Source organism: Choloepus didactylus, chromosome 5, assembly GCF_015220235.1.
Source record: "Choloepus didactylus isolate mChoDid1 chromosome 5, mChoDid1.pri, whole genome shotgun sequence".
Lineage (NCBI taxonomy): Eukaryota > Metazoa > Chordata > Mammalia > Pilosa > Megalonychidae > Choloepus > Choloepus didactylus.
The window spans coordinates 100,919,947-101,208,304 of record NC_051311.1 but is presented as its reverse complement, the minus strand read 5'-3'; the positions used below and the strand labels follow the sequence as shown (position 1 = coordinate 101,208,304).

The following is a 288,358-nucleotide window of genomic DNA, read 5'->3' as shown; positions in this document are numbered from 1 at the left end:
TGGTATTTTATTATTAATGATCTTGTTTGATGTTAACTACTGTTATTTAAATAGATCAACATTTTTATGAATTTCTTGCTCATAATAGTTTCTTGAAATTAGAAAGTTTCTTTCTTCTGGGATAATTTTTTTAGCAATTTTTTAGTGAGAAATTGTTAGTAGTACAATCAATATTTTTATCTGAAAATTTATTTCACCCTTATTTTCTAATGCAGTCTTAGGTGGAATATTCTTCTACTCTGTCATTGATATTCATTCAACATTGTAAAGTTTTTTCTAGATTTCAGCTCTATTTTTGCTTTTAAAAAGTCTAATTCCAAACAAATTCTTGTTTCCTTTCAGATAACCCTTTTACTTTGGTTATTCTTAATTAATATCTTTCTTCTGTCTTTATCTTCAGCTCTTCACTATGATGTGTCAACATATAAATGTTTTTTACTTACTATTTTCAGTATTCTGTTTGCTTTTCAAAACTTGGCAATACACGTCTTTCATCAGTTTTGGAATATTCTCAGCAGTTATCACCTTGAATATTTCCTCTGGTCCAGTCTCCCTAATTTCTCCATCTGAAACTCCTATTATTAAATGAATATTGGGACTTTTTCTTCTCTCTTTCAATCTTTTCATTCTCTCATATTTTCTATCTTTTAGCTTTTTGTACCTATCCTTGGAAATTTCTTCAAATCAGTCTTACAGTTCATTTAATTGCCTCTTCAATTTTATTTAATCTGCTTTTTCAAATATATTTTGAATTTTAAATTCCAATTAATTTACATATCTAGAAGTTCTACCTGGTCCTTTTACATTTTACTTTTGCCTTTTTAATATGTAAAATATGTCATGCATACAAAACAGAATATAGACTATTTGTTTCAGTTTAAAGACTAATCAATGTACCCAGGATATAGCTTAAGAAATAGATAATTTTCAATACATCTGAAATTGTGTATTATCCCCTTCTTGAGCTCATTCTCTCTACCCATAGAGGCAATTACTATCTTGATTAATGTTTTTGACTTTTAAATTAATGTTTTAACTGTATTCTTCAATGATTTCCCTTTACGTGTCAGTACTTTGTATTTTAGATTCATTTTGTTGTGGGTAGCATCAGTTCTTTTATTTTCTCTATTACACTGTATTACATTTCATTTACACGTTTTAATCACAGAGTGGGTATATTTCCATACTGAGTTTCATATGAATAATGCTAATGAACATTGTTATACATGTCTCCTAGTTCCTAGGTACAACAGTTTCTCTAGAAGTGGAATTCCAGGTTATAGGGAACCTGAAATTAAAGCATTGTTTTCTGTAGTTCTCACAACAATATACACTGAATTTTATGAGTGTTTCCATTATTATACCTCAGCTTCATTTGGAATTTTCAGACTTTTTAATGTCAATTGGTAGATATAAATTTAATTTCCTTGTATATTCCCTTCATTGCTAATGAGGTTGAATATCTTTTCATGTATTTGTATGTCATTCATTTTTTATCATTGGGGAGCTCATCACACATTGCAATGGTGTGTTTACATTATCAGGCAAATAAAATTGTTCATTTCTTCCAATGAGAAAGTCTGAATGAAGGTGAAGTTCCTGGAGACCTCTCTAAACCTTCTGAAAGTTATAAGGGAAATTTCTGCAAATTTGTTGTGTAAGATACTTTCAAACATATGCCCAATCTCCTTTGTTGAGTATGGCAAATCATCCAAATAATATGTAACTCAATCTGTTTTGAATAGTCTTATCTCAGATGATTTTTAAACTTTAAAAATTGATAGAATATTGGAGAAGCTTTCCCCTGAGCTGATATTACAAATTTTAAATGTTCAGAAAGTGCCTACATTAAGTTTTGATGACCAAAACCAAAGTAGAGTAGCACAAATTAACATTTATAAAAAGAATAAATACAAATTGATACTGAATTTTGCATATTACTATGGAGCAAAGAATAAATGTGTTTATTAACATCTCCAATTTTACTGTTTTTCCATGTATTCTACATCCTGGATTTTTATTTCAATTTTCATATATTACCAAACCATAGTTGCCAGCAGATTTATTGGTTCATTTTTTATTCTTCCAATCTCACCTAGTTGCTTCAAACTATGATACAACCAAAAGCAAGATAACAAGTCTAGACAGTGTCTACATGTTTCATTACTCTGTGAAAACACTTTAATTAAACTTTAATAAAGATTTCTTTCTAAGAGACAACATAATGCAAAATAATCTATAGCTTTTAAAATGTTTGTGGGTTACTCATTTATCTCTTATAAAAGAAAAACATGTTATGTAAAAAATAATTACTCACATATTTAATCAGCTCACTCTTTTAAATTCACATAAAGCTTAACTACATCCTAAGTAAGACAAATATTTAAGGTTCACGTGTGCACTGAAGATTGGAAACCAACCGTTACAACAATTTCAATTGGATTTAATATGAAGTAAACACAAAGTGTGAAGAAACTCTAGTATTGGGAAAAGTTTATTTGAGAAAACCTTCCTTATAGCTGAAGTAAAGATTTTAGGATACTTTTTATTAATGCTTTTTAAAAATAATTATTTTATTTATAAATTTTTATTTTGAAATAATTTCAAACCTACAGGAAAGTTGCAAACATAATACAAGAATAATACAAAGAACTTCCAATTCCTCCTACACAGATACCCAGATTTATCAAATTTTAGTATTTTGCCATATCTATTATATCATTCTATCTGCCATCTATCTATCCAACTAACCACTCCTGAACATAAAATTCAGTGGCATTAATCACATTCACAATGTTGTACTACCATCACCACACTCCATTACCAAAACTTTTTCACCAAACTAGAGACCTTGCACCCATTATGTATATATATCCTTCCTGCCCCCTGCTACTGGTAAACTGTACTCTAATTCCTGTCTCTATGAATTTGCATATTCTAGTTTATTCTTATAATAGGAATCATAAAATATCTGCCTTTTATGCCTAGCTTATTTCACTCAACATGGTGTCTTCAAGGTTCAGAACTCATTCCTTTTCATGGCTAATATTCCGTTGTATGTATATACCAAATTTTTTTTTCCATTCATATATATTGAGGAAAACTTGGATTACTTCCACCTTTTGGCTGTTTTTGGTTTAGAAATACCTGTTCAAGTCCCTGCTTTCAATTATTTGGGGTACATACCTAGCAGTGGATTTACTGGGTTGTCGGGTAATTCTATGTTTTAACTTTTTGAAGAAATGCCATATTGCTTTCCACTGCACCGTTTTATATCCCTACCAATAATGTAAAGGATTCTTATTTCTCCACATTCTCACCAGTACTTATTTTCCTTTTATTTTTAATAGCTATTATACCGGATATGAGGTGGTATCACATGGTTTTGATTTGATTTGCCATTCTCTAATGGCTAATGATGTGGAACATTTTTTCATCTGATTTTTGACCATTTGTATATCTCCTTTGGAGAAATGGCTATTGAAGTCCTTTTTAAATCAGGTTGTTTACCTTTTTGTTGTTGAATTGTAGGATATATATATATATATATATTCTAGTTAGTAAACCCATATATATATATATATATATATATATATATATATGTATAAATATATTCTAGATAGTAAACCCTTATCAGATATATAGTTTTCAAATATCTTCTACCATTTTGTAGGTTGCCTTTTTACTTTCTTGGTAATGTCCTTTCAAGCACAAAAGTTTTTAATTTTGGTGAAGTCAAATTTAGCTACTCTTTCTTTTGTTGTTTGTATTTTTTGGTATAAAGTCTAAGAATCCATTGCCTAATATAAGTGCCTAAAGATATTTCCCTATGTCTTCTTCTAAAAGTTTTATAGGTTTGTCTCTTAATATTTAGGTTGTTGGTCCATTTTGACTAAATTTTTGTATATGGCATGAGGTAGGGATCCACTTTCATTCTTTTGTAGGTGGATATCCAGTTTTCTCAGCTCCATTTGTTGAAGAGACTATTCATTCCCCATTGAATGGACTTGGGACTCTTGTCAAAAATCAAACGCCTTACTTCTGAACTCTCATTTCTAATCCATTGGTCTATAGGTTTGTCCATGTGTCATTTCCACACTGTTTTGATTACTGTAGCTTTATAATAAAGTTTGAAATCAGTAAGTGTTAGTCCTCCAACTTTGTTCTCTCTTTCAAGATGATTTTGGCTATTCAGGACCTCTTGCCCTTCCTTAAGAATATGATGATTACCTTTTCCATTTCTGCAAAGAAGCTTGTTGGAATTTTAATTGGGATTACATTAAATCTGTTAATTACTTTGGGCAATATTGACTTTTTAATGCTATTAAGTCTTCTAATTCATGAGAATGGATACCTTTCCATTTATCCAGGTCTTCTTTAATTTCTTTCAGCAATTATTTGTGGTTTTCTATGTGGATGTCCTTTACATCCTTGGTTAATTTTATTTTTAGGTATTTTATTCTTTTAGTTGCTATTATAAACGGAATTACTTTCTTTTCTTTTGCATTTTTAATTGCTGGTGTATAGAAACAGCTGAATTTTATGTGTCAAACTTGTTCTCTGCCACTTCAATGAATTCATTTATTAGTTCTAGTAGCTTTGTTGTAGATATTTTGGGATTTTCTATTTATAAGATCATGCCATCTGTAAATATGGACTGTTTTACTCCTTCTTTTCAAATTTGGATGCCTTTATTTCTTTTTCTTGCCTAATTGCTCTAGCTAGAACTTCTGTTACAATGTTGAATAACAGTGGTGAGAGGCAGGAATCTTTTTCATGTTCCTAATCTTAGAGGGAAAGACTTCAGTCTTTCACCATTGAGTATGATATCAGCTGTGGGATTTTCATAAATGCTCTTTATTATGTTGACTAAATTCCCTTCTATTCCTAGATTTCTGAGCATTTTTACAAAGAAATGGTGCTATATTTTGTCAAATGTCTTTTGCATGTCAATTGAAACAATCTATGGGTGTTTTTTTAATCATCATTCTATTAATATAGTGTTTTATATTGATTGATTTTCTCTTGTTAAACCACCCTTCCATTCCTGGGGTAAATCTCATTTTATCATGGTACTTTTGTGCTGTTGGAATCAATTTACTCTATTTTCTTCAGGATTTTTGCATCTATGTTCATGAGTTATAATATTGGTCTGTAATTTTCTTGTGATATCTTTATATGCCTTTAGTATTAGCGTGATTCTGACCTTACAGACGAATTAGGATGTATTCCCTCCCATTCTACTTTATTGAAAGATTTTGAGAAGGATTGGCATTAATTTCTCTTGAATGTTTGTAAAATTCACCAGTGAAGACCTCTGGTTATGGAGTTTTCTTTGTTGGGAGGTTTTGATTACTGATTCAAACCCCTAACTTGTTTTTGTTCCTTTGAAATCTTCTATTTCTTCTTGAGTCAGTTTAGGTTATTTATGTATGTCAAGGAACTTCTCCATTTCTTCTAGGAAAATTTTATCTAATTTGTTGGTGTACAGTTTTTCATGCTATCCTCTGATAATCCTTTTTCTGTAAGGTCAGTAGTAATATCTCTACTTTCATTTCTGACTCTTGTAATTTGTATCCTTTCTGTTTTTCTTTGTCAGCCTAGCTAAAGGTTTGTCACTTTCATTTAACATTTCAAAACACCAACTTTTGGTATTGAGTCTCTCTGTTACTATTCTATACTCGATTTCATTTACTTCTTCTCTTAACTTTACTGTTGCCTTTCTTCTGTTTGCTTAGGGTCCCGGGGACTGCCTCTATATGCCTGGCAAGTTCTGGGCTGGCAGACCTACAAGGAGTGTCCTGGTTCAGTCCTTCAGGCAATCACCAGACAGACTGGTGCACACATACTGCACACTAGTATGTGCATGATGGTTATAGTGCTGCCCTGGAACTGGGACCGGGGACCCACACTGGGGGTGGGGACTGGCTCTGCACTGAGTCATGGAGGGAGAAGGGGAAATATTAATGTTGTCACTATTTTTTAAAAATTCTATTTTATTGAGATATATTCACATACCATACAATCATCCAAAGTGTCACTACTTTTATTGCCAATAGGAGATTAAGGTGTGATTTACAAAAGAGGAAATCCTAAGATAGCAAAGTCTTCAATGGGAAGATATTAGGATAAATTCAGGATAAAGTCACCCCTGAAAAAACTGCCAGTCAAATATGAACAACTTTTCCACAGACTTACCTTTTCTTGGGAGATTATAAATTCAGTTAATTAAAAAAAATTATAAAATTAGTGTTTGTAAAACTGGTAATATCTAAATAAATTCAGTGGATTTTACCCATGTCAATTTCCTGGTTGGATATTATAAGATAGGATTGTAAGAGGTTGCCACTGTGTACAGAGTGGAAAATACACTAGATCTTTCTGTACTAATTTTAACAGCTGCCTGTGAAGCTATAATTATCTTAAAATAAAAATTCATTAACTGTACCTCTTTCTTTAGCCATGTTTTTCAATTATATAGCACCATTATTTTGTGCCTTTTTTTTTTAAATCTTAGGCACTTTACTCAAAATTGAAGTGTGACTGGCTTAAATCAAACTAGAATGCAACTGATGGTCAAAGTTCACTATGTTTAAAATATCTAATTATTTCCACTTTATCTCATTATATTCAGGTTGTGAGACTTACTGTTTTAAACATTAGTGACACCACTTTTGTTTTTCTGTATTCCACTCATTTTATTAAAAAAAACTCAAAACAAAATATCAAAGTAATTGAAATGGTGAAATCATTTAACCAAGAAATATAAATGTTCTCACAAAGATAATGACACTGGTGAAAACAGTTCTAGGAATGAGGGCAGTGCCACCAGGATATAGCTGACGTGTTCATGAATCTGCTAATAGTGGTTTGAATCTGGTGTATGAAATACAGAGGCAACAGTGTATAAGTGCAGGAAAACAGTGTCAAGTCATGTATGAAAATTTGGGGATAAATAATGTAAAATGGCACAAAGTCTAAAGAGTGTAAGAAAAATTCTGATGTAAAAAATCTTTAATGAGAAGAAATTTTTCTTTTGAATTGTAGAGACTGAAGAAATTAAAACGACCTATAAAGAAAATGCTAGTAGTATTTATTTAACTTTAGCCAGCCACCTCTTTCATTTCTTGCAAATGCCATTTGGCACTCTCCTCAGACAGGCTTCACTTTCTGCAGTACTCACAGAGAATGCAGATCTTACATAAAATTGTATTTACATAGTTACTGTTTCCGTCTTCTGGTTAGACAATAAAAAGTGCCCTTCACTTTTCAAGGCTAATTCTTCCACTTGTGCTTCAAAAATATGAAGTCCATTACTTCTGGAAGTATTTTGATCAATATCATGTATTTTCTTTTTTCATCTGTTTCATGAATCTTCCTTTTCCAATTGCCTCCTTATCTCAGATGACAAGTCTGCTCAGATATCTCCCATCATAAAACAAACAAACAAAAAACTCAAACCTTCCTGTGAACATATATGCCCTTCTAAGCATTGCCTTCCTTCCATTTCCCTCTGAGAAATAGCCAAAATTTGTGATCCCTTAGGTATATTGTGAAACTAGCAGACTTAATTATCTGTCTGTAATGTCCACTGATCAGTTATTTAGACGTGTTTTCAGGAAAATTGGATTTTTATGTGATTAATAAGACAGGACCACCCAATCTTTATATATCTCTCATTTTGACATATTTTATAAGACACTCACATTCTGTTAGTCAACAAAAATCTTAATATATCTGGAAGGACTCATGACAATAAGTAAATTTGGAAGAGAAATAATCTGTTTTTTGTTTTTTTTTTTTTCCCAATAGTGGCCGACTTGCAATAAACCCAGACACAGAATTTTTACAGAGAATGGAAAATAACACCATCCACCACCACTATTATTTTCTACTTCCCTAGTATACCCAAAGGTGTTACCCAAAGCACTGGGGGCACCTAAGGCCTGTCTGTCTGAGACCTTGGTGGGATTAATGACATACACACGTGTCAGCTCCTGTGCAAGCTCAGCTCACTCCCTAAACAGCTGAGAAATTCTTTAGGAATCGGTGTTTATCTGAAACCCTGAGGGCTGTTAGCCAGCACTGGGTGAGGGAGCCTCTGCTCAAAAGATCTAAAAGAACTGGGCAGTGGTGCAAAGGCACTTTTTCTCCCTTATTTTTCAGGGCTTGTTTTGCCAAGTTATAAACTCTAAAAGGAAGAATTAAAGTGAATGACACTATTTACCTCATTTTTTCTCAGAACTATAAAATCATTAGTTCTTTTAAAAGCAACTGATTTATTTCCTTTTACCATGATTTCTCTGAAAATGAATTAAACACTGCATATCTATTTCTCTATATGTAAAAAGAGTGAAAGATTTAAACTTTATAAGCCTTTCATGAGATATTCTGAGCTTTTCTTTTAACTTTTCTAAGCTTAAGCTACATACGTGCAGCCCTCAAGCAACTCCAGTTAAAGATGGATCAGATGTTTGCCACTGAGAGATTCTAATGCAATGGTCATTTGCAGCAGCACCACTGATCCCTCAACAACCTCTCATTTATCCCCCAATTACTTCTGCTTCAAAACTGCCTTCTTTTGGGTCCAAGCATCCCTAAGGGAAAATATTTTGGTGGACGGAATGATATGAACCTACTCTGGTTCTACTTAGAGAAAGTGTGGGTTTTATGTCTCTTTGACCTTTCCCAACACTTCACTAAAGCTTCTGTCCTTCTCTTCTTTATCACAATCTTCAGGGTTTGCTCAGGGCCACTACAAAGTTAAGGGATAGGAATCATGTATTAAGTCTTTCATCTTGGCAGGTGGCGCTTCAGGGGTCTCTCAGGGAACATCCCCTCTGCTTCCCAAAGCCCAAAGCTATAAAAAACAAAAATAAAAGTGAAATTGCATTAAAGCCACAATTTACTTGGTTCATCATAGAATAGTACCTATTCCCTAGAGATACAGTTTGATTTTAATGAAGCTTCCAACCTTTACTCTGGATCAACAATTTCAGTTGAAGCATTTATTTTTTTTCTTTAAACATCTGAGAGGACTGTACCAGACAACATGCCCTTTTACCCTGAAATACTTAAGCTTGTAATTTCTAAGATCAAGGACATTCTTTTCCATAAACACAATATAATCATCAAATTAAGGAAATTGAACATTGGTGAAATACTATTATTTAATATACTTTCTTTGTTCGGTTTTTGACAGTGATCCCAATAACTTCATTTATGACATTTCCCCTTGATCCAGATCCAATTCATGCCCTTGCATTGCCTTTGGTTGTAATATTTTTTTCTCCTTTGATCTGGAATTGTTCTGCAAAGTTTTTTTGTCTTTCATACTCATATTTTTAAAGTTCAAAACTGCTATTCGTAGAAATAGAAGCTTTTATTTTTGTTTCTATTGTTTTTCTTGTAATTGTGGCTGCTGTTATTAATGATATCTCTTCTTCTAGACTAGCCATCAGCACTGGTAAAAGGTAAAACCAGGCTGTCCCCTTCCAACAAATATCATGTTTTTCCTCTTCCCTTTCCACACCAGTATCAATAAATGAAAAAAGTTGAGGTGGGGGTCGGGGGATGAGATCTGCCCAGGAGAACTCTCTGTCTAGGTTAACATAATGTGAAGCCTGATCTAACCTTGATTCAGATATTATCTAATAATCTTCTAGCATGTGCTTTCTCACCTGATCATCCAGCCTAATCACACATATGTTCACACTTTCTCTTTGTCTTCTGTTAAGATTTAGAGGTGAAGCTGTATTTCTCTCTGATTCCATATACCTAAAACTAATTCAGGGTGCTTAGGTGTTCTGGAATGATCTGGACACTGGTTTCATTTGGGATGCTAATAATCTCAAAGGCTGGACCATTCCACCATTCCATCAGCCTAATCTATTTTCTGAATTTGACTGCTTGCCATTGAAGCAACATCTTTTGCCTATACACTAGCTATTGTTCAATAACGTTTCACCCAGCAGCTGAATAGTTCTTTCTAAAATAACCTCATCACATGTTCTTCATTAACAGTTGCTCAAGGGAATGCTCTAGTGATGAACTCCTCTTTACAGAAGTCAGAGAAGTTTTTTTGACACTGAGCAAGGCTCTACCATTAAACTTGGTGGATTAAATATGGATTTTCCTCAAGGAATAAAAACAATTTAAAGAGGCTTGCATGATGATGGTGGTGTGATGGTGGTGGGGAAGTTTACAGATTGTTTTCTTTGTTCCCTTCTCTCCATCCAGAACTAGGGGCTCACATGGAGTTAATGACCAGATATAAAAAAACAAAAATAAACGTGAAATTGCATAAGAGCCACAATTTACTTGGTTCAGCATAGAATAACACTTATTCCCTAGAGATATAGTGTCCTTCTTGAAAATGGATTTTAAAAAAATGAAAGAAAGAGAGATGCTTATTTCTAATGTAGGGGTGCTAGTAGAGCTGCAATGAAACTTCAGTTGAACAAGATTCATAGTTAACAATATTTGTATCATGATTCATATGAAGCAGGATATTATTTCATTCTACCCAAATATAGATTCCAAAATTTTTCTTTCCACACTGCCACCAACCCTCCAGATATAAAGTATGCAATAAATAAAGAAAAGTGCAATAATAAAATCTCAACACATGATATTGCTACATAAGAAACTCCATGAAGACAGACTCCAGAGGACTTTGATGTAAGGGCTGGAAGAATTAAGTGATGATTTGAGAGTTCAACATTTAGATGTTTAAGAAACAAAACAAAAATGGAAATAATGATGAATTTGGCATTGAAGATGTTGACTCCAATGGAAATGTTTCTCAAGAGTAGGAGAGATGTTGGCCTGGAGATATATTTGGCATAAATCTATCCAGAGGTGACAGATGTAGGTAATGGAACAGATGCTATAACATAGTAAAGGGATTGGAGAGAAAAAAAGAAAAAGCCAAGGATAGAATGCTGCGTGTCTACATTTAGGGCAGAGAAAGGAAAGAAAGCTATGAAGACATACACACAGAAAAGGCACAGTGGAAGACACGGGAAAAGATTTTAGAACAAAAATCAAATACCAAGAAAGTAACCTCCTCAAAGAGGAGAAGGTGGAAAATAGTGCAGGCACCGAACTCAACAACTTCAAGTTGGGACCAAAGCTCGTTATTAGGGGGAAACTGTCATCTTATTGAGTTTGTTACAGTGGGTAACTGGGGATGGAGAAAAGGCTGAGTAGGAATAGAGTCATACAGGCAGCAAGTAGAGATTACTCCTTTGTGCACTTTAACATTGAGGGAAAAGAGAGTGGTTTAATGACTACATTATCTACTTGATGAAGTAGCAGTTTGAAGGAAGGCATTTTGATGCAAAGGAGAACTAAACATGCATGAAAGTTGCAATGAAGTAGATGAAGAGAGGCTATCAGAGGACCATGAAATAGGAGTGATCACTAATGAATAAAATATTCTAATTAAATGAGCGAGGAGGGGATACATCACATTAATAGAGGATTTAATCTTAAGGAAAACCAGAGGATGGATATTGAGAAGAGTAGAGATATTGAAACAGCTCACATTGGATAACCCTAATCTCTGCATTGAACGAAACGAGATAATTTAGTTACTTCAGCAGGGTAGGGTATACTTAAGGAATATAAAAATGATCTGAAACATTGTTGGTAATTCAATAGGTTGTCAAAATTGAGGACACTTGGAGGACTGATTGCATGTATATGCATTGAAACCAAAGAACAGCCCAAAATGAGCAACACAGAAAATGTAGGGTAACGATGCCATGGTTTGAGATTTGGCAAAATAGGTGAATGAAATGAGTCTTAGGTTCAAACAAAGGAATTGTTGAAATGGTTGGCCACAAATAGAGATACCTGTGTTTCTAGAAAGACACTAAAAAACTTAGCAAAGAGGAGCTAGATGAGACACATAGGAGCCTCAGGGTGGCACAAATAAAAGTCAATAGAAGGGAACAACTGATGAATGTGAAAAGGAGGGTATTAAGACACAGAAGTATAGATGGATAGTCAACATTGTTTTGTTTCTGCAGTGGTCTGGAAGTGGTAGGAGAGCAAAGTATACTGATTGGATATTAATAAACAAACTAAAGAAGCAGAAGGTGTGTGAGGGAAGATTCCCATTCAAAGAAACTGAAATTTATTTAAAGCCTTTAAGAAGGGATTTTTTTTTTTTTTTTAAGCAGATGTTGACATTTAAACATAGTTTCAAAAAGATGGGGTAGAAGTAGCAAACTGGCCTGCTAGGAGTTGGGAAAGATTGGAGATTGGGGATAAAGGGAGAAAATAATTCAGAAATATCTCGATCAGATATGTATTAATAAAGTGAAGGGTAAATGTTAAATATACTAAATGTGCAAAATTCTGTTATTGGAAGCTTTTTGTATTTAAACATCTCCAGTATTCCATTTGGAAAGTTACTAGGATGAAGTAGGACTATAAAATTGATTTACTTTATTTTGATTTTTTTATCATAAACACTAAAGACATATTCATATTAAAGTCATACACATGATATCAAATAGTATGTATGACATTTGGAGTGTAGCAATAATGCCTTTATTAAAAGTAATTATTAGTACATTGGTCATTTTTTGTTGGTAAGATTCACTGGGGAGAAATTCTACTCCCACTGAATGTGGGAAAGATTTTTACATGATTTTACTGAACCAAAATATTCAGCTATTGGAGCACATTTTAAAAATTAGCAATGGCTCAAAACATTAATATTGCAGCATTTCAAGTATATTTTGAAAAATATTTCAAGTTCTCTGAGAGTAAAATGATTTTTGCCAAAACCTTCATAACACAAAAAGATTGTTCCATAAATTCATGTTATGGTTTAATGTTTATCTTCTGAAAGTTTAAGATTACATTTGATTTCACGATTTCTAAAGCAGAATTACAGACATTTTCTTTTATTAAACATGGAGAGGCTTTATTCTACAAGAAATCTCTCCTGTTACTTTTGGTAAATAACTATTTGGTGAAAAAGGAGAAGAATGTGTGGAAACAAAAAGGTAGTTTTCAAAGAAAAGTTGATAAATTGAGTTTATTTTACTTAAAAAGCAACTGGATGCATGAAAAACACTGAAGCAATATTCAGCAATTTATCTTTTACTTTATGGAAACGTTGTGAAGCACATCATAGCCAATATTCTATGCTTAGAATAAGGCTTTGTATAAACTATACAACTAATTATCCTCTGGGATTACAAGCAGTCACAAGACACTATATAGGTTTTACTGGTGGTGGTTGTTTGCCTCTTGCCATAGCACAATTGATTGCAAAGTGGATCATGACTTCTCTTTTTACCCTTCCAAAATTTTCCCATCCGCATTTATGAACAAGTGATTCACAAAAATGGGAGCTTTAAAGATAGAAAAAAAGGGAGGAAGGAGGAGGAGAAGGAGGAGAAAGAGAAGAGGAAGGAGGAAGAGCAGAAGAAAATAGAAAGCATGAGATAAAAGATCAGAAGAATGAAGGATCACTAGGCCTTTTTCCAAAAAACAAAGCAAAACATTTTCCAAAACATGTGGGTAGTTAAAGAAAGAACTGAATCAAGAGAGGATCTGAAAAAAGAACAGAATTTCTACTCTACAGTCTGGAAGGCATCAGCAGAGGTTATCTGATGAGATTTCCAGAACTTATACTATATGTAAATGTTAGTTCGTTTGTGTACCAGTACATTTTGGGAAAGTCTTATATGTCTCTCTCTATATGTTCCTGGTTTGTTCCATTTTGAATAAACATACTGCTTAGTTGATGACAAACATCTGATCAAAAAAATGAAAAGGAAAGTTATCATTCAGAAAATTTACATTTAATGTAGAAAAAAATATCTGGATGATTATGTTTTTTTCTACTTTTTTTCTGGATGTTTTGAAATTATTTAGCCACAAATTTATTGTGTACAGAATACTCATTTTTTCGTCAGCATATATTGGACAAGAAAACCAAAAATAGAAAATAGAAAAAAAAAAACTATCAGTATGATAAACATATCAAAACTTAAAGTACTCAAGTCACAGCTTTAAGTGAAAATGTGTCCTTTCCTTTATAAAACTTACATAAAAAGAACAGTACACCATTGTGCATATGAACAATATCATACATTAAAATAAAATACTAGAAACTAAGTTATTCCTATGTATCTATACCAAGTGGATTATGTGAAAATCAGCAGAGGAAACAGGAATGATTTCTAAACTTATAAATCATTTAATTTTCAAAATTATTTCCAATGATAATTTTTGGTTTTGATGTGTTTTGCTTTGAAAATATATTATTGATCACAAGCAAATTAAAGAGTCTTTATGTTATTTTAGAAAAAAATGAGATTGTACTTATGATTTTTTAGGTATTAGAAAAATTTTCACAATGAAAGAGAAAAACTCTAATTTATGAAATTCATCATATGTTTGTTTTCTACTAAAGGAAAATGTATTTACCTTCACACTGTATATTCATACACATATTATATATGCTTTTTACATTTCTTTTCAAATTAAATGTTATATAAATTGACATTGCTTCAAAGAATAGTGATGTGGATATTTTTATATGTCTTTAAAACTAATCCTTATACTTCATAGAAAGAATGTTTTTAACTTTTAGAGAGATACTTTACAGTGGAAGATAAAAATGCAAAGAATAAAAAGAGACTAGTTTAATATCATTTAAAAAAAAATAAACCCTTGAAAAGGAACTCAATTTTATTGTTTTACAATTTTATTTTATTTTATTTTAAACTGCACAAAGGTCATTGTGCTTAATGCACACACCTTTTAGCTTTTTCATTTGCCATCAGTTATTCACTGATGTCTAGATAAATCTTTACAGTACCATAAATTTCCACAATGTAAATTCAGTAAAGACCTACATGGCATATACTTTAGAAACATATGCTCTTGCTGTTTATAATGAATCTATGACCAAAAAGGAGAACATTTTGAACCTTAACTTTAAACAATACTAATTAATTTGATGCAAATCTTTGGCTTGTGATGCAGAGACTTTTTCTTTGGAAAGAAAAAAGGAATCAATATCTTGGATTTTTTGTGTTGAAACTGGAAAACTGCCGTTCTCTTCATGTAACCATTTCATCAAAGTGAGCTATGAGTTCAAAATCCTTTTTTGCTGCCACAACTACCACAAAACCTGCAAATATGCTATCTGGGATCTTTCCACAACCACAGAAATAGAAGGCAAATCTGCTATCATTTATAGTTTAATTCTATATTGGAGTAAAGAAAGAAGAGTCACTAAGTTTACAATAAGTATATCATTTAATAAAATGTAAACTAGTTTTATAAAAATATGGATACTGCATGGTTTCTGGGTTGAAGCTGATAAGATGGCAGAGTATTACAATCTACACCTGCAACAATGAAGTTGCCATTTTATTTTTTCAAATCTAAAAAGGGATGGGAGGGGTATATCTTAGGTTCTTTTGAGATTTAATTCTTGAGCTCATTTGCAAAAAAACCCCACAGCCTTATGTTTAATAGACTGTCATATAAATTCAAGGTGATAAAGAATAATTACAGCAGAAAAAATGAATATGACACAAGAAAGCTCTGAAATTCTAAACAGACATTAAATCATAGAGAAAGGTATTAATAATGCATGTGTAGAAAAATATGGGAATTATATAAGGAGTGTCCAAACAAGGATTTTGACAGTTTAATGATGAAAGGACAAGAGATAAACCATAAATGTAATTTTAGGAAAAATGCTTCTAATCTTAAATCAAAAGTAGTAGCATGTAGAATGTTTATAATATAAAAAGAGCTGGGTAGCATTGTAGCTAAAACTTTCAAGGTGATATAGTTAATATCTTTCTTGAGAAATGATGTTTGCAGCATGAAACCATAAAATCCATTTTTGCTTCTTTAAAACATGCTAAATATCAAAGGCTTAAAGGATACCAACGCAACATGCTCTAGTATAGTTTAAGGCACACCCTTCATTGAGAAATATATTTTGATGTTGCACAAGTGTATTGATTACTGATGTTTCTCTGTGCCTTTAGTATCACTTTTGTTTTTTGGTTGTTTTTTTTTTTTATAATTTTTCATTTCAGTATGCTTGTGATAACTTCTCAAATATATCTTTCAGAAAAAGTGTAGGTAAAATCGAAGAAAAAATCCATATATGAATTGTGCATTTAATAATAGAAATGTGTGCTGGATCCAAATAAACTATTGAATTGAGTTGACTTGGTGGAGTTCGTGGATTCCACCCCTTCCTACTCCATGATTCTGGTCAGTTATAAAAACTTTAAAAAATTATATTTAAAGTATTCATTATTATGATGATAAACATAATTTAAAAATCAGAGAAAGGAATTAGCTAAAAAGCAAAAATCTCCCACTTTTCTTCCTACTTTCATTCTAGAGTTCTCTTCTAAGATACATGTTATTACATATTATATATTCATACATTTCCTTCAGAGCTTTAGAAAAGTGACTGTATGTATATATACAAGTCCTATGCTTCACACAAATAACTCTCCTGGAATATGTAGTTTGCAAGAAAAATATAAATTATTCATATTTCCATGTCAGTACATATAGCTCACTTAAAAATAGACCTTTAATTTGCTTCCATTATTTTTCTTATTACTTATAATGCTTCAGTGAAAATCCTTGTATGTTTATCACTATAACTTATTAGAGTATATCAGTAGGATTAAATTCAACTAGTAGAATTGTGGGCCAATATATTGTAGGTCAATACATTAATGATGTATGAAAATCAGGTGTGAAATATGAAAATATATTCAGTTGATATATTTATTTTATAAACAAGACTAAAAATGAAATTGGGTTCTTATTGATATTGATCCAGTTGTCACAATTTTTCTGTCAATTTAGATGGAATAATTACCTAAATCAAAATCACTTATAGCTATCTGGGAAAATTTTTTAATTTTTAACCTGACTAGATATGACTTGTTAATCGCCAAGTCAAAGGATTTTTAAGTAAAACATATATATGTACACACACGTATATGTATATGTATTTATATGTATACATGTGTGTATGTGTGTGCATACATACACATATGTGTGTGTGTGTGTGTGCATGTAAACAAAGGTGACACAAAGGGTGGAAAACAGATTTGTGTTTCAGGCATGCATTTAATCCACAATGTGTGTCTCATTTTTTTGAAAAACATTTGATATTTTAGAAAAATCCTCTACTAAGATGAAAACAGTGTTTATAAAACTAAGAAAATGAAGTGAGGAGGGAATTTTAAAATGTGAAAAAATAAATAAAACGAAAGCCATAGTATAAAGGAAGAACTATTGAATGTATATGTGTCTATATTCAAAGAATCATTGAATATGTGTGTGTCTGTATTCAACCAAACACCACATTCATCAACTGTCTATTTATAAGCAAGTTGGTATGCCAGCATCTCTGTGGGATAGGAGTCACTACTAACCTATCTATGTGACTTTTAACAAATAAATTCCATATGCATATTTAATATATGCTCATTCCCCTCACCAAACAAGAAAAATCACCTATTGTGATAGAACAAGTATTACTATTGACACTTTACAGAGGAGGAAATTCAGGCTCAGGGAAATTAGGAAATGCAACCAAGATCTCACAGCCAGTAGATTATGGTGTAAGGGGTATCCAAGCTTGTGTTCTTTTACCTGAAATGTGCTCTATTCGTTCTTTCATGCACATTCAAATATGTATTGAACAAACTTCAATGTGTGTCCATTGTGTGAAAAAGATACAGTCATTGCCACTAGAAAAACACACCAGCGTGGAGTCAGAGAAGCGAATGGATGATATCAGCAGGGTAGTAAACGGTAGGATAGAAGTAGACCCAGGGAATACAGAAAGAGGCAGCTGACTCAGTCTGGAGAATGTCAGAGAAGGCTCCCAAAAGGCTTGAGCTTGGACTACTATTAAAGGAACTACAAGAATTCCCCAGGTCCACAAGGAATGGAAGACTAAAACAATCCCTGTCAGACTTTGATTTCCAGCCATAAGGAAGACAAGGTCAAAGTGACAGCTCCAAGGCTCTCTCTTTAGGAATTTATGTATATAGATAAATATACATGCACACATATTACATTTATATTTATATCTATAGTTATCGAAATCCATGTGTTTCCACTCTACTTACAATCATACTACAGGGTTCACTCTAGTTTTCTCTCTTCCCATATTTGTGACTTCCTTCTCCACCAGTGAGAAACCTGGGTCTCGTTGTTAATTTATTTCCTTCTTTGATTCATTCTCCCTTTACATAACCAATCTCCCATTACCACCACTGCTCCTCCCCTGCGTGGACCTTGTTCACCCAGCACTTGCTCCAGAACATCCTACGTGTGAACACCCTCTTTGCCCCATCCAGGATTTTATATCTGACACTCATTCACCCACACATGTTGACTTCCTTCTACCTTGCTAGGAGTCTGAAACCCAAGCAGTCCCTTCACAGGGACACTCTCCCCTTCTACTTGAGCTCTGATGTCCCACCCCAGACTGCCCCAACACCTCCACCTGGATGACATCCTCATGCTGCTTGGACTCTTAACACCCCTCACCAAGTCATATGTCTAGCTGAGCGCAAACCTTGCTCTGTCTTCCTAAGTGCTGTACAGGAAGAGAAAGGGGGTGGGGGAGGGGAAAGGGGAAAAGGGAAGAGGACAGGTCAAAAATCCTGTGAATACAACTTGCCCTGTTTTCCACTAGAAAAATCAAGAGCAGTGATTCTCAAAAAGGGAACTCAGTGAATCTGTGGTTTGAGAAGCATAGCCAATATATAATTTTGTATTTGGAAAAGGAAACAAATATATGGTTTTCATGGTAGGAACTACTCAGAATGAAGCCTGACAAAATCTTCTTGACTAAGGACATGGATCTTGTGGCAAAGAGGAAAGGAAATGAAATTGTGTTTATAAAAAATGGAGCATGGGTTAAAAAATACTGCCATAGGGGATAGGCATCTCTGCTTTGAGGAGCTACTTGTTTTGGTGGCTCTACTTAACGCATATTTATCAGTTTAGTAGGATGAAAGATATGGCTCCATATGACAGTTAAATAACTCAGCACCAGGAATGCCTCAATTTTCTTAAATTATACCTCTTGTACATAATAATATCATAAAACTCTTTTACAATGAAAGTATTATGACACATACTTGAAAATGTGTCACTGGCTAATTAGAAAATCAATTTCTTGTTACAGTTTTCTTATTTTTAAGAGGTACATTTAATACATTCAAACAAATTAGAACTGAAGAGATTGGAAAGCTATAGTGACTACATTATTAAAGTAGGAATTATGGATTGAGTAACCAAATGAGTGGTTACTCCTCATATTAATTGGTGACCCTGCTCCTCTTTTGGGTCACGTGGACAGAGCTATTTCCACATGGAAAAAACTATGCCATAAAGTCCCCATCATAATATTCTGCTTCAATTTCAAATAGTTACCAAAAGCCTTTAAAAGCTGTAATATGTCCTTTAAACTATCAATATCAAGAATATACCCTAATGAAATCAGAGCATACACAAATTTTTAACTTTAGTAATAAAGATAACTATGCTATTCATTATAAAAAATTGGAAACCACCTAATAATGTACAACACTAAGGGTTTGGATGAGTAATTATTTTATATCCACAAAGGGAATATCATGTGGTTTTTAAAACATCTGAAGTTGATTTATTGATTAAGAAATAATTTTTTATATATTTTCAGTGAATAAACTACTGTATCCTAGTATATATGGATATAGTTTATAGTAAAAACAAAATTAATATGTATATACATTTCTTTGCATGCATACATTAACAAAGGTGTGTGTGGGTATAAATTAAAATACTATTTTGTAGTGGTAATTGGTTTATCATTTGTTTTATTTTCATTTTTTAGTTTGTTTTGTCAAATCCATTATTTGGTTCATTTTTTGACATTCCTATCAACAAACAATCTTTTATGAGGCTCAAAGAGCAACGTTCATTTGTTTTATTTAAAGAAAAACATCAACATCTTAATATCCTGTCTAGCTGAGTACACTTGTCACATCTCCTCCTTATCAATATCCAAAAAGGCACCTGAAAAAACATCTTGGAACATCCCAAATTATATCTTGAGTGCTCAAAGCCTTGTAAACATGAAATTTACACTAGCCACAAAGCAAATCTTTTGTATTTTACCCTTTAAAATAAATAAGTGTTCTCTTTCCAAAAAATTGTGACGTGTATTAGATTGAGATGTAGGTACACAGTGGATGATTTAGAAAATCAATATGGCCCTTTAACCATTGTATTCAAACCAAATAAATGAAAATGTATTCTGATTTCAAGTATGAAAAATTCTGGTTACTATAAAAGTATTACTCATTACAATGGATTAAACTGAGTGCATTTATTTATAATTTTTCTTTGTATGTTCAAGTTGATTAATTTGAAATATGCATTGATTACTGAGAAGAAGGGTGACTATAAACTATAGGCTAATAGTCTTTTAATATTTCTTGTAAACACAGAGAAAGTTCAAGACCAGTAGCTATATTCTGAAATACTTAATTCCTATAAATTGCTTTAGGTGTTTGTCTGTTACAAACCATAACACTTAACCCGGAGGAGATAGGGATGCTGCAGCAACTTTCAAACCAGCTGAGTTTGACTTTGTGAAAAGCAGCCATATCTCCCTTCAGTTAGATCAAGAATACTAAACCACCTTACAACAATATTGCTATTGTTTACATTCTTATTTTGTTCTAAATTTGGAAATCAACCCATAAACATTGACTGCATTTAAAGATTTTCTCCAGTGTAAATAATATAGTTCTTTGAACTTTTATTAAAATAAACATTGTCCCTATAGTACTACTTTTGGATTATGGTAAACTCAGTTTGCAAACAATTCTCTGTTTCATGAACCCTGTTAGAGATGGAATGATGTACCTCACAAAAGACACAGTCAAGTCTTAACCAGGGTTCCTGTGGGTGTGAACCCATTTATAAATAGGACCTTTTGAAGATGTTATTATTAGTTCGGGTGTGGCCAAAATGAATCACAGTGGGTCTTAATTGGCATGAGTAGACTCCTTACAGAAAGAGGACATTCAGATGCAGTCAGAGAAAGACAGAAAGAAGCCAGAAGCAGTGGAAACCAGAAGAGCAGACACAAGGATAGAAAGATTGCCAAGTGACAGCTGGCAGAGATACACGCCAAGGAACTTCAAGGATTGCAACAAGCCAGCCCCAGAACACTATTGACTTTATGGGGAAAGCATGGCCTTGCTAACACCTTGATTTTGCACTACTAGACTCCCATACTGTGAGCCAATAAATTCCAGTTATTAAGCCAGCCAGTGCATGGTATTTATCATAGTAGCTCTGGCAAACTAAGACAAATCCTAAACATTTTCCCTGGTAGGATCTTGTGCATGTCTCTGACACAAAACTGTGAGGTTTGTTTGCAAAGTGTTATCCTCACCCCAACAGTAATCTTAAAACCCAGTCCTTTTGTACTACTCTTTAAAAAAGAGTAATCAAATCCATGCCACAGTTAAGCACAGCAAGCTTGCACAACTCACCCTCCTATCAGCAGAGGATCCAAGAGCATTTTCTGCTTACCTTCTCTATCACCGATGGCTATTTGGCTTATGGAGATTCAGATACAGATACAGGTATTACCCATGCTGCTATTGACAATGAAAGCCTCACCCTGTAGCCTATTATAGTTCTGTCAATTTTATAATGTTAAAAAAGAGGCAGGTGTTTTACAGAAAGACTATTTGCCCTTCAGGTTGGGGAAACATAGAAAATGATGTTCTACATTTATTATTTGCAGGGGTCATTTTTTTTATTAAACCATAGCTGAAAATGTGGCTATGTGTATTTAATACTTTAGAAACTTGTTACAATGCTCAAACAGACCTTGTTAAACTTCTCTTGTAGACAAAGAACTGACAATATCTTGGCACTTAATAAAATCAATCATGTTTTATAAAAACAGGTAACATTAAATCAGCACCCACATTATATAGACCCCATTCTAAGGGTTCTATGTACATTATCTCCTGTAATTTTGACAATAGCCCTAAGAGGCCATTTCACAGATGAGGAAACTAAAGCACAGAATATTTATGCTACTTGCTCAAGGTCATGTAATTAACAGAGCCTGAATTTGAATCTAAGGTCTGCTGCATGTCCATTAGGAAGCAATTTTAGGAATGACTCATTAGTAGGAAAAGTTAAAACTCAAAAACACTGAAGCACTTTTCCTATACAGTTTTACTGTAGCAATGGCTAGCTGTTTACCAAAATCCATCCTCCCCCTTCTACCATGAAGAGTAAACACTGGTAGTACTTTCAAGCTCTCCTTGCACCTAGAAGGAGCCATATGACTAGTTTTACTTAAGGAAACACAAGTGGAAGTAGTATGTACTATTTAAGGACCAACACCATCTCCATCCTCCCTTTTTCCACCTACCAGCTCCATGCACAGGACTCCAAAATGTAGTAGAAGACATAGCTACAAGACAGAGGAAGACTGATTCCTTGGATATCCATGTACAAGAAAGCTGCCCACAGACAGCAGTATCAGGCTCACAGATGAGCAACGTTGATTGTATTAAACCACAGAAATTTGGATGTTATTTGTTAAGAAATTATAATTACTCTAATATAGTTCTCTGTATTACTCAATATAATGATTCTAGGCAGGGGAAAAGGTAGAGTATAAGAAAAAAGAGGGGGAAGAGAAGAGTATAGGAATGATGGAGTTTTTTGAAAGAGTGAACAAAATGATTCACTAAACAGTGACAGAGCTAATACTGACTGGTAGTTAAGATATGCCCATTCTAGTTCCACATCTATCTCTATCACTTTAGGCAATTTCACTATTATTTGGGCAACAATTCTGAGCCTTAGTTTTCTAATCTACTACATAAGAAATTCTGTAAGATTAGCTCTATAAATACTTTCAGTTATGAGATTCCATATTCCCAGTAACACATAAAGTGATGATGTACTCTAGGTTACCAGATGAGCTAGCCTTCATGGAGAAGAAATGAAATGTGTAACGGCATAAAGGACTCAGCACTATAACAGACCAGTTTGCATATTTGTTTTATGGAAATGAAAAGCAGTATCGCCCGTGTGGCACTCCCTAAATAAAGCTTTCTTTATAAAGTGCTATCAAACAAAAAGTTAAGCAGAAATCTGTTGACCTAGAAATAATTTTTAAAAGACTGCGGAGGAGAGGCTAGGCCTCCCTGTGGTTGTGCCTGGGAGCCTCCTCCCGGATGCCTCTTTGTTGCTCGGGTGTGGCCCTGTCTCTCTAGCTAGGCCAACTTGAAAGGTGGGATCGCTGCCCTCCCCGCTGTGTGGGATCGGACACCCAGGGGAGTGAATCTCCCTGGCAGCGTGGAGTGTGACTCCCGGGGAGGAGTGTAGACCTGGCATCGTGGGACGGAGAACATCTTCTTGACCGGAAGGGGGATGTGAAAGGAAATGAAGTGAGCTTCGGTGGCAGAGAGAGTCCAAGAGGGGCCGAGGGGTCACTCTGGTGGGCACTCTTACGCACACTTTAGGCGGCCCTTTTTAGGTTCTAGGGAATTGGGGTAGCTGGTGGTGGATACCTGAAACTATCAGACTATAGCCCAGAACCCATGAATCTCGAAGACAGTTGTATAAAAATGTGGCTTATGAGGGGTGACAGGGGGATTGGGAAAGCCATGGGGACCACACTCCACTTTGTCTAGTTTGTGGATGGATGAGTAGAAAAATAGGGGAAGGAAACAAACAGACAAAGTTACCCAGTGTTCTTTTTTACTTCAATTGCTCTTTTTCACTCTAATTATTATTCTTGTTATTCTTGTGTGTGTGCTAATGAAGGTGTCAGGGATTGATTTGGGTGATGAATGTACAACTATGTAATGGTACTGTGAACAATCGAAAGTACGATTTGTTTTGTGTGACTGCGTGGTATATGAATATATGTCAATAAAATGAAGATTAAAAAAAAAAAAAAAAAAAAGACATAATGCTGAGCAAAATAAGCCAGGCACAAAAAGAGAGATATTGCATGTTACCACTAATGTGAATTCTGTGAAAAATGTACAATGTTTTATACTGTAGAATGTAGGGGACCTAGAGATACCAATTAATGGAGGGGGAATGATAATCTAATAAGAACAGATAAACTGTGGAGGGTAATCTCAATGTTATGGGAATGCTCAGGAATGATTATGGTTTGTAAACTTTCTTGGATATAGTAAGATCATGTTGGAAGCAATAGAGTTATTTTAGGTTTTTTTTTTTTCTCTTATTCCTTTGTTTTCTTAGGGGTTGTTAATTTTCTTGGGGTATGGTAGGAACATGTTGGAAGCAATGTAGTTATTTTAGATTATTTGTTTTTCTTACTCTGTTTGGACATGGTTTATTAATTTTCTTGGGGTATGGTAGGAACATATTGGAAGCAAAGTAGTTATTTTAGGTTATTTGTTTTCCTTAATCCATTGCATTGTTTGAAATGTTGTGGGGTTTTTTTGGTTGTTGTTTGCCTGTTTGTTTTTAATTTTTTGATAAACAAAGTTAAAAAATTGAAAAAAAATCAGTAGAAAAATGGGAGTAAAAACTAAATGACAAATAGGGTGGGATGGGGGAATGGTTTGGGTATTCTCTTTTCACTTTTATTTTTTATTCTTATTCTGATTCTTTCTGATATAAGGAAAATGTTCAGAAATAGATTGTGGTGATGAACGCATAACTATATGATCATACTGTGAACAGTTGATTGTATACCATGGATGACTGTATGGTTTGTGAATATATTTCAATAAAACTGAATTAAAAAATAAATAAATAAAATAAAAAATTGTAATGCTTCTAAAAGAAAAAAAAAATGATTGAAATGATTGTATTGATTCAGATTTCATTCACCCAAAAGTGGTTAGTTTCCCTATACAACCAAAATTGGGGTGATTTTAGATTGAATTCTATCACCCACCCGTATGTTTGTTAATACATTTATTGTATTATAAGCCTTTCAGAAATGACTAGACTTAATAAAGGTATAAAATGGGCTAAAAAAAAAAAAAAAAGACTATGTCATTTAACTAGCCCTTTCCTCACTTATCATCTTAGTATAAGGAAGCTCTTCCAGAAGAGCATGGCAGGGACTGCAGAAGTGGAAATGCATATAGTTAGATCCTAGTTTGTATCCCAGTTTCACATTCCTCATTGATGTAACTCCACAGAGACTGCTGGAGACTGAATGAAGTGCTTGGCGATGCTTTCCCTTCTGTGGGGCATAGAGGGAGAGTTTCCTATGCTGTCATTAGTTAGAGACGGCAAGATGGGAATCTTCTCAAGTTAAGCTTGAAAAGCATCCAGTAATTCCGTCCATGCCAAGCTCAGGTCCTTCATACACAGAAAAGTGAATTGCCCGAATCCGTCTTTAAAATAAAGGTCATTGATGAAGACAAAAAAGGGAACTAATAGGTCCGTTTAATCTTTAGCCTTTATCATTATGTGAAATCTTTTGACTTAATATGTGCTTGAACAGTTAATTTTCAATCTATCACCAGACACCCACCTCAGGTAATTTTTTTTCCATTAAGGTAATTTGAAATTTAAATACAAAATTCCAATTTTATCTCTAGCTACTTAGAAAAGAGCTTTGTTTAAATAAAATGTCAAATCACTGTAAAAAGCATAAACACAAGGAAATGTTTAGCTTCTCAGGGGGTGAAAGTGGTAGCAAAATAAGTTTCTGAGAGATAAAGACTTTCAGATGTTTCACCAGTTTTTATGGGTGTCTATTTTATAAATGAGAATCCATATTCTGATAATTGAACTAGTAATGTATACATCTTGAAAAAAGAAAGCTAAATTTGATCGGGAATTTTTAAAACTCACTGCAACCTTTAACAATTTTATTATCTCTGATGATTATTGTATTTGCCTTTGTGCCTTGTCTTCAGAAAAAAACTTGCTTAATGACTGTTAACCTACGTGTAGATGATTGAGTGGCATAAAAAACATCTAGGTTGAAATTCTATAATTATAGACACTTTTTTTAAGAAAAGGAGTATTTGACATTTACATCAATACTATTTTTTCTTTACTTTTTATGCTATTTATAGCATCAATTGCTGTTTATTTTAATAAAGATATTTCCTCTTGCTTTATCCTGAAGATACCCATATTATTTGATTCTTTCAATTTGATACCTTATGTGTTTTTCTATGTTTGTATGTGCTTTATGTGAATGACCATAATAGTAGAATAGGCACTATCACATACTTGGATATCTGTTTTATATTTATTTATATTTTGAGAACGCTAAGTATGATAAACTCTATTGTTGGTGAAGCCCAAATGAAAACATCTTGATAACCATCTTGGATAGTATGACATAGGGTTCAGAGACATAGGGTTTCATATCAGACTAACCTGGTTTCAAATTCTGCTCAGTACATGAATGTTGGAAAATCTTCTCATGGCGTGGTTTCCTCAAATGCAAAGCAAGGGTGGATTGGATCCTTAACCTTTAAAAAGATGCATTTTTTAATTCCAACAATAGGGAATTGTCTATATTTCTATTTCCTCTCCTTTTGAATTTTAGTTTACAGTTTAATCATACTCTTTGCTGATTTTCTCTTTACTCATTTTTTTTCTCTATCCCTAACATTGGCATCCACTGTCCAAAATGAAATTGCCTGGTTGAACAGCAGAACAATGTAGAAATGGATTCATCCTTCCTTCTGTAATGGTTCAGTGGTTTTCATGCTAGTTTTGTTTGTTTTTTATGGGGTCATGACATTGCAGTGCATATCTGCTTGGAAACATCTGAAGTCAGGGTCCTCTAGACTCCCCCATCACTTCTCTACCTGACTCTGACCCATATTTTATATATATATATATCCCCCTGACCTGAACCAACTGATTTTACCATAGTTTCAGTGACGTGTGTGTGTGTGTGTGTGTGTGTATCACTTATGTGTATATATATACTTAAACACATACATATACACATATACACAGATGCAGTTTGTGACTCTTGATTACTGCTCTGCTCTGGCCCAATTTTTTTCTGATGAATTCTTTATCCTGCATTTTGTGCAACATGATTCTTTGTAGTTGAGCCCTGTCCCCCTGACCTGAACCAACTGATTGTACTGTGGTTTAAGAGATCACTCTGGTTGGATCAAAGAAGCAAAGGGCACTCCTTTTATTCCCTGTCAACTGAATCCCAACAGTTTCCCGTCAAGTAGCACTGTCTCTTTGTCAGTCAAGAGTGATACTCAAAATTATAAAATTTGTACTGTTCTTTAGAGTTTATAAAGCACATAAATAACACATTAGCTGTTTAGTGCTTTTTGCTAACATCATGATGCAAATAAGGCAGAGGTTATAATTATCCTAATTTTACACAGGAAGAAGATAAAACCCAGAGAGGTTAAATGAATTGTCCAAAGTTACAGTGTAAGCAAGGTACAGAACTGAGATATAAACCCATGATTTGGGGCAGAAACCCAATTTTTTTTCTCCCACTAATTATATGACTGAATTGAATTATTCACAAAGTGTGAATTGAAATGAGGGAAGATAGAATACCAATAAACATTTTTTTTTCCTTTGGGTGAGGTCAGAAATAACATATTGATAAATTGAGCATAAATTTATGAGTAGAACTTTGCCTGGAGAGAAAAAATATTGAACTCTGAAACGTTGTTGCCCATATGTATTTTTTTGTTGAAATGTTTCTAGGCTGATTTGTTGACATAGCTCAAGAAATCAAAGAGTCACTAAAAGAGTGAATTGTTTAGATGCATAGTCCCAACACATGATTTCTAGATCCAGTTCAGAACATTTATGATATATCAATAGTTGTTTATATAAAAGAATATAACAACTGAAAGAATAAGGTGAAATAGAGAAAAATAAAAAAGTAAAAGGCCTGATTTTTTATTATTAAGATTAGAAGCAACCAAATATATTTTGGAGGTTACAGACAATTTGCTAATGACATTTCAGCTAACATATTTAAACCTTGTTGATTTGGAATTTCCTAATCAACAAAATTGAAATAATAATGAAGAAACAAGCCTATGAATCTATTTTGGGGGGATTTTTGAGTGTGTTCTTTACTTTCATTTGACTAATTTATAATTCAAAGTACTTTACAATCATTACTACTGATTTTCCCCCTACAAATTTCCTTTGACATAGTTGTCATATTTATTGTTGGATGCATATAATATGTTATCTATGTGTAATTATAGAATTATGCATCTTCCACCAGCATTACTGTCTCTCCAATAATCATCACACATTCCTATTACTGTCTCTCCAATAATAATCACACATTCCTATCACACCCATATCATTGAAAGACTTCTGTAGAGTCTGAAATAGCTTTCTTATTTTTACATGTGTGTACTTACATGTTACACTCTATATACTTCTATCAGGATTCTTATTTTTAAATGAATCTTTTAATCTAACCATCTAACTCCTTTTACTAGATATGTTTGTTATGTATTAAACTGAAATGGCATGTAACTACTTCATGGTAGAGAGTAACTTTGGAATTGATAATGTGTTGCAGAGCAAACCAAAATGTTCTGTCCTGTCTTGATGGGCTGTTAACATGTACCCAGTACGGATAAACTACTTGAAATACAAAGATGAATAAATATGATCAGTGTTCACTCTGAGCTCTAATTCATTGGAAGCATTGTCCAGAGAAGCCAATACAACCAATTCTGCTATTAAATTGTACAACCCTTTTCATGTCCCAAAGGGGTCTTCCTGGTTTTCTTTCATTTTCTTTTCTTCTTCTTTGTGTGTGTGTGTGTGTTTTGTATTTTGATCTCTTTTTTTCCTTCCAGGCTCTAGGATAGCAGCATGCTTTTTGTTTTGTTTTTTTTTTTTTCTCCTGGCAGCTGCCACCACAAATTCTTGTCCCCAGAGTTCTTTACCACAGAAGCCTGAGGTTATAGAGGATGTGGCCTTCCAAGCTACATACCCCTTGTTAGATGCTACCCAAGATGTAGAAAAGTGCCCTTTTCAATTCAAGAGTTTTACAATTAATCATTAGTGAGAAGCAGAGAGGAGATTTTCTGAAATAAGTGTAGATTATTCCAGAATCCATATCTTCTGGTTCTTAATTTTAAGTTTGCTTCAGTATCACTTGGCAATACCCTAAAAATGCATTTACCTGGAGTCTTTGTTGAACCAGAATCAATGTTAGTTGGAACTTGGGTATGCCTACATTTTAAACAAGACTTCTTGATGATAAAATGATGCTTTAAAATCTCATGATATAATTAATACGTAATCGTAGATGGTACAGATGATAAAAAAGTTTCTAAGGTCTTCAAAGTAGTTATGTATCTGTGACTTGCTCATGACAGGAATATAACACTCCAACTTTCATTTATATTACTCTTTATTTAAATAGACAATTAAATAAACATGTCCTGTTAAAGACCAGATAGATTATACTAATATAACAAACACAAATGAAATACAAAATATAATAATGATAACGGGTAGTGGACATATCTTCTCCAAGTATAAGTTCTTTCAACTGCACATCATGAAGTAAGAAAAGAATGATATTTTGAAAGAAATCATGAAAAATTATTCAAAATTTTTAAGGAGACTATTTGAAATATGGACTCATTGAATAATAGTTATATGAATAATTTTGAAAGTATATCAAAATATTTAATATTTATTTTATTTGCAATTTCTATTTAATATTTTACAGTATGACTACTTTTTTTAGTATAGTAGTCCATGTAAAAAATTTATAAATAAATAATATACATACATTGTAATGCATTAGAATTTTTTTTTTAAATCAGGAATACAGTCAGAAAAGTCTAGAGACTGTAGTGCTCATGGTTTTCTGCTCTGTTATTTTGTTTATTTAGAAGGTATATTCTTTCCCAAAGTATCTGCTTCTTATGCAGGAGAGTCAATCAAAGATGAATAATTGGATGTCCTTTTATCTAAAGTGAAAAATTTGCATTTCTTCAGAATTTCTACCTGAGTGGTGCTACTTAGATGTTCAGCTAAGCCAAGAAATGACTTCTTTTTTAGACAAATCTGTAAATGGAAAAACACTTATCTAAATAAAGGTATTACTAAAATAAAAACTGCTCTGAGTATTGTAATTTATAGCTTAAAATTGTAAGATCATAGAGTAGCAATACTAATGATAAGATTAACAACAATTTAATGAAAACTTGATGGCAGACATTGTACTAAGAGTTCACCATCAAAGGTAGTTATTATTATCTTCATGTATGAATGATGAAATACCTACATCAAGGATACTAATTGTTCAACAGACTCATAAAAGGCTTCACAACATGTGACATTTGTACTGGTCCTTGACAAATGATTGGGAGTTTGCTAGGCACCTCTTAGCCAAGGACATTCCTGAGAAGACACACCACAACAAAAGTGTCCTCACATGGTGTTTCCTAGGATTGAGAAAATTCTCCTTCTATCCTCTCTTCCAATGGTTAGGTGTTGCACTTCTTTATCATACCAATTTTTCTTCACTTAACACTCTTACTCTTCCATTAAATGAAGTGCCCCAGAGCACGAGTATCTTAATTGCTCATTTAATTATTTGTTAAAAATCTCCCAACTCTATTTGCATTAGACTATAATATATGTGATAACAAGGACCATATCTCTATCATTCATCTTTATCTTTCCAGGGCCCCAGAGTATGAAAACATATAGCAGGTGTCAAATAAGTATTTGATGAATGAATGACTAAATGTAGTTTTGTGGCTTAGTAGAAGTCATATGCAACTGTAATTTAGTGGTACTGTAGACAGAGCTCAAATGAATCCTAGTATGGTCTAAGGTTTGAAGGAATTTAAGTAGTTTGAAGTCACAGCATTATAGCTAAAGAAGGGCATCTAACTGGGGGGGAATAAAAAGGCTATGTACAGAATTGTATAATGTTTTGGAATACATCCACTTATAAATTGTATGAAATTATATAAACCCAAGATTAAATAATCATATGGCTCTATTTAGCATTAGCAATAATAAAATAGTTGATGTTTATACAAAATATTTGGTGCAAGAAAAAAAGACTAAGTTCTTTAAATAGATTAACTTATTAAATGCCCACAAGGATCCAAGAGCAGATCCAAGTTTTATGGAGCCTGAAGCTTGTTTAATTGGGGTGACGGGAGCCTTTTTAAGAAAAATAATTCAATGTTATGAATATTGAATTAGGTACAAAAGTAAATACTGATTTAGAATGAGAAAAGAAATTCCAGTAAATTACAAGTATAGAAAAATAAACAGTATTAGAGTCACGTTAACATCCAGAAAAAGAATATATTTATAATTACACTACTCTACCAATTTTTCCTACATTTTTTGCCTGAATTTCACTGTGCTGATATGGGCACTGACGCAAATACAATGGTCTACAAAACTACTCATGCCTTGGCACAAATGAAGACAGTGACACCAACTCTACTAGCAGTCTTTGTATATCCTTTACCATCATGCACGTGCCAAAAAGAAGTCAATTTAATTTAGCAATGTCCTTGGTAAAGCAGTAACTATTATTAATTTTACTAAATTTTAATCCTTGAATACATGCCTTTTAAATACTTCATGAGATAAAATGGGAAGTAGGTATAAAGCACTTCTGCTGCAACTAGTACCACCACAATACGATGGTAGTCTCAAGGAAAAATACTCATTTGAGTTACAAGCTTAACTAGCCACTTCTCCATGCACCCCCCCCACCCCCCCCCGCCATGGGAACCTAATTTTTACTTGAAAGAACACTGACAGAAAAACTATGGTTATTCAGCCTTGGTCATTTGGCTGATAATTTCTCAAAAATGCATTACATAATCCTGTCACTTCAATCCCGCCAATCACAAAATTAGAGCTTTCAAGCAAAATTAGAACTTTGGAAAACTTTTATCCACCACTGTCAGTTTGACAACATCTCAATACTTAAAGACTTTTCTAATGAGATCAATGGCGATGTTAATGAATGCAATCGTTTGCTATTATATAATGAAATGTACTAACATTTGGAAGATCCGCCTAACTCAGTGAACCGATATTTTCCAGATGAAAATGTAGTAATATCATACATTATTTTTAAAAAATCACTCCAAGTATGAAATACACCATTTATGTCAAATTTCACATTGCAACTAATATCTGTGTAATTACCATTTACCAAGTTTGGGTGTAGTCTCAAAGAATAATGTCTATAATCTGAAAATACTATTAAAGATATTTGTAAAAATGTAAAAATATCCTAGTCTTCTCACTACATTTTGGGCTTGTTTTGGAAAATATAGGGTTTTTTTGTTTGTTTGTTTTTTTCATAAAAACATGTCATTTACATCAACATGTATTGGGTTTACTGTTCTTATTTTCAAATGAATTAAATAAATATTTTTAAATAGTCTCCATTCTAATTTCTACTATGATAGGTATAACCCACAGAAACAAAACTTCTTTGGGATCCTTCATAATTTTTAAGAATGTAAAGGGGCCTTGAGACCCAAAATTTGAGAACCACTATAGAGAAGGAGGCAAGGGAGGGAAATGGTGGTAGCTCTCTCACTTTTGCTCTGATCCCACCTTTTTTGTTTACAGGAGGCAGAAGAGCTAAATGACTTGTAATCAGATTAACCAAATTGGCCCTGAATCGAAACTACTGTAGATTAGTAGCTCTGTGGTATTAGAAAACAATCTCTTGATGCTTTCAATTCTCTGTCCTCATCCCTAATTATAATAACATCTATTTCATAGAGTTCTTAGAGTGGAAGATTTAAGATGAAACTAATGAAGCATATGCTTCAAGCCCTGTGATTTGTACAGGTCCCTTTCAAGGCCTTAGTTAATGAGTGTAAGACAATTCAGAGCATTGAACATTAGTCACTGTTCAAGATACTGAAATGCTCTGAAATCTTACATCTTTGATATGAAAAAATGGTAGTTTCCTACAAATTTGACAATAACCTTAAATGTTTATTTAACATTAGCAATAATAAGTGATAAAGCAGAAAATGCCTTTCCTAAATTATCAGTGATAAAATATTTTAAATAGCCTTGAAAGAGAGAAGACTGATTTCTTTCCTATTTTTCAGTAGGAAATGATATTACAAAATTATTGTCATATGAAGAGGCCAAAAAAGAATACTGGAAGATGCATATGTATGCATAGTCTGGCCAGATCTCAGAATTCTTGATTCTGTATTTACATGTAGAAATAACCATTTACATTTTCATTATAAAAGACAGAAGCCGAATTTTAAAAATTAATAGAGAAAAGGTCATCTTGATTCCTCCAGATTAAAATTAAAGAACATCCTTTTTTATGTGTTTTTTGTTTCCTTCCTCAACAGATGATTCTAGGCATATCAAGCTAAGTACAATTAATGAGACAGTACAGACATTTTATTATAAAATGTATACAATTATAGCATAGCTTTTAATGATGACCAATGTTGGGATGTGGAAAAGGTCCTTGGTGCTATCAATCCACAACTCTAAATTAATGATTTTATTCTAAAGAGTGGATCACGTTTGTTGGAGAATGCAAGTGCTAACTAACCAAAACAATATGTGTATTGTATTACTCTTCATATTTGATGTTTGACAAAATGAAATGGTACCTACCCAAACCACAATATCAGGTTATGTATCCAAGTGGATTTTGTTTATTTGACTTGATATGAGGATTGTGCACATTTATGGGTTTAAATTACCATAGCCACAGATGGTAGCCACTGAATATAGGACGTTTTTACATAGATGCACATGTTTTCAATGATGCTAAACTTAATAATTTATGTATTTTTTTATATAGCCCATGAGACTGAAAGGCAGCCAAAGAGAGCCACATTTAGAAATGTTGCTGATGTAAACTAAACTGTTTAGTGTAATGTTGTGCAAACAAAATGAAAATTAAAAGAAAACACATGTATCAAATGTAGTTTTAGTACTAATCAATTAACTGTGGGTCACAAAGGTAAAAATCATCATGCACTTAGATTAAATGATTAAAGGAGAGCAGCTTCTGTTCAATGTCCCGGGATACTGTCCCCTTGTGTTTTCTTGAAGGATCATACAGCATCTTTTTCCACCTGTGAAGAAATACAGGTTGTGGCAGATGCAGGATAACCATCAACACACTGCGTAACTAGAAAAGAGTTCCCTGGAGATAACAGAATGTAAAGGGGCAATTGTTTGAAAGAATGCTCTATAATAATAATAACGATAACCCTTACTTGAAACTTATTGGAAAGCCGTTTTCTCTTGGAATTAATATTTAGCCCTCACCTGATAATTTATATAAACAAAAGGGAAAATGATATATTAGCTATTAGAACACTATACTTTCAAAGGAATTTCAACTGTTAAAGTTTAATTTCTCTTTGGGGGCTTTAAACATTTGTAGAAATTATTCAAAAGTCTGGTTCTGAGTCTTTTTCACATGCTACTAGAAAGGCACATTGCTAATAGAAGCAATTTTTAATTCTTTATATGTGTGTTTGTAAATTATGCACACTACCTTTTTAAATTAACTGATTACTTAGGCTACAAGAAAGCAATGACCATAACTGGTGTGACCAATATATGTCAATTTTAATTTGTGAAAATCAGTCCTGTATATTGCCTAACACTTGGGATGACTGATTTTAGAATAATTTTAGAGGTAAAATCTCTAAATACATTCTAACATATTTTGTGATCAACTGATAATTTATAATAAATCTACAAGAATAAGAAAAGGTTCACTGAATATTTGACAAAATAAGTTTTCTTACTGATGATATTTCAGCCACATCCATCACTGAATCAAATGCAATCTACAAATGATTATTACATGAGCTTTCATTTACATATATTTTGCCTTAACTGCAATTAACTTGGTATAAAATTGCTATAACTTGGGTAGAAATGAAAAATACCTTAAAAATAATAAATAGAACATGTTTTGAAAATAGCAATGTAAGTTTATAAATTGTATTTTAAAAAAACTTATCATAACTGAAATTTTAATATAAAAAGTTGTAGTGAATTACTGAACAAAGCTTAATTTATTCTAAGTGTATACAATTTTTGTATTAAAAGGAGGAATCTTTTTTCTCACGTTTACTTACACACACTCAAATGCACACACACTATTTACAAACAGACTTTTCTTTTTACCCTAAGAGCATATCAAAGCTGAAATGTGGAAAAGACCACATATTTCTTTGAAGAAGAATAAATTAGCCCTGAAGTCTTTTTTCAGGAAAAATACTAGTTTAACAGGTATGCACTGTAGTTTGGGGAATAAGGGTTTTCAAGCAAACATGTTTTTGCTCTTTTGAACTGCCTTTAGATTAAGAATCCAAGAATCATGTGAAAAGAAATTTCCAGGCTTCCTATCTTCACCTACAGGGCTGCATTAAAATTAAAATTAAAATTAAAACAACAAACAAACAAAAAAAAAAAAAAAGAAGAAGAAGAAGAAGAAGAAAACAAACATCAAAAAGGGAAAGGAAAAGAAAAGTGGAAATTCAACCTGGACAAGACCCTGATTGAAATCAATAAGCAGTAAAAGAAACTTAGAGAATAGAAGCAGAGTTAACAAATTTTTAGAATCAGGTATTATTTCTCTATATTTTCATCCAGTTTTTGGAATCCACTTTCTTTATTGGCTCATTTTTTCCCCAGAAACTCCTTAAAATTGCTTTGAAGCCTATTCATTGTGTTCAGTTAAATATTATTTACGACTTCTCTATGTGAGGCGCTGATTCGGGACTGGAAGGGATCACGGAAGGCTCTACTATAATCTCAGAGCATCATGCACCTTGCTTCCCCAACACTTACCACAATTTCAGTTTTACGTTTAGTTGGAAGTTAATGTGATAATATCTGTCTTCCCAGCTAAACCATAAGTTCCATGAGTTGAGATTGTTTTTACTTACTATTTTTTTTATCCCCAATTGCTGAGGAAGTCACAGATGCAGACAGGCTTGGTGACCATCTCCCAGCCTTTGCCTACCCCCTCCTTTTCTTGGTGCGCAGATGTTTCAGCGTGTTTCTATTTCACAACCCAGGAGAGACTCTAGGTCGAATGGAACAGCCTGACTATACCCTGCACCCCAGACCAGGAGCAAGGAGCCCTAGCTGCTTATTAGGGTGGGAACTCTGCATAAAAGTTGCTTGATGCTTGCTTTTTGCTCAGTGGCAAGGCCCCCTCCCCATGCCCCAGGCTGAACAGGCAGCCCTTGTCTCCTGTGTAAAGTGAGCATGCGGGTTGTCATCCACCATCCCTAACCTCCAAAGCTGACCTGGGCAGTTGGCCTCCCCAAGGACCAGCCATAATGGGGCCTCCTGCCCTGCTCTTTTGGATCCTTTGTATTGTGTAAATAATAAAGTGGTCATTTGCTGAGAGTCTCTGCTGGGCCTGGGCCTGTGTTCCCACAACGCACCATATGAAACTTGCTCCACACTAACATTTACAGCATGGTCTCACTCATTCACTGAGTAGGCGTTCAATGTATATTTGAAGAATGAATGAATGAATGAATGCAGAGGTGAATATAATAAAATCCTTTGGCCTAATCCCACTGGTGACCATAGCAAACATATATTGATTCATATCTTACAGTACTTGCAGACAAAATAGGTATCTTTCTAAATGATGTTTATCCTAATGAATGTAAATTTTTGTGTATGTTAAGGATGTGCTAATTAAGTCTTTTAGTTGGTTACTAATATAAAACAAAGTATGGACTATGATATAATTTTATTCATTACAGGCCTTTGTTTTGCATCTAGTTACCTAGAATCCTTGATCATTGTACCTTTCCCATGTCAAATCTCATAATGCATCCATAACACATAATGCCACAATGTACATGTGGGTGATTTCCAATTAACTTTGGAGTATCAAGTAATGGTGATTTGAGGAATTCACTAAAATCACAAACTAAATTAAAAAGGAGAAAGCATATCTTACATAGATGTTATCACATCTATTTAAAGTTAACCTTTTACTTTAAAAATCATCTGTGTTATGATTACATAAAGATTAACCAAATTTTTGAAAGGAGAAAGGCATGAATAATCTTCAATAGATTATCTTTCCAGGTGAGGAGATGTATGTTTTGTGATCATGAGAATGGTTTGTGATGATATTATTTAATTAGTAATTGTTGAGAGAGGCAGAGGTGTTTAATAGAATCAGCACAGAAACAGGTTCTAGTTCAGGATCCACAGTAGCTGGTGTAGTGATTTTGGGCAAACCATCCGACCCTCAGTTTATTCATCTGTAAATTAGGAGGTTGGATCAGTAAATTCCAAACTCAGAGTCCCTCAATTCTTTATGCTTCTCCCAGAGGTTCTCTCTCCAGTACTGGTGTCTTTTCAAAAAATTTTTATGGTGAATTATAATACATTATAAATAATTTATAAGAGTTAATAATAGCCAAAACAAAGAATTGCAGCAATGAGTAGTATTTTTTTTAAAGAAAGCATGCCTTACTTTATTTGATGAGAGAGAATTAAATGATTAAATGTGTAGGCACTGCATGTAAAATATTTAGAGCTTAAGAGCTCAAAAATGATTTCACTAGTTATTATTGAATAACTCCATATATTGAATTAAGCAGCTTGAATTTTGGAGTTGTACTGGTTGACAGTTTCATATACAAATATAATTGGGAACAAAAGAAATGAAACACTAGAAAATGTCAAAGCAAAGGTGGAGATGAGAGGGATAAGGTAAAGAGAGAGAGGGAGGTGATCAGTAAAGCATAGTAATCCTTTTTGCTCTTAAAGACTTTTAAGTAATTGGTGAGAAACAGATCATGTGATTGTCAGTGATGCACTGTGGTGCTTTAGTCTCTCCCTCTGTCCTGCTTCCTCATCCCATCCCCTCAGAGGTCTCCTCCCGATTCACACATGCCTAACTATATACAACCAGTGACCAACTTGTGTAGGTAAGTAGCCAGGATTGTAGTTTGCAAAAAGCTTTAGACTATTGCACCAGTTATACATACGTATACATATATATTCATATATATATATATATATATAAGCTGCACTTTTATGCATTATAGAAAAACAACAGGTTCTCACAGACTCAGTTTCACCATTAATCATATTAGTAGATATATTTTGAGTTTGTTCTGTTAAAGAAATTTTATCCTCAGGTTAAATTATATGCTGATTTCAAATAATATACTTTTTGGTATATAGAGAGAATTTGATCATATGCAATGTAGCAGCTTTAATCTGGGGTGAAAAACAACTGGCAGGGAGTAAAAGATTCACTTGTCCTTGGCTACACTTGACTAGGACGTTCACGTGCCTCCTACGTGTCTTTCTTCAGAAGCGCTTCTCTCTCAACATCCCCCAAAATTACCCTTTTTGAATCACTGTATCTAGATACTTTGCAATGATGTGTGGATTTTTGTTGCTATTTGGAGCTATAGATAAATAAACATAAATGTTTGGAAGAGAAGAATGTAGTTTATAAAAGCCTTGGCTTTACTTTCTTTGCCATCCTTCTTTTCTCACACTTTCCAGGTGCAGTTTGAGACCTGATGGAGTAGGTAAGTATTAGGGAAGCTTATTGTCTTCTCTGAGTTACCATGACTGCTTTTTAATGGTTGGGCTTCCAATTTGGAGGTTTTGTACAAGGGGTATACTGAATTTAAATTTTTGATGGATACCATATGAACATAAAGCAAAGTCAAAATTTGGCCTAACATGAGGCCAAATCCAAACCTCATCATCGTAGAATGAACTTTTGGAAAACAAGAGCAATTTGAAATGTTATTTAAAAATTAGTTATTTTACTAAAAATAGTTAATGGCAAAATCGTAAAAGCTTCACACTGTAATGCACTAATTTCTTAGCCCTGTCCATAGCGTCTGTGTTCCAGTTACTCTATTGTACATTTTCAATATCAAATAAGACACTCAAATATTAGACTGGTTGGCTGCTAGGACAATCTTACTCCCCCAGGAAAGTTTAAATTTTATTCATAATACAATTATTATAAAAGGTAAACAGTTTCTCAACTTGTTTGTTATATGTATATGTTAAATTTTAAAAAAATTAAGCAGTTTTACAATTAATGTAGTTACCTGGTAAATATAAATATGTAAATAAAATGTTTATGATGTATAATTAATAGTGAATTATCAAACTTTTTTTATAAATCAGTGCATGCAAGTTTGAAAATTGAATCTGAGTAAATTTGAGTAAATTAGATCCATTCAGCCAACGATTTAAACAAATTAAATTGAAATTTTGAAAGATAGATGATTACTATCTTTTGAGGTCAGTGAGAGAAACAAGGTATTTTTTTTTTCTGTCAGAGGGCACTGCAGATAGTGACACTATGTTTGATTTTTTAATTAATTTTTCTTTTGTTAATAAATGACCAAGATAAAGACATGTCAAAGTTAATTCCAGAACTTGAAGACTGGGAAAGATGCAATTTCATTAAGATAGTCCCACAAATTAAATCATTTTTAATGATTAAAGTAAATACTTACCGAATATTTTCATAAAGATTTCACATTATTGTCTGAATATATTTTTATTTATAGTTACCTATGCCTGTTACTTCACAAAAATCACTTGAGAAAAAAAAAATCCTTAATCCTTGGATGTAGATATGTGGCAACAGAGCAACATAAATGACATGCAAGAAAAAAAATAACATTTCTGAATATCTACCTTGATCTCAACTTTCTTTGACCACACACTTAGTTCAACATCTTTTCTGGAATAAAATGATTACTGGAGTCTTCACAGTAGGTATCATAAAAAATATTTATACTCTAAAGGTATATCAGTTTGATTTCTTTTAAGCAGGTTTCAGCAAACAAACTACTTTCTCTGTAAGGAACCATTGAATGCTGGTGTTTGTTATCTGAAAAGTATAGTAATAAGACTCTTTCTGAAGCAGCTGTCTAACATTTGAGTGCTGCTATTCCACCTTGTTGGAACATCTTGTATAAATAGATGCCAAGGAAGTTTTATAAAGCCTCTCTTCTTTTATAGAGTTTGGCTGAAAAATGATGAAAACACTCCACTCTCTTTCTGCTTGTGACAAAGAGTTTTGTTACATGTCACTTTAACCACTTTATAAACTTACAACTAAAGGATGTGAGTAAAACATTTTAGATTGTGGCTTTTTTTAAATCAATAATAATCTTTGCAATTTTTGTTCCATTGTCAATGATAATTGTATTATGGTGTACTTAATTTCCATTGCATAAATATTTCTTTAATTAGATTCTATGCTATTAGTTTTGTGAGACCAATAAATCTGTTTGTAAGCAAGTAAAGCAGAAGCAGAATTTATTGGATAGGATGACACCCAATTAATCATAGGCTTATTGATCATGCATAGGTTCAGATATAACAAAAATAGTATTGAAATAGGCACAAAACAGTCAAACATTGAGTCTGAAGCCAAAATTTAAAGGACCCAGTCTTTTCCTCCTCTACCTTACCTTCAGCTTGGATACCAGATCAACTTTAAGACTCACCCACATTCTGGCGAGGAAATGTCATCTAAAGAATTGACCATCTTCTGCAAAACTAGTGAATTTATTTCAGTCATTTTTGTATTCACTTTAATGTTTTGACCATAAAGACACATTAGCACCTTTATGCACATAACAAGAGTAACATATTGACTAGTCTCCATGGGCTTCTCTTTCACATTCTGGTCCCTTCATCTTCTTCAGATCTACCCTCAGTGTTAGTCTCCTGGAGCCCTGGAATTTGTTTCAGAAGTAGTGCATAGAAAAATGAACAATACTCTGCATATGATGTTCAAAAGTAAGTTTATATGGTAAGCAATTTCTTTGTGATCCAGGAATTTCCTAAAAGAGAATTGTCTATCTTCCCCCTCATCCTTCAACATGCTTTGGCTTGCTAGACCAAAGAGTTTTTACATATGGAAGGTTGTATGCTTTTGGAAATAAGAAAAGAAGAAGGAAAATACTGGTGATTTCAGCCAAAAAGGATAAGAAAGGAGAAGAGAAAAGGAAAACAGAGGCATAAAGAAGGCAAGTGTATCCCAGTTTAGGGCCGATAAGAGGAAAGTATATTAGCTATGTCACTGAAGAGGACAGCTGTGCCCCAAACCATGTACAACCTGGGCACACCCAAATCAATTTGTTCATCTATCCAAGGAAAACCTTGAGATGCCCTTTTCCTCAGAAACTCTTAGTTTTTATGGGATCCAGCTACAGAAATATAGCTAAGAGCCTGGAGAGATGGTCAGAGAGGTCAAGAAGTCACAGTAAGTCACTCTGTATTGAGCACCACCAAGGAGACCACTCCAACTGTGGCTTTATGGACACCACAGGCAGATGCCACAGTGCCTGTAGAACCAGTGAGGGCCAAAGTTAACTTGAGACACTCAAGGAATGCTACCAGGCATGATGGAATAAGAGATCACCAGTCATGGCTTCATGAAGAAGCCAGCAGGGCAAGTAGCACTCACATGAGTCAGGGCTATTTTTCTGGAGGACAAAAGAAACTATAGATACCATACTCCAGGACTTTGGAACTTCTCTGCTGCTGTGGGGCCACACCGGCTCCAGGTCTCAATTTTAGGGAACGAAGCAAAAAGGAAGGACACATTGTCTAAGAGTCTGAGCACTTATATCCAGAAGAGAATGAACAGTACTTATAGGGAAAATTGAATTATAGATTTTAACTAAAATAAGTCAAGAAAAAGAGGAAGAAGGAAAGAGGGAGGTAAAAGAGAAGGGAAAATAGCAAGTGATGGGGAAAAGAGAAAAAATAAAAGGAACTTTTTTTGTTGCTGTTTTAATTTCCCTCTGGCTACTGACTTTCTCATTTATGAGAAAATTTTGAAGGATCTGGAGAGTACCAGAGTTCCTATTGGAATTGGAAAGAATGAAACCAGTGTTGCTGATAGGAAAAAGGGATGTAAGAAGGCCAGCTCCTGAGGCTAGAAGAAAATGATGAATCAGGCTGGACATTAGCTCTGGGTCCAATAATCTTACTTCCAAATTCCTCACCCCCGTTAGCCTCAGCACTACAAGAGGCTTCTTTTCCCTGGTCATAATAGTGACAGCAATATGGAAAGGGGAAAGATACTACGCATATCACTACAAGGCGTCATTTTCTCAACACCCCAAAGTGAAAGAACATAAAAATGCCATTTCCTTAGACATGTTATTAAACATTTGTGTTTGTGTTGTGATGTGCTGGCTTAGGTCTGGGAGCTTAACCACCAGGTAAAAACTGATTCCAGGAAAAACTAACTTCGAAGTCTAACCAAATCAATAAATGACTTCATTTTCTGACGGCTATTTTAAGTGGCAGTCTGTTTTTACAATATTAGATCAATAACTACAGTTTGAAAGATCTATTCACTCATCTGTTTTGGAATAATGCTCAGTTGAATTCAAATGTCTTTAGTGAGATGGAAAAGTTACTGCCCTCAGATGACTAAAGCAGAAAAGGTTAAGTAATAGTCTAGTCTAGTGTAGCAAGAGTCTCTTCCCTGCCAATGCCAAACTAAGAATCCATTCTTTTAGTAGTCCAAAATTTTCAAAGGTGTTCTTTATTATGAATTAGTTATATAAAAAGAACTTTTTGAAAAATCACATACTGTCTCTGTTTAATATAGATTACACAGAATATGTAATTTTCAACTATTTCTCATATTTGTGCCTTCCCTTCATTCTGTGGGTCATTACTTTATTTCAGGCTCTTATAACCTTGAAATATTATAGGAAATTCTTAAAAAGATATCTTGCTTCTAATTTCTCCTATTCAAATCCATGTTATACAGTGTTGGCAGGCTGGGCTTCTTAAAGTGAGGAGGAGTGATATCACTACTCTGCTCAAATTTTTTTTTTTTCTCGGTCGAGTCTACCTTCTTAGCCTGGTATCCTTATCTTGTCCTGATGTCTTCCAATTCTATTTTTTGAGTCTCCTTTCCTAGTCTTCATTTTTATAGACCCCCACTGAAGTAAAATTGGACATTTTTTTATTACCTTTAACACACTGCCCACATTCCCCCTCAGGACTTGGTCCATCTGGTTCTCCCATGAACTATCACAACTTGCAATCTCTCACCTCCACCCCCATCCTTTCTAGGCACTTATATCTGGCTCATTTTGCAGGACCTTGTTCAAAAACTATCTTAATCATATATTCTCTATTTACTTAGCCTTATACTCTCTTTGCACAGTCTTGGGTTATCTCTTTGTCTCTGAATTCCAGTAGAACTTCATGTTTACCCTTTATGAAATATCCTTTTCTGGTTTTCAAAGCATACGGAAAAATTACAATTCTGGTTAAATCCAACAGCCCATGTTGGATTTAGGCCTGGCTAAATCCCTGAATGATCCAATATTTACATGCAGGTGAACACAGGTGGATAAAACTGTAAGTCAACCATGCTGACTTACTGACTAACACACCCCCACTCTTCTGGATATATATTTTATACTTCTGCTACCTCTTCATACATTCGTTTCACCTTCTCCAATCTTCACTTCAACTGCTGGCCTTCATTCTATGTTACTGAGTAAATAGAGGCAATAAGAAGAGAACTTCCACAAGCTCACACCACTTCTTGTACCCATTGACCTGCGTCTCAGGGCACATAACTCTTTTCTCCCTTATGCTGCAAAAGATGAACTGTCCTTGCTCCTGTCTAAGAATAGCTTTTCAACTTGGGTTCTAGACCTCATCCCCTCATGCCCATGCAAGGATAGCATTCCAAAACTACTATCCTAATTCTCCAGAATCATATATTTTTGCTTCCTCTACTATATAATTTCCATCAGTAGAAACACATACTGTAATTGCCTTCATGGGAGAAAGAAAAGCCTTCTGGGTTTCTATAGAATGGTAACCATTTAAATTGGAATCTCTCCGCAAGCCTCTAAAAACCCCTGCAGAACAAGAAGGAACACAGGTGAAACCACCCTTAACTCATGCCTAGAGAAGAACTAGAAGACAGAAAATACTACAATCTGTAATTTCCATATAAATATGGAAATAAACATCCAAAAATGAGTAGAGCTGGATCTGGAACCCATGCTGAGGAAGAGACTGCACAGAAACAAGGAGATGGCAGTGGGACTTAACAATGGTAGAAAACACAGAAAATTAACCTAAAGAAAGAGCTACACACTTAGTGGGAAGACACTGAGTAGAAGCCAGGGCACAGACTGATAAGAAATTGTAAAGAAGGGAGTTAAAACTAGTGGTTTGGGGAAGGAACCATTTATGGGGAGAGGGAGATGCCCCTTGGGGGATTGGTGCCGACAGGAAAGAATGGAACAAATGGTGGAAATTAAGTGTCCTTAATCAGGACCCACCAATCCTTCCCATCCTCCAAAATGAAAGAAACCATCTAGGAATAGAACTGCATTTTTTCTGCACCAAAAGAGAAAGGTAATCTGGAACTAAGGAATTTAAGTAGCCACACATCCAAATTCAATACCCTTGCGCTCAGAGAATTACCTGTTATTGCTAGTCTAGGAAAATATATTTCAATTGGAACAGAAATTAGCCGAAAATCCATAACTTCAGTGAAAAGAAAACAAAATGAGAATCAAAACTTTTTAGCTAGTGCAAATCACTCCATTCAAAATAAACAAATAGCAAAAAGAAAAAAGATACAGTAGATCAAAAACTCAGAACAAACTAGAGAGCATAAAGAAAAATTACAAGGAAAATAGCACAAAATAATGAATTTTGTCAAAAGAAGTCATATTAAAATGAATTGGGCTTAACTCACCTATTAAAAGATACACAATTAATAAAAAATAAATATCTTCAAACTGGCTTACAAAGTAAAATCCAATTAAATGCTGAATTCATGAGACACACCTAAAAGAATATGATTTAGAAAGGCTAAAAATAAAAGAATTTATCTGACAAATAAAAACAAAAAAAAAGCATACATTGCAATCCTGACAACAGAGAAGGTACAAAACTACAAAGCATTTAAACGGACACATTATAATACTAAAGACCATAATTCACAAGAAGATGTTATGAATATTCATCAATCACATAACAGCAACTAATTTTATAAAGTAGAAAATACAGGTGAAGAAAAGAAATAGAAAGCCATTAAAAGTAGTTTGGAACTTACCTCTCTCAGTCCAATAGGAATTGAGTGGACAAAAAAAAAATAAGTTTTAAGACTTAACACGATCTCTAGCACAGATCTTATGAAAACATATAGAATAACAGAAAAAAATGCTTTCATCTCCAGTACCCTAAATATAGTCATAAAAATTGGTCATACATTAGATTCCCCAATTCCCTCAAATTTTTATAAAGTAAAAGTATTACAAGCAATATTTTCTTATAGCAAAGCAATAGAAATACAAAGTCAGAGATTAAAACAAAGCAACAATTATAATTAAAGGACTACATATCAGACTCTATTGGCTATAATTAAAGCAGCAATTAGAAGAAAATTTGAAAGTTTATGTACTTAATAAAAATCAAAGAGTGGAAATTATTGAACTAAATTCTCAAAAGTTAGAAAGGAACAAAAATGAAACCTTTAAAAATAGCAAGAAGGAAATAATATCATTGATGTACAGGTAAAAATTAATGAAATTTAAAAGGAGGAAAATAATAGAGCCAATTAATAAATGAACAGCTGTTTTTTGAAAAATTCAATGAAGGAAAAATTACTAGTGTAGTAGATTGAATTATTACCCCTATTTAGACGTTTTTACTCTTAATCCACATACCTGTGGTTGTGAACCCATTTTAAATAGGATCTCTTGAAGATGTTATTTTTTAGTTAAGCTGTGTCTTATCTGAATGAAGTTGGATCTTAATTCTGATTACTAGAGTCCTTCATAAGCAGAAGAAATTCAAACAGACAAAACCATGGGAGCAGCCAGAAGTTGGAAGTCAACGGAACTGGAAGAGAAAGGAGAGGATGTTGCCTTGTGATGTGAAGCAGTGATACAAGCCAAGGAACACCAAGGGTTGATGTCAGCTAGTATCATAATGTTGTAGACTTTGAGAAGAAAGCATATCCTTGCTGATAACTTGATTTTGGACTTCGATTAACCTCAAAACCATGAGCCAACAAATTCCCATTGTTTAAGCCTAGCAAACTAAAGACAACTAGATTACTTAATGAAAATAGAAAAGAAAGAAAATAGAAAAGAAAGAAAACATATAAATAAACATAATAAGAGATACATAATAAATATAAAAGTAATAATTAATGAAAGCAATTAAAAATTAAGAGACTATTTGCTTGACTCTATGCAAATAAATTTGTAAATCTAATGAAATGGATAACATTCTGGGGAAACACAATTTACCAAAATGCATCCCAGTAGCCATAGGTAAATTTCTGCAGAAGAAATAGTTATTAAAGATTGCCACCAAACCTTCAAAGACCAGAAAATCAATACTATTATTTGCAGATTATATGATAATATTCTTGAATACTCCAAAATAATCCATGGTAGGAGTAAGGAAAAAAATACAGAATGCAGAAAGTCATTACATATAAAATTAGCATACAGAAAGCAATAGTTTTCACATACATAGATGATATCCAGTAAGAAAATATAATGGAAAAGAAACCTCATTTACAATATCAGCAATAAATATAAAATATTTAGGAGTAATATTATTAATAAATGTACAAAACCTATATAAGATAAGATTTAAAACATTCTTGAAAGACACAAAAGTAAACTTGAACAAATTGAACGATGTTCCTTATTATTGGTTTGGAGGAGTCAAGATCGTAAAGAGTCAATTCTTCTAATGTTAATATACAAATTTAATATGAACCTTTCTTCTTGGAACTAAACAAGTTGATTTTAAGATTCATATAAAATAAAACTCATACAAGATTATGATTATAATCATACCTAAAAATTGTACCATGTGAGACTGTCGTCTTTCCCTCACTATTGCTTTTTTGAGATTCATATACGTTGTTGATGTTGTAGATCATTTCTTTTTACTGTGGCATGGCCTTCCATTGTGAAAATTGCCTACAATTCCTTTATCTAGTCTACTGTTGATGGAGAGTTTGTATGGCTTCCAATAAGTGGCTATTTCAAATAGCGTTGCCATGAATATCACTGTACATTTCTACATCAATACATCTTTCTTGGGCTCTACCTATGAATGGAATTGCTGGGCTATAATGTATGAATATATTCAGTTTTCGGTAGATACCATGGAAGAGTGTTCCAAAGCAGTTGTACAAATTTACACTTCCACCTCTTGTGCATTAGAGTTCTAATCCTGCAACTATTGGTATTTTGCCTTTTTCATTTTAGCCACTCTGGTTGGTATGCCATGGAATCACTTTGTGGTTTTAATTTGCATTTTGTTGATGACTATCAAAGTTACTGGCCTTTTGGATATCCTCTCTCATGAAGAGCCTATTTGGGTCAGTCTTTAGACCATTTTTCTATTGGATTGTCTGTCTTTTTCTCATCCACTAGTGTAAGTACCTTACATATGCTGAATATGAGACTTGGTGAGATATATGGATTTCAAATGTCTTCTTGCATTCTGTGGTTTTACTCAATTGGGTCTTTTGATGAAGAACAGTTCAATTTATCAAGTTGTGTCTTGATGGTTAGCATTTTTGAGTATTGTTTAAACTGTCTTTGTCTACTTAAAGAAGACTTACTCCCATTTTTTCTTCCAAATGGCTTATTGTTTTAACTTTCACCTGGAATTTATTTTTTGGTATGGTGTGAAGTAGGATTCTAGAATTATGGCTCTCCAATTGTCCTAGAACTTGCTGGTTCATTTTTACACTGACAACTTTAATGAATGATTTCAATTTTAGGGAATGTTAGGGAATACAGCACGTTTAGGGAACGTGCTGTATTTTCCCACTATATAGTTAATTATTCTATTCTAATCATTATTGAACATTCATCATTGTCTTACTGATTTTAAATACCATCTTTCATTATACATGGAATGCATTTTGAAGATAACACTTTGGGGTACAAATATTTTATCTCAGCATTTGCTGGTTATTTCAAAAACCTATCATTCATTGAGTCACTAGTATTCCATGTCCCGTGGGGTCATTCATTAAAAGAAAAGCCCAAAGAAATTTAATGAAACAAAAAGATTCAACTTTGAACTTTGAGATTTCTGAATAGATTTCTTTAAACTTTTTTGCAGCATCTAAAGAGGCAACACTTTGTTTTTTATTTGCACAAACAAATCTGTTTGCCATTTCTAAATCCTGAAGGGTAAAGTATATGATGTAAACAAGACATAATAAATAGAATAGATGAAAAACAGCATTACCCCTACTTAGGGACTACTTCTAGGGAAGTAGGCACTGAGCTGAAGAAACAAAATAATTCTATGGGAACATGTGTTCTTTCCAGCTTGCCACTGTCTGGCAAAGTCTAGTAATGATAGAACATCCTATAAATTTGGTAAAATGATAGTGAAGGAGGTTAGTACTTATCTTCTGGACCTCTAGAACTAGCAGCCTCACATTTGTGCCCCATAATATGAAAGTGTAATGTCAGTAGATAAAACCGAGGGATTATCCTGTCATGCCACAAGAAGGCACAAGAAATTGTACTATGCTCTCAAACCAGTTTCTCATGGACCAAGTAGTATCACAGGAGAGTATGGAATGTAAGTATCTGAGAAAGGGCTAATGAGCCCAATGGAACCTAGTATTTCGAACAAGGAGCAATGTGAGTGGAATTTATGATTGGATACCATAACTGGATGGTGATTTTTCAACAGTCATAATGGGAAAAGAGGGTAAATTCCAGAAGAGCATTTTGCATTCATCTTTGTGGGTGTCAGTGGAAGGAAAATAATGTCTATAAGTAAGATATTCCCTCTGTGCCGGTTTGGATATATTATGTCCCCCAGAAAAAGCCACATTCTTTAATGCAATCTTGTAGGGGCAGATAGATTAATCTTTTTGATCAGGGTGTGACCTCTTGATTGAATGTTTCCATGGAGATTTGGCCCCGCCCATTCAGGGTAGGTCTTGATTGGTTTACTGGAGTCCTTAAAAAGAGAGCTAATGCAGGCCCAGATGCAGCTGATGCTTAGGGATGCTTAGAGATGCTTGGAATTGTGGACAGAAGGACATGTGGAGATGCTAAGCTAAGGATGCACGGGAGTTAAGAGTGGACAAAATGCCCCAAGAGCAGCTGAGAGAGACATTTTGGAGACAGCAGCTGAAAGCAGATGCTTGGAGACATTTGGAGATGCCAGCCCAGAGTTTGCTCCAGAGAAGCTAAGAGAGACAGAAACCCAGAGACATTTGGGAGAAAGCCATTTTGAAACACAACCCAGGAGCAAAGGACCAGCAGACGTCAGTGCACCAGTTTGAATGTATTGTGTCCCCCAAAATGCCATTATCTTTGATGCAATCTTGTGTGGGCAGACGTTACCAGTGTTGATTAGATTGCAATTCTTTGAGCATTTCCATGGAGATGCAACCCACCCAACTGTAGGTGATAACTCTGATTGGATGATTTCCATGAAGGTGCAGCCCCACTCATTCAGCATGGGCCTTGATTAGTTTACTAGAGCACTATATAAACTCAGACAGAAGGAGCAAGCTTGCTACAGCCAAGAGGGACACTTTGAAGAATGCACAGGAGATGAGAGAGAAGCTGCAGATGAGAGACAGTTTGAAGATAGCCGTTGAAAGCAGATTTTTGCTCTGGAGAAGCTAAGAGAGGAAAAATGCCCCAAGAGCAACTAAGAGTGACATTTTTGAGGAACTGCAGTCTAGAGAGGAACATCCTGGGAGAAAGCCATTTTGAAACCAGAACTCTGAAGTAGATGCCAGCCACGTGCCTTCTCAGCTAACAGATGTTTTCCAGACACCATTGCCATCTTCCAGTGAAGGTACCCAATTATTGATGACTTACCTTGGACACTTTATGGTCGTAAGACTGTAGCTTTGTAACCAAATAAGCCCCCTTTATAAAAGCCAATCCATTTCTGGTGTTTTGCACTCTGGCAGCATTAGCAAACCAGAACAGCCAGCCATGTGTCTTCCCAGCTGACGGAGGTGTTCCAGATGCCATCGGCCATTCTTCCTTGAAGGTAGCCTCTAGCTGATGCCTTAGTCTGGACACTTCTATGGCCTTAGAACTGTGACTTTGTAACCTAATAAATCTCCTTTATAAAAGCATAATGGCAGCATTAGCAAACTGGAACACCTTCCTTCCTTCAATTCTTGGACTTTGTTTGAGCCTCTTTTGAATTAAATGCTGCCATTAGGAGAAAGCAATGAATTGCAGAACCCTGAACTTAAATGTAATTACATTTTTAATTGTTTGAGAAATCACTAATTGACTGATTATACCTGAAAATGACTAAGTTAAATGTTCCACTTGTAGATAGAAATGAGAGTTTGTACTGCTTATTTTCCTATTAACTCCCAGCCACGTATCTGCCCTTCTATGCTCTATCTGGAGCTGGGATTGTGAAAAGTACAATTCATACTCCAGCCCTTAGTTGGATTTAGTTAGGAGAAGAAAGTGGCCAAACATCAGTAGGCAGGAGGAACAGAAATGCTCTATGGTTCCTGCTCCTGTGAGGCAGGTGGTAGTAGTTCCTGGTTGTTGCTGGTAAGGTGTTAGTGGGGTTGAGGGGTTTCTAATTCCAGTATCACAGAGCTAATAGCTTTTGACAGACCAGTCCTGGTCAAATCAGCACAGCTTGGCAGATCTAGTATGTACTAGAACATCATGTTCAACAGTGCCACAGCTGATGAGATTTGGAGATATGACATTAGCAGCATCTAATCCCTGGGTATCACTCTTTCTTTCTTTTCACTCTTCCAGACCTCCTTCTTCTCCCTTTTGTACCTCTTTCCAGACCTTTTATATCCAATTCCCCATATTAAATGTCTTGGATTTGAAATACTTGGAATGGTTTCTGCTTTCATAACTGGACCCTGACTGATAGAGGGTTTGAGACAAACTTCATGTTGAATAAAAGAAAAATAAGGTGACATGTACATATGTTCATGCAGCATTGTTTGTAGTAAAAATATTGGAAACAACTCAACTGGCCAGCAGCATAAGAACGAATAATCATAAATATTCACAAAGATATGCGAAAAACAATAGATACACACTGTAGGGAAGATGAATGTTAGATACATAGAATTCCGTGAAGGAAGTGTCACAGAAGTTTGCCATTTTTATGAAGCTGTTGCCATTTATGTAAATGGCAATATATCATCATGCAGTATATTGCTTAGTGTCATATGTATATGTACAGAAAAAGAAAGACAAGATAAACACTAAATTTAGGATTTAGTGCACAAGGAAAATGTCAAAGATACTAGTAATGTTCTAAATCTAAAGTTGGATTGTGAATTCTTGAGTGCAAGTTTCTAGTTTATTACATATGCATTGTGTATTTATGCATATATATTATTTTCTATATTCCAGATGAAAGAAAACAAAATTAATTTTTAGAAAAGGAGATGTTTATTGTGCATCCAAGTTTGGGGACAGAAGACATAATTCCCAATGTTTATCTGAATTATAATATAGACCTAAATCTGTCCTCTGAACTTCTAATTTGTTTTACTTGTTTGATTAACTCTCAACTAATCTGTACCCCACTGTTTTAATATCATGATTTTATAATCTTTGAATAGCAAATATTGGCAGATCCTTACCATTTTTTAACATAGATGACTGCTATTTTATTTTTAATGAAATGTTAATTTCTTAGTACTTTCATTAAATGACAATTTTTATTGTTTAAAATGGGCTCCTGTCCTTAGAATTGGAAGTTCTAAATATAGTAAAATTATATTAATTTTTAATTATAATTGCACATCTATATGGATTATCATAGGCTTCTAATGCAGAAGTACTTTTGTCCAATGTAAGAACAAAGATTTGGAAAGTATTATTTTGCTTGATGTAGGGAAAAATATTTTCACTGAAATATCAAGCAGAAAGAGACTGCAATTTTTTTTAATTTATAATGCTAATTTTACTTGAAATTAGTTTTCAGTGACATAAAGCAAGCTATATCATTACTCATAAGAAATCTTAGGAAACAATTATGAAAATAGTATGCAAAATAAGATGAGTCAGTTTACCCTACAATTTTTCTATAACAGGTATTCAATTTTGTAAAAAAAAAAAAAAAAAAAATGCAAACATCACCTTCATTGTTAATGTCTACATTTGGTTCTGTAAAAAAAGTTGGCAAAAAAAATTCTAAGAATTTTTATTCATATTTATAAAAATTTCAAGAATATGATCCTTATCATTTCTGAAAAATATAAATTGTTTAAAGATTAAGTGCCAGTAAATGTAGAACTGGAAGGGGAAGAGAAAAAATTGACAACACATCATTTGAATTTTCTTCTCCCCCAATATCTATAACATCATATGTGCCACTGTTTGCAGTATATGAAGGCCAAAAATTCCGATTTTTCTTCACTAGTCTGAAGTAAGTCCAGTAGTACTGGTGAACTACAAATTCTGTTTTCTTCTTGTGTAGTAAGAAACTCAGTTATTTTCTTATCTGATTCCACATTTGGTTCCAGATTTTCTTTTTTATTTCTTCCAAATAATATTCTCACTTTCTGATGGATTTCACCAGAAGGTAAACTATCCATATTCTTGGTGTCACAATCATTTGGTTCAATGAGAGGGTTATGGGATGGAGTGTTTGCCTGAATTGTTAGGTGCTCTTGTGAACTTTTTATTGCTAGGAGACCAGAATCATGACCAAATGTTGAATTAAGGTCCTTTTCCTTCAGATCCTTTGCTGGAAAAGGCACAGTATCTGACTTTTGTTTCAGTTGAGATGCACTATTATTCTTACTGAAATCAGAAAATTGTATAGATGCCTGTAGCCCACACGGACAGTCATCCGCCCTTAGTTCTTCTAAGTCACCTTCATTTATAATGCATTTATGTTCAGAAACATTAAGAATGCATCCTTGCTCATTTTTATGGGAAGGCAGCTGTGAAAAAATTCTGGTTTATGTCATTCTCAGCTGGATTTAACATGGAATATTTGTTAGTGTTTTTCTTCTCAAGTTTTCTCAGTTCACTTGAAGGGCAGGGTGTGGGTTCTAAAATAAACATGAATTTTTGTTCAAGTTCCGGGTTTCTTTACACAGGAATTTTGCTTGATTATCTGCACAACTTTATTTTCCCTGAAGTTGTTCTGAGAAATATATTGCAGTTCTAGGTATTCTCTTGGTTTAGTCTTCTTTGCAGTAACAGGAGAAAGGGAGCCAACACTACATTGTATTCTTTGCTTTTTAGGCGTGTCCCTTTCATATTCCACAAAATCAAAAACTAACTTAGATACAATATCATCAACAACTTGATACTGGTTACTCTGTGCAAAGTTTCTGTGTTGCTTACTTAGAAGATGAGTTTTGAGGTCTTCATATTTCTGCAAGCAACGTTCACAATATCCTTTTTATTTCTTCTCTTTCAAATGGAGTTGAGTTGGGGTTCCACCATATTTATCAACATGTTTGGATTCTTAGTTTAACCTGAGTTTGCTTTTGAATGATGGATGGTTTATCCACCTCAAATGGACTACAGGGATTCTGAATAGAATAATTTATAAAAGACACGTTGGTCAACTGAAGATAAAATGGCCTATAAAGTTGACTCGTATCTTCCACCTTTACAAAAGGCTTTTTCAGTCTACCTGTTCTTATTTTCTGTGTACCAGCTCTTTTCCCCTTGTCTCTTACATAAGTGCTTGATTTCTTGAGTAAATGCAATTTTTTTTCTTTGGTTCAATGTAGTATCTAACATCATCAATATGAAGAATTTTTACCCCCCATAAAAAGGCATTTGAAGGAATATACTACTTGAAGGAATAAAATCATGGTCCTTTGACCATGATTTGTTGACAGCTTTTTCAACAAATAATTTTCCTCTGCTGAAACACACCTAAAAAAAAAAACTGAGTCTGGAGACTTAAATGAACTTCCATCATGGCTGGGATGGAGTGAGGTGGTTTCTGCAGTATACACAGATTCTGGACTTGATGTAGGAGAAATTCTACCCAAGGATTGTGCAAATTTAGCTTCCTTTTCATTTGAAATAAGATAAATGATATTCTTGCTGAGAAATTCTTCAACACGCCCTCCAAGATCTTTAATGTCTTTTTGCAGTCTTTCAGATATTGTGACGGAAGATAAGTCCGGGTAAAATACTCTTCCCCGAAGTGGTTTACATTTGGATATTTCTGGTTTGTTGTTATTGGTTTTTAGAGATCTCAAAGATGGTCTGCTTTTTTCATTTTTGACTTGAATTTCACCCTGGAAATGTCCTTTGCTGTGAATCCTCATGGCTCCGGAGTTCATGGCAGCCGCCCGGCACCTACGTACTCTGGGTCTGGAGAGGGTGTCGCGCCCGGCGCCGCCGCGAAACCACAGCACCTCGGGGTGGTGGAACAAGCCAGCTGGCTCTCGCCTTCCGCGGTCCGCGGCCCTGACGCAGCAGAAAAGCCATGTCTGAGGCATTGCTATTTGTTAATGCTATTATAGTATAGCGATTCATTTTATTCACTAAATTAAAAGCAACTAAAGTAAAAAATCTTGAACTCTTAAATGAACGCTCTTTGAAAATGATAATTCTAATGAAAGTACATCTAGTTACCATTAGAATGTTCACAGAACTATATAGACTTACAAGAACAGAATTCCATTTTAGCTTGCAACTTTGTAAAGCAGTAGATGTATTAAATTGGGCATTTTGGGAAATTGTATTTATTCTTTCTGGCCTGTAAGATACAACTTCATATATTTCTGCAGTAACTTGCTAAGGCAAGTGTATCGATAAGGAAATAGCTCACTGGCCTACTTACGGTACAAAGTGGATCCGGTCATATGATAATGTGTGACTGTAAGTCACTTAACTTTGCTTCTTTGTCTGTAAAATGATAATACCGTTACTAATAATTGTATTATTGTATAGTTGTACTAAGGATCTAGCAACTTGCCTCTTTTAAACTTTTGACAGTCACTAATTTATTTAATAATTTAAAGCATAGCTTGCATGAGTCATTTTCCCAATCAGCAAAGTCTATTTTTCACTAGACCTTTCTCCATTCTGCTATCTTATGAAAACATAGTGAGCATTTTTTTTGTAATACCATGAAATTAAATATATCTCTGAATCATAGAATGTAATGCACTTGTTACATCCTCATTTCTGAATAAACTAGGCGGAAAGAGAGAAAAGAATATGCAGACAAGGAAATCAGTATTCTCTTAATTGCTTTATTATATAGTTTACTTCTTTAAATGGAAATTTAAGTTTACTTCTTTAAATGGAAATATAAGCATCATCCCGCAGTTGAAGAAATATTAGAGGCAAAATACAAAAGTAGGAAGGGAAATCATGAATTTTCTCCTGTTTGTGGAAACTGATGGTTTAAGTCTATCCAAGATAAACCTTACTATTAGGGAAAGAAATTCTATCTAATGAAATTATTTGGAAGACATTCTGATATCTCTCCGAATCTGTGGGTTGTTTTGGAAAATCTTCCCCTGTTTTGGGGGATACTGATTTCTTTGTGGCTAAGCAATTGCTTATGACCTTGAACAAAGCAGAAGTCTTGGAATGTCTTCCTGCTATCTGCATGGACTTGTTCTCAAGCACAAAGGAATAGTTTAATTCCACTTGGAGTACAGGTATGTTTGGGTTTCAGGAAATAATAGAATACTGTTGATTGGTTGTGAACTAGAACAAATAAGCCACAAGAGGGCATATTTTTCTTGGTTTCATCACCCTTATACAAATAAGGGATGCCTCAATAGGTATCATAGGAATTTCCCTCCCTATTTTCTTAGAAGGATATACTATGTCTAAAACATGCTTAAGGGTTTTGTAGGAGTGCTATGAAGGTAATAAGAAAAACAAGCTTAAAGAGGATTTTTTTCTTATGTGATACATAAGAAAGTTGTTTGTTTTTCCTTAAAATCCTTCCTTGGAGATTGTTTGTTGATATATGTACATTATTAAACATCAAAAACAAAGAGTCATTGATTTGACTTTAAATTCCTCCCCTTTCTGCAAAAGTTATGTGGACTCCTATATCAGGCATGGAAAACCTTTCCAACCTCTAGTGAGTGTTCATAGTCAAGGAGCTTTTTCTTTTCTGAGGTCTCAGGACTTGGGCCAAAGGGGCTGGGCTATGTTTTTATTTTTATTTTGAAGTGCATTCCTGCTGAATTTAATTATTCACCACACCCCAACCCAGCTAAGAAAATATAACCTTAAGATTCTGTGTTGGCAAGGTTTTGAAACATAGCTGATTTTTTTTTTTTCTTTTTTTTTTAAGAAAGAGCTCTATAGCAGGGTGCTATGTTGTAAAGAGGACAGCAAGGCATGTGTCAGATGGAGGTAGGTGATCACTCCCATATTCCTTGGCCCTGGATTCTTCAGGTATAAAATTAGGTCTGGAGGGTCCCCATGGTCTCTCCTAACTCTGAATGTTAATGATTATTTATGATGTTACAAGAGTTTAAAACTCTTGTTATGAAAACATAAAACAAAGTTTGTATGGTTTCACATTCTAATTAATGAACCATAAACCATCTTCCGTCTTTATCTGATGAAACATTTACTTCTGAGAGTTCTATATATGTAATTAACAGTGAAATAAAAGATAAAAGTCAGGTGTGTTCTTTCCTACAACCTAACTTATCTAATGATCTTATGATCTAAATATCTGATAACCCAGTGATGAATGGATTGCCATGATCAAATGAAAAGGATGAAAAAAATTCCAGAAGTTTATGGGGGAAAATACCTGAAAGAACATTATGAGGTGGGTGAGCTGGTTTCAACTCATGCTATCACTTGTTCTAATTAGACATAAATTAACATATGCTTTGGTTTTCTCAACTGAAGAGAACATTTCTTATCTCTCTGTACTGATATGTTAATGTATGTGAAAACATGCATGAAGTAGCATTTATTACAAGACAGAGAGGTTTTAGACCAAGGTATGACTAATTTTATAGAAGTGAGCACTAAATGTCTTGATTTTAACTCCATTTTCCTTGTTTGTCTTTGAGCATAGAATTTAGCCATCTCTTTTATCTACCTTCTTTTTCTTTTCCTCTTAGTCACCAAATGTCCATTTGTTTTGTGAATAGAAGATTGTGCAGAGAATACTGGGGCTATAGATTTTACATGAAGAGAAAGAAGGTCTGGGACCTCTACTCTGAGATCCTGCTAGACTTAATTCTGAACATGGCAGTTATTTTTCTCCTGTCTTCTGGGCAGTGGTAGCTAAATGTGGAGTTGGAAAAGCCTAGAATATGCCTATTCTACCCTTATGCATCACCACCCATAGCTCCCAATATAAATTGATGATTCTTCAAATTCTACAGTTAGAATTTTATTCTTTGGCTTCATTCAATATTAAAATGTAATCCTTTGAGAAATTCTACAAGCACCTGGAAAGTATTTTGCTTTCCATTTCTTTTTCTTTTCATCCCCTCAGACTGAATCAGGCATAGCAACAGCAATTAAGTAGTTCTAACTGATGTTCTGTACATCTTTTTCTGGGTAATTAAGGATCACTTGTTGACTCTTGGGGACTAGCTATATTGTACAATACACCTTACATTTTAGTAAAACATAATGTAAAATAGACTTTTCTTCCCATTGGGTTTTATTGCAAGGATTTAGATGGGGTGTTAACCCTGTAGGACCCATTATTCAAATTGCTTTTGTTGACAGTGAAGCTCACCCTCTTGAAATCGCTGTTAAAGACATCCTGGTGTGAAGTCTTGTACAGTTAATAGAAATTCAAAAATAAGCTCAGTGACTGATTATCATCATCATATCCACTTTTTTCGTGAACTTATTTAACCCACAAACACTTGTTAGAAACCTACTGTATGCCAAGCTCTCAGTGAAGCACCCTGATGATTACAAAGCAGTGGACACTGCTGAGGCCACTCATCACAACTTCAGGCCTTTTAGTTGATTCTGCACGCTGCGTGCTCAGAGTAATTAAAAGGAAGGAAAGCACAGAATCTAGGTTCCAGATGTCATCCTCTCATGGTACATTCAGGATACCCTAGTAAATGTGGTCTAAATTTGGATTCAGAGCACTTCAAACAAAATCAGTTCAATACAAAACCCATAAGCATTGTTTAATGGTCTGGGGAAGAAAAGAAACAAAACAGCCTACACTCTTCATTATGATATAACATAAGAAGGACTTATAATAGTAGTGAAATCAAAGTACTTTGGGAAAACAGGAGGGAGTGACAAATTCCATAGGGGCTTTGTGGAAAGGTTTGATATGATAGCAGAGGGGAGGTGTCCTTTGTTTTGAGTATAGTAAACTATGATGTAGATAGGAGGGGAAAAGGGAAAATACAGAGTTAATCACCATTCCAGTTAAACTCAATGTATCTGATCTATAAACTGACAAAATTATTAGAAAAATAATAAATAGAGCATTTTTTAAAATTCAGAAACTACTTAGTAAGAACCCACCATGCCGCAAGGCACTAAGCTATACGATAAGAGATACAAAGAGGTAATGTGATCTAACAATGAATGAGTTTGCAATTTGGCTAGAGGAACAAAGTCATAAGCAAAAACAGTATGATGAAACTTAGAAAACTGCAAAAAAAAAAAAATCAAGGATATGATTAATTACAAAAAATACATTGAGTATAAAGTATTCAGAGAAAGGTGGCTATAGGCGGGAATAATCTGTAGGGACTTAAATTTTCCTGTATCCAAATGGAAAACTAGGTGGTTGGTTGGTTGACAGTCAAAACAAAATTCCATAGAGAATTGGCCAGCAGGAGACACAGGAGAGAACCTTGGTTAGAATTAGGAAACTTGAGTCCCTCCTGAGCCATCTGTAACTTAAAGTGACTTATTTAAAGAGACCTTCAGGTCTCTGCTGCAGAGAAGAGGTTGAATAAAGATCACCCCTCCCCCAATTCTTCCATTGTTGCCATAGTCTGATCACCACCCATCCCTTTATACAGACAGCCCTTATCATTTGCAAAGAAAGCTCTGGGATCTTAAACTATTGTGCTCCCAAATCAATCAGGCAGATAGAGGACCCCTGCAGCTGTGGTTTCTTTATGGCAATACCCCAAGTCAGCTTTGTGTTTGGGACTACTAACAGCAAGGAGTGTCACCACAGGCACTGGGTTCCCATCACAGAAAGATTTACCACAGCTTAATAAGGACTAAGCTTCAGGACCCATCACTAGGACAAGCCCTTTCCATATTCCTGAGAGCGGCCCCACAAAGAATTCATGTGGCCATATGTTTTGGTAAATTTGAAAAAGTAAGATATTTCTGCATTCTTATAGAAGGCCCCATCTACAAACTGTGTTAAGTTCCAGGCTCTACAAAAGTGTATCTGTCCCTGGTCCCCGTATATGTCTGTTTCCTGTTGCTTGACTAAGGTGTGCACAAATCTACAAAAGAAACTCCTGAAGCACAAGTACAGACGCGCATCCCTATTGGCCTGGAGTGAGGGAAAGGGGGAAAGGCTTACATATTGCTTTTCTTTCTTTCTCTCTCTGCTTGGCCCTTCAGGGTGCTGACCCCTTAATGGAGGGTTGATCTCTTCTGTCCCCATCCCTGATCTTTCAAGGACACCAACTCTAGATCGGTGTTTTACACAGGTACTCTTTCTGGAGGTCAGAATTTTTAGGGTGATGCCTGTGATCAGTTAATACCCCTGTTTCTCCCGAATAAGGTCCTTAGAAGACTTCATGGTTTAGAATGAACAGGGACAGAAAACGTCCCAAAGTCACCGGGGCCCAGACGCAGACAAGACAGGGTACCATGTCCGAGGTGGGGAAAACAAACAAACAAACAAAAAGAAAACAAAAAATCCCTCAGCCTGGACCCGGCTGCCTCTAAATCACGCTGCTGACAGCCTGCGCGCGGACAGGGATGGACTTCTGCACGCTGGGGAGGACTGGCGTGCTCAGCGGGAAGGGCGGCGGGATACTGGAGGAGGAGATCGGAAGGGGAGAGGTAATCCCCGGGCGTTGTGAGCATCCCCTTTTTAGAAACTCTGAGTCTCTCCCAAGACAGCTGCTGCGGTCACACCACAAACTTAAAAGCCGTCCTCCCTCTCGGAGAGTGTCTTTCCTCGCCACCCTCGCCTCCCCAAGGCTCCAGCTGGTGCCTAACTTGCCGCCAGACCCGGCACTGCGCTCGGGGGACAGCAGCGCCCCCTGTCTCCGGGCCTGGTCTCTGCCGCCGCAGCCTCCGCGTTCCGTCAGGGCCGCCCGCGGCTCTGTGGCTCAGCCAGGGCTGCGGCTCAGAGGAGATAGCGCCAGTGCCTAGGTCGCTGCCGCACTCGCCCACCGCCTTCGTCCCCTTCTTTTCTTCCTGGAAGTGCGTCAGGAAAAGGGAGAGCGAGAGGAGTGTCCACCGCAGGTAAGGCTTGTTTCGGGTCACCTGCTACTCCAATGCGAGTGCGCGTCTGGGGATCGCGGCGCTGAGCAACTTGGGGAACCCTGGATATTAGGCAGAAATTTGGGGGTGGCTTTGAGTCTAAAAGGAAAATGCGGAGCGTCTAGGAGAAATGGAACCGTCCTGGGACGGAGAAGGCGCTCGGGAGCCTCTGCAGAGTACGCGTGCGGGGGAACGGACGGCCAGCGCGCTCGGCGCCTGAGAGCGCGGCGGCGGGGACAGCAGTCCTTCCTCGCGGCTGCCAGAGTCTTCTCATCCCGAGACCCCGCCTGCCAATACCGCGCAGTTTTCCACCCGAGACGGGCCCTAGAACTTTGTTCCCCCTCTCGCTCCCTCCCTCCCTCCCGGGCAAGACCGAGGAGAGCGCCTATGAACGTGTCCTATGGCTTCCGCAGGCTGCAGGTTCATTTGGAGACACGTTGGTGGGGACCGTCAGGGAAGGACTTGGCCAAGGCCCTCTGTGTCCTCGATCGCTGCTTTTCGTGTTGATCTGGGGGAGGGGAAGGAGTGAGAGTGGTGGTGGTTTTTGTTGTGGCGCTTTGGGGGCTGGGGGAGGATGGGCGACGCCTTTTTCCTTGCACGGGAATCGCGACGCTCTGTCTGATGGAAGTGTGCATCCTTCTAGACCCAGAGGGGAAAGTTAGTCAGACACCGGCCAGAAATCTCGTTTCCCAGGGAATGCGATTATGGTAAAACACACTCTTGCCGGAACGGGGGATCCGATGGTAGCCTTCAGCTTGACCCACTCTGGAAGAGTACGGATCAGATTCCTGCTGGGATTTTAACCCCGAGTGCCGCCCTCCGGGTAAGCCCCTCCCCGCTTCCTCCGGACGCGCCCCGAATTGACGCGTTAACGGGCTGCCCTGGCACTGCTTCGGCCCTGGCTGCTTCTCCTTCCCTGGTGACTTGGGTTCAGCCTCGTGGGTTGAGTTGGTTTACTTCTTTCCCAGCGCGCCGAGGGTTCTTGACAGTGGGAGGAGATGCCGCGATTTCTCGGGGCTGACTGGACTCGAGGGTACTGGGCCGGCCAGGCGTCCTGTAGCTGGAACCGCTGGCGCCGGGTATTCCGCGCTGTGAGGGTCGGAGTTCAATAGGCAAGCGTTTCGGCATTTATCCCTCTGTGAGGTCCCAATAAAAGGCAAATGCCCCGGTTTCGACTCATTTTTCCCCACCAAAGCCCCTCTCATGCTCTCTTAGTTTGTCCATGCTTTTTGCAAAAGGAAAAGAAAAACGGGAAGGATCTAAACTAAGTTTTGCTGGAAAAGATTTCTCCGCCTAGACGTGTGTGCGTGTGTGTCTGTGTGTGTAGGGGCGCGCGCGTGTGCATTGGGGGGATGGGGATGAGCGAGGGTGATCCACTAACGGAGAGGAAAGGGTTGCTGCTGCTGCTGTTGTGTAACCATGACTACAGCGGGGGCAAGGTCGGTCAGAGACTTCTCGGTTCCACACGTGGAAGGAAAAAATGTGAAGAGTGGGGAAGGAAGAGAGCCACTTGTCATCACTCCAGTGATGCCTTCACTTCTGCCGCTCCTTTTCCGAGGCCAGACGGCCAGGAGGATGAGCCGGAAGAGTTGACTTTGGAAGTGAGCAGCTCCAGCTCAAAGTTGCTTTAACCCTCTCCAGCCTTGGAGCCTCTTGGGCTCATCCCTCAGCTAACTCTGGCGAGGGAACCATAGCTGACAAGCTGCAAAGTGATGGCACAGGTCGGGGAGTTGGGAAAAGACCTTGGCCCTTGGAAGGGAAAGGCCAGGAAATACAGGAAGGCGATGTGGGATGAGATAAGAGTAGGGTCAAGAGGTAGCTGAAAGACAAAAGGGTACTGATTTGGACTGCCAGCATTTCAAATGGAATTTGCCAATTTTTGAAATGGAAAATTGGTGGAGAAGGGAAGGGAAATTTATTAAACATCTATTGTGTTTCAGATGCTTTGTACATTATCAAGATAAATATTCTCAACAATACTACATGAAGTATCATTTTTTTTAAAAAAAAAAGAGTCACAGAGAGTTAGAAATGGGTGGTGTCCCATTTTGACTTTTATGATTTTACCAAACAATCGTAATTTTTAAAACTCATATTGGTAGTCAGGGAAGAGGGCAAGGAAGGTATTATCCTCCTTTTAAAAATGAGACTATTGAGATTCAAAGGTGCTAATTGGTATGTCCAAATATAAGCTATTAGGGGGCAGAACTGAGTCTGGAACTGTTTTATTTGGATGTAGGTCTCCCTTCAGGGACTTCAGGCAACTTTTCTTGAAACTTTCTTTCCACTTAAAGGAAGGCCCTTTCTGAGGTCAGTTCTGATGCTCTTTCTTATCATTTATATGTGAAGAACTCCTCCACATTTAAAAGGATCCATGGTTGAGTGTGGGTATGGAGTACATTGAGTCTGTAGGCCTAGAGTCACATACACTCAATGCATATTAATAATAATTATTTATATTGGCCTTATTGTACCTTGTAGGGATTATTAGTGGCCTTAATAATAATTGTAAAGGAAAAAGAAGAAGAAAAATACTTTCTCTAATAGCAACTCTGTAGCTATGTTGAGAAAATTTCCTGAGATTAATGAATTTTTTTCAGCCTACTTACTGCCTTAAGGACCTAAACACCTAAAAACTTCATATTTCAGCACCACTGGTTCACCTTTGTATGAGTTTATTGCCCCTTCATTTAGTAGAAGTAATGATTTGACTGTTACCTTCCTGCTGACTTTCTGAAGGGGGAGGTCATGAAGAAAGTTAGAAATACAAAAGGTTTTGAATTACAAGGTAGCTGCAATCAACACAAGCAGAAATTAAGGGTAAATGTTAGAGAACCAATGCTGTGGTTTTTCTTTTTCCTTCTACCAGATTTGCCTGTATAGGTAAGTCTTAGTTAATGAATTTGCAGGGAAAAATGCACACAGAAAAACTGAATTTTTAACCTCTTTTTTTTTGGGACGGGGAAGACTGGTAAAGGTGGGACTGGGAATTATTTTTGGTGGAAAGGAGGATCAGGGATATAATATATTACAGAGGCAAAGAAAACACAGCTTCTACTATTTCCAATGACAGGCTAACACATCAGACTATAGGTTTGAATATGAGTGACTGAGCTGAATTAGTCTCACATTTTTTCTTTTCCTAAACTAGGAAGATTGTTGTTTAGGGTTGGAGTTAAATGACAGGAAGCTTCATAGTACCCAATTCTTATTCTTCATAACTGTGTTCAGGTTCTACTTCTTGGGCAGTTATTAACTATCAAAAGGTTTATCACGGGTCTGAGGGTGTCTCTGAGGATGTGTTCTGGAATTGGCAAGCATCTCTGTGGCCCAATGTTTGTTTGCTACTTGTGTTGTACTAACTGGACTAAGTTGCCCCTATCTTTATTCTCTATTTAGAGTATTATCTTCAGTTTCAAGGGGAAAACTTTCTGATACCTTACCAGTGAACAGAATTCTTTCATATTGATGTTAGTTTGGTGATTATTAGTATGCCTGCAGATTGTTTGTTATAGCTTCATTATTTTGGGAAAAACAAACATAGACTCTGAACTTTACTATCCTATCAGAGCAGTATGATGCTTTGATGACATATATTTCTTGGGAGGCATCTTTGCAAATTAATAAATGATTTCTTTCTTAAACAAAACTAACCATAGCTCTATTTTGAAAATTGCTTATTATTATTACCATAAACACCTGAGCCTATATAAAGTAATAAAGGTATAAGCATTTTTTTTTCTTTATTAGAGAGATTTTGGGTTTAGAGAACAACCATGCATAAAATACAGGATTCCTGTATACCACCCTATTATTAACACCTTGCATTGGTGTGGAACATTTGTTACAACTGATGAAAGCACATTTTTATAATTGCTCTATTAATTATAGTTCATGGTTTAACTTAGGGCTCATTGTTTGTGTAGAGTAGTTACTTGGATTTTTAAAAATGTTTATTCTGTTACCATATATGCAACCTGACATGTCCCCTTTTAATCACATTCAGATATATATTTCAGTGCTGATAATTATGTTCACAGTGTTGTGCTACCATCACTACTATCCATCACCAGAACATTTCCATCATTCCAGATAGGAACCCTGTATATTTTAATCCTTAACTTCCCATTCCCTAGCCCCATTCCATCCCCTTGTAACATATATTCTAGATTCTGACTCTATGAGTCAGCTTATTCTAATTATTTCAAATCAATGAGATAGTGATAAGCATTTTAACATTCAATAACATGGTCCTTGGAAGGAAAAAACTATATCTATTTATAGCAAATGTGTCAGGAGAATAATCAGAGCCACCTTAAATTAGATCACATTTGTGGAAAAAGTAGTTTTAGGGACACTGATAATAACACCATGGACAATACTTGTTAATCACATTCCTTCCCACCTGGTTAAAAAATTGCCCTTCCTCCAGGAAACCTTAGCCAGAGTCCCATTTCATTTTTATATCTTTGTCATGTCTTTCAAGCTAATATTCTAAATTTACAATCGTTTTGTTTTCTTCTTTGCTCTTTTCTTGTTATTCATGATCCTTAACTATATCATAAGAACTTTGAGGGAAGGAATTTGTTATCTATAACTTTTTATCCCTTCAGGTTAGTACAATGATGAACATATTCTAGATATTTAAGGCATATTGAAGTTTAGTTAATTATTTAACTAGTTAAATATACACCTGAGTTAACTCAGTTTAAACATATATATTTTTCAAAGGTGTTTCATAGCAGAAATTAGGCTGATAAAATTGCTAAGTAGAGATAATGTCTGGCCTTGCCTTAGAAAGAGACAGGAAAATAATATAGTTCACACATTTATTATTGGCATATATGAACTGCTTAGAAACTGTGTCTCCTTAAGTTTCTTAAATATTCCCATAGAAGCCTTATTTTCATATACCATATAGATAACTGGACCCATGCCTAACAATGGCATAACCTCATATTATGTCTGAAGAATCCTGTTTTCTTTGATTGATGTACACAAGCAGGGTTTTGTTTTTATTCCACTGTATTTTTGACATTTTTTATTCTTATGGTAAAGGGCATGCCATACATTTTAATTCTGGCATTCTGGGATTTTGGTATTTGTTACTGCTCTTGCTTTTCTCTTTCCAGATAAATACTGGCTCTGCATATCTGAAGTGATTGCTTTGTGGAAGAGAGAAGTGTTTTCTAAGGTGAAAAAATGATATGGAAAATTGATTCTATTCTTATATGGAGGAACACTCAATTTTTAGATATCTCATTTCAATTCAATGATAGCTATTTGGAACCCTCCAAATTCATAGTTTATTTGTGATACTAAATATTGGGTCAGTAGTAGCTGATTCTGCTTTAAGTTTTCTTGTGGAAGAAGGCTGTATAATTTTGTAGACCTTTCATTTTTATAGTAATTGATTTTCATCACAGATGTAGTAAATACTTATTGAAAAATTAGAAAATACAGATAAACATAAAGAAGAGGTGTTCGTAAAATTTTATCTATAATTCTACACACAAAAATATGTGTTTGGCTGAGACATGAAATTTATTCTAGAGATAAAATTTATACATTTATGTTTGATACTTACTGCCTTTATTTTGGATTTTAATATCATTCTACAATCCAAAGAACCAAGGATCTTTGGAGAAATTGCTGATTCTAGGACTGGGGGAGCAAATATACAAAAAAGATGAGCCTAGAGCAACTGGTAGGGCAAGAAAGTAAGGAACTGCTCAAATAAAACACACACACACACACACACACACACACATTTATGGGAGAAAATCAAAGGGCACAATAGTCAACAGAAAGAGCTCTCAGTGGCCAAATGTGGACCAGTTTGAGCAACAGAATGAAGTAGTATTGGATAATAACCCAAAGTATAAAATAAATATCCATGAGTTGATACTGATATAAATAAATAATTTACTCAATTAACAAATAGGGAAGATGAGACAAACTTCCAGTGCAGAAAAATTCCAAATAGTTTTTGTAGATGTGCCACTGTCAAGGAGAGGGAGCATAACTCCCCACTTTGTTAGTATAGGTATGTGTAGTGACTTCTAATCCAAAGACTACAGAAGGTTTAGGGGGGAAAAGAGTAACTTTCCAGTACAGGAAACTGACAAACACTACCTCAGAGAGATGATCAGTGTCAGCATCAACAGTGGTAAGTCATGTCGATAGTAGGTACCATTGAAATGATATCATGAAAATGGCACGTTACCTTTACCTTTATGATCTTCCTCTCCTAAACCTGTAAATCCAGTCTAACCATGAGAAAAAGCATTAGATGAATCCCGGGTGAGGGACATTCTCCAAAATACCTAACCAGTACTCCTCAAAATTGTCAAGATCATCCACAACAAGAAAAGTCTCAGAAACTGTCAAGGCCAAGAAGAGCCTAAGGATACATGATGACTAAATATAATGTGGTATCCCGATGGGATCCTAGAACAGAAAAAAAGACATCAGGTAAGAACTAAGGAAATCAGCCCTGCCTTGATCAAGAAGTTAGAGTAAGAAGCTTCAGGGCTCTGTCTCCTGACAGAAACTTTGAACAACCAGCAAAAACTAACAGAAACCTCTTTCTCAAAGCTCCGGAAAATAGTTAAAGGATTGCCATAAACATTTGTTTTAGTTTGCTAAAGCTGACAAAGTGCCATAGACCGGAAATGGGTTGGCTTTTACAATGGGGATTTATTAACTTACAAGCTTAGAGTTCTTGAGGCCTTGGAAATGTCGAAATCAAGGCATCCAAAAGCAATGCTTTTTTTCTAAAGGCCATCTACTGGCCATTCTCAGCTTCTCTGCCACATGGTGTCTGCTGGTCCTTCTCTCCAGGGTTTCATTGCCTTCAGCTTCTGCTTTTCTCTTTCAGCTTCTCTGGACTTTTTTTGTCCTCTCTCCATCTCTTGTCCTCTTATAAAGGACTCCAGTAATAGGCTTAAGACCCACCCTGAATGAAATGGGTCACATCTCAATTTAAGTTAAGATTCTACTCACCAAAATATCCTAATTACAATGGGTCCACACCCACGGGAATGGATTAGCTTTAAGAACATGCTTTTCTATGATACATACAGCTTCAAACCACCACCACATTTTCTTTGCTCTGTCTTTGCTATTTTGTTGATATTGACAAGATGCGTGATCAATGCCAGATGGCTTCAGTTCTAGATGATGATGATGCTTCCGAAAGTCTTGCCAAGATTACCAGATGACTGCTTATGACTTTTTCCCTCTCTTTGAATCTCAAGGACAACTATTACATTAACTACTTTAAAAATTATTTTCCATCAAACGTTACATGTGTAATATACATATCATTACTGTTTTGAAAATTGAAATTAAACCTAGGAGACCTCTGCCTCCCAAAATATCTCCTAGAAGCTAAGACTTAACATGTGTTCCAGCCAGTGTGGAGTGGGCAGGAAATGTAGGCTGTCGTTTCCCTTTCTGCCTATTCGATTATATATAAGGTGACTCTTTGTTTTAACCTCTAAAATGCCAATGCTCTGTCTCTTTGTCTCTGTCTCTCTGTTTATACTACTTCACACATTATTCTTTCTCCTCCCTATATTCAAAATGACTTTATTTAAAAAGACATGTTTACTGTGTTTCCCCTTATGAAAAGCCTGTCATATTCTTTTCTGTCTAAGCTTTTGTGCATGCCAATACCTTACTCTGTTGTTACTTCATATTTATAAATATATAATAAATACCTGGCTCTATGCTTTACAGTTAACTGGAGTTTCTGCTGAATTTGTGTTCTGCCATGGTAATTGCTACAAAGTTCCATCATGCATTTTTTTTCCTGTTTTTAGTTTATATGAGTCATAGCATAAACAACACATTTCAAAAACTTGTTCAGAAAAAATCATGGAACCTGATCCAGAATGTGTGATTAAGAGCCTTTTTTGGTGGTACTTCACTGAATTTCCTGAAACAATGAAAGTGTCTGTAAAAAGACTCAGATCAGTATGACTAATATGCTTGGGGCTCTCATTGGATCTTAGATTCAGATTTTTCTTTCCTCTTGCACCAAAGAAAATGAAGAAATGAAAGGAAAAAAAAGAGATCCTGCCTACAAAATTTAGCTCAGTCAAAAGAGGAATGAAGTGATGTATGTAATATCTAGACTAAAAACTTTAAAAATGCATACTAGTTTGCAAAATAGAGATAATGTACAATTCACATTTTTGCATAGAATATCATGCTGTTTCCTATCAATATAATTTTCCAGTAATCGATGGCTTGTGAACACTTAATTATAACTAGCGTGCTATTTTAAAAATTTATTTGTAAATGAAAATAATCATCTTAGTCCTATTTTAAGTTTTAATTTTGTGTATTAGAGAACAGATTTTTAAGTATTATTGCAATTGTTTATTAATCTTATCTTTGACATATTTTCAGATTCAGAATTCACTTATTTGGCCACACTAACTTTTTGCTATTGTTTTTATTATTGTTAGAGCAGCTGTAAGTTTCAGAAACATGCAGAAAGTATAGAGTTCCCATTACCCTTCCCCCGCACACACAGTTTTCCCTATTATTAACATTTTGCATTGACGTGGTACCTATGTTACAACTGAAAAAACATTATTATTATAGTTATACTATTAACTATAGTCCATAGTTCTTTAATTTAGGGTCCACTCTTTGTGTTGTGCAGTTCTATAGTTTTTTAAAAAAATTTTATTCTAATAACATACATATGACCTAAAATTTCCCATTTTAATAATTTTCAACTACACAATTCAGTGGAGTTAATTATATTCACAATGTTGTGCTACGATCACCACCATCCATTAACAAAAGTTTCCATGACCCCAAACAGAAACTCTTTACCAATTAAGCATTAACTCCCCATTCCCTCCCCAGCCCTGTCCCCTGGTAACCTACCTTGTCACTTCATTTATTTACATATTGTAATCCAATTAGTGTGTTATGCCATCCCCCAATCCCCCCATCAGATTGGTGGCAGATAAAGTTGCCAGACTGTTCTGTATGCAACAGTATTTGTGTGATGAAATAATATGAGTTATTTATACTATTAAAATAGAAAGTTAATACAAATCAAGCGATTGTTGCATCAACTTTTGAAGTTAAGACTTTTAGCACCTGTAGAGTAGGTGTTCAGAAGCATTTACTCTAGATATAAAGATGAGAGATTCACATTTGCAGAGCTGTGGGGATTGTTGTCTTAGACTACAGTGTGATGGGGTTTGGCAGAAAGCACTCATTGTTCAGGTTTTAAAAAGGGCAAGTTTTTGGCAGAAGTAACTTGCATAGAAAAGGAATGCTATGCTTACACACATGCACTCAATAAACCTTCAGAGAGCTTGGGGTAAGGTATTACAGGATTCCTCACCCCACACTACTCCAGCTTCTGGACTCTGTTTAGAACCCTCTTTGGTTGTGTCACTATCACATTGGTCTGTTCATGTTCCAGGAAATGATACTTTTGAGTCAGATTTCAAAATTTACTAGTGTACAGTGAAGAGTCATTTCATATCCTGTGCACTTTCACTAAGAGTTTATTAAAAATTACAGTGGTATTCAGATCTGCTCTCCCCCGAGTTTTGGTAGTTGAAAACCATTATCTCCATGACAGCCAACAATCATCCTTCTGTATATTTGTAACCCTTGGTTATTTATAATAATCAGAAATGAAGATTTTGAGTTTCCATCTTGTTTATTTATTGTGTATAAGCAGTGTTGAAAAGTTGTGTCATGTACTTACATGCCTTAGGAAGAACAAAACAAAATGTCTAGTAAATTCCCCAAATCATGGATCTATAATCACTGTGCACTTCTGTTATGAGGCTTTTGCTCTACTGATTTCTACTTTCACTTGGCATAGTTTATGTCTTCCTTTTATTGTCACTGCCCTTCTTGGCCCCTGATCTCTGCCCTTCCCCAACAATGCCGTTCCCAATGATTCCCACATTTATCCACTAAATTTTGCCTAGAGAAGGACTCTTAACTCAAATCCTGCCCAACAGTTTCTGATTACTTTCCCAGTCCCTAATCACTGTTACCTTCTCTCTTACTTCTTCCTGTACCACAAAACTAAGTTTGTCAAGGATAAGGGCCAAATCGTTATTTCTACATCTTTCTCCATATTCTCATAGTATATCACTGAATTTTTCACATGAGGTGCACAAGCTCTATTGCTTGAATTGAAATGAATTCATTCAAAATCCATCACCTCTGCTTTTACCTTTTGTGGTCTTCTTTGCATTCATAATTCCTTCACTACCAATGTTATTTCGCACATGTAGTAGCCACATATTCACGTTACTCTTGATGGCCTCCTATTGCTAATTCTCAAGCCACCTTTTCTTTAATTTGAGAAGTATTTATTGAGTGTCTGCGATTGCTGGACATTGTGAGGATCATTGGTGAAACATGAAAATCATGACTGCTGCCCTGTTTATCTAATCATCATGGGTCGACTCAAATCTCTTTATTGTACTAGAATCCAAATAAGCAAAAGGTCCTGTGTTTATGCATCGCCTTTCTCTCTACAGCCTCTTCCCTAATTTTGTCATCTTCTTCTCTAACTTCTGCTTTTATCTATGTGGAGATTTATGCCCAGACTATTACCTCCAACCTTTACTTCTCTCTCGCATCTCGGTTATCTCACCACACCACTACAGGCCCTAGCTCATATCCTGGTGATTTGTTCTGATTGCTCAATATTTTAGTTATGAAGGAGGTCGCTCACTTGGGTAGCTGAAAGTTTCAGGCCCTTTGATTAGGATGTTTTTGAACTGAGGCTTTAACCTGTGGGTGGGAATGTGGCTCCCGTGGCCTGTGAAAGGCAGGCAGGTAGCCTGGATCGGATCCTAGCTCTGTCAGCTCTTCGCTGGGTGACTCAGACAAGTTACTCAACTTTTCAACATTTCAGTCTCTCATTTGTTAATTAGGGGCTTATGAAAGTGTTAACCTGCTAGGGCTATTTTGAGGAATAAATGAGTTAATATAGGAAAAATCAAATACTGCCTGGCACATTACAAGAGCTATATGAGCGTTTTCTTTCCTTTGTTGTAACACAGACTTTGCCTGTTGCATATAGGTCAGATTCCCACCCTACCGACACACTGTTCTACTGCCTTCTTGTTCTTTATCTAGTGAGTTCTATTCATCTCATTTGAAGAAGAGTCCTTGGGTGACCTCTTTTAGGTATATTCTTCAGTGAATGATATTTTTGGATGGACCATTATCACCTCCTTCCTTTGCAGAGAAGTGTTTAAAGAGAAATAATTTTGAGGCACCTTGCAAAAAATCATGATAGAGTGATGTGAAGAAGAAGCCAGGTCAGAGGAGCCCCTCAATATGATTTGTTACAGAAGGAGCAACTAGTTATAGAAGCTAAAGAGCAAGTTATAAATTCCTAAGCTATCCCAATTTAAATTGCCAGCCATATTTCTTAGTATCGCAGAGTACTCTTTATAGCTATTTACCACTGGAGATATGTAACATTGCATAGTTCCTTGCTGCAGTGCTCCATCCCAAAATAAGTAATGCAAATATGTTAAACAGTGCCCTCCCCCCCTTTTTTTTTTACCCATTGCACAGATATTTCATTAGCCCTCCAACTTGGGCCTGCTGTCATACCAATCTCCTTGCCCATGGCTTGCTTTTCGTGTATGATCATTATCTTGTCCTTGTGCCTCTCCTAACCAAGTGTTGCTCTTTGGACCTCTCATTAAATGCTCTCATTATTTTGTAGTTTCAGAATATTCTATTTTAATCCCCTTCAAAAGGTAGTGAAAGGAAACAGGGTGTCCTAATCCACTGACAACTCACTCCAGGATATTAAAATTGGCCCAGCAACATTCTCCTTTATTATAGTCTCATGCCCAGGGACTAGATCTTTCTAGAGAGCACAGCACTGATGAATCTGCCCTCCCTGAGTTGTCTAGTCACTAGGAAAGCCATAGATTCTAACTCCCTAAACTTTTGGGCTTCAGGGAATCCCACAGGAACCTGCAATGCAGCACTTACGGAATCAAGTTTCTAACGGGAAGCTAGGAGGAAGTTTAGGAGGAGCCCAGGTATAAATTGATAACTTCTGCATCTGAGTGCAAGGAATCGAATATACAAAGAGAATCTTTGTCCCAGGCTGCCTCCTGTGCTTGACAATTCTCTGTAATGTAACTAAATAAAACCCACAAGTATGTTAATCAATGATATTTTCCAGAAATTGAACTTCAAGGTCATTTCAGCTTCTAAGCAAGTGGAAGTGAAACTGAATAATTCTCTGGTTATTTTGTGGGAAAATACTTTTCAAATGCCTTTCTCAGTATCATTTCATTTTAGTCTATTCTCATAGTTATTAGTTTTGCTTATGACTGTTCAATACATCCTGTATTTATAATAATTTTATAAAACTCTATCTCACATAAATTGAAATATTTTAGGTATGATGAATAAGCTTTACTTGAAATATTTTCTGAGTACTTTCTAAATAATCATAAAGCCTATCAATATGTTCATCCTGGGAATATTAAATATTTTCCAAAGGTTACAAATATGTTGGTGTAACGTTTGTTTTATCCTCCCATGTGCAGAAGGAAAAGAGAATTTTCTTCATATATACATGAAAATACTAGCCTCACAGGCGCGCGCGCGCGCACACACACACACACACACACACACACACACACACACACACACACACACGTGAACCTTCAGCACATGATATTTTCTATACCATTGGCTTTTATGGGTAATCTTGTTAAAGCAAATCAAGAAAAGGAAATAATTTTAAAAACTAAAACCCAAAATCAGTTCAGTTTAAGGTTCAGTGTATTTTTATTTTGTATTGTTTTGTTTTGTTTTTGTAAATTTACTCTTATGTTTTATGGGTTTTAACAGCCAGGTTAGTAGTGAGTTTTCTGGGTAGTGCCAGGGTCACTGAAAGAGGGTTATTTGGATAGAAATAACAATTCTTGTTCCAGGCTCCGTAAACTTGGAGGCAGGTAGGGAATGTGGGGCTCTCCTGGAACTATCTTGTGGGTTATTTTGGGGTCACTGTAATTCCTAGTTGTCTCTGACTGTTCCTTGTCTAGCTTCATCACTGGTTCCTCTCTTTCCTTCCTCCACTAATACATTTTGTCTACGGTTCTGTTCTTTTATCTCTACAGACTTTCCTAATTTTAGCTATTACTGAAATGAGAATTAAGCATAAATTATTAACTCTGACTTCTCTCCTGGTCTGGATCATTCTGTCACATGCTTTTTCAGGCAGGCCCTGGTCTAGGGTAATTGATCACCTCCAAATGAGCTGTGTAAATTCTATGATCTCACCATGTGCTTTCTTCTATTGTGGTTGCAATTTTGTGTATACTAGTATTTACAATATATTATAGTGGAAAGAGAGTGCACTTGGAATCATAACTACTATTCTTTTAGTTAGTATTTGGAAAAATGTGCAGTTATTTAACTCTATCAGCTTTGGTCTACTCATGTACTGAAATGGTGTTAGTGACAGTTTTTCATGCAAAACACTTGTGAGCATTAAATAAGAAAATGTAAATAATATATCCCACTACCTGATAGCATTGGTATTTAATAAATCAACACTAGAAGTTTGATTTCTCCTTACCAATATTTATTATGCATGTTCTACTGGTTGCAGAAGATTTCAAATACCAGGTTACAGAATTTAGATTTTATTTCACAGGCAATGAGAAGCCATTGAAAATTTCCAAGTCACAACAGTGTTTTAGGAAGATGAGTCTAGCAATAGTTTTCAAGAAGACCAATTAAGAGATCATTTTTATAAACATAGTATCAGTCATGTTAACACAATGGTTATTTGAGTAGACAAGAAGGGTACTAGAGAAATTATAATGACTAATTTACAAGACTATTATATCAGATTTTTACTGCCTGTTATTTGTTTGTGTCATAATTTCAAATATTAAATATTCAAAGCAGTATTATTACAATGCGAACTTTGCATTTGACTTGAACTGTTTAATATCAGGTTTGACACCTGCAGGATATAGAATACCTCATGAATTTGTTCCTGCTGAAGGAAGTTGAATATTTCAGGTTACTGAAATAATCTTTAGATACAGAGAATGGAGAATTTGTGCAGACAGCAGTTTTCAGGCAGACATCTTGGTATCACAGGAATTAGAAGTCAATCACAATTGTACTAAAGTTTGTGGAATAAAATAGTGAACCCTTATTTTGTTTAACATTTAGGGTCAAGTGTTGCTCACATTGTTCATACAGAATAGGTCTCCTTCCTTTTCTCTTCTTTTTATCTCTGGTATCCTGTCCATTTTTCAAAGGCCAATTCAAATCTTTTACCTTCTCCATCCGGAAACCAATCTACAAAGCATACATACTGAACTTATTTTTCCGGTCATACATTTTACAATAAATCATCTTAATTTAAAATTATTCTATGTAGATACATTTTATCTCCTTAACAAAACTATGAATTCCTTAGGGTAAACCTGTGTTCACATTTTGAATTCATTTTCCTTGGCCCCTTTATAGCAATCAATATTTGTTGATTGCAATTGCAAATAAAAAAAAACAAAACAAAATCAAAGTAGAGTTGTGAGAGCTGAAAATAAAATCCTGGGTCATCTATAGTATCATCAAAATATTACTTTGTTTTAATAAATAATGAAATAGTTATTTGAGCTACTCTTTTTCAGCTTTGGTTAATAAACATCAGGAAGTTTTTGAATGATTATCCTTCTCTCAGCCAGACATCTAAAATAAGACTCTTAGGTGGCACACGTTATTAATGAAAAAAACAAAAAACAAACAAACAAAAATAGCAAACATGTACTAGGTGCTAGGATGAGCTTTTATAACATTCTGTACCATTAAGCTCATAAGATATGAAAATGTTCTAAATATTCTATTTGGCTTCCTTACTATCAGTGCATTTTGGCCTTAGATTATCTGCATTCCAGAAGTGTTTAGAGCAGAATATACTATGTGAAAGTAGAAGACAACCTGTTAGTATTTAAAAAAGCAGTATTTCTGCAGTATGATTTTACATTCTAGATCATTGAATTTGTGCCGATCTAAGGCAGAATTTTGGAATTTCTTCAACCAGGTGTATTTTGTTAAAATTTGTTTAACAGAACTTGTACCTGAGGGTTTTGTTTGTTAGTTTCTTTGTTTGTTTTGCTTTCCAGCCTTGGAAATAATCAGAGTATAAGCCTAATTAATCTTCTGTCTCTGGATATATATTTGGAAATCCCCCTAATTAAGTTTTTGTCTGGTTTATTTCATGGTCTCATAGTATTTCAGAATAAAAAGCAGCCTGAGAAAATGCCTAGTCCAATTTCTTAATTTCACAGAGAATGAGCTAATGTGAATTTCCTCTCCACTTGCTCCCTCCCTCCCCTACCCTCTTTTCGTTTTCCCCTTCCTTCCTTCCTTCCTTAAACATGAGAGAACACCTTCTGTATACGGAGGTGAGTGCTTACCGGGGGATGGCCCCAGGCTTACACAATTCATGATCCATATCTAGAAGACACAAGGTGCAGCTTGCTGAGAGACACAACTGAGTTAATCACGGAGCTGAGATTAGAACTGAAGTTTCTACACTCCTAGAATGGCAAACATCCTGCATCTTATTGATGACCACAGTGACAGAAATCTCATGTGTTCTACCAGAGTCCCTGACACTTAGACCAAGGCAGGAGGATAATTACTAGTAACGAACACAGTGCTTACCATTCCCAGAAGAAAGAAATGATTTTCCTAACTGACATACCAAGGACTCCACCAAAATCCAGAGCTGCCATTGATATGGTCTCCATTTAGATACTTTTCCTTATTATAAAAGAGTACACTTGTCAGTATGTATCTTTTATTAACACTATAGGATTATATACATATATACATTCACACATATACATATATATTCATATATACATTTATGTATATATATAATGTAACATGTTAATTCTACAGTATATATATGGTTATATGTACTATATATTATATGATTATATACAATATGCTATTTATTATATATACCATTTACTCTATGCTATACATTATGTATACTATTTACATAATATGATTATATATAATATATAATATGCTATGTACATATATACACTATATAATATATACTTAATATATATGATATATTAAGATTTAAACTTAAATTGTATTATTATAGAATTAACATGTTACATGATAGACATAAGATAGTACAGTGATACCTTGGTACTTGTTGTTAATTGATTCCAGAAAGTGTGATGAGTACCAAAAATGACGAGTACCAAACAAATTTTTCCCATAAGGAATAATGTAAATAAATTCAATGCATACTGAAACCAAAGACAATGACGTTTTTAAGGCAAAATGTAAAAAGATATGGTTTTGTATTATTACTTTACATGATAAATAAACCAATAAATTAATAGATACCTAGATTAAATAAAATAAAATCTTCAGTTTACCTGTACTGAGAAGAGTCCATAGCTTAATGGGGTGGTGGGAGGAGAGTGGTGAGGAGGAGAGGGTACATGGAGTGTTGCTTGGAAGGAGAGTCCCCTTCCAGAAGAACATCGGGCACTTGTGCTTCAGGTGCTCTTTCTCTTTTCTGCCTTTTTTCAACTTACACCACAGGCTCTGACAAACTCTTTGTCGCCATCACTAAAAACTTATCCAATGAGGACTGCTTCTGTCTTCTTTTCAGAATTCCTCAAAAATGTGATTTGTTTGGTCATTCAATAAATTCACATTTCTGCTTGTCAGAGCTTTGTCCGGATGGTACTTCTCCACAGTTTTGTACTTCTGCCCATTTTGTACACATTTCTTTTATCAAGGAACTGGGGACATCCTCCCCTATCTCCTTCTCACCTGAAGAAATCTCTCCAGCTGTCTCTTGTTGCTGCTCCTTCTGCAGTTCCTGCAGCTCCTCAGTGCTGAGCTCTTTGCAGTGTTCCTCCACTAACTCCTCAACATCATCCCTTTTTATCACTTCCTTATTTTTAATGATGGTGGAGTCCATTGTTCTAGGTGTACTGTACTCCCTAGCAAGATCAGTAATGTGAATACCACTCTCAAATTTGCCTGTTGTTTCCTTATTTTGCTCAATGGTGGTGCGAAGTAATTTTTTTTCTGCTCAGCACAATCACTGCTCATTTTCTTAGGACTCATGGTGAGAAAAAAAAAGTTCAAAAATACACAAAATGACCACAGAGCTTTGAAAAGACCACAAGGGGATGTGCACAGGGAAAGAGCTACTGCATGCTTAATGCATGACCGTTTGTTTTGGCTGGAAAGGGTACTGAATCACAAGACAACCAATGCTTGAGTGTTGAGTACCAAACAAATAATGAGTACCAGGACAAAACTTTCACGTCAAAATGCGTCGAGTACCAAATTTGACGAGATTCAAAGCAATCAAATACCGAGGTACCACTGTAATTTAAAAAATTCAATAGGAAAACATTAAAGGATTGGGGTAAAGAGGAAAATCTGATTGCCTGTGTAAAGTCATTTTTATAATGATGGTAAATAACAGGAAAGCACTTGCTAACTCAAACTCTCCTCTCCCAGGTGTCACACTCAAATCCCTTAACATTGACTGTTTCTGAGTGTGTGTCCTCCATTTTCAAGACACACAAGCTTTGTCTTGATCACTACTTTGCCACTCTGGGCCAAGTACATGATAGGTGCTCAGTGAGTACATGGTAAATGAATGAAAGGTTCTGGTACAGGATGTGTCCTTTGTGCTGCTCTCACTGGCTTAAGATGTTTAGGACGATTCTTCCAGACAACCTGGAAAGTGTGAAGTCTTTGATTTGCTTTCTTTTTCTTATTTGAGTTTGCTCTCTGAACTACGTTGCGGTTACCATCAGTTTTAGGATAACTTCATTCAGAAAACCTAAGTCAGAGTTAGGTTTGCTTTGAAGGTAGCTTATACCCATGCATATTCTATAACTCACTTGTAAAGAGTTGATTTTGGTAGTTGCTCAGCTATTTTAAAATTTAAAAAAAAAATAAAAATAGATCATACTTGAGCATAGTTAAAAGTTCTTAAGCAATATTCACTGTTAATTATTCCTTGTATGACTTGTAACGAGTAACCCATAGAAAGGACGAAGTTCTTGGGACTGGGGTCTCACTGCCTTCCCCCCTCCCCAAATTGATAGATTATGTGGGCAGAGATGGGCCCACATGTTTGATTTATTTTATAAGAACCCCAAGTTGATTGATCTACTTTATCATCTTGGTGAGAAAAGAGCAAACTGCTGTCAAATCATTTAACTATGGGGCACACTTTAGTCTAAAATAAATGTCTTCACAAATATTTATGTGACCAGTATTGAATATAGCAACTGGCATCTTGTTTATAGATTTTTGTCTGTAGGAGGTATAGTCCTATCTAAAATATTGCCATTTCCCATTTATCATCTGAGTGTGAACAAAAAAAAGAAATTTTTTACACAATATCATGCTCTCTTGATGTGATCACCTTCTAATAATAGAAACTAAAAAAACATTTTCCAATGTATTCATCAGATTTCTACCAGGAAGCAGATGTGCTGTCTTATTTTTCTTTTAAACCATGTATTTATTTATTGCACTATATCTTTCAGTTGTGGATATTTTCCTGTAGAGGGAAATTCCATCCTTCCTGGAATAATGAGTCCCTAGTTTTATAGTTTTTTTTTTTTTTTTTTTTTTTTTTAATGCTGTATTGATGTGAAAATACACTCTCCCTTCTTATTTGTATTGATCTTTTAGTCTTTTTCTCTACAGGTAGAACTTGAGCGCTTATATAATTCCCAAGGATATTTTGATGATATCATAAAAATAAATCAAGGGAATTTTAGGACAATATCCACATTTCTGTTAAGATAAAAACAAATGGATCTCATAAATAGTATCAGCTTCATGGAAAATTATAACATCATCACAAGGAGAAAATGTATAATAATGTTTTAATTCTCTTACTTAACCTCCTATCATAGCTCTCATTTCTTTTCTTCATTTCTATTGACATGATTTATGTCTCCATCAGAACATTTCCACTTTTGACTTTCCCCCATATTTCCAGGGGCTGTTAGCTCCACTTGTCCCATATCTAGCCTAGATCACCAAATCAAACATTTCAAACAAAATTTTCAGCCTATTATAATATCTCGTCCACTGACCCTTTAATGAAATTGATGTATGTAGTTTCCTATATAATGATGCGTATTGTGGTTTGGATTTTATGGCTCCATGCGGGTCCTCCTTACTTGTGTCTCATGAACTACCTATTTGTTCAGCATCCACCCTGCTGATGGATATTTCTCTGGGGCCCATTCATTTGTCTTGGTTTCAGGACATTGTTTCAGCCAAATTTTGACAAATTTGGTAATTTACATTCACACTTATAATGCCTATATCATTCAGACAATGGTTTTGATCAGTTTTGTTCCATTCTTATTAGCTCTGGCCACACTTGTATATCCATCCTTAGAAAACCTCCAACTCGCTTCCTTAACCATCTTTTCACGCTTCCGGCCCCTCAAACACAAAATGTCTAAAATGAAACAGAAAAGGTGTTTTGCTTTGTTTTGTTTTGTTTATTGACATTCTCTTAACTTCTTGCCTTTATTTCTGTTATCACCATCCAACTAGTAACCTGAATTTTACACACCAGCCATCTCTGACACAGTATGGAAAATACCCTTTTTGCCTAGTCTTTCTGGCTCTGTCACTTACCCGTTTGTATCTCTGTGCCTTACTTTAAAAATCTATAAAATGGGGTAATAGGAGTATTTAACTAATAGGTTACTGAGGGAATTTGATAAGTTCATATGTGTATAGAACTTAGAATAGTGTCTGGTCTTTAGTAACCCCTGAATAAATGTTAACTATTATTATCACTTTGCTTTGCTCTTTGTTTCTAGTTAGATCAGCAAGTTTTCTTAAAATTTCCCTCCTTTCCATTCTCACTGCCAATACCATGATTCAAACCTTCATGATCTTTTGCCTGAACTATTTTAATAGCCTCCTAACTCATATTCCTGTTTTCATTTAATCATAAACCCTAACCAATTTAGGACGTTGCATTGCAGAACCTTTATCTTGGTTAGGAATACTACATTTGGCAAGACCAAGGTTTTATTAAAAAAATATAATTTGGGAAAAAATATAAAAGACCTTAAATATTATACATGTGTATAGATGTGAGAATTGTGTTTATGTGGATGTGTGCGTGTGTATGAAATCTCATAATAAATGAAAGTGAAAGCAACCCCACTGTAAGCAAATTAGAAACTTATGTGTTAAACTTGCTCAGGTTGTTATCCATCTTCTTGGCAACTTCCTCTGTTGATTAGGAAATTGCTAAAGCACAGATTTTCAGATATATATTTATATCAATTTTATGTTAAGGAGATATAACTTTTTTTTGCATTCTCCCTTGTTTTATTTTTTATCATCTTCACAAAATATTTCTGTAAGAACTTGATCTTTGCAAAAAGCTATCAGGGTGTTTAAGCTATATATAATTATATCATATAATAATATCTTATTAATATATGTCTTATAATAATATAAGATATATATATATATAATTTATTTTTATCTACCTCATCTTCTGTCCATAAATTGAGACTCTCTACACCACATACCTGCTCCTATTTTATATGAGAGGGGTCAGGAATAATTAATGACCTTTTTCTTTAAAGGAAGTGATCCAAAGGATACTTAAATAAATGAATTATGGATTTAAAAAATTTGTACGCATATGTATCTAGTTATTGAAAAATCTCAAGTGACAAAACAACCTGTAGGTAAGGCTCAGGTTTCTCCTGGTAACATCATTCCCTGATAATGTTACTGCCCTGCTCCAAGGCCACTGTTTGCCATCCACTCCCCACCTGAATTGAGGGGTGAATCTAGTCTAAACTCCTTAGCTTGGTGTGATTGGGCCATAATCCAGCTTTGAAGCTTACACCAGGCTTATCTCAGCCACATGAAACCATTACTTCACGTATTCCCATCCTATGTGTCTCTTGAAATACTATCCATTGTCAAACTCCAGCTTAAATGGCAGCTCTGTTATTATTTTTTTTTTATTTTGCTTTCTCCCCTCCTATCTTAATCAAGAAGTAATGTTTTGTTTTCACTATAGCATTCATAATTTGTATCTCTTGTATAACACTTGTATTGTGCCCAAATTATAGCTCTTTGTATACATGTTTTATTGCACCACATAGATAGTTACCTCTTTGAATAAAAGATGACATTTTATTCACCTTCTGTGAACAAAATACAATGTAGCTATGTCTTATATAGGTTCTAGGTTCTAAAGTCAATATTTTAAGTTAAAATTGCAGATGTCAAAATTATGCTGAAAAGACCCTAATGTAATCCATAAAACATATTATACAGTAATCATGTGCCACATTATGGTCTAATATGCAGTCTCTCAATAAAGTACAACACTGAAAGTTCTTCCTTCTGTGTCACATCAACTCCCTGTTTCTTCACTTCAGCACCAGATGAAGTAATTGGCTTGCACTAGAGGCCATGTTGTTTAAAAAAAAAATCCATGCATCTTGAAACACGAACATCAAAGGCAGCTTCGTGAGATGCTCAGACTAGGAACTGAGAATGACAAATGGAATTTGATTTATTTTTCTAAAAATAATTGTTGCAAAGCTAGGTGGTCCAAAAATACTATTTGCATGGATTTCATGAAATGGTTGCCTCAGATCACAAGAATTTGGATAAGTGCATATAGGTTGGATAAAAATATAGTGGTTTAAATAACTAATTTAAATCCAGGGTGGTGGGCATTATATAATGTAGTGGCTCAGTTCAACGTATTATTCAGTGATGCCTTCGACAAAACAGCATGATTAAAAGGCCAGACTTTGGCTAAAATAGACCTGCATTCAAATCCACATTCTGCGACTGACTGCCTATATGACCTGAAGCACTGGCTTAACTTCCCTGAGCATCAATTTCATCACAAACTAATTGAGATTAAAAATAATATCTACCTGCAGGAGACTGAAATGAGATGTGCAGGGTTTAGCACCTAGTAAACAAGAAAAAACGGTTGGTTATTGTTGTTGTTATTATCAATTGCTACATTTGGAAACAAATTATTTAAACTTTAGCCTTCCTTGTTAGAACCTGAGGCTGTTAATCATTTCGATTTATTTTTGGAAGATTGGCAGGGATTACTTTTTAAAAAAAAATGATTTATTTATTGTCTTGACTATTTCTCTGTATTTTTAGAGGTCACCGTAGATATCAACAATATACATACTGGACTTTTTACAGTCTTCTTAGGATTATTATTTTATTTATTCAAATAAAATGTAGAAATTTTAATTTCTGTTTTTTTTTTTTTTGGTTGTTGTTGTTGTATCTTTCTTGCCTTTATTCTCTCTATATGTTTTATATTTATGCAATCTCTTTCAAGAATTTCCCCCCTTCAGAATGTGTGTTAATATTTCAGAATACAGTGGTTTTTCCTCTCCTTTTCCTCACCTTACATGCCACATCTCTTACCTTCCATGTTATTAGCTCACTGCTTGGGTTGTCCTTGGCCTCTAAGTCTCTGCCTTGTGATATTCAAAGACTGACTCAGTTCCTTTACTTCTGTCTTCCAAGGAGTCTGAACTTTTTCAATTTATTTTCCTTTCAGTCAGTTCCAGCATGACGTTTGTCTCTGCTAAGTCTATTTCCCCTAGGCTACTGCAAAAGTCTCCCCTGCACATTGTTCCTTGGTGCATTTGGGAAGAGGTTGCCAAGTTCCTTTTTGTACAGATGCTTATTTTCACAGTTCCTGGAAATTTGATAGTGGCTTCCACTCCAGGTCTACATTCCTCTTCCTCAGGTTTCTACCCCACCCTCCCACTGCACCTCTGTCGTATTTTTTTTCTCTCCCCTTTGCTGTTCCACCCCAGTTAACCTGCAGTATATCCTCTTCTTTGAATGCTTGAATCCACCTTGACTTTCCACTACTTTTTCCATTGTGGCAAGAGTTGTATTTTAATCAACTATGATATGTCGTTCTGTGCGAACAAACAGTTATAACTTCTGGAAACTTAAGCAACTAAGCTGTGACCTTATTATTTTTTTCTTGATCAACTTCATTTGCTTCTTTTAATCTTCTTTTATAGTAATTGTGCTTTGATGTCTCCCAAGAACCTCATGATGAGGATGTGGTTTTATAAATAGTCACTGCTTTGTGAAGTATAAGTGTTTATTGGTACTATGATTGAGTACATGAATCACATACGTAATATAGCACAGTGAAAAGATTATTGAATGCAGATTTTTGCTGTTGGTGGTTCTTCTTGTCTACTTGACTTTGGCTTCTCTGTTATGCTGCTGATTTTAGCTTCTTTTTTTGTATAATGGCAGATTTATGCCAAACTCCGTAAGTGAGGTTCATATGAGATGATATGCACACTTATGTTTCACAAATTGGAAACAGCTACACAACAGGTACAGATTACTGTTACATTGACTCTCCAAGCACAGAGATAAAAGTTTGTCAAGCAAGTAAAAATGTAAAATGAAAACCAATGGAAAATCTGACAAGGGCAGTGTAAGAATTTAATTTATTCAGAGTTTGCAACTGAGCATCAGTTTTCCTAAAATATTGAAATCTGTGCCTTGGGTTATAATAAAAGAAAGAAAAATCTTGTGAGTATTTGAGAGTGTGAGAGGGATGACCCAAACTTAATCCAAAAACATTACCTGTGTGGGTAGTTCACAGTGTCTTCCAATGATGGGATGAGTATTACAGTGACTCATAGAAAAAACACAGATTGGCCCATGTGGACATGCAGCAACCTGTGTTATTATGGATGAAGTTCCACCTGGGAATCTTTATTTCCTTCTATAGAGAGTCATTACACTCCCACGGGAAAGGTGATTTCAAGGTTTTATATCTACCCACATGTCTTACCACATAGGTGGTTCATTTATGTTTTAATCTTTAAAAACACCATACTGCCAACCACCATATAGAATCACTGGAAACAATATTTAAATGATTTATTATCTCTTTTTTACCAATCATGGAAACTACGGAATTACTTCACCATTTCAGGTCATTATTTAATGAAGGCCATCTCTGTCTGAACAGAATATAGAGGATGAAGCTAAATTTTTCAGTTCCTTTGAAAACTGAGTTTGAATTGTTGACATGATTTTAATATTCCTTTATTGTGCTGTTGATTGTGTTATTTTCAAGAAGCCTGGTTATCATCCATGTGACTTGTATCTTTTATACACAGTCAGAGAGGTATCAGCTGTTTGCCAGGATAGTCCCTTCCTCCATATCAGATCAATCACTTCCCAAGTTTTTGCCTCCCATCCTGGTTTCTGGGTTGTCTTCTTTTCTGCTTTATTGCAGTTATTCTCCATAAACCTTTCCTCCTGGTACCGGATTATTATTTTTTTCTCCAGGGTGTTTATATCTTCCGCCTATTTGTAGATAGATTCTTTGCCCATCAACTTGTTGCTCAGCCAAGTTGTGTTTGTATAGTGCTTTAATCTTTCATCATAAATCATTTTTCTCTGCATGTTAATCATTCTTCCCTCATGTCTCTGAACTCCTTCCAGCTTCGCTGCCCCCTTTGGATAATGAGGTACCCAGGTTTGAACAATAGGAGCAGTCTCACCAGTCTTGTCTAGGAGGGTCCCATGACCTCCAGTGCTGTGAGGCCTTCCTGCTCCCTGAGGTTCTCATTAGAGATGCTGCCTGTCTCTACAGGCCACGAGTCAAGCATGGCTGCATCACCCCCCCTTCTCCTGCAACTCCCGAGTTCTCTTTCCAGGGTGGAATACATCTCTCTTGTTCTCTGTCTCTCTCTCCCCCTCTCCCCCCACTCTCCTCTCTCTCTCTCCTGTTTCTCTCCTCCCCTCTCCTCTCTCTCTCCCCCTCCTCTCTGTCTCCCCCCCCCCCACCTCTTTCTCTCTCTCTCCCCTTTGTTTCTCTCTTCTCTTTCCTGGCTTCCCTCCCCCACCTCTCATTTTCTTAATCTCTTCTCTCACTATGGCTTGGTCTCTCTTCTTTATTGTTTTTAATTTACTTATCCTGCCTGACACATGATCCAATTCATCTACTTATTTCTCTCTTTTACCCTTTTCCACGATCTGGCCCAATTTCTTCCTAGTCCCACAATTTCACACTGGGTGTTAATAGCAATTTTGCCACTCTTATGGCACGTTAATCCATCTCTCAACCATATCAAATGAGATATGATAATTGAGAAAAGCTCCTTAAAACCTTGCATTTGTCTGACATCTTCCCTTCATCAGATTAGTAGTTTTGCGTTATGCTGTTAGGCTTGAAAACTCAATTTTGCTCAAAGTTGTTAAAAAAAATTGAGCTGTAAATGATTGTTAATACTACTTATTGCAACTTAATAAATAATACTTAGTTTTGTTCTTTTTATTCCTTAAATTATGCAAATTTTGAAAGATGATAGCTGTAATCATTCTGAAATAGTGAGAGTGGACTGTGGCTTATATTTCTTGAACACTAGTTGGTCCTTCTTTCTTTCTTCCTTCACTCTCTTATTTCTTCCTTTCTTGCTTGCTTCCTTCCCCCAGTCACCTGACAGTTACTGATATCCTGCTGTCTTCAGGATATGTGTAAGGGACAAACACAGGGCATGTGTATATTCTAAGCCCTGCTCTCAAAGTGATTAGCTGTGCAGCTACATCTAATCACTTACATTCTGTCACTTGTCTTCTCATACATAACAAGAGGGGGCTCATCGATATAATGATTAATTTAGCATAAGGCAGCATTTTCTTCACAGATTAGAGGACTAGTGAGAGATAAATCCCAGATAAAAGTTTTGGCACAGATTTAGGAGGACCTTGAAAACTTCAAAAGTTTGTATTTCTGGTGAATGAAACAACAAATGGTTCTGCATTGCCTACCAAATTAATGTTATCAAAATGCCTTCGGAGGTATGAAAGGGGTATATGTATGAATGGAGAATTGAAGTGAGGGAGGCTGGAAAAAGATCTAAGAAAATGTTTTAATAGTCCAAGAATTAGGTAATAAAGACAGATAAGGATTGGAACTTGGAGGATCTTGTGAGTCTGGCACTGTAGATTTGGAACCAGCTTTAAAATCAGTGGTTGGTAAAAAGTATTTAGATTGAGTATTAGTCCCCAGGAATGCTTTTGTGGTTAATCCAGATTCCTGTGCATTTAATTTGCAGGAAAGAGAGTATGGAATATTTGGGGGTGAAGTCCTGGCAACTGCAATTTTAACAATCCTCTCAGTTGATTCAAATGCTTACAAGTGATTATGCAATTTTCAGATAGAAGAGCAGCCATTGTCAAAATAAGTGGATATTAAGGTCCAGACCGAGTAGGAAAAGAAGGGACTGCCATGCTGGGTCAATGGACTGAGAAAGTAGGGTGCTGCAAGGAATTCCTGGTGGCTGAGAGGAGGGTAAAGATAGTGATGTGTTTAATAAAGCAGACTCCACACAATATGCACAGTTGGTGGGAAGTGGTGAAAGAAGTTAAAGTAAGAAATTGTGAAAGAGTTTGGAATTCTGAGCTTCTGTTCTTTGTGGAATAGAAAAAATTCTGAGTGATGTTGCAAGTTGATGTGCTTTGGGTGGCTAACATGGAAAGTTGTGGACTGAATATTGTTGGGGAGAGGAGCTACATCTCTGGATAGCAGAGCCTCTGTTGGTTTATTTGTTTTGCTTTTGTTTTCAAAAAGTGGCGATGTGTTTACAACTATAAATTGATGCTTTTTTATTTGCTGATGTCTTGGAAAAGAGAAATAAAAAGATTAATGGAAGATCATCTCGGGACAAAATGCCAAAGAGTCAGACATCAGTGTATTAGTGCAATTAGACAACACATAGAGAGTGTGGGTTGGCCTCAAATTCTGGAGAGAAAGGCACACAACGTTCAGTGGGGAGCTGCTTAGAGATATCAAATTGTTAACCTATTTGTAGAAGTATCTTTCCAGGGACTTAGTTTCTTTTGGAATAATGAATTAAAAATCTCTCTATTAATATTTTGAAAATAACCAGAATTTATCATTCAGCTTATTTTCATTATATTATCCCAGCGATTAAAAATTAACAGAAAAATTGCTACCTTGTTTGATAGTAACAAAATTACATTTAGTTACTGCCACATCTTGGGATTTCCTTTATCTACCCACACAAATAAAAATGCACTTTTAACCTTATGAAATGAAGTAACCTCAAAACCCAGATCATTTTTGTTTTTAATCTGACTAAAAAGGTAGGCTTGTGTCAGGGATAGTGAGACTTTCTATATTTCAAAGTGGCATTTATTCCTGAAACATGTCAGCCTCTCTGCACAGTGACCCACTGTGTTTATCTTTGTAAAGATTAAAGTAAACCATTATGCAGGCTCACTTCCATTTGAGCACTGTTGTGCCAAGTGTTAATGGCATCATTATTACAAACAAAATGTGTTTAGAACTACAACTTTTTGGGATTTATTTCTTGTGGGAATTTCCATGTAGTGTTTGTAGACCATAAGATATTCACAGGCCAGAACTATTTTCCTCTTACTACCTGCTATGCTAATGATTTTCTTGATAGACAGGTTGGTGTTATTTATAAAGAAATGTCTATTTCTTAACCTTTGCTAGCTATCTTTATATATGTGTACTTTTTGTACTCTATATTGAATGAATATGGGTGAAAGAGGTGATGACTTTGGGAGGAAAGGTAAGCAGTATGTAAGTGGATGGAGTTTGCTCATAAATTGGTAGGCATTCTTAAAAAATTCAGTATTTATTACAATGTAATCAAGAACATAGGTCTTAAAAAGAGACTTATTTTTTCAAGAGATACATTTTGGAACTTTCAACTCCAGAAAATCAAATTGTTCCTTTAAGTTGGTAGACTATAGCTCTAGCATTCTATGAAATATATAAAAGCTGGAAATTGCTTTCTTATCTCAATAAGCACTTATTTTGTGGCCTAATGTGTTATATATATATATATATATATCAATGCTTTATTTTGTCTACATGTAATATTTCTAAGCAAATGTATAACCTGTAAGAATAGGTAATTGAAATTACTGATCCTCTTCAGAAGAAAAATCAAAATACTTCAATCAATCCAGACATATTAGGACTTCAAAGCACATCAGCTAAAATAAAAGGAACCGCATAATTATAATATGTCATACTGTTTATTCATGTTTTCAGTTGCTCAGCATTAAATTGTTGTTGATTAAAGCACCTCTGTTTTTTTGAGACGTCAAGTACAGTTTATGTTATGCTATGATGGATGCAAAGATTACCCAGGTGTTGTGGGTTGAATTGTGTCCTTCAAAAAGATACATTTAATTCCTAACCCCCAGTACTGTAAATGCGATCGTATTTGGAAATATAGGATCTTTGAAGATGTGAATGCTTAAGATGAAGCCAAACTGGATTATGTTGAGCCCTAATGTTCTGTGTCCTTATCAGAAGTGGAAATTTGGACAGACAGATAGACACTGAGGAGAGGCTCATGTGAAAATGAAGGAGACAGACATTGGAGCGATGTTTCTAAAAGCCATGGATTGCTAGTAACTGCCAGAAGCTAGAAAGAGAGAAGGTGATATTCTCCTTTTCGGGTTTCAGAGAAAGAATTGCCCTGCTGACACCTTGATTTCAGACTCCTAGCCTCCAGAACTGTGAAATAATAAATTTCTATTGTTTTAAGCCACCTACTATGTGGTACCTTGTTACAGCAGCCCCAGGAACACAAGACACGTGGTAATATTAGACTCTTCAATAATATTGTATTCTGTCGAAGAGTAACCTCCATTAGAAATAGATACCTAACATAAAATTAACATTCATAACTCTAAATATTATATCCCTAGGAGATAAATATAATTATTTTAAACTTTTTCAAATAATAAATGTTGCATAGTTTCTAAATTTATAAATGAATCATTTATAAGACACTTTTATTTAATGTCATCAATAGATCCTGCTCTCTGATTTGCCTTTCACTGAAGATTTATGTATGTGTGCATGTAATTCCCTTGTTGAAAATGCATCAGATTTCAGTGTGTCTGAGTGGTATTATGGATTTAATATGTGCCCATAGAAAAGAAAATAACTAATTGACCCATCAGGGAGATTAAAACTAAGACCATAGCCTTATAAGCACCAAGCTCTAATGTACAAGTTAAGCAGCTTCCAAGTGATTTGGTACACAGTAGGAAATATACTTTGTTAATTATTATCTCTTAGCAATATATTTTTTAAATTACAAGAGAAAACAAAAGTGTTTAGATCCTGCTGATATGTTTATAGAGTTGAAGTGTATCGATATCTGCATCTTACTTAAAAAAACACTTTTAAAAAATCAGATGGATTAGGAAATACCTGAAACTGTCAAACTGCAACCTGGTAGCCTTAATTCTTGAAGATGATTGTATAACTATATAGCTTACAGGGTGTGACTGTGTGATTGTGAAAACCTTGTGACTCACACTCCCTTTATCTGGTGTATGGACAGATGAGTAGAAAAATGGGGACAAAAATTAAATGAAAAATAAGGTTGAATGGGGGAGATGGATTGTTTTAGGTGTTTTTTTTTTTTAATTTTCATTTTTTTTGAGTAAGGAAAATGTTCAAACTTGATTGTGGTGATGAATGCACAACTATATGGTGGTACTGTGAACCACTGATTGTACACTGTGGATGATTGTTTGGTATGTCAATATATCTAAATAAAACTGTATTTTAAAAAAATCAGATGGATTGATGGATAGATACGTAATACAGCAAATACAGAAAGAGGCTAATTGTGGCATCCAGGTGTGGGTATATGGATGTTTGCTGTACAGTTCTTTCAACTTATCTATATGTTTGAACATTTTTATAACAAATGGTTGGAAAAATATTTGCAACATAAGAAAAATTATTACATCATTTTTAAAGCAGTCATCTGATAAAACGTGAATGGAGATGCTAGAAATAACATGACACAGTTCTTTATAAGTAGAAAGACAAGTTATGCTATATTTTTAAATGAGAAGTATATTTTTAAAAAGTAAATCTGAGCTTTAGCTAAATTCTGTTCAGATTTATATGTATTTTCAAAAAAAAGTTTTCACCCTTTTCTCTAGATTATGTGTTTGAACCTAATTATTTTTTATGGTTGTCTATTATTTAGGACCGACCTAGAGTTATCACCTTAGTTGTATTCTACTCAATGAACTTATTCAGCTTTATGGTTCTCTCTGGTACACTTACAAAGTGTACTTTATACCACACTTTTAGTTCCCTATAAACAGAGAAACAATCCGTACTACTGTATTTCAAATCACTGCCATTCAGACCATTACTTCATTTGCAATAAAATTCCAAATAAACTATGCAAGTGCATTTCATAGACGCTCATTTTGAAAGTGTTAGTAAGTAAATGGAGTAGAGAGAGTAGGCAGACCCCCCACAGGTGGGATTTGTGTGAGGTTTGATGCGTTTCCAAGTGTATGGCCCTGCCATTTCCCCAGTGGTTCTCTTCCATTGTAACTCTCATGTTTTGTTCCATCTTTTTAAAAAATAAAATATTTAAGCTTTCTATTAAAAGGTGAATATTATCAGCCATAAATTATTAACATCTGAGCTTTAATTAGCTTATCTCCAAGTCAGTCCTAAGAAAATGGGGCAAGAAGAGAGTTTGGAGCTTCGAAATTATTTACTGTCCCTAACACCTGGACATGTCTCAGTTCGTCAGGCACAGGGGAGAGGGCTGCTTGGAGACTAGACAGCCAAGAGCAAGCAGGCAGGCACTGAATCCTGGGAAGAGGAGTGAGATAAAGGTCTCTTAGGGCTGAGATGACAGAAGGAGAGGAGGTAATCCACATGACCGTTTGCCAGGGCTGGCACTCTGGATAAGCTATGTCCATACCACATACAATGTTCTTTCTAGATATGATCAGTCATTCCCGGAAGACTTGGAATACAAAGGATGATTTAATCTCGGCTTTACAACTACATGGAAAGCACTGTAGAACAACTGCAGAAGCTTGAGTCTCATCCTTTTACCACAGTACGTTCTATTTTTCTCAGTCCAGTTACATTAAATATTCCAGTTATATTAAATATATTAACCCACAGGACTTACAGTATGATGTTCTATGATTAGGAAACTTGATCCCAGTATACTCAGTGACCATGCATGTTGTCGTCATCATTCTTGGGACAAGTATTACTTGTGTATTTTTAGGAAAGAAGTATTATCAGTACCTATAAGGAAATTTAAAATTTTGACAGCATTTTAAGTGTTGAACTAAATGACTTTCAAAGTTTCTAGCTACAATTTTTCACTCAGAAAGACTATTTTTTTGACAGTCTGTATGAGAGGCATTGTGCTGGGAAAAGGGTTTATGTCTTCTCCTGTCTGTGTTCTAACTGCAAGTAAACCCTGAGGTGCTCCAAAGCAAGTGCTTTGAACTAGTTTCCCATTTTATTTCATTTTTGCATTTTAGAACCCTCAAAACCCAGTTAAAAATATAAACATTGCTAACTTTTAAAAACAAATATCCTATAGAAATGTATGTTTACTCTCAGCTAAGGAACTTAGTGGATCTTATCTGGATTATTAGAACTCAAATAAGAACATCTGCAGATGATGTTATCCCTTTCCTGCATGATAAACTGGCTGGGCAATCAGAGCCCCACGAAAGTTCAGAAGAAAAGATGAAAGCAAGTTTTATTGAGGTGAACAGTCAAGAATATAAATTCATTTTTAAATGAAAAGAAAAACAGAAATTAAAATAGCTGTGAGTTCTTCTTACCTACCACAGGCAGTATTAGTGTTGATCATTGAGTATTTATCAATGGTGGCACCTATTATTTGTCACTGATTTTTATGATTTTGAATTCAAATTTTGACTTTTTCATGTTTCCTACATGTTCATTTTTAACCTGAATTTTCTGCAACCTACTCTGTAGATAACATTTCAAAACCATTAAATAGATAAAGTCATTATAATCTGTGGCTGTGGTAACAAATTAGCAGGCTTTAGTAGTAGTGATAATTTTTTTTTTTAATTGACTGAAATCACTTATCATCTAAGAGATAGTAGGAATTGGAGAGAATGAAACCCAGAACAACAGGCTGGGGTTGGGGTGGGGGGTGGTATAGCTGGGACATTGTGCATTCTCTCTGCAGAAATTCTCCTATAGAGCATTGTTAATATTAATGAAGGCTGCTTAGAGGTAATGGAAAAAGCCCTTTACCTATGCTATATAGCCGGAATTGACTGATTATTTCATACCCTACTAGAAGAACAGAATTCTGATATTGTGATGTGCAGTAGCTAGGTAAGTAGGACATTAAGAGAAAGAAATAACATGTAAATAATAAGGTACTGGAAGAAGAAATAATTTTTTTTTCATTTAATGGAATTCCATTGCCTAAATGTCTGAAATATGAGTGTGTGTGCATGTATGTATAAACATACATATATGTATGTATGTGTGTATTTCCAAAGTTTGCCACTAAATTGTGGCATTATATTCCAGTATTGTTATCATATGCTTTCCAGCAAGGTAGCTAGTAGGAGATCTAAAATAAAGATATCTTTACAGATAGTTTGAACTATGGGTGACCAGATAGATAGACAGAAATTCTAGCTTAGTGACTGGGTATGTGACCCAATAATGTTAGCATTGTGGTCAGCAGCATGTTGCTGAACCCATTCCTTGGAGGAATGAACTATGTTTTCCTAGTTCATTTACTTCATTCCTGATTGCTATTCCAAAACTCTTTCCTTTGGGCTCTGTATTCCTGAGGTTTTTTCCTTGACTTGTCTATGTTAAATTTGTTACTTGTCTGAGCACCCACACTGATCTGCAACCTTCTTTTGTAGCCTGCTTCTATTCACTTGACTCTGCTGCCAGAAATCATCAAAAATTATCTGGAGATTTTACTATGCATTTTTCCACAAATATGTACTTGTAAATATATGCAAGACAGATTCTTACATCCCATTTCTCCATTTCTTTTATTTTTGATATCTGCCACTATAACATTTTTTTATTTGAAAATAGAACTGATTCCATTGCCCCCAGTAAAGTAGCATGCTGTCTTAATTGCACAATTGTTGTGTAAAGGCTTTTCTATAAAGTACTATGCAGATATAAGTAGATTGAATCAACCATACTATACCCACTGGTTTTTCTTTATCATATGTGTTCTTATCTCAAAGTTTCGCATTCAACTTCTTTTTGAAATTACCTTATAATTTCTTGTGTTTGTTGATTTTATTTCTATTTAAAATTCTCTAGCTGCTTGCTCAGTAACAAGGTGTGAGTCCTGGAAATTGCCTGTTCCTTTTATGGAGTTCTTATACATGAGTTGTATTTTCAGTACTCCAGGTCTCCAGCAAAGTAGCTCGTGAAAAGACAAGTTTTTATTTTGCCAAACAAATAAACTTGAATCCCTTTATACTAAATTAAACAATAACAATAGCATTAAAACATGTCAATTTCTTATTATATGATTGTTTGGTTTAAGGATTTTACTTCTGTTTATACTCACTGAAAGAAAAAATTAAAACATTAAAAGCAACTCTTTGATATGTTTTTCAGACTATTACATCTGTGTCAATACTCTACAGTTTGCGATTTGGCTTCATTCTTTCATTCATTCATTCATACATTGTTTCAATTTCCAAAGTAAATTGAACATATCTGAGGTACCAAACATTATGCCATTTTGGGAGGCAGAAAGTAAAATCTCTGTCCCAATAATTCATATCCTCAAATAGAACCATTCCAGGAAGAGATGAAAATTTGAAAAATAGTATTTTGTGATGCCATAATTTATATTCAAATATTTAAAGCTCTTGAAACAATCCTAATGCAGTTTCTGGGATTATATTTTTCTTCCTTACTTTATAAACAAATCAAATCAAACCAAACTAAACACTAATAAAAACCAAGCTAGAACCATGCATGTTATCTAGCTGCTCCATGATTTCTCTCCAAAACTTATACATTTTCCATATTTAAGTACAGTGACTGCCAAAGCCAGGTTGATTTGTAATGATATTTACACCCATTTTCAAAATGTTAATCAACAGATTCGTATTAATGTAGGGATTCATACTAAGTCCTAGTCAAATTCTTGGAGAAAATAGTATCTACTTTCCAATTGGAAGTTTCCAATTGGGTTGGGGGCGCAAGGCGGATAAAAACAAATGCAGCCTTGATTTTGGGGTCTAGACTGACTAAAAGTGTTGGATATTGCAGGCTAGTTCCTAATGAAAAATGTCTGCATGAAAAATGCTTGAAAACCATATTAAAGTTCTTCACAGATGTTCTGGTGATTGTACAGACGTGGTCATTTTTATATCATATGAAGTTTAAGGTAAAAAAAAATATATCTCCTTGCTGGGGAATCCCTTCCCCTCTATCTCACAGCAAAATATGGTTTCTACCTTTGAGGGCAAAGAGTAAAGAGTATGGATACAAACATTTTGCTCAAATTTCAAAGCTAGCTTCAAGTTCACCTATTTTATTTAATTTTAAAATTTTCAATATAACTTTAAAAAATAATGCTCAATTCAGTTATTGGAAACTTTAAAGTTTGGAACAATTGAGTCTATCAATCTGCTTTTTCAGTTTTAAAGTTTGTGAAATCTAAATAGAGATCAAGTATTTCCAATTAAAAGTTAGCATGCAAGTAGAGAAATGCTGTAAGTGCAAAATATGCACCTGATTTCAAAGTCTTGGTTTGAAAAAAACAATGAAATCTCTGATTGGTAATTTTTATATTGATTACATGTTAAAATGATTATACTTTTGATATATTGGGTTAAATAAAATATAGTATTAAATTAGTTTCATCTATTACTTTTTAATTTTCTTATGTGACTACAAAAAATTAAATTACTCATGTGGTTTGCATTTGATTGGACTACTGTAATATACACTTTCATGTCATTCTTATCTCTAACCACCTTTAAGTAACTGCAGTAATAATACAAAATTAAATATTTACTTTAGACCTTATATGTCAGACACTGTGCTAATAACTTTACTCATGTGATCTGATTATACATGTGTTCACCATATCATGTCATTTTTGTACCTAACTGCATGAAACATCCTGACTATTAAATGGTAGGTACTCATGATCATTTCTGTGGATGGGTAAGACAGCCTTACTGGAAACAGTTCTACCTTATGGGTAAAGGTATGAGAGAGAAGGTTATTGAAAAGAGATGAAGTTCAGCAAGTTGTCTGAGATAGACTTGCTCTTGATGATTTGGTTCCTCGTTAAGGTAACAATGTCTTAGAATTTGGCATTCCCAGAGAAAGTCTTTTGAATTCATGGTCTAGCTCAAGAGAAAAGTATTCAGGAAAAAAATGTATAAGATGTGTTATATTTATTTTGAGAAAGCATTACCAGCCAAAAAGAGAGAAGGTTATTACATTGCTTGTCTGGGAATCTTTCTAGTGAGAGAGCAAAAGAGCCATAAAATTAAAGAAAATATTGACAGGGTTTTTCAGACACTAAGTAATGCCATTCCTTTTCCTCTTATGAAGACCCCCTTTCTGGGATCTCTGAAATAAAACAAATATCAAAAGCCTTTATTCATTCTAAAACTCATCCACATTCTGCTCCCTGAGATCCATGGCAAATGCAAAGTGGGGAAAATGTCACATTTCCATAGAGAACAATTAAATAAAAATAGGACCACCATGAGATAGTTAGATTCTTTATTTCCCTTATGTAGTATATGTCTTTTATTGATAAATTATGACATCTTCAGAAAGTTTTTATTATGGAATTTTAAATAAGGTTGTAATTTCATGTCTAGAGTAATAAATTTTGACTTTTAAAATAGTAAAATTAATAAAGAATTAACTCTCTAGCTCATACTGAAGTTGGAAATGAAACTGAGCACTTTCTCTACATTTTACTAGGCATTTTTGATTTAAAAATCTATCGTATTGTTAAAGAAGTGACTTCTCAAGCTTTGATTAAATAATAATTAAATAATTTCAATATTGGAGGAGAAACATCCAGCAAATTTTCCTTTTCTTGCTGTTGATAAATTATTGGCTAGAAATGCCAATACACCAACTAAATGCACTGACAGCTTTCATATAGTTCATGGAAGCACACATTTTTGTTTTGTTGCTTTGTTTTGGTGGGTATTGAATAGAAAATTAACTTATTAAAGCAGTGTTCAAACGCATGTGTTTTTAGTCTTTTCCTATTCCTTTTCTTTGAGAGCAAAGTGCGTGGCACACATCATAAATTAATACTGAAAAATCCAAATTTACCCCAATGGGTCTCTCAGTGATGACTTTATAAACTAGGCCCTTGTTTATTCTGTGTGTGGCCACTTTGGGTCTTAGAAGGAGTAACACTGACTGCCTTTTCCCAGATTTATGGGACTTGGCAAAAACCTTGAGAAAACAGAGCCCCGCTTCTCTCAATACAAAACGTTAGTAGATACTAAATAAACATTAATTTATGTTAAATGGTACTACCCAGCCCACAGGAACACATTCATTTACATTTCACTCTGATGGGGGAAATAATATGTGGGGAAAATTTTCTTCGTATAGATCACAAAGAAGTTACATTTCAGTAGTAGATAAGACTTTGTCCTTAGAACACCTTTGTGCTCATTCATGCAGGGAAGTACATGCATCATGTCCTTCTCCCACTGGAGAAAGATCAAGAGAATGCTCAATATTTTTTAAAATTAGTGCAGAAACCCTGATAGCACAATGATTAATTTTCTCTGGATTCTAACAAAAGCTTTGAGAAGTGAACCTATTGTGCAGTTAGTTAACACATGGTTTTCAAATTTATTAACTCTGACAGCACTAAATATCCTGAAGATGTTAAAACATTTCTTTTTTTCAGGATAACTTGAACCTTGCCCTAGTCAACAAGTCAATATATGAAAAAAGTCAAGGAGGGGATGTGTTTGCTAGATTAAAAAAAGTCTTCAGGAGGTAACAACTAGATGTAGTGTGTGGTATCAAATTGATCCTATTGGGACAAACCAGCTGTAAAGAACAGTTTTGTAGCAAAGGGGGAAATTTTAATATAGACTAGGTAGTAAACACAATGAAAATTTATTAACAGGCGGAGTGAAGATAATTAACTTAAAAGTAGGCTACAAAATAGCATAGTTGATATGATACTGTGGTAAAATATATTTATATATATAGAAAAATATGGAAGAATAAACATTATTTTAACAGTGATATTCTTTGGGTGGATGGTCGTTAGGAATATGTTGTTTTTATTTTCTTCTTTCACCTATCTGTGGTTTTTAACACTGTACAGTGCACACATACTACTTTTATAATAATCAAAATGTATTTTTGGTAAAAAAATTAACCAGCAATAAAATCTAGCTTGATGTGTACATTAAGATACTGTATATTGTGAGAATACATAAAGAAACCCTAGACTTGAGTCAGAGAGATGAGTAATGTCTTTTTTTGTGTGACACAGAATTGGGTATTTTGTTCTATTGCAGTGTGGTTTTCTTGATGGTAAAGCAGTTGGTAGTATAAACAACACTCAGATTTTGATAACAACTATGGAGTCTTTTTCCCTGTAGTAGGAAACACATTAAAGCAGAATTGTTACTCTTTTGAAGATTTTATCCTTGCTTTAAATTGTGCCATTTTTAGGGTAACACAAAAAGCCATATTCTCTAAATAAAATGAGAGTTTTCCAAACTCTGTTCTCTCCCTACCCAGTCATGTTATACATTTATTCATTCAGTATTAGACAATTCCTTCAGCAAAACTAGCAGAAACTTACTAAACAGATTTGGCTCTTATTAAGGACTCCTTGGTCAGCAGAAGCAGGTAATAAAGTCTTCACATCTTGCAGATAAATAAATATAAATGGATAACTAAATATAAATATGACAAAGTCAGGGGTGCATGAGATACATATTTGAAATGAGAACTCTGTCTCTTAAGAATGCTGCTTGAAAATGCTGAGAATTGAATTCGAGAGCATAGGTTATCAGGGGATAGAATGTGGGCAGAGATTGGGCAATTAATGATACAGGAATGTTCAATAAGTCTTGCTATAAAGGTTCCTAGATTGTAAGCTCTTACAGCAGTCACATCTATTCCTGAGTTTTAACTGTTACTTAAGAGATGTTTATTTGGTACACAATTTATAGTCTCTGTACACACTATCTAATTTAACCTGCATGGACAGTTTATTTAAACAATATAATTACGTGGAACCTAGAATAAGGAATGAGATGTTGTTATTCCATAGAGGTTAATGTTAAACCCTGATACATCCCAGAGTATTTTGGACAGAAAATTTAAAAAAAGCATTGGCAAAGTCCCCTTGAGGTACTGGGGAAAAAATGTGAAAATATTAAACTTTTCCACCTGGGGAATTCCTGATATTCTCACAAGCATTAGGGCCCACAATTTAATAAGTCAAGCCCTCGATTTTGGAGCTTTTCCTTATGAAACATATCCCTGCAAAGGAGAAGCTATGTTCTACTTATAATTATGCCTAAGAGTCACCCCCAGAGAACCTCTTTTGTTGCTCAGATGTGTTCTCTCTGTCTCAGTCAACTCTGCAGATAAACTCACTACCCTCCTCCCTATGTGGGACATGACTCCCAGAGGTATAAGTCTCCCTGGGACATGACTGAGGGATGAGCCTGGCCCTAGCATCGTGGGATTGAGAATGCATTCTTGACCAAAATGGGAAAAAAATGAATATAAAGTTTCAGTGGTTGAGAGATTTCAGATAGAGTTGAGAGGTCATTCTGGAGGTTTTTCTTATGCATTAAATAGATAATTCCTTTTTAGTTTCTTGTATATTAGAAAAGCTAGAAGGTAATAACTGAATCTGTTGAGCTGCAATCCAGTAGACTTGATTCTTGATGATGATTCTATAGCTATATAGCTTTTATTGTGGGACCATGTGATTCTGAAAACACAATGACTGACACTCCCTTTATCCAGTGTATGGGCAGATGAGTAATAAAATAAAAACAAAAAATATAAAAATAATAGGGGAGGATAAGGGGTATAGGATATTTTGGGTGTTCTTTTCTATTTTTGTTTTTTTTTTTATTTATTTTGGAGTAATGAAATGCTCTGAAATTGATTGTGGCAATGAATGCACAGCTATATGATGACACTGTGAGCCATTGATTGTATACTTCAGGTGGATTATGTGGTGTGTGAATGAATCTCAATAAAATTGCATTAAAAATAAAAAATTAATAGAAAAAGGAAGAATGCTGCTTTAACATGCTGGACTTACGTGCTTTCATCAATTGTAACAGATGTACCTCACCAATGCAAAGTGTTACTAATAGGGTGGTATATGGGAATAACAGGGTGGTAAATAGGATCTCTTAAAGATGCTGTTTAAATTTAAGGTGTGGCCCAACTGAATGAGGTTGGGTGTTAATCCATATACTGGAGGCCTTATAAAGAGAAAGAAACTAGAAACCAGATTGAGAGAAAGCCACCAAGAGTTGCTGAATTCAACGGAATCCTGAAGAGAAAGGGGAGGACACGGCCATGTGACTCAAGGTAGGAATACAAGCCAAAGAGCCCCAAGAATCACCAGAGAGAGCACCAGAATGTTATAGACTTTGGGGAGAAAGCATTGATTGCCTTGCTGGAACCTCGATTTTGGACTTCTCCTAGCCTCAAAACTGTGAGCAAATACATGCTTCTGGTATTAGCCAATCCAGTTTTTGGTGTTTGTGAGAGCATCCTTGGAAAACTAAGAAGGAACACATTCAGAATCTGACCAGCAGTGTTTGCCAACTCCACTGCCATAACTGGTATTCCTACCACTGTGTATATACCTTCTTCAGATCTTTGCTCCAATTTAAATTTTTGCTGAGGTCTTCTCTAGCATCCTCTTTAAATGCCCAACCAGGAGTATTCTCTAGTCTCCTCTTTTTCGTACTTTTTCCTATAGTATTCATGACCTGTGTGATATGTTTTATTTATTTATTGTCTTCCACTCTGCCCCCATACTTGAAAGAAATAGGCTCCATTGTGGGCAGGGACTTTTTCTGTTTGTTTCTACCTTTTATCCCCAATACCTAGAAAAGTCCCTGGCACATGGTAGATGTTTAATAAATATTAGTTGAATGGATTTAAAACTGTCATAATAGAAAATATTTCCTCATTCCATCCTTCACTCCCTCTCTACCTTTTTTCTTTTTTCTTTGTCCATTCATTCTCCTTTTCAGCAAACATATTACTTGGCCTCTGTTGCAGACCTATGGCTAATGGAACATGTAGACTTTATGTAAGCTGTGCCATCAAAGCTTATGGCATCTGTTTATAAAAAACAATTCTTTAAGTTATATTTGCTCATAATAGAGTTCAACAGATTTTTCCCCAACTAGTAATTATGACATAGAAAATTATTACATATTTTGTCAACTATTTTATTAAAGAATTTACTATTCTATTTACAAAAGTACATTAAATAACAATGGCTACATAGTAATTTCTAGAATAATATAAAATATTCTTCTGAGAAAAAATACTTATAACCAAAATTTCCTTTAATTCTTAAACTTCTAAAGGTTCCAAAGAAATTGTGAATATTTTCTGTGAAAATGGAGAATATTTGCAATAAACAACTAAGTATTTTAAAAAGCCTTTAAAATAATAGTTCATGAACATAAGTGATTTAATTCCTGACATTATCTGTTTTGCATTGTCTAAGCCCTTTTATTTTCCCCTTCCTTATTGTTACCCAAATAAGCTATAATGAAAATGCTGATGTTTTCAGTGTGATCATGTTATTACTGTGTTGCTATTTATGATAAATTAGAACAATGTGCTCACTCATGACGAGAGTATAACCGATAAATCTTGCGAACAAATATAAACCATATTTTATTTAGTGTCTGTCATTTTATTAATGTTCTCTCAGATTGGCAAAATGATGAATCTATAGTTAGATATCTTGCTCAAGTTTTTAAGTAATAAAACTCCAATTTCTTAGATTAATAATATCCTCTTTGTTTTCAATTTCACAATTGCTTCATGTCCTCTAATAGAGAAACATACCATGTTGGAGCATATGATATTCTGGTATTTCTAATATCTGACACTAATGTTCATCTCACAAGTCTGTATTGAAATATTTAGCAATATCAAATAAGTAATTGTTTTTCTGGTGCCACAAATAAATATATTACAAAATCCTCTAAAATTCTTGTTTCTTTATAGTAGGTTTCTTTCAACAAAAGCCAATCTAGCTACAAAGGGATGTCCATTTGTTTTCTTTTGAACAGATATCCAGCCATTTCAAAAATGATTGGGGATTATGCTGATTACAGTAACTATAAAATAAATTACTATTTTTTAACTTTACATTCTACAATCTTTTGTAAAAAAATTAAAAATACGGTTAAAAACAGTACTAGAGATGTCTTGTTTCATTGATGTAAAATTGTTGTTGCTTTCAAGTTTAAAATATTTGTAGATGTAAGATAATGTTTTTATTGCTCAAAGCTTTAAAAATCAAATCTATTTTAAAAGCAGTTTTTCATATTTGGTCCATTCTTATTTAGAGTTATTATGGTGCTTCGCCCCTAACTCACGTGAGCTCTTGAATGATTGTGTCTGTGGTACATTTTGCTTTCCTTGATATTTTGATACAATTTTGAAACATTTTGGCAAAAATATCTTCAACACTATACCCAATATACATTGTGGATACCAGGAAGAATATAAAAATAAATATTAGCATGCTCATTGCTGATAGAGCTGTTTGTTTCAGATTCTTTGTAGGACTTTTTAATTTTGAGGAATTGAAAGCAATTCAATATGAGTAGATTTGCAATATTAAGAGTTTAGAGTTGAAAGAAAATATGGCATTCCAAAAGTTCCAACTTCCTTATTTTAAAGAAAATGGCAGTAAAACCTAGAAAGGTCACATAAATTATCTGAAGAGAAAAAGCTTGACTGGTGGTAGAACCTGACCTCAAACTCGTATCAGGAACCTGTATTGATAATGCTTTATTTTTTGTTTTACAGTGATGTTTTCTATTGAAACTATTCCATCATCACAAAAGCTGTTTGACAGTTAAGGTTACTATTAAAAAGAATGAAAAATTGTAAGAGAGTAAAAATGAAATTTCTTACTTTGCCCTCTGTGTGAAGACTCTGCTGATTGCACTGAACATGGTTTAAAGTAATAAAGTCAGTCAAAAAATACAAGCCTTACCGTCTTGTCTAATATTAGTTTCCCATATAATCCAATGCTTTTTACTTCAATTTGCATATTTATTACGTATTCCATATGTATATAACATAGGTATGCTAAGCTAGTGTCCTGTGTGTAAATAAATGAACAAGAAATGGAAGATGTTATAAATAACTATGGCGATATTAAAGTACAGGGCATGTTTGGGTGGTAATGTGTCCTATTTTTATGAACTTTAGTAGCTATCATGGGTCAACTCATAATATAATTGCATGGTATACCTTTATTTTCACTGAGTAGAGTAATACTGCAGTTATCATGCTCACAGATAAATCATGCATCTTCTGTCAGCTATGAAATGAAGTCATGTTTCTTATTCGACTGTTTCTTCTTTATTAATTTTTAATCAGTTCCATGTTGACTAACATTATCTGGGTTTTGATCCATATTTATTAGCAGCTCATTAACTAGTACATTAGCAGTATCACTATTTTTGTAGTCACCTGCTGTAGAATGTGTCTGTGAAGCTCCATGCTAAAAACCAAAAACAGAAGAAAAAAACTCAAGGTTGAAAGTCGGATAAAGACATAGAAGTCGGTTGAAAATACAGTGCTGAAATGTACTTGGCTAAGAGAGCTAGAATTTTACAAAGATTAAAGGGAATATAATCTGCTAATTCTTCTCTTTTAATCATGTGAAAAAAAGATTTTAAAATGTTTAACTTTCTAATAATTTTAGAGCAAATATTCTAATTTTTTTATTTTAAAATAATTTTTGAACTATATAAAAAGGAAATATAAAACATATACAGTTTAAAGACTATTAATAAACTAAGCAGCTATTGTTTTCTTATTACAAAAAAGACCCAAAAATACAGAGCTCAAACAAGATGAAGGGTGTTTTTATCTTGCAAAAGAACAGATGGAGGAGGTGACAGTCCGTGGGTGGTAAAGCAGCTCTGTGGTGGACTCACGTTTTTTCTGGCTTGTTGCTCTGAGTTCCTCAGAGTGTTACCCTCAGTTGCCTTGTCATAGCTGGCTCCCAAGCATCTGGTCCATGTTCCAGCTTGGAAAAGGGAGTGGAGGCAAGCGGTTTATTTTAAAGAAGTACCGAGTGCATTACACACATCATTTTGAATAGGTGAGAATTTACCTATTCTGTCTTACCAGCTGTGAGAGAAGATGGGAAATGTAGCTTCTACCATGTGTCTGGCTGGAATTCAAGGCAGGGCCATTTCTTCTTAACATGAAGTAGGGAAGTTGACACTGGAGACACACCACATGCCCATTCCCATCTTGAGATATAATTTCTTGAACACATATTCTTTTTCAAGGAAAACACTATTTATAAAGTTAAAAGCTAATTTTTATCTTTCTGTATGGATTTTCACTCAAACTTCACCTCTTAAAATTCACAGTTGTTTTGTGGATATCCAAGTAAATCATAGTCATAACTTTGTGGATACCTTGTCTTAACTATGCTTCTTTTAGGCTTGACTATAAACTTACTGGAAAATTTTTGGAAGCCGATTCACTTAAGGGTTTGTTTTAAAATAAAATCATTCTACTGTTGGCCTACCATCTTTTGGAAATTGATGCTATCAGAACTAAGGTAGAAAATCTTTCAATTGCAATCAGACATCTGAGAAACAGTGTGATATGTCTTCATACATATCTCAGCATTTTCTATTTTTCATGAAGCGTTAGCCTAACACCGAAATTCCTTATAATTATTGTAATTTCTCAGGTTTTCCATCACAAACCTACATGTGCTTTCCATATGATTAGAGAATATCATTTATTTTTCTTAGAAAAGTTACAGAAACTTGAAACCCCAAAATTCATTTAGTGTTTAATGATAGCAGATTTTAGATAATATTTTCCCTTTCTAATTGGTTGATTTACATTTTGTAAATATTTATTAGGTTTTACTTTGACGATATCCAAATATATTTGACAATAAGTTAATGTAGTACAGAAAAAAATTTCCGCAGAAATTGTGGTTAGAGATTGAATCTTTTATTCTATGATTTATCTAGGAATGCTTTGGGGATGAGATTGGATCTGGGAGGGTAGGACATCATGCACATGGAGAAGGAAATGAACTTGACTTGGATGTGGGTGGCATGTGTTAATTGACCATCTTGACTGGATCAGAGAGTCCACATTGAGGAACTGAGAGAGAAAGGAAATTGGGGAGTTAAAGAAGGAATTTAGATGCCAAACTAGAGAGATTATATTTTAAATTAGGACTAGCATTATGAAAAGACAACTTTAAAATCTGGAAGCACTGGGCATTCCCAAGATTGTGATCTGGAAGTGGAGTCCAGAATTCCACCTGTGGTAACACAGGCATTCAATGATAGCAACATGGGGTGACATTAGTGGCCTTAAAAATAGAGTAGCAAAAATTAATCCTAGAGATAAAATAACATGCTAATTACTGAAAGTCATCATTGACACTTTTGACAACTTTGTTTGGTAAAGGACAGATATTCCCTCTGCCCTTTCCTCTCTTTTTGTGTATATATAACCTCTCTGTTTGATAACAAGGATTTATGAAATGGGAAAGCATACTTCCTGATATCTGACTTCCACTAGATAATAGCCAAGATGTCCACTAAATCAGATCTGATAACAGTGATCCCTGAGAAAGTAAAACTGAATTAAGTCCAAAGAAATTAACCTCTTTCAAGAAAGTTAGATCTATGTAAGTTTTCTGTAGATCTTTTTTAAATATATTTATGTGCACCATATGTTACTGGAACTGTATAATATACCTGAAAGTTTGGTAAGTATCTGTCAACATACTGAATTTTGCATAAAAGAACCATGACATTCTGAGTGTTTTATTAAATTCCCCTAAATAATGTCTTGAAGGAGGTAAAACCAGGAATTCATTCCAGGTCTTTGGACTTTTAATGCAATGTTCTTTCCACTATGGCTTGCTGCATCCTTGCTTGAGTTCTGTTTGCATCGTGTTTTAAAGAATAACTGGAGAAACTGACTTAAACTTTGAAAGTCAGATTTTAATAACTGAAGTGCATGACAACAAAAAAATATTTACATAGCAAAAAATTATAATTTCTTTTCCCTATTAGTGCAAATTCCATTTTTAGCAGCAATAAAGCAAGTTTGCCTTCCTATGGTGGTGATTTTACATTTTTTGTAGGACTTGACATGCAAATATATTATAGACAATTGTGTAATTTAATTGTAAGCATACAATATTGAAATACCATCTGCAGATTGTACTAATTTTTCCTAAAATATGTTAATTTACAAATTGAACTACATATCTAGAGAGATGATATATAAGTAGATAGAGATAGAAATAGATTGTTTGCTTGTTTTAAAGGAATCAAATTTGAAAAGTCAAAATTGCATGACTACTTAATACTAATGCTTATCATGGTACCTGGCAATTGACTCTTTTTCATTGAGTAAGTAAAAATAGTACATAAGTTAACTATTTAAAGAACTTTTTTAATTATGAGAGTCATGAAATACAAGAGTTTTGAGAGATAAGCCTGTAAAGGTGATTTTTTTGAAGTGCCAAGCATAGGAAGATGTCTTTTTCTCATTGTTTTATAATCAAGGATTGTTTGTTCTTCTTTGACATTCCAAAAGACATATATGCAGTACTACAAGTGAACTTCACATTCTTGCTTGCCCAAAATAGCAATAATCTTTACATCTTTACTTTTTTCTCTAAGTAGCTTGAATATTTTACCATTGAGACACTGCTCTCTATTTTCCTTTTAATAGGGATATCCATTGACTTGGGAAAAGTTCTATGCTATGAATGTTCTTGGAATGTAGGACTTTAGAGACAGGATGAATGGTTAATTCTTAAACATGTGCTTAAATTATTCCGCTTATGTACAACTTTATGCTTTGTCTTCTGGCTAAAACTCAGAGAATGAGATAGGTGAAAGGGAAAGGGGACATTAAAAAAAGAATTAAATTAAAATATTGTTTTGTTATGATAACAATTTCTCCACTGAGACAATGAGAAGGGGTTAAAAACTTCAGAAAACATCCGAAATCATTAACTGAGCATTTGATCACTTTAAAATTACAAGTGCCAACAGGGTTCGTTGGTAGACCACACCCATCTGGGTGGATGGGGCTGTCTTAATCTATAATAAAGGATAATCTTCATAATGACTATTTTTTATTTTATACATACTATGTGAATATATTATTTCAAATCTAAAAACAACAAAATAGATGTTATTTCCTAAATTTTGAAGAAAATTTTATCTAGAAAATGTAAAACTGGGATTCATAGCCAACTCTACCTGACTCCAAAATCCAAACTTTTCTATTACATCATGTCCCCCTTCAGCACACAGAGGTCTTCAGTGAGGGTAGAGAAAAATGTGATTCTGAAAACTCTTGAAAAAGTTATCTAAGAATTCCCTTAGCCACTCAGACATTCCTCATATTTTCCTTTGGGTATGAACCTTTTTGTAGCAACCATGGATCACTCTAGTTTAGTCCCAAACCCCTGATATGCTTCTGGGACTCTTGAGGCTCCACAAGGTTTGGAGTTTCCATGATACCATTTACTGGGTATAACGTATAGAGATTTTAGCTGCTTTACCCCGTACATCATAGAAGTAGGCTGCTGAAAGAAAGAGGAAGGACTTGACTGCTTCTTTCATTTATTCAGCCAACACATGCTCATCTCCTACTCTCCAAGGCACTGTGGTGGTTATTGGGGATAAAGTGGTAAATACGCTAGACACTGTCTCTGCTCTCATATAACTTAAGATAAGTATTTGTCTCTATCTGTGAAGAACACTTGTTCCAGAAGACACAAATGCAAATCTTGTGAGAGGTAATAATGGTCCAAAGATCGTTTGGAAATATTTTCAAACTGTGATTTTACTGTTCTATAACTACACTATGTTTTGAAGACTAAAAAAATATAGAAGCAATAATTAAACCTCAAGTTCTTTATGTGTATAAACTCTCTGAGAATATCCAAATAAGCATTTAAAAGTAACTTTAGGTTGGCTTACTGTCAAAAACATTTCTGAATATTAATCTCAGATTCAAGGCCTCCCTGTGGACTATTTCTTCAGACATACTAAGTAATCCCAAATTGAATATCCTAAACAAAAAAACATTTCTTTTCCACTCTGCCTTTTATTTTTTCCTAACAATTTTCATATCCAATAAAGCAATTAAGTGTGTTCTTTTGGTTAGGATTTCATTTTGGCAGTGCATATGGGATCAATAAATTAGAAGTACAGAAAAAAATTATGAATTATTATTACTGTAATAGGAATCTTAACTAATTGTGCATTTAAAAAAAATTACATTATGGAATGAGGATTGAGAACTTTAATTCCAAATTACACAAGCACATGATAAGGTAACATGGAAGTTTCCAGGTTTCCTTTTAATTTTAATATTCACTTAATATCTTTGGAAAAAGAGTTGCTGTCACAGTCCAAGTGAAAATGGAAGAGCTTTAAGCTAACATTTGTCCAGAGCTAGCTATGGGCCAGGCAAGGTGCTAAGTGTTTTCCACCTCACTATCTCATTTTATTCTCACAAAAAAGTTATATTTGATAAGAATTGTTAACACTACTTTATAGGTGAGGAAACTGGACTTAGAGAAATTAAGTGAATTCTCTCAGGGCATAAAGCTAATAAGTGTCAAAATAGAGATTACAACGCAAACCTTTCTGAAGCCATGGCCTGAACTCTTAAGCTGTAGGCTGTATTTTATCTTGTATTTTTATCAAGAATTTTATCTCAGTTGCTATATAACATATGATGAAAGTGAATGCATTTAATTGTTGAGTGTTTTGAGAGAGTATCTGAGATGAATTTTTTTAAATCCAGACTACAGTGCTGTTTTACTTTTGAGTCAACTTCATAGGTCTTCAAGTAGAAGGTGGGATGTATTTGCTCTGAGAGAGATTTAAAAAAATAAAAATGGAGAAATGTCCATCTTTAGCTGTTGTTCAATTTAGGAATACCCTACTTACCCTTAAATAAGGCACTTTTTAAAAGTAGAGAATTTGGGGATGGCCATTTAAGTCCAGATGTACAGATGTAGTTAAGGATATAAGGAGGTGATTAAACACACCTCAGAAACTGATACTACTAGATGAGGACTAGATAAGGATCATAGGGAGGGTGGAAGGGGAAATTGGATAGCCCAAATATTCAGCAAATGGGTTCAATGGAGCAGTCATGCAAAAAAATAAGCAAAACATGTTTTCATTAGGAAGAACAGAAGAGTTTCTAGAAATATGGGGCTGCCTGAAAAGAAGTTGAAATTTTTCACACTATCACGAGACAACACCCAAGCCATCCTTTACACAGGCATATTGCTCATAATCTGGGTAGTTGCTAGTTGCTTTTAAAAATACAAATGTGCTAATTCTACATTTACATATGTTGAGAGAACGTAGATAAAAGGGATTAATTCACCTTTACCCTGAGCTCTTTATCAAGGTCCACACTACGCTTCCATATTGCATATCCAGTATATCTAATAGTGTTTCTGAAAGAAAGATGTTAAAGAGTTATACTTTAAAATATGAATATATAAAGGTAGTCTTAAAACTTGTATTAATAATAAAATGATATTCAATCATTTTGCAGTTAAGCTACTTGGAATTATGATGTATATTGACATATTTACATTTAGTTTTATTAGTTTCTAATTAGCATTAATTGAAATATGCATATTCAGGACCATAAAGTTCATGTTATAGAAACATTTACTTATGCAAATATGTTTTGGGTTATTAATAAATATGAAGGAATTTTTTAGTATGTGCTTTTAGTATTCCATCTTAGGGCTAGCAGATACAATAAGTTGTTGTAAGAGACTCAGTACTCTTTGAATATGTGGGAGAGACAACCTCAAATCTCTGGCATGCTATAAATACCGCAATCGTGAAAACTGTTAGAAATAATACTTGGCATGTTTACAGGTCTGGAAGGACTTAAAATGTGATTGAAAGTTATTTTTTTCCCCTTTTTAAATTATCCAAACCCAATTGAATAATAACATAGTATCTTATTTCATCATGCTTTTTTAAAATCAGGAGATATTGTTTCCCTGTTTTCTGGGTTATCACAATAAAACAAAAAATTATTTTTGAGCATCTCTTGTGTATTGAACAAAGTTTTGCTGTTTTGATATATAATTAAAGGAAGTTCTTAGGTATTGAATCATGTTCCCCCCAAAATGCAGGTTCATATCCCAACTCTTGGTACTGTGGGTGTGAACCCATTTGTAAATAGGACCTTTGAAGATGTTATTAGTTAAGATGTGCACACCCTGAATGAGGGTAGGTCTTAATGCAGTATGGCAGAGAAGAAGCAAAGGAAATTGGACACACAGAAAGAAGACATGGGGAGCAGCCAGAAGCCAGTAGTCAATGGAACCTGGAGGAGAAAGAAGAAATCATCATTGTGCATTGCCATGCTACAGAAAAAAACAGGAACCCAGAGATTACTGGCCAGCCAGAAGATAATGACCCCAGGAGGAAGCAAATCTTTTGCCTCTGAAAAGGTTAAGCTAATACATTTCTGTTATTAAGTCAATCCATTATGTGGTATTTGTTTTAGCAACTAGGAAACTAATACAGGTGTTAATAATAAAGTAGATCAACCACATTTTGCAAGTTGGTATGATTTTCAACCTATACTTTATAATAAAACAATTTTAATATAAGTAAAAATACTTTTACAGATTGAGCATGGATAAAATACAGCTTTTTAAAATGTCATTTTTTTTCATACAGGGAAATGTTTTAATAACTATTTAAAATAATCCTGGACATATGTCAAAGGGGGTCAGCAACTAATAAAATATACAGCTTTGGAAGTTGTTAAGTAGCATCATAATTAAGCAGAGGAATTTTTTAAAGAGAGCTGAAAACAAAGGACTTTAATGAGAATTAATGAAAGATATTTATCCTAGCTTTAAAAATAAAGATGAGGGGTGGGAATGGAAGATAGTACACTGAATTAAATGTGATGCTTAGAAAAAGAAAAAAATAATAACTTGAGATCCATTGCAAGCAATATGCTGAATTATAGACCTATATTATTGTTGTACTTTGAAAATCCCATTGAATATATTGTGTCTATGAAGTCCACAAAGTCTATAAGGTTATTTAATTTCCCAGTTTTCCCCTTTGAAAGCTTAGTATCCTTTCCGGAATAGATATCGAAAGCAGCCTAATCCTGTTCCCTTTTAATCTTCTTTAATGAAAGTGAAAAATTTAAGTCAAGTATTACACATATTCGCCAATGTTTATTCCATATTGATTTTAAGGTTTTATATGAAGTTCTTATTTCACTGGGTAGTTATTTTTCCCTTTCTTGATAAACTACCTTATTAAATTTAAATAAGTAGCACTGGAGACATTCCAGGTATAATTATGTCATCCTTCATAACCAAATTCAAGGCATCACTTTGACTCTCCTCTCTTAAACCAAAGAAATGGAGTTTGTTTGTTTTCTTGTTTCATTATTTCCTTGTTTTGTTGGTTGTTTCAGTGATCTGCAATTATTTTCTTCATTTGCCTTCATACTCTTGGATATTGTAAAACATCTTTTTGAGAACTCTTTATTTTACAGGCCTTATATAAACTTTAGGCACATTTTCGGTTCATAATGAAAAGTCTTTAAAGCCATTATTTACTTAAGAGAATTTTAATAGAAAATTAAGACAAATTGAATACAGTAATTTAAAAAGGGCTAACATTCACTGATCACTTGCTATGTCCTAGGCATGGTGTGATGCTTTACATCAGGGTGTTTAAATCCTAACAACAAATACGTTAAATATTTTGATTATCCACAATTTCATATGTGATGAGTCGCAGAGCATTTAGGTAACTTGTTCAATGATAAACAGCCAGTTAGCGGCAGACCTAGGTTTTGTACTTCAGAGCTTAACAGCCATGCTACTTTGTTTCTCAGATGTCCCAGAAGAGGTACGGAAGATATAATGGGGTATTTAGAAATATAGGTAAAGGAAATTTAACATTGCAGTCATATAAGAGTACAGAAGTGAAAATTATAATATGGGTTTATTTCTAAAGGTTATGGCTTTACATTTAAAAATATTTTTAGTTGTTTAATAGCAAATCTAAACCAATGTGGGAATATGATTTGGTCAGGGCCTTGGGAACTCTTGAATTTCCAGTAGTTGTTGGTAGATCATCTGTGGCAGAATACAGTAGAGTTCTATTACACGTTTCTATCTGTGCTGGTTTGGATGTATTATGTCCCCCAAAATGCCATGTTCTTTGATGCAATCTTATGGGGGTGGACATATTAGTGTTGATTAGATTGGAATCCTTCAAGTGTTTCCATGGAGATATGACTCAATCAACTGTGAATGAAACATTTGATTGGATAATTTCCATGGAGGTGTTACCCCACCCATTCAGGGTGGGTGTTAACTTGATCACTGGAGTCGTATAAAGGAGTTCACACACAGAGGGACCTCAGAGCAGCTTAAAGACACATTTTGAAGATGGCCATTGGAAGCTGATGCAGACATTTTGGAGAACACCATTTTGAAACGCAACCTAGGAGCAAGCAGACGCCAGCCACGTGCCTTCCCAGCTAACAGAGGTTTTCCGGACACCACTGGCCATCCTCCAGTGAAGGTACCCGATTGTTGAAGCCTTACCTTTGACACTTTATGGCCTTAAGATGGTTACTGTGTTACCAAATAAACCCCCTTTTATAAAAGCCAATCCGTTTCTGGTGTTTTGCATTCTGGCAGCATTAGCAAACCAGAACACTATGTGTCAGAGACCCAGCCCTTTTCTAGGCTGCAGTCCCAACAAGGAGCATGTGCTTTGAGTTCACAAACTTACTTTGTAATATTCACTTAAGAAAAACACAATTAGGAATACAAAGGGATTGAGACAATTGCAATTGAAGCATTTTAAACTAAGATGAAATCTATGAACATGGTTACCATCACTAGGAGAATAAAAAAAAATTCATTAAAGAACTATTACTGCTAAGAGTGCTGGACATTTTTTTTTTAGTTGAAAAAAGCTGCCTTTTTGTTTGTATAGCCATCAGTTGTTGAATTCAATATGTTAAGTAGCGGCTGAGTTGGGTCAAATATCATGAGATTCAAATATGACATCAAAACTATGCTCCTAAATTTCACATGTGAAACTAAGTTCCTTTCATACACTGACTGTTTTTATTCCCAGATAGTGTTTTTTTTTTTAATGTGGTGAATTATTTACTCTTCCCTCTATGTAGATGGAATGCCTCAAAAGCCAGAAATTTTATTTCCCTAAGGTGTTTCATAAAATAGTAGAACCAAGCTGTGTTACTGTGTTTAGCACATCTTCTTTTTCCTTAAAAAAATAAAATAAAATGAGGCTACATAGGATCTATTTAACTTATAAGTGTTTTGATCTCAAAACAACATGCATTCCTGGAGAATTTATGTGAATATGAAGTTGAACATCATATTCTTCCTCCTACCTGCTGTTTTTTAGATTAGGAAGTTTGCTGTTAAATGGAGTTGCTGAGAGATTTGCTAGGGTTTCTTGGCCTGCTTATTTAAAAATGTTTGGGGTATTACATAGAGTCTTACAATTGTTCTATGTCAAATATGTCAAAAAATTGTAAGTAGTTCACAATTGTTTACTATTTTCTAACAGTTACAACCTTAAGATTCTAAATTAAATATAGTGTAAACCATGTTGTAATTTAGACTTGTAGGTATACTAAACTTATTTAAATGCTATTTCCTATACACAAGTGGCTTTGTCTAAATTGATTAACATCTTTTTACAAATTGGCCTCTAATAACCTCTGTATATGGTTTTTGAGAATATAATGAAATCTCTCCTTCAGAGTCCTATTAAATAATTTAAAAATCTGTTCAGCTCTCTCTCCTTTCATATAATTATTTTTCAATAAATATTTTAATTGTAAAATAAGATACCTGTGAAAATTGTAAAAAAAAAAAAAAAAAAAAAAAGAGGGACCACTGCCCATGTCAGATAATAAAAAGAAATTCTCAGCTTTACGTATTTGTTTGTCATTCGTATTCATGCAGCTTGCTCTTTATTCATCTCTGCATCGTTCCAATTTTACTATAAATGTTGCTGAAGCAAGCACGATGATAAGATTTTTCAAACATAATAAAATATCTCTGTTGCTTTGAAAAACAACTTCTAAGTGCACAATTATTTCTGTTGATACAGAGGCCATGGGACTACTAAATTAGTTTGTAACATTCTAATATTGAAGTGACAAATTTGTCTATAACATTTTAATACTGAAGTGACAAATTTCCTTAAGATTCATATCCATTTACTGCTCACATTAAGGAGAATATTAGACAAATATTATAAATTCTGGGATAATATTTACTGGACATATAACTCACCAACTGCATTAATACCTAAATATGTGTTTTGGGAAAAGAAAGGTAAAATTTTTATTAAGCTGCCTGAACCACTTATTTTTATAAAAACCGCATTCCTAAAGGAAAAAGGGAATCAAATAAAATTAGGGATAGGAATATCTCACTAATAAATGCATGCTTAATTCTTACTTTAATATTTTAAGAAAATATAACTGTTTTTCCTTCTTACTGGTGGAAATTTGTACTTTGTATGCTCCGCATAGAAAAAGATTTTTTTTTTTAATGTTGGGGGTACTCAACAGAATATTTGAAGGGGGGTATTAAGTTTTAAGAAACTATGAATTTGGATAATATACATTTGTGTTTCTAATACAAACAGCAGAAATTAAAATTTGACAAAATATTCTTGAAATTCTCAAAAAGCATGTCAGAATTCCATAGGGTGGAGAATTAGATTATCATGATCATGTAAAGGTTCATGGGTTAAAATCCTCTCTAGACTGAGAATTTGGAAAGGAAAATCTTAAATCTTTGGATTGTGGATTAATCAAATTTGAAGAGATCCAACTACAGTTACATTATTGGTGCTTTCTCTGATCCTACAAATTGATATTAAATTTAGGATAAAGAATAGGATCAGCAATAAAGTCATTTGCGGTAGGGTTTTATGAATTTCTTGTAAATGTATTAATTATTTGAGCAGTTTGTACCTTGGCAACACGATTTCTTTGGGACTTCTTTATAGCTTAAGCACTGTTTTGTCATTAGTATTTTGTTCAGTAAAATAATGCAACCTCCAATTTAAATCTAAGAGGTTACACATGTATATTCTGAAATCTCACTATTATATTATTTTCTATTGCACTAAATTCATTGGAGATAAAATCCTGACGTTGATCTGGCTACAACTACATGGGTTTAAGGCATGTAACCCAACTAACATATAACAGTGGTGCTTTGTTGAACAGTAATTTACATTTCAATATAATTTCATCGATTTTTGGAAAGGCAAACATTGGGTTTAAACCACATAAAATGAAAATGAAACTACTGTAATCTATCTTTACTGACAAATAGTTTAGTTCAACTGTACAACAGTTTATTGATGATGTTCATTCTGGTATATGGTGAAATATTACTGGTTATTTTCAACAAGGATTTAAAGAAGTAGATTAACATTTAATCAAATATGATCTTGTCTTTGGTATCTATGAAAAATCAGATGGTCTTCCAGATGCCATTGAACTATGTCAGTTGATGGGAAATTCATTGCATCAAAGGTAATGAAGTCCATTAAAGGACAATTACGGTTGTTTGAAAAGCCTTTCAACTAAACATTGCTGCCCTATAAATTCTACTCATTGGTAATAGTACTGCACTGGACAATGATTCCACACCCTTGACTGTACAAAAGTGCTAGAATATTATAATTATTCGAAAACACACAAAAGAGAAATTTTGAAAAGATGAGATAAAAATAAATTTAGATGAAAGTTCTAACATTCCAAGCTCTACCCCAGTAGACCTTCTTACCTACCACATGCCCCCTTCTTTGATACCACTGCACTTGATCAGTGGAATATATAATGGCCCTCTGAAACCATAAAGCTTGTCATTGTTTGCCTAATTTCCTCTTTGGCTCTCAGGTTTCTTTGATAATTGCTATTTGGTTTGTGTCCAAAAGCCATCCCATGAGGTAACATTAACGGTAATTGATCGGTCTTGTACAGTATACAAGAAAATCATTTAATCAAGAAATACATCAAAAATATATTACAATTTTATCAACGTTAGTTGATGCAGATATTCCTTTCAATTTGGAGGCAACTCCTCATGTCTCCTGAGTTGGGTAAAAATTTCTCATGTGATCTTATGTGTTTCACGGGTATATGAAGAATAAATAGTTCTTCATAAAACTTTAAAATCAAGGATTCTTTTCTTCCTTTCCCCAAACTACACACAAACACACACACACATACACAAACACACACCTGAAAAAGGATCCTAAATCTAAGTGTTCTAGATTTACATGTGTGAAGACTTATTGTGTATTTTAAGTATTTTCTCATGTATATAAGCTATTTTTTACCCTAATTTATAGATTATTCTGCCTTAATGACTTAAAGAACAAAGCAGATATAAATAGATAAGGCAAATCAATGATGTTCACAGGTAAATTTATATATCTCGTGTTCCTCAAGTAAATTTTTTGATGGGTTATCATCCATCTAGTAAGTTATAGACTCTACTCCTTGGAGAAATGGCACAAGGCCTTCTTAAGTGTTAGATTATGCATTTGGATCTCTGATTTAGTGAAACAGTGTGTAAAAATCTCTCATAATCAGAACACTCCCTATTGGCTCTTCATCTGAAGATCCCCAAGAGTGCTGTTTGTCCTAGTGAACATCTGGAATAGATTACATGCAGTTAATTGGCTCCAGGTCGAGCTTGTTACAGACAGTAGCATGCAGTATAACCTATGCAATTCACTAAATCCACCCACTTTGGGTTAAAGAACACCTACTTCTCTCCATAATTTCTCCCAGATGCAGGACACACACATGCATGTATGCACACACAAAACACACACACACAAACACCCTGTGAAGGGTAGCTAAATATCAGTAGATTGGTAGAGAATTTGTTAGCAAGACATTTCAACCTATAAATTGTCTCAATTAAAAGATCCTATTGATTTCAAAGGATTTTTGGAATGAAAAAGTATCAGAAGCAGCAGATTGTAGAGAGTGAATGTTTTAAAGTAAAAATATATATATATATATGTATTTAAAGTTTAAAAAAAAACAGTCCGCAGCAGATTGTATAGAGTGAATGTTTTAAAGTAAAAAAAAATATATATATATGTATTTAAAGTTAAAAAAAAAACAGTCCAGCAGTTGCAGGATTTTAGTTATGTTTGGGTTTCCCCTTTCTTTAGTGTATGTTTCAGCACGTGTGGGCACTTATCAGAATGTCATAGTGGTAAAGAAAGCAGTGCTTTGATTTTTAACTTATTTAACAATATTAATGAGTTGGGTTACAAGGAACAGTATGACTACTGTTCATGAAAACCAAAACATCAATCTTCTTAACTTATGGTGTTAGAGGCACAGGGCATGTCTTAGCGATTAATGACCAGTTGGAGGAGTAGCTATCTCAGTACATAGCTAAGGGCCATTAACCCCAACTGGTCATTAATTCCTAGGAAATGTCCTGTACTGAGGTCATTATTGCTAATAAAATGCACATATGGAAGGCCCTTTCTCTTTTGCCTGTGTACATAAATGTATATTCACATTACAGGCATTGTTACATGTCATGAAAAAAAAGTAGTATTTCACATGTTCAGAAGCTCAGACAAACTAAGCCTAATGAGAAATTTAATATAAACAATCTCTACAGTCAATTTACCTTTCACTTTTTCTAAGGGTGAAGGGAGAAAACATGTTTGTATGTCAAGGCTATTGATCTGCTGCAATCAGATACCAGTGCCCTGCTCAAACATGCATGGGGGAAACTTACAGGAACAGGGAAATGGGTTTGGAGGAGCCCTGGTGAGTATGGATGGAAGCAGCCACAGGCTCTAACACCAAAGACGGAATGGAGTGATGGCATTTTTTAAGTCATAATAATTAGGTAGCAGAACAAACACAAGGCAAATTCAAGAGTTAGGTCAAGTTCCTCTTTGGTGTCTTCTCTCTTCCACCCCTCTGGATTTTGCTACATTCTCTCTCTCCCTCTTAGTCATCTAACCACGGCAGCATGTTGCCTGTCTAGCTCTTCCAGTTCTGTTTTCCAGTACTACCTCTTTTTGTTTTCCAATCTCCTTCCTGTGTTATTCCACAAAAATATTCTTGTCTTACTTACATTTATATGATACTTCTTTGACTTGCCTTCCTTAGCATCCCATAAATACCTCTACTTTAGAAATTATTTCATGGGATATATGCTTCCTCATTTGCTTCGGCAGCTTCTTGTAAAAGATAATCTTATTTTTTTTTCTTCTTTACCTTTTCAGTGTAAGATATCAATAGATGGTTGGGGAATAACTATTGTGCTACTGACTGATAACAATTTTATCATACACACAGATGTATAAACATAATGACATTTGCATAAAAACAAGAGCAATTAATTTTTAAGGAGACTATTTAAGTCAAAGAATGCATCTATTTTTACTAATGTAAATGTCAAATACTGAGCAGTCACAATTTGGACAGGATGTATTTTTTAGACACTAAGTCAAAACTCACATAATTCAAGAGCAATCCTGATCATTTTTTTCTGTAGTCTGGCTAAAGTGATTCTGTTTGGTGGCAATAACATAAACATTTTTGAGAAGATTATTTCAAATATATTATTTAAAGAAAGACTTCATTAGTGATTTTATAGTAAAATATACACAATTGAGATTTATAAAATAAGTTTAAGCCTAAAGGGTTGCTGAATGAATAATTCTTTGGGGCCAGAAGGACATTTGGTTGACTCTCAAATTATATCTAATAAGGTAAAAATATCTAGACATGTAATATAAATGGAAAGAGATTATATGGTATGTGGCATATTGAAAAAGTATTCTTAAATGAGCATTTAAATTTAACCATTATTTGTATGGATTATAATCTCTAAATTATTTGATTTGTCTGTGAATGATCTTTGAATATTTAATCAAATAAATAAATATTTAATCAAGCTATCTGATCAAATTGATTATTTGATTTGTCTGTTATTTGATTTGTCTGTGAATGATCTTTGAATATTTAATCAAATAAATAAATATTTAATCAAACTCTGATCAAATTGATTATTTAATCACTCACAGAGACAGAATAACTTGTTGCTTCCTGTACGTATCTTTATGCGTAATGAAGGGAATTGGAAAAATGTAATTTATTAAGCATTCAACATTTCATGAAGACTGCTAACATAAAATCTGAAGTCTACTCTTAAAATGCTTGTCATGAATAAGAATAAATTAGTACACCTCTAAGTTTAATCTTAGTTCACTTTCTCAAATTGATCTTAACTTCTGAGATTGAAAATAACTGGAACCTCAAAGTCCTTGAGGCATTTTAGTAAAATGAAGTTGATCTCATTTAAGAACAATGCACCTTTATTAGACCTTCTCTTAAAATTAACTAGTAGGCATAAATTATTTATTTTGAATATTAAACAGAAAATTACTTAAAGTCTAATACTGTTTCATTACGGCTAGAACTACCATCAAAGAAGTACAGAAATTATTTCTACAAAAATTTAAATTAGGTACCACATTTGGAATCCTCCCTAGAGGCCTGAATAGCAAGATCTTTCTGTGAACTGTTTCTTGGGAAGACAGCAGTAACCTAGTGGAGAAGGACCAGAAGCTGAAGACTCCATCAGGAGTTAAAGATCACTTGAATCTACTGAAATTAAAAACATGCAAAGCCTTAGGGGTTAAGAAGGCATATTGTAGCTTATGTCCAGAATAAATGTTGTTTTGATCCATCACTTACAGTGTAAACTTGGATGAACTATTTAACTCTGTACCTCAGTTTCTTCTTCTGTGAAGTGGGGATCAATAATTGCCTGACCCTTATGTCTGTTATTAGAATTAAATTATTTAATCTACATTAAACTCTTTAAAAATATCTTTTACTTATAAATACTCAATAAATATTGTCTGTAACTATTATTATCAGCCTTAGTTGTGAATTTTTAGTTTCCCCATGTCTTCACCAAGTCAACCAAGGCAGCTTATTTATGGCAACATAGTTAATAACCACCTCCTTCCTTCTGATAAAACTTATTATTTTATCCTTCATGTTTCTATTCAGTGCTGCCCCGTGTGGAACAATATAGGGTGCAGGTAAGATTATATTGTCCAGGCCTCACATTTGAACTGGTGTCCCTGATTTGATCACATCCAGTACCTCAATTTTAGGTGGATTCTATTTATGCCTTTTAAGTCCAAAACAAGAGAACTCCTTCAGAATGACAGTTTTGTCTGTTTTTGTTTGGGGCTTTTTTCCTTTGGGGATGATATGGGAAAAAGTAGGCTTCTGTCGGTGCTCTTATCTGATCAAAGAATTCATTCTGACTGGTTGCAGAAAGAGTTGGTTTTCATACATTTGCATTAAAAGGATTTAACAGAAGCAGTGATGCTAATTAGCATAAACAGTTGACTTTCTGGTGGTACACACATTTCTAAATCTGTGTGATGCCATTCCCGTGCTTTATTACTCCATTCCGGCTTATTTTCCCTGCAACAGTGTTGCAAGAGCAAAACGAGAGAAGGAGAAATTATTTTTAAAAATCTACATACTTTCAGTAAATTATAATTTAGTAAATCTAAGAAAATTTGCATTTTATCTTATTTTTTAGATTAAACTAGCACTGTTTGAAAGAGAACATTGTTTTCATCATGAATGCCAGTAAAGATAAAAGACCAAAGTCCAGAAGCCAAGATTTTCACCTTTTTCATGCTTTAGTGATGCTAAGCATGATCATGCTGCTTCCTCCAGTTATTGGAACGTCTAAGCAAAATATTCCGCGACTCAAGCTAACCTACAAAGGTAAATGCATAAATATTTCTCAGATTGTTTATTAATATTTCTAATGTATTTTTTACTTTTGTATTTCTTTTATTTAAACATATGGACTCCAGTGAAATGCATATAGTGTTGGCATCAGTTAATGAAGATATTATTATAGAACACAAAGCCCAGTTATTTGGTTTTCTTTGTGAGGGAATAGATGCCAAAACTGTTCATGTACACTTTTTCACCCAGTAGTTGTAATAATGAACTGTTGATTAACATAATTAAGAAATTTTGACCTGAGTTATAATGTTTTGTATTAAAACAAATAAATTCATGAAACTAGAAAAATGTTAAGTAATTCTATATAATTAATTACAAAGTTTCCACTAGTTTATCCTTAGTTATTTTTCAAATTACTATAAGATATTTGCAAAACACATTTAGCACACTAGAATTGCTCTAAGATCTCCAGATGTGTTTTAGAAAAAAGGCAATGTGAAAGGCATAAAGTATAAAGAGATAAAAAAAAAAACCTAAGAAATGCAATCTTCTCAGCCAATTGTTTTTGAAAAAAATTGAGTTAAAATAAAAGTAAAGCTTGAGTTATATTTAGCCATCTTGAGCCATCTTGTTTTTTTCTTTTTGCCAAGTTTTATCTCAGATATTTTTCTTTTGTATTATTTTCTATAATGTGCCCTTAGATTTATTAATAACAAGAGATAAGAACGTTGGGAGAATCAGACTTATTATTCTGCACTTGGCAAGTGAAAATTATGCTAGCAGTTTTAATATCCTCTGATCTTCAAGGCAACTTATTTTTCAGCCCAAATTGAATATCAACAATTAAAACTAATTTGATGTCAAACGTAAGTGTTAGTGGAATACTGACTTTTTCTATGTTGATATTTGGTTAGAATTTATATTTCATTTATTAAAGATTTGCAGCAACTTATTTTATCTTTGAATTTTTATACTCTTATCCATCTAACAGTCATTTAAATAGTATATTAATTATCTAGGATTGATGTTTTTCTAGGAACTTTGATCTTAATATGGAATATAATTTATCATTATTGTATATAATCAAGAATTAAAAAATGTGTTTGAGCATCACTCATTTCTTAATTATGGTTATATTCAATTTTTTATCCACCCTTTAAAGTTCTCCTGCTTTCAAGTGAACATTAACAACTACAGTAAAGGACAGGCTGAAACCAAGAGTGAAGTCAAGGCTTCCAGCCATGCCAGAGTAGCCAGTACTGGGCCATACCTTTTGTAATAAACAATTATAAAACTGGACAAAATATGTAAAATAACCATTTTCAGACATTGGAAAAGAGGCCGCAGGAATATCATGCCTGGGAGAGGGAAACCACATAAGGTTGAGACTCTGCAAGGCTTTGTAGAAACAGAATCTGTGAGCTGAGCAGAGACATTAGAGAACACAGAGTGTGAGAGTTGGAGGAGTTCTGCCCAGCCAGAGCGAGACCTTACAGGACACCTAGAGCCCTCAATTGACATGCCGGGAAGGCCACACTAAAAGAGGAGGACTGCTCCAGCACGAGAGTAAAGGACATTCTAATTCTGCCCTAACAAACCTAAAAGTAATCCTCAAAATGATCAAGCCAATCTGCCAGTACATTAAATGTATGCTAGAAAAAAATCTTGATTTCTAAAATAAGTAATGAAAACCCAAAACAAATGGTTCCCCAACAATTTAGCATCAGCAATATCCAAGTACAAGCAAAAGTTACTAGTATGCGTGGTAGTTTGAAGCTGTATGTACCCCAGAAAAACATGTTCTAAATCTTATCCATTCCTGTGGTTGTGGACCCACTGTAAGTAGGACCTTTCAATGAGGTTACTTCAATTAAGGTGTGGACCACCACAATCAGAATGGGTCTTAACCCTATTACTGGAGTCCTTTATAAGTGAAATGAATTCACACTTAGAGAGAGAAAGCCATGAAAACAAGAAACTGAAATTCAGTGGAATCAGGAAGAGAAAGGAAAGCCTATCATGTGCATTGGCCATATGACAGAGGAGGCAAAGACCAAGGATCGCTGTCAGTCAGCCCCAGAATTATCCACCTTCAGGAAGAAAGCATCACCTTGATGACCACTTGATTTGGACTTTCTTTTAGCCTCAAAACCATGGGCAAATAAATTCCTATTGTTTTACCAAACCCATTTCATGGTCTTTGCTTGAGCAGCCCAGAAAACTAAAACAGCATACAAAGAAACAGAAAAATTTAATGATAACAAGAAAAGATAAAGAATAGAAACCAACTTGAGAATATCCAGATGCTCAAAGTAGCAGACAAAAACATTAAAATAATTATTATAACTATGTTTAAGGACGTAAAGGAAAATGTTATAAAAGTGAATAAACAGGGAATTTCAGCAGATAAGTGGAAACTATAAAAATAACTAAATGGAAATTCTAGAAATGAAAAGTATAAGATCTGAAATTAAAAATTCCCTGCACAGCCTGATCAGTAGATTGGAGATAGCAAAGCAAGTTTCACCAAACCTAAGGATAGAGAAAATGGAATTATCCAATCTGAAGAATATTTATGGGCTTATATATCAATTTATAATCCATTTCATTAGACCAAAGCCGTATCTGCAAAGTTCTTTGAGATAAGCCTGTCTGTTTTTTGGGCTCTCTTTGACTCTGAGGGACAACATGTTTAAGATTCTTAGATGCCTTATTGTTTAATCAAGAGCATCTTCAATGTAACATGCTTTAGGTTTTTGTTAAGTCCTTGCCCCATTCCTAGGACCAACACCTAAGATTGTTTCCTATTGTTATTTAATAAACCACCCTAAAACTTTATGTTTTAAAACAACAATCATATTATCTCTCATAGTTTCTATGGTCACAAATTTGGTCAAGACTCAGCTGAGTGGTTCTGGTGGTGTTCTCTAATGTAGTTGTAGTCAGATTATGGCTGGAGCTGGAACAGTAAGAGTCTGTAATTTTGACTGGCTGGCATCTCTCTCTTCATGTAATCTCAGGATCTCTCTCAGTAGTCTGTCCATATGGGTAGCTTTGGTTTCCTCAAAACTAGCTTAAAAAGGCCTCAAATGCATATGTTTCAATAAGCAGGGTAAAGCCATATCTCCTTTAATGACTTACTTTCAGAAGTTATGAAGTGTTACTTCCAGCATACCCTACTGGTTGAGAAGTCATAAAGCCTCACTAGATTTTAGGGGGAAAGCACATTGATACCAACTTTCAAAAAGAAGCGTGTCAAAATCACATATAGGAAGAGTTGTGGCTTGGGAGATACATTTGTAAATTACTGTTCAAAGCAGTCACAATAGCCAAAAGATAGAAGCAACCCAAGGGTCCATCAACCAATGAATGGATAAATACAATATTGTACATACATATAATGGAATATTATTCAGCCATAAAAAGGAGTGAAGTCCTGATACATGTGACAACATGGATGATCTTTGAGGACAACTAACTTTTATACTGTCTTTTGATTTTTTATGAAAAAACCCCATGCACATCATTGGGGAAAGCAAATGGTGCTGGGATAGCTTGATATCCATACAAGAGGAAAAAAAAGAATTTCAACCCTTACTACCACATACAAAAAATAACTTAAGATGGATCATAGACCTAAAAGTAAAAGCTAAAATCATAAGCTTTTAGTAAAAAACATGGGAACTATTCACCACCTGAGAGTAAGCAAAGATTTCTTAGACAGGACACAGAAAAAAATAACCATAAATATTTTATAAAGTTATTAGATTAGACTTTGGTAAAATGTTTAAAATTCTGATTATCAGAAGACACAATTAAGAATAGGAATAAGTAGGCCACAAAAATATTCACAAAATATACATCTGAGAAATGACTTGAATCCAAATATGTTTTTAAAGCTCTCACAAATCAATAATAAATAGAAAAACACTGGAATTTATAAATAGGCAAAATACTTGAACAGACACTTCACAAAGGAAAATATACAGATGGACAGTAAGCTCAATTTGCAAAAGTCACAAAGTAGTTCATGGCTTTGCTCCTGGGTCAACCCTAGGGTGCATGGAACCTGGGCTCCTCACCCTGTCTCTCAGTACTTCCTTATCATCAAGCATAGGTAGGGGATGATAATAGTCTTCACCTCACAGGGTGGTGGTGAGGATGAAATGAGATAATTCATACATAGTCCATATACCAATGCCTGGCTCATTATGAGTCCTCAGTGAATATTAACTATTATTAAAGTTTATTTGCAAGAGTGATTTTTTTGGCATAAATTATTCTCCCCCTAGACACTTACTACCAGAGTGAACTTAATAGTTTATTGAAGTATCCTGTTGATTATTTGACCAAAACTGAAGATATGATTTTCATTTGTCAAAATTTAATGGAGTCAAAGACCACATGCATTGTTATCTAAGATTACTTGGTGGCCAGAGGAGATCTAGTCTTTTGTGATTCTGTGTCCTTTGCTAAACTTGTGAAAAAAAATGTAGATTGTCAGTGTGCTTCTCTGTCTCCATAATAAAAATTCTATAGAAGTGTGATTCTAAAATACTAATTCAATTTTCATAAGTTGATAATTAATTTGCAAGTAGAAGCTTGTATGAATGTATATTTTTGGCTTTGGGGTAAACCCTAGCAAGATTAAGAACCTTCTTTATCTCTCTATGCATTCTCACTTCTCCTGGCATCTGACACTGTATAAAAGGAGAGCTGGGATATATGTTTGCTGGAGTAAATACAGTAAGCTCTACCCTTGTGATGCTTCTTTTAATACTTTCTAAATGTTGTTAGAGTTTTTCAGATGTTTTACTTATCTGCATGTCAAAGATTGGTAACCAGTAGCAGAGAATGAATGAAGAGTGGGAATTATAAAAAGCTCCTCCCACCTACTCTCAGTACACACTCTCACATCCCTACTAGCTTCCAATGGCTGCTGTTAGCTACTCCTCTCCACGTTGCATTCCAATCACAGATTATTCACCTTTGTCATGAGAATTATTGACAATCCTGACTAGCTCTGAACACTGCTCTTTCCAACCACTTTAAAGAACGTGGGGTCCTCTCTGTGGGAATCACTAATTCAGCACTATTAAGCCTACGTGTTCATTCAACTTAGAAGAATTTCAGCAGTTTTTCTGTTTATTCTAGAGCAGTATATCTACCAGTTTAAAATTGACATGCCAATTTTTAAACGTGACCAATTCCATGAAGAAAAAGAGACATAGAATTATTGCTAATTTTCAGTAATGGTGAGGAAAATTGTTTGTACCATTTGCCTACTTCTGAGATAAGAATCACAGCTCATCCTTGGCATTTTGTATTTTTCTTGTATGATGCTGACTAATGAATTAGGATCAACTAGTACCACCCGGTGTTTAGATGGTATTGAGAGAGTCTAAAAGTTCCTGTTTGAGCACTAAAACAGTGTTAGAATGTGAGAGTTAAAAAAATCAGCCAAAGTGAAAGATTAATTTTGTTTTTTTTAAAATTATTAATATTTATGGACACAGAGTCAGCTTTGTTTTTCTTGCTTTCCGTGATCCATGCTTTCTAAGATGCTGACCAGACAGACACACAGGCATTACTTATCAGTAGGGTGAGCCATTCGAAACAGCTGCAAGAGAGTTTTGAGGGATTTCTTAAAGACCAACAGAAATATAATAACCATTTTATCCAAAGAATGCTCTTTGATAAAGACTTAGCTTTGAACTTCTCAATCCACAGGAGCTTGTTTGGTTCCATTGTTGTGTAAAGAGATTTTCCTTTTGTTGCATGTTTTGAATTCTTGCATAGTTATGCATACTAAATATGTTCCTTGTGTAACAAGTAAGGAATCTTGAAGGTCAGGATGTTCTATATTTCTGGTTTTTGTGTTGTATAATTATAGTATATATTTTGCTCTATAAACTGCATTTCTCACAATGACTTTAAGAGTTTATATTGTAGTTGTAATGAAAATAATTTTTGAGAGATGTCCTATTTCAATCTCATGAGAGTGTAAACATTTCCTATCTCACAGTGACCATAAAGGACCTCATGTGGGCTTGGGAAATTTACATTATAATAATATATTATATATTTATATATAAAACTACAGAAGATGAGATAGATAATGTAGCAGAAGGGGGATTGGACAAAAACTTTGGAAAAGGAAGAGAAAATTAATGTTTACCAATATGTAATGATTCACCCCCTTAAACTGAACTGTATGTTCTTTCATCTTTTCTCTTTCTGCACATTCTCCTTGGCCTTCTTTTCTTCTTCTTTGCTTTAGTATAATTTACATCTGAACAACTTTGTGTGCATGTGTGTGTGTGTGTGTGTGTGTATGTGTACATGTTTTCTTTCAATCTTTTTACATCCTTCTAAACCTGGCATAAAGAGGATACAACTATCAATTATTTGAATATTTTATTCCCATACTCTTGCCATCTCAAAGAATCACAGTCAACTTATAAAGCATAAGCTAGTCAACACTGAACCCACACATAAAAGATAACAAGAAGGAATATAAGTCTTTTAAGAATTACCATATACTCACCTGTTCTGGTTTGCTAATGCTACCATTATGCAAAATACCAGAAATGGATTGGCTTTTATAAAAGGGGTTTATTAAGTTACAAATTTATATTTCTAAAGCCATAAAAATGTCCAAACTAAGGCATCAACCAGAAGATACCTTCACTGAAGGATGGCCGATGGTGTCTGGAAAACATCTGTTAGCTGGGAAGGCATGAGGCTGGCGTCTGTTGATCCGGGTTGTCACTTTCAAATTCTGCCTTCCATCTGACACCAGGACTCAATTTTGCCTAAGTTCCACCACTTTAAAACAAGGATCTCTTTCCTTCCAGTTTGCAATGACACATTCAGCATTTCTGTCTCAGGCCTCACCAGAAGTATCTATAGTGTCCATATTTCTACCAACAGTCTCTTCAAAGCAGTCTAGGCCTTTTCTATCAAGCTCCTCATAATTCCTCCAGAGTCTTCCCCTTATCCATTTAAAAAGCCATTCCAACATGTTTGGTATTTGCAAGCCCAGCAGCACCCACTTCTCTGGTACCAAAATCTGTTCTGGTTTGCTAATGCTGCCATTATGTAAAATACCAGAAATAGATTGGCTTTTATAAAGGGGGTTTATTTGATTACAAAGTTACAGTCCTAAGGCCATAAAAGTGTCCAAACAAAGACATCAACAGTAGGGTACCTTACTGAAGAACACCGATGGGGTCAGGAATACCTGTGTCACCTGAGAAGTCATGTGACTGGCGTCTGCTCCAGGGTTCTGGTTTCAAAATGGCTTTCTCCCAGGATGTTTCTCTCTAAGTGTCTGGGGGTGTTCTCTTAGTTTCTCCCAGGCAAACTCTGGGCTAGCGAAAGTCTGCTTTCAACAGCCATCTCCAAAATGTCTCTCTCAGCTGCAGTACTAAGCTCCTTCTGTCTGAGCTCTGATAGGTCTCCAGTAAACTAATCAAGACCCATGCTGAATGGGTGGGGCCACACCTCCATGAAAATAATCTAATCAAAATTATCACCTACAGTTGGGTGAGTCATGTCTCCATGGAAACAACCTGATGCAAATATCCCACAAGATTGGATTAAAGAACATGGCTTTGTCTGGGGGACATAATATATATAAACGAGCACATCACCCCTTCTGCAAATATGTACTGAGCAAGCCCTATGGTCAAGGCACTGTCCTGGGTCAGAGAAAATTCACTCTCCTCTTTGAACTGATTTTCCAGATAGAAAGACAGAGGTGGGCAGGTAAGCAAAGAAATAAGTATAATTTCAAATAGTGCTAGTACTATGAAATATATAAAGCAAGAGAGTGAATGAATTCCAGATACCCTACTTGAACATTATCATGTCTAAGTTTCAAAACACCCTGAAGGCCATTGTCTCTATGCCCATTTTATAGTAAGTGCCATAAGGCTCAGAACCTGAATGACTTGCCTAAAAGCATTAAGTGACTAAGTGGTAGAAAGCAAGTTGTGTGCTTACATCTTTCTATTTGAAGTCACCTGCTCTTGTTTTTTCTTTTGCCATTGAAGAAAACATTACATATTCAGAAACACAAATATCAAGATTTAAAAAAATACAAGGTTTTTCTATTACTTTTTTTGGCAGCATCCTCTTTTCAATTCAATAGTATTTGCAGTACAACCTGTCAGTATCCAAGGCTGCTATTTAATTATAATTGAAAGTCTATTTGACACTATATGTGGGATATTTTTTCTAAGCATTATTGGTCTATGGAGGTTCACAGAGTGGTTGTAGTTATGTAATAATATAAGTAATACATGATGTGATACTGCCATACAAGTGATATCCAAGGGACATTGTTGAAATTAAGAAGGTATAAAAATCACTGGGGTCTACAGTGGTCAGCAGTGTCCTCCTAGCTAGGGGAAGAGAGCCATACCTTGTGGTCTGAGTGGGCTTTGGTCATGCATAAATAGGAAAGAGAGGCATAGTTTAAGTGAAATCATGTTTTACTAAGTCCAGTCAATTTTTTTTTGTTTGAAAACTATTTTTTTATCAGATCTTCTATGCCATCGATTTACTCTTCTATAAATTAATGAGGAGATAAAACCTTTTACATGCAACTGCTTGTTTTAGAACCTCACTTTAAATTTGGCTCTTATTCCTTGGACTTTATTAAATAAAATTTTTACAGAGAGATTCTTTCATTGCATATGTATAAATACAAAGTTAAGGACGGTTTTAAATAGAATGTCATAAATGGAAGATTTGACAAATGCCTCTGTTTCTTAACAGCTAGCAGTATACATTTTGTATTAAAGAGTCTTTTAAACAGGTTGCATTAATCCTATTAATTCAAAAGAGGCATAAATTAGAACTAAAGTGCTTTTCACTTATAAAGAAATATAGTCATAAAGAGGTTTATTTGACTAAAGCCTCAGTGAGCCAGACAATCTAGAAAATAAGATAAATATTTCAGTCATCCCAATGGAATGGTGAAATGGAAGAAGCAAAAGCAGTGAACTTTTCTGTTAGTATATCTAGTGGACATATACATAGAACTGTTTTAAAAAAGAATCCTGTTTTTCTGAGTAATTCTGAATCTTAAAATATAAAATAGAGCTGTAATGGGTGATGAGGTTTAGAGTACAAAAACCAAGAAAAGTTTTACTTATTTCTATGATACAAACTGACCATACCCAAATAGAACAATTACTTACTCTTTCTGAGCCTAGCTTCTCTCCTCTAGAAATTACTGATAATGATTCTGGTTCTTTTCAAGGATAAAATTAAAATACATATGAGAAAGGCCCTTGAATATTATAAAGTGCAAAATGGATGTTGTAACAGAATTCAAAGTGGGACCAAACATAACATATTGTTGAATTAATTGAAATAAGATATTAATAACACTTAAAATGTGTTTAAAATTATGATTATATTTAGGAATCTGATCAGGATTTTTGCTGCCACAGAGAACAGGAAATGTACTTGAAATGAAAGTCGATAACAAATCATGTCAAATTTGTATCTTCCTTCCAGGCTAATGCATATTAAGTGCATGCATTTCCCTTTTTTTGCGTGAGAAAACTGAGAGGGAAAAAGTTCAGGTATCATTGGATTAAAATAAGCAGGTTGTTTATCACTTATAGCAATTTAGGAATAAGTTAGTTAGGATTGTAATGGTGTGACCAGTCGAGAATTGTAAGGGAAAATAATAATAATCTGACCACCTTCCATAAATTAACATATGTCATCATGTGAGACAAACTCTAGTAGACAGGAAGAAGGAAAGAATCCAGCTTTTCAACACAAGCAAGCTGAGAATAATGGACCTTAGTGTTCTTTCACCTTTCTACCCCACGTGTGGTTCGAGGAGCAATGGCATCAGCCTTATCTGGAAGCTTGTTAGAAATGCAGAATACTTGGGCCCCTCTCCCAGGTCTGGTAAATGAGAATCTATATTTTAACAGGATTCTTAGGTGATCTGAATATATGTTAAAGCCTGAGAGACACTGTTCTAGAATGTTTTCTTTAGTCCCATCTTGCTCCCTCCGCCCCTTCATGAACATGTGGAGATCACAATGGGAATCCCTTGTGACTACAAAGCATTTAGAACCATAACTGGGTCTCCAAATGGCACATTACCATCTCTAAATTATTAATAAGGCTTTAATAATCCTGATTTACAAGAAAGGTAGATAAACCAAAACAAACAGCTGTCACTGGTTTGAAAAATCATTAGTTAAATGTTTATTAGCGTTTTTAATGTGCAAGAAGTAGTGCTAAATTGCAACAGTGATTTAGACATCATTCTTATCTGCAAGAAGCTTCTAGTCTTTTGAAGGGACAAAAGAAGAATGCAAACAACTACAAAAAGATCAGTCTCATAATTTTATTGTAAATAAAACCAAATGTTTAAAAGAATTTGGGGAAAATGGGATAGGAACTTGAACTTTGAGCATCAGATGAAGTTTGGAATTTATTGAATAAAGTACATGTTGTTATTGGAGGATTTTGATCATGAAATTGACCTAACTGAATTGTAATTTAGGGGGGAAAAAGTGGAATAGGAAGCATCTTGTGGTAGGAATTGGGGGGGGGGGGCATAAAACAAGGTCATTTATAAGCCCATTATTGTAATTTAGACAAGTAGTAATGTGGAACTTAGCTGGGATGGCCAAGGAAAGACAGATATTTGAGGATGGAGAATAGAAAAATTTTCATGATCAAATTTACAACGCTTTAAAAATAGCCGGATGGTGTCGTGGAGAAGTGAGATGGGCTTAGAGGGACCAGTTATTTAAATGGAGAAAAGAAGAGTTGGGGAATAAGGAAGAAAAACTAAAAATAACTCCAAAATGAACCTATGGATGAAGTCATGTCATTAAGAGGATAAGCAGGGTCAGTAGGATGATATGGTTAGGGGGTGGGGGAATATGACAATATTCAGCAGGGTATCAGAATTTCTGAAATGGGAGAGTCAGTGGGGTTTTAGGTGTCTGTTTTGAAGTCATTGGCAGAGAGGTAACAATTAATGAGGCCCCTTTCCTCTGTGAGAGAAAGTATAAATAGAAAACAGAGATGCAAACATTATTACATTGCTTATGCCCTACGAAGAATGCTTGAAATTCAGGAGACAAATATTCTATGACTGCATATTTTAGTCTCCCACTTGGAAGTATATATTCAAATTTTGATCTAAATTCTCTGCATACCTTTACCAGGATTATATACCTTCTTCAGGTGATTAGAGGCCATTTTTCTGTAGGAAAGTCCTACTGATCATTGGCATCTCTTTGTTCCCAATTATTCTGGTTTGCAAAAGCTGCGATTATAAGAAATACATGAAATATATTGGCTTTCATAAAGGGGTTTTATTAGGTTACAAATTTACAGTTCTAAGGCCATAAAAATGTCCACACTAAAGGCAGAAACAAGGGGATACCTTCGCTGAAGAACAGCCAATGGTGTCCGGAACACCTCTGTCAGCTGGGAAAGTATGTGGCTGGCGTCTGCTGGTCCTTTGCTCCTTGGTTGTGTTTCAAATGGCTTTCTCCAGAATGTCTCTGGGCTTATATTTTCACTTCTCTCTCTCAGCTCCTGTGCATCCTTGCTTCTTTCTTCCAGGGTGTTTCTCTCTAAGCATCTAGGAGTTTTCCTTTAGCTTCTCTGGGGCAAACTCTGGGCTTCATCTCTAAGTTTAGCTGTCTGCATCTCCAAGCATCTCCAAGTGTCAGCTTGTGTCAGCTCTCAGCTTCTCCTGGGTTCTCGTTTCAAAATGGCTTTCTCCAAAATATCTCTCTCAGCTTCTCTGCTCCACCCCTCTCTGTGAACTCTCTTTAAGGACTCCAGTGATCTAATTAATACCCACCCTGAATGGGCAGGGCCACACCTCCAAGGAAATAATTTAATCAAAGCCCTCACCCACGGTTCAGTGAGTCACATCTCCAATGAAACAATAGGTTCCACCCAAAAAGATTGATTAAAAGATCATGGCTTTTCTGGGGTTTGTAACAGTTTCAAACCGCACGCTAATGAAAAGCCAAATTGAAATTGCCCTGAATCAATGGTTATTACATTTCAGATTAGATGTCATACTGACTACCCAGCATGATAGATTCAAAAAACCCTTACTTTGGCAAATTATTTTAAATTTCATAGTAGCAAAAATGAGGAGGTGATTTGAACATCTTCTAGGAAAAGTAGAAGGCATGTTCAAAAGCTTGGGCATACAGATTGCATGAGATTTTTCAACAGTGACTCTGGAAGATAGTACATAAATACCTCAAACTTCTGAAGGTAAATGATTTTCAAACTAGAATTCTATAGCCAGCCCAACCATCAGTAAACTGTGAAAATAAACTAGAGACATTTTCAAATATGGAAAGTTTCAAAAATTTAAATATCAGGTACCCTTTCTTAGGAAGCTTCTGGAGGTTGTGTTCCACCAACAAACCAAGAAGGAGGAAGACATGGGGTCCAGGAAAGATGGGATCCAAAATAGGAGAAAGGTAAAAGGAAGATTGAGCTCTAGGCCAGAGAGCCATATGTCAGTATTGTAAGAAGAGGAAGCTGGAATGTCTCCAGGAAAAATAACAAAAATAATCTAAAATTTCATCTGAAAATTTTATTTAGAGACATTTTCAGAAAGTATGGGAATATTTATCCATGATATTTAGAGAAAATTAAGCAAAATATCATAATTAGGGAATTATTAGCAAAAAGCAACATTTTTAAAGAAAATAAATATACTCTAGAACACTATTTTTCTAAGTAGGGAAGAATATACACCTTGCTGTTGTAATGGATTCACTAAATAGAGCTTTAGTAAAAGTTGTCATAATATTAAGAACTTGGAGGAAGGGAAAGAGTAGACAAAGGAAGGCTAAAATTCTCAACCACAATAAACAGGTATTCAATGACATTGTCTAAAATGGATGTGTCAAAAGATGTACATACACATTATTTAGAAATATGAAATTAATACAAATTAAACTATTACATTTGTTAAATGGGAACTAGATCAGAGGTGGACAAAGGATAGTAGAGAGGAGAGATTTTTCTTCACATGTTTTTTAACATTACTTTTTGGTATGTATACTTATCCTTCATTAATATAATTTTTAAAGGTATCATTATATGGTAATATTTTCTAAGTTATTTTATTCATAACTCTGCTATATAAGTTAATTTATCTTGATCTTAGCATGAGGAGACATTTGTTCTGTCATATTTGTCTTGCTATTAATTCAATAACAGATGTAATAAGCTGTAAATTTATGAATTTTTGTAAAAGATTTTATTTACATAACTAACTGAAAACAAATTGACATTCACTTGTAAGAAGTTTTGATTTTAACCATTCCTTGAAATTTGAAAAGGGAGAAATTCCAAACATCCTGAAAGGAGTTAAAAATTCATTAAAGTAGAATGAATCTTGTTCAGAATTATCCACTCAACTATTTATGAGAAATTTATTCTATCATGGTATTGCTCTTCTGGAAATTTACTAGGTATTTTTGATGCTAACCTTTTTAAAGGTCAATGGGAAAAATTGTCATAAGAAAGCTTTTAAGAATTTAGAAAAACTCATTCTTACTCAAGTTTAGAATTTAAGAGAACTCATAATTATTAATTACAAATCTCACATGTGATGGGTTATATAAAGCATCCACTATTGAAAGCTAGCCAAGCAAGAGTAAACCTGTGATTTAAAAGCATGGGTGTAGATGGAAATGTGAGTATAAGATTGCCACACTCCTACTCCACATCCTCTCCTGGCAAGAACATAGATCTGATGATATAATAGGCTTTATGTTTTTCTAATTTACGTTTCCCTAGTGATATCATCTAATTTATTATTGGCATAGATAATGTTCTAAGACCTAATGAACAGAATGATTTCCAATGTGCTTTTACAGAAGAGCACGTGTGAACTTCTATTTATTTATTTATTTATTTATTTATTTATTTATTTATTTATTTCTGGTTTGACGTGCATTTGCAAGAAGAAAATGGTTAGGATTAGATTTTTCAACTAGAGAGATTTAACAATAATATGATATAATATTCAGCTGTCATTTTGAAGTAGTCTTTTGCAGTGATTTTAGGTTTGACTAATATTCTTTATTTTTAAATATTAGACTGAGCAGTTAGCTATGGAGACTAATAATTAGCATTTTTATGTAGGTAAAGGTGAGCTATTTTGATAGCCAATTTCTTTTTCTTGAATTTCAAACCTCAAGAAGCCAATTAGAAGTCAGGTGAGCCTAATTTAAGAGGGGTTAATTTTCCTAAAGTTAAATCCAAGGGAGAGTTAATGCCTTGCCTTGGACCAAAAGCTGGAGAAGCAAATACAAGCCCACTGAGAGTCAAAGGGATGAAGTGTGTCACAATTAAAGGTACTGGTTTCCTTTTGGAGTAATTTGTTCCCTTTGCTGAATTCCTGACCCAAAATGAGAATAGGCTTTTTCTTGGAAAAGGTTTGGTAGCCAGAGCACTTCTGGAAACTATGGCAAGATGCCTCGAAGGACCTCCATAGAGGGGGTCTTTAGGAGACTAACAGTCAGCATGAAAGTTCTGGAAACTTAAAGATCAGGTGGGAAAACGGGAGAGGACAGGGGATGGAAAGACTTAAAGCAAAACTTCTTTATTTAGACAGCCTTGCAGAAAACAGACTGGAGATCTGACCGTATTCTAGAAACCTCAAGGAAGCCCTACTGATAACTGCTATCTCCTTAAGGAGAAAAAGGAGTGGGGAGCAAGGACTTGTGCTGAATATCCTAGGATGGCAGAGAAAGGTGATTGAGTGTTGATCTGGCTATGCTTCTGGTTGTAAGCTTTCTCCTCCTGCTCAGAATGGAAATTGACTTTCTCCAATGTTGATTTTGATTTTTACTTCATAAATTTCCACCTTTAATAGCCTTGTTTTTCTTAACTTTTAAAATATTAAGGGTGAAACATTCTTCTTTAAAGGATGTGAGAAGCCATTTTTAACTGCATAGTCTTCTCATGAGAGAAACTGACACCACCCAGTTCAGGATCTTTGGCAATAAATGCAGGATTTCAAGGATAGGGCATCTTGTTCATTTAACAGTCAAACACTGAGGAAGTCTGTGCTGCTTAATCCTAAATTTATTGGATTCGATATGACTAACCACTCCCTTCCTTTCTGGGGTGAAGAGGAAGAATGTAGAGCATCAGGTCAAATGTTTCTTCAGTCTGAATGTAGAATTGTATTAAGAGACACTAAAAGGGAGGTACAAAGAGTTCTTTTCAGAGCAAATGTTTGTTTCAAATAGGAGCCGAGATTACCCAGTCTTGAGCCTTCTCCTATCATGGAAGTGCATCTGGCTGTGAGTGAGAAGATTCATTGTTGCTGAGCTCTGCCACTGAGATCAAATTGGTTATGCAGAGACCACTTTTCATTCCAGACTGCCCTGAATTGCTAGCATGTGAGGTGAACAGGATTATTAATAAGATCCCCTTTTAGCTTTTACTATTTTAAACTATAATTCTGTTCTCCATCCCAAAGGTTAGGAACTACATGCCCTTAGGAACCAGAGCAGAGTTAGGGGTAGATAAGTTGTTTATAATTTGTAATTTATGTCCTCAATTTTTTTTTTTTAATCTTCATTTTATTGAGATATATTCATATACCACGCAGTCATACAAAACAAATCGTGCTTTCGATTGTTCACAGTACCATTACATAGTTGTACATTCATCACCCAAATCAATCCCTGACACCTTCATTAGCACACACACAAGAATAACAAGAATAATAATTAGAGTGAAAAAGAGCAATTGAAGTAAAAAGAACACTGGGTACCTTTGTCTGTTTGTTTCCTTCCCCTATTTTTCTACTCATCTATCCATAAACTAGACAAAGTGGAGTGTGGTCCTTATGGCTTTCCCAATCCCATTGTCACCCCTCATAAGCTACAATTTTATACAATTGTCTTCAAGATTCATGGGTTCTGGGTTGTAGTTTGATAGTTTCAGGTATCCACCACCAGCTACCCCAATTCTTTAGAACCTAAAAAGGGCTTTCTAAATTGTGCGTAAGAGTGCCCACCAGAGTGACCTCTCGGCTCCTTTTGGATTCTCTCTGCCACTGAAGCTTATTTCATTTCCTTTCACATCCCCCTTTTGGTCAAGAAGATGTTCTCCGTCCCACAATGCCGGGTCTACATTCCTCCCCGGGAGTCATATTCCACATTGCCAGGGAGATTCACTCCCCTGGGTGTCTGATCCCACGTAGGGGGGAGGGCAGTGATTTCACCTGCCAAGTTGGCTTAGCTAGAGAGACAGGGCCACATCTGAGCAACAAAGAGGCATTCGGGAGGAGGCTCTTAGGCACAACCATAGGGAGGCCTAGCCTCTCCTTTGCAGCAACCGTCCTCCCAAGGGTAAAACCTGTGGTGGAGGGCTCAACCCATCAAACCACCAGTCCCCTATGTCTGTGGTCATGTTAGCAACCATGGAGGTGGGGTAGGCGAATACCCCTGCATTCTCCACAGGCTCCTCAAGGGAGCACTACATCTTTTTTTTTTCCTTGATTTTCTTTCTTTTTTTTTTTTTTTTTAACTTTCCCTTCTTTTTTAAATCAACTGTATGAAAAAAAAGTTAAAAAGAAAACAAACATACAGTAAAAGAACATTTCAAAGAGACCATAACAAGGGAGTAAGAAAAAGACAACTAACCTAAGATAACTGCTTAACTTCCAACATGTTCCTACTTTACCCCAAGAAAGTTATCTAATATAGCAACATTTCTGTGAACTTGCTCCTACTATATCCATCAGAAATTAACAGACCATAGTCATTCCTGGGCATCCCCAGAACATTAAATAGCTTATCTGTTCTTCTTGGATTATTGTTCCCCCTTCCTTAATTGCTCTCTATTGCTAGTTCCCCTACATTCTACCTTATAAACCATTTGTTTTACATTTTTCAAAGTTCACATTAGTGGTAGCATATAATATTTCTCTTTTTGTGCCTGGCTTATTTCGCTCAGCATTATGTCTTCAAGGTTCATCCATGTTGTCATATGTTTCACGAGATCATTCCTTCTTACTGCCGTGTAGTATTCCATCGTGTGTATATACCACATTTTATTTATCCACTCATCTGTTGAAGGACATTTGGGTTGTTTCCATCTTTTGGCAATTGTGAATAATGCTGCTATGAACATTGGCGTGCAGATATCTGTTCGTGTCACTGCTTTCCGATCTTCCGGGTATATACCGAGAAGTGCAATCGCTGGATCGAATGGTAACTCTATATCTAGTTTTCTAAGGAACTGCCAGACTGACTTCCAGAGTGGCTGAACCATTATACAGTCCCACCAACAGTGAATAAGAGTTCCAATTTCTCCACATCCCCTCCAGCATTTGTAGTTTCCTGTTTGTTTAATGGCAGCCATTCTAACCGGTGTTAGATGGTATCTCATTGTGGTCTTAATTTGCATCTCTCTAATAGCTAGTGAAGCTGAACATTTTTTCATGTGTTTCTTGGCCATTTGTATTTCCTGTTCATATCTTTTGCCCATTTTATAATTGGGCCGACTGTACTTTTGTCATTGAGTTGTAGGATTTCTTTATATATGCAAGATATCAGTCTTTTGTCAGATACATGGTTTCCAAAAATTTTTTCCCATTGAGTTGGCTGCCTCTTTACCTTTTTGAGAAATTCCTTTGAGGTGCAGAAACTTCTAAGCTTGAGGAGTTCCCTTTTATCTATTTTCTCTTTTGTTGCTTGTGCTTTGGGTGTAAAGTCTAGGAAGTGGCCGCCTAATACAAGGTCTTGAAGATGTTTTCCTACATTATCTTCTAGGAGTTTTATGGTACTTTCTTTTATATTGAGATCTTTGGTCCATTTTGAGTTAATTTTTGTGTAGGGGGTGAGGTAGCGGTCCTCTTTCATTCTTTTGGATATGGATATCCAACTCTCCCAGCCCCATTTGTTGAAAAGACCATTATGACTCAGTTCAGTGACTTTGGGGGCCTTATCAAAGATCAGTCGGCCATAGATCTGAGGGTCTATCTCTGAATTCTCAATTCGATTCCATTGATCTATATGTCTATCTTTGTGCCAGTACCATGCTGTTTTGGCAACTGTGGCTTTATAATAAGCTTCAAAGTCAGGGAGTGTAAGTCCTCCCACTTCGTTTTTCTTTTTTAGAGTGTCTTTAGCAATTCGAGGCATCTTCCCTTTCCAAATAAATTTGATAACTAGCTTTTCCAAGTCTGCAAAGTAGATTGTTGGAATTTTGATTGGGATTGCATTGAATCTGTAGATGAGTTTGGGTAGAATTGACATCTTAATGACATTTAGTCTTCCTATCCATGAACATGGAATATTTTTCCATCTTTTAAGGTCCCCTTCTATTTCTTTTAGTAGAGTTATGTAGTTTTCTTTGTATAGGTCTTTTATATCTTTGGTTAAGTTGATTCCTAGGTACTTGATTTTTTTAGTTGCTATTGAAAATGGTATCTTTTTCTTGAGTGTCTCTTCAGTTTGTTCATTTCTAGCATATAGAAACATTACTGACTTATGTGCATTAACCTTGTATCCCGCTACTTTGCTAAATTTGTTTATTAGCTCTAGTAGCTGTATCGTCGATTTCTCAGGGTTTTCTAGATATAAGATCATATCATCTGCAAACAATGACAGTTTTACTTCTTCTTTTCCAATTTGGATGCCTTTTATTTCTTTGTCTTGCCGGATTGCCCTGGCTAGCACTTCCAGCACAATGTTGAATAACAGTGGTGATAGCGGGCATCCTTGTCTTGTTCCTTATCTTAGAGGGAAGGCTTTCAGTCTCTCACCATTGAGTACTATGCTGGCTGTGGGTTTTTCATATATGCTCTTTATCATGTTGAGGAAGTTTCCTTCAATTCCTACCTTTTGAAGTGTTTTTATCAAAAACGGATGTTGGATTTTGTCAAATGCTTTTTCAGCATCTATTAAGATGATCAACTGATTTTTCCCTTTTGACTTGTTAATGTGTTGTAATACATTGATTGATTTTCTTATGTTGAACCATCCTTGCATGCCTGGAATAAACCCCACTTGGTCATGGTGTATGATTTTTTTAATGTGTCTTTGGATTCGATTTGCAAGTATTTTGTTGAGGATTTTTGCATCTATATTCATTAGGGAGATTGGCCGGTAGTTTTCCTTTTTTATAACATCTTTCTCTGATTTTGGTATTAGACTGATGTTAGCTTCATAAAATGAGTTAGGTAGTGTTCCATTTTCTTCAATGTTTTGAAAGAGTTTGAGTAAGATTGGTGTCAGTTCTTTCTGGAAAGTTTGGTAGAATTCCCCTGTGAAGCCATCTGGCCCTGGGCATTTATTTGTGGGAAGATTTTTGATGACTGATTGGATCTCTTTGCTTGTGATGGGTTGGTTGAGGTCTTCTATTTCTTCTCTGGTCAGTCTAGGTTGTTCATATGTTTCCGGGAAATTGTCCATTTCCTCTACATTATCCAGTTTGTTGCCATACAGTTGTTCATAGTATCCTCTTATAATTTTTTTAATTTCTTCAGGATCTGCAGTTATGTCACCTTTTTCATTCATTATTTTGTTTATATGGGTCTTCTCTCTTTTTGATTTTGTCAGTCTAGCTAGGGGCTTGTCAATCTTGTTGATCTTCTCAAAGAACCAACTTTTGGTGATATTTATCCTCTCTATTGTTTTTTTGTTCTCTATGTCATTTATTTCTGCTTTAATCCTTGTTATTTCTTTTCTTCTACTTGGTTTAGGATTGGTTTGCTGTTCATTTTCTAGCTTCTTCAGTTGATCCATTAGTTCTTTGATTTTGGCTCTTTCTTCCTTTTTAATATATGCGTTTAGTGCTATAAATTTCCCCCTTAGCACTGCTTTTGCTGCATCCCATAGGTTTTGGTATGTTGTGTTCTCATTTTCATTCGTCTCTATATATTTAGCAATTTCTCTTGCTATTTCTTCTTTAACCCACTGATTGTTTAGGAGTGTGTTGTTTAACCTCCAGGTATTTGTGAATTTTCTAAGTTTCTGATGGTTATTGACTTCTAATTGTATTCCATTGTGGTCAGAGAATGTGCTTTGAATAATTTCAATCTTTTTAAATTTATTGAGGCTTGTTTTATGTCCCAGCATATGATCTATTCTGGAGAAAGTTCCATGAGCACTAGAAAAGTATGTGTATCCTGGTGATTTGGGATGTAATGTCCTGTATATGTCTGTTAAGTCTAATTCATTTATCAGATTGTTTAGGTTTTCAGTTTCCTTATTGGTCTTCTGTCTGGTTGATCTATCTATAGGAGAGAGTGATGTGTTGAAGTCTCCCACAATTATTGTGGAAACATCAATTGCTTCCTTTAGTTTTGCCAGTGTTTCTCTCATGTATTTTGTGGCACCTTGGTTGGGTGCATAGACATTTACGATTGTTATTTCTTCTTGCTGAATTGCCCCTTTTATTAGTACGTAGTGGCCTTCTTTGTCTCTCAAAACATCCCTGCATTTGAAGTCTATTTTATCTGAGATTAATATTGCTACACCTGCTGTCTTTTGGCTGTAGCTTGCATGAAATATTTTTTTCCATCCTTTCACTTTCAGTTTCTTTGTGTCCCTGTGTCTAAGATGAGTCTCTTGTATGCAACATATTGATGGTTCATTTTTTTTGATCCATTCTGTGAATCTATATCTTTTAATTGGGGAGTTTAATCCATTTACATTCAACGTTCTAACCGTGAAGGCATTTCTTGAATCAGCCATCTTATCCTTTGGTTTATGTTTGTCATATTTTTACCCTCTGTCTATTAATATCCTTTATTGTACCCATACCGAATCTCTTTAGTACTGAACCTTTCTCCAAGTCTCTCTGTCCTTTCTTTGTTTCTCTGTCTGTAGGGCTCCCTTGAGTATCTCCAGTAGGGCAGATCTCTTGTTAGCAAATTCTCTCAGCATTTGTTTGTCTGTGAAAAATTTAAGCTCTCCCTCAAATTTGAAGGAGAGCTTTGCTGGATAAAGTATTCTTGGCTGGAAATTTTTCTCACTCAGAATTTTAAATATATCGTGCCACTGCCTTCTCGCCTCCATGGTGGCTGCTGAGTAGTCACTACTTAGTCTTATGCTGTTTCCTTTGTATGTGGTGAATTGCTTTTCTCTTGCTGCTTTCAGAACTTGCTCCTTCTCTTCTATGTTTGACAGTGTGATCAGTATATGTCTCGGAGTGGGTTTATTTGGATTTATTCTATTTGGAGTTCGCTGAGCATTTATGATTTGTGTATTTATGTTGTTTAGAAGATTTGGGAAGTTTTCCCCAACAATTTCTTTGAATACTCTTCCTAGACCTTTACCCTTTTCTTCCCCTTCTGGGACACCAATGAGTCTTATATTTGGACGTTTCATATTATCCATCATATCCCTGAGGTCCATTTTGATTTTTTCAATTTTTTTCCCCATTCTTTCTTTTATGCTTTCATTTTCCATTCTGTCATCTTCGAGGTCACTGATTCGTTGTTCAACTTCCTCTAGTCTTGTACTATGAGTGTCCATAATCTTTTTAATTTGGTCAACAGTTTCTTTAATTTCCATAAGATCATCCATTTTTTTATTTAGTCTTGCAATGTCTTCTTTATGCTCTTCTAGGGTCTTCTTGATTTCTTTTATCTCCCATACTATGGTCTCATTGTTCATCTTTAGTTCTTTGAGTAGCTGCTCTAGGTGCTGTGTCTCTTCTGGTCTTTTGATTTGGGTGCTTGGGCTTGGGTTATCCATATCGTCTGGTTTTTCATTATGCTTTATAATTTTCTGTTGTTTTTGGCCTCGTGGCATTTGCTGAACTTGATAGGGTTCTTTTAGGGTTTGTAGACCTGTTGAAGTCCTTATCTCTAATTTATCAGATCTATAGCTTCATGGAGTACACTTTCTCTAACTAACCAGCAGGTGGCGTCCACGAGCCACCTGTTCTCCACAAGCCAGTTCTCCCCTGCTTAGCCTTTTTGGTGAGTGGGGGAGTGAGTATTGTGGGGTCCAATTGGTGTACCAAGCTTGCGTGTGTAGTTGGTGTTGCCTGCCCTGTATATGGGGCGTGTTTCTGGGCAGTCAGGGAGTGGGGGGTGGCTCTAACAATCAAATCTCCCTGGTGATCCTAGAGTTTTAAAGCTGCTGCAGTAGTCTAATCCTTCAGTTCAGTCCTGCCACAGTTTGTCTCTGCCGCTGACCCACAAGTCCTTGGTATTGGCGTATGGCTCCTGAGACTTGCAAGTGGGCCCCTCTTCCAGGCCGTGCACACCAGGTCCTCTGTTGAGGGATGACTGTGCTATGTCACAGGTGAGTGCCGTCCCCCCAGGGCAGTTCTGGGCTGCTGGGCTGTGTAGGGAGGCTCCCAGTCTGCTGAAATGATGGAGATTTCGCTGATCTCAGCAGTTCCACGTTTTCATGAGTGTTGCATGAAGTATGCCCAAAGTCAGATTGCTCTGTGGTGTCCAGTCCACGCAGTTCCTGGCTTTCTACCCACTTTCCTGGAGGAGTAACACTTAACCATGGGCTCTCTCATACCCCACATGGAGAAGCATGGATGAAAGACTCGGGAATCTGAGTTCAAACCCTGTCTTTGTCACTTAGCAATCATGTGGCCTTGGAAAGTTAATTAACTTCTCCAATCTTCAGTTTGGTTTCAGAGGCTGAAAGACTTGCTTTCTCCTGGGTCAGTAGTGTTCTAGCGGGTGGGTAATCCTCGTGATTCCTTGATGCTCCTGACACTTGGCGGATGTCCTCTCCTTTCTCTTCCGGCTTCCCTCTGACTTCCGGCTTCCTGCTGACTTAAGGCTTCCTGGTTCCTGGCTCCGCCCTGTAGCTTTCTTTCCTCAATTTTTAACAAAGTTAAACCTAAGGTTCTAACACCATGGAATTCTAAGGAGCTTAGAGGCCATGGGGTTTTTCTACCCACACTCAGAAAGATAGCTAGGGTAGCATTATTTGACTTGCCAAGGGACGTACAGATAAGAAGTCCTTTCCATTTTATGACTAGAGACATTTAAAAGTGTACTACTTTGGGTTCTGCTTTCCTTTGTCACAAATGTGTCTCTAAAGTATATTTTCATTGTTGTGTGGGTGAGCTCTTCCTCCCCAGTAGGCTGTAAGATCCATGAGAGGCAAGCATGTGTCTGTTGGTTTATCAGTAAATTTCCAGCACTTGGCAAAGGGCCCAGCAATCTTAGATGAGTCAATTATTTGTCTTCAAAGTCAGGTTTTATGAAGATAGTAACCCGCTTTCTTGGGCTTGAAATGAGAAATTATTCTAAATGTTATTATTAACTATATATGGACAACGTTATATTCCCTGTGACTTTCAGAATGATATCTGGAGACACTGATAAAGTCTATGGATAAACTCTTCAGAAAGATTCACATGCATAGATGCATGTGAAAAGTTCATGTTGTTTATTGGGATTTTGATCTTTGGATATCATCCCTTTGTTTTACAATGGATCACTGATCATTAATGAACACCTTCTCTGTGTCTTCCTTCCATCAAAAGCCATCCTGTGGGATAATTTCCATATGTTGACAATTGGGATTAATGAGTAATCATATAATTAAGCTGTACTTGAATTATAGATTTTCCAAGAAGGTACTGCTAGAAAGAGAGTGAGAATTTGAGGATCCATGGATTGAATGAGGTTACAAACTGGGTACAAGGTGATAGAGAATGAACTGCTAAAAGGAAAAGTCAGATGGGGTGATTACAGTGGATCATGTCAAAGGTTTAAGTACAAAGAAAGCCTTTAGAATCTAGAAGTGAGTGCTGCTGACCCCTTAGAGGATGGGTCTGGTAAACAAAGCACAAAGAAAACCTCCTTGTGAAGGGCACCTATGAAGGGGAAAACTCACCCATCTACCCAAGAAAAAAGTGGAATTACTGACAAGAAAGGAAGGAAGGAAGGAAGGAAGGGAGGGTGGGAGGGGAAAAAAAAAATATATATATATATATATACCTGAACTATCCAGTTCGGGAGAAAAAAATTGTAAAATTTCTGGCATATAGCGCCAAAATATTAGTTTCCAACTTTTGTGAATTTGCACCATGAATTTCTGTTTCCTGAAATCCTAGTAGTTTGTCAGCTTTAGGTGTGAAGATGCATACTCAGGCATTAACACTTTTTTTTCCTGAGCTTTAGTTGATGATCCCATGGAAACAAAAATGATTTTGCTTGGTTTGGCAGAAATGCAAGAAAGATAAGCTGCTTGGGGGAAGAGGGAACCTGTTCCAATCCCTGCCCCAAGGTCTTTTCATAATGTGTGCATCAGCCTGAGAAATTTTCACATGTAATGCCTAAGGCTAATTATTTAGTTTGGCTACAAAAGATTGGTGAAGCATGCTTTGAATTGTTTTGATGTTAACGTTGTCACAAGACAACATTAAATCATTTGGTAACGATAAAACCTCTGGTTACTCACTATTTTTGCAGCTGTTTTTTCCTTGTCAGAGTTGTTTAAAACTAAACCCAATAGAATTAGTTATGTTGAAAAAAAATAAAGCAATGACTTTATCAACTTTGTGTTTATTTTTTTCCTCACTGTGTAATCAGAGACAGAAAATGAAATTCCAAGCTCTTAAATCTATTCCTCCTCCTATTGGCATAGTCTTAATTCAGGGTCTCAGTATCTTCCAGAAATCCTGGGCAGTCTCCCTGCCCCACCTTTCCCATTCTCATCTATCCGAAACACTGCTGCCAGCCTTATCTTTCTAACACTCAGTTATAGTCTTTCTCACTTTCCTTCATTAAATATTTTAGTGGCTTCTAGTCACCTACATAACATCCAAATTCTCCGGTCAGCCATCTGAGGCCTGATTAGCTGGGTACTGCCTTATTTCCAGCCTCATTTTTCACTGCCCCCGTATATCTCTATAGTGCAGCCATATTGAACTACTTCAGTCCGACAAATATTTATTAAGTGCTTATTCTGTGTCAGAATGAGATAAGTGCTGGGGATTCAAAGATAAGTTAAAACGTGGCCATTGCTCTGAAGAAGCACACACTCCAGAGGAGAGGACATATAAAAAATACAGAGTAAAAGTGCAACATGTGTTGATAATGTTCTTTCTACTTTGAATAAACTTCAATTTTTTTACTTCTATCTGTCCTTCAAGACTGTGCTCAAGTATCTCCTCCTGTTAGAAGGTGATGCAAAATGAATTACTTAAAACGGTTGTTAACTTCTTGTTTATAATACTATTAGAATTTGTGATGGCTAATTTTATTACATATTTATTGTGTTTTATGTACTTATCTGTTTCCACACTGATTTGGGAGCCCCTTGCAAGTGGTGCTTGGTAATCCCACAATCTTAACAGCTTGCTTAATACCTAATGTATACTAGATGCTAATAAATATTTGGAATGGGTAGATTTTTAGTGTTATTCCAATATCACAGAAAATATAGAAGTGTTCTGATCTTCATAATTCTGGTTTAATGGAAGATGAGGTAATGTTTCTTTAATAGAACTAATTTGGCTTAAACTGAAGTTTAATAATATTCAAAATAATAGTTAATGTATATGGGATTTCTCCTATCACCTGGACACTATCCTAAGAACTTTATACAAATTACCTCCTTTAATCATCACAGGAGTTTTATGAATTGGGAGATATTAGGATTTCCTTTTTATAGATTTTGTAAGGGGAGTAAAAAATAAATCATCAGCAACATTATTAATAGCTTACAGTATAATAGCACTTGCTATGTGCCAGGCTCTGTTCTAATTCCAGAGCTTACACTAACTCACTTACTCATCACAACAACATGGCATATGATATAGTTTCTATTTTTATCCCCATTTTTTGGATGAGAAAACTGAGGCATAGAGAGGTTGAGTGACTTGTCCTGGATCATGTGGCCAGTGAATTATGAAGTCAGGACATGACTGATGTGGTCTGGACATGCTTATGCATTGTTCTAGACTGTGTTTCATTTTGTAATAAACAGTGCAAGGCTTGGTTCAAAATAAATCATTTATTATCCATGAACGCTTGGAATAATAAAGATTTATTACTACCAAGTATTCCCAACTACTTGGATCAAGATGTACTCCTAGAAATCCCTTCATGTATTTTCCATCTTGCCCATTTTATTCTTTCTGTTAAACAAGGGGAAATTCCATGGAAGATGCAGATTTCTCTGACTGAATGAAGGGTCGTGTGAAATATATTCTCTTGTTAAATTAGCTTGAGATCATAATTTTCTTATCCATTCTCTTGATTCCATTCTTCTCTTTTCAGTTCTACTTTTGGGTCAGTTTGGAATGTTTGTTGACTATTGGCCCTGCAAAAATAGGCTTACTGCTTGTGGAGTAGCTAAAAAATATTATATCACTATGTCTCTGGTCTAAAAACAATTAAAATTATATTTAACTTAATAGAAAAATAATTAATGTAGAGTTCAGAATTCCATCCAGTGTACACAAAGCATGACCCATAAATTTGAATAAGTCAAACCATACTCACTTGAGAATTCAGATTATATCATATATTATTCAACATACTGTCTCTTAGTTTGTCAAAACTAAGACAAAAATCTAGCTTAGTGACTAAGGGAAATAATATTAACCACTGTAAATTAGATAAATATTGGAGGAATTTCTCAGAAATATAAAATAAAGATCATAATTAATGGAGAGGATATATGGCCTTTAAATTTAAGGTACTCAAATATCCATTTTACAGAGATTGAAAATTGCCATAATACTTTATAGGATCATCTCCAGGGCTGTTTCCATGATATGACTTTTATCTATTTCCTTAATTAGCAGTAAATTACTTTAAAGTAACGAGTTACTTCTAAGTCCAGTAACATGTACTGGACTTTAATAAGTGATATGTGATATTTTATTACCTTATTGTTATTTAATCCTGTAGGGTTGCAAAAAATGAGAAGGTATGGTAAATGCCTGCAGAAAAATCTTTAGAAAAGATATGGCTTCCTGAAACTCAGATCTAACTTTAGATGGGAGTTCTTCTGTTATCATAATTATAAATGAAAAGAATTCGGATCCACAGACAAGTGTCAAAGAAAAAATTCTGGAATTGGAGATAGGGAGCTCAGGTTCTGTTCAAATTGTTTTGTGATTTAGGACATGTGGCTTCACCTTGCTGTGATTAAGTATCTTCATTTATAAAATATGGAATCTGTATTAATTGACTTTAAAAAGTCTCTTCCAGCTTTAAAATCCTGATTCCATTACTGGTTCAGTGTCATATCTCTTTCACAATCCATTTGCATTGATTTAGCCCCTTTGTTTACATCTTTTTTCTGAACAAATGAAAAAGGAAAAGTGTAATCCCCAAAACCACGCATCAACATTAGCACTATCAAAAGTGGGAAGGGAAGAAATGCTCTGAGATTTATCACAAACTCAGTTTGCTTACTTTACATATATTGATCAATTTTATCAGTTTGTAAATGTTACTATAGGTAGATGCTGTAAATTATAACACCCAAGGTGAACACAGGGTTATAAAATATGTTACATTTATTTGCTTTTGTATTTACATGTTATATTTTCATTTTAATATCATGTATCTTTTCTTATATAAAAAATATTGTGCCAATAAAATGCAAATATAAATTGCATATATTTCTAAGTGAGTATATGCTAAGAAATGTATGTTTTGTCTGCATGGATCTAAATTGGAATTTACAAAGTGGATCAATGTATATAATGGGGCAAGTATTCGCTTATTAAGAATTTTTCTTTCTTTTCCTTTTTTACTTACCCATAGATTTGCTTCTTTCAAATAGCTGTATACCCTTTTTGGGTTCAGCAGAAGGACTGGATTTCCAAACCCTGCTATTAGATGAGGAGAGGGGCAGGCTGCTCCTGGGAGCCAAGGACCACATCTTCCTGCTCAGTCTGGTTGACTTAAACAAAAATTTTAAGAAGGTCAGTTTATGTTTAGTTGGCTCAATTCATTTATTTTCATCTCATCTCTTCTTCTCAGTGACTCAGTGTCAAATACAGTAGGTCATTTACAGTTCGAAAAAGACCATATCAGTATTGCCTCTGAAACATGTTTTGGATGTTTATTGATTTAAGTCGATATGTATATTTTATGTTAAAAGTGAATGAGTAAAATACTAAGTTCTTTGAAATATGAAAATTAAAAGCATCAAAAATGAGTATATTTTTAATGGTCTGCAGAGTAGAAATGCATATTGTGGGATGTGAAAAATGGCAAGGTATTTATTCATAAACAATGACAATTCTTATCTATAGCATTTGTAAAATTAAATTTTTATTAACTTTCAATTAACAAATAAACATTCTTTCAATTGACGGTGTGGCTGTGGTAGCATTTTAACACCATGCTGCTTCACTCTCTCACATCTGGTCAGGCCTCTCCTATGGCCCCATCACACTCAGGGTAGTGAAGATTATTAATGACCAAACTAAGTGCTTGTGCCAGTTTGAATGTATTATGTCCCCCAGAAAAAGCCATATTCTTTGATGGAATCTTGTGGGGCAGAAATATTAGTGGGTATTAAGTTGGAACATTTTGATTAGGTTGTTTGCATGGAAATGCGCTCCAACCAACTGTAGGTGATAACTCTGATGCGATATTTCCATGGAGGTGTGGTCCCACCCATTCAGGGTGGGCCTTGATCATTGGAGCCATATAAATGAGCTGACAAACAGAAGGAACCCAGTGCAGCTGTGAGTGACATTTTGAAGAGGAGCTACAGCCAAGAGGGACACTTTGAAGAAAGCACAGGAGCTGCAGGTAAGAGACATTTTGAAGGCAGCCATTGAAAACAGACTGGCTCCGGAGAAGCTAAGAGAGGACAAATACCCCAACTGCAGCCTAGAGAGGAACATCCTGGGAGAAAGCCATTTTGAAACCAGAACTTGGGAGCAGATGCCAGCCATGTGCCTTCCCAGCTAACAGAGGTTTTCTGGACACCATCAGCCATCCTCCAGTGAAGGTACCTGATTGCTGATGTGTTACCTTGTAGACTTTATGGCCTTAAGACTGTAACTGTGTAACCAAATAAACCCTCTTTATAAAAGCCAGTCCATTTCTGGTGTTTTGCATTCTGGCAGCATTAGCAAACAAGAACAGATTTTGGTACTGAGAGTGGGGTGCTTTTGCTGCTGAGTTTGCAAATACCAAACATGTTGGAACGGCTTTTTAAATGGTTAAGGGGAAAATTCTGGAAGAATTTTGAGGAGCTTGATAGGAAAGTTCTAAACAGCTTTGAAGAGACTGTTTGTGGAAACATGTACTCTAAAGATACTTCTGACGAGGCCTTGAACAGAAATGATGAATGTGCTGTTGCGAACTGAAAGAAAGGCAATCCTTGTTTTAAAGTGGCAGAGAATTTGGCAAAATTGAGTCCTGGTGTCAGATGGAAAGAGGAATTTGAAAGTGACAACCTGGAATACTTAGCTGACAAGATCTCCAGACTACGTGTGGAGGACGTACCCTGGCTTCTCCTTGCAGCTTATAGTAAAATGCGAGCAGAGAGAGATAAACTTAGAACTGAACTCTTGGGTTCAAAGAAACCAGAAGCTGATGGCTTGGAAAATTACGGGCTTTCAGGGGCTGGAATCCCAGAAGCTACAGCTCAACTTGAGGATGTAACCAAACATGGAACCCAGCCGCCATTTCAGTACAAGCCAAGACTGAAAAAAGGAGTTAAGCAAAAAGGATTTGTGGAAAGTCCTATTATCTGACAGCTTTGACCCGTGTGCTTCATGAAAAGCCAACAGAATTTTTGCGAGATCTTTCTAGATAGAGCCATTGCCATTCTGGACTGGAGGAGACAGATAAGGAAGAAACTGAAGGAAAAATTTCTTCAAAGACAAAGCCATGGAGGTTGAGGTCTGGAGTCAAGAGATCTTGGGCTGGGAGAGTGGAGCAGCCCACATGCACTGAAAGGGTGAGTTTGCCCCAGAGGTTGAGTGTGGGCCTTCTGCCTCAATGCTCTGAAAGAGTTTTGCCACCCCAGGACCAAAAAGGGTGGAGCACATTCCCAGGGGAATGGGGAGAGCCTGGCCACCGCCCCACTGTTCTGAAGGGGTTGAGTGTGTGCCCTGGAGATGGAAGAGAATCCGGGAGCTGCCCCGATATTTGAGGAGGGTGGGGCCAAGAAGGTGGTCTCCCCAAGGTGTGGATATGTTGGAGAACTCACCCCAGCATTTGGAGAGGAAAGGGCTGTCACAAAGGCCCTTAGGAAGGGTTAGACTCCTGCTCTCTCAAGCCCCAAGGATGCATCATCGTTCTGTAAATGACTCTCCGACTTCGAAATCTAATGGAGTTTGTCATGCAGGTTTTAGGAACTGTTTTGGTCCCTTAAACCCTGTTGTCCTTACTGTTTCTCCTTATGGCAATGGCAATGTTTATCCTATGAGTGTCCCTCCTTTGTATATTGGAAGCACTTAACTTGTTCTAAGCTCACAGATTCACAGCTAAAGAAAACTTATGCGTTAGGACTGACCACAACTAATAATTGATTTTGATGGAATTTTGTACCTAACTATTGTTACTGAAATGATTTAAGTTTCTGTGATATTGTTGTGGGATAATGTATTTTGTATATGGAAAGATAATGTTATTTTGGGGTCCAAGGGGTGGAATGTGCCAGTTTGAGTGTATTATGTCCCCCAAACACCATTATCTTTGATATAGTCTTGTGTGGACAGACCTATCAGTGTTGATTAGATTGAAATTCTTTGAGTGTTTCCGCGGGCATGCGCCCCACCCATCTGTGGGTGATGACTCTGATTGGATAATTTCCAAGGAGGTGTTGGCCCACCCATTGGGTGGGTCTGAATTGGATTACTGGAGCACTATGTAAGACCAGACAGAAGGAGCAAGCTGCTATACAGCCAAGAGGGACACTTTGAAGAAAGCACAGGAGCTGCAGATAAGAGACGGTTTGAAGATGGCCGTTGAAAGCAGACTCGTGCTCCGGAGAAGCTAAGAGAAGACAAATACCCCAAGTGCAACTAAGAGTGACATTTTTGAGGAACCACAGCCTAGAGAGGAACGTCCTGGGAGAAAGCCATTTTGAAACCAGAACTTTGGAGCAGACACCAGCCACATGCCTTCCCAGCTAACAGAAGTTTTCTGGACACCATTGGTCATCCTCCAGTGAAGGTACCCAATTGTTGATGCCTTACCTTGGACACTTCATGGCCTTGAGACTGTTACTGTGTAATCAAATAAACCCCTTTTATAAAAGCCAATCCATCTTTGGTGTTTTACATTCCGGCAGCATTAGCAAACTAGAACAGTGCTCATTAAAAACAATATTAACACTAAAGCAAAATATATACTAGTTATTCTGAACCCAGAAGGCAATTGCTTCCATATCCTAGATTTTCAACTAGCTCTGCAATGCAAATAGGATATTACATTTTAGACCTTATGAATTATTATTAGGTAATACTTCAGCAAGTATCAAGGACCTACTAAAATCTGTGCAAGGAGAGATGAATCAAAGACAAGAAGGCATTGAATGACTCATTGATAAGAAAATATAATATATGACTTATTTTGCATTTATGAGGCATTAGCAAATGTTTTCATTTTCTTCTTTTTTTAAGAGACATTGCAAAAGAAAGACGAGGAAACATTGCAAGGTTTCAGGTCAATAGTTCCCAATATAAAACTAATATTGAGTACTCTCCATTCTAAAAGATTTTTTTATAGATTATTCTAAGGCATTAAAGCTTCAAAGCATCCACCTGCAGTGACTTTCATTTAACTCTTGCATTTTGAGATATATTTAATAATTAAATATTGCTTTTTCAGTTATTTGAATATTATCTACTCTTGGGAATTTTGTCTGTACAGGCAACATAGTTTATCTCTATACATGCTATATTGCTTCATTAACTCCTGCATTAAGAACAATGGATTTTGCTTTTTAATCATTTAATGGTTAAATTATACTTCCACATATTTTTTTACTGGGATCCACCAAATGAAAATAAGTAGTTTCTTATGAATGCTCATACTGGATAAAGAAATTGTCTTTCAGTGCATATGTACATAGATGTATGGCATGCAATCTACACTTCTAGAAGAAAAAGTCAGGGCCAAAATAATGCCAATAGTTGTTCTCAACTTCTGTTAATCCAAACATACTTAAAAAAACATAAGATTATCTTTTTTTAAATATAATTTTATTGAGATTGTTTACATACCATACAATTATCCAAAGATCCAAAGGGTACAATCATTTGCCCATGGTACCATCATACAGCTGTGCATCCATCACCACAATTAATTTTTTTTCTATTTTTAGAACATTTTCATTACTTCAGAAAAGAAATAAAGAAAAAAAAAGGAAACTCCAATCCTCCCATACCTCTAACCACTCCCCCTTCATTACTGACTCATAGTATTGGTATAGTACATTTGTTATGTTGATGGAAGTGTTAAAATACTACTGATTGTAGTATATAGTTTGCAATGGGTATATATTTTTTTCTGATATGCCCCTCTACTATTGACTTCTGGTTATAGTGTCATACATTTGATCTAGTTCATGAAAGAGATTTCTAATATTTGTACAGTTAATTATGGACATTGTCCACCACAAGATTCACTGTTTTATACATTCCCATCTTTTAACCTCCAACTTTCCTTCTGGTCACATACATAACTCTGAGCTCCCCTTTCCACCACCTTCACGTACCATTCAGCACTGTTAGTTATTCTCACAATGTGCTACCATTACCTTTGTCCATTTCCAAACGTTTAAGTTCACCCAGTTGAACATTCTGCTTATAATAAGCAACCGCTCCCCATTCTTTAGCCTTGTTCTATATCCTGATGACTCATATTCCATGTCTATGAGTTTACATATTATAATTATTTTCTATTAGTGAGACCCTGCAATATTTGTCCTTATGTGCCTCTCTTATTTCACTCAATATAGTGCCCTCAAGATTTCTTCATCAACATTTTTTTAAGATGGTTTTGTTCACACTCCATGCATTTCCATCCTAAGTAAGCAATCGATGGTTCCCTGTATAGTCACATATTTATATATTCACCACCATCGCCACTATCTGTGTAAGGACATCTCCATTTCTTCCACAAAGAAGGAGGAAGAGTCAAAGAAGGTAGAGCGACAAAAGAAAAAGAAAAAAGAGATAGGGAAAAAAAAACAAAACATGACAGCTAGGAAGTAACAAAAGGAAAGATAGCATTAAACTAAAGTAGAATAGAGAGACAATATCACCAACGCCAGGAGTCCTGTACCCTTCCCCTAAGTTGCCTCCCCCATATGCATTTAGCTTTGGTATATTGCCTTTGTTATATTAAAGGAAGCATAATACAGTGTTTCTGTTGATTATAGTCTCTAGTTTGCATTGATTGTATTTTCCTCCCACTCCCACCCTATTTTTAACACCTTGCAATGTTGACATTCATTTGTTCTTCCTTATGTAAAAACATTTTTGTACCTTTTATTACAATCATTGAGCACCCTAGGTTTGACTGAGTTATACTGTCCCAGTCTTTATCTTTCATCTTTTGTTCTGGTGTTCCACATGGTCCTAACCTTCCTCTTTCAACCATACTCACAGTAATCTTTGTTCAGTGTACTTACATTGCTGTGCTACTATCTCCCAAAATTGTATTCTGTACCTCTCATTCCTGTCTTTTCCTTTCTGTCTGCAGTGATTCCTTTAGTGTTTCGTGTATAGTAGGTATCTTGTTCACAAACTCTGTCATTGTCTGTTCGTCAGAGAATATTTTAAGCTCTCCCTTATATTTGAAGGACAGTTTTGCCAGATATAGGATTCTTGATTGATGTTTTTTTTCTCTTTCAGTATCTTAAATATATCACCCCACTTCCTTCTTGCCTCTGTGATTTCTATTGAGAAATCCGCATATAGTCTTATCAAGCTTCCTTTGTATGTGACAGGTCACTTTTCTCTTGCTGCTTTCAGGATTATCTCTTTATCTGTGGCATTTGATAACCTGATTAATAAGTGTCTTGGCATAGGCCTATTCAGATCTATTCTGTTTGGGGTATGCTGCACTTCTTGGCTCCGTAATTTTATGTCTTTCATAAGAGACGGGAAATTTTCATTGATTATTTCCTCTATTATTGCTTCTTCCCCTTTTCCCTTCTCTTCTCCTTCTGGAACACCAGTGACACATAAATTCCTGCATTTCATGTTGTCCTTCAATTCCCTGAGATGTTGCTCGTATTTTTCTATTCTTTTCTCTATCTGTTCTTTTGTGTGTAGGATTTCAGGTGTCTTTTTCTCTGGTTCCTGAGTTTTTTTCTTCTGCCTTTTGAGATCTGCTGTTGTATGTTTCCACTGTGCCTTTTATCTCTTGTGTTGTGCCTTTCATTTCCATGGATTCTGCCAATTGTTTTTCTGAACTTTTGATTTATACCTAATGTACACCCAGTGTTTTCATTATATGCTTCATCTCTTTTGCCATTATCTTCGCTAAACTTTTTTAATTGATTTAGCATTAGTTGTTTCAATTCTTGTATCTCAGTTGAAGTGTAAGTTTGTTCCTTTGACAAAGCCATGACTTCCTTTTTTCTTGGTGTAGATTGTAGTTTTCTGTTGTCTAGGTATCTGGTGTCTTTGGTTACCCCAATCAGGTTTTCCCAGACCAGAACAGGCTCAGGTCTTGGAAGGAGGCAATCATATCCTGTTTCCCTGAGGGTGTCTTAGAAGATTTATATACCTTGTGATGCTTCAGGTCGCTGTGCTTTTCTGCCCAGCAGGTGGTGTCTGGCAGCCTGTAGCTCCCAATTGGTGTAAAGATGTGTGGCCCGTGGCTGTTTCCCCCAGGCTCTGGGGTCTTGTTCTGAATGGAATGCAGGTAGTAGAGCTCAGTCCCACCTCTTCCCTTTTAGGGAAGATACCCTCCCTAGGGAGAGGTCATTAGCATTTGAATAGTCTCTCTCTGCCTGTGCTATCTCCACCCTTTTCTGGGTCAGAGCACTGGGAACTGAAAATGACTGAGGCTTTCTCCACTGAGCTGAAGAAGGGACAGAAAGCCCCCTTCAGGGTCAGTCTGCCACCACCCTCCAGCTCTCCAAGTTAAGTCATCACCAAAAGCCCCCATCTGCATGTTGGGGATTCATAGCTTGTATTGAGCAGTCCACATTTGTTAATTAAAACCCCAATTGGAGCTCAGCTGAGCTATATTTGCTTGCTGGGAGAGTGCTGCTCTTTCATACCATGAGGCTTTGCAGTTTGGGCCTTGGGAGTAGGGGGCTCCCGGCTTGGATCTGCAGTTTTTACTTAAAGAAAGATTTTATGCTGCACTCTTGGGCATTCCTCCCAATTCAGGTTGGTGTATGATGAGTGGATAGTCACGTTTATCCCCCCGCAGTTATTCCAGATTATTTACTAGTTGTTCCTGGTTGTTTATTAGTTGTTTCAGGGAGACTAACTAAATTCCACTCCTTTCTATGCCATCATCTTGCTACCTCCCCTAAGATTATCTTTTAAAAAAAGGTTTTCAAAGTTTTCCTATAGCCTGGATATTGTTTACAATAAGATGATATATGCAGTTGATTATGTATTATACTTTGAAAGCTTGTTCTTCATTTCACCATTAGAGCCTTAACCCATTTGTTCTTAAAGGTGTGTTTTTTCTTCAGGAGTTTATTTAAAAGTTTGCAAACTCCCTGGAGGGCCTAGCAGTTGTATTAAATAATAACTTAATCATCAGTAAACACCTTAGCAGAGGATACCACTTTTTATGGAAGAGACTAAAGAAAAATTTCAATCTCCTTTAGAATTTTGCCTTAAGAAATACTACATAGCTGTAAAAGCATTTTTCCAAATATGTCTCAGTTTTGGTATAATAGTAAAAATTGATGCTCTTTTGCTATTCTGTTCCTTTAGGGATTGGCAGAAAAAGTCCGTTTATCTGCCTAAGTGTATTAGATCATTGCTTAAAATAAATTCCGATAGCATAACTTCATCCAGTGACTATTTTAAGTAACTCTTCTACACTCTTTGGCCATATTCTATGCTTCAAATGGGCTAATATTAAAAAAAGATGTGTATTGATTTCCCTCTTGTTGTTACTGAAATGGATGGTTGTTTGAATCTCCTATGAAATTAGGGTCTGTCCTAGAGATTTTCTGTATAAATGATCTGTCTTTGAATCTTTAAAAATGTACAATTCATAAAGAGGTCATTAGGTGAAGGTAAGAATTTATGTTTATATGAGTATCTACCTTTCAGATTTATAAAAAACACTCCAGTGCTAAAATGTATTCCACAGTAGCAAGTAAGTGTCAAGATGTTGTATTTGAGCAATGTTTAGATCTACACGGTTTGCATTGGCTCAGTGCCCCTCGGCAAAGTTCCAAACTCCTCTGTGGAGGAAACCGCACACATGTTGGGACTCTGAGAGTCTGAAGGATGTCCTTTGTACTCTTTAGAGCTGAAGTGATCTACAACACATAATTGAGTTATGGGTGACTGGTTGGGAATTTTTTTCCACTGGGAAATGAAGAAAAAAAAATTGTATAAAGCATTCCACTGAAGTGGTAAAATTTACGATATATGTTTTACTTGGATTTTTTTATATATAAATATGGATGTGCTTGTTGAAAAATAACCATTATCACTTCATATTTGCAACAGGCATTTAGAGATGAATCTCCAGAAATTACAAAACTAATTCTGTAGTAAATATTTAATAATACCCTTCTTATTACCTTGATTCTTTTGCACACTAGATTTTGACTCTAGTACAGAGAATGGTGCAGGCATACCATCCATAAATATTTGATGATAAAATAAAAATTAGATCTTTCAGAGTATTTTCACTTTCTAGAAAGTAAAAATTGTGTAGAATTAGATGTTTTAAAACTTTGGCATTTAGATGAGGGATAAGATTCTTGTCCTTGTTTTTTGAGAGGAAGGACTATTTCTATAGGGACATTATATACCCAAGGCAAGTATAAGTGCACATACCTGGGATGTGACACCTCAGTATTTAACTGGGATGCTCCAGAGTTGGCGCATAAGGCCAGTTAGGGATCATCCCATGAACTTCTCTCCGGGATACATTCAAGACAGACAGGCATATTGACTTGGCGTTCCCTTCCCCAACGCTAGACCAAAATGGAGCAAACAGAACCAGCCAGAAGTGACAACATTCCAAGGGAAGGATATAGATCTAGAGTGTACTCACCATCCCCAACCTATGGGAGGGAAGCTAAGAAAGTAATATGAGGCAAAATGAGATTGAAGCTGTGATGCAGCCCTAACAAAAGCCTCAGCTGACAAGCCAACCTAATAAGGAGGCAAACATTTTAATATTTTCTCTAGTCTACGTGGTAATACCATTATTCCTGTGAATTTATATTATGAAAGAGAATCTCCATCTTCTCCCCACCTAATCTATTCATCACAATCATCAACATTATCTTTAAGAAAAGAAAATAAAAAATATCTCAAAGAGGAGCTTGACTAAACTTCACGCCTCTTAGCATTGAATTTTCAAATCCTTCCCGACGTATTTCTGCCTTAGATTTTCAGTCTCATTTTTAGCCACTCTTCATTCTTCCCTCACTGGCTGTCTGCTTTCTGCTTCTTCCACCTCTTCTTCCTCCTCTCCCATCTTCTTTTTTTTCTTCTTCTCTGACTTCCCCTCCCCTCCTCTCTTCCACCCTACTTAAACCACCCTGTTCATTCTCCCCCCAGCCCTTCCCCCCAAAAAAACATTCATTTTTTGTGCCTTTGCTGAAAGCTCCATTACATGTCACTGGCCAGATCAGTTCCAGTTTCTAAAGTCGGAAGGGGAGTGGGGTTGGTGCAATTTGTTTATATCACTTATCTAACGTGGAAGGAGTGTTCAAAAATCAAACACATTGATCAATACAATTACAGAGGGGAGGTTTCTGAAAACATAGTTTCCTTGGGAGACTATACTTTGTTTCCCTCACTAACACAGGTAACCCAAGGCCGACATCAAAGTTTTCTCAGCCAATCAAAAAGAAGAGCTTATATTGCCTATTTGGAGATAATTTTAAAGATTATCTAGTCTTACCAGGAAATTATCTGGAAGGATTTATTTTTCTTTCAGGGTATAGCCATGAAAGGTATTTGCTGCTAGTAAAAATCCTTGAAATAATTTATTTTTCTCCACTCTGCAGAGTAAAAATTGAAAAAATTTCTAACCTTTACACATACTTCTCTTGCCTATATAAGTGTTCAGTTGCCTTTGTAAAAGTTCTCTCTGGTTCTTTATTGAATCTAAGCTTTATGAAATCTAGTCTGCCACAGGTCTCTTCAATATTGCTGATACCCTGTAAGTGTTCTCCCTTCTAATATGTGCTTGTAATTGCGTTGGCATTGTTGGGAAGGTGGAAGATTACAATTTAGTCCAAGGAATTGAAGAACACAGCATAATACTCTATTTTTGATATTTAGCATTATTCACTAAATGTTTAAGGTACAAGAATATATTTTCAAAGACTCAAATAGTTGAATATGACTTAAGCATCCTTGAGTGTATTTCCCAGCATACTTATAGCTAAAATAATGGGGATTTTAATGATTTGGTTTTGTTAGTCTCAGGAGTTGGAAACAAATGATACACATTAATGAGGTAAAACCTAGGATACTGTTACAGTAACTGCACTTGGAAGAGGATATATAAAGTCCTTTTGCTTTAGTCAGTGTTTCTTTCACCTTTATTCAACTAAAATCCATTGATTTGCCTTGTTGATGTTAAGAACATTGTAACAGAATATAAAACTCTTACCTTTTCATTCATTGCTTATAACCTTGTTAGGGAGACAAAGCATAACATACTTAAACAAGTTAAAAGACAAGTCAAAAAGTGTTTAAATGTCCAAAATAGTGGGACAGACCATATGCCACAGAAAATGAGAAGGGAGAGAAAAAAATCAAATGTGCAGGGATTTGAACCTGCTCCAGGAGGATGACTAAATTTGAATTTGTGTTAACTGGTTGATTAAAAATGGTTTGCGTTTGGATTTGGAGCTTGAAGTTTATTGTGTCATGGTTGTTTAGGCAGGTTGGGGGTAAAACATGTTCGAGAAAGGGAGCAGAAGGGTGTGCGTTCTTCCTTGTGTATATTTCTCATCAAGTTAAGGAAACTGGATTGTCTTGCCCCGGCCCTCACTATCGTATCCCATTTCTCAAGTCAGAGGAAGTATTTAAAAGAACTCTAATATTCCTTGAGGAAGAGGGTCAATTGCTAGCAGGCATTTATATCAATTTATCATTCATTTATAAGTGATGCATTAGAAACCTGTTCAGGGTAGATATTATAATAATGAAAGTGTTTGACACTTGTGCAATATGGTGTAAGGATCTATGGTTTCTAAACAAATGATTCTAAACTACATAGCATCTGTCACTTTTACTACAAGTGAATAATACTTTTTACATCAGCCAGCTTTAAGTAGTCCTAATGATAATTTGTATCAAATCCAGGGCCCTCTCTGTGTAAACTTCAGGAGGAATGTATACAAGCCCGAAGTCTCTCCCTCCTCCTTTCTTTTTCTTTTTTTAATGGAGTCTTAGTTGACAGTAAAAATATCTAATATTCTCTGTTTGATTATGTTATTTAGTTGGGCTTCAGAATTAATGAATTGCTGGGATCTTTCCATCTGAAAATGTCACTCATTTTGGAAGCGGTTCAAGCCATGCTTGGGTGGAGTGAATCTCTAAACCAGGATGCAAGCAACACATCACAAACAATGATTTATTAAACTGAGTACTCTTTTGTATCCATATTATTTAAGCATTTGTTTTTTGGTTCCCCTCCCCTCCTCTCCACTACTCTTCTTCTTTCCTTCCTTCCTCTCTCTCCCTCTCCCTGATTCATCCTCTCTCTCTCTCTCTCTCTCTCTCTCTCTCTCTCTCTCTCTCTCTCTCTCTCTCCTTCTTTCTTTCTGTGTGGTGCAGGGTCAGACAAGTAGACTAATAAGAAATAAGCTTCCTCTGAGACCACAATAATTTATTTTATCTACTAATCTAATAGTAACTGTTGTATCAAATCATCATAGAGTTAAATCATAAAGCAACTGTATTATGCTTCCCACAATCACTTTAAATCTTTTCTGTGGAGCAAGGACTGTTCAAAAACTCCAGCCAACCCCATGACTTTCTTAATACCCTTAGGTAGTTCAATCAATAGTAATCCAGTAATTAAAAGGTCCAAACTAGTATAAAACTTTCAACTTAATTTAAATATGAACTCCCCTCCCCTTTTGCCCTGCTTGGGCTTGCAGAAGGGTGATGTTCAGAGGCTTCTTCAATCATGTCCCCACCTCATGCTCTACTTCCTCTTTAAGTGTGTTAAGTACAGTGTGACTTCTCTAGAGTCACATCAGGAGGGAGACGGAAAAGAGAAGAGGGGACCAGAAAAGTGCCTCCTCTACCAGCACTGTGAGAAGGACCTGGCTTCTCTGCTTTATAGCCTTGTCAGGTGGTTCTTTCATAGGTACTTCTGTGAGTCTTTGGAACTTCCACTTTTTGAAGTTCTTTCACTTGTAATTCCTTGGATAAGGGTGACTTCATTTCTCCCCTGACTAACCTATCCTCATTCTTTTTCCTGAGACAGATGGCAATACTCCAGCTTCGTGCTTCTGACATCTTTTCACTCTGCTCTCTTGTACAGGACCTACGGTGACCTCATGCCATTCTAGTTTTGAGTGTGGTTGCCATCTGTTCCATGGAAAGCCCTCATGAGTTCTTTCCTCAGTAGACTCTGCAAGTGCAAGCTGATTTCAATATAGGCATAGAATCTGTGCTCTGCTTTCATTGCAGCTTCTCAGCCCCTCTCTCATCCTTTAGACATCACGCCACAGTGTTCCACAAAGTGCATGTCCAAAAGCAAGTGCCTCTTTATGTCCCATCAAGGCCCCTTCCCTGGCACCTATCCTCCCTTCTAGAATTTGTGAGACTCATGATTCAGCTGTCTCAGAAGAAGCATCTTTCTCAACAGAGGGGAAAACCTCTATAATCCCCAGTTTCCAGACATTTTACAGCTTGGAAATGGGTAAAACAGTCTAAACAACTGCTTTTAAAATGTTTGCATCTAGAGCTAACTCCTCATTTTAAAATTTGCCTAAGCTAAAACTTGTATTTTAATATCCTGTTACACTATCAAAGCTATAAAATGAGGTCCCAAAGAATGTTCCTTTACCTCCAACTGTAATGGGTAAGCTTACCATGTTTCATTCCTGAAGTATATACACTAGAATTATATGGGTAAAAAAATGGAGAATGTTAGTATTTTTATTAAAATTACTTACCTTTTGGATATTACCATCAATCCAAACATTTTAGTTTACATCTTGTTTTCCATTTTTTTTCAGATATATTTAATATGTTCCTAGTGAAGCTAGGCTGTTACCTAGAATCTAAATTAAAAAAAAGTATATAGGGCATGAGGTGACCCATTTATTTAACAACTCTCAAAATTAATGTTCAAATAGTTTCATTTTGAGATAATGCTTAATCATGTTTATTCTTTTTCTTCAATTAATTTTAAAAATCTTTTGAAACAAATATGAGTGAAAATTAAATATTAGATATCGAGGTTCAAAGAATTGATATGTTAGCTAACCAAAAGTGAAGATCTTTGACTGGGCCCCAGTCAAAAAACCTATGAGCTAACCTTCTAGTTAAAGTGTTGAAGGCAAAAACTATATAATACCTACACATTTTCTTTCTAACTTGATTTGTTTGATTGTAATGTAAAAACAAAATTTGCCCTTAGGAAAAAAACTTTTTTTAATGTAAAAATTACTAAATATGCTTCATGAGAAAAAGGAAGTTTTCTTAAGGATTTCACAGTGATTAAATAGTGTATCAAAGCAACACATAAATGGGATGGAGCTCCTAAGAAAACTCCATATTTTTACAGAATAACCTGAGACATTTTCATTTCATCTTGCTAAATAAAATTTAGGTTTCATCTTTATTTAGGATGTTTGCTCTTTTAGATATTTAACAACAACAACAAAAAGAATGATTTAGAAGGAAACATTAGGTAAAACAAATATAATATGCTCAAGGTAGAACTTAGTTAATCTGAGAAGATTGATTTTTGTTAGCAGAACATAAATAAAGTAATTCCAGGTTTATAAATGTGACACAGGTTTTTTTTGTTTTTTTTTTTTTTTTAATCCTACCTAGCAATGGTAATGTAATTTTTATATTATTTTCTCCTTTTTTATTATGAAAATTGGACATGTAATTATAAAAATTACTCAAGCTACTTGAAATTCACCAAACTATGCCCCTATTTTTAAGCACTGATATTATAAAAATAAAAAAGTGGAATGATTTTGTAATTTTAAATTTAATAATTTTCAGTGCCATATTAAACACCCTTCTTTTCCTAGCATGAAAAGGGCTTTGTTATTTCCCTTTCCTTAAGGAAGTCTAAAACAAGAGGGTTTTCATAGATGAGGATTCTGCACTTGCTTGCTTTATATTGAGTATAAGCAGAAATGCTTTTATAAATCAGAATGACCTTTTAACTCCAGTTCTATTAATTCACTGTGTAGCTGAACTAGACATTCCCTTCTTACACATTATCCTTTGCACCTACTATTTGGGGGGGAGGAATTCTCAGAATAAATAACTTTCTCACTTTAAGTCAAGTTATTGTTAATGGAAAATTGACACCATTTTTACTTTTAGTTAATACTTGAAATTAAGAAAATGTAAACACTTGCAACCCATGTGGACATCACAATAAATTAACTTTTGGTATATAAGGCACCCTGCTTAGTTTCATGGTGATTAATCTGTTCCTTTTGCCTGCCTGCTGAGCACATGCTGTCTAGTTGCCACAGAAGTGAAACAATCGGTTCGTTCATGGATGTGCTGGCTCTCCAGCCCCAGTGCCGATGTGCAGGTCCCATCTGGTCACTGTAATGGACTGTCAGGATGTTGTCAGACTGGTCAGACTCCTACCAGAAATCTGACAAGAACTCCTTCTGTTTCTAATTGTAAGGGAAACTCTTCAGTTCACTTTTCAATGAATAGTTACTGAGTCTTACAGTGTTTAGAAGACTGGGCTAGGCGCTGAGGGGGTAGGGAGAAGAGGCAATGTCCCTTGCCCCAAGGAGTCTCTCATCTAGATCAGCAGCCACTAAACTTCAAGGAGTCATAGACTCATTTAAGAATTAAAAAAAAAGGATAGGAACGGTATTCTTTACAAAATTTTGATACCCATCCACAAAAGTCATTGGACCCCAAGTTTAAAGTTCCTCATCCATTTGTGGGTTTCTTGATATTTCTTTTTATTTTGTGTGATACATTAGTATTTCTCACTCTTTCATTTGAAACATATTTATTGAGTTCCTGTATGTTTCTCTTCTAGGTTCTGGGAATATAATGGAGAAAAAGACAGGCTAGGTTTTTGTTCTATGGTGCCTCCAATTTGGGGAGCATAGTGTGGGGTGGGGGATGATGGAGTAGAAAAAAAGGAAATAAATAAGAAAATATCAACTAGCGTTAAAGATTTTAAGAAAATAAAACATAGTGATATTCCTTGGAAAACTATTTTAGATTGGTCATCCAAGAAGGCCTTTCTGGGGAGGTGACATTAAAATTGCCACCCATTTATGAGAAGGAACCATCCAGAGGAGGCCAGATGTGTTCCAGATAGAACAAACTCATTATGAGGGTAATAATGAGATAATATTTGAAAGAGTGGCATTAGCTGGCATATGATAATGGCTCAACAAATGTTAACTGTAAGTTTTTAAAAATAGGTATAGACATTGTAGAAATTATGACCTATGTTTCAGGATATAGCAACTGAGACTCATAGTTCCCTATGGTCCAAAGCTAATGAGTGGTTGCAGTAGGGTCTTCAGTTCACATCTTCTAATTCCCCCATATTTCCTTGAGCTTAACATCAAAGAAAAGTTTCTATACCAAAAAGAATGTGCTAGATGGATGTGATAAGCACAAGTGTAACAGAGGATAGAGATGGTTGATGAAAGGGGCTCTAATGCAAAAGAAGCCTTTGAGCTAAGTCTTAAATAGCAAAAGAGGGAGATTGTTCTCAGCCCATGCTTCATGAAGGGAGCCACCTGGGCAGATCAGGGGAAAGAACACTTCAGTCTCAGTGCCTAGAACTCCACTTGTGCATTTAAGGATGTTTTCTTGATAAACTTGTGGCTGTGCCCTTATACGTAAATCTGAAAAAATTATTTCCCGAAACTTGAGATTTTAAAATTCCCATCTGTAAAAATTTCTACCAAGGCCCCATCCCAATTGTGTAAGTTTTTCTTTGTTGCTCCTGTCCTTATTTTCTTTTTTCAAGTTCTGATCTACTTCTCTCTGTCCTTGAAACCCAGAGTTTTCATTGCTCCCTTGGTTACTCAAGTCCATGTACCATACGGCATTTAAAGAGACATTTTTCCAACTTCTTCACCACCATTCACAAACTTGAATCCTGTTTGATGAAGATGATGACTTGCATTTTTAGGGTTCTGAATTTTTGTCTTTAATTAGGTTTTAAGAATGAGTTGTAACTTCCTCTTGTGTAGCACTCAGTTAGTTGTTTTGGCGTCTCTGAATTAGGTCAAAAGGCTTTCGACTGACCTTGCACTTGCTCACTAGAGTCAATTAAATTGCTTATCCAAAGATGGAACAAAGAGCAGATATAATTAGAATTTCCTTTGGATGTTGTTATAAGGTCTTATCATTATTTGAATGTTTCTCTAACTTGCCTAATGTTAAATAATTAAAAATAAATTGCTTGACATTTTCACCTAACTGGATGATAACTTTTAATGAATTCTATGTTTTATGAATGAAGTAATACTTGTTAGAAATGTTGTGCTATTTATTTGAGTTCCCCCTGCTTATTTTTATTCAAAATGAACTAAAAATTATTTGTTTTGGATTTTGGATAGAGATAAGCCAATAATATCAATATAAGATAACTGGATCACAAGTTCTGTTTTTAAAGGGATACATTTCCCACCAAGTTTCATAAAAAAAATTAATATTAAATCTTTTATAAATGCACTTGAGGAGTCATAATGGTGTCCATATGATCTTTGGGGTCTCCTGCACTGGACCTTGGCCAAACATAAAAGATGACAACAGCAGCCCAGCCAACATTTAAACCTGGAAGAGGAAAAGGAGAAGGTGATTTGAGTCAGCTCTGAAAGCAGTATTTGAGTGAAGACTTACTCTCTTACAAAAAGATAAAATATAGACAAATTACCCAGGGTGCCCCTGAAGACATTTGTAACCGTGACTTCAGGAGAGAGCTGGAAGAGAGAGCGAGCTATTGCAAGAGAAAAAAATAGGGATCGCCCAACCTGAGAACATGCAGCCTCATCCTCAATTACAGCGGATTCCTTCTGCCAACCTGAATGCAGATGATACATTAACGGACGATGAAGATGAAGATGGAGATTTTGGAGAGAGATGCTGCTGATACTGCAGTTCTTCTTGGCAGAATAGGAAAAAAATTAAGAAAGAAGTTGCTGAAGAGCAGGCCAGGAAGGAACAAGAACAAAAAGCTGAAGAAGAAAGGATTCATATGGGAAACATTCTGAGTGGAAACGCACTCCTCAGTCTCACTGGCCCATCCCAGCCTCAGGCCAACTTCAAAGTTAAAAGAAGGTGGGATGATGATGTTTTCAAGAACTGTGCAAAAGGTATAGGTGAAAAGAAGACAAAAGATTTGTAAATGATATGCTGTGATCTGAATTTCACAAAAAGTTCATGGACAAATATATTAAATAGTACAGTTCTATGTGCTTAATTATTAAAAGACTGTAAAATGCAAAAGAAAAGTACTTAAAATATAACCTTATTGACTATGTAAGGAGACATCTGAGACGGTTTCCTTATCATTAAAATGATCTCTTTCCGTGCTGGTAATCCATATTCTGTTACTCTAAAAGAAAAAAAAAATACATATATATTATTAAAAGTGAATATTTGAGCCATCCAAGTGTAGCATGCAAAAATTAATCCTTTGGAAATTATCAAGTGTGAAATATTATGGAAACAACATAAACATACTAATATGGATGTCAGTAAATTATAAAATATGGGACTGGCTATAAGACATTGTTTAAAACATCAACCTATAAATTATCAGTTCTGCATGAAGACATTTTGCAATTTCATTTATTTCTTTCCAAAAGTAATGTCCCATTATCAACTTGATTGATAAGAATTAGCACCCAGATTAAAAACTAATTTGCAACCCCAAATTGTTTAGTAATGATTCAGTTAGTGGTTGCACCTGGATAAATATGTTCTGAGGAATTCGTGGGCTCATTTGGAACCATAGGAAAAAAAAAGCCTCTGTTTGATTTTTGATGTCCTGCACATGGGTGGGGAGGGCTGTAGTAAGCCTTACTATATATTTGTGATGCTTGATATCAAGTTCCAAAGTCCCAAATAGCACTCCCTACCAAAATGATACCCTTAACATCTGTGTCTAGTACTTTATACAACTTTATTTAACAACTACTTAGTGTTCTATGGGAGTAAAAATAGGGCCATCATGCAAGTGGCATCTGTTATGCCTCTTCTACCAAGTGAAAGAAAAATATCTATGGGCAACTTCTAAGGAGTGGTATACCTGCTGCAACTTTCAGAAACAGGGGTATGTGTTTCTGTTTTGCCCTGCTTCCCCAATTTCTAATATGGCAAAATTCGGCATGTGCTAAGCACTAAAGTGCACAGTCATCTATATGACATTTTATTGTTAATACATTCAGAAAACAGTGAGAATATTGGTAATCACCGTACCGCAAAACTATTCACATTACCTAGCAATGGAGCTGACTTTCTATAGATAATGTGAACATTGTAATTTTAGTTGTGTGGTGTGATTTCTAAGAGTGAGGCAATCTCACATTATACTGACCAGGCTACTGAAAAAAATCTAAGGGACTTAGGTGCCTCTTTACAAGAAGTATTTTGTTATTCCATACCCAGAGTTTATTTCTCCCTTTACATATCTGTGTCTTCCTCTGTCTAGAATTTTCCCCTTCACATACACACACACACACACACACACACACACACAAACACACACAATTTGACTAGAAAAAAATGGAAGTGGTAGAATGCTATTATATAGTATAGATATAAATATCTATTGCACATTGTGTATCACTTTGAAAGATTATAGAAAAATGAAATGTTACTTGAACATATTCCTGACAACCCTATGCAAATAAAAGAATGTGGGTTTTTTGTTGTTTTTCTTTCTTTGATTTTCTTTTCTCTTTCTCTCTCATTCTTTCTCTCTTTCTCTCTCGCATGTGCTCTCTCTCCCTTCCTTTGTTCCTTCCTTCGTTCCTTCCTTCCTTCCTTCCTTCCTTCTACATTGAAGTAAGAGAAATTCTGTTTCTTTAAAATCTTTACCAATAAGAAATTAAAAGGGATATTTTTAAAAAATAAGCCTTTTGTACTAATGAGTAGGTGGCCAGTAAAGGAAAATCCCACCATAAATCATAATTAAAATTACATCTTTTAAATACTGGCACAACTACAATGATTTTTTTTTTCTCTTAAGTAAATGTTTAGAGTCTGGAAGACAATCAGATATCTCCTAGGTTGTGATTATTTAAGGTAATTCTATTTTTGATTGCTAAATTCTTGACAGCATTGTGTCAAAATAAGCAAATATGTAATCTCAATAAATCTTTATTTTGAATGCTACTTTAAAAAGTAAAATTATCTTTGTGAAATCATCTTAGGTTCCCTGTATAATGATAATAATTCTCCAAGGATAATTTCTATTTTTTATCAGGTTGTAGACATTATGGGATGAAAGTGAATTATGAAAGAGAGATAACATTTTGGGAAAAGAAATCTGTTATATAAACAAATATTAATAGATTTATAAAAGCTTTCATCTGGAGTCCAATAAATTCTCAGTGCATGTATATCTCGGTATAACATTTACCCATTAATCTAAAATATGACTCTCTAAAGCCTGCAATTAGTTTTATTGCTTCATTGACTAAGGATGATGCAATTCAATTTTTAGTCATATGACATAACCAATAGCTGGAAAAGAACAACAAAACCACTAAAACCTCTTTTAAAGATTTGTATTCTTTTTTGATGAGAAAAAAAAATCTGCAATTGTTCTTCTTTGTGTCAAGTCCCTCAGACAAAATTAGGATCGAAACTATTAAACTAAAAACTAAACTAAGTTAAACACTTACAATAGGGTTGAAACCATTAACAAAAAGTAATTTAAAGCTATGACTGAAAAAGTAGGGGCTGGTAAAGACTGTCTATCACTTAGTGCTCCTCGGGCAATGTGGCTTTCTCCTTTGTTCTCCCAGCTCTCCTGTGGAAATGCAGTTACCCTATCTGTTCACAGAGCTCTCTTCCTGACTAAAATCTGAGCACCTCAAGGCCACGCCTTGCCTAGCATGCAGGAGCTTCCTCATAATTATGAGTTTAAGGAACAGTAACTACTCTGTGCCATCTTTGAAACTTCGATTTAGATCTCAAAATCGATGTAAACATTGCTTTCACATTTTATCACAGGTTAACTCCCTCCTTTAGAAACATGTATAAATATAATCAAACTCAACTTTGGAGACAGCATTTACTTCATAACATATTTTACCTCAATTCCAATACACTGGTTTGGGTTAAAAGTTGTAACCTTCTGATGATCTTTCCTCTCTTTGAGGCTCATTTATGTAACATGAAAGGGTTATATATTTTACGTTGATTTTCTTCTATAATATTAATACCAGTAAGATATTTTTGTCTGAACCAATCTAGAAATATTTTTCCTAAATTTATTTCTGAAATGTGAGTAAATCTGACTATCATGTAAAATACAAAGGACAGAATCTGAAATACTGAAATGACTCAAAGAAATGTTAATCTAGACTAAAGATCATGTAAGATGAGCTAAGGATTAAACTTATTGACAGATCATGGTCATTTTTTCTATCTACTATTTAAGTTCAATGATACAAAGTGGTCTTTTTAAAACCACTATCAGAATGACAAGAAAATAGTCAGAAGATGTCTTCGGCCCATAAAGTCACACAAGAAGCAAAGATCATGTAAATTTAAGAAGTTATTTTTAAAGGAGAGAAAAAAGACACAAAGTTTGATATTTTTGCTACCAATGGTAAAGGAAACTTGAAGAACATTCAAATTTCTGGCCAGCTGAAGTGTTTTATTATTGTTCACTTATTTAGGATGTTATAATTTTAGGTCATGACAGACTCTTGACAGTTGGTCAGTCCATGCATGACTCATTTTGATTTATTTATTTACTAATACATTACTTACTTGTTTTAAATTATGTACTAAGCCTCTGTAAATACATCATCCAAAACAAAAACCAGGATCTGGTAAAGAATCTGCTTCTTGCCACCAATACGTTCATATTTCTTTTTTCCCCTAGTGGCTAACTATCCTCCTATATCCTGTGTTCTCTATTCTCTTGCTTTTCTTTCTATATATCTATTCTCTACATATAAACTAAAGTGTATATTTTTAATTTGATTAATTAATTAAACTTTATTTTAAGGGTATCATACTGTATGCAATTTGTGGGGCAGGGGATCCTTTTTTTCACCTAATAAGTATTGCTAAGATTCTTCCATATAGCTTTTCATTGCTATGGTTCATTCATTTTTGACTATTGGCTATTATTTAAAATTGTGTGGCTATATAACTGCAGTGATTTAAACCATTTCTGGACAAATAAAATCTTTAGGTTCTTTTGCAAGCCACATCAAGGTCAGCTTATTACTTGAGTCTACTGCTGGCTCAACCACCCTGCCTTATTCACCTTTGGATTATAACTCTGTGAGTTGTGCTAAATGAACAACCTTGCTTAAATTTAAAATCTCAATGATTTCATTGCATTTATCTAGTAAAAGAGTTATGAGTACTACTCTGTGCTCTTCTTTATTCAGAGACATAAAAACTTAAAATTTCACTATAAATATAATATCATATAATGTTGTTGACTTTTAAATTGTTTACTAATTCCAGGTTTAACCAGTCTCTTTCAGTGTATTCTCTCAGGATATTTTCTTTTTCCTTGTCCATTAAAACATTTTTTGTTAAAAATGGTGAGAAACATAATGAAAGTCTATCAGGGACTCTTGAAGCACACATTTATAAGCAACTCAGAGCTTACTTTTTCTGTTGTTTCTTCTTGCTTATAGCTTAACAGAGAACATTTATTTCTGTAAGCTAATAGAGTAAATGTACCTGTTTGAATCTTATTTTGCCAAAAAATAAAAAAACAAAATAAAATAAAAAACAACTTCTGGCAGAAATCCTAAAATTTATGTGTGTATATATGTATACACATATGTGTGTGTATATTTATATAGAGACACACATTTATGAGTATAAACATATATATGTATAAAATGTAAGTATTTATATATACATATATTTATATATTTAAACATATATACATATATATATTTAAACACATTCTGATAATTTTGAGCCTGTAAAGCATAAAAGCTACCAGCCAAGGAGTTTGGTACCCTTGTTCTTATCACTTGTCTAAATAGCATTGGTTATTTAGTGGATAGGACCTCAAGTTTGGGCGCTTTATAGACAGTTGTTGGATAGCTATCTAAGTTTTCTGACCTGAAATTGGGAGAAATAATTATAGCCATCTCATAGACTTCTTGTGAGATTTAGATAAAATGATGCTTGTGAAATGTTTAGCTAAGTGATGGGGGCATCTGAGCTCCATACCTGTCAAATATTGTCAACAAAGTCAGTGTAGGCTTTGGTTTGGAGTAATATCTTATGTTTGTGATAAAAGAGCTGTTTCTACCACTTCATCTCACGTGTTTATAATTCACTGTCACTCTCAGTAAAGACAGAAAAACAGGGCAAATAGATCCTCTTAAGTAAATGCCAAACTGAGGTTCTGTTGACATCACAGTATGAATTTATGGCACTGTGAACATGAGACTTTGGAAAATATTTAAATCTCAAAAATCTCACATGGAATGTAAGGCCATGCCCTTGGGTTGATATCCACTCTTAAATTTCACACACTCACTTCTCCAATCAGAATTGTAGGATATTTTAGATATTCATATTCTTACACACCTTGAAATGTTTTACAGATTTATTGGCCTGCCGCAAAGGAACGGATGGAGTTATGTCAGTTAGCTGGAAAAGATGCCAATGTAAGTATGAGATTTGTTAAAATATCTTTATTAAACTGGTATTGAAATGATAGCAAGTATTTGATATTGGCTTTAATTAAATTAATGGCATTAGTGTATTCTTTAAAAGACTGTACTAACATTCCCTGTAAAGATTAGTGTGGTGTAAAATATTTCTACCTTGATAAAAGGAGTGGTATTATTCATGATAATTCAGAAACTTAGAAATACAACATTTTGTAATTTTCTAATTCTAAATATTATTAGTTACTTTAGAAAAAAAAATCTTAGAAACAACTTTTAAAATATTCAGAAATAAACCATCATAAAGCATTGCATTTCTAGGATTGTGTATTTTTTCATTTACGTGCTTTTATTTTGTAAGTGTACATGAAACCATTGGTTATTTTAGCATTTCAAATATAAAATTAAAATTTAATTTCATTTCGGTTGAAATTAAATCTACAACACTAGAAGAGTTCTTTCATAAGGTTACATTAGAGAGATAACTAGGATTGGTTGAGAATCAATGACAAACCATTCTGGGTTAAAAACTAGGAATAATTTACTCTAAAATTTACTAAAGCACAATTACATGAAATGACCTTTAAGGATAAATAGTGGGGTTCTGATATAAACTTCTATTTTAGACTCTCCCAGGGACCAGAGAAAACCTTTAGATAGGTGTGACTAAGCTATTCATCTTTGGTGTAGTCCTGTCTGGGTTGCTTTTGCCTTGTCCCAGTTCTGCACGCTCCCGAGACTGGGTTACTGCTTTACCTCCAGCAATGGCTGAGCATGCTATGGCTTTGACTAACCCCCTCTCCTCATCTGAGAGTTCTGATTCAAGCTAGAAGTTCTGTGTTCACCCCTCAGTGGTGATGGGGACAATTGTAATTTTTTGGCAAAATAAACCACTTCCTGAATGTATCTGAAGATGAGAAGAGGCTCTAACCTTGGGCAGAAACATGACATCTTGAGGCTTATTTTGCAACATCGTCTAATGCTTCTCCTGACCACAGTAACACAGGGTATTAGCATGAGAAATGTTTTCATATTTAATAACAAGTAGTGTTGTTATATGAAAGCACAATTATATTAAAAATTCTTTCTTTATCTACATGACATGATAAAAGTAACATGACATGACATGAACTATGATGCCTAATAAATTGAGGGGAAGCTCAGAAAACTGAGAATCTGAGACAACAGTTTTGTTCATTCACGGATTCATTCACTCAATCAACAAATGTTTGAGAGCCCACATATGTGCATAAATATGTGTATAATCCTGATATGGAATCTATCCTCATGGAGCTTTCAGTCTAATAGAAGATACAGATATACTCTAATGTTGACTTTTTATTCATCATCAGTAATAGTACTGAAAAACAAAACAAAGCAAAGAAACAAGTTTATATCTGATGCATTCAGTTAAAATTAAATGTGGTCTTTTCAGGACATTTTATGCTAGCAGAAGTATGTGACAGAATGTCAGCATCAAATGCAATGAGAAACTGTCTTTACATATATTTTATTAGAAATGAAAGGTATTAAACTATTCTAGTAGATAGTCTCTGTCCTGCTGTGTCTCTCATCTCTTCATCCTGTGCAATATCCCAACACTGAGAAGTTGCCCAGATCTGCAAAGGCTCATGGGAAAAATTTGCTTTAGTCATGTATGGTCTTCGAAGTTCTATTGTTAACTGAATAGCAAAAGCATGGCATCACTAGTATGAACATATTTATATTTTGTGTTTCTTCAGTTCTGAGTGTATAATAAGGAGTGAACAAGGCAAGTAGGAAAAGTGTATTATCAGTCTACTTGAATGAAATAATGTCAATTTTTCCATGGAGTAGATGCAAGATAAACCCTCAGGTCAAATAATCATTGAAGGTTTTATTTGTGACCGTTTTCTCATTTCAGGATGTTCACTAATTCTAGTTATATAGTAACTCAATTACCCCTCTTACTAAGTTAAAGCAAAGAATGATAAACTTTTCTGGAGGTTTTATCCTACAGCGTGTAGGGCTTTGGGTATGGAACATATTCTTCTAATTCAATACTATTTGCATGCTAAGTAATCTCCTCCAGCCTTTTAGCACATCTACTGCTAACCCAATATTAGAGATGGGGTGCTTTTCTCTTTTTACCAAAGTCTGTAAAGTTTGATGTTGAATCATGTAAATACACTGCAAGTCTTTGTCCCCTTCTCCTTTTTTAATTTGTCCTTTTAAAATAACGTATTTTAGAGTTAATAAAAATAGCACTTTTCTAGCACTCATTTGTTCCAGGCACTGCTTTCAATGCTTTACATTTGGAATCTCATTTAGTTCTCACAACAATGCTATGAGCTACATCTTATTATTATTTCTCATTGTACAGGTAAGTAAACTGAGGCCAGAAAAATTAAATGACTAGCCCAACATCACAGCTAGGAAGCAGTGGAGCTAGGACTTGAATCCAGAAGGCCCACTCATGGTCTATGCTCTCACATAACACTATAAAGTCTTCATATAAGGTCTAAAAATGGTATCCTTCAAGTCAGGTCTCTCTCCAATATGACCAGAATATAGATCCTTATTTTTGAACAGCATTGCATAGATTTCATCCAACCAAAAACTGAGACAAGTCTGTGATTTTATTGACAGCTTTTACTACCTTTGGCAGTGCCCCTTCCCTTCCCTTCTCCCCAGTAATTTTTGCCTACTTCTCAAGAGTGTGTTTAGGATTAACAAGTGTTTGGAAAGACCGTTCCCAAAGGTACTGTATAATTGAAAAGTAGTGAATTATTTGCCATAATGAAAGTTAGCTAATTGGGGTGAGGAGAGAGTGGAGATGAGTAAACAAAAGGGAACTATTCCTCTTTCTTGAACAGTTCCTGGTCCACACTAAGCTTCCAGTGCACATAAGAGAAGGAAAGAAAAGGAAAGGAAGAGGAGACTGGAGATATTTGGTAGTATTTGCTTCTGTTTAGAAAAGGGTTCGTCCAGTCATTAAAGAAATGTGTTGGTCCTGACTATAAACATTGGGTTAAACAGCTCAGTCAGGCAAAAGAAAGCACAGGATGCAGGCAGCCTGGGCTCTGTTTAACAGCATAACAAGAGGTGCAAAACCTCACCTTGGTGTCAGTTCCCTCAAATGTCAATAGAGACGTTACAGAGAATTAAAGGAAATTCCAGCTCTAAAATTCTATGATTCTAGTTTCTTTTTTTATTTTAAGAAAATTTAAAAGTAAAGAAAGTGTTCATTGTAAAGAGTTTGCAAATTATATGAAAGCAAGAAAGAAAAACAAATCATCTATTAATAGCCCCAACCCCCACGAACACTACCCAGAGATAAGTGGTGACATTTTGATGTTTATTCTTCTATCTTATCTATTTACTATTTTTCAGAATGAAATCATTGTATACATAGTCACTGACAACAATTTTTTTCACTTAGCACACTGCCATGAGCATTTTCCCATGTCATTAAATTCTTTCTTATAACACTACTTTTAATAGCTAGACTGCATTTCTTTATACATTATTTCATCAATCCCCTATTGTTGGAAATTTGGTACGTTTCCAGTTTTCACTATCGTAAATGATGCTGCACATGAATAGCCTTATTTATAAATACTGTGAACATCTTAGATGATTGAATAGAGTTACTTGTCAAAGGATATAAAATATTTTATATACATAGTGCCAAATTGCCTTCCAGGAAGTTCATCCCTCTACACTCTCACCAGCAATGCATTCTCACAAGAGGATATATTTCCCCATATCCCTGCCAATAATGGAGACAACATATAGTTATACATGTAATTCTAATATAAAATGATAAATAAATATATTTAAGCTTTGCCAACAGAAAGAAAACAAAGATTTTCATTTTTACCCTGACATTCATTCCTGTCTAAATACTAAATAGTTAACATATTTTTAAAATTAGCATTTCTTTTTTTGAATGGTAATTCCTGCAATTAGATCAATTTTTATCATAATGTTTGCCTTTTCTTTACTGATTTTTACAGATTTATCAGACATATATGCACAAATATATATACTGTATAGTATATGTTATTACTTTGCATTTCATTCATGTAGAAAATATTCTCTCAGTTTATCCTATTTGATGTATAGAATCCTAAATATTTAAATAGGCAAATCTCTCAATCTTTTTCCTTAAAATGTTTTCCTTTGCTCTTCTACTACAACTGATTGTTGCTCTGTAGTAATCTCCACTGTTAGATTTTCCAGTTTTTTAGAGAGAAATGTGACATTTGGATCCTTATATAATATCTTTCTTGATGTGTTTACAACTTATTAAGCTATTCTTAACAATCTAAGACTTAAACAGATATCCTTCACACTGGAGTCTATCTGAAGACAGCTAGACATAAATCTTAACACTTAGAACACTGACAGGCATATTGTGAATGCTCAAAAAATGTTTGATGATCACAATATTCTGTGAAATATACTAATAATAAAAACAGATCAGATTCCTGAATCATGAATGTTTGATCATATTTAAACTAAATTAAAATTTCAGTTATCAGAATTATACTTAAAGCTGTTTCAGATATAATTAGACTGTTTGTAAAACTAGAGAGTAACAAGTACTTTCTGTTTTGGAAATTTTCCCGCTGTCTAGAGAGAAGCTGAAACGCTAAATGTTAATTAATAGACAAATATTTATTTCCCAAGTATTAATCTACTTTTATATGTTTCACTTATTTATTTATACATTTAGAGATAAAATATAGAAATATCTAATATTAATTGAAAGAATTAAAAGTTGGTGTTCGATTTTAGTTCTCTCCTTCTCTCTCTCTGCCCTTCCCTTTTCTCTCTCTCTTCCACAGGGAGAAAGGATATAGTAGGAGGAATAAAGGAAGGAGGCAGAAGGAAATTCAATACTTTCCAAAGTTGAATATATTACTTGCTGGCTTGTTAGGTCACAAGCAACAACCCTTGCTATTGTTGGCAATAGCTAACAAATTAGCCAGCTTTCAGGGAAAATTGAAAAAAAAAAAAAGCTACTTCTCAGAGTTCTTGTTCTTCATGCCTCACAGAATTACACTGCCAGTAATAGCAATGCAAGTCGCTAAGTGAATTAAATCAAGTTAATTATTGCTCATGCTATTTAAGCAAAATGTTGAAACTTCGTGTGATAAGAGAAAAACAATGCAGAATCTTCGAGGCTTAAAAAATGAAGTTATGAGTTGAAAGGGAAGTGACTATAATATTTTTTGAAGCCTGGTTTGTTTGGCTGAAATGTTGGCCCCAGGCAAAATTTAAAGTAAGAGGCCATATCTTTTAGGATCTCTGTTTACAGGTTTCTCTCCAGCAGGCTTATTAATGTCTTTACGTGATCTGTAGACTGCTGAGAGAACTAACAGTACTGACTCCACTGGAGAAAATTTCACTATGCAGAATTTACTTATCTTGTAAGCAGTTGCCAGATAGTTCAGGACTCACCCAAATATGTTCTATTCCACATCAGAACAATCTGAGGGAAAGGAAGAATTTCATAAATAAGTTCTTAGAAACTGGTATAACAGGTTACCTTTCTAAGGCATAGCTGGAAGGGTACTTTTAACAAAGTATTCTTGTAAATTTAAAGGATGGGGAATGTTGTAGGTGTGATTCAGAGCTTCCCTTTTATAATCACTAAAATTATATCTCCTATGTATATAAAATTTCACTGTGGGCCTTATTTGCCTTTTAAAACAGTATTTTATTTTTTTGTTTGTTTTTATTTCTTTATGCAAATGTTTCTATCAGAATCTTGTAGAAATTGTCCTCTAAATTCAAAGGCTTTTTGGTAAATTTGAACTTTTGAAAAAAATGACAAAATCCCTGGCAGTAGTAGTCCAATTCCACCTCACTCTATCCACATCCTTTACTCTGCTCCATCCTCTACCTCCACCCTTCTAATCTGCCTGTACTGTTCTTGTGTAGATCCACTCTTACAAGAATATCTTCATGCAGTAAAGACCAAAAACTGAAAGTCCCTTCACTGAGCTTGAATGACAAAATAAAGGCTGGGAGAATATGAAAACTGTTCACTCTAGAAATAGAGTCACCATTAGAATTTACCTGGTGATACATACATTTTTATAACTCATATTTTGGCTTTCTATATTGCTGTGTCTCCATTATTTGTTCCAAAACCATTAGTGTGACATTTTTACTGTCTGAGTTGGGTTTACATCTGAATTGCCTAAAACAATTTAAAGAACATGAAGCTAGTTTCCTGTAGTGCCTTTAACAAATGAGACCAAGACGTACCCTGCATCAAGACAACTTGAAGGAAAAGTAGAAAACTAACATAATATGATGGATTTGTCAAACAAGACTATCTGCCAGAAAATTGTCTCCATGAATATAAACCTTTCCCTTTCTTAAGAGTCAACCTATAATAAACATATGGAAACATACAGTAAACATATGAGAAATATCAGGATAATAAAATATCGGAATGTGAATCACACACCCCTTGGACAGGACATCCTTTTGCAGCATACAACTAAAGCAACCATATGTTAGAGAGTGCTGGGTTTTCCTACCTAGTGAAAAACATCCTTCACCCTGGGTGGCTAAATGAGGGATCATTTACCAGCGAACACTGGCCTTTAATACAATCTTAAGCAACTACTTTGTTTATAAGGAAGCAGAGGACAAAAGACTCAATGAGCTCAAAGTAACATTTTTCCCCTGATAGAATGTGCAGATTTTATTAACTGGGATCTACACATTCTTGGGACATAATATTGCCAGGCTAGTTGGTTGAAGAAAGAGCTAGGAACTAAGAACACTACCACAAATTTGCAGATGTAGCTTATTCACCCTAAAATCAAAGCAGACGCTGGGTAATGAAAATTTTATAGGTCAAAATCAGGATGAGGAGCTGACAATTATTAAATGGTATATTGTTTCATTTAATTTGCCTAGCAATCCTACTAGTTAAGTCATTGTCTGCATTTTAAAAATTTTTATTTAAGTTCCACCCTACTGGTTAGGTCACTGTCTGCTTTATTTTTATTTTTATGTTTTATTTTATATGATCCTCCTAATAACCCTGCCATTAGGTCAGCGCTGGACTGATGAGAACCCATGGCCCCTCAGGCAGGAAGAAACCTGATTTTTTTATAACTCCCAGTGATTTCATTGGTTTCCAATTTCCTCAGTAAACATTTGCCTCTTCCCGGGGTGGAGTCTATCTAGAATAAAAGTGTGCTACAGCTCAGTGTTTTCTCAGGGACCTATTGGTCCAGGAATCAGGAAGCCATGGTTAAAAAAAAAAAAAAAATGTTTTCAATAATTATGTAAAGATATGGAATCATTTACAGAAGGTAAATTGAAAATAATATATAATAACTAGAACAAATACTCTGAAACATGGAAATCACTAATTGAATGGGGGACAGAAATAATTAAGATACAAAGATAATGAGGATATAAAGAAATATCATTAGGCATGAGCATATGAAAAACTAGCAGAAATGTAAAAAAATACTCTTAAAAATTTGACTTGATGTGAAAAAATATTCATGGGAGTAACAGATTATACTCTTGGAAGAAGCAGAAATTAAGTCGAGTTTTAAAGGCTCCGTAACATTTGAAAATAAGTGGAAATAAAGGAAGACATTCTAGTCAATAAAAGTGTAATGAAGATCTAGGAATACAGGGCTGTATTCAGTGTGTTGTTCTGTCTATCTGGGACAGATGATGTTGCAAACAGTAGGAACTGCAGTGGAATAGACAGTGTGGGGACATCAGAACAGGATGGATTTTATTCTCTAAGTCCGTCTTGAAAGAAAGTATGGCTATCTCATTCATTCTATTTCCGTCTTCTATGCCCCATTCCATACCACTAAAGTCACTCCTTTAAGCTATGATTTCTGTATTTGCTTTCTGTCCTTTGCTAAGTCAGTTGTTTAAACATTTCTCAAACTTTCTTGCAGCTTTGCTCTTATTTTTTAATGATTTATCTACTTGGAAAACAGGTGGCATGAATGATAATCTTTCAAGAACCTAAAATGTATAGTAATGCTTTTATTTTTTATGCCCAATAGACAGAATGTGCAAATTTCATCCGAGTACTTCAACCCTATAACAAAACTCATATTTATGTGTGTGGAACTGGAGCATTTCATCCGATATGTGGATATATTGATCTTGGAGTCTACAAGGAGGTAAAATAATAGGACAGCAAGTAAAACTTACTGTATTGTAATACTTTGTACTTTAATGCCATAAGGATTTTATGACATAAAACAGACAGATTTGAATATGAGGTTTGAAATGTGTAGTATATAAACTAAGAACTCATATTCCTAACTGTTTTATGGATTGTCAGTTTGATTATACCCTTTGTCTGGTAGTATTTCTGTCAAAATTTGTTTTTAGTGAGATGATCAAAATTGATAACCTAAAAGGTTGAAAGTGCTTGCTTTCTATTGGCTCCATTATTTATCTCCATTTTCCCTTGAATTTCCTTTGTAACTAGATGTCTATATATGTTGCTTTTGGTAAAAATCCATTTCCCATAAGATCTTGCAAAGGAATTGCATCTTATAAACATTTCGTTTTCCTCTTCCAAAAAGGTTGGGCCTTTTGTTTATAATTGCAGACACTAAGCAACAGAGAATTTTAATGATTTTCTTAAATTGGTATAGACAGTAAATAGCACCCTGTAGTCACTGTTTCTGCTGAACCAAATTGACCTAGTGGAAATAAAGGTTGTATTAATTAGGAGTAATGTATTCCAGAGATCAATAAGTATCTAAATATATGGGAAACATGAAGATTTCTGTAATTTAATTAATAACCAATAATTTAGAGTGCTTTCTTTGTGTCAAGGGCTGTGCTATGCACTTTACATGAATTGTTTCTTTTGAATTTCACAACTCCACTAATTAAATTAGTACCATTATAATCCCCAGTTTACAGGTTAACAAAAATTGGGTCTCAACAGAATTAAATAACATGCCTAATATCACCAAATTAATAAGGGGTCTGGCAAGGAGCTGAATGAGTACAGTCTGACTTTGGAACAAGCATGCTCACTGGGTTTTAGAAAATGTGCTCTAAATTGTTCCTTTGTCTGGGTTCATGGGTTGCACTGTCATCCTCATGTTTTTGTATATACTTCTTGTGAATAACCACACATATTTGCAGGATCACTGGCTGTGTGTTTGAGAGTAAAGTCTGGGCTTAGGGAACAGCTTTCTTTACATTGTTTTAACAGATTCATGAAGAGATCAAACCTACAACTGTGGCTGGATAAATTTTCCCTTCTAACCAACATGTCTAACTAGCCCAGACTCAACTGTCTGAAAATAAAGCAACCCTGATAGTTAATTCTCTGAACCACTAGGAGACTTGGCAACTTGCATCCATCGTTCCTTGTTGCTGGTGTAATGTTCTCCTGCCTAGCTTTGATGACGGGTAATATATAACAGTAGCTCATGGCATAGGGTGTAATTATATGAGATAGCCCCAGAGCTTGGGTATATTTTGAGGCCTGAGGCTAAAGGCCAAACTCACAACCTGCTGAGGGTAGCAAATAATGTTCTATGGCCCCTAAAAGTCACAAGTGCTGAAAGGGAATTTAGATGGAGCTAATTAATTAGCTTGGGACTGTCAAGAAGTCCTGGGGCAGTCAGATTTACAAGTTCTGTGAACAAGTGAATTAGGAGTGAACAGGGGGAATTGAGCTCTGAGAGTGCTCAGTTTGGCAAGGAATACAGGTAATTGTATGACAGACTTACTTGAAGATTGTTAACTTCTTTTATGAACTTTAATAAGAAATTGTTAGATTTCCAGAGTGAGTTTAGGAGGCCCTTTCATTTTCAAGTTGGCAAGATTGCTCCTAAAAAGGCTGGGAAGAGCGGACAGCATATACAAAACTGATGAGAGAGGTGGAGAAAGGCACATTTGGGGAACTACAATTCAATAGGGCTGGGGCAATGGGAAGAAAAAGGAAAAAGCTAAGGATGAATCACAGATTTCTGGTTTCGGCATCCAGTTGGAGAGAGGTGTTATTTATTGAGATGAGACTGGTAACAAGCTTGAGGAGAAAAGAGTGAGTTTAGTTTTACTTTCTGGATTTGACAGATGTTCAGTAGGGTCATTCCTGGTGGGCAATTGAATGCAGAATTCAGGAGAGAAGTCAGGGCTGGTATCAACAACTTCTAATTGTAGTTTGAACATGGACAGGGTTTGAATTTTGGCTCCAATCATTTATCAACTCCATGCCTTTGGAACATTTTATAAACTTACTGAGTTTCTGTTTATTCGGTGAAGTGATGGTGATTATAATAATAGTAGCTACTTCCCCATTTTATTTTGAGGATAAAATGAGAAAAAACATATGGGCTTTGGCATAGTGCTTGCTTCAGATCAGTTCCTTAATATCAGTTATTATTGGGCAATAGGGCTAAAGAAAGGTAAAATGTCATGCATGTAAATATATATATATATTCTGAAATTAGATCGATAAAGATAGATAATTGTAATATTGGAGTGACTGATAGCCCCTTAATAATTGACTGAAAGTAAGTTCATTCCTTTAGACTCTCCCTTCTGCTGTTGAAAATCTTATCTTTAAATGGGTATGATATTAATAATAATTTGACTAGTTGTGGTGATTGAATATTGTTTTCCCTTACTATCATTCTCATCTCTTCAGTTCTCCAATGATATTTCATATGTGCAACTGAGACGGTGCTTTATTGCATAATTAATTAGGCATAAGGGACTTTCAGGGGGGTAATCTTATAAAATTGAAATTGTTTGAAAGTTAAGAGTGTCATGTAATTCAGTCAGTTTAATCTCAAGAAATGCATTTAATCATCCATTATTTCTTACATCATTTTCCTGTTGGTGTCCTTGACCTTATCTTCTGCCTCCACAAATCCTACTTTTATGGGCTTATCTTGAGATTTTAATGAACTGTTGCCTGTGAAAATAGGAGTATATGTAATTGTAAGAGTTTATTACCTTGCATTCACTTTGGCATTCTTCCAGATATTTCCGTGTGTGTGTGTGTGTGTGTGTGTGTGTGTGTGTGTGTTTTCCCACCAGCTTTTTACTGTATTCTTCTGGGCACCAGGATTCAGTTTACTTTCCTTTACAATATTCCATTATAGGCTTAGAGTAAACAGTCTGTGTGACTTATGGGGAACAATGTACCTTTAATGATACTTTAAACATATTTAAGAGCCATTATCTACAGGTGGTTTAGTCTCACATCGCTCTAGTCCCATATACTTGGGAAGCATGCTCTAAATGTGTTCTCATGAGATTTTTTTTCATACCTAGACTGCACTATCACAACTTTTCATTAGCTGACTTTTGCTAACTAAACATACTTGAAACATGATTATGTTGCATGGTCAAGATTCTATAAGTTGATTTCAACACATTTTTAAGCTTGTGAATTTGAAATTCTGAAGGCTAAATTAGTTAAGAGCATGAACTTTGCAAATGAACCTGGGGTTTAGCTCCTGCCTCACCCTTTTACTAGCTATGTTGACATTGGCAAGATACTTAATGCCTTCTATATTGAATATTCCTCTTGTAGAGCTGTAATTACAGTAGGTACGTCATTAGGCTTGTTATGTTTCAGTGAGACAATGTACATAAAGGTACTGGCACTGAGTAGTACATATTAAATGTTAGATACTGTATTAGTTTCCTAAGGCTGGCATAACAAGTGCCCACAAACTGGCTTGCCTAAAACAACAGAAATGTATTCTCTCACAGTTCTGGAGGCTGGAAGCCCGAAATTGTGTTTTTCAGGGTCATGCTCACTCTGAAGCGTCTAGGAAACAATCCTTCCTCTGCCTCTTCTAGCTGTGGGGTGGTGGCTGACAATCCTTTGCATTCTCGTGGCTGTTAGCTGTATAACTCTAGTCTCTGATTGCATGTCCTTCTATACCCTGTGTGAAAGTATGTCTGTTTCTCTGTGCCTCTTATAAGGACACTAGTCACATTGTATGTAGGACCCAACCTAATCCAGTATGACTTCATCGTAATTTATCCAATGACATTCACAGAGACTTTATATCCAAATAAGGTCACTTTCATAGGTACCCAGGGGTTTAGGACTTCAACATATCTTTGTGGGGGTGGGGCACAATTCAAATCCACAAAAGTACTATTATTGTTAGTATTAAAGTGTATTTACTGAACACTATGGGGTAGCAACTTTTAGACTATTTAAAATTGCTATTACTGTTTTTTAAAGAGGCAGTAGTTACTCTTGGTTATTCAAAAGAAAAGAAAAACATTTGAAATGACAACCTAGTATACTGCATAATCCAACTTTTTCCCTTTTTGCTTCATTGCTTGCTTTCTAGATAAGTAGCACTGAATAGTCCTTGTTATGTGTGTGCTAGGATATAACTTTGTAGATACGCCACCAAGAAAGAATAACTGAAATGCTGGATTTCTCTAACTAGCACACATGTAAAGTAAGTCATCCACTTTTTGCTGGATGGTAATATTGTTGTTGTTATGAAACATTCAAGTTCAAAGGCCATATTCATTATACATTCATATTTTTCTTGGAAAGTTCAACTCAAGATTTTATTTTTTTTTCCTGAATATTAAAAATCTGCCAATGTCATTCTGTCTGTGGCCACTATTGTAAAAATAGATGTTTCAGCCAAAATAACTATGTGGCTTTTAAGTTTACAGTGTTTTCACAATAGTGAAAATACTCTAACAGGATTTTTTGCCCACAAGCATCAACAGCTCTGAAAATGAACTGTCTGCCTTACAACACTTGTATGCCACTACAGTGCCAAAATATCACAGGCTTATGTAACTCATTCTAGTTGCATATGCGTAGGCAAATAGACAATAATCATCATGAATCTTATGATTATTATAATAAAATTATTTTAAAATGAGGAAATTAGTTGTATTAGCCTCAATAATTAGTTATTAGGCTTAAGAAATGTGTGTACTTGCTGATAATTTTGATAATGATGCCGGTTCAGACCAAATGAATTGGTGAGTACATTACAACTTCCAATTGGAGCATCCACTTAATAATGTCATTTCCACTTTGGGTAAAAGGATACCAAAACATGGGAATTGAGTCTTGCCAGAAATAATATTTGCTAAAGAGTTAAGGAGCACAGCAGATGTACATGCTATGTGTTCAATCGCTTTTTATTGAATTAATGAGTTCAAATTTTAGTTCTTATCTCCTATGTTTCTGCTGATTGGTAATTTTTTAAAAGTCTCACTTGTGTTAATATTTCTCATAACAGGAAGTTATGTTCAAGCTAGACACACATAATTTGGAATCTGGAAGGCTGAAATGTCCTTTTGATCCTCAGCAGCCTTTTGCTTCAGTAATGACAGGTAAGATCAACCACAGGCTGTTCTTACTTGTAGGTGATTTTCTCAAAGGTGTGAGTAGATTGAACCATAATTTCTGCTTGGGTAAAGATCATTTTGGATTAATCTTCTACCAGCTATTTGCTTCCAGTATTTTAGGGCTGAATTTCTCTAGTACCTTATCAATCAACTGAGGCCCTGGCCATCCTTACTGTGTGCAGATCCTTTTGAAATGAACTTTTGGTTGAATTCTTTTGTAATGCAAATTTTCACACTCTTATTCTTTCCATAGCTTTACACTTAGATACCTCAGGTTTTCTTAAACTGATCAGTACATGTCCCTAATATTTAGTTCAGTATGGAAGCTAAATTTAGTAATTTCTTGAACAAAATTGGTACAAAATATGTTGAAGACTTGAGTAGAAGAATTAATAACAGAGAATGTGTTGGCAAATTAATACAAATGAATGAAACTATAGAATATAGATGACAGAATGCTTATCTATTCTAACACTTTTTTTGCCCACTATCACTCTAGCCCGAGTATGTTAAAGAAAATGTGAAACTTACCTGCTAGCACATCCAGTCTTTTTAAGACCTTAACATAGTAAAATCTCTGATGAAATGACTATCCCCTTCAAAGAAGGCAGAGCTGTGTGGCCTGAAATCTGTTCTGAGGAATGTCAGCATGACCTCTGAATTTCAGCCATTTTAAGGACTCCTTTTGTCTCGGTTTGGTTCTTGACTATAGTCTCTTTTTAGATAACTTGTTGATCAAATGTTTGAATAGATGATAAGGGTGAAACACCATGACATTTTAATTTTCAGTTAGTGAGCACTATGATCTTGCTTTGAAGTGAAAGCATGTGTGTTTCGAACATTATGTGACTGTTGTTCAGCCATTATTCAAAGACAATAAGATGGATGTTTTGTTGTAATTTTGATCTGCCGAGAGGGGATGACCCATCCTTAATAAAAAAAAAAAAAAAAAAAAAAAAAAAAAAAAAATCAGCTGCAGACATGGGCAATCTCTCTTAGGAACCCCTAAGTAATCTTAAATACAAAGGAGTGTTTAAAGCCTGGGTAGACAGACCAAATTATTAGGTTAAATAATGCCATCTTTTTTTTTTTTTTTTTGAAAAAAGTATTCAAATATTGCCAATTTTATTTGTTTCAAAGTAATGTTTTGCTTCCTTTTTTCTTACCAAAACTTTTCAAAATACTTTTGTGATTATTGTGATTTTGTTCTTCTATTTTTTAAAAAATTGGCCCTTTGAAATATTGCCATTTACCTGATGAGTTTTAGTGAATGATTTAGGAGGATGGAAGCAGTATTATAGCAATATCTAGTTTACATAGCAGGATTTCTCTCCTCTGCCTTCTGTGTTTTCCTTTAGAAGTTGACTGTTGTCATTATTAAGGTTGTGCTGTTCCAAATAGTAAAGTGAAAAATATTTTTAGATGGATGTAATAATCAAATACTTCAGAAAGTATTTTAATCACTTTTTATACACAAGATTTTAAAAACAAATTTCTCAGGAAAATTGAAGTTCAATGATATAGCTGTGTTTTGATTATTCTTATAGTTAGGCATTTAAAAAATCTAAATGCTCTGTGAAAGTTGGTCTTTTGTTGCTGTTATATGAAGTGCAGGCACAGCAGTTGACTATGAAGGTGTCTTGAAATAGCCAGAGGTTTAGCTCTCGAAGGGGCAAAGCACTGTGCTCTAGGGAGAGCCTCTCTCTGTCACCAGTCCCCACAGTGTGCTGACTACATTAGGAACACGCACCGGTCCTCCTCTTTCTCTCTCCTCCCCATCGTTTTCCCTCCCTCTCCCCCCTCCTCTTGCTCTCTCATCCTTTTCCTCCTCCCCTTCCTTCCCATTCTCTTCTGCTCCCTCCTTCTCCCACTTACTCTTCCTTCTCCTCTTTGCCTTCCCTCATCTCCCTTCATCCTTTTCTACCTCTCCAAATCCCCCTCTCCTCCTCCCCTACTTCTTTCTGAACTTCCTTTCTCTTCTCCTACTTCTCCCTTTCCTCCTCCTCTCCTTTCCTTCTTTTCTCTTCGGTCCTCATCCTGCCTCTTCCCTCTTGCTTTTCCCCTCCTCCTCTTCCTTCCTCTGTCTTCTCAGTCCCTCTCTCTTGAAATGATTTAAACATAAGCATCTACTTGACATAAATAACAGGACAAAGAAGTTTGGTATGCGGTAATGGCCCATCTTTTCCTTTTCAAGAATTCCTGTTTATCAAAACTATTAGAGACATGATTAGCTACAAGGAATGCAACATGCTATAATTACAAAAGACTGACTTCAGTGCTGAAAGCTCCCTTTCAGCAGAGGTTAGGCAAAGAAAAGTTGTGGTCATTGAGGTTGTGTCGGTTAAGTAAATACTAATTACACAATTCATTCCTCATTATGACATTTACTTTTTAATTTGTGTGTGTTTTCTACAAAAAAGAACTCCCAATTATGATACATCTTTGAATTATTTGTGGGGAAAGGAAAGAAGTAGTGCTTATTCAAATGAGAAGTTAATGTATAGATAATTATTCATTCAGAAGACTTTGGCCTTTTTCATGTTCAAGTGTTTAATGGCCAGCTTAGCAAAGTTAATTGAATTGTTTTTTTCCTCAAGCTAAGCAAAATTTTTCAAATCTAAAAGTGAAATTTGTGAAATAATATATTCTGATGTTAAGCAATAAACATCTTTGATTTCATACTGTGAAATTCATGTATTGTGAATAGGTATCTACTGTTGTATTCTTAGAAGTCCTTTTTTTTCCTCTCCCTCCCAGATGAGTTCCTCTACTCTGGAACAGCTTCTGATTTCCTTGGCAAAGATACTGCGTTCACGCGATCCCTTGGGCCTACTCATGACCACCATTACATCAGAACTGACATTTCTGAGCACTACTGGCTCAATGGTTAGTGATTTTCTCACTTTTGGTTGTTTTGCCTTTGTTTTTATATAGATAAGAAACTCATTATTATTCACTCCAGTGTGCTTTGGGAGAATTGATTTAGCTCAGCTTTGTGAAATACATTTGAAGTAATCCCCTACTAAATTGCATAGAGCTTTAGGACTTTTTTTGTGTATATACTAATAATAATAGCTGGCATTTATTGAGTATGGGTGGGTCCTCCAATGGCTATAAGCTCTAACTGGTATTTTTAATATTCACAATAACCCAGTAGGTAGATACTATTATATGCTTTTTGCACAAGAGTAAACTGAGGTACAGAGAAGTTACATAATTTGATCAAGGTCCTACTACTTCTCAGTAGTAGAGTTGGAATTCAAGCCAGTAATCTTACTCTATAGTCTATGTTCCTAATCACTAAGCAATACTGTCTGTGAACTCATTTGAAAGTGATTAGATTATAAAGCTATCCTCTATTGTTGAAAGATAATTTATGAGTTAAGACATGCCCCTCCAAAATTTTAAGCATTATTGATGTTAAGTTGCCATTAATTTGTCTGATCACTTACTTATGGATCATAGAATATGTTGAGTTTTCAAAGAAAAACTGCCCAATGAAGTTTTTAAAATTAACTTAAGGAATAATAAAAGGCTTCCTTTTTTTTTTTCTCCACTGCCTTAAAAAAGGTTGGATTATCTCATGATTTCTCATGTTTTCTAATTTACATATGACTTTATGCTACTGCATGGTAACACTGCTATTTAAGCAGGCAGACAGCATTTCTCAATCATGCCATAAATATTGGAATATAGTGGAGGAGGGAAGAGTAGAGATTTCCTAAGGTCTGTCTATTTCTCGGTGTCATTTAAGCAAGGACATTTCTTTACTCAAAATTGCTAGGTCCACATACTTAAACAGCAACATGATCTCCAATGATCAAAATGTACCTTTTCAATAGGGAAAAAAAAATTAGAAGAATATCCCCAAGTATGTGATCATTCATAAATTTCTTAACACACTTGCAATACAAGATTATCTTCTTATGCATTTCTGAGGTCTTTGTGGAATGACTTGGTTTGACAGTGCCTCCATAGAGTTCTCCTATAGAAAAGCTGAGATATCTGCTTAGGTACAAAGATATTCTTAAACTTTAAAATAACTTAAAACTTCAAAATAAATTATAAGATTGTATGTCCCAGTCTTGGGGAGGGCAAATATCAACAAATTACCATTATTTTAAGAGATTATTCTATTTTGTCTTTAGGAGGACAAAGAAGAGAATGTTAGAGAATTACAAAGTAGGAAGCATGTGAATTGGTTTAACATTCTCTTTATGAGCAACTTTTGAGGCCCTGTTGTGTAGTTGTGCTATTCTACCCCATGAATCTGCAAAGATACAAAGGGGTGGATCCTGGCCTCAGAGATGACAAATGCCCTGCTCAGCCTGGAGCATAAGGAAAGAGTGGAGATGAGACTGGAAACCATACATATTATCTCGAAATCAGTGGGGAGTCATCTTTGTTTCGTTTGGTTTGGTTTTGAGGGAGGGTATTTTATTTTGTTTTGTTTTGTTTTGTTTAGCAGGGAATCAGATCTTTGTTTTTTAACTGGCAATAATGCGAAGGGAAGACTAAAGTAGGATGAGGACAAAGAGAGAAGAGGCCACAGCAGGAAAATGGGAACTGGATGGAACAAAGGCAGTGGCAATGAATGGGACATGAGAATACACAGCCAAGAATATTTGAAAGGAAAGATATTATGTTTTAAGTTGAAGAAGAAAGTGAGGACATGAGGTGGAGTTCAAGGGAAGATTTTGGATGCTGGGAAAACTTTGCAATTAAAGAAAAAGAAAACAGTAGAAAGGAAGACAATTGGTAGGAGAAAAGGATACACAGATGGAGGAGTTCTCAATCAATTAAACGCAAGTAAATGATTAAGAATTAGGAGAGCTAGCGTTTATGGTTCTAGGCCATTAAAGTCAGAATTGCGTAGTGGTTAGTAGCCACGGTTACCATATGTCCTGGTTTGCCCAGGATATTTCCAGTTTACTTCTGTCATCTGTTGGCTCTCAACAGTGCCCCAGTTGGGAAAAAAGAATTATAGCTCTGTTCCTGCAGAGCTTAATTACTTTGGTTAAATCTTGGTGGTACCACTTATTTGTAACATTGCTCAAATTAACCTTTATGTGCATCCAAATTCTTCGACTTAGAGTTTGACATAACAGTATCTGTTCACACAGTGTTGTGAGGACTAAATTAGATCATGTAGGTAAATCTGTTAGCAGACAATTTTAAAAGCTGAATTTATGTTAGTATCATCATCATCATAATCATTATTTCTAAAGGTGAGAGAGGTAGGAAGTTGGGCTAAAACCCTGAATGCTCTCTGGCATCTCTAGCATTTTTGACTATTGATCACCTTTTCTTTCCTACTGTACTTCCTAATTTTGTAGGCTCATAAATTGTAATAGCTTCTACAGTGTCCTGTGTTCCAATGTTTCCTAAAACTGTATCTCCCAATTTCTCCTGAAACTAAGTGCCTTCAAAAGTATTTATTTAGATGTACTGCATTTTCATCTCGGATTTTTAAAAAAATCTGGTTGCTTAATACAAAAATAAAGGTATCCAAATCTTAATGTTGATTCTACCACTAACTTGCTTGAGAATTGTACAGTTTCTTAATAATCTTTTGATTGCATTTCTTCAAATACATATTAAGATGTGCAGATCTAAAAATGTAAAATCATATGAGTCTAACTTAGAAAATAAAAAGATCTTGTTTTCTTCCCTAATCTGCCCTTCCATAACAGTTTCCTGATTTTATCTATCATAACTTCTTAACTTAATCCACCCAATTACCTTGGAGTTATCTTTGATTCCTTCCTCTCCTACATCCTGTTTATCTAATCTCTACCTAAGAGGCTTTACTTCCTTCAGGATATCTACTGACCTTGTTCTTTCCATGGCCACTACTCTTGTATAGCTATTCCTCACCTCATCTCTGATTTATTATAACTATTTTATTGCTTGTTAACTCATGTTCCTATCTCTAGTAATTTCTTCTTCAAATTTATTTTACAAAGCATCTATTCCACTCACTAAGTGTTTCATTTACTATGCAATTATGACAGAACTAATATTTCCATTTTACAACTGGGATAGATTAGAGGTCAGATAATAGTCCATAGTTCTACCCAGCTAGTGAGAATTGGAGGTGATATTAAAAGTCACATATGCCTATCTAGCACAAGACACTTTATTCTTTCCATTGTATGGTACAGCCCACCAATGCAAGCTCTGTTCTTTTGACTGCACATCCTTTGTTCTTGCAGCCTCATTATAAACAGGATCCAATGTGCCATGTTGTACAACAGGAAACTAAAGATGTAAGTCTGGTAGCAGAGATAAAGGAAGGTAGAAAAAGTGGTGTTAGGCAAAAAGTGGACTGATTTAGGCAATCTAGATGGAGCCAAAGTTAGTGCAAGTAGCCTGACAGATGTTTGCTGAGGGAAAGGCAAGCCAGAGTTAGAAGAACACAGTATTTCAGGAGATCCAATCATTCAGGAGCCTCTTGGTTTATGTGTAGACAAGGGCAAAGCAAGCTAAGAAATTATAGAAACTATGGTGAGATTCTTACAGTGAGGAGGAAACTGACATGAGAAGACAAAAGATTGGCTTGCACGGGACGTATTTCTGTCCGCCTTTCTGGATAGTGGCCATTTTCTAGATCTAGCCAAATATAGCCAGTTTAGAGTCCAAAGATAGAGCTGGAGGCAGTGTGTGAGAAGAGAAACATGCAGTGATTATTAGAGAAACTCTTGTGATTATTAGGAACAAATGTGATTTGGGACATTACCTTATTCAACCTCACATCTTACAAGTGGAAACCCAGGATGATGGAGTGACTTTTCCAGGTCTCCTGGCTGCCCGGTCCCATGCTTCCACCACAATACGAAGCTTCTGAGAAGACAGTCATGTCAGATCTCCTGAGTCTGGAAGTTTAACTGTTATTTTGGTGGCAGTTATGAGAATAAAGGCTCTGTTTCTGTCTTAACACTGTCCCTACAGCACAGTTACTGATACAGGCTACGTGGTCTAAAGCTGCACTGTCCACTATGCCAGCTACTAGCCACATGTGACTCTTTAGAACATTTCCTTCATCACAGAAAGTTCTTTTCAAACAGCACTGTCCTTGTTTATTAATTATGTATAGTTCCCAGTCATGTAATGGTAGTGCACATGCAAATTTTATTTACCATTCATTTAGCAAATAGATGTGCAACCCACTACTGTGTTTGTTAAGATTGTTGCCAGGTTATACATGACCAGCCTTTAATATTTCAAACAATGGGATCAATGTCAATGTTTTATTTGCGTCTTCTATATATTTTTACATCAGTGTATAATGTTTCTGTTTAGACTATTTGAGGTTTTTTTCCTGCTAAATTTTGCTTTCTTTACTTTTATTTTCAATTTATATTCCTATTTTTAAATATCTGGAATGAATTAAACTTGTAAATCTAAATGCTGATTTTATTTTTGGATTATGTGAAATAATGAAAATTAAATTAAATTTGCAATTGAGTATTTAGCTGTTTATATGCAAATTTTAAAGAAGTAACTTTAAAAATATGCTAAATGAACTTTTTATAAGTTCCTTTTTCTTACTGAACCACTTAAGCAGTTTAAAATCCCTAATGCTTGTATATATGCCATACTGGGTTCTGTACTACCTAAAGTTAACCAGCGGGAAATCAGCTAACCTCTGTACTTACCAGTATAAGAATCCTTGTCAGAAATTCTCTGGGATTTGGTCTAATCCTGTTTCAAGGAACTAAAGAAGCATCAATCCCGATATCCTGATTCTTTCTGTGAGAAACTAATACACCTATTAAATACCTCCAGAGAAGGATGGAAATTTGCCAGGATGAAATACTATGGGCCATTCTAGATGAAGACTTTGATGTGTCTACACCATTCTTTATCAAGCTTAATTTTAGAATGTATCAGGACACAGGAATGTAGATGCAAGTTAGGGTGGTTACTCAAGCATAGTTGAAGTTTTTTAAGACTATTAGGATAAAACTAAGAAATATGACCATTTGGAAAATGAAAACAAACAGTGATGCCTCAGATGCATATGTTTTTGTTTTCTTTCCTGGAGTAGATGAGAACTTTTGTTTTAAATTTTCATTTTTAACATATGGAGGCAGTTTTCATTTGAAGTTTCTTTCTGTTTTCTATAACTTTTCTTTCCACACAAAGGGTAAAATAAAAAATTACTAGGCAAAAGATATTACAAGAGGAAAGAAATGGAAGTTAGGAACTCACTATCTATGAAATTATCATGTAGATTTACTCATCTGGGTGAAAAGAGGTAGATGGGGAGAAATGAAAGCTGAATTAAAACAAAAATGAGTTTGTCATTTTCATTTGGCAGAGCCTCTTGTTGTCATGCTAGAGGCTCATTAATGAAAAGGGGCAGTTTCAAACTTCATCCCTATTAGGACATGTGTTTCAAATGCCTGTGGGGGAAAATGTGCTATAATAAAGCGCAGGTGTCTATCGGTATGATTGTAAATTGTTTGTTTCAAAACCATGCATGTCATATACTGAACAGTAATGATGAAATCAAACCTGTTTTTACCCAAACTTGGTAACAATTCAGGAAAGAGTTTCTGTTATTAAGTGCTAAAATCGATGTTCTAAGACAGAACTGCATTCTGCAAGAAAGATACTCTATTCCTGAAACTTGTGTCTATTTTTTAACTCATAAATATGCTTATTATGTAAATCACAGAATAGGGTACTATTTAATACTCTTTCATCATAATTATATTTTTTCATTAATAAACATTAGGCTTAAATACCTCCACTATTCCTCTCCAAAACAGTGTTCTTACAGCACTGGAAAAAGAAAGAACATTTAAAAGAATTCGATAAAATAAACAGTGACTGAATAAACACAAGACTATGTTATTTATTAGTTTACTGTTAAAAAGAAATAGCATTTGGAAAAGCATCTACATTTTCCCCTACCCTCCCCCATTGATGTGATGATGAAATTATTGAAAGGTAGACCAGTGTTGTATTCTACCTTGTGACCATTTCAAATACCAATGACAACACCTGGATAATATTTTGTATATTTAAAGTGGGATATCTTGTATACCTCTACAATATGGCGACAGATTGCCATATTTATTGGTATTCCTTTTAGACTTTGTACATTCCACTATGTTTTAGAATTGTGGTTCTTTTGTTGAACTCTGTAAACAACTGAAAACCAAAATATCAGCTCATATAATTGCTTTTCTGTCTGAGGGAAGGTTTTTGTCCTTTCCAAGCAACTCTCTCCCTCACACTGGAATTCCTTTAAGCTGTAATGCTTTACTGCTTCACATCAATGAGTTCTCATTTTCTTGCTGGATAGAGATGTTGTATAACTTTCATACTATTATGTTACTTTTAAAAATTATAAATTCAACTCAATCATTATATAGTTCTGATAGGACATTAATATTACAAGGGCAGTTAGGCTGCATGTGTAACTTCTATTTCCATCAAATTACAGAACTCTGATAGATTTTATTAATTCAACTATCCATTTTATGGTTATATATTTGTCAAGTTAAGGGAAGGCAATACATAATAACTATAATTTCTGCATAGTTTCAATTTTTTTTCTCTTTCTGATTAAAATTTTGCATTTATTATTCAGTCCCCACTCCTATGTCCATTCATGCTTCTGTGTTATTGACCTTGAGTTAATGAGTCCTCTCTCTATCCTTTTTCCCGTATAGGAAATAGTTTACTTCAGAGGTTCTTAAACTAAGAGACTAAGAATCACCTACAGGGTTTTGTTTAGTTTTGTATTTATATATTTTTAAAATACACATGCCAGTATACCTGTTTGGCAGCATTGGGTTTAGGCATCTCTAGATTTAAAAAGTTCTACAGATTTTTATTAACCCCTGTTCTATGTAGAATTGGTTTTCTCTAATCTTTGTTACAATCTCCATTCGAGTCATTGGGAAACAATGACAAGGATGAACCTTCTCCTTAGTCAAATTTTGACCATGTATCAATATTTCTTTTATCCAGATTATAACAGTTTGAACAGTCAGTCCTTGTTCATTTTTGTATTCTTTGTTCTTAACAGCTTTTCTTTCTCTAAGTGCCTTGAATAGAGTATTAACTAAGTAAATATTTGTTTGTTTTCATGAATTTGATGAAATCCTAATGCCACATTTGTAGGAAAATGTGTTTCTACAAAGAGGTTTTTTTAAGAAAACATATTATATTTAAATCAAAAATTAAAAGTGTTAATTCACTTGTGCTAGGGAAGGATTTTTACTTTGCTGAGGAATCCAGATCCATGTGTTTATGATGTATCAACAATTTGAAAGAGGGACAGGGAACAAAAACAAAAAAAACTAGAGCAGGGTTGTTAATGGACCTTGCCAATTTAAGGTTAATCAGAAATGAAAATGAAAAAAAAAACCTTATGATTTCCTAAAATTTGTATATCATTTGATCTTCTAAGATCCTATCTATTAGTATAGCGAGATTTTCAAGAGCATTAGAGTCCACTGGAGTTTAGAGTTCCAGGAAAAGAACAGGGTAGCAATACAGAATAAGGGGAATAAAGTTCTTGTACTTGTCCCCCCACTCCCTACCCCACTGCCCCACTGCCTGTCTTCTCTTAAGGTTTGTCTTTTGAGCAGAGATGAGATTGGGTGGGAGACACAAGGCTGACCCAGAGAGGCAGGGATGATAGAGACTAACCGACCTAAAGCTTGGAATCCTGCATCAACTTTTGCCTGTTGCAGGAGACTGTTGTGAAGACTTCTTTGCTGGGTGATTGACTACTAAATGTTTGCTGGGGAATGATTTTCAATGCTTCTGGGGTACACAGCAACCAGAGCCCTTGGCAAAACTCTAGAAAAAGCAATGTTAATCTTTTTCACTTCCCGTCTGTTTTATTTGGGGCTGGGGGAAGGAGTGGTGGGAATATTTGACTTCTTTTCTCTTGCTTTTTACTTCCTAAAAACTCAGTGTTATGCGCTTCCCTCCAGGTGCCTTGCATTTTCCACTTAATTAATGTCTTTCATTCCTCAAAAACCACTGTCTCTGTCTTCTGTGCTTTAATCAAAAGAATCACTTATGAAAACTAACATCAGCCAAGTACAGATATGTTATGTGTTTTATTCAAAATTATAAAACACCTGGACTGAAAATGCCCAATACTTTTTAAATGAGGAGTTAGTAACCCAAATCAATTTCTCGTTCATGCAGCGTGAAGAAATTTTTTGTATCACGCCTACTTTTTAACTTAACATGTATCACAAACATCTTTCCATACCAGTCCATGTAGAATTACTTCATTTTTTAATCATCACATATTATTCTTACAATTGTATAGGTGCATTCAATTTTTAATCATTCTCTTTTTGCTAATCTCGATCACCACAATACTAATAAGTAACATTTATTGAATGCTCTTTATGTGTCATGCACTGCTAGACACTAAGTGCTTTACCTGTATTAACCCACTTAGTCATAGTAACAGTTATCCTATTAGGTAGATGATATTGGCAACCTCATATTACAAATTAGAAAACTGAGGCACAGGGAAGGTAAAAATTTTGCCTAAGTTCACTTATCTGGTAAGTGGCAGAGCCAAGCCAAGATACAAATCCAGAGCCAGCCTGCACTGGAGTCTATCCAAGTACTGTTAATTGTTTACATATGTTTTCCTTTGGGTATTACACAAAATGTGAGAAAAAAATTACAGTATATCAAAATTTGAGAGACGTTTGTAATTTTTGCTAAGGTCATCATAAAATACATAGTGGTTAAAAAGCCGTGACTCTGCCAGTCATTCAGCAGAAGAATATAAAATCAGAATTTCCAGGTTTGAAGGGACTTTGCAGGTAATTTAGTTGAGTTGTAACAATTGTGTGTCAGCCAGTCATATGGAAAGTTACCTGCTCTCTCCAGTTCCTAGAGAACTTGATCAGGGCCTCTTAATGCTAATACATGTTTCACCACTATGTTGTGTTTATTTGTATAGATAGCTCATATCCCACATTGCACTCATGGTTCATTTTCTTTTTATTCTGCTGCTAATTTTTATACATGCAAAAGACACCTAGCACTACAGTGGTTAAATTATTGCAGTGTTTTAATTTATAGCTTCTTTTCTTTTAAACAGGAGCAAAATTTATTGGAACTTTCCCTATACCAGACACCTATAATCCAGATGATGACAAAATATATTTCTTCTTTCGTGAATCATCTCAAGAAGGCAGTACTTCTGATAAGACCATTCTTTCTCGAGTTGGAAGAGTTTGTAAGGCAAGATATGTTTATTTTACTGAAGGTTCATATGAGTACATATGACACAATTAACTATGTATTGTTGAAAGAAAAGTTAGTGTTCATTACTCACAAAATGGTAAGATAAGTTCATACTATCCTACATGTGTAATTTTGAAATCCAAAAGTAAAAAGAAAAAAACAATTGCAATTAAAATAATATTGTAATACATTTCTCCAGTGCCTGAACTGCATCCCGATGTGAGTTACACCATTCTGGCAGCTTTCTTCTTTTATTGAACTATTTTTCTGCCCATTATTGCTATTCCCAGTAAGGCCATTGCATTGTCCTGAGCTGTGGAAACTAAAATGTTTTTATACAATGTTAAGAGTAATATAACATAATCACTAATGTAATTAAAAGACTAAAAGAATCATTTTCAGTGTTTTTATCAAAGCACACACCATACATGTAAAAATATATATCTTGGCATGGATAAAATAAGTAAAATATATAGTTATATTATTGCTATAATAAATATTTTCTAGATGATTACTCTAGATTAGATTCTGAGAGAAAACGGCATTTTGAGGAACAAACAAAAATGCAAAACCTTAATTTTGAAGAACACTGCAATTAGTTTTCCAATACTGACATTTAACGTATAGTATAGGAAACACAGAGACTCTATGAGATACTTTTCCATTTTGTACCATCAAAGCTCTCATTTAAGTGAACACAAGCTTTATAGAGTAATACTACTACTGAAATCATGCTTTTAACTTCAGTATGTTATTTTCTTACTAGAAGTTATCTTTGCTGAAATAACTTTTTTAAATGGTCAGACACCTTCAGGATAAATTCAGTTATTAAGAGGAAGAGTTGTTAAGTTAATAAATACTCTCAGCAGGAGCTTTCTTTGGTCTAGTACAGACTTTTCATTTTCTTCCATCTGAGCCTATCTTTTTGTCTGTTTCTGTGCCCTCAGGCTTCTGAACACTTCCAGGGACAGAAATACAAACCACGATTGCACTTAAAAGTGCTAATGAAAACATGGCTTTTGAATGAGGCCAACTTGTGAGCCCAGATCATTCTTTACCTAGTATTCCAGCTAATAATGCTGTCTCCCACTGATCCCTTCACCCCCAGGGGACAGATTCTCTGAAAAGCATCCTCACCCCTTCAGAGTCTAAGAATTCACAGTAATTTCTCTTGAAGCCACTTGCCTGGAGATGAATGGCCATTGCTTGAAGTAGTCGCGGTGTGTTAGTGTATTGAAGCATGCCTTTTAACAACAGAATCCTGACCCTGAAAAGCTGTGCTGTGGATTGACATCCTTTGCATAAAAGAGCTATGTTAAATATGTCATAAGAGATTTACAATCAATTAAATGTAACTCAAGAGGCACTTTTGGATGAACACATATAACAAGTTTGTGTTTGCTTTCTAAGACAGTTCAATACATATTTCTTGATAGACCTAATCCTTTGATAGCAATTGATGTATAACAGTAATATTTTTACCCTAGTGTAAATACATTGAAAAAGTTCATCTTAGAGGTGGAGAAATACATTAAAGAAAATTTTAGTCACCTCATTTATATATTTCTCTAGTAAAGGTGAATCGAGACTCAAAATTTCAGCATCTCACAAGGCATGCTGTCTTTAAATTAGGAACAAACGTGTACAGAACTGAGAAGGCAGAGAGACTTATAGTAAATGGATCTTCCCACCACAAAAAAACTCTAAGGCCACACAGAAAGGTTTTGTCATACTATTGTCCTTAGATAAAAAGCTAGCAAATTGTGAGATCAAATAAGGAAACATGATGGATGAATTTACTTAAGTAAAAAAAAAAAAATATATATATATATATAATAGAAGTTCTTTTGTTAGTTTATCTCTTTACTCAGTCACTGTCTTAAGCAAGCACTACCTTCAGAATTTCTCACTATACATAACATCCATTGTTCAGATGTTTACAATACTTGGCTTTAAATGCTTTCTTTGCAACTTCTTAGTTGAAGCATACCCTACTCATGTTTTTAATTTTTTACCTAAATAATTCAGGGTTAAAACGTGTGAGCACTTCCAAGTAGAGATTTTACTGACAACATTAAAATGGCTTGAAATTTAAAAAATTAAAGTGTGATATATCCTGCAAAACAATAAGTTTAATTTAAAAATCAACCACACAGCATCATTCTTGTTTCTGCTACATATTATTTTCACATTCAAAATGTTCTTCTGATATTATTTTTAAATTATTATTATTTCTATTTCTTCTCAGAGGATGGTCATAACATTGCTTTTGAACTTTGGAAAAATAAGAACAAAGTATGTCTATGCTATGAAGCAAAATTGAGCTCAAACTTTCTGCCATGGTGGAAATGTTCTTTCTCACAGACCAATACAGTCGCCCTGTGGCTATGAGCAGTTGAAATATTGCTGAATTCAGGGACTGAATTCCAAAATTTATTTAATTTTAATTAATTTAATTGTAAATAGCCTCATGTGGCTAGTGGGTATCATATAGATCCAGACTATTAAAGCATTCATATATTTAACACATTTTTTGGTAACCTACTCTGTACATGACACTGTGCTGAGCAGAAGTCTTATAGAAGTTTATTTTTTTCTTTTCAAAAAGGCATGTTATGTGTACAAACTGAGCTTACAAGCCAGTAGGTGAAACCGGCACTAAACAAGTAAATACATATATTAATGTATAATTAAGAAGTGTGATAAGTGCTGTGATAGAAAATCACAAGGAGCCGTTAGGAAAAATAGGCTGGCTTTAGCTTGGATAGGGAAGGTCTCTCTGAGAAAGTGACTTTTGAATCAGATTTGGAAAATGATTAGGAAATTACAGGGCAAAGATGGTAGGGGTGGGGAAGAATATTACAGGCAGAAGGAAAGCATGGTTATTGTCTCAGAGGTAAACAAAAGCATTTAAGGAGTTAAAAGGAGATCACCTTGCATGGGAGATAGAGTGAAGGGAAACAGCATGATAGTGATGGTTTTCTCTTTAAAGCTTACATAAAATTTCAACACTCAGTAGAAATTTTACTTACCCTGTTTGTAAGTAGGACTGACTACAATTGCAGATATTAAGTCCAAGATGCATATGGAAGGCAACAACAAGTTCCTGGCCTATAAAACCTCAGTGCACTTTAATTCTTCCCTGCTTTTATCCCAGAGTCCTGTAGACCAGGACTCCTATATTTCTTAGTAACTGTGGATTATAGAAGATGAGGCAGGGATCAGGGAAACATGCAAATGAGACATTAAGATATTTGAGGTAGGAAACACAAACGTAAAAATGTTTGTGGACATAGCTTTTATTTGGACATGTTGAATGTGATGTGCCTCTGGGATATGCTGAGAAAATACAAGTTGAAAATATGAACTTAGAGCTCAGTAGTGTCTGGACTTGTGAATTTGGAAATCACCAGTGTATTGGTTGTTCTTGAAGTCACAGAAATGTTTGAAATTGCCCAGGAAGATTTGTAGTATAAGATTAAATGGCAAGGACAGAACCTCAAGGGACAATGACATTTAAGAAAGCGCAGGGGAATGTGTCGCCAAGGAGATTGAGAAGAAATGATTTGATACCTAGGTGGAAATATGGAGGAAAGGGTTGTCAGAAGTCAAGGAAAAAGACTGTTTTAAGAAGAAAACAGTTGTTGGTAATGTCAGACACCAAAAAGAAGTCAGGTAAGATTCTGATATAAAACCAGGTATTAGGTTTGGCAGTAAGGATATCACCTTTACCTGAATAATATGAACATTCGACCTGAAATTTAAGTAGGCTTAAATCCTACTCTACTAGCTCAGTTTCTTAATCTAAAAAATAAGCGTGGAGCCATTTCTACCATGTCTATTTTACCAAGCAAATATAAGACTCAAATGATATAATATGAGTTTAGATGTGCCAGATGCTGAGAAAGGTACTAGAATACAAGGTGATTAAGACAGATTTCTGTTTTCAGTCAGGTAACAATCTATTATGAGATTGACATGTAAGTAATATGCATAGATGGTTATACTATATAGGGAGTTAAGTGCCAAGAATCACACACACATACACACACGCATACATGCCTACAGATCCACCCCTTTGGAGTCAGATCAACCAACTGGTACATAGAAGTGGAAGAAGTTGTTGGTAGTGATGGTGGTAGTGTGTATGCACAGAGGGTTAGGGAGAAGTTAGTTAGCAAAGGTTACTGGGATTAGTTTTAAAGGTTGAAATTACTGGTATTATTTTGTCCTCATCTTCAGGAATATTTATCTTTTGGGGAGAGATCTCATTTCTGGAAATAGTCAAAATTATTTGGAGCCATAATCTGGTGAAAACAGTGTGAACAATTTGGATAATGCAAATTTTGGATAAGAAATAATGGATGGAGAAAGAGACTATAAAATAAATGGACTCAGAAGACAATTTCATAGGGCAGTATTGGTGATGATGTCCTCAGAAGAATAAATACATTCACCCAAAGAATGCAAAGAATGTGTTTAAAACTCGACATGTTTACCATTGAACATGGTAGAACATATTACCTACTGGCTTATTTTTCAATAGTGTCATTAATTCCAGTCAAACTACTTGCTTAATTTTCTTATATTTAAAATCAGTTACTTACCCTAGAATGAGTTCTAAAGTCCTTGCCAAGCTGTGTAATTCTTTGATACTGTCAGGCAATCAACATTTTAAAGCACTAAAAGGTGTGGCTTCTACTATGGAGAATTGCTCCAGTAGATGGTAAATTATACAGATCCTTGTGGTGAGGTAGTAATGTTAGCTGAAGGAACAGGTAAAACAGGATGAAATACACCCTCTGAAAATATTTGTGTCTCTTTACTTAGCCCTTTAGTGCTTTCAGATACCATTATTTATGTCTCTATGATGTTTATTACTTGGTGTTTCCCTTCAAGACCCACCCTGTAAGCCAATGTGTGGAAATACCAGTCTCTTCAGGAGGCTTACTGGCTTACTTGCAACTTTCCACCTCAAGGCTGTTTTGCATTATTTTTGTATTTTATTCATTTTTGGAAGCATTGTCTATTAGCTTACTTACGTTAGCCCACTGCAGGTTCCAGCTGTAGGTTATGCCAGTTCTCTTTTTGTTTTGCAGTATTTCCTTTTGTCTGTGCCAGGAATTCAGTTTGGATGGCCCTTTCACATAACTTGCCTAGGGGTCTCACTAATAGCTCTTTGCTTGGATTCCACTTGCATTGTCTATTTTGATATATGGTCCTATTTGGACAATTACTGCCTTTGAAGATTTGTGTTTTTAGACCAATGACACTTTTGGTATTTATTGATCTCTACCGAGTTGTGGTTTTGTGCTTACTTTCCACGTGTCACTTACAACCCAAATGAGAGATTTAGAGCCCACAAGTTACAGATGTGCTTTTGCTTCACTCCCATCTGTTTTCCTGTCTGAGAAATTCCTAGGCAGGGATTTATAAAATTGGCAGTGGCTTTCTCTCTATTTTTTTAATTAATGAACTCTGATTTTACCTGAACAAGACTACTTAACATGCCTAGATTTACCTAATATTAATCTGCTAAATTTTAGAGACTGATTCTTTAGCATAGTGCATTACCCAAGTTCTTCATTTCTAATAATCTTTACAAGTTTTTGAAGTAGTTAGAAAAACATGTTCTCCATTTCTGTTTGTTTTGTCATTTTCCAAAGGCAAATCACAAACAGTCATTGCTAAACAGTAGAGATTTTTTTCTCAAAAAAAAAAAAAAATATATATATATATATATATATATTTGCCTTAAAAGCCTCCATTGAATGTATCTCTTAAAAACCACTGTGTTCAATACCTGCAATAAAGGTTGTTTTGTTTATTTTTTTCACCCTCCACTCCCCCTTGTCCTAGATTTTGAGTGTGCATAGGTTTGTTTTTTCCTACTCCTAAGGTGTTTCAAGATTTTTAGTAGGTGAAGTAAAAGACTGTTTTCTTGGATGTCAGCTATCTGGAAATTATTTTGAATTCTCAAGTATATAAGAGAGACACTAAAAACTTTGAAAACAGTGAATAGCAAGTACAGATATATCTTACTGTGATAAAGAAGAAACATACCTATAAAATTCTCTTTTTATAAAAATTGCTCAGCATCACCTCAGTTTCTCAAGAAAATAACTGAAGAGAAATTTGTTTCTATGTTATGTGAGTTGGTTGCCTGGCATGACCATATGAGAAAACTTAAACAACTTGCAGCCATCTTTATTGTTAGTCTTGATTATCATTCTCCCTTTGTACTTTTGTTTTTTAGTGGACAGAACTACTTTTTGTATCCTAATGAACTAGTTCCGTGAACAAAGTTAAAAAGTATTGCAAAAGAAGCCTCATGGCCTGAAAAGGAAGGTACAACATAGCCATTGCATTTCATTTAACCGATCTAATTCACTATCTAATGTTAGTTCATTTGGTGTATTAAAATATTCTCATTTCAGCTCTTCCTCTTGGTATAACAATTTATTCTAATATCTTAGGCATAAGCTTAAAATAAAGCTATTTGGGTCTTATTCCAGTTTTACTTTTTGTTTCTACCACATCATAACCAGAAAATCACAGTTCCAAGCTCCTAAATGGGCCATCCTGTTTTGGGATTATTCTTATCATTATTATTGACATATGCAGCCCCTTCTTGTTAAGGTTACAAAGAAAAATTCTAAACACTGCCCCTAGAAATAATCTAGTGAAGATTGAGGCAGCGCAGATAGAAATGGATTGGACAATTGCTGTGAGGTGCCTGTTATATGATGGTATCATCAGTATTTCCTGGGACTTTTGAGTTGTTAGGAGATTTGGTGGCATGCCTCAACACAAGACTATTTATTTAATACCTGCAAGGTACAGCTGTTATTATAGATGATAAATCAGATAGGAATAGCGAAAGAAGTATTGAAACATAACAGACAGTAAGTTGAAAATACAATTGAATTTGTAAACATGGTCAATAGAAAGCCTGTGAGTTTGCCTCAGTGTGATAGTTCCAATAATGGGAAAATAGTTTATTGATTTACAATACTGTAGTATTTAGATCACCTTCAAAAGAAAGGTGGGTGGTGTTAATTCAAGCCAAAATCTCTGAGATAAAATGTTAATAATGGACAGGATTGGGTGGGGGCTGGGTGTCACACAAAACATGCATAGATTATGATTTTCAAAGTGTTTCAGAGATTTGTTTAGAGATATAGAAGAGTAGCATTAGGCAAAAGAACTAAATTTTCAACAAAGAAGAATTTATAATCTCTAATGACAGTATCAAAACCTTTGTAAAAAAATTTAATTCTTAAGATGTGTCATTCCCCCAAAATTATTGATTTGGAAAGCCTGGGGTCCTTCAATTTAGACTTATTAATATGATTATGAATTTCTGCATGCTCATCAATATTTTAATATAACTCTTCATGTTCTTGTATGTCTTGGAGATTCCATTGATTTAGAAAATCTTCAGTGTTTACGAGCATAGAGGCTATAGTCAGTTATTCCATTTTCCAAAAGCTTCTGTTTCCCAATATGTAGGCGAGGATGACAATATTTATAGAGTGCTGAGAGAGCCTCAAAGAGGATGGCATATACAGATAAAACCACGTTTAACAGATGAACCCTGCATAATGACCCAAAGGGCAAAAGACACACTCAATAAAAGTTCATGTGTGACAGCTTCTAGCTACTCTACATGTCTATTTAAGATTTATAAGGACTTGCGTTTGCTGAGACAGTAGAAGGAAAATGGAATTACCATTAACCTGCTTTGTGAATGATCTACCCATTAGTAACTCGGTAACTATGATTAATAGATCATAGTATTTCACAATATATAACAATCATCCAATAGGATAATTCAAAGGTACTAGATTTTAAGGTTGCAGAAGGATTTCAAAGTATATTGCTTCTATTTTTTTTCTGCTTTTATTGATTACTCTAAAATTAAGAAACATCCCAACCATAGAAAAAGCTACAGAGGATAAGAAAACAGACACCCCTGTACTCACCACCCAGATTGAACACGTGGTCCATCTTGTTTACATTTAATTTCTTTGTTACTTTTATCTGCGTCTTTGTGTAGAAGATGTCAAGGCTTTTGGAAACATGACCATAAAGAGGCTGAGATAAATAGAGTGGAGACAAATAGAAGTGACCAGTGTCTAAGAGCTGCTGATTCTGACATCTCAATAATAACTCTATTGCATTAGTGACACTATTGTGTTCTTTAGAACTTCATAAAAATAAGCAAGGAGGTGACAGTTTAGTACAAAAGTGTTTACCACCTTTCAACCCTCCCCTGGACTTAAAGTTTTCAGGGGAGATTGTGTGGATTTGCAAACAAATCCAGGGACTAAGAGCTGATCAACAAAGTGAGTCAACTGACACATCCCTACAGGAGAAATACAACTCCTTGTGAACTGAACTTTGCCATCCCAGGTCATGCTTCTGGATGTCTGTAAGAGTTACTATCTAGTCATTAAATGCTTATAATCCTCTCCTGAAAGCTGTTATCCCTGAAACTATACTTGTTTCCCTGCTGACAGCAGGTGGCTTTTATCTTTGACCTGGATTTTTAGGTTTTTATCTTTTTATTTCTCGAGGGAATGGGAAAGGCTGCTGGATGGGTAGGCAAGAGCATTTAAAGATTCTTTTGTTCGAAGGATTGCAATTTCCATTTGTTGTGTTAAAAAAAAAAATGCAGGTGCGGTGTAAATCCCTTTCCTAGCCAACAAATCTGGAGCTAGTCAAATAGGTAGAATTTTTACATGGTTATCTTTAAATATAGGTGATAATTGCAAAAGAAAGGGACAGTTATGTTTGAAAACAGATATATTGTCACTTTTATCTAATAGAAATTTTTAAAGAGACTATGGTCACTTATTTTTCTGACGCAATAGTAATGTGTACACCTGTTAAATGAATGTTGTTGAGCAGATAGTCTATATATCTGTTTATTAATTTAGTGAAAAAAAAAAAAAAGGAAGAGCACCTTCTCTGTGTTAGGGGTAAAGAAATAAACCAAACTACAGCCCCAGCATTATTTTTATGATAGATGACATACCTTTTTATGTGTATTGAATCAAAGCTATTTTTAGTATTCATTCTAACTCTCAAAAAATACAAATACAGGCAAGGAAAATTATCTACATTAAATAATACATTAAAATAAAAAGGGTTTAACTAGGGCTCTGCTTAGTACAAATACGTCTCTACTGAGCAAAATATAAAAGCTAGGTATGTGAATTTAAAAAGATATATGGCAAGGGTCATGAGAAAGATGAGGAGATAACTTGTATTTTTAAATTCATTTAAAAATGTCTTACTTTCTCAATAATTCTAAATATACATTTTCTTACTGGACTTCTGCAGGAATACAGAAATAATTATTACTTTAACTGGAAGCATCAAATATTTTGCCCGTTTGTACTAATATTGACATTTACATTTATGAAATTCTCTAAGGGTATTATCGTAGAAAATAAAAGTCATGTCTAGACAAATCTGACTTCACATCTGCAGGCGTCTGAAATCATACAACTAGCTGCAATATTGATTATTTTTATTATTGAGCAATGATAAATAATAGAAGCACCATATTCCAAATATAATATTAAGAGCAATTACAGACATGCTTGTTACTAAAAGTTAATTGTATAAAGTATATTATATCTGCATTTTCTTGAAAGAAAACTCTATTTTCTTTATCTCTAGTTTCCAGTATGGAATATTCCCTGAACCAATCTCTACATGTCTGAAACCCACGTACTATTTTAAGACTGAATATTAAATCCATCTCTTTAGTGAAGCCATCCTCATTTTCCCACTATAAAACAATTTCTGAGGAAACTCAAATTCTTTGGTTTTTCATATATTTCAAAACTTTTATCAAATTTATCCTGTATTTTTAGTTATTCATGAATTTTTAAACACGTATTTATTAAGGACCCGTGAGGTGAATTGTTAGTGATATATCCAGGGCAGGTGGTGGGCACGAGGAATAAAGGGCGGCATATTCTGGTAAGAATGAAAAACTACTAGAAAACCAACAAAAAAACATCATGCCTTTTATTATCATCACGTGCCCTATATCCTGCCAGAAAGTCTTTTACTGATCCAACTTCTAAACAATCACTGTGGTTACCATTGTGTTTCTATTGTGGATATGGATATTATGAGTGTGTATATGTATATGTATATAAGTATTTATGTGTTTATGTGTATATGTATCAAATTAGTATAGCCAACTCCTGCACACATGGACAGCTCCATATGTTTGTTCCAAGAGTAAGTCCATAGTGATTTGGAATCATTTAAAATTTAATGGGGCAAAACAAAGTGTTGTGATATTTTTGTTTTAATTTGCGCAAATTTTAGTTCATATATGATATATTTCTTTGAATTTGAAAAACATATTTACATGTGAACATTATTCTTCTAAATTGTTGTTTGTTATAAAGAACAAATCAAGAAATAATAATTATTACGGATTTTTACCAAATTATTAATGAAAATTATTTTGTTTAGCAAAGGGGGATATAAAAAATGATCCATTGTAGGACTCACATACAATAGCTACACCCTTGGTGTTAGGTGCTAAGACTATAAAAATAGATGTGGTTTCTGGTCTCAAGGAGCTTATTTGCCTTAGCTTTCCCACAAGTCTAAAAGGCTTCTGAGATTTGCCCTTTATATCTGTTAAGAATTTGGATTTTGACATTACCCATATTAACACTGAAAGCAACCTCTCTCTCTCCCTCCCCTTCCCCCTCCCCCTCTCTTTTTCTCTTTCTGTTTTCCCTCTCCCTTTCCTCCTTTCCCCTGTCTTTAACAGTAGCAAATATTTAGATGATACTAAATTCTCCTGTTTGGAATCATCTTTCAGATGCTTTTCTCTGTTCAATTTCATTTCCATAGTTAAAAAGAAGCATAGAGGAGACAATTCTTGGATATTTAGACTTAAAATTTTACAATTAACTTTTTGTTAACTTTACAGAACACAGATTGTATGAGAGGTAAAAAGTTTTATAGAATTTATATTTACATTTAAATACAATAATTGAAAATGTATATCCAAAAGTAAGTTTTGAAAGCCAGAGTTTAAGTACATAATATACTTATTGCATGAAATAGTCTCATTTAAAAAATATATATATATATGATCACAGCAGAGCTAGTTGAGTCAAACAAATGGAAATTAATATTAATTTTGTGGAACCAGAGACATATCAATTTAAAAATAAGAACTATGTCTTCTTAAGCTGAATTATGGGATAACATAGCTGTTTATTCTATTTAATTGATTTAAATGCTTATGTTTTGCCAAATGCCTAAAGAACATTTTCAATAAAATATTTAATGGAAAAAATAAAGTATGGAAAAGTATAGATTCATGTTTAAAATTTAAGATTGCTTTTCTATGTATGTCATGTATATATTGGTTGGTTTAATGTTTAATTAGTAGGATACTAAATTTGAAAAGGACTATTCTTAATTCTCTAGGGAGATATTTTTCTAAAGAATGCAAATATTGATCTTAATGATAGAAATAATGTATACATATCAGTTCTAGCTAGCATTTATTAAACTCAAATAGCCTGGCATTGTGCTAGGAAATTTACACAGATTATTCCATTGAATCATCAAAATAACCGTATTTCAAGGAATTAATCATATTTTATTGATGAGAAAACAGAGACTTGGAGAATTAAATAGGCTTTTGTGGATCATGGAGCAAACAACTGGCAGAGATGGTATTTGAATCCAAGCCTGCCTTATTTACTGTAATCTAGGATGCATTTTGTCATTCAGTCGAGCTAAGTTGCTTTCACTGCATTTACATAGTGAGAAGAATTTCATGTTGGAAACTCTTGGAAAAGGCCAAGAGTGCCTTTTCACTTATTTCAAAATTTCAAGGAATAAATATGTACACTCTTTGTCTTTGTAAACAATAACATTAGTAAGATATTACTGGTAATAACTACCAGTTTTGGTTGATGATAGACTCATGCTGTTAAACCTTTATCTTTATTTTTTGTGGTACTTTTTCTCAGAATGATGTGGGGGGACAACGCAGCCTGATAAACAAATGGACAACTTTTCTCAAAGCCAGACTGATATGCTCAATTCCTGGAAATGATGGGGCAGATACTCATTTTGATGAGCTTCGTAAGTTGCATGTACTTTATTACTTGCAAAAGTCTTACTATCTAACTAAGTAACTCAGTATTTATTTTATTTTAGCCCCAAATCCTCATTATATAACCCACCACAGGTTGCAGAAATGGTTCTGATTTAATTCATTCACACAAAGCACATAGAGATGCTCTAGATCTGAGCACAACTTGAAAAAACAGCTTCTTTTCTTTTAAGAGTCCTCAAAGGTAGTGAAGGAAACAAAACTCCAGTAAGAGAAGGAAAGCTGTTAGCTTTGGACTACAACATCCAATCCACCCATTTCCCATGCAGTCTTTCACTGTGGAAGGAGCCACAGGTGGGATTAACTGGTTCCTTTATCTATATATGCCCTCTGCTGGAGAGAACGGGAGGTTTCGTGACCTGTATCTTAAGGACACTCAGAGAAGCTTTAGAAGAGATTCTTTTCTTTCATTTCTCTTCCTTATGTCACCACAAGCTAATTCTAGAAGGATTTTTTTCGATTGTATATAAATTTAGCATCGTTAGCTTTTATTTACTTGAACTTGTTTTTGCCATAAAAAATGACTAGCCATATCATTGAATAATTTTATCAGGATTATATTTATATAATATAAATGTAAATATAAAGTATATATGCAATATTCATGGATGACTTCTCATGTTGTATACATGCACACTGACATCCTAAGTAATATTTCAAGGACCATTAGTTATACATGATTTAGTATCTATACCATACTAAACATAGCTGTTTTCACTTTGTCACCAAACAGAAACTTGAATTACTAATAAGTTGATGCTATTTCAGGAAAACACTTCTTTAAACTGGAGGGCAAAAACAACCTGTGATTCTGTTTTATATTCTCTATGAATTTATATATTCTTAATAAGAAATTGTTATGGAGATTGTCAGATGAACCATGTCATTTATAGGTGATTTAATAAACAACTAAGACTCCAACTCAATATCACATAACTGGCGAGCAAACCAATCTTTTAAGCTTAATTTCCTAAATCATAATACAGTAACTCTCACTGTTATCTTAATTTTAATAATTATAATAATTTGGATGACATTTTCCAAGAAGGGGAAAATGTCTTTAAAGATTTACTCATGAGTAAGAAGCTCCGCCCTCCCAAGTGTGTGTGTGTGTGTGTGTGTGTGTGTGTGTGTGTGTGTGTGTACATATGCATACATGCATTTGTTCTTATGCACTTATGTTGATCTACTGATCCTTTCCTTCAGAACAGAGATTGGGGTTCATTTTTTGAATGACATTTTATAGTTGAGCTATTGAATGTGGACCCTAGACTTTTTTGCGAATTCTGTGAGAGCTTGTCTCAGCCATTGGCCATGCCCTTCATGTCCTACAGCTAGGTTGGTTCCGGTCACGGGTATCAGAGCTGCTCCGAGTTCATGGCTTCTCAGCCTGGATCAAGGAGCCTTGGGCCTGGAGCCTATGATGTCACTGCCTGCATTCCTGCTCCCTCTTTCCACCCTATGTGCCCTCCGCTCTATCCAGCCCCTGCCTCTTTCCCTGCCTTTCTGTTTGTGCCTTTGTTTCCAGGAGAGGCGGGTGAGAGGGGAAAGGACTGGTCTAGGACATGGTGAAACAGCATCTGGGACTTGCAGAGTTGACTCCCACTATGGGAAAAACTACTGCAGCCAGAGACAAGCAGCAAATCAGCCACTTGCTGTGTGCTTGGAATCTGGAGTATGGGGTAAAAGCTGATCTCATGGGACTTGGCTGAGAGGTGAAACCTGGAATAGCCCTCCCCACTGTTGCATAACTAGCTGTGATCTGAGTTGGCCTTGCCTCCATCCTTACACACTCCTCCCTCAGAGGTTGTATGACAGGCAGCTAGGGTAGCTGAGTGTGGGAGAAAGGGAGTCCCAGGTTTAAACATCTCTGAAGGAAGGTGGAGGACTAGAGGAGGAATGCTTTTGTGCTGCGTATATGTACCATGCGTGTATAAAACTAAAACAGTGTTTTTTAATAAAATACTTTTTTCATGAAAAGTTTTAAAATTTAATTTAATTTTAATTTTAATTTTTGTTTAAATACAGTCTCCAAAACATTGCATAATTAAAGAAAAAGCAAACATTTTTGTAACTGGAAAATAAAAATGTAGTAAATAATTAATATTTTTCCTATTTATAGAAGATATTTACTTACTCCCCACAAGAGATGAAAGAAATCCTGTAGTATATGGAGTGTTTACTACAACAAGGTATGTTTATAAAAGCACTTTTAATCCTTCTAGAAAATTCTTAAGTGTATATAATCCAATAGAGTTATATTTTCTTTTTCTGTACCTTCCTTTTTTAGGTAGCATGTCAAGCACATTTTTGCATTTTACTTTTTCACTTTGTGCTTCTTAGAAATCTTTTAATATCAATACATAAAAAAATCTTTGTTCTTTTTACAGCAGCATAATATCTCCTATATCTATTACCTTAATTTATTTAACCAGTTCCCCATATGTAAACATTTCAGTTGTTTCCAATCTTTTGCTGTTACAAATAATGCTACAGTGACTAGCCCTATACATCTGCCATTCCCCATAGGGGTGAGTATTATCTATGGGATAAATTCCAAGACTAGAATTTTTGAATCAAAAGGTACAATCATGTGTAATCAAATTAAATACTTCTGAGCTGCATGTCATAAAGGTTATACTGAAGAAATGTATGATGTCTTAATCATTGGCTAGGCTGTAATCATAAGATGAGACACTCTTGACTTGTAAATGCCCTCACATGCCATCCTTTTTGCACTTCCCTATTATCTTGTAAGGATGGAGTGAATGTTTTTATCACCATTTCACTGCTCCACTAATTAATGCAAACAAGTGTGCATTTCTTGCCCAAAGAAGAGCCACCAATTACTAGTAAAAATTGGACTAGAAATGAAGATGTTTTCCTAATGTCTACCCCTGAATTCTCACTATTTTTCTTCATAATGCTCTCATATACTTGTCATTGATATTCTGACTTTCTTAAAAGTTCTACTGGCATCTATGAAGCTTTCTTAAATAATCTGTGAGCCTATTATCTTAATTTTATTTAATCCAATAATTTACATTGGCTGTGTTCAAAGCACATCTTTAATATTACTGCCTACAACACGTTCTTTGAAGTACTTTTCACTGTTCTAAATGGCCCTCCTCTCAATCTATGTGAATGTATATTGATATTGGTATTGGAAGAATTGGATTTATTGGTATAGGAGAAATGGGCTTACTGCTTTCTTTTGATTAATTCTTATATTGGATGCAAATTATCATTTAACTCCTTTATGTCACATGGCACTCTTTTGGATCATGATGCTTCATGTATAAACAAAAATGCACTATTGGTTTAGAATATACCTGAAAATAAAACACTATTTGATTAATTATAAGATATTGAATGTGAATATTTCAAGATGAGACTAAAGAAGGTATCCCAAGAAACTGCAATTTTGTACTTTATTTTTTCCATTAATTTATGTCTCAATATAAAAAGATGCCAGAAGATCAAGTGCCTGCACTTACTAAAGTTAAGTATCTTGGCCGTAGTTCCCTTGGCACCTTTCCATTCACAGAACTTTCTTTGAAGTCACTGTGTGTTCCCCACACCAGGCACAGATATGTGCCAGGGAAACATAGCCCCTAGATGGTTTTCTTTTTCCCCTACCAAATTTCTGCCCACCCAGGGTGTGAAGTTACAAGTCAATTCTTTCTTCTTAGTGTACTTTCTTGTTTTATTTTTAATGCTGCCCTGATCACTGAGGTAATGTCAGGATGTGTGTCCCATGCTCTGTCCAATGAGAGGACATAATTAACCTACAATAACACAGTGTCATTAAACATGATGCATCATTCCTGTAAAATATCATAGGCAGAGCATGGCATGTGACTTTTATGGGAACATCACCCCATTTCTCTAGTCTCTTCTGTTTTTCTTCCAGGTGACTGTTTACCATCACCTCCTGATGTCCCCATTAATGTCATTTCATGTGTATTATGGTTGAGTTATTCCTGTTAAAGAATCATTAGCTCATTTATGTCGTGCTGAGATGACATTTCTCTTAAATCATAAGGGTGCACTCTTTTATAATACCAGGAAACATCAAAAGTTTTAGACTCCAAAAAGTGTCTTTTAATTTCCAGAAATAAGATTAAAAAATTACATCTGATGACAACGTTAACACTTTTCATCATTAGTTTGCAAAAATTTGTAGAATTCCTATAAAGCTTTACTGTCTTTTAGTAATGTGGGCATCAATCCCGCGTGATTATGATTAACTAAACTTATACATTCAAGGAGGAACAAAAAAGGTTGTTTCTAAATAGTTTAAATCAGTGTAATTAAAATCACATGAAGAAATTATTTAATAGCCAGTATTTATGTACATTTACTAACTTTAAGAAAGCAGATAAATGAGAGGGCTATTGACCACTTATCTAAACAATTCCTCTTTTTGACTACTAGGTAATATAACTTTTTAGAAAGAATTCTGTTATAATAAATTTGAATAGAATTTAAGAGCATATGGATAAATATAATACTCTTCCTTCATATTATTCCTTATTCCCCTGTTTTTCTAGTTAATTCTTATTTTCCACCAGCTGTCAGTTTAGACATCTCCTCCTCCCTGGAAACTTAGCTGTTTACCCTCCCCTGAGTATCCATCTGTGTGCACACATAGCTTTCTGTAATTACCATACTATAGCTCTTATCTCACTTTATTCGAAATTACTAGACTATAAACTTCTTGAGGACAGGAGCACATTTTGTTTACAGCACCTAGTACATAGTATGTGCTCAATCAGTTTTGGCCACAGCATCTGGCACATAGTTTGTGCTCAATAAATATCTGTTGAATGAACCAGTGAATGACTAAATCATGTGATTTTTTTTCAGCTCCATCTTCAAAGGCTCTGCCGTTTGTGTATATAGCATGGCTGATATCAGAGCAGTTTTTAATGGTCCATATGCTCATAAGGAGAGTGCAGATCATCGTTGGGTGCAGTACGATGGAAGAATTCCATATCCCCGACCTGGTACAGTATGTATCCAACCAAATAATTGAAGTATTATTTTAGGCACACATTCTATTTCTGTTTCTATTATTATGAACTATGTTATTCACCACAGCAATATGTGCTGTGGATTTAAAATTAACTATTATTTATTAACAGTGATGGACTAGCATTTCAATCCTTCATTGGAACTTAGTATTTTTCTTTTGAATAATAATGTTAAGTAATATAGGAAACAATGGAGTATATTATAAAGAGCAGATTATACTGAGAATACAGTGCTTATCTCCAATAAGTCTATAGAATCATGAAAATGATTTAGAGATCTAGAATAACAAATACTCTGAATTAGATGAAAATGCCAAATAAGATTTATTCACCACACACAGCTTTGCATATGTTAAAATGGTTTTTTAGTCCCAACTTCTACTGGAAAATGACCACATCAGTTAAATTTAAATTATTTCCTTTCTTGTTATGAGTTTGTTGTTTCTATGTTTTGTTGCACCTTGGAAAAAGCCACATTTTTGAAATGGAGAAGAAACTTTAGAGAACACTGAAGTTCTGTAATGGTATAAATAGTATAAATCCAAATAGTATAATTCAAGCTTAAAACAAGCTGAAGCAAGTAAGAAATGTGTTTTATAGTTTATGAATTTATTTAAAAATTACTCTGCAGTTTAAAATGTCAAATATGCATTACAAATATAAAGCTTTTTTTTTCTTTCATTTTGTTGATGTGATTGAAATAATTTATTTAAATAATTCAGGATTGGTTAATTGACCTAAAAATTAAGGAGGAAAATTGTCTGTTTTTTTTTTTTCCTGTTAGAACTCATTTTGAATACTTCTACCAAGAGGTCTAAAATAATCATCTAAATCTCTGAGAAAAATCATTGACTTAAAATCCCTCAAATTCTATTAAATAATATGTTGTCTTTTCATATGTTCATTCTTAAAGGGGGCAGCTGATAACCATGCTTTCTGAATTCTCTTTACATCCTATTATATAACTTACTTAAATTTGGCAAAAACACTACAACTGTCTGTATTTTTCCTTTCATAATTCTACAATATAAATACGTATTTTTTTTTTTTTTTTTTTTTCAAAGCAGTTTTATGTTTTCAGGATTCACTTTTTTTGTTTGTTTTCCTTGAACATCAAAGTTGTGCTCTCCTTTTTGTCTTTTTTTTTGTGTTTTTTATTGTTTTGTGGTTTTTTGTTGTTTTAAGAGTTATTTAGAACTTATGGTGGGTAGCACTCTTCTAAATGCTTTATAGATCTTAACTTACTTAATCTTCAAAATGACCCTTGCAGCGAAGTATTTTTATATTCTTGTCATTTCACAGACAAGGAATCTCAGGCACAGACAGGTGCAGTGACCTTGCCCAGGGTCATAGATTTAGTGAGTGGTTCAAGCTGGATTTTAACCTAGATATTCCGGTGGCAGGATCCAAACTTCTAATTCTTATTATATGCCTCTGTATTAAAGAAATTTATGATAAATTATATTTATTTTCCCCTTCCATTAAAGAATTCCATGTCAAGTGTTTTTTTCTTTTTCTTTTCTTTTCTTTTCTCTTTCTTTCTTTGTTTCTTTGTTTCTTTCTTTCTTTTTTTCTTTTTCAGAAAAGATCTCTAGCTGGGAAAATTTTTCCCATATTAGTATTGAAGTTAAATATAGAATATCACATTCTGAGCTGTTACTTGGTTTGTTTAAAAAGTAAGGGTTGTGACCATTCCTGCCATTTAAAATTTTTTTTTCAATCATCTGGACATTTCCGGAGTAAGAATTTGTAGCTGAAATCATTCATGTTAATAACAGTGAATTATTTGCATATGGAGATACAGCAATTGAGTCCTATAATTGGAAAAATTATCAAAATGATTTTGTGGTGATGCAAGATTACACTACTTTCCAATTGTAGTGTAAGTTAGAGATGCTGTAGAGGCGATTCTGTGTGAAAGAGCTGGGAGTGTTATAAAGGCTTAATAACAACTCACGTTTTACATGACTGTTCTCCTGAGTACACAGCCACTCCTCTGAAATGTGATGTGACCCTCCCCTCAAACAGTAAAGTATAAACATTGGTGAGGGGTGTTTTTAATCAATGAGAAAAGAAGTACCAAATTATGTTAAACAGACCAGTCTCTGTTGCTAATTACTAAAAACATAAAATATTTACACTGTAGAAATTTTCTTTAAAAGTTCAAAGTTATCTAGGGTATAAGCTGTATCCAAACTACCAAAGGAATAATTGACTTGTTATAAAAAAAAAATGTGGGAAAGGAAATCCACTTTTAGATATAAGGAAGGGCCATTTAATGTAGTTATTCTTATATCCTTCATAAACATCAATATTTCTCATGGAATTTCTATGCTTTGTTGCATGTGCAAACATATTAGCATCTGAAGTTAAGCTTTGAGAATTATACCTTGTAAGTCATCTTTCATCCATAGCCTGTACTTGGGCCACAATCAGTAATGGAGACAGGAAGAAAAAGTCTCTCTCAGCAGAACGACCCATAAACTCTCTTTGATCAGGTAGATTATTTCCTTTCATAGAACTTAGAGAGATAAGAAAATATCCTAGTTATTGCTAAAAGTGATTGACTTTGCCTTATGGCTTGGTTAAAAGGGAATTCTAGTTCTGTACTAAACTCAGATTATATCTTTGCTAGTTTTAGATGGGGAGCAACCACATAAGCTAACCTAAATTTATTTGTGCAATACATTAATAATATTAAGGTAATATGTTTTGATTTTTTTTTATTATTGACCAACCCTTTCCAGTTGGTCTGTGTAAGAAAATGACTACCATTCCTACTGATAGGTTTGCAGGCTGTATCATTATGCCAAATTTGAAGATGTCTAAAATAATGCATAAATGTGTAACCTCTTTACTTCATTGTTTCTTTAGTCAATTTTTCTTAATATTGTCTTATTTTTTATTTGCATACATTGCTATTAGTCTGATTTTCTACATTATATTTTGTATTTTGAATGCTGATGTGGCAGTAAGGAACATCATATATATCTGATGTGAAAATCTGTTATGCAAATATGTTTTCTATAAACCACCTTTATATGTTAAATGCATGCATTTCCATTTTAAATAATGTCGCATTCATAGAATCACTAAAAATATATTTCATGGTATATCAAGTAACTACACTTGTAAAACTCAAGAATGTAAGGACTGGAATGTATGATAGAGACCACATAATATATAATTCACCTCATTTTACAGAGGAGGAAAATGATGCCCAGAATAATGAAATAATTTTCCCCAAATCGTATCACCGAAAACAGCAAAAAGAAGAAGGGGATTAAGGTTTTCTGAACAGTCTTCTCTTCCCTTCATTTATTCTCTAATATTCACCTGATTATTATACAGCTGAATGGCTCACTAAAGATAACTGCATTTATTTTGCATAATCTCCTAGCATTCTCTTTCACCTATTTTTTAAAGCAGCCTAGTTTCCGTTTATTTTTTCAAGCGAAGCTGTTACTCTTCCTGTTTTCTACAAATCTTCATCTCAAAAATTTTATTCAAAAGACATTATTGAACACTCCCACTTTGTGATAAGAACTTGTATGTTGTCTCATTACATTCTTACAACAAGATGGTAGTATAGATATTAGTATCCCAATTTTATGGATAAGAAAAAGCCCAACAAGGTTAAGTGCATGTTCAAGGTCACAGTCTGTGAAGTGGTGGGGCTGTGATTAAATTATATATATCCTACTCCATATCAAATGCCAGCAACTCCATGTCATTCTATTCAAAGTGATAAACAGAAAATAATGGAATTTTGAAAACTTACTATTGTTGCCATCTCTTTGGAATTTTGAAAACTTACTGTTGTTGCCATCTCTTTGATCATAATTGAGGGGAACATATCTTACTTTACTAAAAGCACTGCCAAATAATTTGCATTCTAAGAAACGGTCAGAACTTTAACTGAAAGCAACTTTATACTTTGTCTTTTTTACTTAAGTTTAAAAATGTAAATAAACTGTTTAAACCATCTTTCCCTTGACATTTTCTGCAACCATATTGCTGTTAATGTTGCAATCTAAGTTGTTCTCTCCAACAATGCCTTCTGTTGATACCACCCAGTTAAATAAACATTACGATTTTTAGCATGCCATAGCTACTTTATTTGTTTAGTTTTGACATAATGTTTTACTAATTGTGCCTCCCCCCAACCCCAAAGGAAAGAAAAAAAGAAAAGAAAAAAACTTAAACTCCTGACATTACCATGAAATCACTACTCTATGATGTTAAAAAGCTGGAAACTGAAGGATGCACAAGGATACCTTTTCAGAGAGCTTTCACTTCAAGTGCTTCCTCTGCCCTCTGGTGTTGAAATAAAATGCCTGAATGCACTCTATTTTGTTCAGACGGACTTTTTCTATCATTGACCCGCTTGCTGGGTCTTAGTAGTAAGACGTTCCAAATGAAATGAAATCTGGCAGACTTTACCATACAATGTTGTGGGTCAAATACAGAAATAGAATTGAGGTCAGAAAAAATTAATAGGCAGTTAGAAAACCCAGAATCTGAGGATGAGTTGCAAAGGCTGAAGATATCATTTTTGATATTTGATTTATTACAAAAATTTCACTCTGTAGTTTTATCCTTTTTTATGAGGAATTTTTAAGATTTATGCATAAATGAAAAATACTAATAAATGTTTAGTTGAAAGTGAGTTTCAATTTTGTAAACCATTTTCTTATCAAAAAGTTGAGAAATAAACACTTGTTTTTGAAGTTCAAATATTTAAGAAATGCATGTTTCATTACTCTTGAGTCATTTTTCTACAGTGTTGGGCAAGTTCTAAGACCCTTATTTTATAAAAATGCCAATTTATTTTTAAATCCCATTTTCCCCCCAAATCATTAATGCTTTTACTGTAATTTCTTTTTAGCTTTACTTTTAAAGATCAAGATTTATCTATGAATGTCCCAACTGAGGCTCCACTTTTTTGGTGGGGAGCAAAAGACCAGTACATGTAACATATTTTAATTTCGTAACTTGATTTTACTATAGTAAACAAATAACTTAAACACCAACAAAACCTGTTCTTTCTTTGTATATAACCATTACAAAGAGCAGAGAAGTGGTGCAAATAGTGATTCAAAAGATTCATGTGAATTTTTTGCTTCAAAAGTTTGAAACAAAGCCATATTTAAAGAAAGATTATGAGATAGTAAAAAGTGTAGATTCATAGAAACAGATGGTAGATTACAGGTTACCAGGTGTGGGGCAGTAGGAAGTGAGGGGAATGGAGAGATATTGCTTAAAGGGTGCAGAGTTTCTTTTTGAAGCGATGAAAGCTTGGGTAATGGATGTTGGTGATGGTAGCACAATATCATGAATGAATTAATACCAGTGAATTTTACACTCAAAAGTGGTTAAAATGGGAAAGTTTGAGTTGTATATATGTTACTGCAGTATTTTTTTTTAAAAAAGCATCCTGAACCATACATGTATATATACATAAAGACTTGACTTAGTTCACTGCACACATTGAATAAATGTTCATCTTCATTTCTTTTTTCTTTCTTTTATTTAGTGGAAAATAATTTTCTTTTGTTTGCTTTTCTTTTTTTTTTTTACATTGGGGAATCACTAATCCACATGAAATATCAAAACTATAAGCTAACCTCCTTCTTCCTGTTTATCACCTTTCCGTGGTTTAGTTTTTAGTATAATGTATCCTTTCAGTGAGGGGAAATAAAGAGAAACTATTAAAATGTCCTTTAAAAATTTAAGAATAAGAATTCTTTAATCTCTTGTATTTCCTCAGCAAATTTCTCCCCTCCCCAACTCAATTTCAGGAATTCAAATCTTTACAAAAAATGAAAATACCTTTTCAGAAACTTCATCAGTCTATTAAGCAATTAGCTATTTATTAAGGGCCCACCACAAATGCTATGTAAGAAAATTTTCATCTACCACCAAATGTAGAATAACAAAATATCTCCCTCTCCCTTATGTTTTCAGTCTTCATCTGAACAAGAAGTCCCCCCATGAGTAACTCCTCCCATGGGTTTTTCTCTGAGAAACTCAAAAAAGGCTGAACAGTTTCCTCCGTTCCCAGCAATGACCCCATTGTCTCTCTTCTCTGTTACTGAGACAAAAGCTCCCGAACTCAGGATGTGGGTGTGGGTATGTCTGAGTCCTTTACTTCCCATCAAATCATTCAACTTTCTGACTTTGCAAAGAGATATTGATAAACCACAGTGTTCTTGTCATGTCAGGACCACCGGAAGTTCATCTTCCCAAATGCACCAGCATGGACCAGCTTTGGGTCCTGGCATGTCCACCTGTTCTAGAAAGACTTTCACTCGCATACAAAGGCACCACTGCCTTAAATGAAATCAGTTTATGATTTTGCTTCAAAAAAGCAAATCGTGGACAGATTGGTTTATAGCTTAATACTAAATATTGTCAAACTGGAGTTACATAGCCGATCACTTTTACTTAATGGTACTTCATCTGTAACTAGAACAATAATTGAGAAATTTCAACTTTTACCTTAGCTGATGTCCCTAAGAACAGAGGTTTGAGTTAACCATGGTATCCAAAATTCCAAAACTCCATGTTCTCCATCTAAAATGTTTGCTTTTGCAGGGAAACATTCTGTGTGTCATTCAGTGACTCTGTCCTATAATACTTTTTTTTTTTTTCTTAGAGACCTGACTGGTTCTCAGAAGTTTGTTTTTATTAATCTCTTAAATTAGATTTAGGTTTTAACCTAGGCTGGCCTCATTAAGTAAGTAAGGATTTTCTTTATTATTTTGTAGAAAGATCTTTTAAGGTTGACTTGCAAACACCGTATATCTGACTAAACAAAAATATGTAATTCAGAAATAGTAATCTAATCTTCCTCTTGAGCTGTATAGTAAGACTGTGATAGTCTTAACAAATACTGAGTACAATGGAAGAATTCCCTCACAGTTTCTCACGCTATGCTCCCATTTGTGCACCTCAGAAACGACTACTGCTTTTTTGTTATAATTATTTATTTGTTTATTTATTTTAAGTAAGGCTTTCCTAGTTAGTTTAAAGTCTGTGGATAACTTCTGGGGAAATCTCATTTTGTGCCTCATTGACCAGTATAAGCCTCTTCTTCATGTTGAATTTACCATTTTATTTTCCTCCCAACTTTTTTTCACTGTATGACCTTCTATCTTCCACTTGTTGGCACCAAACTATTACTTGATCAATGCTCTAAATTACTGAGGATATCTTTAATTCTGTTCCTTTTAGGTTCTTTCTAGGTTCTAGAAGGGCAAAACTGGGGCAGGACTAGAATCTGGACATCCTGAACATTGAAGGGGTGGGGCCTTTGACAAAACATCACTATCATTGTCCTTAAGCTTCAATGCTTAACATTGGTTTCTAACATAAATCAAAAATTTCAACTGGTTTTCAACTTTCGTCTCCATAGGGCCAAGATTTTCTTTTCAAATGACACTCTCCAAATCCAAGGCTACTTACTGTGTTCAATAGTGTTTTGCTTTTTCTGATACAGAAATTCCTCTAAGAGAAAGGAAACCTTAAAAAAACACAAAAGGGACATAAATTAACCTTCTGCAGTAGTACCCCTGGTCTCTCTCTCTCTGATATTTAATTCAGAGTCTATCCTTGTTCATATCTGTTATAGATTAGCTCTTAGATGATAAGCAGAGGGGATAGGATAGTACCGATTAACATTTGCATTTTTGTACTTCACAAATAAAAATCAGACTTCCTTTACGTATTAATTTTATTTTTCCCCGATTTGCTAAAAGTGAAAGCCTGCTTCAGTCCCTCCGTGTGCCACATCTTCCCTCACATCAGTCATTCTTCTGATTAGTTGAAAAGGAGACTGCAACCTGTAGAGAATAGCCTGGAGCAGCCGGGGGAGAAAACTTGTAACAGCTGTCTGGTGTTTTGCCAAGGGGCAAAGTTCTCTCATTGGATAAGAACCATTTTTCTCCTCTTATCCATTGCTTGCCGCTGCACTACTAAAGGCCCTATACAAACATGCAGTTCTGCCAAGCATAACACACTCACACCTCGCCGGCTGTGGCAGCCAGCCATGGGAGATAGATAGGCCCTGAACAGGGCTTGTAGCTGTTGAATTTACCCTTTTATCTCAAGGTCTGTCTTGGCAGGTTGTCTTTTCTCTTCTACTCCTGTGCTGGATTTAATGTCTCCAGCAAGATAGTGACATTTTAAAGTTTGGGCAATAGCTTTGTTCCCCCACCCCCCACCCCCTCAAATTTTAAATTCTAGTAGAGTTTTACAAAACAGTAGAGACACAGATAACTTCCTTGATTTATTTCCTACACTCACAGGAGCTAAAACTACTCACAGGCTAATATGTTAGAGAGCTGAAGGCAGAAATAAAGGATCCTCGACAGCATTCAGATAGACTGTGATAATCACTAGAAATTAAAGGTACTTATATACGAAGAAAGTTTCACTAGATTTTTAATACTTGGGATGTATAGTGCAATAGAAAAAATTCTAGAGAGTTTTCAAGAAAAACAAATAATTGATTATGTCCATTTGCTTAAGTTACAGCATTTCCCCACACTTCCTCCTTTTTTAAAATGAAATGTCTTTCCCAGTTTACTCTTACGTGCATATGTTGCTTGGCATCTCAAATTATTTTTAGATCTGTGGGCTGCTCGGCTATATGATATCAAAGCAAAAGTTCCACTGGTTTGAATGTATTAAAATAATAATATTCAGTTAAACTGTGCTCTCTTAAACCTCAGGGAGTAATTCTACCAAATCACTTTCATTTGTGAAAGCACGGTGGAGACAGAACCTGAGAGATGGCACAGAACAACCTAGATGATAAAAATCTTATTTAAACGCTGGCAGCATGCCACGAGGGAAAGCTTGCCATACAAAAAAATATATTTTCAAAGGAGATCATTTTATAATAGTCAATAGAAACCAGGTTTTCTGTCTCTTTTATTTTCTTAGATTTTATTTCGCTTTTCATCAGAGGTGAACGTGAGGAAAAACACCGTGTTTGTTTCTTTTTTAAATGCTCGTGTTCATTCAGCTCCATTTCTTTTACATTAAATATTTTAGTTGTTTAAAAATTTGATATCAAAAATTGTGGCCTGAATATCATGATATTATTTCTTTTCAAAATTTTGACTGCTGTAAACTACAGCTACAAAGTTAAAGAGAATTTTTTTTTAAAAGGACTGTTTCAGAATGGAATACAGACAAAATCTTGCTTTTGTTTTGATTCTAATATAGACATTATAATGCATAAGCCCACCACGAATGGCCTTTTACTGAGCCATTAACATGCAGCCTGTGACCAGGCAAGAGCTTTGTATTTCTGAGCTCCATATCCATTTTGAGTGTCGTCTTAATCTATTAAATACAGGGTTTCTTCCATTATTGAGTTGACAGATTCCTCTTGGCTGAAGGCTAAGTGGTAGAAACAATGACTGAAGACCCAGGCTTAGATCTTTAGACCAACAACTGGTTTAAGAAGATTTTAAATGAGTATAAATGGCCAATATCCTAGGATATTCATAAACGCTTTGGTGCAGACCTGGGTCAAATAAATTGATATCTTGAAAGGATCAGTCTCTTAATAGCAGGTGTGCAAGGATGAAAGATAATAAAACTAAGGTTATTCTCATTATTTATAGAAAATCATTAATGAGATTTTTTTTACGACAACGTTTTTAATATTTCTTCTAGTTCAATGAGCCATTGTGATTTTATTGGTATAAAATTTGGGGTTGAGGATCATATATTGAGCCTAAATCCAGGGTTTTTAACTCCCTGAGAATGAATGACCCACTTGAATACCTTGATTAAGAAATATAGTATGTTTATGGAGCCTTGGCAGGATTCTATTAGTGCTAAGAATCAATGGCTCAGTTTGGTGAAGACTGTTTTCAATTTGCCTTAAAAAACTGCATTAGGAGAAGAGCAGTACTTTCCTGCAGACTTCTCTTAATGTTGCTAATTTTCTTCTCTATGCTTGGAATCATGTAACCAAAGTTTTCCTTCCCAAAAGAATGTAGTAGCCCCATTAAGAATTTGAATGTGAAAACAGATTTGTTCTGGTTGTTATCAGAGAACTTCCTAAATTACAATATATTGAAATTATAAAATATATTTTTAATATTTGGGAAGGAAGACATCTTCTGGAAAACAAAGTAAATTATAATTTTATCCCTCTCTTTTTTTTCATGTTCTCTGGATAATATCCACATCAAAGTAATTTAATTTGTACTAGTTTGAAGATTTTACTTATTACCACCAGGGGGCAGGGTTTGCTAACTATTGAATTAGTGGCTGCTTGAAGGCACGAAAGCTGCAGTTTAGGCAGAAGTGGAGAAATTCCCTGAGGGTTTCTTCACAGATCCTTTAGGGGGAAAGCTGTTGAATTAAATATTCACTGTATAATTTTCACACCAGTTATAAATAACTAGATAATTACAATTTCAAACTATTAAAGATCTTTCAAAAGAAATTTTTGTGACTTGTTGATTTATTCCTTTTCATTTTTAATAAATATGATTTTAATTTAAAACAGAAATCTTAAATATATTCAAAGGAAATTGAAAATAATGATTTCCCATATGTTCCTATGTTTATAGATCAGTTTTCTTAACAATTATTTTAAGTTAAATTCATGTATTTTCATAAGAAACAATAATCTAAATTCACTGGAGAAATTTAGAAAATACAGATATAATTTAGAATATTTTTGAAAGAGGAAATGGCATTGAAATATATCGGAGGGGCAGATACTGCATTATTTACAGGAACATGCGATTCCAGAGTGACTCTGTTGTACTTGTCCATTGCTTTACTATTATCAGTCATAAGCCTTAAAAACTTTATTGGAAGTAAATTTCTGAAATGCAAAAACAATGTCTTTGCTCCCCTCTGCATTTCTTTTCAGTGTCCAAGCAAAACCTATGACCCATTGATTAAATCCACCCGGGATTTTCCAGATGATGTCATCAGTTTCATAAAGCGGCACCCTGTGATGTATAAGTCTGTATACCCAGTTGCAGGAGGACCAACGTTCAAGCGCATCAACGTGGATTACAGACTGACGCAGATAGTGGTGGATCATGTTGTCGCAGAAGATGGGCAGTATGATGTAATGTTTCTTGGAACAGGTGGGCTCGAATGAGATTATGCTTTCAAAGGAATTTTTTATTAACAAAGAAAACAAAAGCTTAAAAAATGTTTCTTGTTCAAAAACAAAATAGCTGATGATTAGCTAACTCTTACCAGTATTTCTTAAAATTGTGTATCATTTGCTCTTAATTGATAATCCCAAATGTTGCACAACCTTTTTTAGTATTGTTTCAGATTACAAAATATATTTGTGTATTATGACTGAAATGTGCCTGCCATAGAGAGTGCTCATTACATATTTGTCTAATGACTTTGGACTAAAATTAAACATGTAGGGCAATGTACCATTGGTTTTCGAATTTTATATTTCCTTTACCCTACAGAGGTATTTGATGAGCCCTACCTCAGATGATTCCCTTACCCAATTTTGAGAATCACTGGTTAGTTGACTTTAGATAACTTTTCAAAATGTAAAGCATGACTGAGTAATATCCACAGGTAGAAATGTCTTGAAGATTATTTTTCCTGTTCTTGAATTTTGTAGATTCATTATCATTCTCATTGTTGGGGTCCATTTTGATATTTTGATTTTCTTTTCTTTTCTTTTTTTGTCTGCCAACTCAGTAATTATAATTCTTTTCCAGACAGAGACCTGTGCTTATTTGTTCATACTCATATATCAGAAAAGTTATTATCTAATAATGTCTTGTGGATTCCAGTGACTGTGTAGATAGCATATCGCATTAAAATAAAAGCACTGCGTCATCCTAGATACTGTTACATAGTTTAATGGAGCGAGCATTGCTTAAAGCAATGGGAATTAATGAGTTTTCAAGAGACAGGCATGTTATTGGAATAGGTTTTGGGGACTGCAAAACAATTTTAAAATAATCTTACTTTTAAAGAGCGTTGGTTTCACAGAAGTTAGATTTATTGGTGCATTGGTGAGACCAAACTCAGAGGTCTGTAGAGAACACCAGTTGTAGAACCCATTATGTTATAAATGGCAATACTGAGGCCCTAGAGAATAAGTGATGTTCCCACGACTACAGAGATGGTTACTGAAGGGTGAAAACTTGTACTTATGAGTTTGTCACTAATTCTACTGAGTTTACTCCTTAATTTGAACTGATTACCCAATCAGGTCTGAATAGATTAGTGTTGGAAACACTATACAGCCACTAGGTGGTACTCCCTAACTTTTACTGAGAAAATTATAGAGCTGCTAAGAGAGAAAGAGATGATGATGATGATGATGATGATGATGATAGATGATTGATAGATAGATGGATAGATATAGATAGATAGACCTTTTATTTTGACATTTGGAAAATGTATATTTAATATTTTTCAAGGATGTCAGAGTCATTTAAAAGCAGAGTTAAGTAATCCAGTCTATTTTGTTCAAACAAGATCATTACCATATGAGTCAACATATTCTAACTACCTGTACTGGAAAGTTTAAAAACATCTATTTTCTATAAATTAATTTCCAAGTGAGAATGTTTTTTTTTCTAAGATGTTCATTTTATCATCTTTCTGTAATTGCATGCCACCTTGTGGAACTGCAACATAAGATGCTGTACTTTAGATATCTTTCCTAAACATCAACTTTGGGTTTACATTTTCATCCTCATAAAGTTTTTTAAGTTGAACTAAAATAATTTTGAACGAAAGTTCAGTTTCTAGACCATTATAAATATTTCTATATGTAAAATACATTTCATGAATAAGCTACAGTTTCGTCTCATCTTCAAGTATTTATCTTCCATTTTTTAACATTATTGGAACAGTGTATGTCTTGCCTTTCATGGTGAATTAGTTGTAAGTATTGAATAAATACTTCTTAGATTGAATAATATTCCTACACATACATAAAAATATGGAGAAAGAATTCATTTTAATCTATTTTAACATTTTTAATTAAGTTCCAAAAATTTTGTTCTACCTTTCTTAGCATTTCAATCAATATTTAAATGAGACATGTATACTCTTATTATTAGGAATATACTCTGTGTATATATTTTTTTGATATTATCATGATAAATATGTGTTTATTAGATAAAAGCTATAATATTTCAGAAGGAGAAAGTCATATATATTAAATTTCACTTCTTGCATGCTTTATTTAATTTGATTTCTTGAAAGACATTTAAATAAAAGTGAGGGGAGCACTGTGAAGATTGCACGGAATATGCTTACAGCTAAATATTGAAATAGAAACAGCAGGTTCATGGTTTGTGTATTTTTCCAGACATTGGGACAGTCTTAAAAGTTGTCAGCATTTCAAAGGAAAAGTGGAATATGGAAGAGGTAGTGCTGGAGGAGTTGCAGATTTTCAAGGTAAGACTCAGCCCAGAGTTGTGGGAGGAAAGATGATGAAACCAAGTATACCTTGACAGAGGACACATTTGTTTTAATACATCATCACTTTTCCTGGAAAAATCTTTGAAATAGGCTCCTTTATTTTTGTTTCCTGTAAGCAATGGAAAAAAGTTTTATAAAAGAAAGTTAGGATAGGACCTACCTTCTTCTATAGATACCACTGAATTTAATACTCCTGGGGTTGCCTCTCATTACTGCATTCTGTAAGCATAAGGTCAGAAAAATTTTCACATTACATAAAAGCCTGAGGTCTCTTTTACTATCCAGATGCTTTCCTACTTTATAAATTTTACTTTTAAATTTTGCCCAATTTAATTTAACTGGACGAGTGTATAAATCATGCATCCCTGCCTTTCTGTAAGGAAATTTTATAAAATAGGTAGCATAACAGTAATTCTTTATGTATGCTATGTTTATCTCACCCTCCAAAAGAGTCATGGATTTCAAGGAACTGTTCTCCAGATTTTCAAAATGTCTTTGACTTTGACCAATAAATTGTAAATGAAATGTAATTTAAAATTATTTTCTGAAAATAATATTAGAAATAAAATTTTATTTTTTAGAAGAAGAGCTTTTAAAAACATCCTGTAACTTGTCTGGGCGTGTGAGATAGTTTATTTTAAAATGGGCTGTTTCTTTGTAAACTTCTGTTGCCTTAAAAGAGAGTAGAGCCCTCCACTGTGAGGGTCTCAAGTTAATTAACATGCTGGGTTCCACAGGATCCTGTTTACATTGGGATGATAATAGTGGTCAAGGAGTTAACAAGAACAAGGCCTGCTATCTGGCATCTACCAAAAACAAAGATCTTGTGTGCTTCCTTAGGGAAATGTCCCTAAAAGTACAAACCCAGAGGCCAAAAATAAAGCCTCACAACACAGACACAGTCACTACAGAGAATCTCATTTAGGTTCTTAGGCAATGGTCAAGAGGCTGTTTGAATTTCACTGTTAAAATTCAATAATGGTCATGTTTCCTTAGTTCATAACAACAATTATTGGCTAGAACTTTCTCACTTTAAAACTTATCTTTCATGCATTTTTCTTAAGTCATCAGCATCTGCTTTGTTTGTCCATTAATAAATTACTGGCTGGTGAGAATTGAATAGATAGCCAAACAGATGTAGGTGGGTCGATGATTGATAGAAAGAGAGATAGATAAACACAGGTATGAACAATTTTTAAAACATTCCATCCTAAATAGTTGGGTAGTTTTTGTGTTCATGCTTCTGATTTTATATTGTGTGCATAGATAAAACTGGCCCTAGTTCATATCATGAAATCATCTGTATCAGTATCTTATAGTGTTCCATAAAGAATACGGTCTTTCATGAGGAGCGCTATAACTTTTCCAAACTCTGTGACTTGAACAAGTTTTTGAACTGCTGGTATAAGTAAGAACAGAAAGAGGTAATAAATAATTATGGAGATGTTCTTGTCAACACTAGTTTAAAATATATGGAGGCAGTTAAGATAAGAAGATTTAGAAGGAGAAACCGTGTAGGTAGCTGGGAGCAATTTTTAGTGCAGAGTATTCCCATATATTAAGGTAATTTTTCTTTAGCAGAGTACTTGGAAATAACTATTTCGTTCATTTCTGCTAAGGTGAGATCACTACACATTGGAATGAAATAGCAAAGAATAAGATCCTTTTTCTTTCCTATATAACAGAGGCTGGATACTTCCGTGATCTATGGTACAAGATAAAACAACATATTGTTTGCTATAAAAGCCTGTTAATGATTATCTTTATTGACATTTAACTTCTATTTCAGCACTCGTCAATCATCTTGAATATGGAATTGTCTCTGAAGCAGGTAATTTCTAATTATCATATAAAAACTGACTACAGAAACAATACTTTGCTTGAATCAAAGTTCTTTTTAGGGAAAATCTATTGAAATTGAAAGTTATAAATGATGTGAAAAGCTGTGGATTATTTGTTTCAATTTTAATTGGTTAGAGACCATTAATTCCAACTTGTTTTAGGAGAAGTAGAACCAAATTTCATTAATTAAATAATATATTCTTTCTTTCCTTTAGCTTTTGAAAATGGAGCTCTCTTTCCTAGTCTCATGAGGATGACTTTTAGGCAAAGTCATAGTATATCATGTAGAATATTAGTGCCACCCATTAAAAAGGGTTTTTAATCAGAGGTGTATGAGTTAGAATATGGTCTGTGGTGGCAAACAACCCTACAGCCAACCTCCAGTCCCACCACTTAATTTCTGACTTGCACAATCAATTTCCCCAACAGTAAAATTAGAAAAATAATATCACCCTCCTAATATTTTTATGAGTTTCAATAGGATGCTGTATGCAAAGTTCTTCAGCAGAGAGCTGGCACTTGTAAATGCTAAGTACATGGCCCCTAATTAGAATAATGATAGTAATAAATAATAATATTTTTCACAGTTTCCTGGTATGATCCTATAAAACCCAATTGATTCAGGAGATTCAGAATTGCATTACCATTTCTATATGTACACTGAGGTTTAAGAAAGTCATCTGATAGTATGTTCAACATTAAGGTGTTGCTAAAATTGCCTTGATCTATTCCTGCCTGTTACAACACTGCAATTACTAGGGGAAGGATCTGAATAGGAATTTTCTTCAGATCATTTATGTAGTATCCTAAATAGAGTGGAGTTGACAATTTTAGTCTAAAATAGCCTTTAATTTCTAGAAGCTCATGGTGATACTGGGAGACAAAGAAGCATGTCAACAATTCAGGGTAAAGGAAGTATGTAAGGGAGACAGAGGATAGGAACCTAGCCTAAACGGGGAGAGGGAAAGCAAGGGAAGATAGCCAAAAGAAGAGCTATGTCACTTGAGCCCTGAAATATGTAGTAGTTATCTCCATATATACAAAAAGGGATGGAATGGGAAGCATATGTCAAGTAAAAGGACAGAATATTTGCAAAGGTGTGAAGAGTAAGAGATTGTGGCTTATTCTAATAAGTTTGTGTACAGTTGGAGCAAAGGGTGTTTGTGTGATCAAGGGGAAAGGGTGATAGAAATGAATCTGGAAAAGTAAGCCTGACCAAGATTAGGAGCATCCTTATATGTCCTCCTAAGAAGTTTAAATTTTATCTCAGGGGCAATGGAAACCTTTAAATATTTTAAGCAGGAGAGTGTCATGATAAGATATTCCTCTAAAGAAGATCAGTCTGATGGCAGTGTGGAAGATGGATTGAGTCCTGGGGTAGGAGGTGAGGGGTGCTGTAAAACAAGGCTAAAGTCAGGGGAAATAGGGCACTTAGAAGTAATCCAGGAAAGAAATGATAAGATCCAAAACAAAGGCAATGGCAGTGGAGAGGAAGAAGAGGAAACAGATTAGAGAGTTCTATAAGAGAAGATGGAAAAGACATGCTGACAGATTGAATATGAAGGAAAGAAGAGTCAACAACTCCCAGATTTTTGTCTTGGGTAAATGGTTAGGTGAGTTGTCTGTTGCCAACACAGGGAAAGAGGAGTAGATTTAGGGGAATCATTCTGTTCACATTTGATTGTGCTATTCTCAAGATACTTCTGAGTCTTTATATAATAAGAAAGATTTAAAAAAAAAAATTGAGAATAGAAAAAAGAAACCCAATATTTAATGCAAAGAAGGAAATTATCAAAGGAGGCAGAAGTGTCAGGCAGGGATAAAGAAGGAGAATAGGAAAAAGTAAAGAGTTCAAGGAGGGTGTAGTGAGTAGTGTCAAACCCTTAGAGAAGTCTAGTAGAATAAGAACTAAAAAGTGGTCATTGCATTTAGCAACTGAGTCTTAGTTCACAGTTTTAATGGTTGGTGGAGGTATAAATCAGATTTCAGTTAACTACATCTATGTTAGTTATGCCAATATCTATTTTTAAGATGTTTTCCTCCATATGAAGTTTGGCAGAGTCCATTAGAGACCACCATGAATTCTTTGAAGGCCCAGACCATGGCTTATTTACTGTATCCCACTCTACCTCACCTCCCCCACCCCCCAACACACACACTCAAATGAGTACATATGGGGAGTAGTGCATCAATTTCAGAACTTATTTTTGAAATGCAGCCTTTCATCTGTGGTATGGTGTCTCTCTACCCCCTTTAATACTTTCTTCACAATGATACCAAAAGCTTTCTCTACCTCTTATCCTTCAGGGATCAGCCCTTCGTTAGCAAGTGAAATGATTAGTTTAAACCACAGGTCAATTTTATACATCACTTTTCAGCCATCTTTCATATAAGAAGCCACAGAAGAGGAAGATCATACATTTTGCCTATAGCATCTGTGCTTAATATAATATACCAAAGTGTATTTTCAGCTATCAGGAAACAATTTGACATCTTAATTCTTCAGCCTAGCAGCTGTTTTTTGACTTTCTTAAATTACTGCCAAGGTTACTCTAGCTCTACAGAATGCTGTCCGTTTCAGGATCAACATCTTCTAACCACTGTACCTCAAACCTACCACGGGTAGAAGTGATTGACTTATTTTACTCTTCATTATGTTTCTTTACAAGTGATTGTAATAGGCAGGACACCTGGGGAGAAAGATTTAAACCAATTATGTGATATTCAGACAAGTCTGAAAAATGCTTCTAATTATTTGTTTTGCCTGATTTGCAGCAACAATTGTACATTGGTTCCCGAGATGGGTTGGTTCAGCTCTCCTTGCACAGATGCAACACTTATGGGAAAGCTTGTGCAGACTGTTGCCTTGCCAGAGACCCCTACTGTGCCTGGGATGGAAATGCATGTTCTCGATATGCACCCACTTCAAAAAGGTAAGAAGCCCATGGAGCTTTCCTTTCTATACCATGAACATCTCACCTGAATGCCTTGCTTAATAGTCTAAAATATATAAAGAATATGGTCTGTTATAGGAATATTAAACTATTGCTTTATATTTTTGCATAAAAGTAAAATTTAAAGGAGGATATAATGCAATGTTCTGAGATTCCAAAAATGGAACTTTATAAATCCTGATAAATGGTTTATTTTTCCCCTTTGTATATATCAAACACCATTAAAAGTTTGTTTTGCTTTATTACTTTATTCTTCTGATATCCTCCCTTCAACCCTTCTTATTTGTAAATATGTATATACTCATACCTCCTGTTTTGCAAATGATGTATGAATATTTGTGTTTGTAAAAATGTGGGTTATATATAGCCCACAGCACATCCCCTTGACTTTCCATGCAAATTTATTTTTACTCTAATAACTGTTGGTCAATTTCTATCAAATAGACGTTTTCTTGTTGTTTGTAGTTCTTTGCTATATGTACTCTTAAAATAACACTGTTTTGAGCCCACAGTTCCCAGCTTGGAATTTATTCTACACTCTGATTTGCAAAAGTTCCACAAAGTTATAAGTTCATGGCAGCACTCTTTGTAATTGCAAAATAGCTGGAAACAACCTGAATATCAACATGACTGACATTGGCCATATACTTTATGATATATTCATAAAACATGGGTTATAATAACTATTTCCTAAAGAATTGTTTAAAGAACGTTTTCCTCTAGGGAAAATGTCAGCAAATTGTAGATGAATTTTTAGAAATCTTTCGGTCTTTATGAACAAAATAAGATAACAAGCATATGTTAGTTCTACTACCACATGTGCTCCTTTTCCTTTATGGAATTTTTCTGATGTGTCAAATCTCAAAGTCTGGGATCATGGAGTGATTGTATAGTATAAAAACAAATAGTGCTCAATATTAAGAGATGTTTTATGTTCCTTAAACTCTCTGAAGTAAATGGGAATGGGTAGAACACCATGATTACAAGTTGAAAGTAAAAATGTCACAAACATTATGTTTTTAACAGAGAATATACCCATATAGTAAGTCTTTGGAGAATGCTTTTCTAGAAGCCAAAAACAAGAATGCTTGTTAGTTAGTAATAAACTTTCAGTTTGATGAACTGACCTTGTTCCTTAAGATTTAAAAATATTCTTGACATTAAGTACTTTATCCCATCATAATTTCTTTCCTTGTGTATGTCCCAAGACTGTATGTTTGATGTTGTAGACAGGCCATTGTGCTGTTTTGTGTTACCTAACACAATGTCCATGTGGGCCAAGATGTGTAAGATGGATGACTCTTGTACCAGGTTGTCAACCAGTCAACATCATTTGTAAGGAACAACCTAGATATTGCTGAAGGTTTACTGTCATTTGTATAATATCCGAAGTGGCAAGATAAAATTGTCAAAGAAAAGGAAAATGTACTGTAAGAATGTAAGACTTTCAAAACTAAGATGTAGCAGATTTTTTTTCTCTCTTTATACAGTAGTTACTGTTTTCTCATAAGGAAAATATGTGGCAATGATGCACAAAGCCATTATTCATTTTATTACTACTACCAGAAAAACAATATGAACTACATATGGGGAGATATAAATAAGATGTCACCATTCACGCATACCAAACTTGTACATCTATTTCAAGAGGAAGTATTTAAGTTGCTGTTAATAAAATCTATGTAACAGTAAATCATCATATGCTAAACAGTTTTGTATTTGTGTGTATTTTCCTTCCTAGTAACTAAAGTTCTTTTATATCTTATTACTTTCCCAATGACTGACAGAAAAACATAGGGATAACTAGGCCTTTTTGATGTGTATGAAACTTCAATTATATTTGTATTCAACCTGTTCTGTTGAATAATTTGTCAAAAGTGAGAAACAAGGGAATAGTAATACTTAAATAAATTTAGGTCATCTTATTGCCTAAATAGGATTCATTCTAATAGGACTCTAGTACTGGTAGTATTTGAATTAATGTTAGGTTGAATTGGAATGGTGACCTGCATTTAAGTTAAACAGAAGGACAAGCATAGTGCTGCATATATTACTGTTATAGTGTTAGATGTAGAGCTCCTATATTCCAAAGATTGTGCTCAAAGTTCTCAACAATTTAAACCCCTTTCTCTAGGAGAGCTAGACGCCAAGATGTGAAGTATGGGGACCCAATAACCCAGTGCTGGGACATAGAAGACAGTAAGTATAGATTTAATATGCTTTTCTCCCATTTAAAAAATTAAGCCTAGTCTTTATGTGTCCTTTTATTAAATGAGTTAAAACATCTATTTGGAAAAATATAGAGACTCATGCTATTATATAGAAAGATCTCATTTTGTGTAATGCTTATTTTCTGGAAAAGCAAGGGGAGATTTCATAAATCAACTCCATGCATCTATGAATAATCCTTTGTTTGTATCATTATTTGTTTAATATGTCTTTTAAAATTCCTGTACTGTTGCCTTTTTTTTTTAACTGGTTTATCCATGCTTGTAAAGTTTGAAAACTGCTATTAGAAATAAAGTAGGATAGCCCAAAACATTTGGACATCTAGAGTAAACTCAGAGGCCTTCCTAGAAAAGTTTGATAAAACGGTAGGCACTTATTAGAAAGAAGTTTTAGGTAACCTGCACTTTATTTGGTATTCATTTATTAAGTCATGTATTCCTTGATCAGTAAATTATTTATTAAGTGACTTCCATGTGCATGTAATTATCATGGGCATACCATGGGTCAAAGAAACTCCTAGGAGAGCTTTCAGTTTCTTTGGGGAAATGTCATAAAACACAATTAGTGATATGGAAGTTTAGACAAAAGAGTGTTCACCAGAGGCAATATTGTTCAGAGGAAATTTCATAGAATGGCAGATCCTAGAAGTTTAAGTAGTGCAGGAGTAGGAGGGAAGCAGTGTGGGGAATAGAGATGAGGTCCTAGGAGTAAGTGTGATACCAGAGGGAAAAATACCTGTAAATGTATATATTCAAGTGCTTTACTTACTTTTCACTCTCTAGCCCTGCCTTCAAATAGAAAACACACACACAGGCATGCATGTACATGCAAGCATGTGCACACACAGGCATGCACTTACACACACACAACTAGGGGAACTAAAGCAGCACTGCCTTCCTTCTTTATCACATTGCTAGTAACCACCCCACCATTCATGCAAATAGCCTAAAAATTTTGTAGTCTAAAACTGGTGGTCCTGCAGTGTTTTCTGGATTTGAAAACAAAGCAAAACAATTATTTTAAATTCATAATTTCATTCTTCTGCAAAATCAGCTCCCATCCAGAATAGTGTGTTTGAACTCTCATTATAATGTGTGGGTGACTCACTGTCATGTCCCATGTTGTATTTAGCAATCATTACTGTCTGCTCTGTATACAGTGATGCATTTGTGCATATGAGATTTACCAGGGGCTGTTATAGTTGTTGAAGATACACCAAAGAACAAAAAAGAAAGCCGTGCATGCTCTCATGTAACTTATATTCAAGTGTATGTTGGGAGAATAGCCAGGCAATACACACAAAAAACAAAGAAAATATATACTGTTTCAGAAAATGGTAAGTATTATGGAGAAAGCAATTTAAATATAGTTGCTGCCTAAGGCACTCATGCAATTAACTGCCTCCACTTCCCTGTATCTCATTTTTTCCATAACCCATTGCACACAGTCTTTTGTAACCATCACTCTCCTGAGCCCTTTCTTCTCAAGGTCACCAGCAATTTCCTCCTTGAAAATGTAATGATGGATTTTCTGTTCCTCATTTTTACTAATCTCTTACTTCTTCTCTGAAACACTTTTCAGTTGATTTCTATATAGCAGTATACTGGAGCCAGCTCATATAGCCTTATGAAAGCCAGTGGTTAAATATTTAGGAATTTTGTGAGCTGATTGGTAAACTATTGGTAGCTTGAAATCAGTCACAGTGGGAGTATTTGCATGATGGAAATTGGCAAGAACTACAAATCAAGGCTTTTTGTTTTAAGAGAGACTGCATCCCAGCATACTGTTTCCACAGCAACACATCCTTCTTACAGATGGTTTATCTTACAGACTGCTTCGTCTGAGTGCTCTTAACTTTTCTTTTATTCCTACCTTCTAAATATTGGAATGCCCCAAGCTACTTTTCCATCCTTTTCCAATCTCTCTCTATCCACTCCCTAATCCCCTTCAATTTCCACTTAGAGACCATTTGAGTACTAAATTGAGAGGTTCTGACCTCTCCCCATCTGCCAGATTTGTATGCTTAACCACCTACTCAAGAACTCCACTTGGATGCCTAGTCCATCTGAAACATAGGTCTGAGAAAGAATCCTTAGCTTCTTCAAAAACCTATTTGTTCTGTATACTTTCTCATATTAATAGAGAGTACCATCATTCACCTGATTGCTTAGGTCAGAAAGCTATGAGTCATTTTTTATTCTTATATTTCTTTCACATCTTTTATCCACTCCCTCAAAAAGTCCTTTTTGCTGTACTACACACTGCCTTCATGGATCTCAGCCTCACTTAAGCCACTGCACTTCTTCAGCGGCTTCTAATCCGGTCTTCTACTACCATGATTGCCCCCTTTCAGTCTGTTTCCCACTCAGAAGCCAGGGTAGTGTTTTTAAAAACTTAAATCAAATAATGTTATTCCCCTACTCAAAATCTGCCACTAGCCTCTTAACACAATTCGTAAAAAATCCGTAAGCTTTGCCATGACCTACAAGACTCTACTTGATCTGGTTCCTAACACATTCTCTGTCCTTCTCTTGCATCATCGTCAACCTCAGAGGGACCTTCCCTGATTACCCTGTTTGAAATACCTTTCCTCTCTTGTTGTTCATGTTCCCTAATCTGCTTTATTTTTATTTGTAGTGCATAACACTGCCAGATACTATATTCTGTATTTACTCATTTGCTTCATTACTTTGTCTCCCTTACCAAAATGAAAGCCTCTTGAGGGCACTGACTTTGCCTGTCATATTAACCCTATATCCCCAGCACTTAAAGAAATGCTTCATGTATAATAGGCAAACAAGGCTAATTACTTAATGATGGGTAAAGGAAGAGTTACTCAGATGGACAGTATTTGAGCTGTGACTTGAGGAAAAAGTCAAATTTTAAAAAGTTAATGAAGTAACTAATTAAAATCAGACAGACCATCATGTGGGTTGGGTTAAGATTATGCAATCCCTATATTAATCTATGGATGACCCTATATTAATCTATGCAGATGATAGGGAGCTCTTTCATATTTCTCTGTAGGGAATAGAGAGATAATTTTTAGAAAATAGAAGTAGTTGACACTGGTACAAATACTTGATTGGAATAGGAGAAACTAAAGGCCAAGGATCAATTGTGAGACTTAAAGGTGAGATTATTAGACTATTTACCAACTAAAGCAGTTGCAATCACAATGGAGAAAAAAGGGAGCAGATGTAAACAATGTTTCTCAGAAAAGAAAAAAAGGAGATTACTTGCTTAATAATCCAACATAAATGTGTATTGCATTTTGCTAGGTAACCAAGTCTTGAATAATAAGCCAATAATCATTCCCTTTCTTCCATCCTTCCTTTCTTTTCTCATTACTCTAATTGTTGAAGTCTGTGATAATACATTATTATGCATGATATAAAATCACCAGAGCATGTATATGAACTGAAAAATGCTAAACAGATTTAATCTTGCATGCTACTGATATGTCATATATTTATTATACAGCATTATCACAGGCATTTCATTGTGAAAAAAATTATTGCACTCTAGCAGATTAAATAAAATAATCTTTTCAGAATTAAATATTCTGCTATTTTCTAACACTATGTATACAACTTTTGCACATTTAAAAGGTTATTTAATAACAGAATATTCTCTCTATATAAACATACATTTATACCTACTGTTCTGGTTTGCTAGATCTGCCTTTATGCAAAATATCAGAAATGGATGGCTTTTATAAAGGGGATTTATTTGGTTACAAATTTACAATTCTAAGGCCATAAAAGTATCTAAACTAAGGCATCAACTAGAGGATACCTTCACTGAAAAAAGGCAATGGCGTCCAGGCCACCTGTGTCAGCTAAGAAGGCACGTGACTGGCATCTGCTGGTCCTTTGCTCCTGGGTTGTGTTTCAAAATTGCTTTCTCAAAAATGTCTCTGGGCTTTTGTCTCTCTTAGCTTCTCTTTCTCAGCCTCTGTGCATCCTTGCTTGTTCTCCTAGGGTGTTTCTCTCTAAGTGTCTGGGGGTCCTCTCTTAGCTTCTCTGGGGCAACCTCTGGGGTTCATCTCTTAGCTTAGCATCAGGAGATCTGCATCTCCAAGCATCTCCAAATGTCAGTGTCTGTGTCAGCTCTCAGCTCCTCTCCAAGTGTCTCTCTCAGCTTCTTTGGGCTTCTCCTCTTTGTGAGCTCTCTTAAAGGACTCCAGTGATCTAATTAAGACCCATTCTGAATGGGTGGGGTCCACACCTCCATGGAAATAATTTAATCAATGATCTCACCACAGTTGGGTGGCTCAAATCTCCATGGAAACACTGAATCCAAAGGTTCCACCGTAATCAAAAGACTAAGTCTGCCCACACAATATTGCATTAAAGAACATGGCTTCTCTGGGGGACATAATATATCCAAACCAGCACACCTACATACACATGTACATTTTAAATTTAAAGATAACAAATTTAAAACTCAAATGAAAGAAATATTATTAGAAGCAACAATGAATTCTAGATATTCATTTTCAGTCAAACTGATGTGTTGTGCATATCATAGAGATGCTATTTTTACTCACTTAACAAATAATCTCACTCTTTTCAGTTATCCATTTGATTTCACTAGTTTATTGCCTACTAAATTGAAAAATTGTTTGGTTGAATCAGTCTAATCAGGTTTCTCCTGGGCCTCTCCCATCTTCTGACAATTAATCTGCATCCTCCCTAATTTATTCACCAGCTCTCTTTGCTCAGGAAAATGGTTTCTGTTATTATGAGATGATGAGTGTCTTTCTCTTCCATGGTCGGTATTAGTGATCTTTCTGTGCTTTAGGAATTTATTAGCTATGATAATGTAATTTATTGAATTGGCTGGAGATAGGTTTCAAATGGAATCCACACATTTTGAAGGTTAAATGAGGTTAATTCATAATGGTGTCAAGGTACCTTACTTAATCATTGCTGGTAATACACAAATAAGTTCAAATGAAGTTTCTTGGGGAAGAAAAAACATAACAATTGAATATATGTGCATTCATGCCATTTGTTGATAATTTTGTGTGCTTAGGTTTGGAATTCACTTATGTCCCTTAAGCCGTAATCTTTGGTATACCTAAAATGTTAAGTAAGCCCATCTGTAGATTGAGACATCTGAAAATATGATGAAAAAGCACATGTTTGGGCCAGGCTGAACACCCGTCATTTTTTATTTGATCAAATTTAAGCTACAGATCTTAGATCAAACATGGGACACAGCCTTTGGCTACTCCGGATGGAATGTGTTTCAGATGGTGCAATTGTTTTACAAGAATAAGGTATCTGAGGAACTGCTCCTTTAGCTTCCCATTAACTATCTCATGGCCAATGCGTGTTGGGTTGAAGCATCTCTCCTTTAATGAAAAGAAAATTTGGGGGTAGATAATAAAGATAAGGTCTACTTCTTTTATCTTAGAGCCTCTGGCTTATTTTCATCATTATAGTAATCCCTTCAAGGATAGACCCCCATACTTACTTTTCTGACATAAAAATTTCTTAATGTTATATGATAAACTCATGGACCAAATCTTGATAGAATTTCTCTTTAAAAGTGAAGAACACTGCTCTTCCAGAACTATCTATGAAATTGATTACATATTTTTTTTTTGTACTTTCGATTGTTTACAGTACCATTACATAGTTGTACATTCATCACCTAAATCAATCCCTGACACCTTCATTAGCACACACACAAAAATAACAAGAATAATAATTAGAGTGAAAAAGAGCAATTGAAGTAAAAAAGAACACTGGGTACCTTTGTCTGTTTGTTTCCTTCCCCTACTTTTCTACACATCCATCCATAAACTAGACAAAGTGGAGTTTGGTCCTTATGGCATTCCCAATCCCATTGTCACCCCTCATAAGCTACATTTTTATACAACTGTCTTCGAGATTCATGGGTTCTGGGTTGTAGTTTAATAGTTTCAGGTATCCACCACCAGCTACCCCAATTCTTTAGAACCTAAAAAAGGTTGTCTAAAGTGTGCGTAAGAGTGCCCACCAGAGTGATCTCTCGGCTCGTTTTGGAATCTCTCTGCCACTGAAGCTTATTTCATTTCCTTTCACATCCCCCTTTTGGTCAAGAAGATGTTCTCCGTCCCACGATGCCGGGTCTACATTCCTCCCCGGGAGTCATATTCCACGTTGCCAGGGAGATTCACTTCCCTGGGTGTCTGATCCCACGTAGGGGGGAGGGCAGTGATTTCACCTTTCAAGTTGGCTTAGCCAGAGAGAGAGGGCCACATCTGAGCAACAAAGAGGCATTCAGGAGGAGACTCTTAGGCACAAATACAGGGAGGCCTAGCCTCTCCTTTGCAGCAACCGTCTTCCCAAGGGTAAAACTTATGGTAGAGGGCTCAACCCATCAAAACACCAGTCCCCTATGTCTGTGGTCATGTTAGCAACCATGGAGGTGGGGTAGGCGAATACCCCTGCATTCTCCACAGGCTCCTCAAGGGAGCACTACATCTTTTTTTTTTCCTTTTTTTTTTTTTTTTTTTTAACTTTCCCTTCTTTTTTAAATCAACTGTATGAAAAAAAAAGTTAAAAAGAAAACAAACATACAATAAAAGAACATTTCAAAGAGACCATAACAAGGGAGTAAGAAAAAGACAACTAACCTAAGATAACTGCTTAACTTCCAACATGTTCCTACTTTACCCCAAGAAAGTTACATAATATAGCAACATTTCAGTGAACTTGTTCCTACTACATCCATCAGAAATTAACAGACCATAGTCATTTCTGGGCATCCCCAGAACGTTAAATAGCTTATCTGTTCTTCTTGGATTATTGTTCCCCCTTCCTTAATTGCTCTCTACTGCTAGTTCCCCTACATTCTACATTATAAACCATTTGTTTTACATTTTTCAAAGTTCACATTAGTGGTAGCATATAATATTTCTCTTTTTGTGCCTGGCTTATTTCGCTCAGCATTATGTCTTCAAGGTTCATCCATGTTGTCATATGTCTCACGAGATCGTTCCTTCTTACTGCCGCGTAGTATTCCATCGTGTGTATATACCACATTTTATTTATCCACTCATCTGTTGAAGGACATTTGGGTTGTTTCCATCTCTTGGCAATTGTGAATAATGCTGCTATGAACATTGGCGTGCAGATATCTGTTCGTGTCACTGCTTTCCGATCTTCCGGGTATATACCGAGAAGTGCAATCGCTGGATCGAATGGTGGCTCTATATCTAGTTTTCTAAGGAACCGCCAGACTGACTTCCAGAGTGGCTGAACCGTTATACAGTCCCACCAACAATGAATAAGAGTTCCAATTTCTCCACATCCCCTCCAGCATTTGTAGTTTCCTGTTTGTTTAATGGCAGCCATTCTAACCGGTGTTAGATGGTATCTCATTGTGGTCTTAATTTGCATCTCTCTAATAGCTAGTGAAGCTGAACATTTTTTCATGTGTTTCTTGGCCATTTGTATTTCCTCTTCAGAGAACTGTCTTTTCATATCTTTTGCCCATTTTATAATTGGGCTGTCTGTCCTATTGTCATTGAGTTGTAGGATTTCTTTGTATATGCAAGATATCAGTCTTTTGTCAGATACATGGTTTCCAAAAATTTTTTTCCCATTGAGTTGGCTGCCTCTTTAACTTTTTGAGAAATTCCTTTGAGGTGCAGAAACTTCTAAGCTTGAGGAGTTCCCATTTATCTATTTTCTCTTTTGTTGCTTGTGCTTTGGGTGTAAAGTCTAGGAAGTGGCCTCCTAATACAAGGTCTTGAAGATGTTTTCCTACATTATCTTCTAGGAGTTTTATGGTACTTTCTTTTATATTGAGATCTTTGGTCCATTTTGAGTTAATTTTTGTGTAGGGGGTGAGGTAGGGGTCCTCTTTCATTCTTTTGGATATGGATATCCAACTCTCCCAGCCCCATTTGTTGAAAAGACCATTATGGCGCAGTTCGGTGACTTTGGGGGCCTTATCAAAGATCAGTCGGCCATAGATCTGAGGGTCTATCTCCGAATTCTCAATTCGATTCCATTGATCTATATGTCTATCTTTGTGCCAGTACCATGCTGTTTTGGCAACTGTGGCTTTATAATAAGCTTCAAAGTCAGGGAGTGTAAGTCCTCCCACTTGGTTTTTCTTTTTTAGAGTGTCATTAGCAATTCGAGGCATCTTCCATTTCCAAATAAATTTGATAACTAGCTTTTCCAAGTCTGCAAAGTAGGTTGTTGGAATTTTGATTGGGATTGCATTGAATCTGTAGATGAGTTTGGATAGAATTGACATCTTAATGACATTTAGCCTTCCTATCCATGAACATGGAATATTTTTCCATCTTTTAAGGTCCCCTTCTATTTCTTTTAGTAGAGTTATGTAGTTTTCTTTGTATAGGTCTTTTACATCTTTGGTTAAGTTTATTCCTAGGTACTTGATTTTTTTAGTTGCTATTGAAAATGGTATCTTTTTCTTGAGTGTCTCTTCAGTTTGTTCATTTCTAGCATATAGAAACATTACTGACTTATGTGCATTAATCTTGTATCCTGCTACTTTGCTAAATTTGTTTATTAGCTCTAGTAGGTGTATCGTTGATTTCTCAGGGTTTTCTAGATATAAGATCATATCATCTGCAAACAATGACAGTTTTACTTCTTCTTTTCCAATTTGGATGCCTTTTATTTCTTTGTCTTGCCGGATTGCCCTGGCTAGCACTTCCAGCACAATGTTGAATAACAGTGGTGACAGCGGGCATCCTTGTCTTGTTCCTGATCTTAGAGGGAAGGCTTTCAGTCTCTCACCATTGAGTACTATGCTGGCTGTGGGTTTTTCATATATGCTCTTTATCATGTTGAGGAAGTTTCCTTCAATTCCTACCTTTTGAAGTGTTTCTATCAAAAACGGATGTTGGATTTTGTCAAATGCTTTTTCAGCATCTATTGAGATGATCAATTGATTTTTCCCTTTCGAGTTTTTAATGTGTTGTAATACATTGATTGTTTTTCTTATGTTGAACCATCCTTGCATGCCTGGAATGAACCCCACTTGGTCATGGTGTATGATTTTTTTAATGTGTCTTTGGATTCGATTTGCAAGTATTTTGTTGAGGATTTTTGCATCTATATTCATTAGGGAGATTGGCCGGTAGTTTTCCTTTTTTGCAGCATCTTTGCCTGGTTTTGGTATTAGATTGATGTTAGCTTCATAAAATGAGTTAGGTAGTGTTCCATTTTCTTCAATGTTTTGAAAGAGTTTGAGTAAGATTGGTGTCAGTTCTTTCTGGAAAGTTTGGTAGAATTCCCCTGTGAAGCCATCTGGCCCTGGGCATTTATTTGTGGGAAGATTTTTGATGACTGATTGGATCTCTTTGCTTGTGATGGGTTGGTTGAGGTCTTCTATTTCTTCTCTGGTCAGTCTAGGTTGTTCATATGTTTCCAGGAAATTGTCCATTTCTTCTACATTATCCAGTTTGTTGCCATACAGTTGTTCATAATATCCTCTTATAATTTTTTTAATTTCTTCAGGATCTGCAGTTATGTCACCTTTTTCATTCATTATTTTGTTTATATGGGTCTTCTCTCTTTTTGATTTTGTCAGTCTAGCTAGGGGCTTGTCAATCTTGTTGATCTTCTCAAAGAACCAACTTTTGGTGATATTTATCCTCTCTATTGTTTTTTTGTTCTCTATGTCATTTATTTCTGCTTTAATCCTTGTTATTTCTTTTCTTGTACTTGGTTTAGGATTGGTTTGCTGTTCATTTTCTAGCTTCTTCTGTTGATCCATTAGTTCTTTGATTTTGGCTCTTTCTTCCTTTTTAATATATGCGTTTAGTGCTATAAATTTCCCCCTTAGCACTGCTTTTGCTGCATCCCATAGGTTTTGGTATGTTGTGTTCTCATTTTCATTCGTCTCTATATATTTAGCAATTTCTCTTGCTATTTCTTCCTTAACCCACTGATTGTTTAGGAGTGTGTTGTTTAACCTCCAGGTATTTGTGAATTTTCTAAGTCTCTGATGGTTATTGACTTCTAATTGTATTCCATTGTGGTCAGAGAATGTGCTTTGAATAATTTCAATCTTTCTAAATTTATTGAGGCTTGTTTTATGTCCCAGCATATGATCTATTCTGGAGAAAGTTCCGTGAGCACTAGAAAAGTATGTGTATCCTGGTGATTTGGGATGTAATGTCCTGTAGATGTCTGTTAAATCTAATTCATTTATCAGATTGTTTAGGTTTTCAATTTCCTTATTGGTCTTCTGTCTGGTTGATCTATCTATAGGAGAGAGTGATGTGTTGAAGTCTCCCACAATTATTGTGGAAACATCGATTGCTTCCTTTAGTTTTGCCAGTGTTTCTCTCATGTATTTTGTGGCACCTTGATTGGGTGCATAGACATTTACGATTGTTATTTCTTCTTGCTGAATTGCCCCTTTTATTAGTATGTAGTTGCCTTCTTTGTCTCTCAAAACATCCCTGCATTTGAAGTCTATTTTATCTGAGATTAATATTGCTACACCTGCTTTCTTTTGGCTGTAGCTTGCATGAAATATTTTTTTCCATCCTTTCACTTTCAGTTTCTTTGTGTCCCTGTGTCTAAGATGAGTCTCTTGTATGCAACATATTGATGGTTCATTTTTTTTGATCCATTCTGCGAATCTATATCTTTTAATTGGGGAGTTTAATCCATTTACATTCAACGTTAAAACCGTGAAGGCATTTCTTGAATCGGCCATCTTATCCTTTGGTTTATGTTTGCCATATTTTTCCCTCTCTCTATTAATATCCTTTATTGTACCCATACCGAATCTCTTTAGTACTGAACCTTTCTCCAAGTCTCTCTGTCCTGTCTTTGTTTCTCTGTCTGTAGGGCTCCCTTTAGTATCTCCAGTAGGGCAGGTCTCTTGTTAGCAAATTCTCTCAGCATTTCTTTGTCTGTGAAAAATTTAAGCTCTCCCTCAAATTTGAAGGAGAGCTTTGCTGGATAAAGTATTCTTGGCTGGAAATTCCTCTCACTCAGAATTTTAAATATATCGTGCCACTGCCTTCTCGCCTCCATGGTGGCTGCTGAGTAGTCACTACTTAGTCTTATGCTGTTTCCTTTGTATGTGGTGAATTGCTTTTCTCTTGCTGCTTTCAGAACTTGCTCCTTCTCTTCTATGTTTGACAGTGTGATCAGTATATGTCTCGGAGTGGGTTTTTTTGGATTTATTCTATTTGGAGTTCGCTGAGCATTTATGATTTGTGTATTTATGTTGTTTAGAAGATTTGGGAAGTTTTCCCCAACAATTTCTTTGAATACTCTTCCTAGACCTTTACCCTTTTCTTCCCCTTCTGGGACACCAATGAGTCTTATATTCGGACGTTTCATATTATCTATCATATCCCTGAGGTCCATTTTGAGCTTTTCAATTTTTTTCCCCATTCTTTCTTTTATGCTTTCATTTTCCATTCTGTCATCTTCCAGGTCACTGATTCGTTGTTCAACTACCTCTAGTCTTGTACTATGAGTGTCCAGAATCTTTTTAATTTGGTCAACAGTTTCTTTAATTTCCATAAGATCATCCATTTTTTTATTTAGTCTTGCAATGTCTTCTTTATGCTCTTCTAGGGTCTTCTTGATTTCCTTCATATCCCGTACTATGGTCTCATTGTTCATCTTTAGTTCTTTGAGTAGCTGCTCTAGGTGCTGTGTCTCTTCTGGTCTTTTGATTTGGGTGCTTGGGCTTGGGTTATCCATATCGTCTGGTTTTTTCATATGCTTTATAATTTTCTGTTGTTTTTGGCCTCGTGGCATTTGCTGAACTTGATAGGGTTCTTTTAGGGTTTGTAGACCTATTGAAGTCCTTATCTCTAATTTATCAGATCTACAGCTTCGTGGAGTACACTTTCTCTAACTAACCAGCAGGTGGCGTCCACGAGCCACCTGTTCTACACAAGCCAGTTCTCCCCCGCCCAGCCTTTTTGGTGAGTGGGGGAGTGAGTCCTGTGGGGCCCAATTGGTGTACCAAGCTGGCGTGTGTAGTTGGTGTTGCCTGCCCTGTATATGGGGCGTGTTTCTGGGCAGTCGGGGAGGGGGGGTGGCCCTAACAATCAAATCTCCCTGATGATCCTAGAGTTTTAAAGCTGCTGCAATAGTCTAATCCTTCAGTTCAGTCCTGCCACAGTTTGTCTCTGCCACTGACCCACAAGTCTTTGGTATTGGCGTATGGCTCCTGAGACTTGCAAGTGGGCCCCCTCTTCCAGGCTGTGCACCCCGGGTCCTCTGTTGAGGGATGACTGTGCTATGTCACAGGTGAGTGCCGTCCCCCCCAGGGCAGTTCTGGGCTGCTGGGCTGTGTAGGGAGGCTCCCAGTCTGCTCAAATGATGGCTGAATGGGGCTTTGTTAATTCACACTGCTCCACCTTCCCAGCTCTGGGACATTCAGCTGAGGTTGCAGGGAAGGCTAATGTCCACGCCCAGTTTTGTGGTGTGTGCCTGTTATTTGAAGCACTTCCGTCACACTGGGTTGTCTGGGGCAGCTCTGGGCTATGGGGCTGGCGATGGGCAGGAGTGTTTCCTGTCCACCAGGATGGTGGCTGTGAGCGGACACCCCCCTTTTTTTGGGAAGTTGTGTTGTTTAGTGAATTTTCTCAGCCACTGGATTATTGCCTTTTGTCTCAGAGCTCTCTTAGTTCTGCTCTTGACTTGACGTGCCCAAATTGCAATTCTTTGAAGCTTTCTGTATTGTGCTTCTTAGAGTAATTGTTTTAGAAAAAGAAAAAAGGATTTAAAAAAAAAAAAAAAAAAAAACAGCCCTCCTCAGAGATCTAATGGGTTATTGAAATGCTAATAGACAAAGCAACCAGGGCCATTAAGGAAAGGTCCACAGGGCAGAGAGATCAGCTTTGCTTCAGGATTTGCATATGCGCCTCAAGGCCTGAGCTCCGCCCTTCCCCTTTCTGTGTTCACCAGAACTCCAAAAATCCTCTGCTTTTATTTTGGAGTTTTTCGTGTTGTTTTTTTTCTATGCCTGTCTCCTCTCTGCTGGGCTGGCTGCTCTCAGAGTCTCTGGTGTCTGGTCTCAGTCTATCTATGGTTGGAGTTTGAATCAGTAGAATGAGTTTCCGATAAGAGCAGCCACTGCAGTTCTCCCTTCTCCTTCCCAGAGCTGACAGCCCCTCCTCCCCCGGGACTGATCCTGGCAGGGAGGGGCGCGGGTCCCCTGGCCGCAAAAACTTACAGATTTCGCTGATCTCAGCAGTTCCACGTTTTCATGAGTGTTGTGTGAAGTATGCCCAAAGACAGATTGCTCTGTGGTGTCCAGTCCACGCAGTTCCTGGCTTTTTACCTACTTTCCTGGAGGAGTAACTAAAACTTACAGCTCACCAGTCTGCCATCTTGCCCCGCCTCCACATTTTATATATAAGAAAAGGTGTTAAAACATTAAAAGATGCAATGGGCTTATTTTGCTCAGTGAAAGAGTTTCAATGTTTAGAGTTAGATCTTGTAAACTATTATTTAAAAAATTGATAATAGATAATATACCAATGAAAGAGTAAACATTATAATGCAGGAATAGAGTTTTAAAAATCATTCTAGTAGATAATATTTGACTCTTAGGTTATAATATTATAACATGAATTTACTTTCTCTTTAATAATGTGTTTGATTCTTTCCCTCATGGCATCTGTTCTAAATCAGTCTATTTTCCCATTGCTTTTAAAATCAGGTCAAGGTTAATCTCGTATTCCTTGTTTGCTTTCCAGGTATTAGTCATGAAACTGCTGATGAAAAGGTGATTTTTGGCATTGAATTTAATTCGACCTTTCTGGAATGTATACCTAAATCTCAACAAGCATCTATTAAGTGGTATGTCCAGCAGTCAGGAGATGAACATCGAGAGGAGGTAAGTTAAATCATCCAGGAATCCGCTCCTTGAGGGAAATAATGTAACACAAATCAAGGTTTTGGTGTGAGATGTTCAACTTTTAGCACCATGTGATACTCTCATCACTGTTTGATAAAAGAAAATAACAGTTTATACTAATTAACACCAAAATAACAAAGGCATTGGGATTCAAATAGTCCAATTTATCACAAATATACTAATAAAAAAAATTGAGAAACAGACTGAATATTTAAAAATGAAATTTACATGATTATTTTTCTAATTTTCATTTATTATGAATTGCTGATATTTTAGGACAAGTTCCCTGATCAAGAACAAAAAAGCAATATTTTCCCATATCCCTCACTAAAGCATAATGATTAAGTTTTGACTAATACCATGTTCAATTTAGATCATAAAATAAAACATATTGAATATCTATAAAAATAGAAATATCTGCCTGTATAATATATGAAGAGGCTGAGTTAGTTTCTGGACTTTTCTACTATTTTATTTTCATACATTAAAGTTAAATCAAGAGAGGGAAAAATACTATGGATGTTTTTTGTCTTTTGATTCTTTTCTGTTTCAGTTTTCCTAGTATATACCTGTGTTAGAAGCATATCATGGAAATTTATTGAGGTAGATAGGCTATAAATATTACCGAATTTAAGGAGCTGTGTGGGTAGTATGGGAAGCCTGAGATTAATATTATTTGAATGTCATGCAACAAAGGTTAAATTGGCAGAATTTGTTTTTTGATTGCAATCCCAAAGAGAAACCAGTGTTGCCTGATCTGGAGTTCTAAAATCTAAAATTAAGGACATTAATGAGTAATGGAGAGAACACAAGATTCGGAATTAGATGTTTTGAATTGAAATATGGTCCTGGAACCTTGGGCAATTTCACTTAGCCCTCTCAGAATTTTCTGAAATGAACTCAGTAAACTCAACAGTTACCATGAGAATGAAATGAGAAAACACATATGAGAATGTGAAATCTCAAAGCAGAGGTGCTCACAAATGTAAAATATGGCCATAAAATTATAGATATTGTCTAACAGGGAGGAGGTGTACAATAGCAGTGAGCACTGATCTTGTTCAGAAAATGCTGGTGCTACCTTTGGCTTCACTGCTGAGGATTTATGGGCAGGTTGGTGTGAAAGAAAGGGAGCACACTCTGTCCTCAATTGTTCATGCAAAAGAAAGTTTTATTCTACTCATTTCTACAGGTCTTTGTAGCATACAAGGTAGTTTCCTACGTGACTGTTTTCAGGTATCTCTGGGAGGGTACATTTTTTCTAAAGTCATGAGGTGTATTTACATATCTTTGGTCTTAAGGGACAATTTCTTTGGGGGCTAGACAGAAAACAGTGGGGGCGGGAGACAGGAGCACCGAAGGAGCCCAGCAGGAACTCAGAGACTATTCCCTTACCTAAATTGCAGTCCGCTTTCAGACATGCAAAGCTTTTGGCCTTTTCCTAGCCCAGTGCCCGCCTTCAGACATCTGGAGCTTTGGGAAGGCCCTGCTCTATAGTTTGTTAAGCCAGGGGAACTTCCATGTCTTCACATCTCCCCCCTTTTTATTATGATAACAATTTGGTGTAGTGACATAAAACTCATTCATAGGAATATTATGGGGGTTTCGGGAATGGGTGCTATGTCTTCTTAGGCTGGTTCATCCGCACTGGAGTAAGCTTTCGGAGGTGTTTTCTTTGTACAGTTGTTACAGCATCGTTGGTCCTCTGGGAAGCAGGATGGTCGGCTTCAGGGTTCCACTGGGCTGTTTTGTGACAGATAACATTTTAAAAATAACTAAAATTATAATTGTTAGTATTATATTGTTGTTTGATGTTATGCACATTAGGAACTAAAAGAATTTTAGAAGTTTTTAATTTTTATAACATTTTCTAAACATTTTTTTTTTGCAATTTATAACATACTGCATGAATTTAATTATTTTTTAGTAGTCTGTTTATTTTTATTTATTTTTCTAAGGTGATAGAACAAATTCTTTGTAACTCCTGGGAATGAAAAGATATTCTTTAGAGTTTGACTTTGAGAAAGTAAAATGTTAAAAGTTATTAGGTTTGAAACAGTATATATATATTTTTTATTTAGTTAAAGTTAAGGAAAAGACTTAGCTCTTTTTTTAAAAGTGAGAAGACAGTATTTTTAAACAACCAAGGACATGATAAACTTAACATATGTTGAGTGCAAGAAGTTATTTTGATAAAAGAGACTTTTTGCATCCTATACTGATTACTTAGAAAAACACTTTTATAACCTTTTAAGAAATAACACCTTAATAATTTAAGGAAACCTTTTCTTAATAAAAACAGCAGGAAGCCTTAACGTGAGAAGCGTGCAGTATAGCTAGGAATGTTTTATATTTTGTGACTTATTAGGCACATACCCACAACATTGAATATTAATTACTGCTTTGGGTGGTGGTTAAAATATTTAATGCTATTTTGTTTTATAAAACCACCTTTTTTTCTTTAAGTTGTGGGGTTTTATTGTTAAGCAGTGTTATTACTAGTTTTTACCATTTTTTAACTTTGACCACAGAAATAATTGTTTTCACAAACTTTCTACAGCTTTCTGTACCTATCTTTCAACCTTGACTACAGAAATAAATTTTCCACTTTCTACAAACCTTCTACAACTTTCTGTATCCATCTAAGCTTTATCCCACATTCTTATCCTTCCAAGCTTTATTTTACATTCCTAAACAATCAGTCATTTAGGACAAAGCTACTTGCTTTTTTCCCTTAATTAGAAAAACATTCTTTATACCTTCTATACAATATGCTATTACCACCAAAATCAAACTTGCTAGAATGATGCTAAATATTTAAAACAAAACATTCTTTATAGAGAGAGGGAGTCAAAGTTCTCATTATCAGATTCCTTAGTAGAGATATTATTTTATAACACTGGTTTTTTACACAAATGCAAACTGTGCAAACTGCACAAAATTTAAAGGAACTATAAATTTGGGGTTACTGTTAGTGGAGCGCTCAAACCCACTAAGTTTGCATGCACGACTCTTGGATTAACTTAATTAGCTTTACTACATAATAGACTAATTGAAATAAAAGAAAGCAAAGTGAAGACAATAAACAAAAAATTACACGCTTACCCAACACAGGGAAAGTTTGAATTGTAAAGCTACCTTAACTCAGATGTGTTTGGCGTTTGTCCGTGGCAGGCACTTTCATTTGGACTTCCCAGTCCCGATACTCCAGGAAAAATTTCTGGACAACTGGTTAAGCATAATGGGGCAAACAAAATTTCTGGCTAATGCTGCCTTGTGAAGACAGCATTGCAAAACTGGTGCAGCTCCTCTAGGGAGGGAAGGCAGTGATGGTGGCAGTGGCGGCAGCGCTGGCGGCAGCCGTGAAGGCGGTGGTAAAGGAGAAAGGAGAAGGAGTGAGGCCGTGGTTGTTTCCCCGCCGCCTTTATCGGGGGGCGGCATGGGGGCTGAGGACTTGGGAGGCTGGAGGCATTAATCAGAGAGAGCGGTGGTTTCTCTTTCAGGGACCTCAGTTCTAGAACTCTCAATCTCCGCAATATGAAGAGGGGCCAGGGCAGTGCCAATAAGAGCCCACGTAGTAAATGTTTCAGAGGAAACTTTTTGTCCTCGCTCAAAGTGGCACTTTAAATTTTGTCCAACGCGCTCCCACACATCTAAGTCTAACGTGCCTTCCTCAGGAAACCAGGGGTTATACTGAACTACCTCATACAGTAAAGAATACAAATTATCTTCTGAAACAGAAGCTCCACTAGCCTGCAGCAGCCGTTGTAAAACTAACACATACCAGCGCTGGGGAACACTGAGAGACTGACCCATATCCTTGAGTGGCTGAAACTTCTGACCCACCATGAGACAACTCGCTTGTACTTGCTGTGCAGCATCCAAACGTCGTGGTCAGGATTGGTGAGCCTCACATGGGGTGCCAATTGTGAAAGAAGGGGAGCACACTCCATCCTTAGTTGTTCATACAAAAGAAAGTTTTATTCTACTCATTTCTACAGGTCTTTATAGCATACAAGGTAGTTTCCTACGTGACTGTTTTCAGGTATCTCCGGGAGGGTACATTTTTTCTAAAGTCATGAGGTGTATTTACATATCTTTAGTCTTAAGGGACAATTTCTTTGGGGGCTAGATGGTAAACAGTGGGGGCGGGAGACAGGAGCACGGAAGGAGCCCAGCAGGAACTCAGAGACTATTCCCTTATCTAAATTGCAGTCCGCCTTCAGACATGCAAGGCTTTTGGCCTTTTCCTCGCCCAGTGTCCGCCTCCAGACATCTGGAGCTTTGGGAAGGCCCTGCTCTATAGTTTGTTAAGCCAGGGGAACTTCCGTGTCTCCACAGGTTGGAACTTCTCTAGCACTTAGTTTCTCTGTCATATAAGGTTGAGAAACCCTGGAGTAAAAGAATCAAATGTTTATCATAAGTTGATTTAAAGACATGTTCTACCATTACATTAAGAAGTCAATATCATTCTTTACATCTACTGTCTAGAAGAATATGTATTTTTCCATCATAATGTTGGCCCTTTGCATACTTAATTCAAAGGCGATAACTTCATTCTGTATTATTTCAAATGTCTCCAATAAAACTTGATTTTCTTGTCCTATATAATTTATTTACTTCAGTAGAATTTTGACATTCTAGATTACTTATGAAAACTTACAAAAATAGTGCTCAAAAGCACAGGATTTTTCTGTATGTATTTTTTTAATTCAGTTTTATTGAGATATATTCACATACCACACAACTTGTACAATCAATTGTTCACAGTAAAAACTTGATTTTTAAAATCATTACTGACATCCATAAATTCTATGATTATGGCAGAAGGGTAGTTGTACTGAAAATTTATTTTAAAGACCCCATTTGACCAATATATATTGAAGTATTAGATGATACAGAAGTAATTCTTTAATTTCAAAATATAAAACATTTACTTTTACCCAAGAAACATGTAGAGTGTCTGTTATAATATTTTATTTTTAAATTTTACATAACTATTTTCAATTTTATAGCTAATGAAGTTTGATAATTGCTTTTCAGTTAAATATAATTGCTTAGTAAATGATTTTTCCTCCATTGCAAATTTAATTTGACATTTTTTTTAATGTAGGCACTCTGCCTAGAGTAATTGCCACTTATAGATATGCACATTTGCCCATCCATGTTTGCATTCACATCTTTCATTTCCCTGGAAATGCTTTGCATTTTTTTAATATAGCATTTAACTATATATCATATATTCAGGATGGTACCAAGCTCCATAAATTTCATTGGAGCAGAATAATGTATTTGTTGAATTTTACTTAAAATTATTTTAGCTGTAATAATTCAACTATTTTCATCTGTCCTTCTAAATAGACAGTTATACGTTGTCTAGGACATGCAACACTGCTTCCTAATCTGCGGGAAGGGGTAAAATCTAGACTAGATTTGAAACATTTTTCCCAGCAGGCTGTCTTCTGCTCCTTATCCATAAGGTCACAGTTTGAAATATTTCTTCCATTCAAAAAAAGCCTGAGGGAGGGCACGGGATCCCCTGTGATACAGTGGCTGTCACCAGGTTATTCTCTGCCTGTAGGAGAACTTTTCCTTACTGAGCTGTTTCACAGTCGGGTGCTGTTGGGGAGGTCGGGAGTCAGTTACCTACTGACTTTCTTATAAAGCTGCTCTGGAAATTGATGATGTTTTTGCTGTAACTAGTGAGTTAATCAGCAATCCCCAAGCTTAGATTGAACTTTGGGGATCTGGATGAATGAAAGAGGCAATACCTTATGCCATTTGCCATGTCATATTTTCCCTGTGGGTGTTTAAGATATTTTAAAAACTTCTTCAAATATTTGCATTTTTTATGAGTATGTCTGTGTTTTATTTTTGTCCTTTTTATTATAAAAGCAATGTAAATGGCTCTGCAAATACTGTACCGTGTTAAGAAGAACTAGGAGACCACTAAGCATGGATAAGCACAAGTAATATTTTGATAGCTATCCAACTTTTCTGTCACTAACCATTACACTACAGATATTCCCCCTCATCATTCAGTTTTAATACCATGTTTTTCTTGTTCCGTCTCCCCACTTTTGGCACCATAGTCATCCATGGCTGTTTGTGTTTTATTTAAGTAGTTTGCGTTACTCTTAAGAAAAAAAAGTAGTGAACTTCCTTTCTTTCTGTACTTTAGATTTGTGTACTTTCTTTACTATTTTCTTAGGCCAAATTCCTAGAAGTCAAATAAATGAATTAAAGGCTATGATTAAGGCTTTTGATAAATAACTGTATTGCTAATTTGCCACCAAAAGCACCAAATTAGTGCCTTTTCTGGGCCCCTAAAGAAAAATTGCAAATCATCATTTAAAAAAAAAAAAAAACCCTACCAATTTGATATGAAAAAATCAAATTGTTTTAATGTCTATATGTCTTTGAAAACACATGGATGTGAATTTACCTTCTCTTACCTTCTCATGTTTCTTGGCCGTTGGTATTCAGTTGTATGTGGTTCATGCCTTGCCTGTCGCTTGCTTAGTTTACATTGGCATATTCATTTAAAAATGATTTCTACAAGCTTTTTATATGTTATAGATATTAACAATTTAATGTTACAAAATATTGTAAGTACTTCTTTCTTAGTTTTTATATTCTTAATTTTGTATGTCTAACATACAAAACTTTTATATTTTGTGTAGACAAATCAATTTATTTTTATCTTTATGATTTCTCCCTCACTATGCTTAGAAACTCCCACCCCAATGGGAAGGAAAACATACGTTTTTCTAGTTGTTTTATTATTTTATTTTTGTATTTATACTTTACATTTTATATTTACACTCAAAATTATTAAATTAATACAGTAGTTATTATACTTGATTATAATCAAGTATATAAAAACTTGATTTTTTTCATTAGTGAGCCATTTGTCCCAGCACTATTTGTTAATGTCTTCCTTTTATTGAAGTTTGCCTAAAAATGTAATTATTGGCTTTGTAGTATATTAATAATATATCATGTGCAGTATTACATAAGTATAATCTGAGAAATTTAAAAACATAGTACAAATGATTCCATTCCATTTCCTTTTCCTTTCTCCCATTAAACTAAGAAGAATTTTAAGCTCTTTCTTTGAAATGCAGAGAAAAGGGCAAAATCCAGACTGGATATGAAGAATCTTCACAATAGTTTTACAGATGTGTCCCCCCTCCCCGTCCATGCTGGGGAGCTTTCTTCTGTATTTAATTCCAATTTCCCCTCAGTAATATTTCCTCTATTTGCTGAAGAAATGAGATCCTTAAAGCCCTAGTGTTCCAAGACATGTGCAGTGTTTTAGCTATGAAGGAATTGACAAGTGAATTATCTGTGTAGGAATTACCATTAAGCCACTATTACCAGAGAACGAAATCCCTGACCTTTACCTGCTGCTTGGTACTTAAATGTCCTTTGTACTTTCCCTTATTACTCTCCTCATCTTAAATGAATTGCCTTTCACTGAAGATCTACATTTAATAATGCCAAATGTATTATCCTTGTTCACATTAAGCAAATGGATAGCCAACCCCATGTTCAAGCCTGCTTTTGATTTGTAAGGCTGAGGCGTTTTTACTTATCACTTCTAGAGTAGAGAAAATTCCATGAGTTTAAATCAGTGTCCGTAGATTACATTATCTCTTTGTAGAGGAGCTGAATTTTCTAAATTGACTGTGCTGACATTTCACTGTTGCGGTACAGTCTTCATCGTTCATCATTTTCCAGCACAGAATAAAAGCAGTTCAGACAACGAGAAGGTAAAGTAAGCAAATGTTAATCAACTACTTGATGTCTGGGTTACAGATTTCTATCTCTAAATTGCCAAAATTCTATGAAAATATATCAATTCAAAATCCCTTATTAGGTATGCCATTTCATTAAAGGCATATTTTAAAAGTTTAGAAAGAATTAACATCAGTAAGATGACTCTAGTAGACATTTGGTTAATCCAGAAAGCCTGGAATTTATTAAAGCAAGTTTTATATCTATATCTCAAAAACCAAAGAGCAAACTAATAAGCATTCCATGAAAGAAGGGGAAGATGTAGGACATGACCAAGTGATGAAATGCCGGTTGTTTATGAAACTCTGAGTCCTGTGAGGACAGAACTAGAGTGTAAAGGAGGGAAGGGAACTAAACAAGATACAAAAAGAAAATAGCAAAAATAATAATGAAATGTTGCACAATATGTAGGAAATTGGAGTCATAATTTCTTCGTGTCAAAAGTTTAAAAGAACAATAAAAATTGCTGAGTCAGAGCTGCAATAATCTCTAAAAGCCATGTAAAATACAGTTTAAGTATTAGCAAGAATACCAGTTATTCACAGTTGCCAAAAGATGGAAGCAACCCAAGTGTCCATCAACCAATGAATGGATAAATAATATGTGGTATATACATACAATGGAATATTATTCTGCCATGAAAAGGAATGATGTTTTAATGCATGTGACAACATCGATGAACCTTGAAGACATCATGTTGAGTGAAATAAGGCACACACCGAAGGACAAATATTATATGACCTCATTGACATGAAACAATTAGGATAGATAACTAAACTCATAGAATCTAGATTATAGGTTACCAGAGAATGGAGTAGAGATATGGAATAAGTTAATGCTTAAACTATACAGAGTTTCTATTTGGATTGATTGTAAAGTTTTGGGAATGGATGATGGTAATGATAGCACAACATTATGAATGTAATAAACAGCACTGAATTAAATATTTTATTACTGTTAAAAGGGAAAATTTTAGGTTGTATGTATGTTACTAGACTTGAAATTAAAAAAAAAAACACATAGGCTTGTACAACACAAATCGTAAACCATATTGTAAATAGTGGACTATAGAGAATAGTAAAATTATGAAGATGTTCTTTGATGAATTGTAGCAAATACATCACACTAATGCAGGGTATTAATAATAGGGTGGTATGTGGGAATTCTGTATTTTAGGCATGATCTTTCTGTAAAGCTATAACTTCTCTTATAAAAAAATGAAAACAAAAAAGAATACCAGTTTTGAAAAGGAAATGGAGAGATGAACTGGAACTGGAGTTACCCACTTTGATTGTCATGTTATAACCACAGACCATTTTCTATTAAGGGAGCTATAGAAATAAGGGCTTCATAATGTTACCTCTCAAGCAACATGGGAGTTGTCTATAATGATGCTGATAATACTTCACACTTTAACCTTCAAATAGCTTTACTTTTAATCCCCAAATACACCATGTGCTATTATCGCCAACTCAATAAATGGGAGACAGTTGAGGAAGATAAATGTGGCATCATAGGAAGCAGAGCAGAGAGGGACAAGAACTTGATTATAGAGCTGATATTCTGTAATTAAGGTTTATTTAATTTTTAAAATAATTCTTACTATGAAATTATTTATATATATAGTGTGTGAAATTTGAAATTGATATTCCTATTTAAGACTGGCAGTTTAGAACCCTAGCAGGGTTCAGATTCATTTTAAGGAGGAGACTCCTATGGTTTCTGAGAATGTAAATGAATTCAAGGTTAGTTTCTATTACAGTAGCATTTTAAAATGTTTCTGAGAATGTAAATGAATTCAAGGTTAGTTTCTATTACAGTAGCATTTTAAAATGTCTGAACCTTTGGAAAAAATCTATTAGAAAGAGTGTAATACACATTCAGCTCACCAAATGGGCAAAGGTAGTGGAAGGAAACAAATAAACAAAACCCCAAGTAAAGGCAGGACTGGGGACCATTCAGCCTCATTAACCGGGGATCTGAGCTGTGACCTGCCCCTGGCCTCGCGTGGTCCCCCACCAGCTGCACTTCTCTGTCACAGAGGGTGGTTCTCCATATAATTGTTATTTAACTGGGCTGGTAGCCAGAGATGTTTCTTTTCCTTTGCTCATATTTCCGGAACTGGTGGGATTTTTCCTACATATTTTTCACATAAAGTTGCAGAGTCAAGTCTACCCACTGTGAATAAATTTAATTTAGTCGTCTTTATGCCTCCCTGATTTCCATCGACTAAACGTCTACAATGCAGGAGCAGATGTGTAAACTGGGAAATCTTCCAGACTTCTTTGTTGTTGTTGTTATGCCATTTAATGCCCAGGCACTCCACAATACTCCACATTAAACAGGGCTCTTGTGTCTGTAAACATGCCTCCAGTTTTACTGAAGATCGGTTCACTCTTCACACCAGATCGTGGTCCAGGCCAGCCTAAATGTCTGAACTGTCATTCAGTCAAGTTGCTTCAAAGGGTAAAGATCATGTTTCAGGGAAGGTTCTTTTTGTTCATTGTGCTCTCTCACACTTGAAATCACATGCCGTGTTATAGTATACAGAGGTATGGCAAATATTTCCACAAATGACATAGTCTAAAGTATCACATATACACACAGTATCAAAATTCAACCCATAGTATAAAGGGAGATTCAGCTTTAAATGTTGCTAACCTTCTGACCAGGGTTCTGTTCAGTTTACAGCACTAACATTCTAAAGGCTGTGTCTGGGCCTTTCCATTTGACTTTTAACAAGTCACTCATTACAGTTTCCATATGCCATTCAAATTATTTATTTGATAATATCTAGAAAACAGAGTAAATTCCCTTTGGAATCATTGTTCTAGTCTACTTCACAGTTCGCGGCATGCACTACAGCATTTTTCCCACACAGTGACTATTCATGCTACAATCTGGTCTGAAAATCAATTGTCAATTTACGTTCTTAGTACGCCAATTAGTATCTGAATTTTCTGTAAAGTAGGTCAGTTAATAATTTCCACTTTTCTTTCATTACTGTTCACAGCTTCCCATTCCTATCTGTAGACTGGGAGAAAAAGTAACTGATTCCAAAGGTTCTGTTAGATTTAAAAAGATGTAAATGTGAATAATTTAGGATTCAGTGTGGGGGCTATTACTTTAGCTGAAAATTTCACCCTCTATGTCTATGGCTGACAATTTTATATTCAATGACAGAGAGAAGGGGAAATATCTTTTAGATTCACCTAAGTAAAATTACATAGCATGTTTTCCTTTGTTCCTGGTCCTCCCTGTTTTTAATTTATTACCTACGTTTTTCTAATTCTGCAGTTGAAACCCGATGAAAGGATCATCAAAACAGAATATGGGCTACTGATTCGTAGCTTGCAAAAAAAGGACTCTGGGATATATTACTGCAAAGCACAGGAGCACACTTTCATCCACACCATCATGAAGCTGACTTTGAATGTCATTGAGAATGAACAGATGGAAAATACCCAGAGGGCAGAGCACGAGGAAGGGCAGGTCAAGGATCTGTTGGCTGAGTCACGGTTGAGATACAAAGACTACATCCAAATCCTTAGCAGCCCAAACTTCAGCCTCGACCAGTACTGCGAACAGATGTGGCACAGGGAAAAGCGGAGACAGCGAAACAAGGGCAGCCCAAAGTGGAAGCACATGCAGGAAATGAAGAAGAAGCGAAATCGAAGACATCACAGAGACCTGGATGAACATCCTAGAGCTGTGGCCACATAGTTTTCTATTTAATTTAAAGGAAAGAATTCTTTACTTGCAAAAATACTGTCTTCTGTTTCATATATCCCTTATGCTAACTCATCAGTGCTTTCCATGGAGTTTTGCTAAGGCTCAAGAACAATAACCTGAATAAGACTATGTATGGTGAATATGGGATAGTAACGGCAAATAACTCATCTGAACCGTTTTCCAAGAACTAAACTTGCAATTGTAAAGTATAAGAATTATCCTCAAAATAGGGGCTTTACATTTGTAACTGTTTTTATGTTTTAAGTGTTTGAATTTATCATATGTAAATAGTTGAGCTAAGCAAGCATCAAATTTGACATTGTAAATCTGTTAGGCATGGAGTGTACCATGCAGTTGTGCTATGTTCTTATGAACATGTATCATTCCACTCTCGAACTGGCTACTTTGTGGTAGGAATTGGAGGGAAGACAAAAATTTAGATAGTTCACATTATCAACAGAAACTTCCCAGTGAGCCATTCACTCTTGGAGCATGGTTTAGGAATTTGGAGACATGCATTGTTTCTTTCAGATCACAGGAGCTGCATTTAGTGTACTGTGGTAGTGATTTACTGAAGCGCATAAATGCTCCTCCCAGGCTTCCTTATGACTTGTGAAGGCTAACAGGTTCACAGGGGAGAAGCTGATGTTCAGTTAGGTGTTTTAAGAAAATATGCTAAGCTTTATGGGGACATAAGGCTTAATAAATATTTTAATAAGATATGTGAAAATAATAAGATAAGGAAAACATGACATACACTGCATCCCAGTGAGAAGACATGTGGATGGGATTAGTTAGGAGACAGAAGGAAAGACAGCCATAAATTCTGGCTTTGGGGAAAATTCGTCCCCATATAAGGGAAGAATAATCACAATAAAGCAGGTGAAATTTAATGGAATTTTACTTGCTTGAGCAGAAGTAACTGCCAATTTGCAATCCATGTGTTAAAGAAAATCCAGAGTATAACAAACTGCTAGCAAAATTCTGAGGAAAAGTAATTTTTCTGAAGGAACAAGGAAAGGATGTACACAAATCTTATTGACAGTCAGTGGGATTTCAATGTATACTTCCTTTCTTTTTCTAAAGATTTATCATACTCTGCATATTATTTCCAGTTAGTGTCTTTATTCTCTATTGAATATTAGATCATTTGATTATATCTGAGTGACTAGGAAATAAACAGTATATATACAGAGAGAGATAGAATTAGGTAGATGATAATGGTGGGGAGTGGGGATATATATTTGGTGACTAACAGAATAAATACGAAAATTTGACAACGGAAAGGGTTAAATCAACTCTTTGACATCTTTTCTTCACACTATTTTGCATTTCTCATGCTATATATCGTAAACCAAGTAGTATTGTTTTAGGAATTTAACAATGAACCTATCATATGTAAAGAAAAATTCACAACAGTAACATAAACATCTCTCATATTTTGATAGCACTTTGAAATGTTTCCCTTTTGACTTTCCCTCTGAATATGTATGGTGTGATTCCTGCCTATTAAGCAGGACTCATCTTTCCTTCTTATTATACACAACCCTCAGCCTTCTTCTGTTTTGCCTTTTCACGCCCTTTTTTGTGTGAAATGAAAACTTCCTCACATGGAAGGCAGCTTTTCCGAAAACTAAATAACAGACGTTGCTTGTTTCTCATGCATTTGACATGCCTTGAAAGAAAAGTCTGTGAGAAACCCTTGTGATTAGAGGGCAGCTTATTATAGTGTTCAGTATCCCATCTGTGGCACTGACTCTAGGTTCAGGACATTGTTCTCTTGTTTATTCATTTTATTTGCTTTGCACACCTAACTCAAAGTTGTCACACTGATATACATATCTCATATATATATATGAGATTAGATACACTCTTTTGATAAGATAATCATGAATATTTGTTGATGTTTCACTATAAAGAAAATTTAAGGAAGTTACATTAAAACAAAGGGAACCAAGAAGAATCACTCTTTTAAAAAGTAAAGCCTAAGAATACTTATGGCAGGATCAGACTGCTAATTGCATCAAAACAAGGGTATGTATACCTGTTGACTTGCTGGGTTAAAATGTTCCAGGAACTCATAGCAACCTCAAAGCAAATAAGTGGAAGCATGTTTTAGTTTCTAAAGATTTCCAAATATTTGCGTATCAGACAGATATGATCAAATTATGGATGGCTTGGAAAACCACATGAAGCCCAAGTGTTAGGATTAACTTGTGAAAATAAATTTTATTTTCATCAAAATATAAATGTCCAAGCTATTTTTTAATTTACTACTTTCTAATCATAGTTATTCAGACAGAAATTTGGGAACTTATTTCATGCTTTATATCTCAGAACTTTATCTAATGTTCTGTCTGCCTAGGATCCAAAGTATTAGTTTATGATAATCGCTTAATATATATAGAAATATGACTAGTATACTGAAATATCATAATAAAAACTGACTCTATGGGCAAAGACTTCTATGTATTTAAAAAGAAGGCATCTAAAGCATGTTTAAATTTCTTAACCCTTTGATTGCCTACAACCTTTAGTGGAATTGTGCAATATATTATACCCATATATGCTTCCTCATTGTATGCTTTCTCACCATTGAAAGTTTTATCAAATCAGCTTTGAAATAATGAAAAAGAAAATCATAGGAAGGAAAAGAAACAGTTCCACAAGCTGTTTATCAGTTGACCTACTGTATCTTTATGGAAATGTATTGTGGAATCATTAACCATTTGGTTTGAATATAAGCATCTTGGTGGATATTTCCTTCTTGCTCCTGTGCCCCATGAATCCTGGCACTGTGGTAAGAGCTTAGTATGATCCTATTGATTGAAAATAGTAGTAACAGATTCCAAAATCCCTTTTTTTCCTTTTAGGCTCACATAATGTAATCATGAAATAGTTATACAAACAAGTTATTTAATTTGTGGTTTTGTCTATATAATGCCAGAAAGCAGGCTGTCAGGATTAGGTGGTTGTAAGCAATTACTGAACCAGCCTTGCTTTAGTTAGATGCCCACCCATATGTTCCACTTTGAAACTGATGCTCCCACTGCCTGAACTACAAACGACAAACACATTTATACAACCTATGGGCAAGAGCTTTGTAACCTAACAACCCCCACTTATGTGGCAAAATTTGAACTGTCCATTGCTTATGCTTAATATATCTTGGTAGAAGAGACCAACGTCTTTTGCCTTTAGAGTATTTTGGCTATTAAATTTATACCATAATTAATATACTGCACTGAACTACTCAACAGACAGAAATAACTAGTTTAGAACCTCACTTTGATTCTGGCTGAGCATTGTGAATGTGATATTTTGTGCGTTTGTCTTAGAAACCTCTTCAATGACATTTGGTTTCAGCCGTATTTCAAGCACATCTTTTTAAAACCTATTTTGGTGTCTCACCGCAATCAGGTGATGGCTTTCTAGTGGAGGTTTTAGTGGGGTTCCATACTGAAGACCATCTTTTCTGTTCAATAGCTGTCTAGTCATTTAAATAGGCTAATGAAAAAAAGGATATTTTTTCTAAGAGGATATTTAGTGAGAAAACAGTTGTGTAAGAAAACTGGATTTGAAAATGACTATAATTATGGTGCATAACATAGCACCAGAGTAATAAAACAAAATATCAATATTCATGACAAAACTAAAATAATAAATTTTTAAAAAATCTCTTTATCCAAGTTAGTATCAGAAATTACCACTATTGGTGTTTCACATATTATGAGACATTTTGTAATGCTTAATTTAGTAATAAACCATGGTACGAAAAAGCAGGTTAAATCTTTGAAGGTAAAATCTATATTAATCACAAGACTTTGTAATTCATTCTTCCCTGAATTGTATATATGTTCCTTGTTTTAAATTAGAGCCCTGTAACATTTTATTTAATACACATTTTGAAATTTTCTAGGTTATTTTTATTAGATTACGGAACACTAGTTAATAGTTTCAAATACACTCGCCCAACAAATCAGCTCTCCATGGAGAGGGTCTTAAAATATTTATGTTTATTCTTGGTTTTTAATTTGTCTTCCTTGTCTTCAATGCATATATCTATAACCCCCTTGTGTGTTCTCTCCTGCATTTCATTCCAGCTATTTATGCTGCTAAATGGAATCCTGCCTGTTGCATTCATTTATATTCAATTTATTGGGAATTTTAAGAGTTTGTTTAGAAATGGATAGTTTTGGTAATTAAGTTATGTAGAACTATTTCTTTTTCCCAAAGAGCTTAAAACAACTGCATTCACATTATTGAATGAACATTTCTGAAAACCAACAAAATCACTTAAGATATGGAAAAATAGTCATAGGGAAATTTAGAAATTTGTAAAAGCCACAACGGTAGTAGAAGAACTATAGTTCACACCACATCTCATCATTCTGTTGGCTAAATAGTGCTTGTTTATAATATACTGGCTGCAAAATGGTCTGACTCTTGAATTTCTTCCTGCTGAATCGTATAGACCCAACTAAAAGATAAATTGACAGTGATCGGTGTCTGTTTTTCAACATTGCCAAAATTAAATTTTCAAGGACAACTTAATATATTCAGATGTCTACGAAGTAATAACATGGAAGCAGAGCAGTCATTAAACACTGATTTTTAAAAATTAAGCATAAAATATATTTCATCTATATCATAAATATGATTGGAAATCAAAACTGAAATAGTTTCCATTTTTAATGATGTTACATTTGACTTAAATTGATTGGCTATCTTGGGAATGGATAGTTTAAAAAAATAAGTATGCTTGAATTTTTTTTAATAGAAAGATACGTATTTTTCTCTCAAGTGACCACACAGTATTTAAATAATTCAGTTATATGTGTGATGAGATTAAAAATAAAAGTTTTTTAATTCCCAGATTATACACATTGGTAGTGCAAAGACGGAAACATGCACACGACTTATACCTCTCATTTAAATATTTGTAGTATAAAATATTTATAGAAAGTTTTAGATAGATGATTTTTGGGGAAAGGGTAAATATCTCTCAGAAGCCATAGTTAATCATGTAATTTAATTCTGGTATTGTAAGTGGTTAGCAAACAATAATACATTTACAATTTTGCTATTTTGAAAGAAAATGTAGCCTTGTAGTCTAAAATAATTGAACATTGTTAAATGTATATTTTGGTTGTATTATAATAAAACACAAACTTTAGTGTTCCATGATTATAAACAGAATGTTGGTGTGTGGGCAAATTTTGTTTCAAACACCAAACACAGTAACTGAAATTGATACATAGAATTTACCTAAATCAAATATCAAAAGAAAATGTTTCCTGACAATTTTCAGTAGATTTTTTTTTTGCATTTTAAATGTGAAATCATTGATTTCATCTCTGAAAGAAAAATGTGTCTCTCCTTTTAATACAAATGCATAGTCAAACTTTATCATTTTAGTTTAGACTTTGGTGGACTGAGATGAATATATCACCACAAGTTACTTTTTTTAAGGTTTCTAGTTACCATCTTTTAAGTGAAATTTTAAAAAATGTTAGCTCTACTACATATATGAATATATTTTATTGAAGGAATAAGGTGAGGTTTTTGTTTCTTGCTTTATAAAGATATTTCTTGAATTTCTTTTAAAGAAAATATATTTCTTGCCAACTTGGTACACAAATGAAGGCTAGTTTACATTTGCAAATAAATAATATAACATCCCCACAAATCTAGTGATTTAGTAAAAATTTAGGAGTAAGACAACATGTAGATACATTTTATAGACATGTGAAGTTTTATGAGTGTTTTGATAAGCCTCAAACATGAAGCATCATGGTAATGTATAATCTTTAAAAGGACAGATAATTTTATATGACAGTCTTAAGTCCTAGGTCATGTCCTAGTCATTAGTGTAAATACAATACAGATTAATAATTGAGAAAATTCCAGATATATTTATTTGCATATGGAAAGATACATGGGTGATTCTCAAGACTGAAGGAACAAGAGTGTAACATGTAAATTGAGAATCAAAACATCAAAACATCTACAACTGTCTGACTTGTTGTCTACATCAATGTGACTACTGGTCCAGGAAACTTTTGCACAGGAAGATGTAGCTACAAATAACTCAATTATTTATTTCAGAAGCTCATATGCTTTATGACCATGCCTATATATTTGTACAAACACATCCTGGAGACTGATTTGGCAATACCCAATGAAGTTAAAATGAACATAACTCAAGAACCAGCTTTTTGCAGTTAAACAAGAGGAGATATTTCTCCACTTGTGCAGAAGACATTTTTCAAAAAATCCGTATTGCAGAATTAATTATAACAGAAAAAGAGAACAATCTATATGTTCAACAAAAGGAGAATAGATAAAATTGAAATATAGTCACTAAATGGATACAGCAGTTTAAATGAAAAAAGCTTCATGCATCAACATAGGAAATGCTCAAAAACAATGTTGAAGGGACAAAAAGCAAGGAGTGGAGGAATGCAAACAGAATTATACTGGATATATAAAGTTTAAAGAAGCAAATGATCTTGCTTATGAATGTATACATTGATATGCAAGTAGTAAACATGCAAAAAACATTTCTGGAAAAGTTAAGCACCAAATTCAAAATAAATATTCCTCTAAGAAACAAGGGAGAGGATGAGCACACAGCAGTCTTCAACTGTTTCAATAATGTTTATTTCTTTTTAAAAATGTATCTAAACCCAATATAGTAAATGTTAAGACTTGTCAAAGTTGAGCATTGGAGTACATTATTGATATATTACTTTCTACATAATTCTGTGTGCTTGAAATATTTCCCAATTAAAAAGTAGATTAAGGCTCTAAATCTCAATAAATGAACAAATTATTCCATAGTAAATGCTAAAGAAAGGGGGAAGAGAAAAGAATAACAAATGGAAGTATTCAGACATCATGTAGTAGATGCAGCCTTCCAGTTTCAGTTACTCTTACAATATGGACTTTCTGGCGTTACCCTAATTATTTAGAAAACATGTCAGCTAAGACCTTGGTTGGCCTCAGGGACCCTGAAATAATGAATGTCTAGTCTTCAAAGCAACACCTTATTGTCATAGAAATGCCTGAGGCATCTAGGTACCCAATAATGTGCTTAATATGCCAAGAGACTCCAACAGCTGAGTTGGCCTTTCTTGACTTGAACACTGTTGATGTTTAAAATATAGAATTTCTTCTTTCATGCTTACATATAAAATTTATAAAACAGTCAAGCTCCTTGGGCAACCTGAAGAGTGAAGGAAATAGTTTTATCTTGCAAAATGTCTTCAAATGTTCCTCCAAATCATTACTTTCTTAAGGAAGGATTGTGTTACAATATAATTCACACTCTTACTTTTCTATGATTTTTTTTTCATGTATAGAGATAAACCAAAATTTACCCCATATTTTTGTTCTTTGGAAATTCCCAGATTAATTGGGTCCTGTTAGTGAGGGGCTAGTATATTTAAATGTGTATTTTAGGTGTATAACATAACATTCAGAGAGCATCAATTTATAGTACTTAAATGTGGACAACGAGAAAATGAAACCAATTTGCCAGATGGGAAGTTATCATTTAAAATCAGGAAAAGGCCATATCCCTCTAAGCTTTTAATAAATTGAAACAAATTACTGGTGGGCAATTATCTCCAATTATTGAATTCTGTAGTAATTATAGCCCTTTCTTACAGGTCATTTTTACTATTGAAAAACAAATAAACAAAAACTTCAAATCTCTTGTGGTTATTCATGTTGTTTTATGTCGTCTTTTTAGACATTTGGAAGTAGTCTTAGGTATAAGTGACTATTGCAAAGTGAAAAGTGAAAATTATCATATTAAAGCACAGAAACCTGAGCAACAATAAAGGAGTCAAAATATTAAGAACTTAATGAGTCAGACTAAGGATTTCATTCTATAGTTTTGGGGAGACATTATGGTGTTTTTAAGCAGAGAAATGACATAAGATTTTCATCAATTTTGGATGTGAGAAATGAGCAAAGAGGCAAAAAATAACCCCTGATTTCCATGTTGTACAACTTGGTGGGTGATAGTGCATGCCATTTAAAAAAGTAGGAAGTACAGTGAGAGAAAACATGTTGGGATGGGGAGATTATGGGTTCTGCACTGGACTCGATGAGTTTGAGATGATTCTTCAAGTTGTGTCCAATGGGCAGTTTGACATATGGGCTTGGTGCTCAAGAGAAATGCAATCTGAAGTTATTTTTTGATCACTGGAATAGATAGAAGCAATATAGTATTCCCATGCAGTAGATATAATCAGGACTGGGTAGTCAGCTTGGTGCCTAGATCAGTGTATATCCTGATGTAAATCATCATTAATTTCTTCGTGTCTCAGTGAGATGTCTCTAAGGTAACAAGCAGCTTAAAATTTTATGAATTTTCCTTATTTCTTCCACCAAAAACTAAATTTCTTGAGGATGAAATTTCTATTCTTAATATCTATTGCAGTCATTAGTGACTAAAAAAGGACAGTTAAACATTTGTTGTAAAACAACAAAAGTTTCCTTCAAAACTATTTTGATTCATTATTTAAGGAACTAGTAAGAAAAGATTCCACCAAATGGAAGCATTTTCTAAAATTCCTACCCCATGTGCTTCTTTTTAAATCAAATTGGTAAATTGATGAAGGTCTATTTTCATCTTGAATGTTCATCTGTTTTAAACAAAACAATTACAAACTGGGATGGTTGGTTTTTTTTTTTTTCCTTTGATTCAGGTGGACTCAATGCTATATACTACAAGGTTTTAAATTGATAAAAAAGAGATCCATGTAATTTGAAATGGATGGTTTGTTTAAGAACAAGGACTTTGAAGAGGTCTTTGAAGAAAGTTTTGAAGATTTAAATTCATGGCACAGTCAAATATAGATAGATTTCTGACAGATTTTCTTGGGTTAAAATATTTTAAATTATTTTATTTTTGCTGTATTATTTCCCTGTTCAAGTTACATTAAATAGCACATAAGTTTTCATGAGTCTTCATGAACAGCATCCGACTAGACCTTAAAGGCCAGTCTAAATGAGACCAGCCAAAATCTTGAAGCTGATTTATTTTCCATTTTTTCCTTTGTTTATATCATCTCAAAAATGTAGTCAAATCAGACATATTGGTTACATTTATATATTTTATCTGTGAAGTAACAAAAGAATAAAATTCATAACTCTCACTGATTTAGATAGAAATATTAAGATGCATTACTTGAGATGCATTTCATCTTTTAAAAAATGAAATACTAATACATGAGACTTTATATTTTGATTTGAACTAGAAGAGGATAATGGGCATAATTTGATAGGCAGAAGCTAGATCTTCAAGGCTCCTTGCTCCCAAGAAGCAAACATTCCTAGCTATTAGCAAAATGAGGAAATATTTGCTTCCTTTGAGGTTATACAAAAGCAGAACAAAACAGAACAACTCAAACAAAAAAGACTCTTTGGGGGACATTTAATAGTTATTTAAAAAGTCATAGCAGCATTTTTGTTACCACATATATAAATAATTATATATAATTATATATATAAACAGTTCTATATCAATATGTGAAGAGTTACCTGTGAATAATATGTGGGGAATCTAAAAAGAACTCCATACAGCACACATTTAAACAATTCTCTTTGCTTTCCACTTTATCTCACCAAGTGAGTGAATAACATGGTGAAGTGGTTTTGGGTATCTCCTGCCAAGATGGAAAATTGAATAAGTTTTTTAGTTCATCCCTCCAATCAACCCTAGAGAAACTTTAGAAGAAAATGTCAATATGATAATGTTAGGAGAATGGGGACCAACGGGAAATAAAGGTATGCTCAATTCTTCTCTTACTTGTTTGGAAATATAGATGTTAATATTTGTAAGAAATTAATAAGTATAAAAAAGAGTGAATCAATAGGAGCATATGTCTTGTGTTAAGGATAAAAACAGAATTAATGTCATTTTAACCTATCAGAAGAAAATCATTTTTATCCAATGGAAATTAAGTAATAATGGAGTCCTATAAGTATAAAATATGAAATAAGATAACAGAAATATGACCAACAATGATATTTACAATAAATTAAAAGGGCTTAACTCTTCAATAAAGGAGAGACTTCAGATTGGATTTTTAAAACATTCCAACAATAGATCACCTTCAAGAAATAGACTTAAAACAAAAAGATACAGACAAAAGGGAGTAAAAAAAAGATACTGAGCAAATGTGAGAAAAAAGAAAGTTAGAGTAACTCTTAATATCTGGCAAATATTTTGGGGGTTAAGGAAATATAATAAGAGACATGGTGATGATGTTTTAAATAGGTCTTTTCCATTAACATATACAAATTAATGGTTGCAAGGACATTGTTTTTGGAATTTAAAAAATATCCAAAGAAAGAATAGATGAAATGCTTCTGAAGTAATAATTGTTGAAGTTAGTTGATGGCTAAAAAATACAATACCATAACATGCTACATTTAACAGATAGATGTTATGCAATTTTTAGCACTTGCAAAAGATTTGCAAAATAGACCATGTATTAAGTTATAACGAGAACTTTGAAGAATGTTAAAGATCAATAACTACACATTATATTTGTCACCATAAATAAATAAAAGAACATAAAATAAAAGAATGGCTTAAAAATCTCATTTTTGGCAACTAAATAGCATCTTACTAAATAATCTTTGTTACAAAGGAAATCATAAACATTTAAGAAGTGCTTAGTTCTGATATCAATATAAATAATACTTGACAAAATATATGAGACATATAATGCATAGTTTAGAGAGATACTTAGATATTAAAATATACTAAGAAGGAAATAAACATTTAACAATAACAGAGAGAAGCACTTAATTCAAGGAAGTTTGAAGAAAAGATAAACAGAGCCTATTTAAAATGAGAAGTGAAACAATAAGTAACAACATAAATCATTGAAACCAAGAACAAGCAAAACAAAACAATAATAACAATACAGAACTTACAACATCAAAAGCTGACTCTTTTGCCTCTGGCAAGCATTACCAATGAAAAAATAGAGGAGATAAAAAACTTAATGAAAATGGGGACATAACTACAGACATGATAGTGTCTGTACCCTGCACAAAAAGAATGTTATGAAAAACTATAAGTAAATAACTTTGAAACCAAGATGAAATGCATAATTTCCTAGAAAAGTACAATATATCAAAATTATCCCAAGACAAAATTTTAAAATTGAATAGACTAATGAATCTTTGATAAATTTAAATTGTTGACAAAGGCATCCTCACCGAAAATAATTAAAAAGCCCAGAATGCTTTACCAGTAAGTTCTACCAAACTTTCAAGAAATAGTTAATTATTATCTTACATAAGTTGTTTCAGAAAAAAGAAAAAGAGCTCAAGTTATCTAGTTCACTTTATAAGCTAGTTTAGAACAACCTTGATCTGAAAATTAATCAATAAATGAAAGTAAAATTTAAATTCCATTTTATTTTTAAATATAGATGCAGCCATTCAAAATAAAAAAACAGAATCAAACGGTATTTAAAAATAACAATGGAAAACTTCAGCAGAATCTGCTAGCACTGAACATATGCATATTTTCTCACTCAACAATTGTACTTCTAGCACAGCACCTACCAGAAGATGTACATAAATTCACTGAAAGACATTGACAAGAGTGTTGATAGCAGCACTGTTTTAATAGACAAAAATTGGAAACAATCCAAATTTCCTTCTACGGTTGAATGAGTAAATAAATTATAGTAAATTCATGCAGATGGAATTCGAGACAGGAATTAGAATGAATGAACTATAACTACACACAAATCAATCTCAAAACAGAGGGGTCAAAAAAGGAAGCTGGACACAAAAAGAATATACTGTTTGATTCCAGTTGTATAGAGAAAAAAATAGGCAAAACTAATTTCTATTCAGAATAATGGTTTCCCTTATGGAGAGATTAGTAGCAAGAAACAAACAAGGACTTCTGGGGTCCTAGTGATGTTCTATTCATGATCTGGGTGATGGATATAAAGGTGTGTTTAATTTGTGATAATTGTGTTACACTTTCATATACATAAGTATATAAGTTATAGTTGAATGAAACTTTCATTAAAATATTAAAAATAATGTGATTAAGTTCTATCTCAGAAGGCTAGGGTGTTTAACATCTACAAAATCTATAACAACTTTGAATATACTATAAGCCATTGAATTATATACTTTAAATGAGTGAATTGTATTGTATGTGAATTATATCTCAATAAATCTGTTTAAACAAAAATCGATAAATTTATCATATTAATAGGCTAAATGGAAATAAACCCACATGATTATCTGAAATGAAGACAAAAACTTCAAAGTTTAAAAGTGATTTTTTTTTTACTTTAAATAATCTTAGCTAACAATAAATAAAAAGAAACATCTTTAACTTGGTAAAGGTTATAATTCAGATGCATACAGCAAACATTTTAGATAACATTAATTTGCATTCCTTTATGTTCAGGAACAAGACAAAGATGCCCAAATCAACACTACTATTTAACAGAATATTGGAGATTCTGTCCAACATTAAAGGAAAGAAAAGGAAGCAACAAGTAAAAGATCAGAAGGGAAGTGTATCAGTCAGGTTTCCCCAGAGAAACAGAACCTACAAAATATATACCATGCATACATAAAGAGACATATTATAAGAAATTGGCTCACAGGATTGTGGGGACCAAAAAGTCCTAATTGTAAGGCAGGCCAGAGGCTGGAAATTCTGGTGAGAGTGATACTGAAGTCTTGGATCTCAGTTCCTCAGGCTGGAAATTCAGGGAGGACTGACGAGTGTAGTCTTGAGGCAGAATTTCTTTTGATCCCTGAAACCCTCAGTTCTCATTCTTAAGACCTCCGCATATTGAAGGTAATCTCATCTACTTAAAGCCAACTTATTGTAGATGCCAATCCCATCTATGAAATACCTCCACAGTAATAACGAGGCCAGCAATATGACACCACATCTAGCCAAGTGAGTACACACATAAAAAAAACAACATAGGAAGGTGTGTGTGTGTGTGTGTGTGTGTGTGTGTATGTATGTATATGTATATATGTATATGTATATGTGTATGTAATTATTAGTAGATGATATGTTCATCTCCCGGGGGAAGGAGGAGGCCTCTAATCAATAAAACCTGTTAAAATAAGTACAAATTCAACTTCGAAAAAAAGAAAAAAAATAGCATTCATTATTAACCAACATGAAAGCAAAATATAAATAAATCCTAATCACAAAAATAAGAGTCATAAAGCATCTAGGAATTAACATAACTAAGAATAAATATAACCTCTATGGAGTAAACTTTAAAACTTTAATAAAAAAATGTAGAGCATGATTTGAAAAAAATTTAGAGATGTTCCATACTAAAGGGTGGGACAAGATAATATTATATAGATTTTAATTTTCCCCAGGTTAGTCTATAAATTCAATGCAATCTCAGTTAAATTCCTATATAATATTTATATTTATATTGTATTGATGTATTTAATCGTGAAGAGCTGACCTCATCTTTAAAGGGTGAGCAAAGAGAAAATCTTAATTTACCAGAAGCTAAGTCATTTTGCAAAGCTACGTTGTAATAAATATGGTACCATATTGGCAAAAAAAGGGGTGAATAAATAAGTATAGCTTAAAGTGAGGGCAGATCATTTATAAAAAAATTAATCTATAATAAAGATGATACCAAAAATCAATGGAAGAAATATAGATTATTTAGTAGATAATGTCAGAAAACTGGCTCATTTTCTGGGGGTGAAAAAAATGAAATGGCATCGTGTAGTAAAAACAACTTAACCTTCCCCAGTGAGAGGTCTGCCCTTTGCCCTCAGCTACTGGGAGGTGATTTCTAGGACCCTACAATGTCCTGTCTGATAGGAGCATCTTTGTTTGCCTGAGGATTTTGGCCACCAGATAGTCTAACGATGTGATTTATGATAGGGGCCTTAGGCCATGTCATATCAGTTCCAACTTCTGGAGGAACTGGAGTTGAAAGATATTGCCTGACTTCCAGGAGGGGCTGGAGACTAAAGATCAATGACATGGGCAATATGGGATTCAGCCGCAACAGAAACTCTGGGCATCAAAGGCTCAGGTGAGCTTTCCTGGTTGGAAATACTCTGTATATTGTCATACATTGTGACCAGGAGGAGGTAAAGCCACACATGACTCCACAGGGAAACCACACCAAAATCTCTGCACATGACCTCCCCATGCACTGCCCTATGCATCTCTTCCTTTGGCTAATTTAACCTTATCCTTTACCAGTAATAAATCCTGAGTACAATAGCTTCCAGTGAGTTCTGTGAGTGAATTTCTGAACCTGAGGCTGGATTTGAGAAATGCTTGAACTTGCAAGTTGTGTCAGAAATGAGAGTGGTGTACTCTCCCCTCTAACTTTGAGGTTCTAACCTAACTCAATGCAGTTCTTGGGTAGAATTGGCAGTCTGGAGAACTGTGCCCCTAACCTCATAGTTTGGCTTGCTCCAGGCAGTATCTCAATCCAACACCATATACAGTAATGAACATTACACAGCTTAAAGACATTAATCTGAGAAATAAACTTTTAAAGATAGAAAGAAATGGAAGGAGACTATGAAAAGTGTTCTTAAAATTTCATAATCACAGACCAATAGGAGAGAAAACAATCAAAATGAAGGAAGTCTGTTCAATGAGGCTGTGACTAAGTATTCAGTAAATAAAGTTAATAGGCAACCAATAGAATGAGAGATATTTAAAAGTTTGATAAACAAGTTTTTAATATACAAGCAACTTTTGCAAATTAATAGGAAAATGTAAATAAAGGCAAAATATGTTGGCAAGTTACAGAAGAAAACCAAAACACTAAAACCACACGACAATAACCTCAAAGACATTGATATTTAGACAAATGTAAATTTAAACTACCAGAAGATATCATTTTACTTCCAGCAAAAGTTTAGAAAGCTATATAAACTAGTATTTGGGGACATAAAACCTTCATAGGAATGTGGATTGCCTGGAGAGTATTAACACTGCCTACTTAAATGAAATATGTGTTTACCATATAACCCATCAGTTCTACTCCTAGATGTATGTATAAAAGAAAAATGAGGCTCTGGATGCACACAAATCCATAGGGGACATATACAACTGCAGTGTTGTTTGGGCTTCCAGGAAATTGGAAACTACCTGGACATCTATCATAGAGAAAGTGGATAGGTTAAAAGGGGTGGAGACATACCATGGAATAAAGTTGTACAGGTGAAAATGAGTAGGTGAAAACATAACCAAATGGGTGATTCTTATAAAGAATGTAGTGCTTGGTGAGGAAATATGGATCAGAATGAGATATATAATCTAATAACATTATATATATATATATTTTTTTTTTTCCTTTTTTTTTTTTTTTTTTTTTTTATATCATCATTTTATTGAGATATATTCACATACCACGCAGTCATACAAAACAAATTGTACTTTCGATTGTTTACAGTACCATTACATAGTTGTACATTCATCACCTAAATCAATCCCTGACACCTTCATTAGCACACACACAAAAATAACAAGAATAATAATTAGACTGAAAAAGAGCAATTGAAGTAAAAAAGAACACTGGGTACCTTTGTCTGTTTGTTTCCTTCCCCTACTTTTCTACACATCCATCCATAAACTAGACAAAGTGGTGTTTGGTCCTTATGGCTTTCCCAATCCCATTGTCACCCCTCATAAGCTACATTTTTATACAACTGTCTTCGAGATTCATGGGTTCTGGGTTGTAGTTTGATAGTTTCAGGTATCCACCACCAGCTACCCCAATTCTTTAGAACCTAAAAAGGGTTGTCTAAAGTGTGCATAAGAGTGCCCACCAGAGTGACCTCTCGGCTCCTTTTGGAATCTCTCTGCCACTGAAGCTTATTTCATTTCCTTTCACATCCCCCTTTTGGTCAAGAAGATGTTCTCCGTCCCACGGTGCCAGGTCTACATTCCTCCCTGGGAGTCATATTCCACGTTGCCAGGGAGATTCACTTCCCTGGGTGTCTGATCCCACGTAGGGGGGAGGGCAGTGATTTCACCTTTCAAGTTGGCTTAGCCAGAGAGAGAGGGCCACATCTGAGCAACAAAGAGGCATTCAGGAGGAGACTCTTAGGCACAAATACAGGGAGGCCTAGCCTCTCCTTTGCAGCAACCGTCTTCCCAAGGGTAAAACTTATGGTAGAGGGCTCAACCCATCAAACCACCAGTCCCCTATGTCTGTGGTCATGTTAGCAACCATGGAGGTGGGGTAGGCGAATACCCCTGCATTCTCCACAGGCTCCTCAAGGGGGCACTACATCTTTTTTTTTTTTTTTTTTTTTTTTTTTCCCTTGTTTGTCTTTTTTCTTTTCTTTTCTTTTTTTTTTTTTTTAACTTTCCCTTCTTTTTTCAAATCACCTGTATGAAAAAAAAAGTTAAAAAGAAAACAAACATACAATAAAAGAGCATTTCAAAGAGACCATAGCAAGGGAGTAAGAAAAAGACAACTAACCTAAGATAACTGCTTAACTTCCAACATGTTCCTACTTTACCCCAAGAAAGTTACATAATATAGCAACATTTCAGTGAACTTGTTCCTACTACAACCATCAGAAATTAACAGACCATAGTCATTTCTGGGCATCCCCAGAACGTTAAATAGCTTATCTGTTCTTCCTGGATTATTGTTCCCCCTTCCTTAATTGCTCTCTACTGCTAGTTCCCCTACATTCTACATTATAAACCATTTGTTTTACATTTTTCAAAGTTCACATTAGTGGTAGCATATAATATTTCTCTTTTTGTGCCTGGCTTATTTCGCTCAGCATTATGTCCTCAAGGTTCATCCATGTTGTCATATGTTTCACCAGATCGTTCCTTCTTACTGCCGCGTAGTATTCCATCGTGTGTATATACCACATTTTATTTATCCACTCATCTGTTGAAGGACATTTGGGTTGTTTCCATCTCTTGGCAATTGTGAATAATGCTGCTATGAACATTGGCGTGCAGATATCTGTTCGTGTCACTGCTTTCCGATCTTCCGGGTATATACCGAGGAGTGCAATCGCTGGATCGAATGGTAGCTCTATATCTAGTTTTCTAAGGAACTGCCAGACTGACTTCCAGAGTGGCTGAACCATTATACAGTCCCACCAACAATGAATAAGAGTTCCAATTTCTCCACATCCCCTCCAGCATTTGTAGTTTCCTGTTTGTTTAATGGCAGCCATTCTAACCGGTGTTAGATGGTATCTCATTGTGGTCTTAATTTGCATCTCTCTAATAGCTAGTGAAGCTGAACATTTTTTCATGTGTTTCTTGGCCATTTGTATTTCCTCTTCAGAGAACTGTCTTTTCATATCTTTTGCCCATTTTATAATTGGGCTGTCTGTACTATTGTCATTGAGTTGTAGGATTTCTTTGTATATGCAAGATATCAGTCTTTTGTCAGATACATGGTTTCCAAAAATTTTTTCCCATTGAGTTGGCTGCCTCTTTACCTTTTTGAGAAATTCCTTTGAGGTGCAGAAACTTCTAAGCTTGAGGAGTTCCCATTTATCTATTTTCTCTTTTGTTGCTTGTGCTTTGGGTGTAAAGTCTAGGAAGTGGCCTCCTAATACAAGGTCTTGAAGATGTTTTCCTACATTATCTTCTAGGAGTTTTATGGTACTTTCTTTTATATTGAGATCTTTGGTCCATTTTGAGTTAATTTTTGTGTAGGGGGTGAGGTAGGGGTCCTCTTTCATTCTTTTGGATATGGATATCCAACTCTCCCAGCCCCATTTGTTGAAAAGACCATTATGGCTCAGTTCGGTGACTTTGGGGGCCTTATCAAAGATCAGTCGGCCATAGATCTGAGGGTCTATCTCTGAATTCTCAATTCGATTCCATTGATCTATATGTCTATCTTTGTGCCAGTACCATGCTGTCTTGGCAACTGTGGCTTTATAATAAGCTTCAAAGTCAGGGAGTGTAAGTCCTCCCACTTCGTTTTTCTTTTTTAGAGTGTCTTTAGCAATTCGAGGCATCTTCCCTTTCCAAATAAATTTGATAACTAGCTTTTCCAAGTCTGCAAAGTAGGTTGTTGGAATTTTGATTGGGATTGCATTGAATCTGTAGATGAGTTTGGGTAGAATTGACATCTTAATGACATTTAGCCTTCCTATCCATGAACATGGAATATTTTTCCATCTTTTAAGGTCCCCTTCTATTTCTTTTAGTAGAGTTATGTAGTTTTCTTTGTATAGGTCTTTTACATCTTTGGTTAAGTTGATTCCTAGGTACTTGATTTTTTTAGTTGCTATTGAAAATGGTATCTTTTTCTTGAGTGTCTCTTCAGTTTGTTCATTTCTAGCATATAGAAACATTACTGACTTATGTGCATTAATCTTGTATCCCGCTACTTTGCTAAATTTGTTTATTAGCTCTAGTAGGTGTATCGTTGATTTCTCAGGGTTTTCTAGATATAAGATCATATCATCTGCAAACAATGACAGTTTTACTTCTTCTTTTCCAATTTGGATGCCTTTTATTTCTTTGTCTTGCCGGATTGCCCTGGCTAGCACTTCCAGCACAATGTTGAATAACAGTGGTGACAGCGGGCATCCTTGTCTTGTTCCTGATCTTAGAGGGAAGGCTTTCAGTCTCTCACCATTGAGTACTATGCTGGCTGTGGGTTTTTCATATATGCTCTTTATCATGCTGAGGAAGTTTCCTTCAATTCCTACCTTTTGAAGTGTTTTTATCAAAAAGGGATGTTGGATTTTGTCAAATGCTTTTTCAGCATCTATTGAGATGATCAATTGATTTTTCCCTTTCGAGTTTTTAATGTGTTGTAATACATTGATTGTTTTTCTGATGTTGAACCATCCTTGCATGCCTGGAATGAACCCCACTTGGTCATGGTGTATGATTTTTTTAATGTGTCTTTGGATTCGATTTGCAAGTATTTTGTTGAGGATTTTTGCATCTATATTCATTAGGGAGATTGGCCGGTAGTTTTCCTTTTTTGTAGCATCTTTGCCTGGTTTTGGTATTAGATTGATGTTAGCTTCATAAAATGAGTTAGGTAGTGTTCCATTTTTTTCAATGTTTTGAAAGAGTTTGAGTAAGATTGGTGTCAGTTCTTTCTGGAAAGTTTGGTAGAATTCCCCTGTGAAGCCATCTGGCCCTGGGCATTTATTTGTGGGAAGATTTTTGATGACTGATTGGATCTCTTTGCTTGTGATGGGTTGGTTGAGGTCTTCTATTTCTTCTCTGGTCAGTCTAGGTTGTTCATATGTTTCCAGGAAATTGTCCATTTCTTCTACATTATCCAGTTTGTTGCCATACAGTTGTTCATAATATCCTCTTATAATTTTTTTAATTTCTTCAGGATCTGCAGTTATGTCACCTTTTTCATTCATTATTTTGTTTATATGGGTCTTCTCTCTTTTTGATTTTGTCAGTCTAGCTAGGGCGTTGTCAATCTTGTTGATCTTCTCAAAGAACCAACTTTTGGTGATATTTATCCTTTCTATTGTTTTTTTGTTCTCTATGTCATTTATTTCTGCTTTAATCCTTGTTATTTCTTTTCTTCTACTTGGTTTAGGATTGGTTTGCTGTTCATTTTCTAGCTTCTTCAGTTGATCCATTAGTTCTTTGATTTTGGCTCTTTCTTCCTTTTTAATATATGCGTTTAGTGCTATAAATTTCCCCCTTAGCACTGCTTTTGCTGCATCCCATAGGTTTTGGTATGTTGTGTTCTCATTTTCATTCGTCTCTATATATTTAGCAATTTCTCTTGCTATTTCTTCTTTAACCCACTGATTGTTTAGGAGTGTGTTGTTTAACCTCCAGGTATTTGTGAATTTTCTAAGTCTCTGATGGTTATTGACTTCTAATTGTATTCCATTGTGGTCAGAGAATGTGCTTTGAATAATTTCAATCTTTCTAAATTTATTGAGGCTTGTTTTATGTCCCAGCATATGATCTATTCTGGAGAAAGTTCCGTGAGCACTAGAAAAGTATGTGTATCCTGGTGATTTGGGATGTAATGTCCTGTAGATGTCTGTTAAATCTAATTCATTTATCAGATTGTTTAGGTTTTCAATTTCCTTATTGGTCTTCTGTCTGGTTGATCTATCTATAGGAGAGAGTGATGTGTTGAAGTCTCCCACAATTATTGTGGAAACATCAATTGCTTCCTTTAGTTTTGCCAATGTTTCTCTCATGTATTTTGTGGCACCTTGATTGGGTGCATAGACATTTACGATTGTTATTTCTTCTTGCTGAATTGCCCCTTTTATTAGTATGTAGTGGCCTTCTTTGTCTCTCAAAACATCCCTGCATTTGAAGTCTATTTTATCTGAGATTAATATTGCTACACCTGCTTTCTTTTGGCTGTAGCTTGCATGAAATATTTTTTTCCATCCTTTCACTTTCAATTTCTTTGTGTCCCTGTGTCTAAGATGAGTCTCTTGTATGCAACATATTGATGGTTCATTTTTTTTGATCCATTCTGCGAATCTATATCTTTTAATTGGGGAGTTTAATCCATTTACATTCAACGTTAAAACCGTGAAGGCATTTCTTGAATCGGCCATCTTATCCTTTGGATTATGTTTGCCATATTTTTCCCTCTCTCTATTAATATCCTTTATTGTACCCATACCGAATCTCTTTAGTACTGAACCTTTCTCCAAGTCTCTCTGTCCTGTCTTTGTTTCTCTGTCTGTAGGGCTCCCTTTAGTATCTCCAGTAGGGCAGGTCTCTTGTTAGCAAATTCTCTCAGCATTTCTTTGTCTGTGAAAAATTTAAGCTCTCCCTCAAATTTGAAGGAGAGCTTTGCTGGATAAAGTATTCTTGGCTGGAAATTCCTCTCTCTCAGAATTTTAAATATATCGTGCCATTGCCTTCTCGCCTCCATGGTGGCTGCTGAGTAGTCACTACTTAGTCTTATGCTGTTTCCTTTGTATGTGGTGAATTGCTTTTCTCTTGCTGCTTTCAGAACTTGCTCCTTCTCTTCTATGTTTGACAGTGTGATCAGTATATGTCTCGGAGTGGGTTTTTTTGGATTTATTCTATTTGGAGTTCGCTGAGCATTTATGATTTGTGTATTTATGTTGTTTAGAAGATTTGGGAAGTTTTCCCCAACAATTTCTTTGAATACTCTTCCTAGACCTTTACCCTTTTCTTCCCCTTCTGGGACACCAATGAGTCTTATATTCGGACGTTTCATATTATCTATCATATCCCTGAGGTCCATTTCGAGTTTTTCAATTTTTTTCCCCATTCTTTCTTTTATGCTTTCATTTTCCATTCTGTCATCTTCCAGGTCACTGATTCGTTGTTCAACTTCCTCTAGTCTTGTACTATGAGTGTCCAGAATCTTTTTAATTTGGTCAACAGTTTCTTTAATTTCCATAAGATCATCCATTTTTTTATTTAGTCTTGCAATGTCTTCTTTATGTTCTTCTAGGGTCTTCTTGATTTCCTTCATATCCCGTACTAGGGTCTCATTGTTCATCTTTAGATCTTTGAGTAGCTGCTCTAGGTGTGTCTCTTCTGGTCTTTTGATTTGGGTGCTTGGGCTTGGGTTATCCATATCGTCTGGTTTTTTCATATGCTTTATAATTTTCTGTTGTTTTTGGCCTCGTGGCATTTGCTGTCCTTGATAGGGTTCTTTTAGGGTTTGTAGACCAGTTGAAGTCCTTATCTCTAATTTATCAGATCTACAGCTTCGTGGAGTACACTTTCTCTAACTAACCAGCAGGTGGCGTCCACGAGCCACCTGTTCTCCACAAGCCAGATCTCCCCTGCTTAGCCTTTTTGGTGAGTGGGGGAGTGAGTCTTGTGGGGCCCAATTGGTGTCCCAAGCTTGCGTGTGTAGTTGGTGTTGCCTGCCCTGTATGTGGGGCGTGTTTCTGGGCAGTCGGGGGGGGGGTGGCCCTAACAATCAAATCTCCCTGATGATCCTAGAGTTTTAAAGCTACTGTAATAGTCTAATCCTTCAGTTCAGTCCTGCCACAGTTTGTCTCTGCCACTGACCCACAAGTCTTTGGTATTGGCGTATGGCTCCTGAGACTTGCAAGTGGGCCCCTCTTCCAGGCTGTGCACCCCGGGTCCTCTGTTGAGGGATGACTGTGCTATGTCACAGGTGAGTGCCGTCCCCCCAGGGCAGTTCTGGGCTGCTGGGCTGTGTTGGGAGGCTCCCAGTCTGCTCAAATGATGGCTGAATGGGGCTCTGTTAATTCACACTGCTCCCCCTTCCCAGCTCTGGGACATTCAGCTGAGGTTGCAGGGAAGGCTAATGTCCACGCCCAGTTTTGTGGTGTGTGCCTGTTATTTGAAGCACTTCCGTCACACTGGGTTGTCTGGGGCAGCTCTGGGCTATGGGGCTGGCGATGGGCAGGAGTGTTTCCTGTCCACCAGGATGGTGGCTGTGAGCGGACACCCCCCTTTTCTTGGGAAGTTGTGTTGTTTAGTGAATTTTCTCAGCCACTGGATTATTGCCTTTTGTCTCAGAGCTCTCTTAGTTCTGCTCTTGACTTGACGTGCCCAAATTTCAATTCTTTGAAGCTTTCTGTATTGAGCTTCTTAGAGTAATTGTTTTAGAAAAAGCAAAAAGGATTTAAAAAAAAAAAAAAAAAAAAAAAAAAAACGGCCCTCCTCAGAGATCTAATGGGTTATTGAAGTGCTAATAGACAAAGCAACCAGGGCCATTAAGGAAAGGTGCCCTGGGCAGAGAGATCAGCCTTGCTTCGGGATTTGCATATGCGCCTCAAGGCCTGATCTCCGCCCTTCCCCTTTCTGTGTTCACCAGAACTCCAAAAATCCTCTGCTTTTACTTTGGAGCTTCTCGTGTTGTTTTCCTTCTATGCCCGTCTCCTCTCTGCTGGGCTGGCTGCTCTCAGAGTCTCTGGTGTCTGGCCTCAGTCTATCTATGGTTGGAGTTTGAATCAGTAGAATGAGTTTCCGATGAGAGCAGCCACTGCAATTCTCCCTTCTCCTTCCTGGAGCTGACAGCCCCTCCTCCCCCGGGACTGAGCCTGGCAGGGAGGGGCGCGGGTCCCCTGGCCGCAAAAACTTACAGATTTCGCTGATCTCAGCAGTTCCACGTTTTCATGAGTGTTGTATGAAGTATGCCCAAAGACAGATTGCTCTGTGGTGTCCAGTCCACGCAGTTCCTGGCTTTTTACCTACTTTCCTGGAGGAGTAACTAAAACATACAGCTCACCAGTCTGCCATCTTGCCCCGCCTCTAATAACATTATATATTAAAGTATATACATTTATAGCAAGAATACTCATATTTCAGAAATACATTCAATTTAATTTTAAAATATTCATATTTGACATAAATAAGTGGTTGCCTTTGGGGAGACAGGGAAATGGGATTGGGGTATCCACAGCAGAACCTTAGTACTTGGGCAGCAGTGTATCCTGCCCTAATCCTTGCAAGAGTCCCTCCCTTGGGTACACAGAACCCAAGCACTCTGCTAGGGCTTGGGCCATGTTCTTTCTTAGGCCCATCCACCTATGTAGTGACACCTATAGGCTGAAAACTGGGGGTTTTGGTAGATGGAATACAGATGAGTACCCTGTAGAATTCAAGCATATCCTTGAGGCTCTTTGTGGTTCAAAATGCAGAGAAAGGAGACTAGTTCATTGGTCAGAGGCCCAAAACCTCCACTTATACTTTTGCCCCATTTCTGCAATGTAGTATGGATAAAAGAGAATTTAAAAATGAGCACATAAACAAGGGAGGGGATTTGAATGAGCTAATGATAATGATGCACTATGAACTGTGGACCATAATCAACTCAAATTTTGTAGCTGAGGTTACAAAGAGAGAAAGAGAGAAGCAATTTGTGCAGACCCAGAGGAGAGGAGATCTGTTGAGTTACTGGCCCATGAGAACATCTACCCCTTTATGGATACAGATCCCAACAGATCCCACCATGGATGGTCCTGCCGGAAGAGGGTGCCAGCAGTGAGAGAAGAGACAGTCCAGATTTCCTGAGTGGGTACTTAGAACACTTTGTTTTTATTGAACTGTTGCTTTTATTGTAGTTAATTTTTTAATGTAATTTCATTGAGATATATTCACATACCATAGAATCCATCCAAAGTTTGCAATCAATGGTTCATAGTATCAACACATATTTGTATTTTCATCAACATGATCATTTTTAGAACATTTGCATTACTCCATAAAAGAAATAAAGAGGAAAAAGAAGATCCCAAACATCCCATGCCCCTTACCCCTCCCAATTTTAAGACTTGAAATAGAGGTAGGTTAACTAAGACAGTGTAGTATTGTCATAGATAGATAAGTGGAATACCACAAAACATCCAGAAGTAGATCCATACAAACATGGGCAACTGACTTTTTTTTTTTTTTTTTGTTATATGGTTATACAATCATTATCAAAGATCAAGGCTACTGGATTACAGTTCAACAACTTCAGGTATTCCCTTCTGGCTATTCTGAAACACTAGACACTAAAAAGAAATATCTATATAATGAGTCAAGTCATAGTCATTTGTTAAATCCTAATTTCTCAGTTACACCTCCCTCTCATTTGATCTTTCTCTCAGTCTTCGGGGGTATCTAGGCAATGACCATTTTAACTTCTTCATGCTGGAAAGGTGTGTTGACCTTATGGGGTAGAAGAATGAAACAAATTGATGTTCTTGGAGAGACTGGTACTTCTGGGTTTCTGGGCTTATCTGGCATAGGAACAATCTGGAGGCTTTAAGTTTCTTAAAAAATAAACTTACTAAGAAACACTTTTATAGAGACATATATAGAGCCCAGTGCACTTCCTATGGTTTTCAGGAATACTGTTGGTTGGGGCTTGGCATACTGTGGTAGTTTGCAATATCTGGCTAAAGCTTACATAAGAGTAACCACCAGAATGACCTCTTGAGTCTATTTGAAATCTCTTAGCCACTGAAACTTTATTTTGTTCCATTTATTTTCCCCTTTTTGGTCCAGAAGGCATACTGAATCTCATGATGCCAGAGCCAGACTCATACCTTGGAGTCATGCCCCATGTTGCCAGGGAGACTTATACCCTGGGAGTCATGTCCCGTGTGTGGGGGGGTGACTTTATTTGCAGAGTTGGCTTAAAGAGAGAGGCCACATCTGAGCAACAAAAGAGGATCTCTGGAGGTGATTCTTAGGCATAATTACATGCAGGCCTAACTTCACCATTGCAGAAATAAGTTTCATAAGGGCAAGCCTCAAGATCAAAGGCTTGACTTATTAAATTGTGAGTCCCTAGTGCCTGACAGAATATCAAGAATTCCCCAGGTGGGGAAGTTTAATAGTTCCACATTTTCCCCCAGACTCTCAAGGAGATTGTGCAAATACTTTTTTATTTTCTCCACAAATTACTCTGGAATGTATGTGTGTATTACATAACCTATACAGAATAATAGGAGCTCATTCCCTATTTTAGTTTCCATGTACTTAGGTTGTTTTAAATAAACTGACAGGTTAAATTAGATAGTGTGCTACAGAAAGTTTAAATTTTGGACCAAATAAATATCTCTTTCTTTGGTCTCACACAGAATTTGAAGTTTTAAAATACAGACAATAGCATCCTTTACCCTGTATTCTGATTTATCTTAGTCCTAACCAGATCCATTTCATTCATATCTCTAATTGGAATCTGATCTCTTTTTCAGCTTCTTTAACAGTTGCCCTGGAGTAATGCTGGCTTTCAGAGCTGCAGAATTTTAACTCTGAGTCTCTGGTGTCACACAGATACTCAAAGTTCCAGGGAACTACCAGATTATATACAAAGAGCATAGCATATCAGAATTTATAAACAATCGTTAAAACTCAGGGATAGATATGACTGCTGTGAGAGCTTACAATCTAGGAACCTTTACCATGAGCCTTGTTTGAACATTCTGTACTACTTCATCATCAATTACCCAATCTCTGCCCACTTTCGATCCCCTGAAAACCTATTCACTTGAATTGAATTCTCAGAGTTTTCTCATTATAGTTAGTTTATATTAGTGAGACCATAAATTATTTGTCCCTTTGTTTCTGGCTTATTTCACTCAACATCATGTCCTCAAGGCTCATGTACTTAGTTATGCAGCACATGACTTCATTCCTTCCTGCAGTCGCTCAATATTCCATTGTGTATATACACCATGATTCGCCTTTCCATTCATCAGTTGATGCACCCTTAGGCCATCTCCATCCATTGGCAATCGTGAATAATGCCACTGTAAACACCAGTGTACACATGCTTATTTGTGTCCCTGCTTTCAGTTCTTCCAAGTCTTTGTCTAAAAATGGTATTGCAAGATAATGTGGCAACCTTATACTTAGCCTCCTGTGGAACCACCACACTGCCTTACAGAGGGGCTGCACCTTTTTACTTCCCCTCCAACAGTGAATAGGTATATCTCTCTCTTCACATCTTCTCCAGCACTTGTAGCTTTCTGTTTATTCTTTAAATGGTTTTATTCACACAATGCACAATCCATCCTAAATGTACAATAAATGGTTCCTGATATAAGCACATAATTATGTGTTTATCACCACAATCTATATGAGAAAATTTCCATTTCTTCTGCAAAGAAAGAAGGAGAGAGAGAGAGAGAGAAACAAAAATTCCATACCCCTCCATTAAATTCCCCTTATTGACATCATATTTGCTAAATTGCCTTTGTTACAATTAATGAAAGAACCCTACAATGTTACTGTTAACTGTAGACCCTAGTTTACATTAATTGTATTTTTTCCATATACTATCCCATTTTTAACAATGGTGATATTCAGTAAGTAAAAACTTTCTTGTATTTGTACATTTAATTACCATAATTGTCCACTCTAGCTTTTGCTAAGTTAGATAGTCCCAGTCCTTATATTCTATCTTCCTTCTAGTGTCATACATGCCCGTAGCCTTCCCCTTTCAACCGTCCTCACGCTTAGCTTTATTCATTATACTTAACAATGTTGTGCAACTATCACGTACTGTTGTGCTGTCCATTTCTGGATCTTTACAATCAAGCCTGTTGAACATTCTGTACTCCTTCTGCATCAAATTCCCAATATCTACCCTCTTTCTATATCCTGATAACCTGTGTTCTCAACTTTATGTAGTTAGTTTTTGAGTGAAATATTCTTACATGGACTTTCCAGGATACTGGCTACAATTTGAAATGTAACTTCTAGAGGAAATGCTATTTGAGTTTCAAACATTGAAACACAATAAAATGGAAGTTAGTAATATCCACCAATTATTGCATGCTTACTATGTGCCAGCTACCTTGCAAACACGGTCTCATTTAATGCTCACTACAACCCTTAAACATAAGAATTATTCACATTTTTCAGAAGACAAAGCTGAGACTAACAGGATAAATATGTGAACTACCATCACTACAGATATCACAAAGCTGGTAAGTGGCAGAATCAAGATTCACAGCCTGACTGTCTCACTCTAAATCCAAATTGTTAATAACAATAATACTGCCTTTGGGTCATTTGTAAATTGGAAATGAGGATTCTATGTATTCTCATTACTGCTAGGCTGAAATTTAATTTTGTTTCCATTTATTAATAGGTAATAGTTATAAAAGCTATTTTCTAAATGCAATCTGTATTTAATTATTCTAAAATCTAATAAAGCAAATAGTATTTTCATTTATACTTACTAATGGAAAAGCTAAGAATTCCAGAGATTAAGTGCCTTTCCTAAGGATATTTTATTTATTTTATACATACCAATATAGCACATTGTTTGTGCCAGTTCTAAATATTTTACAAATATT

The 288,358-nt window shown here is 35.0% G+C and overlaps 1 protein-coding gene and 2 pseudogenes across 1 annotated transcript; 2 read left to right on the top strand and 1 right to left on the bottom strand.

Moving 5' to 3' along the window:
• Positions 1-52,378: 52,378 nt before the first annotated feature.
• Positions 52,379-54,421, bottom strand: LOC119535395 (annotated as a pseudogene).
• A 5,816-nt stretch (positions 54,422-60,237) lies between these two features.
• On the top strand, positions 60,238-265,764 carry SEMA3D (semaphorin 3D). The gene is made up of 18 exons (XM_037837475.1): positions 60,238-60,503; positions 120,509-120,699; positions 148,436-148,596; positions 171,789-171,851; positions 179,903-180,022; positions 185,114-185,207; positions 187,980-188,108; positions 197,323-197,465; positions 209,498-209,612; positions 211,766-211,835; positions 214,513-214,657; positions 225,586-225,808; positions 228,025-228,113; positions 229,927-229,968; positions 232,755-232,912; positions 235,068-235,132; positions 248,883-249,022; positions 260,141-265,764. Exons 2-18 carry the CDS (start codon positions 120,549-120,551, stop codon positions 260,564-260,566), a joined length of 2,334 nt encoding a protein of 777 aa, XP_037693403.1. The 5' UTR covers positions 60,238-60,503; positions 120,509-120,548; the 3' UTR covers positions 260,567-265,764.
• Positions 165,768-166,425, top strand: LOC119534928 (annotated as a pseudogene).
• Positions 265,765-288,358: the final 22,594 nt, after the last annotated feature.

Bases quoted from the DNA above. Each gene is read 5' to 3' on its own strand.
- SEMA3D (XM_037837475.1), top strand. From the start codon at position 120,549: ATGAATGCCAGTAAAGATAAAAGACCAAAGTCCAGAAGCCAAGATTTT. The intron at 180,023-185,113 runs GTAAAATAATAG...TTCTCATAACAG, and splicing joins ATCTTGGAGTCTACAAGGAG to GAAGTTATGTTCAAGCTAGA. The intron at 235,133-248,882 runs GTAAGTATAGAT...TTTGCTTTCCAG, and splicing joins GTGCTGGGACATAGAAGACA to GTATTAGTCATGAAACTGCT.